The sequence below is a fragment of the Pongo pygmaeus genome, chromosome 16, assembly GCF_028885625.2.
Source record: "Pongo pygmaeus isolate AG05252 chromosome 16, NHGRI_mPonPyg2-v2.0_pri, whole genome shotgun sequence".
Taxonomy (NCBI): Eukaryota; Metazoa; Chordata; class Mammalia; order Primates; family Hominidae; genus Pongo; species Pongo pygmaeus.
This window is the reverse complement of record NC_072389.2, coordinates 79,965,532-80,193,725: the sequence shown is the minus strand read 5'-3', so window position 1 is coordinate 80,193,725 and position 228,194 is coordinate 79,965,532. Positions and strand designations below refer to the sequence as shown.

Here is a 228,194-nt window from a genome sequence, read left to right as displayed (position 1 = left end):
AGGGTACCCGCTTTGGAGTCCCGTCCCAGCCTTGCCATTCACTAGTATGTGACATCCAGCACATTTCTGTTCCTCAGTTTCATCTGAAAAGTGAACAAAATGACTAGCTTGGCCGGGCGCGGTGACTCATGCCTGTAATCCAAAATTTTGGGAAGCCGAGACGAGAGGATCGATTGAGCCCAGGAGTTCGAGACCAGCCTGGGCAACATAGTGAGACCTCGTCTCTATAATTTTATAACAAATAATTTTAAAGAAAAAAAAACTGCCTTATAGAGCCGTGGGTGGAGCATGAAATGAGATAACGTGTATAGAGGGCTTAGCACTTGTGTTCAGGGCACAGGCTCTAGGCCCTGCAGCCACTGAACTACAGCCCCAGCTCCTCCACTCCCTAGCTGTGGGACCTCACCATACCAGGTTCAATTGGTAGTTTCACAGCCAACTTAGTATGCAGCCATCAGTGCTGTGTGAACCTTCCTGCCCATCTCCTGGGGCACAAACGTAGGAGTGAAATTACAGGGCCCCAGAGCCAAGTGCATGATTAGCTTTACTAGGTAATGCCAAAGTGGTTTCCAAATTGGTTAGCCCAAGAGTGTGAGAGTTCCTGCTGCTCCTCATCCTTGCCAGGACCTGGTATGGAATAACTTTTGTGTTTATATCCAATAGTGTGAGGTGGTTTCTTGAGCATTTCCCTGATCACGAATGAGGTCAAGCCATTTGTATTTTCTCTTAGACAAAACATCTATTTGTGACTCTGCCACCTCTCCTTTTTATTTTTTTTGTCTTAAGAATAAGCATTAGAAAGAAATCATTATGGGCTGGGTGCACACCAGCATGCCTGGCTAATTTTTAAATTTTGTTTTGTAGAGACGAGGGTCTCGCTATGTTGCCAGGACTGGTTTCAGACTCATCAAGTGATCCTCCCGCGTTGGCCTCTCAAAGTGCTGGGATTACAGCCATGAGCCACTGCGCCCGGCCACTTAAACTTTTTTGAAGGGTCTAGCTTGAGAAATTGTTCTTAAGGTCAAGATATTCTCCAATATTTTCTTGTTAATATGAAAAGGAACGGAGATTCATCATTTCTATTGGAAGCCACTTCTGCCAGAACTCTCCCAGGATCCCCGCCTCACCAGCCACCACGTGCTGTTTCCATCTCAAATGCCTCTGGGTCTGGTTCTGCTCTTCATCACTTAGCTCCCTCCTAGATGGGTCCTTTTAATTTCCATGTGGCCAGAAGTTGTGAAGTGTGATACCAATGAGTGGTTAACAGTAAAGTACTAAAGTATCATTTTTTTTTTTCGCAAGATTAAAAAAAATCAGCAATGGACGCTCAAGATTGTCCCAATAACATCCTCTTTTTCTAGCATTTCAAAATGCCAGAGGCTGGGTGTGGTGGTTCACGCCTGTAATCCCAACACTTTGGGAGGCTGAAGCAGAAGGATCATTTCAGCCCAGGAGTTCAAGACCAGCTTGGGCAACGTGGCAAGACCTCATCTCTACAAAAACTTTTTTAGAAAAAATTAGCCAGGTGTGGTGGCATGCACCTGTAGTCCCAGCTATCTGGGAGGCTGAAGTGGGTGGATCGCCTGAGCCCAGTTTGAGGCTGCAGTGAGCTATAATTGTGCCACTGCACTCCAGCCTGCGTGACACAGCAAGACAATGTCTCAAAAACAAAACCAAGCCACATATATGTATGTATACACACACAAAATAAAAAATGCCAGATAGGAAACTCTGCTAGCGTGACCTCACATGGTTACATAAACAGGTGCAGTCAGTATGTTGTCATGGATGGCAGTCCACACAGGGCCTGCCTCTCTGCACATCTTCAGGATATGCCCAGAGTGGTGTGCATCATGGTAGAGAAAGGCTCTGGGGATAGGCCTGAGCTGTGCCCCAGGGTTCCACGCCCAGCAGGTTGCCTGGCATCACCTTTCTAGAAAAGCTTCTAAGCCTATGCCCTGGTGAAAATCATCCTGATTTGCAGAGGATGGCCCCCAAATCCATTAATCCTGGCCCCAGCTTTACTTTTTCCCAATTCCCCCCAGCTCCACCCACTGACTCAAGGCACCAGCCATAGTTCCCCAATGCCAGGTCCTTTGATGCCACAGCATTTCCATAAGTATTCATATGTATGTATGCATGTATTCCTCTGCAAGAATTGCTCTCTCCAGGTGCAAACTCTGACTCTTCCAGCTTTAACGCTACCACCTGTGGGAAGCCTTCCAGAAGTTCTGCGGCTGCTGCAGCTTCTATCTCCTACCAGTGGTAGCCTGCTGTTCGGCCCCAGTGATGCTGTAGTCTAAAGAATCCATCTCCGTCTAGATAACCTTGTGGGTCCTCCCTTATCGTCTGACCCAGCAGGAGCTCAACAGGGGCTTGCTGAATCAAGGTGACCCGCTGGCCCTGTGCCTGCCAGGACACTGATGTGACATCGCTGGAGTCAGTTCTGACGATGCGGTAATGCCAGAGAAACCTGCTAACACAGAAGGTAAGCTGAGAGTGAGCTCAGTGAGCTTTCCCTTTGAAGAAGGCGTGGGTGAAGGGGAGAAGGTTCAGGAGAAATCAAGGGGTCAGGAGTAGTTCACTCAGTCCCCTTTCACTCTGAAGGAGCTCACCTCTCCCCAGTACTGTCCAGTGGAAAGGCCACTCAAAGCAACTGAGAGAGACCTGCTTGTGTGAAGAGGTAGAGGTTTATTGAAATATAAACATTCGAGAACATGTAAGATAGAAAATAACCACAACATATACAGAGACTTGCTGCAGGAGGACATCTGAGGTATTTATTCACTGCCTAGGCTACCCATGTGCTATCACATTTTTCCTGGTTAGAATACACATAAGATGGGGAGCAGGAGGGGACAGAGCTGCCCTAGCTGATGGCACCTTCAGGGGAAGCTCTGCTTGGGCCAAGGCCCCACTCATGGGGGCACCTGCTGGCACCCCCCATCGGGCTCTGGGTGACACCCTGCTGTTGTCCTTGAGGGCAGTGAGGGTTCACTCCAACGGTGTGGTCAGGTGAGCTGCCTGGGGAAAGGGAGAGGATCCAATGACCAGAAAGACACAGTGTGCTTTCCCTGCATCCTCTGGGTGGGAAGAGTCCATCCTTTGTGACCAAACCCCTGAGAAAGACATACTGGCCAAATGTCTGAGACACCTTCAAATGGGCCCAGTGCCAGCCAACTGGGCTCCTCACTGGCACCAGGTCCCAGATGCCCTTCTCTGCCCACACCCTGCAGGCTGAGGCCAGACGAGGTCAGCCCCCGGGAGATGGGGGGTGTGTGTGTGTGTGTGTGTGTGTGTGTGAGAGTGGGGGTGAACGTGTGTGGAGGGCTGAGAGAAGACGCAGTTGAGCAGAGCTGCAGCTTACCAGGCTGAGGTATCTGTGCTCAAGCTTTTGATTCCCTTTCCTCTCCTACACAGGACTGAATGTGAGCCACGCCGCCACACACACCCACGCCATGCGCGGTGTCTCCCACTGCCACAGCCCCATGTCACAGTGGTGGTGTTCTGCTGAACATTCCAGGGCTTCCTCGACTGAGGTGAGCCGCACGCAAGAATCAACTTTTCTTTACAGCACAGGAGACGCCTGCTCCCACGCAGGGTCCAGGAGGAGCTGTGGAGTTATTCATCTCCTCATACCCTGGGGCGGCTCAACCTCTGGCAAGGCCAACAAGGACCCCAGCCTGCCTGTGCCCTGAGCTGGGAATGCTGCGTGATGGGGAGGTGTCCTGCTGCCTCCCTGGTCAGCTGGGGGTGTGGGTGTGGCAGAAAACAGTCTTCAGAACTGGTGCGGTTTCAGGGCCCGACCCGGTGTGAGAGCGGGCCTCTCCACTCCACCTCCCCGCCCCCACGATCCCTGAGTCGTCTCCCCGCATGCCTCCACCCGCCTCCTTACTGGGCTTGAGGGAAGGGCCAGAGGGGCTGGGGTACCCAATCACTTGCTTGGCTTTGGGGGTGATCTGTTTTCATTTCTTTGGTGCTACAACAATAAAAATTTTAAAATAAAAAAAAACAAAAGTCAGCAAAACACATATAAAAAAGATTTCAGAGATGCAAATACTTCCTGAAGACTCAAACATCAACAATTACAAATCTGAGGTATTTCAATGAACCTGACATCGGCACGTGTGGGGATGGTGAGGCCAAGATGGCCGCATAAGAAATAGAAGAGGGCTGAAGAGGGCTGGGGAGGACTGAGGAGGGCTGAAGAGGGCTGGGGAAAGGATGAGTGGGCTGTTTTTGGGAAAGCAGGCCAATAAGGGCAAGTGGGGAGCATGAGATTTGGGGGGGGCGGTCAGAGAAGGGTCCGTGTGAAGCAGGTGCCAGGGCTGGGCAGCCCCGAGGCTCTGCCTTCCCGTCAGCAGATGCCCTGTGGGCCCTGGCCCTGAACTGCCCTCACGGCCTCTTCCTTCAGGCCATTGGAAGAGGGATCTGGGGCCCTGAGGACTGATTCAAGACTTGTGTTTGAGGGACCCATACCCCAGGAACCTAACAGTAGGCAAGGTGGGCTGGAAGGGCCCCATCCCATGCTCAGCAGAGAAGGGCATGAAGGCATGCTCTTGGCTCCTAGCAGCCCCACATGGGACTTAAAAACGGGAAGAGACTAGTGGCCCTGGGGTCATGGCAGAAGGCAGGGGCAGGGAAATAAATTAAAGGGGGAGGGAAATGGAGGGCCTCCAGCCCTGTGTCGGCTGACAGATTGTCGATACACTGTGCCCCAAGCTGGGAGGTGGCTGGGGAACCCTGGAGGAAGGTGGACACCCACAGACCCCCACCCAGTTCTCCAGGACAATCCCTGATTGGACAACGCTGTCTGTCCTGCCCCTCTAGCCTCTCCCTGCCCCCAGAGTACAGCAGGACCTGAATGGAGCCTGGACAGACGGACACGTCCAAACTCTCAATGTCTGGCCAAATGGTGCTCGTCGACGTAGGCTCCGTGAGATGAGGTAAATTCTGTGCATCAACTTCCTTCACTCTTGACAGGAGAGTGGCAAGTGGGAAGCTGGGTCCTGCCCATCAGAGGGACCAGCTGGTGGAGGGCTCTGCGCTGGGGGTGCCCCGGGATGAGGTAGGACTTGGTGAACAGTGAGAGCTGCTGCTGCTGCTGGCGCTGCTGCCGAGGCTCTGGGGAGCAGACCCCGTGATGAGGTGGACCACAGGCTTCTGGGCAAACAGCACACCTTGGTGGGTGGAAGAGAAGCAAGTGTGGGCAGAGGAAGAGCGAAGGGGAGGGCCAGCTCTTTTCAGTACGTATTCACCGCTGGCCTAGCCTGTGCCTGACTCCGCTGTAGACACTGTGCTAGGGGGTGATGGGAGAAGATCCAAATGCTGTCCTGCCTTGAAGTGCTGATGGGCTGGGGAGTGGGACAGATAGGTCGACAGAGTAATTTTGCTAAAATGTCATAAATGCTGAGACAGGTGTACCCAGGGTACACAAAGAAGAACACCAAGGCCAGGTGTGGTGGCTCATAACTATAATCCCAGCATTTTGGGAGGCTGAGGCGGGAGAATAGCTCAAGGCCAGGAGTTTGAGGCCAGACTGGGCAATACAGCAAGACCCTTGTCTCTATAAAAAAATTTTTAAAAATTAGCTGGGCATGGGTAGTCCCAGCTACTCAGGGGGCTGAGGCAGGAGGATCGCTTGAGCCCAGGAGGTTGAGGCTGCAGTGAGCTATGACCGTACCAATGCACTCCAGCCTGGGTGACAGAGCCAGGTGGGGCGGGTGACTGGCTCCCTTGTCAGGGGTTTGAGGAGCCTTCAACTTCTGACCCTTCCTCCTTCTGAGAGGGAAGGAGTTACCGTCTCCTTTCTCCTTGACAGAGGACAAAAGGATATCAAGATCCAGGCCTTGAATTCCTACTTCCCTGCTCTCTCCATGGACCCAATTCCAACCCCCAACCCTCCCAAACCACAGCACAATGAAAAGGCAAAGGGCACCAGGCCCCACCTCCTCCAGGGGCCTGTGACAGGTAGAGGCCTCTGAGCAGAGTCTGCAGACATAGCATGACTGGTGAGCCCACTTGGCACCACTGCTTCTCTACACTCTGTCCTCTCTCTGAGGTGAGTGGCCCAGCAGAGATCCAGAGCATGCTCCTAGGAGGCCTGCAGGGCGGTGCTCTGAGGGGGTGTGGCCCTTAGAATGGGAGTAGGCCCTGAGGAAACACTCCCAATTGTGATAGAAGGTGCAGTTGTAGGGCTTTTGCCTGTCCCCATGGGACACCTTGCCAGGCTGGCTGACACTCCGCATGCCCTTGGGCCCTTGGTAAAACAGGTGGGTGATGCCCTGGCCCAGGCCTGGTGGCCCCCACTCATAATATTGTGCTTTTTTTTTTTTTTTTTTGAGACGGAGTCTCTGTCGCCCAGGCTGAAGTGCAGTGGCGTGATCTTGGCTCACTGCAAGCTCCGCCTCCCAGGTTCATGCCATTCTCCTGCCTCAGCCTCCCGAGTAGCTGGGACTACAGGCAACTGCCCCCACACCTGGCTAACTTTTTGTATTTTTAGTAGAGACAGGATTTCACTGTGTTAGCCAGGATGGTCTCGATAGCCTGACTTCGTGATCCACCTGCCTCGGCCTCCCAAAATGCTGGGATTACAGGCGTGAGCCACCGCGCCCAGCAATGCTGTGCTTAACAAGAGAAGGTGGGCTTGTTCCCAAGCTTGTCCGTAAACCAATGAAATGGGAATGGGAAAAGGACTGCTGTTTTTATGAATACTAAGTTGTTTCTTTTTCTTTTTTTTTTTTTTTTAATTGAGACAAGGTCTTGCTTTGTCACTCAGGCTGGAATGCAGTGGTACAATCACAGCTTACTGCAGCCTTGACCTCCTGGGCTCAAGTGATCCTCCTGCCTCAGCCTCTCAAGTAGCTGGGACCACAGGTGTGCACCCCATGCCTGGCTATTTTTTTTTGTATTTTGTAGATTTGGGATTTTGCTATGTTGAGACCAGCTCAGGCTGGTCTCAAACTCCTGGGCTCAAGTGATCCTCTTGCCTCAGCCTCCCAAAGTGCAAGGATTACAGGCATCAGCCACCGTGCCCAGTCATAAATACTAAGTTAAACCCTTAGAAAGACTCTGTAAAGGTGCAAAATCAACCAACCAACAAAACACTGTTGCCAAATTAGGTTTAGGAAGAGATAATTGTAAAAGACTGGGGGGGCGGGGAGCTTAACAATGTAAGCTGATTCTGCTATACCAGGGTTCCTTTGCCTGTGTCTCAGTCTGCAAAAGGAAGAGAAGAGCTGAACTACAGTCAGAGAAAGGCTGTGCATGAGAAGACCTGGGGATTGTGGGACACTGACTGACTTCTTCAATTAACGAGCCAACCACTGGTCTAAAAGGGTTAGGTGAAGGGTTTCTGCCAAAGTGGGAGTGACCTATCATCCTGTTAACAATCCACAGTCTCTACTAGTCCAGAGGACCACTTGACCTTTGCAACTCTGAGACCAGGAAAAAGGAAGCCACCGTGGGAGGTGTTCAGACAGAGGGCAAGAGGCAGGGCCAGCCGCAGAGCTGCCCTGTGGTTAGCTGCGGCCATGTGGGCCTCCCCCAGAGCTCCAGGGCCTCACCTGCGTAGGTGGTGCCATCGATGTCCACAGACATGTTAATGCTCCCAATGCTACTAGTGGTCAGGTTCAGTGCTGCAGACGAGGCCTCTGCTCTGTCTTCTGCTGGGGACAGGGAGACAGTGGGCCTGATCAAGCATTCCACAGCACTCCTGCTGTCTTCTCTGATGCTGCCTGGCCACCCCTGGTCAAAGCCTCACGCTGTTAGAAGGCATCTATGTAACCTTCTCCCGAGTGCAGGGTATGGCAGGAGATCCCAGGCTCGCCAACCTCCTGTTGCTGGCTTTTTCCACTGACCCAGTTCATCCCCCCAACTCCCTCTGCTCCCAAAGAAAAGGAATCACAGTAGGCAAGGAGGCCAGCTCCACTCTGCACTGGCACTTTCCAAGTGACAGGCAAACCCTGAACTACACTACACACCAGGCCCAGGCAATCAGAGATCAATGAGACCCAGCCCCAACTTTGAGGACCCACCTGCCCCTTCTTTCCTTTGACTCTGAGTCCCTCAAAGAGAGGAGTCTACGCCCTCAGCCCCTCCCCTCCATGACCACCCAGGCAGCTGGCGTTTGTGGAAGGCTGCAAGTGCTGGCACACACGGCCTCTGCGGGGCTCACCCCAGACTCCGAATTCTTCCCGGTGAGCTGTCTTTTCTAACAGCCCTTTGCTTTGTGCAGGAGCAGGGCACCTGGCCCTGGATGAGCTGTTACCTCCCAGTTTCCTTCTGCTCCCCAGGGGCAATGGGGTAGGGAGGGGCAGCCTGGGAATATGTACAGCTCCCTTCACACCTGGCTCTTCCCACACATCTCATTCATGTTTGCTTTGAGATAGCATCAGGACCAGAATGGGAAAGAATGTGTGTGAATGGGAAAAGGGGCGTGTGGCCTGAGGAAGAGAATGTGGGGCACCAGAACAATGTGAAGAGGAAGGGAAAGGATGTCAATTATGCTGCCAAACTTGTGTTTCCTCCTTCTGTCTATATTTCTGAGTCCCGCTGTCCAGCCCGGGGCAACCTGGCTCCTCGCTGAGCCTCAGGAACATGGGGTGTCTTCCTCCCAGACCTGCAGATGGTGCCCTGCTCTTGCCTACATCCAGTGAGGTGCTGGGGTAAAGGCTGGTGGGGAAACGCAGCAGCTCCCTGAAGGCCTCTGGCTCCTCCTCTGTGAATAACTGCTTTTCCCTCTTACTAGAGAACAGGGCACTGCCTGAGGCAACATGTGGTCCCCTCTACCAAACAACCTCAGCTTGGTGAACTAAGATCTCAATGCCTCTCTTCTAGGGGCCTGGAAGGCAGAACCTGGAGGGGCCTCTTCCAGGTCAGGAGTATGTGCCTCACCACCCCTGCCCCACCAGTCCCAGGAGGCGTGAATGGGCTTGGGGTTTCCAGGAAGGGAAGGCCCTGCCCTGAGCCTGGCTCACCCCTGCCGTTGATCCTGATCTTCATGGGGAGCTGCCGTGCCATGCTGAAAAAGTTGCGCTGGAAGGCCTGCTGCACCAGGCGCTGCTCCTCCTCAGACAGCCTCGACGCCTTCTTCTCAGCAGGCTCCCCTGACTCCAGCCGCTCCCGCAGCTGCTCCAGTGCGGCGGTCCGAGTACCAGCCTGCTGGCTTGCCAAGGTTACGGGCACAGCCAGACGATTTGGCACAGGCACTGTTGTCACTGGGGCTCCATCACCTGCAAAGGAACTGGAGCTGGACCAATCCACAATTGACCCTCTTGCCCCAAAACCCCAGTCTTGAACACAGGGAAACTGGCATCCCTTCCTCCCTTTCTTCCTTCTCCCCCAGGAGCCCTGCTGACCTTTCCTGAGAGTGGTTGCTGGGGATATCCGAGGGCTACTGGTATTGGTGCCACTGCTGGAGCCAAGCCCAAGGATGGGAAAGCGGATCTTGGGTGGGGAGAGGAGGGCAGGGGCCCCGGCAGCGGCAGCAGCAGTAGCCGCAGCAGGTGAGTAGCCAAAGAGGGAGGAGCTGTAGCTGGGCCGCCGGCCCTCCCTGCGGTTGCCATCAATGGCTGCCTGGAGCTCAGCTGGGGAACTCAAGGCTTTCTTCTCACACTCATAGGCATACAGATACTTCATGTACCTGGAGGAAAGGAAGCAAGCAGGGAGAATAATCCAAAACAGCACCAGAGACCACCCAGTTGAGGTTGGTGGGTCTCTGGAAGCAGTCCCTGTTGGGCAGGACTCTAGGGCAAAGGACTGCAACCTTGGTATACCTGGCAGAAAAGTCTGGGATGGCTGGACACTCTGCCCCAGCCTCCTCTGACTGCCACTCATCCTAAATAGGCTCTACTTTGAAGCACCATTCATTAGGGGAAATAAATAACATCTTAGTTGGCATTTTCACATTTGTTTTGAAGCCCTGGGAAAAATTAGGCCCATGTTTTACAAGGGCTTTCTGGCTTTTTGATCTTATAACCATTCAGAGCTGGGCTAGTCAGATAGGAGCAATTCTTCCCATTGTGCATGGGACCTAGACACTGTCATTCTTTGTGTCTTAGGTCCCAAGAAGCAGTTCTCTACCCAAGAACCTTGCCATTCTGGTTGTAGCTACAACATGCTACCTAACTGATGTCAGTTGTTCATTGCATACTCTTCACAGAACAACTTCCAGAGTGTTCCAGAAGAAAAGATTCCTCTCTGGCCCTCATTCTTCAGTGCTGCTATTGGTTTCACCGCTTCCATCACCCGTGTAATTAACTCAAATGCTGACAAAACCAGGTCACCAATCCAAGGGGGCCTTCCTGCCTGCCTTTCTCTGGGTCCTCTGCCGCTGGGTAAGCTGAATGTCAGGTAAAAGGGGCCACTTGGGGTGGAGATGATGTTTGGAAGACAATGTCCTGGAAGGGGCACAGGTCTTAGAGACAGAAGCCCAGGTCTGAATCTCAGCTCTACCACTTACTGGCTGGTATGGCCTTAGCCAAATTATTTAACCCTGGAGACTTCATTTTTGTAATGTGGGAAATGGGGGCCTACCTACTTTACAGGGTTGACTGTGAGGTTTAAATGAAATAGTAAAGTACCAGCACAGAGTAGACACTTGGTAAATGGCGGTTCTCATCATTACTTGGTTTAGTGAGGGATTCATCTCAGAAAGCTCCCCGCTGTTTCGGGAATCTACTCATCTTGCTAACCATACAAAGGAATTTCCTTCCTTCCTCTCCTCTAGGTTACAACATCCCCTTTCTCCAGCCTCGGCTTCCTTCCCCCAGGCCCTGGCCACTCACTGGGTCCTGAGGGTGAAGGCGGCACTGGTGATGGATGTGGGCAGGTTCAGGCCTTTGGTGATCTCCCTCCAGATCTTCTTGTTGATGATCTCCACCAGGCCCCCCTTCTCGGTCACCAGCTTATACAGCATGTACAGGTCCAGGATCTGCTTGGCCATGATGGGGATTCGGTTGATGGGGGTCCCTGTGGTTGTCCAACGAGAGAAAGAGACAGCGGGATCATCCTCAGGCTGAGGGGAAAGGTTCCGCGTATGCTCACCTTTAGCCGAGCTGGAAACAATGCTCATGAATCTGTTAGTGTAATTTAACTCAAACCCCCAAGCCTCAACACTCAGACTAGCTGTCAGGACAGGTCCAATGCACAGGCTGTGTGGGCCTTTGGCAAAGCACTTAGCCTCTCTGGTTCTGTTTTGCCGTCTGTAAATAAGAGGGCCAGACTAGATGATTTCAAAGGTGCTTGTTTTTTAGTTTGTGTGTGTGTGTTTTTGTTTTTGTTTTGCTAGCAGTATGATTCCAGACTATTCCTATGATCTGGCGACTTATCTCTGCAGCTTTCAGACTCCATTCAGCAGCAGCTTCCTCCGGGAAGCCTTTCTCTGACTTCCTAGAAGGGGAGCCCTGCCTAGTCACCCTCCTGGCAGCGCTCAGTGCTGCTTCTAAGAGTGTGCTCATTGGCCGGGCATGGTGGCTCACGCCTGTAATCCCAGCACTTTGGGAGGCCGAGGCGGGCAGATCACAAGGTCAGGAAATCGAGACCATCCTGGCTAACACGGCGAAACCCCGTCTCTACTAAAAATACAAAAAAAATTATCCGGGCGTGGTGGCAGGCGCCTGTAGTCCCAGCTACTCGGGAGGCTGAGACAGGAGAATGGCGTGAACCCGGGAGGCGGAGCTTGCAGTGAGCCGAGATCGCACCACTGCACTCCAGCCTGGGCGACAGAGTAATAAGACTGTCTTAAAAAAAAAAAAAAAGTGTGCTTGTTTGCACATGCCTGCTTTCTCCTCTCCTGCTTGATGGAGAAATGGTTTATTTCTCTCTCGTGTGCCCCGCCATGTCAAAGGAGCTGCTGGACACACCAGTCTCCAGGGGAATGAAAAGCCACTCAATTCTCTCCCCACACCAATCACTCCACCCACTCCCTGGCCTCTGAAAGGGGGAGGGTCAGAGCAGCTTCCGCCCCATGGCCCCAAGGGGAAGTGAGAGGAGCCAGGGACTTGATTAGGAAACCTGGCACCGAGGAGGAAGGGCTACTAATGAGCACCAGGGGACGTGGTGAGGGCGGGGCCAGTCCTTTCACAGCCGGCTGGGATGCTCGTCAGGAGGCGTGATGGATGACTGTCATTTGGCAGCCTCGGGATTAATGATCTGGAGGTCAGAGGGGAGAATTCCACAGGGAAGGGTCACCGTCCGGGGCAGGGTATGAGACTTGTTGCCTTTTGATGGCAAACTCCTTTTACTGTACACAGACTGCTGCTCGTCTGCCTTGCCCCCTCCCATTGCCCCAGTCTTGCTGAGGTCTCACTGGGCTGCCTGGTGGGCCTTAAGCCAACCCGAGCAGAGAAGAGCTGTTTGTTTCTGCTCCATCCGCCTTCTTTCCCTAAAAGGCACAGCAGTTTTCTCAGCTCTAAATGGCAGCCTCACCAACTCTTTTACAGGATGGTTCAAGCCAGAGAATGAAAAGGAAGCACTGTGGGCATGGATATGTGGGGCTGCTGCGGCAGGACCAGGCCTCTTCTTCTTCTTCTTCTTTTTTTTTTTTTTTCAAAGATAGGGTCTCACTCTGTTGCCCAGACTGGAGTGCAGTGGTGCAATCATGACTTATTGCAGCCTTAACCTCCAGCCATCCTCCCACTCAGCCTCCTAAGTAGCTGGGAATACAGGCACACACCACCACACTCAGGGAATTTAAAAACACTTTCTGTAGAGACAGGATCTTCCTATGTTGCCCAGGCTGGTCTCAAACTCCTAAGCTCAAGCAATCCTCCTGCCTCAGCCTCCCAAAGCACATGGACTGCAGCGTGAGCCACAGCATCTGGCTTAGGCCTCTTTCCTAAGTGTGGGGAGGGAGTTAGTGACCTTGAAGACCTTTATCTTGACCTGCTGGTCCTTGGAGGGTCAAGGACAAAGGGGTCATGGAATTAGACCCACAAATTCATAGGTAAAATAACAGAGGATTATGGGCATACTCCTAAGACACACAGCTCATGTGCTGGTTGACTTCTCCCAGTGCTGTTCTGGACAGTAAACCTTCCCCCTACCAGAAAGACAAAAGCCTGATGTGGGCCCCCAGCAGGACAGGGCTAACGTCGACCTCCTTTGGAGGCCTATCTGCCCAAACACACCCATGGCCTTGAGTCCACACCTTCCAAGGCATTACCTGGAGTGTCTGAGAGGACCACTCCCAAGGTCCCCTCACACAGGGCTCCTAAACTCACATTTCCAGAAGCTCCTAGGGCATCTTCACACATGTGACCCGTTTACTTCCAAGTCAGAATGTTTGTGCTGGGCTCATCTTCATTCCCCTAAACTAGCTCCCTTTCCCCACACCTCATTTTTTCCCAGCAACACTACCACCCTTGGAAGTTAGGCAGGGAGGCAGGAACCTCGTGTCAGCACTGGCTCCTCTCCTCTCCCTATCACCCACTTTCAGGGTGTTAGAAGGCTTCATGATTCGTCCTTGGAGGTGCCTCTCAAAGGCATCTTCCTTTTTGGCCTGCAGCCACCATCCTGGTCCAGACCCTCTCTGGCCCACAATTAGAGGCCTGCAGTAGCCTCTCAGCCATACAATCAACTTGCACACTGCAGCCAATCTTATTAAAATAGTACTTTTACCATATTACTCACCCCCTTGTTTAAAAACCTATGAAAACTCTTATTGCTTACCTAGCCCATCTCATCTCACATGTCTAATTGCATGACCCATGTTCCTCAACACTCCCTTAGAAGATCACATGTGAAGTATTCCTGGCATATCCGAGCAACTCACTTGTACTCCAACTCGCTGGGCCTTCTCCCTGTTGCCCCCAAAACACACTCTTTTCTGCCTCCACTCAAATCCTCCAGTGTTCTTCCATATCCACTCCTTCCAGGAAGCATGTTCTCACTACCCCAGTTCATGTGGGTTTCTTCCCTCTCAGAATTTCTATCACGCCCCTATAAGTTTAGCAAATTGTCCTTCTCTAATTGTTTCACATCTGTTCATCCGATATCCCAGGAGGACTGTCAGCTCTATGAAGGCAGGGGTTGTCTTTCCTTTATCATGCCTACCATGCCTTATAGCGTTTAATAAATTAACCTACCCAGAAATGTTTCTTGGGGTCTCACTATGTTGCCCAGGCTGGTCTCAAACTCCTGGACTCAAGCAATCCTCCCACTTCAGCCTCCCAAAGTGTTGGGATGACAGGCATGAGCCATTGCACCCGGCTGAGATTTTCTAGTGTGGTTCAAACTGCCTCTGAAGGCAACTCCCCAGAGAGGAATTACAAATTCATTTTGAGTAGTCATTGGACTAATTGCCTGGCTGTTTAAGATGGCATCTTTGAAGGACAACATTGTTATAGATGTAGAAATTTCATTAAAAATTGGCCTCTTTATAGTCACACACAACGTGACTGTATTATATTAGACTGAGAACTGCTTAGGGCAAGGGGAACAATGGCAGATACAGAACCTGAGGAGACAAGGAAGGGTCACAGTGGTGTCTGAAGTCAAGGTTGTAACCTAACTAATAAGTGATCTCTTCCCAGAGGGGAAAATGGACTCTTCTGGGAACTGTCATCACACCACAGAGAAAGCGCAGGTAAGAGGTGCACTGGAAACCGTGGTGGTGGCCCCTGCACCCTGCTGTGTGGCCCAGCTCCACCCAGGGCATACTTGGGAAGCTGTTTTCCTCACTCCACAGTGGACTCTCCTCACGCGAGCCCCCATGCCCTGATCAGGCACCCTGGTTCTGGAGATCAAGCTGATGAGATTGGGCGCATTATTCCCTGTGGCTGGCCCTCTGTGAAACTGTTAAAGTGGCTCCCAGTGCAGGCTGGCCCTTGGTGCCATCAGAAGCAGAGTGGAGGCTATGCCAACAGAGCGGAGGCTATACCGAGGGCTCTCTAGATGACAGTGGGGCTTTCATCAGATAATCCAGACACAAAAGCCTGCCGCATCTTTGATTCTTCTAATAACTGAGAGAGGCAGAATCTGCAGGTTGGTCTCAGCAGTTTGCTTTGTGCTTAATGGACCTGGTAGCCATTTCTCTTGTCCAAAGTAGATTCTACTATGAAGAAAGAGAGAAGGCCTTTAAGCTAAGTTTACCTGCTGAACAAGAACCAACAGGCAATCGACAGACTCAGGCCTCAGTTTCTGCAAATGTGAGGTGAGGAATTTGGACTAGATGATTTTCAGTTCTAAAGTCTATGAATAAAAAATTAAAACAAAAATTCTGCTGATGTACCTTCAAACCAGCAATATATAAATCGATAAACAAAAACTGACAGTTGTGATTATTACCAAAGGGAGAATCACATGGTTTTAGGAACTTGCCTGAATTATAGAGTAATGTTGTCAAGTGGCCTTGATACAGATGGTTTGAGATTTTCTCTGTGAAGGGCCCCGGGCTTAAGGCCAGATTTGTGAAGTTCACGTCCACAAGCAATGGCTCCTTTCCCAGCCTTTGTGGGAGGGAGTGAGGGGTCTCTGGCCTGCTCTCTGGGCTGTATTCTATCTTCCTCTAAGGAAGCTCTTCACCTGAGAGAGACAGGCCTCTGTCCACAAGAAATGCAAAAGCAACCCACAGAGCACCAGGAAGGAGGCAAACACCCACTGAAGACAGATCTTTGTGGGTCACTGGTGTTGGCCCTACAGGAGACCAAATCTCCACCCCCATCACGCCTCCCAGAAGGGGGTGAGCACCTGATGGGGAAACCTGTGGACTGTCAGTCACTGCTATCAAAGCAGGAGCTGGGATTTAGGGTAATTAATCATGCTCTCTCTGACAGGAATCCAGGGCCTTATCTGCACCCCAAGAAGTGCCGCTGGTCTCCAGTTCCCTCCTCAATAAAGGAGACTGACAGTTGCAACAAAGAGGCCCCTTATCAGATTTCAGCCAGGGAGCCTGCAGCCCGAGGGACGGATGTAAAAGGCTTTTATGAGGGCCATGGACCCAGTGAAGCTGGCGGGACTCCTGGGGCTTTAACCCTTGTTGGTGGGAATGCTGCTGGGCGCTGGCACTAGCAGGCCACAGTTGTGATCAGGAGCTTCCAGTGCAGATGTGGCCAAACAAAAGCTGCTCCCTGGTACTTTGTTTTCCTTTCTGCCACTCAGACAACCAAGATGTAGCTGGGGATAGGGGTGAGGGCAGAAGAGATGGCCTCTTCTGGCTTTGGAGACAAAGATGAGAGATGGTAAGAGTGTTGAAGGGAAAGCCACTTCCTCCCCGTTGCAGAGAATGGGCTGGTTCCAGGGAAGTCCAGAAGCAAACAGGGGCAGGGACCCCAGACAGACTCATATGGCTGCCTTCCTGCCAACTGGGCAGGGGTGAGGGCCCAGGATCCAGGGTGTGGCCCTGCCAGGGACCCTTGCTGCTTTTTCCAGGCTTTGAGAAAGATCATTAATCATTTCCATAGCCTGACTGTCAAGACAGCTGACCAGAGAGCCTGGAAGAGTTAAGACCTGTGTTAAGCAGGGAATGTGCGCAGGCAGGCAGGCTTCCTGAACATTCCTCTGCAAATTCATTCTTGCCCTGCTCTAGGCCTGCTCCCCAGAAGCCAGCAGAGAAATGACTGCTGATTTCCCATGACTTGTTCATATAGAGAATATCACAACAGATACTGGCAACTACTACAGGGGACAAGGGCTGAAAAACTACCTATTGGGTACTATGCACATTACCTGGGCGACGGGATCAATCGTACCCCAAACCTCAGTGCCATGCAGTAAATCCATGTAACAAACCTGCACATGTACCACCTGAACCTCTAACAAAAGTTTTAATAGGAAAGGGAAAGGAAAAAGAAAAGGGAAAGGAAAAGGAAAAAGGTCTCCCACTGGGAAACCAGGCAGCAGTGTCTGGTAGTCTGCCGTGCAGCTTGTAGTTGCACTGTTCCACAAGACAGGCCAGAGGCAAGGATGTGCCAATATGCTAGTATGGACTGACAAGAATCCTTAAGCCTTCTGCCTCCAACTGCCCACTGAGTGGGTCTAATTTACATACAGTATAGTGCATTAACCTTAACCATACAGCTCGCTAGATGTGTACTTCCAAATACACCTCCACAACCATCCCTCAGATCAAAATACAGAACTTTTTTTTTTTTGAGACAGAGTCTGGCTCTGTTGCCCAGGTTGGAGTGCAGTAGTGGGATCTCGGCTCGCTGCAAACTCCACCTCCCAGGTTCAAGTGATTGTCCTGCCTCAGCCTCCCAAGTGGCTGGGATTACAGGTGCTTGCCACCATGCCTGGCTAATTTTTGCATTTTTAGTGGAGACAGGGTTTCACAATGTTGGCCAGGCTGGTCTCGAACTCCTCACCACAGGTGATCCGCCTGCCTCAGCCTCCCAAAGTGCTGGGATGACAGCCGTGAGCCACCATGTCTGGCCAAAATACAGAACATCTCCTCTCATGCCTCTTTCCAATCAATATCCACCCTTCCACCCTACCCACTCTGGAAATAAACTGCTATTCTGACATATATTTTTTTGAACTTTATATAAATGGACTCACATAGTATATATTCTGTGCCTGGCTTCTTTTGCTCAATATCAGGTCTGAGAGTCATCCCAGCTGCGTATAGCAGTAGTTCATAACTTTTTTTTTCAGATGGAGTCTCACTCTGTAGCCCAGGCTAGAGTGCAGTGACATGATCTCGCCTCACTGCAGCCTCTGCCTCCCAGGCTCAAGCACTTCTCTCACCTCAGCCTCCCAAGTAGCTGGGACTACAGGCAGGTGCCACCACATCCAGCTAATTTTTTTTTTTTTTTTTTGGTAGAGATGGGGTTTCACCATGTTGCCCAGGCTGCTCTTGAACTTCTGAGCTCAAGTGATCCGCCCGCCTCACCCTCCCAAAGTGCTGGGATTACAGGTGTGAGCCACTGTACCTGGCTAGTTCATAACTTTCTACTGCTGTGTAGCATTCTGATATGTGACTATGCTACATTTACTTATCCATTCTACTACTGATGGACATTGGAATTCTTTCCAGTTTTTGGCTATAATGAATGGAGCTGCTATGAATATGCTTACCTGTATCTTTCAGTGAACACAAGCACTCATTTCTGTTGGGAATATACCCAGGAGTGCAACTGCTGGGTAACAAGGTCCAGGTATGTTTAGCTTTAGCGAACACTACCAAACAGACTTCCAAAGTAGTTGTATCCCTTTACACTCCCAGCTGTAATGCATGGGAGAGCTGGTGGTTCTACAACCTTGGAGGCTAATTTTAAACTCATTACCTTTTTTGCTACTCCAGCTTGGACTAATCTCTTTAGGTGAAGTTCAACAGTAAATGTAATATTGTATTCTGCTATGCCTAATAATAAGATTATGGTGGCTGGGCACGATGGCTCACGCCTGTAATTCCAACACTTTGGGAGGCCAAGGTGGGCAGATCACTTGAAGTCGGGAGTTTGAGACCAGCCTGTCCAGCATGGTGACACTCCATCCATCTCTATTAAAAATACAAAAATTAGCCAGACGTGGTGGCAGGCGCCTGTAATCCCAGCGACTCGGGAGGCTGAGGCAGGAGAATGGCGTGAACCCGGGCGGTGGAGGTTGCAGTGAGCCAAAATTGCGCCACTGCACTCCAGCCTGGGCGACACAGCGAGACTCCGTCTCAAAAAAAAAAAAAAAAAAAAAAAAAAGATTATGGCTATGACAGCTGCATTCAGAGAAACTGGCCAATGAATCAGAAGGAGGTGGACTGCAGGGTCTTCCCTGCTTTGCCTGCCACTGGGCAGATCTGGCTGGCATCTCCAGGAGAGGAGTGGAAGGCTGGCTGGGCTGGGCTGGGGCATGGGCCCATGGGGCATGGGCCTTCTGGCCTGAGCAGTGCATGGCTGTCTGAGCTTCCAGTGCTGTCGTGCCACTAGACTCTCAAAACCCAGCAGAACTTCCCCATGGTGTAAGCAAGCCAAACACTCACTGCAACCTTTCACTATACCAACTCTTAGATGATTTACTGAATATTGGTTCATTTTGGGACAAAAGAGGCAAAACTATCAAATAACTCAATTTTCCCATGTGTTAGAAATACCAATAAAAGATTTTGAAGGGAAAGAGGCTGAATTTAATGACAAAAGCAGGCTATTCAAATTAATTGTGACTTTCAAAAACCAGACTCCCTTCCTATGATCGTGGATAACTGGGTATTTATAGAGTATTATAATGACTATTAAAAATGGGAAAAAAACCAGTATATATTTTTTAACAGCAGCTGGGTCACCTAGAGAGAGAAAAAGATCTGGCCTCAGACAAAGGGCTAATCCAGACACTTAAAAGATTTGCATTTTAGACTTTCATTTGGGGTAAAGTTAGAAAATGAAGCCCCAAAGCCTATTTCATCTGAAAAAGACAACATATTTTCGTCTGCCAGGAAGGGTGTCCAGGGCACAGACCATTTACGGCAAGATACAAAGAATATACAAGAAATTGCCTCCACCAAAAGGCAAAGCAATATATGTCATGAACATTTCCTTGCCTGAGATGGATAGATAAGCACACAACAGAAGGAAAAACACTCAAATTGCACTTTGAAGCAGACCAAGCCCTTTTCCCACAGTAAATTCTTTGTATATACACATCAAAAAAGATCCAACAATCCATTTGGGAAAACCAAGGTCAGTTTGCAGCCTTGAAGAGAACTGATGGAGGCGGGGGGGGGGGGGGGGGCAGGTCTACAAGTGAGGGCTTGACAAAACTTGTCTTCCATGTGACCAGGCAGTTCCTTAGCCTGGTGTGCCCAGATGGGGCAGGGGCAGGGGCAGGGGCAGGAAAAGAGAGCCTTGCTTGTGGGCATTCTGGGTGCCTCCTGTGTCTCCCAAGCCTTACCCCATCCTGCCTTGACAGATGGCAGCCTCTGTGCCACTCTGAGTTATCACATCTGCCCTTCCCTATTTCTCTGAGAAACAGCCCTGACCCTGAGATGAAGACCCATCTTGCAAGTCAGGTTCTACCCTGTGTTCATCAGCTAGATGCTGAGAAGCGCTACTGGATGGTGGCCTGTGGAGGCAGGCCACCACCCTCTTGGAGGCGGTGAATGCTGCAGAAGACATAAGGTTTGCCGCTGCCCCAAAGGGGAGTGATGGGGTTGCTGGCTCTAGGGAACAAGTTTATCAAAGATAAGGCAGGAGAAGCAAAGCACACTGGCCTGGGAGTTAGGAGATCGCGTGCTAAGTCTGCTCTGTGGCCTTAGGTGAGTTACTTAACCTTGGGTCTGCTTCTTCAGGGTTACAGGTGATAACCTTTGTTCTCTCTACTCCCCAGAGCTGGAGCTGAGGGGAGCAGCAGATCAGATAATGGGTTGAAAGGGTTCTGTAATGTGTATGGTATAATAAAAATGCAAGTAACAGTAAAATCACCATTATCGTCATCATCATCCTGACTCTTTAATGAAACCACACTTGTTTCACCTCCTAGGGAACAAGAAAACAAGCTTTTCTTCCTCACTGATGAAGGAAAAATGAAATTGTTTATAATAGCCTTTGCTTATTAGACTTAGAAATTAGTCCCTCCCCTTGGGCACTGAAAGACTAAATGGAAAATCTATGAGGGAATGGTATTTCAGAAACCACCCACAGGGAGTTAAATTAGCCAGACAATTTTATTTAGAACTGTTTTGGCTTTGTTTGCCAAAGAAACACGTTTTTTGTTTTTTGTTTGTTTTTTTGACAGTCTCATTCTGTTGCCCAGGCTGTGGTGCGATCCTGGCTTACTGCAACCTCTGCCTCCCAGGTTCAGGCGATTCTCCTGCCTCAGCCTCCCGAGTAGCTGGGATTGCCAGCATGTGCCACCATGCCTGGTTAATTCTTGTATTTTTAGTAGAGATGGGGTTTCACCATGGTGGCCAGGCTGGTCTCAAACCCCTGGCCTCAAGTGATCCGCCTGCCTTGGCTTCCCAAAGTGCTGGGATTACAGGCATGAGCCAATGTGTCCAGCCAAAACATGTGTATTTTTTGCACACACACACACACACACGCACACGGCAAAAGGTGAGCCAAAAGGGGCATCAGAGTTCTAAAACCTAACCAGTCTTTTCTAGAGAAATATTCTGGCGGGAATGGGGTGGTGGGGGACAATCGAGGGCAACTTGCTTAGTTGAATTTGGCTTCAGTCAGCAAAAGAGGAAATACACAGCAAGGACAGGAGAGAAGCATTTGGTCTCGGAGATTCCTGGTGTCGTTTCATACAATTACTTTGATAGAAAACTGCTAAAGGGGCTTTTCTTCTTTTGATTTTTTGTACATCAAGGGTAGCTCAATAGATACAATCATGGACACACAATACAGACAATAGAAACTTCCAAGATGACGCTAATTGAACCCTCTCATTCTATGGATAAGGAAACTGTGGCCGCTAGAGTGGGGAGGATGTGCTCAAGATCAGGAGAACGAAGGGATGTTAGCCCTGGCTTTGCACTGTCAGTCCAGAGCTCTTTCCACTCCCACAGGGCACTGCGCCTCGTCCCACTCCAATCTTCTCAGGCTTCTTTATGCGCAGGTTGCTCTGCTGCTCAGGGAGGGGAGGGGGTTGCCAGGGTGCAAGTCACCCCGGTCTTGCCTAGAAACCAAGATGCTGAGGGCTGAAAGGCCCATCTGTTGCAGTCAATTCACCCAAACATGTCAACAAGCAAGAGATACAGCACAAAGCAGCAGTTACGGCCCATCCTTGTATCCCACTGGACAGCCATTTTATCACCTGCAGCTGCGGTCATTCGGGGCGGCCTGCTGTGTGCTGCATCCCTCAAAGCTGTCTGCTTCCTCTGTGGGCACAGCCTGCTGTGTCAAAGCTGCTGGCCCCTCTTACAGCCCAGTTGGGTGTCTCCAGGCCTTTCAAACTCAGGCTATTTTCTTTCTTTCTTTCTTTCTTTCTTTCTTTCTGCCTTCCATTTCCCTTTCCCTTTCCTTCTTTTTTTTTGTTTTTTGAGACAAGGTCTCACTCTGTTGCCCAGGCTGGAGTGCAATGGCATGAACTCAGCTCACTGTAGCCTTGACCTTCCAAGCTCAAGTGATCCTCCCACGTAGCTGAGACTACAGGTGCATGCCACCACACTCAGCTAATTAAAAAAAAATGTTTTTTTGTAGAGACAGGGTCTCACTATGTTGTCCAGGCTAACTCAGGCTATTTCCAGTGACTCCTGTGATATCTACTGCTTACCTTTCATATTAGCTATGGAGGCCAAGTCCTTGACCTGCTGCCGAGGTCTATGAGGCTTTTCCTTGGTCCCAACTAACAAGATCTGCCTTCTGTGTCCCCCAGACACTCCACAAGTGACAAGTCACAAATGTCTAAGGGCCCTTGGTCTCACCATTCTGTTAAGAACAAAGACAGCCAGGCTCGGTGGCTCATGCCTGTAATCCTAACACTTTAGGAGGCCGAGGCGGGTGGATTACCTGAGGTTGGGAGTTCAAGACCAGCCTGGCCAACATGGTGAAACCCCGTCTCTACTAAAAATACAAAAAATTAGCCAGGTGCAATGATACGTGCCTGTAATCCCAGGTACTTAGGAGGCTGAGGCAGGAGAATCGCTTGAACCCAGGAGGCGGAGGTTGCAGTGAGCCAAGATGGTGCCACTACACTCCAGCCTGGGCTACAGAGGGAAACTTTGTTTAAAAAAAAAAAAAAAAGACAGGCCAGGTGCGGTGGCTCATGTCTGTAATTCCAGCACTTTGGGAGTCCAAGGCAGGCGGATCACTCGAGGCCAGGAGTTTGAGACCAGCCTGGCCAACATGGTGAAACTGTCTTTACTAAAAAATATATAAATTAGCCAGGCGTGGTGGTGCATGCCTGTAATCTCAGCTACTTGGGAGGCCGAGGCACGAGAATCACTTGAACCCGGGATGGGAAGGTTGCGGTAAGCCGAGATCGACCACTGAACTCCAGACTGGGACTCTGTCTCAAAAAAAGGAACAAAGACAGCAAGCCTCACATGATTAAAAGTGTAATCTGAGGCCCAGCACAGTGTGGTGGTTCACGCCTGTAATCCCAGCACTTTGGGAGGCCAAGGCAGTTGGATCACTTGATCCCAGGGGTTCGATACCAGCCTGGGCAACATAAGGGCCTCGTCTCCACAAAAAAACAAACAAACAAACAAAAAAACAGAAAAATTAGCTGAGTGTGGTGGTGCACACCTGTAGGCCCAGATTCTCAGGAGGCTGAGGTGGGAGGATCACCTGAGCCTGGGGAGGTCAAGAGTGCGGTGAGCCATGATTGCGCCACTATGCTCCAGCTTGGGCAATAGAGTGAGACCCTGTCACAAAAATAAATAAAATAATTAATTAAAATACAAGTGCAATCTGCTCCCACACCTCTTTTAAAATTTTCTTCTTTTTTTTCTGAGATGGAGTTTCACTCTTGTCACCCAGGCTGGAGTGCAATGGTGCGATCTTGGCTCACTGCAACCTCCGCCTCCTGGGTTCAAGTGATTCTCCTGACTCAGCCTCCTGGGTAGCTGGGATTACATCTTCTCTTTTTTGTTTTTTTTAATTACAGGGATGGGGTCTTGCTATGTTGCCCAGGCTGATCTCAAACTCCTGGTCTCAAGTGATCCTCCTACCTAGGCCTCCCAAAGTGCTGGAATTATAGGCATGAGCCACCATGCCCCACTCCCAACCATCCTGAACCACCCACTCTAGTTCGGACTACCAGATAAGAGTTTTCCAGGAAGGAGATTGCTGGGAAATAACAACCTCTACACTATCTTCTTGCCTCAGTCTCTCCTCTCTAGCCCAACTACACACTGCCACAGCAAGTTTCCTGAAAGCCAATGTTTTGCCTTCAATAACTCAGCTATACCTATAGACTGAAGTGTTAACTTTTTGGGAAAACATGGCCCTTCAGAGTCTCCTGCCAGCTGATCCATCCAGGACGGCCCCTGGCTCTGGGCCACCAACAAGGGTTCTTCCAGCTACACCAGGGCCACATGTGTCACATTTTTTCCTCCACCTACATGGTTGGGTCTGATACACTAGAGCCACAGCTCTTCTCAGAGGCTTTCTCTGCACTGCAGCCCAGGGTGAGGCCCCAGCACTCACTCCTTTGGCACTTAGTTACAGGAAACAACGCTACCTGACACAGCTTGCTCTCATGTACCTGACTGGAGGTAAGATGATTTTCATAAAAAGTTTTTTTTTTTTTTTTTGAGACAGGGTCTCACGTTGTTGGCCAGGCTGGAGGGCAGTGGCGCAATGTTGGCTCATGACGGCCTCCAACTCCCCGGCTCGAGCAATTCGCCCACCTCAGCCTCCCAAGTAGCTTGGGACTACAGGAATGCATCACTACGCCTGGCTAATTTTGTTTTCATTTTTTGTAGAGACAAGGTCTCACTATGTTACCGAGGCTGGTCTTGAACTCCTGGACTCACCTGATCCTCCCACCTCAGCCTCCCACAGTGGTGGGATTACAGGCGTGAGCCACCACACTCAGCTAAGAGTTTTTCTTGCAGAGGATATTTTACATCTTTATTCTCTTTCCCATCTTTCCATGCCAGAGGATCTCAACAGGGGACAATTTTGCCCTACAGGGGACATTTATGACATCTAGAGACATTTTTGGTGGTTGTGACTGAGGGGCTGATATTGGTATCTAGTGGATAGAGGCCATGGATACTGCTAAACGTCCTACAGTAAGCGGGTGCGGTGGCTCACACCTGTAATCCCAGCACTCTGAAAAACCGAGGTGGGAGGATCACTTGAGGTCAGGAGTTCAATACCAGCCTGGGCAACATAGTGAGACCTCATTTCTACAGAACAAAAAAGTTAGCCAGGCATGGTGGTGCCTACCTATAGTCCCAGCTACTCAGGAGGCTGAAGCAGGAGAAAGGCTTCAGCTCAGCACTTTGAGGCTGCAGTGAGCTATGATCGCACCACTGCACTCCAGCTGAGGCAACAGAGTAAGACCCTGTCTCAAAAATAAAAACAAAATCCTACAGTGCACAGGACAGTCTCCACAACAAAGGACTACCCATCCCAAAGTCAACAGTGCTGAGGCTGAGAAACCTTTTATTAAAGTAACAAGTAGCAGACAGAACCGTTTCCCTTCTGTTGGTAATGCCAGCAAATAGTGAAATACCTGACATAAGTGCTGAAGACAGGACAAAGATTTACTCAGGACCTGAAGAACCATAAAGTGATATTATCAAAGGGAGTCACTCACTCCTGCTTTGGGTTCACTTAGAAATATACTAGATGGCAATCTGGCAGTCCCAGTTGCTGCAGAACAGCAGGGTATGCAGCAAAGACTGTTCTCTACTGCTGACTCTCAATTACGGGGCAGCTGGCTGAAGGACACAGATGCACCCAAACCTCAAGGCAGCTTGAATACACTGCATGTGGCAATCTGAGCCAGGAAAACCAACAAGACTGCTCACACAGCAAACATGTCCTGAGCACCTTCCTGCCTGGCCCTGTGCTAGCACTGGGGACATGAAAGAATGACAAAGTGGCCCTCCTTGAGGAGCTCCTAGTCTAGCGGGGACATATAGTAGTAAACAATTACTGATCTTCACAATCAGTCTGGCTGATCTCACTTCCATTTTCCTTTAAAAATCCTTCAGGGAAGGGAGAAAAACAATAAAGTGGAAAATAAAGCGGTGGAGCTCCACTGCTGATTAAAATCTATATTGCTATAGCAGCCCCTTTGAGACAGGATCAGCTCCTGGGTTTGCACCAGCTGGGCTTGTGGAGCTTGTAAATAATTAAAAGGTAATTGGAAGGGGAGACCAAAGTATTAAGTGGATTTCTCTCTCTCTCAGGGCAAACACGGAGGTTCATTGCTGCCAGTCACATTATCTTTCAGGATTTTTTTTTTTTTTTTTTTTTTTTTTGAGATGGAGTCTCGCTCTGTCGCCAGGATGGAGGGCAGTGGCGAAATCTTGGCTCACTGCAACCTTGGCTCACTGCAACCTCCATCTCCCGAGTTCAAGCAATTCTGCCTCAGCCTCCCGAGTAGCTGGAACTACAGGCACGCGCTATCATGCCCAGCTAATTTTTGTATTTTTAGTAGAGACGGGTTTCACCATGTTGGCCAGGATGGCCTCGATCTCTTGACCTCCTGATCCACCCACCTTGGCCTCCCAAAGTGCTGGGACTACAGGCAGGAGCCACCGTGCCCAGCCTCAGGATTATATTCTTGTTTTTTACTGACACACACAGTTCCAGATAACAGCTGGAGGAGCAAACTAATTAGGGCTGCTCAGATTGCTTTGATGGGCTTAGAGATTGGGGAAAACCAAGATTCAAAACTTTCGATTGCCTTTTTAAGCAAACGAGCGGTAACAGGCAGGCTACCAAGAAGGCAATAAGGCTGCCAAAGGTAAAGGAGTGGGAGGAAGGAGGGAAACAGAAAGAGAGAAGTTAACTTAGAATATTTAGCTGCTGGGGGCTGCCATTACAGCTTGGCCCAGGATAAAGAGGAAGATTTCATTCTTAGGTCTCAATAAAGTTGTTGACACTCGCACCAAGGGATGCATGATCAGCTATAACAGGATACTGGGAACAGGCTACTGGGAGTAGCTCTCTTCTATGGTTTTGTCCTGAGGGTGATGAAGGTGGAGCCACACAGGTTGCTGAAGGCCTTCTCCTAGAGAGGCTGGGGTGCTGGCCATGTGTTTTGAGGGCTGACCTGGCTGGTGAACCCATTGCTATGACTGAATACAAAGCCAGGAAGTTGAGTCACTCAGCTCTAAACTCAGTCACACCATAGTTTACGGTAGAGATGGCTCTTGGGGATGTGCGGGGAGTGAGGAGAGAAGGAAAGAGAATTGGGAGGGTGCATTATAAAGCAGATGCCGGCTGGGCGTAGTGGCTCATGCCTGTAATCCCAGTACTTTGGGAGGTCAAGGCAGGTGGATCACTTGAGGTCAGGATTTTGAGACCAGCCTGGCCAACATGGTGAAACCCCATCTCTACTGAAAAAAAAAAAAAAAAATTAGCCAGACATGGTGGTGTGCACCTGTAGTCCCAGCTACTCGGGAGGCTGAGGCATGAAAATTGCCTGAATACGGGAGGCAGAGGTTGCAGTGAGCTGAGATCACGCTACGGCACTCCAGCCTGGGCAACAGAGCGAGACTTCATCTCAAAAAAAAGGCAGATGCCTATGTACCTGACTGTTAAACTGCAGGAATGTTCTAACCAAGCCAGCAAATACAAACATCGAAAGCCAATGGGTAAGAAGAAAGTGTTGGCCTTTCCTTTCCATGGATCATTTCAGACCCTTCCAAAATATCCTGAGGGGCCTCTATTCTTTCACTTACCTTTCTCCATGAGACTAGATACGCCAACAAGAAGCCCCACATGCTAGATTAAGTGAAGTCCAGGGTAGCTTTAAGGCTTAAAAAAGGCATATTTGAATTTGAAGTGACTCCAGAGACCAGTTAATTGGAAGAAGAGACACAAAATCAGGCAGGGCCAAACGTGGACAATCATTCCATCTACTTTGTGCCAATGCCTTCTCTGTCCTCTTCAATCTGGCTATTGGTTAATTGGCTAAATCCAGAACCAGCTGGCAGTAAATGCCTCTTGTCTGCCTAGATGAGGATTAGTGGGCCAGGATGTCTAACAGTGACTAGCACACAGTAGACACTCTATCAGTATTCCCTGAATTGGAATGATGAGTAGATGCACACTCACCCCTCTTCTGCATAAAGACGAAGAGGTCATCCAGGAACTCTTTCCTTTCAGGATCACCGTCCAGTTCATACAGCTGCAATCCCAATCCCCCAAGAAAAACATAATGAAAAATTCCATCTTGCTGAAGTCTTATACCAGATATACTATGACCATCTGAATCACTACAAATGCAACTCACTGGCTACTTTGGTCCTTATTTCTCGGCAATCAGCTGTAACAAGCCACCGCAGAACTGCCCCTGTCTATATCACAAAGGAAGTATTACAGACCTTGGCAAAATCTCGAGAGATCTCTCTTCCCCGGCCTCCATCTGCATCATCACTCCAGGCCAAACCACCATTCTAAAAGGGAACAAAACACAAAGTTGAGAGGGGCAAAGGAAGAGAAAGAGTTAGGACAGAGGGCAAGGCAATCATTTAGGGCAAAGATGAAGATGCTTAGCAACTGTGCTATCCTCACTCATGCTATAAAAGACAACTCAGAAGACTAATTCTGCCACCCTTACAGAGACATCTTTTTTTTTTGCTTTCAATTTCGTTCCAAAATAAAGAGGGAATTGGGTGGAAGAATCATCTTCACTTGTTGGAGAAGGGTGGGTGTCGTGGGTGTCATTTATACTTGATAATCCTGGAAGAGGAGGACACAAAGGCCCATGTTGCTTAGAAGGGGCTCATTCCCGGCTAATCCCCAGAAGCCATCACTCTGAGATGCACCACTTTCCTGCAGACTGGGAAGACACCTCGCCTGGTTTCCTGTACAACACTCTAAGTGATAAGGGTCAAAGCGAGCAGGACATACATCCTGAAGTTGGTCTCTTAGCCAAGCCTCACCATTCAAAACCCTAAGCCGCATGGCAAGAACTCATGGTGATAGGAGGGCCACCATGGCTTGAGATTGTTCCCAAGGTACAGACTCTGTGCCACTAGGGCGAGAGTTCATTTTTATTAGAGAAACAATGAAAATCTAAACCCAACTTAATTGATTGGGTTGAAGCAACACCATTCAACTAAATAGGAAGGGATAGCAAATACTCTTTAAACTTGCTTCCTATCTTTATTCAGTCCAGTAACTCTTTTTTTTTTTTTTTTTTTTTTTTTTCCTTAGATGGAGTTTCACTCGTTGCCCAAGCTGGAATGCAATGGTACGATCTCGGCTCACTGCAACCTCTGCCTCCCGAGTTCAAGCACTTCTCCTGCCTCAACCTCCTGAGTAGCTGGGATTACAGGTGCGCGCGACCACGCCCGGCTAATTTTTGTTTTGTATTTTTAGTAGAGATGGGGTTTCACCATGCTGGCCAGGCTGGTCTCGAACTCCTGACCTCAGGTGATCCGCCCACCTCGGCCTCCCAAAGTGCTGGGATTACAGGCGTGAGCCACTGCGCCCAGCCAAGTCCAGTAACTCTTATTCCTCCAATCAGTTATCTCTTCAGTGGGAAGCCTTCCCTTCAACCACGGCTACACTAAGTACTCTAAAAGCAATCTCTGTTCACTTCTAGCTTAGATTTTAACATATTACTTGGGAAGTATCTGTCATCCTCACCATATGGTAAGCTCCTTGAGAGCAAAGGTGTCTTATTTATCTTTGTCATCCGGCACATAGCACATTGCCGGGCACACCAATTAAGCACCTCTTCAAAAAACATACACATACCTCACAGGGGGTCAAAAAGTCTTTGTGCTAGTGAGGGTATGAACTCTCACATTGTAACTCTGTTGTTGTCCCAGTGGCCTGGACACACTGAACCTGTCATATTCATTTCTCCCATAGGACCATAGGCGCATGCGCACCATGCCACCCAGCTGGCTGGGGTGTGTATGTGGTGAGGAAAGGACATGTGGGCCTGGGGAGCAGTGGTTTCTTGGGAGAACATTCTTTGGACTACTCAGGAATCTTCTTCTAAAACCATGTCAACGAAATAAAAGCTTGGTTGAATTCCATTCTCTTCCACCTCCCCCTTTAATAAAGCTTGTCTGAAAGCAGAAGGCATTATGCAGTTATATTTTGGGGCCAACTTTGCTTCCCCTATTCACAGTGGGCTCTGAGATGAAGACCCACTTTCTGATAGCAGCAATCTGGCACACAGTGACATAAGTATAACTAAGAAGTGACACTCTGTCAGTTAAAATGAAACAGACTACATCAAATTGTTTCCCTGCTTATCTAGTAAAAGATGTGTGTATGGAAGTGCTTGGTAAATGCTATCTGACCGTGCACTCATCATCTCCCAAGGCAGACATTGTTGGATCCCTTCCTACAGCACCTTCAGCTCAGGGGAGCCAATAGCCAAGTGGGAGGAACATTGTTTAAAAAGAAAAAAAAGCTAAAGCTCATCCCACATTGTAATTACAGTCACCAGAAATCTGGTGTCATCTGGTGGCAACTAGCACAATGAATAATCAAGATGAATTATGCCTGTCAGGTCAGCAAAACCAGACAGAGTTACATTCCCCCTTTCAAAGGATGCAGTAGGTTGCCCTAATGCCCAGTGATTTTGTTTGAGCCAGTAATTCCTGCTGGAAAGTCAATTATCCCAGGAACCCCTATCGGTTGAAAGACATTTAATGGGGGATCATTGCCGCTTCTGTTATGTCAGCTGTTTACTGCGGCAGCTCAATTCCCAACTCTCTGGCCAGAGCTCTGAAGCTGATCTCGTTTACAGAAGGGTTCTTTCTCTATCAGTCACCAAAAGAGACGAAAACACCATTTTTTTTTTTTTTTTGCTAATTATAGTAACTTCCAAGCACTCTGAATCCTCACTCAAAAACTATTTAACACTCAGTTGGGTGGAAAGGGTGGAATCCACAACCTAGAAAGTCAGACAGGGCTTTCCACAGAAGGACAGCAGTGTGAAAACAAGCACGCTAGTGTGACCACTATGTGACTATGTGTGAAAATAAACACCCAAGTGTGAGCGCTTGGCTCCACACATGGAGAATGCCTTGGCAGGATGGGGGCTGGGGCTGGTAGGGTCCTCTTGGCTTCTCCAGCTTTGTCCAACCTGCAAGAGAATCCGAGCAGTCGGATGGTAAGGCCTTGCACAGAGCCCACTAAGTGTGACCCACTTAGCTTAAAATGCCTCCAGCTTGGTCACCACAGAGGTCAGGAAGACTTGCCAGAGCAGGAAAGAAATGAGACACCGAACTCTTTGAGTAATCCCACTGTTGGACCCATTCCACAGATACGAACTGTCAGTTACTCTATTTAAAGAAAATGTGGGGAAAATAGTTGCCCAGAGAGGAGGTATTTTCTTTTGTCCAGCTCCAAGGCAAGGATGGTCAATTCAGCTGGGGCTGATGTAAAAATGTCCAACGTGCATTCCATTCTTTGTCTTAAGGCAGTTAAACTTTGGTCCCGCTTCACAGGATTTTCTGGCTGAGGTGAGAGTAATTCCTGAGCCCTGCCTGCCTTTCGCAGTCTAGCAGAGCCTCCTGCCTCTGCCCACCAGGCAGATTCAACACCTTTCTCCTCTGGGCTCTATCACCTGTGTTCAGCTACTCCTCTGGGTATCTCCAGCCCTGAGCACATAGAAAGCACTGACCAGCTGGGCATGGTGGCTCTTGCCTGTAATTCCAGCACTTTAAGACCAACCTGGGCAATATAGGAAGACTCCCTCTTTCTTTCTTTTTTTTTTTTTTTTTTTGAGACAGAGTCTTGCTCTATCGCGTAGGCTGGAGTGCAATGGCATGATCTCAGGTCACTGCGACCTCTGCCTCTTAGGTTCAGGCGATTCTCCTGCATCAGCCTCCTGAGTAGCTGGAACTATAGGTACATGCCAGTACGCCCAGCTAATTTTTGTATTTTTGGTAGAGATGGGGTTTTGCCATGTTGGCCAGGCTGGTCAGGGAGACTCCATCTCTACCAAAAAAAAAATATAATAATAATAATAAAGAAGAGGGAGCACCGATACATCTGCTAAAAGACAGAGATGGGCTCCCCTGTGGGACCTCCAACCCCACAGCTCCTCGGTCTTCCCCTCCCCCTTTCATTGGGTGGGTTACAGGCTTAACCAGTTATTTTCTTGGTTCTTAACTCTGATCAACTGCTGTAAAACATGGCTCACTTATGCAATTCAAGTTTGTGTGCAGTAGGTTTCTTGGCCTATCAATAGGGTATGGGTGTGACTACTAGAAAATTATCAGCCCAGAAATAATTTTTTCTCGGATGCTGACTGTGGCTGACTGAGACTGTAATGGTGGAAGAAAGCAGGGAATAGCAGAGGCAGATGGAGTGTGGGGAAAACAAACCCAAAAAGAGACAGCTCAACATTTTAGGGATCAAAAGAGGTTGATGAGGAAAGCATTTCAGTTGAAAGGTTGCTGCATGCAAGTTTAACCTGCCCAGGGAACAGGCTTTGTTACACCATCAGCAGCAGGCAGCAGTATTATATAGCCCAGAAATGTGTGTGGGAAGTCAACAGTAGCCAGAGTGGCCACTTATTGCCATTTACAGCCTTCTCAGCCTCTCCTACTTGAGAACTGTCTTTTAACATCTTTGATCTCTCCAGGAGCTCACAGGAAACTGATAGTTTGCTCCCAAATACACACCCAAGACTAGCTTTGGCTACTATACCTACATTCAGCTAATTTTCCCCAGGAAAAGAAGGTTGGGGGAAAGAGAAAAGGTAGCAGGAAGCTAGTGTTTGTGTGCCTTCTGCATACCAAGGATTGTACCAGGAGTCTTACAAGCATTTTCTCACTTAATTCTATAATGTAGAAGTGGTTATTTTAGAAATGGGAAAACAATGGCTCAAAGAGCTCAAATAACCTGCTCAGGGTCTCAGAGCTTCTTAGTGACAGTGCCAGGATGTAAACCTAGGTCTGTCTGGCTCTCACTGTTACACCATACTGACTTGTAGTTTGAAAGAATAACACTAAGTGTTCTGGGTAAGGAGATCAGGAAGGGAGAAAGGAAGAAAAAGAAGTGAGAATAAAATCCTCTGTCCAGAGATGCCTGAAATGCCCATGTCACGGCACCGGGCAGCTCCTATCAATGGGAGATTCTTTTATTCCTTGCTTTATCTCATGGCTTCACCTGGGCACTTTAGCCAAACGAAAAGCAGCCCTCACACAATGCTTGCCCAGGAGAGTTATCTGGCGGTACTGAAATAAGAATTGCTAACTTTTTACCCCTCCCTCCAAAATAGACCATTCCAGTAGAATGGGCCCATCTTCCCCCAGAAGACAGAGGATCAGGGGAGAGGGAGAAAAAGAGAAGAGGGCTACACCTCTGAATGGACCAGAGGAAGATGGCAGCTTACACTGTGACATGCACACACAGGCCTTCAAAAATGATGAATCAAGGTCTAACCTGACTGCTACTCAAAATTAGAATAGTGCTTCTCCAGCATCTCAACCCTGGAACCCATTTCAACTGCACACAGGGGAAATAAACAGACTCACTATCTTTGAAAATCTAAAGGTAGTGAGTGAAGAGAAACTAGGCTTTTTCTTCCTTTCTTTCTAAAGCCCCAGAGGGCACAACTAGTGTGACAGGCAGAAGTTACCCTGAGGAAGATTTCAGGTCTACAGAAGGACTTTTTAAAACAATTAGAACTGCCTGGTAATGGAGTGAGCTTCCCAGGAGGTGGGCAACTTCCTGTCTCTGGATGACTATCTGTATGGCATGTCATGGCATGGAATCCAACATGAGACAGGGTGGACGAGATGGTCTCTAGGGGTCCTTTTTGTCCTGAGAAACAAAGACCTGATGACAAGTTTATTCAACACAGATTTCCTGAGAATCTACCCCAGGTAGGGCATTGTGCAAGCTGCTGAGAATACTACTAAAAAAAAAAAATAGTTTCCACCACTGGGAATCTTACCATGAAGTTGGAAAAACAAACTGAACACATATAGCATATAATAGTGAGACAACAAATAGGAAAACCCAAGGTACTCAGGAGGTAGAAGAAAAGGCTGGGTGGCTTAGAGGTGGAGGTTAAGCTGGCCTTGAAGAATGGGTTGAACGGAGATTTGCAGTCTAAATGAGCATGGAGTGGGGGATAAACAAGGCATGTTTTGACAGGGAGGATATAAGGACAGAAAGTCTGAATAGTTAAAGTTGAAAGGGGCTGTGAGATGCCTTGAATACCAGAAGGAAATTTAAACTCTGAACTGTGAACAGTGGGGAGGCAGTGGATGTTTTCTGGACAGGAAAGCACATGATTAAATCAATGTTTCAGACTGCTTTAGTGGCCCATTTTTGTTAGAAAAAAAAAATAACAGAAACATACAAATGTACATAGACACCTAATCAGATTGGAATTGGGGGATTTTCACTTTTCCTTTTTTTTTTCCATTATATTCATTCATGTACAAACATTTGATCACCTAGAATTTACCAGTTATGGTAAAAGGTTCTGAAGGAAAAAGAACAAGACAGATGATCACCTCATGGAGCTTACTGTCTAATGGAGAGAGAGAGACAAACAATTACAAAATGCAATTTTGCTCATTTTTTTATTTTAAAAATTATATTATTTTCTAGATTAATCTGAACCATTTGTCACGACTTATCATTTGCTTTCCACCCTACAATGAAGATTTGGAACCAGGCTGCACTGAAATCATAGAGAATTTCTCATAGAACTGATACCTTCACAAAATTTTTTTAGTCTCTCTTTTTTTTTTTTTTTTTTTTTGAGAGACAGAGTCTCGCTCTGTCACCCGGGCTGGAGTGCAGAGGTGTAATCTGGGCTCACTACAACCTCCGCCTCCCTGGTTTAAGTGATTCTGGTGCCTCAGCTTCCTGAGTAGCTGGGATTACAGGCACGCGCCACCATGCCCAGCTAATTTTTGTATTTTTTTTAGTAGAGACGGGGTTTCACCATGTTGGCCAGGCTGCTCTCAAACTCCTGACCTCAGGTGATCTGCCCGTCTCAGCCTCCCCAAGCGCTGGGATTACAGGTGTAAGCCACTGCGCCTGGCCTATTTAGTCTTTCAATTACAAGTAAGAGAGTAGTATGATTTTTCATTTAATCAAAAACATTTTTAATGCCCCTCAGTAATGACTTGTAATGCTGACAGATTTTATAAATGGTATTGAAAATTTGAGAGGGAAAGCCTGCACTGAGGGTAGGTAGCTGTGCAGTAGCCCAAGCTGAGAATGTGGGACTGGGGGAGACGGAGAGTAGCAGAATCAGGGAGAAATCAGTGCCATAAATGGAGAATCAACTGGATCTGGATTGAGGGGATGAAAGAGAAAGAGAAGGATTAATCTGAATTCTTACAGTGAGAAAGGTATGTTCTGATGCAAACAGAGGCTGGACAGGGGATCAAGCAGGAAGCCTTTAAGCACTAATGAAAACAGACCACTGCCTAGGGAGGTGGGGTGACAATACCAATCTCACAGCCCTGGAAGAAGCCAGGTTATGGCACCTGGTAGCAGGAGAAGCCAAAGGCTTACTGCCAATCTTCCAGTGAGAAGAAAGAGGTAGATTTAACAAACGTCTCCTGATCCAAGAAGGCTACCTTGGGCCTTTTCTTTTTACTGGGATTTAAAAAAAACAAAAACAAAAAAACCAAAAAAAAAAAACAACAGACCATGCCTCTAAGATCTTAGGAGCCAGCCCTGCATTCCTTAGAGCTGCACTTCCCCAGAGACAGAAGCGCCTGACTTTAAAAGCAATTAAGTATCTAGGCTATTTTAGGATTACTCCTTGACCACCTGGAATATCTTATTAAAGCACAGCTCAGATGTCCAAAGCAATTTTAGTTCCCATACCTCATTCCTCCCCAAGGCAAGGGTTAATCCTTCCTTGGGGTTTAAAGCCCAGGGGCTGAGCTAACAAGTCTTCACTTGGGTTCCTGATATTTTGGAACCTCTCAGAAACTGCCCTGTCCTTAAATTGCCATTGTGCATACTGACAACTTTTATAGAGATTCTTGGGAGTTCTCTGAAGACACGGAACAGGGTGTGGTGGCTCACACCTGTAATCCCAGCACTTTAGGAGGCTGAGGCGGAAGGACTGCTTAAGCCCAGGAGTTTGAGACCAGCCTAGGAAACATATGGAGACTCCAGCTCTACAAAATTAAAAAAATAAAAAAATTAGCTGGGCATGGTGGCATATGCCTATAGTCCCAGCTACTTGGGAGGATGAGGTGGGAGGAGCACTTGAGCCTGGGAGGCTGAGGTTGCAGTGAGATACAATTGTACCACTACACTCCAGCCTGGGCAACAGGGCAAGACCCTATTTCAAAAAAATAAAAAATAATAATTAATTAAAAAAAAAGACAGAACAGTAATGTGTCTATTCTCTATAAATCAAATAGATTATGAATCCCAAGGTCAAGGATTTAAGCAAATTCCTAGGACCTGAACCTCAAAGTAATCATTAGAAAATCATTAGATTTCAGGCCGGGCATGGTGGCTCATGCCTGTAATCCTAGCACTTTGGGAGGCTGAGGCAGGTGGATCACTTGAGCCCAGGAGTTTGAGACCAGCCTGGCAACATGGTGAAACCCCATCTCTACCAAAAAATCAAAAAATTAGCTGGGCGTGGTGGCATGTGCCTGTAGTCCAAGCTACTTGGGAGGCTGAGATAGGAGGATTGCTTGAGCCTGAAAGATGGAGGCTGCAATGAGTCATGATTGAACCACTGCATTCCAGCCCAGGTGACAGAGTGAGACCCTGTCTCAAAAAGAAAAAGAAAAAGAAAATCATTAGACTTCAAAGGGGCTGATCCCAAGCTCATGGATGCCAACTAACTGCTCCAAAATACAAAATGTAACTAAAGCATTTGGGCTGACTGTGGCTGTTGTTGTTTTTAATAAGCAACAAATAAACTATCTTATCACTGGCCAGATCCATGGCTCTGCAGGCATTACGTATACCACATTTGTGACTACTGCTGGCCTGATTAATGATGTAATGTTAAAAATCCAATTCTCAGATCTTGGTATGAAGAAAAGAAAAAACACTCTTTGCCCTCATACCAGTTTTAACTGATTTCAGGAGGTAATGAGACATGCACAAGGCATAATGGGCAGGATTACAGGAGAATCCTAAGGCGGGGGGAGCCCCAGGAAGTAAAACAGATACTGTTATAAGCAACACTGTTGGACTACAAAACCCTCTTGATAAGATCAGGATTAGTGCTCTTAACTAAATCGCTCAGGCCTTGGAAACACTAGAGTTATAATTATCAGATGCACACCTTCCGCTGTCAGGTAACTTTAGCAGGAACCAGAAAGAGCCTTCCCACCTCTTGCTAGCAGCGGAGATCAATTCAAACTCAGTGGCTTGGAAAAGAGCTAAATGACACTTCTCTGATTAAGCTGTAGAAAGGGGGCAGAGTAGGGGAGGAAGAGAGGGCAGCGGTCCCACCTTTCCACTAGGTACAGAATCACTCCATGCAATGATCAAGAAGACTTCCCAGAAATAGGTGTTCCTACAAAAGGAGGCAGAAAAACTAAAATGCATTGTTGGTGATGAGGACACCCTGATACCATGGTATGAACTGGCCCAGCCAAGTCCAAGTCTGAGAGACACAGAGGTAAGTCCTAGCTCCTTTTCTCTGCAGAATCTGACTTGGCAGCACTACGGCTTACTCCAACCCTTGAGCTACCACCTGAACTTCCACAATGGTTGCTGACATCCATTCACACCACAGAGGCTCCACTCAGAGTTGCACAAAGTCAGAGCTGGAGAGCCCAGCACAAGAACACTTCATTGGACCCACAGGTGACAGAAAGGAAACAGACCTAAGAGGTCAGGAAACTTGCCCAAAAGTTTCATAAAACTTTTTTTTTTCCCCCAAACAACACATTTTAAATGTACAGGAAGAACAACATTTTTAAAAATTGCTATCATAAGTTACTTTATAAAGTTAAAAAATCCCTCCTTTATTTTCAAATTTGGGATTCCACAAGTTTGGGTGTTCTCAGGCAGAACACAGTCACAGTTTGTGTTTAAAAGTCAGCTCCATTCACAGATTTCTCAGAGCTTCTCCTAAGGCTTCCTCCAGGTCCACATCCCCATCCTGGGGTGCTACTATGGTATACACATTCCTTCTCTGATGACAACTGTCCCTATGCCACCTGCCACCTCTACCAGGCTGAGGCTCTCTCACACGGGGATAGTGACTGACTCCTCTGTGAGGCTGATGCATCAAGCACAGGGCCTGACAGGTGGTTGAGGCTCAAATGAAAGTTGATACCTGAAGAACAAGCCAACGGGAATAAACTTAGGAGACTCAGCACAAGCTAAGTGAAGAATCTGGGGGGAAAATCAGAACACACTTAAAAGAAGGCGGGCTGCTAGTTCTAAACGACAACTCTAGAAAAGGGGTCTAGAAGGCAATGTAAGTCATTTCCTAAAGATAGCAGGTAAATTTTAAGGCCCAAGAGCTAAACATAAGAATTTGTATTTTTAAAAAAGGGGCCCACGATTCATATGTAAAATTAGCAAAGCTTCAAAAAATAATTTTCAATGACAACAAGGGTTGGTACAATGGGATCTCCCATATTCCCATACAGGAAATATAAAATAGCATGACCTTTCTGGAAAGTCACTTGCCTTAAAATGCCTATCACAATAAAAACAGCAGCAGCAACAACTAATAATTGAGTACAGATGCTCCTCAACTTATGATGGGGACCAGGTGAGGTAGCTCGTGCCTGTAATCCCAGCACTTTGGGAGGCTGTGGTGACAGGAATGGTTGAGACTGGGAGTTCCAGGCTGCAGTGAGCAGCAATCACACCACTGCACTCCCCGCTGGGAGACAGTGAGACCCTGTCTCAAAAAAACAAAAAAATACTTATGATGGCGTTAACAACCCAATATACTCACTAGAAGTTGAAAATATTGGGCCGGGCATGGTGGCTCATGTCTGTAATCCCAGCACTTTGGGAGGCCGAGGTGGGCGGATCACCTGAGGACAGGAGTTCAAGACTAGCCTGGTCAACATGGTGAAACCCCATCTCTACTAAAAATACAAAATTAGCTGGGTGTGGTGGCGGATGCCTGTAATCCCAGCTACTTGGGAGGTGGAGGCAGGAGAATTGCTTGAACCTGGGAGGTGGAGGTTGCAGTGAGCCAAGATCGTGCTATTGCACTCCAGCCTGGGTGACAGAGCGAGACTTCATCTCAAAAAAAAAAAAAAAAAGAAAGCAAAGAAAAGAAAATACCGTTGTCGGAAACACATTTAATACTAGCCTACTAAACATCATAGCTTAACCTAGCCTGCTTTTTTTTTTTTTTTTTTAAAGACAGAGTCTTGCTCTGTCGCCAGGGCTGGAGTGCAACCTAGCCTACCTTAAACGTGCTCAGAACACATATATTAGCCTACAATTAGGCAAAATCATTTAATACAAAGCCTATTTTATAATAACGTGTTGAGTATCTTGTAATTTACTGAATACTACAACAAAAGAGGAAAAACAGAATAGTTATATGGGTACTTGAAGTAGTTTCTACTGGGTGTGTATGGCTTTTGTACCACCAAAAGGTTGAAAAATAGTGAGTTGAACCATCTTAAGTCAGGGACTATCTGTGCTAACTACCTGCCAGGCACTATTCCAGCATTTTATATGTATTGACATTTAATCCTCAGCACAGTGCTCTGAAGTGGGTACTATTACTATCCCTACTCTTCAGATGAGAAAACCAAGGCACAAGGAAGTCCAGTGACTTGGTTACAAAGTGACCAGATGGTAGAGTTGGGAATCAATTGCAGGCAGGGCAGCTTTAAGTCCCTGCTTATAACTGCCTCACTTTCTTAGTCTCCTCCTGATCTTGTAATTCTGGTCTATGACTCTATCCTAAGGAAATAACTAGAAATACAGTATAATTTTATTTGTAAGAGTAAAAAATTTAAAGCAGTCTAAATGTCTGACATTAAGGGAATGGGCAACACATGAAGGTGCTATCCATGTGATAAAACATTATGCAGCCATCAAAAATAGCAATACTCTTTAAACACACTTGATTCCTATTCATTCTATTCATCCTTCTCACTCATTCTAGATGTAGTAAAGAGCTATGATTAAAAATACAACCATAAAGTATTAAGAACAGAGAAGAATATTTTTTGTAATCTTAGGGAAAGGCCTTCTCAAGTACGACAGAAACCATAAAGAGAAAAATCAATAAATTTAGCTACATCAAAATTTTAAACCCTTACTTGATTAAAGAACCACACATCAAGTTGAAAGACAAACTACAGGCTGGGCACGGTGGGTCACACCTATAATCCCAGCACTTTGGGAGGCTGAAGCACAAGGATTGCTTGAGCCCAGGAGTTTCATAAACATATGAAAAGGCAGCAAAAATAAAAGGACTGATAATAACCAACGTTGACAAGGGTTTGGGAAAATATATTACTGGTAGCAAAGTGGAGTAATATCTTTGAGGGTGATTTAACAGTATATATTGAAAAGCTAATATATACATAGACACCTAATCAACATCTATAATAATCTATCTCACCACAGAAATACATATACCAGGGCATAGGGTTACACACACTACACACACATACACAAGTACATTCACACTCACATGTTCTGTGACTGCACACTTCAGTCAGTAAATACACAGAAACAGTCCTAGAAGCTGATTCATTCCTACTTGTGAGGTGTAAGGACACAGGACAGGCAACAGGACACCATGGTATTTTTTTAACTACGAATTTTTACTCTGTATTTTTCTATATTGTTTTAATTTCATAAGCACCTATTCATACCACTTATGTGATTTTAAATAAATAATTATAGAAACACGAAAAACAGGTCTTCATGAACACTCATGGAGGACTGCCAGAGCACTGAGTACAAAAGCAAGTGGTAGAACAATATGTAGAACAGACAAAATATACCTGTGAAAAGAAAAAGCTCCAAAAAGGTGTAGACCAAACTGTTAACAATTACACCTGAAGAGTCAGACTTTTATTTCATACATTTCCATATTTCTAAAATTATTTGAGTTATTATTACTTCTGTAATATACTTTGAAAACTAAAATATTTTAAAGTAATACTTTAAATTGCTCATGGCCTATTAGGTGATAAAAGTTAAGCACAAAATTGTATATAAATTTTTTTTTTTTTTTGAGACAGTCTTACTCTGTTACCCAGGCTGGAGTGCAGTGGCACAATCGTGGCTCACTGCAACCTCCATCTCCCAGATTCAAGCGATTCTCCTGCCTCAGCTTCCTGAGTAGCTGGGATTACAGGTGTGTGCCACCACTCCGGCTAATTTTTGTGTGTGTGTGTTTTTTTTTTTTTTTTTTTTTTTTTTAGTAGAGACAGGGTTTCACCATGTTGCCTAGGCTGGTCTCGAACTCCCGGGCTCAAGCGATCCACTTGCCTTGGCCTTCCAAAGTACTGGAGTTACAGGTGTGAGCCACTGCACCCAGCCTGTATATAAAATTTAAAACTGTATCTATAGTAGGCATTTTTCTTCAAAACACAAATACAACATATGTTTATAGTTATATAAAATCTAAGTTATGTGGCTGTAGTGATTGTATTTTCTTCTTTACAAATTTTTATATTTTCCATGTTTTCTAAAATGAGCCTGCATTACCTTGACAATCAGAAAAAATAAGTAAAAGTCATTTGTAGAGTAATAAAACCACTGAGAAAAGATTATTTTTCTCCTGTTCTATCTGGAAGGGAGCAACCACCTGGGTTCACTAGCCAGCTTCCTAACTGTGAGACCACAAGCTTCCCACTTGACCTTTTTCCTCATTTGTAAATAAAACAAACACATAAAGGGGATAATATTAGGACCTGCCTCACACAATGAAATGAAATAAGGTACTTGGCACATAAGAGGTCAAAAAGTCTTACCTATTAAAAAACAAAAACAAGAAAACAAGTAAACAAAACTGTGAGTGAGGATAGTCTGATGTGAAGGAACTCCACCATCTCCCTCCCTTCTTCCCCAAAGAAAACCTCACATAGAAAAGCTGGATAACATTTAACACTCTACCCCTTGCACACATAGCTGAGGTTGAAACCCAGAAAGAAAGCAGAGTCCAGAGCAGCAGAAACAAAATGGTAGCAATCAGTGAGCAAGTGGCAAAGCTGAAGGGCTCAAGGGAGAATGTGACCCGAATAGGGTTCTTGAGAGCTGAGTGCTGAACTGAGAGCTGGAGACTGAATCAACCTCAAGAGAGGGGAGTCCAGGCTGTAGGCCCCTGCATGCCAGGAACCAGAACTGAAATAACTGCATAAAGCCAGAGGCCATGAGAGACTACATTCACTACCCGCCATAAACGGGGCCTAAAAACACTGCCCATCAGCCTGGCGAAGCTGCAAGGAACCGTGCCAGCTGGCAGGGGACTCATATTGAGGGGCTCTCACTAAGCACAGATGTAGGCTTCAAATTCACACTACCCAAACCAACGCAACGAGCTAAACTTGTGCAGCCCCAGCAGAGGGAAGAACAAAATTCCCCTTAGGAATGCTTCCACCATCCAAGGCACATGGGATTCCTACAGAAAGAAATCCCCACTCAAAATGAATTTACACTGGAAAAAAAACAAAAACAAACCAAGAGGAAATAAAACATCTTAAGGGATAGTAACATGACACAGGAAGAACTTGCACCCCAAGAATTAGAGATAATAATAGACTCTAAAAGCAACTTTAAAATAAGCATGTTTAAAAAGAATGGCAGACTGTTGATACTTGTTTAAAACTGATTAAAGAACACAGATAGTTCATTACTATTCTTTTTTTTTTGTATGTATGAAATTTCCATAAATGAGTTTTAGCAATTCCAATATAAAGTTTTAAAAAGTCAAAGATGTTCAAAGAGCTGAAGGAATAGAAACCATAAAGTAAAAACAGGCAGATTTTTAAATGCCAAAAAATTTATAAACAAACACAATAATTACGACAAACCATTTTTTAAAGAGCTATAAAGTAGAACAGATAGAGCTGAAGACAGAATTAGAAATTAGAAAATTAAATGTGAAAATAATCCAGAATGCAGGAGAATGATATAAATAGATAAGATTTTAAAAGAAAAGATGCACAGAAGACTGAATGAGAAGGTTCAAATACTTCTATTAGAATACTGGTTAAGAAAAAATAGTAACCAAGAAAAAAAAAAAAAAAGACACAAACCAGATTGAAGGAGCAGACAGAAACCCAAGTGGAATAAAAGTAAGTTGAAAGGCCGGGCGCGGTGGCTCACGCCTGTAATCCCAGCACTTTGGGAGGCCGGGATGGGCGGATCATGAGGTCAGGAGATCGAGACCATCCTGGCTAACACGGTGAAACCCTGTCTCTACTAAAAATACAAAAAATTAGCCAGGCGTGGTGGCGGGCACCTGTAGTCCCAGCTACTCGGGAGGCTGAGGCGGGAGAATGGCATGAACCCTGAAGGCAGTGCTTGCAGTGAGCTGAGATCATGCCACTGCACTCCAGCCTGGGCGACAGAGTGAGACTCTGTCTCAAAAAAAAAAAAGTAAGTCGAAACCTAGAATACTGTAATTAAAGTACAGAATAGCAGAGTCAAAAAGAAAAAATCTTAAAAGCTACAAGAGAGAAAAAGATCCTCCCTACTTCCTTGGACACAACCATATTGAAATTAGGCCAATAATAACCTTGCAATGGCCTCTAAGTATTCAAGCAAAAGGAAGAGTTGTATGTCTCTCACTTTAAATCAAAAGCTAGAAAAAGATGAACAGACTGACACTACATTTCTCAACAGCAAAAATAGTTGCTAGGAGACAATAAAATCTTATCATTAAGGGTGAAGAAAAAAAATGGTCAACATAGAATCTAAAGCTATGAACAACTGTACAAAAGAGAGGGCAAAATAAAAAGATTTTTTGAAAGTTTCAAACATACCACAATTTTTTTTTTTTTGAGACAGGGTCTCACTCTCATCCAGGCTGGAGTGCATGGCACCATCATAGCTCACTGTAGCCTCCATCTCTTGGGCTCAAGTGATCCTCCCACCTCAGCCTCCCAAGTAGCGGGGACTACAGGCAGGTATCACCCTACCTGGCTAATTTTTTTTTTTTTTTTTTTTTTGGTGGAGACAGGGTTTCATCATGTTGCTCAGGCTGGTCTTGAGCTCCTGGGCTCAAGCAATCCACCTGCGTTGGCCTCCGAAAATGCTGGAATTATAGGTATGAGCCACCATGCCTGGCCCAAGACTTTTATTACATATAAGTCTCTGCTAAAAAAAGTTAGTAAATAAAGAAAAAGGAGGCTGTGCATGCTGGCTCACATCTGTAATCCTAGCACTTTGGGAGGCCGAGGCGGGCAGATCATGAGGTCAGGAGTTTGAGACCAGCCTGGCCAATATGGTGAAACCCTGTCTCTACTAAAAAAATACAAAAATTAGCCAGGCATGGTGGCACATGCCTGTAGTCCCAGCTACTCAGGAGGCTGAAGCAGGAGAATCGCTTGAACCTGGCAGGTGGAGGTTGCAGTGAGCCGAGATTGCACCTCTGCACTCCAGCCTGGGCAACAGAGTGAGACTCCATCTCAAAAAAAAGAAAAAAAACAAAAAAAGAAAAAAGGAAAAGGAAAGTGAGCCCAGAGGGAATGAGTAGGATACAAGTAATGGTGAGAAAAGAAATGGATAAACTTCGTAAGTCTAAATAAACAATAACTGCGAGGGGAAAAAAACTAATTTGGGGAGGGGTTAAAACAAATTTGAACTAAAATACTGGCCACTATAAACTGGAAAACAGGATCGGAGAGGTAGATGTTAAAACTAGAATTTCTAAGGTACCAATGTTTGAAAGCACAGCACACCTCATTTCTAACAGCACATGCTCACGTCGTGTCTCTGTCACATACTGGTAATTCTCGTAGTATTTCACACTTAAAAAAATTATTACATCTGTTATGGTGATCTGTGATCAGTCATCCTTGATGTTACCATTGTAATTGCTTTGGAGAGCCTAGAATCACACCCATATAAGATATCAAACTTCACTGATAAATGTTGTATGTGTTCTGACTGCTCCACCAACCACCTTAGCTGTTCCTCCATCTTTCTCCCTCTTCTTGGGCCTCCCTACTCTGTTGGACACAACCATACTGAAATTAGGCCAATTAGTAACCTTGCAATGACCTCTAAGTATTCAAATGAAAGGAAGAGTTGTATGTCTCTCACTTTAAATCAAAAGCTAGAAATGATTAAGCTTAGTGAGGAAGGCATGTTGAAAGCCCAGATAGCTGGGCGCGATGGCTCAAGCCTGTAATCCCAGCACTTTCGGAGGCCGAGGCGGGCAGATCACAAGGTCAGGAGATCGAGACCATCCCGCATCCCGGCTAACACAGTGAAACCCTGTCTCTACTAAAAATACCAAAAAATTAGCTGGGCGTGCTGGCGGGCGCCTGTAGTCCCAGCTACTCGGGAGGCTGAGGCAGGAGAATGGCATGAACCTGGGAGGCGGAGCTTGCAGTGAGTGGAGATCGTGCCACTGCACTCCAGCCTGGGCAAGGCGAGATTCCGTCTCCAAAAAAAAAAAAAAAAAGAAACACAGTTCCGTAAGGCTACAGCTGCCATAGACAGGGATTCCTCTGATGGATCCGGGCAAAGCAAATTGGAAACCTTCTGGAAAGGATTCACTGTTCTAGGTTTCATCAAGAATATTTCATGATTCATGGAAGGAGGTCAAAATAGCAACTGGGGCCAGGCATGGTGGCTCACGCCTGTAATCCCAGCACTTTGGGAAGCTGAGGCAAGAGGATTGCTTGAACTAGGAGTTTGAGACCAGCTTAAGCAACACAGTGAGACCCTGTTTCTACAAAAAATTTTTAAAAATTAGCTGGGCATGGTGACACATGCCTGTGGCCCCAGCTAGTCAAAAGGCTGAGGTGGGAGAATCACATGAGCCCAACAGGTCGAGGCTGCAGTGAGCTGTGATTGCGTCACTGCACTCCACCCTAAGTGACAGAGTGAGACCCTGCTTCGAAAAAGAAAAAAAAAAGAGTCAATCGATGTAGCAAACTTCACTGTTGTCTTATTCTATGAAATTGCCACAGCCACTCCAACCTTCAGTAACCAGCACCTAGATCAGTCAGAAGCCATCAACATCAAGGCAGGACCTTCTACCAACAAAAAGATTACAACTCACTGAAGGCTCAGATACTTGTTATTGTTTTTCTTGTAATAAAGTAGTACTTTAATTTTAATTGACAAATAATAATTATATATATTAATGAGGTACACAGAGTTGTTTTCATACATATTATGTATAGTGATCAGATCAGGGTAATTAGCATCTCCATCACCACAAACATCTACCATTTCTTTGTGCTGGGAACATTCAAGAGCAATAAAATATTTTAGTTAAGGTATGTACATTGGTTTTTTTTTTTAGGTATAATGAAAGCTACTGTATACTTAATAGACTATAGAATAAACAATTTTTATATAGGAAACAAAAAATGTATGACTTATTTTATTGCAATATTGCTTTATTGTGGTGGTCTGGAACTGAACTTGCAATATCTCTTAGATATGCCTGTAGTGTAAAAAGAAAATAAATTACAATCTAAAAGTAACCAATAGAAGAATAAAAACAGAAAAGTATAACTTCTAGACCAGTAAAGGAGATAAAGGCTAAATAAAGAAAACTCGATCAAATCAATACAAGACAGAAAAAGAGAAAACAAGAAAAGAAAAAGTATAGTTAAATTGAAAATCCAAAATAAGAGGGCACGGCCAGGCACCGTGGCTCACACCTATAATCCTAGCACTTTGGGAGGCTGAGGCGGGTAGATCACTTGAAGTCAGGAGTTCAAGACCAGCCTGGCCAACATGGTGAAATCCCGTCTCTACTAAAAATACAAAAATTAGCCGAGTATGGTAGTGCATGCTTGTAATCCCAGGTACTTGGGAGGCTGAGGCAGGAGGGTTGCTTGAGCCCAGGAGGCAGAGGTTACAGTGAGCAGAAATCATGCCACTGCACTCCAGCCTGGGTGACAGAGAGAGGCTCCATCTCAAAAACAAACAGGGCTGGGCATGGTAGCTCATGCCTGTAATCTCAGCACTTTCGGAGGCCGAGGTGGGTGGATCACCTGAGGTCAGGAGATCAAGACCAGCCTGACCAACATGGAGAAAACCCGTTCTCTACTAAAAATACAAAAAATTAGCCAGGCGTTGTGGCAAGCACCTGTAGTCCCAGCTACTTGGGAGGCTGAGGCAGGAGAATGGCATGAACCCAGGAGGCGGAGCTCGCAGTGAGCCAAGATCGCACCACTGCACTTTAGCCTGAGCGACACAGCGAGACTCTGTCTCAAAAAAAATAAACAAACAAAAAAAAAAATACAAAATTAGCTGGGTGTGGTGGCGCATGCCTGTAATCCCAGCTACTCAGGAGGCTGAGGCAGGAGAATCTCTTGAACCCAGGAGGTGGAGGTTGCAGTGAGCCGAGATCGCGCCATTGCACTCCAGCCTGGGCAACAAGAGCGAAACTCTGTCTCAAAAAATAATAAATAAATAAATAAATAAATAAAAATTAAAAAACAAAACAAAAAAAGGAGAGCAGAAATAGATCCAAATGTATCACTAATCCGTATAATGAAATGGATTAACATACATTCTCTCCATGCACACATGGAACATTTATAGAAACTAATCACACATAAGGCCAACACAAAGAATATCTTAAATTTCAGAGAATTGATACCATGCTCGTTTCCCAACTACAATGTAATTAAGCTATAAAATAATACTGGAAAAGAGATAAAACCCACATATTTGGAAACCAAAAAATACTTTTAACAATCCATGAGTTGAAGAAGCAATTAAAACTGAAATTATGAAATGTTTAGTACTAACCAACAATGAAAGCACCACACATCAGAACTTGTGGGGTACAGCAAAAGTGAGATCCAGGGAAAACTCTATAGCCTCGAATGCATTTATTAAGTAACAAGAATTTCTAAAAATGTGTTCAACGTACAACTAAAATGGCTTAAAAACAGAACACACACAAATGAGTACACGTAAAACTGAGGAAGAAATCTAAATAGGATCAGTGGATGACATCAACATCAATATCCAGGTGTGACAGCATACTATACCTGTGTATGCTGTCACCATAGGGAAACTGCACAAAGTGTACATGACATTGCTTTCTTTCAACTCCATGTGAATCTATAATTAGCTAAATAAAAATTTCAGTTAAAGGAACATGGCCAAAATCCAAAGCAGTAACAATACCAAATGCTGGTGAGGATGTGGAGCAACAGAAGCTCATTCGCTGCTGACAGGAATGCAAAATGGTACAGCCAATTTGAGACACAGTTGGGCAGTTTCTTAGAAAGCTAAAAATACTCTTACCACACAATACAGCAATCACGCTTCTTGGTATTTACCCAGATGAACTGAAACTTATATCTACATAAAAACTTGTATACAGATGTGTATGACAGCTTTATTCATAATTGCCAAAACTTTGAAGCAACCAAGACGTCCTTCAGTAAGGTGAATGGATAAACTGTGGTATGTCCAGAAAATGAAATATTATTCAGCACAAAAAGAAATAAGCTATCAAGCCATAAAAAGATATAGAGGAAGCTTAAATGCACATTACTAAGTGGAGAAAGCCAATCTAAAAAGGCTACATTAATGATCCCACCATATAACATTCTGGAAGAGACAAAACCATAGACGGGAAAAAAATCAGGGGCTGCCAGGGGTTAAGGGGGAGGGAAAGATGAATAGGTGAAGCACAGAGAATTTCTAGGACAGTGAAACTGCTCTGTGTGATACTACAATGGTGGATACATATCGTTACACATTTGTCAAAATCCATAGAATAGGCTAGGCGTGGTGGCTCATGCCTGTAATCCCAGCACTTCGGGAGGCCAAGGTGTGTGGATCACCTGAGGTCGGGAGTTCGAGACCAGCCTGACCAACATGGAGAAACCCCGTTTCTACTAAAAATACAAAATTAGCCGGGTGTGGTGGCGTATGCCTGTAATCCCAGCTACTTGGGAGGCTGAGGCAGGAGAACCGCTTGAACCTGGGAGGTGTAGGTTGCAGTGAGCCGAGATTGCACCATTGCGCTCTAGCCTGGACAACAAGAGCAAAACTCCATCTCAAAAAAAAAAAAATTTCTATAGAATACACAGTATCAAGAACACTAAAGTAAACTATGGACTCTGGGTGATAATAATGTGTCAATGTAGGTTCATCAGTTATAACAAACATACTACTCTGGTGCAGGATTTTGACAGGAGGTTGTGCAGGTGTGGGAGGAGGAGGCATATGGGAAATCTCTGCACATTCTGCTCAATTTTGCTGTGAACCTAAAAGTGATCTAAAAAAATAAAATCTATTTTAAACAAACAAAATGGAATGCCGGGCACAGTGGCTCATGCCTGTAATCCCAGCACTTTGGGAGACCAAGGAGGGTGAATTGCTTGAGCCTAGGAGTTCAAGACCAGCTTGGGCAACATGGTGAAACCCCACCTCTACAAAAAATAACAAAAGTTAGTTGGGTGTGGTGGTGCGTGCCTGTAGTCCCAAGGAGGGACTGTAATCCCTAGGAGGCCAAGGTGGGAGAATCAACCTGAGCCCAGGAGGTTGAGGCTGAGGTGAGCCATGATCATGCCACTGCACTCCAGCCTGGGCAACAGAGTGAGATCCTGTCTCAAAACAAAACAGAAAACAAAAGAAATGGAGCCTTTTGCATTTAGAAAGAACAAAATAAACCACAGAAAGTGGAAGAAACCAATATTTGAGTGCCTACCATGTGCCATCACTGTTGGGTGCTAGGGTACAACGATAAGCAAAACAAACATGGTCCCTGTCCTCTTGGAGCTTACCATCTAGAGTAGAAATCAGATACCAAAGAAATAAACAAAATAACTGCACAAATATAAAAGTATAATGTTCAATGACAGGGACATAACAGGAGGACCTGATCTACACTAAGAGTGAAGACAGTGCCTTTGAGGAAGTGATGGTTAAAGGAGCGACCCGAAGGCTGAGTAAGTTTGCCTAGACAAGAGTGTTCTAGACAGAAGGACCAGCATATGCAAAGGTCAGGGTAACTGCAGCACAGTGATAGACCAGGAGATTGTCAAAAGATAAGGCTGGATAAGCAGGCAAGGGTCAGATCATGCAGATTTTGGATTTTATAATTAGAGCAACTGACATCATACTTGGAGGGCATTAACGCAGTGACATAATCTGATTTGTTTTTTAGAAGATGGCTCTAGCTGCTGTGTAGAGCATGGATTAGAATGGGGGACGGGGTGGGAAGAGAAACCTGTTGAGAGCTATAGTGGTAGGTAGGTAGTCTGGACCAGGTAGGTGACGATGCAGAAGGCAGGAGTGGCAATACTCTAGAGTAGATACTTAGATGAGAGAGCTGCTAAGACTTGGTGATGGACTAGACATAGGGAGTAACAGAGCAGGAGGTATGAAAGACAGTCAACTCTGAGGTTTTGATATGAATAAGTGGACAGAAATGCCATTTACTGAGGACAGTAAAAGAGGAAATAATTGTAGGGGAGTAAGTTGGAAATCAAGAGTTCAGTCTCACAGGTATTTAACTTGAGATGCTAGTAAAATGTCTCAACAGAAATGCCAAGCAGGGAGTTGGGGATACCTTAGACTAGAAATGTGGGCTCAAACAATATATACTGGAGTCCCACTGGCTTACAGATAGTATTTAAAGCCATGAGAGTGAAACTGCTCAGGGAGAACATACAGAGAAGTAAGCTTAGGTGTAAACCCTGGGGAACTTGGCATTTCAGAGGCTGGACAGAAGAGAAACAGTTGAAGAGATAAAGGAAAATAAACAGGTCGGGTGCAGTGGCTCACGTATGTAATCCCCACACTCTGGGAGGCCGAAGTGGGAGGATTGCTTGCGTCCAGGAGTTCAAGACCAGCCTGGGCAACATGGTGAGACCCCATCTCACAAAAATAAAATTAGTCAGGAATAGTGATGCATGCCTGTAGTCCCAGTTACTCAGCAGGCTGAGGCAGGAGGATCACCTGAGCTCAAGAGGTCAAGGCTGCAGTGAGCTGTGTTTGTGCCACTACACTCTAACCTGTGCAACAGAGCGAGACCCTGTCTAAAAAAGCAAGGAAGGAAGGAAGGCCGGCTGGGTGCGGTGGCACACGCCTGCAATCCCAGCACTTTGGGAGGCCGAGGCGGGTGGATCACGAGGTCAGGAGATTGAGACCATCCTGGCTAACATAGTGAAACCCCATCTCTACTAAAAATACAAAAAAATTAGCCGGGCGTGGTGGCATGCACCTGTCGTCCCAGCTACTTGAGAGGCTGAGGCAGGAGAATCGCTTGAACCCGGGAGGCAGAGATTGCAGTGAGCCAAGATCACACCACTGCACTCTAGCCTGGGCGGCAGAGCGAGACTCCGTCTCAAAAAAAAAAAAAAAAAAAAAAGAAAGAAAGAAAAAGGAAAAGGAAAAGAAAGAAAATAAGCATAAGCAGAATGAAGGATTATAGAAAGCAAAAGAAGAGAATGTTCAAAGAGGGAGTACTCTTTATTCAATAATGCTGAGAAATCAATGAGGTCAGGGAAGGCTGGGCTTAGCAACATGGAACTTCAGGGACATGGAAGAAACAGAGATCAGACTAGAGTATGCTGAGGAGTGAGTAGGAGGTGACAAATGGAAATAAAGGGTAAAACCAATTCCTTTGAGAAGCTTTGTTGCAAGGAAGTGGGGGATAGTTAGGAATAGAAAAAAAGCTGGCAATAATGTGCCATCAAGAGGAAATTTTTTAAAAGTGGTCTCTCATTTCCTTGTTAACAACTGACTCAGGTAAAATTTAAGATTAAAGGTTTTTGTTGTTGTTTGCTTGTTTTTAAGTCTGAGAGAGAGAAGATGTGTAAATGTGGAAAAGGCCTAGAAGAGAATGAGCCCCAAGAGTCAGGAAATGGAGGGTTCACTGATGGAGCAACTCCCTGGAAACCTGGGAGGGGATGGGATCTGGGACACATGTAGAGAAATTAGCCTCTGGTGAGAGGGTAAGGACCCAAGTCAAGTCAGTGATTGTGTATTTATAAGGACTTAGTATCTATAAAGCTTACTTCTACCTAAAGAACAATACAAACATATCCCTATGCTAATATGGAAAGATACAGCTTCAGAAGCGCCATGGTTTAAGCTCACATAATCCTGAAAGGTTTCAGAGAACTTCAGAACACCAGAGTGTAGTCATGGCTCTAGAAAACCTGAAAAGGAGTTGTTTTAGAGTAGTGGGTAGGATTTATGGAGCATCTTACCTACAAAGGTCATAAAGACTGAAAAATTTGATTTGAACTGCTTGGATTTGAACTGCCTGGGTCCACCTATATGTAAACTATTTTCAACCCAACTCGGATCAAAGGCTAAATTTACGAGGTGTGAAACCCATGTATATGGAAGACTGATTTTTAATATATGTGGGTTCCACAGAGCTGACTGCAGGACTTGAGTTTGCTTAAATTTTGGTATATGTGGGGGTCTTGGAACCAATCCCCTGCATATGAGGGACAATGGTAGCTTCAAAAAGGACTTAGGTGTTCATGACAATTCGCCCTAACCTTGCAAAGCTCTTTCACATTCATATTTTTCTTCTACCTTTGTAATATCCTTAAAATCACTTCCTGAGGATAGTGGGAGAGGATTATCATCCTCTGGAATAGATTGATGCATGGGTTCAGAGAGGCAGATTAGAACGCTTGTCCAAAGTACTAAAGCAAGCAAGTGGTGGAAGTAGGGTCTTTTTTTTTTTTTTCCTTTTTTCTTTTTGAGATGGAGTCTCGCTCTGTCGCCCAGGCTGGAGTGCGGTGGTGTGATCTCAGCTTACTGCAAGTTCTGCCTCCCAGGTTCATGACATTCTCCTGCCTCAGCCTCCCGAGTAGCTTGGGACTGCAGGCACCTGCCACCACACCCAGCTAATGATAGTCATGCAGTATCTACCAAGAAAAGTAGGCCTATCCCGGCCGGGCACAGTGGCTCACGCCTGTAATCCCAGCACTTTGGGAGGCCGAGGCGGGCGGATCATGAGGTCAGGAGATCGAGACCATCCTGGCTAACACGGTGAAACCCCGTCTCTACTAAAAATACAAAAAATTAGCCGGGTGTGGTGGCGGGCGCGGTGGCGGGCGCCTGTAGTCCCAGCTCCTCGGGAGGCTGAGGCAGGAGAATGGCGTGAACCCCGGGGGGTGGAGCCTGCAGTGAACCGAGATCGCGCCACTGCACTCTAGCCTGGGTGACAGCGAGACACCATCTCAAAAAAAAAAAAAAAAGAAAGAAAGACAAGTAGACCTATCCCAAGGGACTACACCTTAATTAGAAGGATGGCTTCTGGACACCAGCCAGTCAGTCATGGCATTAGAAGAAACGGACAGTAGTCTCCACTAATTGCCCAGCAGGAAGTCACCTCTCATGGTAAGATGAGATTGATTTTGCTCATGGTTAAGAATAGGCAAAAAAAAACCCCCCAAAAAACAAAAACAAACATGAAACTCCCTCTTCTCAAATCACATTCCCTTTGTCTCTCCCAGTGCCCATCTAATATGGCAATTCTTCCCATTTGCCATGGAGCTTCCTTTGCTTCTGTATTGCAGAAGTGCTTCTCCAACAAATTCAGAGAGAACCCACGCAACTGTCATGAGCTGAGGGTGCCCCAAGCAGCTTGGAGGTGTTCGAAATTGGTAATACCCTGTCCTTGTTAATACATGTGATTAGCAAGCTTTAGGACGTTAGGAATTCTTTAATTGCAAATATTCTGAAATTAAACCCTTCCATCCTAGAAGGCAGTCACAAAACAAAATCTCGTAAAACATGCTAGAAGGGGAAGGGTAGAGGAGGGGGCCAACATTTATTGTGCAATGGCTCCCAGTGCTTTCAACTGAATTGGCTGTGAATTTATGTTAAGCCCATGGTTGGATCACAGCCACATGCAGTAACCAAATTGACTGCCAAAGTATGCAGAAAATCGGACACACGCACCCTGGCCCCACATGCCTGCCAAGCCATCTTTCTTCTTTCTATTCTATCAAAGGGGGTCTACACCCTTCTAGTAACCTAGCTCTACCAATGGGCTCAAGACAGACCCAGCCTGTACTGCTTGAACCACCTTCTACCAGAGGGAGAGAACACCACCCCCAAAAGGCCAGCAACATCCCTTAGTTGGCTGTATGATCTCCTTTGAGAAAAGGAACACTCAGTTCTTTGTCCGTTTTCTTGTTTTACAATTATTTACTCTGCCCATAGGAATCTGATGGGTTTTAGAACGCTTGGCTCAATGGCGTTATCCATCTTCCCATCACTGTGGTGTCAGAGAATAATACCACACCCTAACAATCCAGGCTTTGAGAAGCAAATATTTTCTAAGAGTTTCTTCAAAGAGAATCCACGAAATAATTTTGACTTTACATGTTCTAAGTAAGGGATTTCAGATGCAAAGAATAATCTCTGGAACCCTTAAGCTTTCCCAGTTTCACTTTTCAGTTAGCAGATGCCTGTCCTCCCTTACCCCAAAATCTTGCAAAATACTTCTGAGTATTCCTGTTGGTTTGCCAAGCTATGCTATGCTGTAGACAAAATTAACTTTTTAAACTTTGGCATGTGAATGTTTGAAACAAAACTCTGTTTTAAAATATCTCTGCCATAGCACAGACTGTGTGGCTGGGCTCCAGTTGACTCAGGACAGAATCAAATTATTGTAACCCAAGTTCGAATCCCCCTTGAGGTTCCCACACTGCCACCGCTAGACCTGAACTCCCTGAGGGAGAAACATGCCTTGTTTCATACAGCACAGGTCTGGCACAAAGAAGCCTCTGTAAAAGTTTGTTGTTCAAAAGAACTGTATCACATTAACAATAAGATCTGTGTCAGGGTGGGCGCGGTGGCTCACGCCTGTAATCCCAGCACTTTGGGAGACCAGGACAGGCAGATCACTTGAGGTCAGGAGTTTGAGACCAGCCTGGCCAACATGACGAAACCATCTCTACTAAAAATACAAAAAATAAATAAAAATTAAAAAATAAATTAGCCAGGTATGGTAGCATATGCCTGTAATCTCAGCTGCTAGGGAGGGTGAGGCACGAAAATCACTTGAACTCAGGAGGCGGAGGTTGCAGGGAGCCGAGATCGCGCCACTGCACTCCAGCCTGGGCAACAGAGTGCACTCTGTGTCAGGGGTGGGGAAGGGGAAAGATCTGTGTCAACTGTAAAGGTCTTTGTAATTGTTGCTGGAGCAAGGGATATTCTATTTTTGCACTCCATTAAGTTTCATAAAGAAAAGATTGTGAACAACAAAACAAGCTAGTCTAATGATCTGTAATGGTTTCTACAGGCTCTCCCCAAGAATATTATTATTTTTGGCCCTTCTAAAATATAACTAAAAAAAAGTTTTAAAATCCCCAAGCACATGATTTACTCCTTTAAAAGCAGGATTTATAGACAAGGAGAGCACAGACCAAATCAATGTTAAAAATTAAAGGGGAAAAGGACGTGCACATCTGAGGGTTTAAGTCATTGCTACCCAAAGCCCCCCAGTTCAGTTCTTGATCTCCAAATCCTGAGGGAAGGTAAATTTCGGGTGAGGGATTATACCTCAGCTACTGTGGTATTTATAAAACATTTTGGCAGGTGCTCTGCCAAGCAGTCTATAATTAGTGAATATGCCTCAGAAACATAAAGTGAACGCAAAGAGTTTCAAATGCCAACAGCCAGGCCCTGAATACTCAGCTACGTAGTCATAGGGCTGCCACCATCTAGATAACATGGTGCTGGGTGCCCTGCCACGGTGCACACGTGTGCACATGCACACGCCAGTTCTGAAGAGTCTTTTTTTAAACCTCTAATGGCTTGACCTCAACACCTGCTACACTTCCTGAAGACAGACAGGCTCTGGAGCTCCACTTGTTCCTCGCATGCGGCTGCACTTTCTAGGAACGACTGCACACACGCAGACGCTGGCCAGCTGCCAAGGCGGGGGCAGCCCAGCCGCCTCGGGCCTGAACTTTCCCAGCGCTGTCAGGGCAGGATCCCGCTATAAGCTGACTCAGCGGCCGGTATGGAACTCTGCCAACCACACAGCAGTGCGGGGGCAGCCGGCAACTCACAGATGTTTTGCTAAACCAAAGCAATCAGTGGGAGGCGGGTCTGGGCTGGCGGCCAGGGTGCTGCTGTCGTGGAAGTTGGGATTCTCTGATTCTAGTCCTAGCTCTGCCACTATCTCCCTGGGTGATGTGAGCGAAAACCTCTGTGTATCTCAGTACCTCTCCCACTTCAGAGGCATATCTGTGTGATGCAGGAGAGGGTGGCACTGTTTACATAAAAGAGCTCCCCCGGGCACTATTACCTACCATGTGCCTGGCACTGGACAGGCTTTCACATGTGCTAGCTCAGTTAATCCTTAAAACATCCATGGGAGGCAGTGGCATTCTTTTTATTTCACAGATGAGAAGACACAGGCTCAGAGCAATTCAGAGCCCTACTAAAAAATCACAAGGGCAATATTTGGAAGTGATGGGATTTGAATCCCACTGCTGGCTGCAAACACTATTGTTGTAAAACTCAGATCTACTGTACAGACCTCCTGATCCAAGAGGTTTGATTTTTCGGGTTCCAAAGGACCTTTCTTATATGACTTCTCAGTTGCCCTGTGAAAACCCACAGCTTTTCACAAATGATTTCTAAACAGTACCACTGGATCACAAGAAGTGTGTGTGCTTCTGCAGGGTACCCATGAACTCCCTTACTAAGCACCAACAAGTCACTTAAGCTGGAACAACTTATCATCACTCCCATCCTTTGGGCGAGGAAAAACTATATTATGGGTCAGAAAGAGAAGAGGCTTGGTTGAGAACAAAGATTCCCTAGGCTCCATCCTCCAAGATAATTCATTAGGACTCAGCAATCTGTATTTTTTAAAAAGCTCCCTAACTGACTCTGATGCTCAGCCATTTGGAAGTCACTTCAGCTTTCCTTGACTAAAAAGGAAATTTTGAGGTCTACCCTTCCCTGTTGTCAAGGGGATGATGTAAGAGTGAAATGAAATCATGTCTACAAGGCTCTTTGTTGGAAAATATATACAATGCAAGTGTTTCTTGTCAGCTGTGTTTAGCTCCAAACAACCAACTGTTCTTAAAGAGGGTTAGCCTGGAGCTAAGAAACTGTCTTAGGCAAGAACGTTCTTTTACATTACTGTTAGAAAACATTATTATTAGAAAAGCTGTAATTAGTCACACATCTCATTTTAGATATTCCTCACAACATTGTTGCAACTTCATCCTTCCTTTAAAAAAGAAGATTGTATTGACATTCTTTCACATCAAACTTGGAAAAACCTATATTAAGAGTAACATACAGGCCAGGGGCGGTGGCTCACACCTGTAATCCCAACACTTCGGGATGCCGAGGTGGGCAGATCATGAGGTCAGGAGATCGAGACCATCTTGGCTAACATGGTGAAACCTCGTCTCTGCTAAAAATGCAAAAAATTAGCCAGGCATAGTGGCACGCGCCTATAGTCCCAGATAGTCAGGAGACTGAGGCAGGAGAATTGCTTGAACCTGGGAGGTGGAGGTTGCAGTGAGCCGAGATCACACCACTGCACTCCAGCCTGGGCGACAGAGTAAAACTCCATGTCCAAAAAAAAAAAAAGAGTAACATACACTTCATTGCTTTAATGAAGAAAATAAATATTAAATAAGAAAAAAATCCAAAATCCAAAGTCTATTCATGTCTAGGCTGTTGGTCACTGAAGTGGGGTGAGAAGGCACAGACTGGCACAGCCCCTGACCCTGTCAGTCCGTTACCCCTCTCCGGCCTTTAGGAAGAACAAATGACCTCCAATACCAGAAAGACTGACCTGCTTGAGCTGCTCATCCAGATTCCAGTTCGGCTGCCCTGCTGTGGAGACAGAAGGTGAGGACTTGGAAGCATCTTTGGTATGGTCTTCTTTAGCTTGTTGTCCATGTGGTGGGAGCCCTGGTGCTGGAAGTAGATTGGACATAGGTGCCACTCTGGGATCTTGGCGAGCTACTTTCTGCACATGAAAATATTTTGAAGCAGCCTGGGTTTCTTTCTCAGCCACCTCTGCAACTTCATCATCCCCATCCTCATCTTCCAAACCTCCGTCCTCTTCCTCAGGCTCTGAGTTCATGTTGCCCCGTTCAAAGACTTGGGCCACTGCTGTGGTGGGTGGAACTCTGGCTAAGGGACCTAAGGGAGTGCTGCCAGAAGGCCTCCCAGGTGTGGCGGAAAGGAGAGTCGGCTGTGTGACCAGCTTTTGGGCATACAAGAACTGGGCTTCTCTCATCTGCTGGCCCTGCTTCTCTCTGGCATCCATCTGCAGAGGAGCCAGGTGTGGCTGCTTCTGTTGCTGCTGCTGCTGCTGCCGCTTCTGCTGCTGCTGCTGCTGCTGCTGAAGTGGCTCCATTATTGCCTCAAGCTTCACCCACAGAGTGGCATGACTCTGAACCTGGGCACAGCCCACCAGGCACACTGGGTCTAAACCTTAGTGATTAACAGAAACCACAAAGAAGGAGGGGGAGAAAACAACTATGTAAAACAGGTATAAAAAGGTTTCCTTTTCTCCAGTAGAGGGCCATGAGTTCCGAAAGCTAAACATATGCTCCTAAACCTGAGTTTTAAGATGAGTGAGTGGTGGGGGTTTCGTGGGTGGGTAGGAAAAGGTGTGAAGAAGAGAAACAGGATCTAAGAGGGGAAATAGGGAATGAATTTCAGTAGTAGCAGCAGACTGTTGAGGGCTTTAAAAGAAGTACATCCAGCCAATATCCAGTCTGCTAACGTGTTCTGATCTCTCTTCCTCTACATTATCAAACATTAATCTGTTGCTGAATTAATGTTACTGAACATTAATTACTGAAAAGGTAACTGGGTTTGCACTGTAGCAGAAGCATAATTATGCAAACAATAATAATAAAGGAAAAGAAGGACCTGCCTGCAAAAGAGAGAATATGTTCCCAAGCCCACAGGACAAAGATATCACCTCTAAGCTAGACACAGAACTATCAGGCAGACAGTTTTACTGTCATAGAAAAAGCAAGACCAAGCAAGCTGCTCTTGGTTTTAAACTTTTCAAATTTCCCTGATCAAATTGCCAGCCTGCTTGTTGAGTGGACTGAGCCATACTAACTGGACATTATAGCCTCAAAAAGAATCCAATTTCAACAACATGAAAGAAACACGCAAGGAGGCAAGAGTCTCAAATTGCAATCGTCACTCAAAAGCAAACGGGGGAATTCCTCTGGAGATTTTAAAGTTAATTAATTTGAAACAGATATCAACATTGTCTGAACAACAAGTTAATGCTCCTTCTTTTTTATAAACAGCCAAGTAAATCTCTTCACATCCCCTTTCTTTCTGATTCATTTCTACTATGATATTCTCTGACAAATACAAAAAGAAAAGGCTTTCGGGCCAAAAGCATTCTGGGGGCAGGTTTATCTGCATTCTTACCAATCAGTCTCCAAACACACATCACTTTCACACCCTCTTCTCCTTTAACTCCCCCACCTCTCCCCTGCAGGCCCTCACCCCCAACAAACTTCACTTGAGTTATGTTTCTTCAGCAAGTCTCCATAACTGAATGGATTACTATGCAAGGGCAATTTTAGGTGAACAGGACTTGCAACATGGCGTACAATTTTGTCATCACATGAAAGAAGCTGCACTGCACATGTTGGGACTTGATATCTGCATTGTTCCAGTGTTTTAGGATTGGGTCGAAAGACAAAAAACAAAGTGTCTTTCGCATCTTCAAAAATTCACGGAGAAGTAATCACATCTTTAGCAATAAAAACTGCTTGGATTTAAGATTTTTTCCAGGTTAGAGTAAAAAAGGGCACAATTTTTAAATCTAGGCCAATCAGTAGAGATTAAAAGTTCTCATTTTCTGTTTATCTTATAGCCCTGTTTGTGCCTTTTGTGTTCTGTGAAAGATTCGCATTCCAATTTGCCTCTTACTGCCTTTACTTCCTCTCTTGGCACTTTAGAAAGTGTGAGTTACGCTTGCAGCAATACTTTCATTCTGCTTTAGCTCTTCTTACAGTGTAAAAAAGCGTGACAAGATTTACATCCACATTAAATTCAGTTGGCAAAAGTGTTCATTTAAAATGAAAACAATTTGGGTCAAAGAAAATTACAGAATAAAGCAAATAATTCGGTGTTCATTTTAAATGTCCTCATAGTCATTACAGTCAATCAATCACGATCGGAATAACTTCTCAACCAAGTCCTGCCAGTCACTGAACAACTGCTTCTTGTCTTGTGGCACCATCTTCTCTGAATGCTGTCCCCAGCAGAGGGGGAGGTGTCCCTCCCACAGCCTCTTATAGTAAGACTGAGATGAGTCAGTTCTACAACTCAATACACACACCCTCCCACAAAGAGCCCATCTTCCCGCAGTCCCTAAGCAGCCAGCGATCCAAACAATGCCACCTGCCTACATTTGGAGAACTTATGTCTCAAATCTAAACCTCTTCATCCCTTCACACGGGCCCCTCCCCCATTTCCCCTAAAGTTCCCGGACCACCAAGCCGGGTACAACGGACTACCTGCAACTTTGAACCCGGCCTGCTGACCATTCCCCTGCCTTTGCTGCCGGATTCTTTTGGCCCCGGGCCCCTGTAAGCCCCACAGCCCACCTCCCGGTCACCCCTGCACGCCTCCCCCGATTCTTTATTCACCTCCCCCCATTCAGCCCTATCACTTTTACCTCTACCAACCCTTCCAGCCAATCCGCTGGCTCTTTCCCGATGGCCCCCGCCCCACCTATCTGCGCGCCCACTCAGCTCCAGGGCCCCTCACCCTTCTCATCGCTTTATCTCAAATGCCCTAATGGGCACAGGGCGCTCGGGGCTCCCGCGGCCTCTCACTTTCCTTCGCGGTCCCCGCGCCCCCGACCCGCGCCTTCCCCTCTCTCTCCACACCTGCCTCGGCTCCTGGCCTCGGCCCCTCCACCTGTCGCAGCCTCCTCTCCCGCCATGCCCGAGGGAGCCCGGACCCGCGCCGCTTACCTGTGTGGGGCGCTCCGGGTTTTCGGGTGGCGGCGGAGGCGGCCGCTCAGGCCCCCGAGCGGCAGCTGCGTCTCGGCCTCCTCCGCAGCCGGGGGCCACAGCCGGGGCGGGGCCCGCACCGGAAGCGGCGCCGCGGGGCCGGACCGCCGGCCAGGGGAGGGGGCGGGGGCGGGGCGGGGCCACAGGGGGCGGGGCTGGGCCGAAGCCGGAAGCAGCTAAAAACGGACCGGGGGGCGGGGGGGGCGGTGGGACGAGGCGGAAGTGACTCCTATGAACCGCGCAGCCCGACTGAGTTGTGGGAGGAAGCGAATGGAAGCGGGCGGAAGCCTTGGCCAATGGCAAAGTGCGGACACAGAGAGGTTCCGGTGTGAGCACTTCCGCGGGGAGTTGAAAAGAGCCGGGCGGGAGATCGTGTTCTCCGAGCGTTTTCTATTGCGGAGGTTGGTGTGGCTTGGGCGGTTGGCTGGGAGGAAAGTAACTAAAAAGCAGAGTGTAGGGTTTGCCGCCGCTTCGGTCCCCTCCTCAATCTCCTGCCTTCAAGCCGGTCTTCCTCAGGGGTTCCCGTGTTTAGATCAGCTTGTATCTAAACTTCTCCGCTCCTTCCTGGGACAGAGACCTGGCTGTCCCGAGAATGTTGCGTCCCTTGAAACTTTCTCATGTGAATTAGTATTCTCAGGTCTCAGTTTGCAGAGGTCAGGATTATGTGCCAGGTGCTGTCACCTCTTGTAAAAACACTTGCTTCTTCAACCCTTCCCCTTAGACTCTGTCACCTACTTCACCCCGTTTGGAGATAATCTGCCGATCTGTGTATCCAGCTCCTTGTCTGTCTCCCGTCTGACCATCTTTGATAATTTCAGAGCCTATGTGGCCAACCCATTCAACATCGGGCCTCGTCTTTAGCGACCCTTATATCAGCCTCCCAATCCCAGTTAAACCTGAACCTTGTCCCTCGAAACGCTATCGCGTTACGACTCAGTAATTTGAACAACGCTCTTTTCAACTACAGCCTGCTATTCTCTCAGCTTGACTACTTTTGAATTAGAGGCCTGATGCAATAGCTCACGCCTGTAATTTCAGCACTTTGGAAGGCTGAGGCAGGCGGATCTCTTGGGCCCAGTAGTTGGAGAGCAGCCTGGGCAACAAGGCGATACCCCATCTCTATAAAAAATACAAAACTTAATGAGGCGTTTTGGCGCATGCTTGTGGTCCCATTTACTCGGGAGGCTGAGGTGGGAGATCACCTGAGCCCAGGAGAGGTGGAGGTTGCAGTGAGCCATGATTGTGCCACTGCACTCCAGCCTGGGTGACAGAGACACTGTTCCCCCCCACCAAAAAAAAATAGAATTACAGCATAACTGTTGTTACTGTTATTTCACTTTTTTTTTTTTTTTAGAAGGAGTCTTGCTCTGTCGCCCAGGCTGGAGTGCAGTGGCGCAACCTCAGCTCACTGCAACCTCCGCCTCCGGGGTTCAAGCAATTCTACTGACTCAGCCTCTCGAGTAGCTAGGATTACAGGTGTGCGCCACCAAGCCAGCTAATTTTTGCACTTTTAGTAGAGACAGGTTTCGCCATATTGGCCAGGCTGGTCTCGAACTCCTGAACTCTGGTGATCCGCTCGCCTCGGCCTCCCATAGTGCTGGGATTATAGGCGTAAGCCACTGCACCCAGCCTGTTCTTTCACTTTATCAGAGCAGAGCATCTAATCGGTTGAAAGCCTCTCTTTATCTCTTATACATTAATCCCCTCTTCACTTCCCTCCTTATCCTTTTGAGATTCAGTGGTACATTAATACAGTCCTGCCCCTACTTAATCTTAATCCCACCACAACACTCCTTTTTCCCCAACGAAATCCCTCACCCTGGATGGACCTATGTGTTTCTCCTTGCTTGTACCTTGTCATAGAAAGTTGTCCTGTTGCTGGGCGCGGTGGCTTACGCCTGTAATCCCGAGGCCGAGGTGGGTGGATCACGAGGTCAGGAGTTAGAAACCAGCCTGGCCAATATGGTGAAACCCTGTCTCTACTAAAAATACAAAAATTAGCTGGGTGTGGTGGCGCATGCCTGTAGTCCCAGCTACTGGGGAGGCTGAGGCAGAAGAATCGCTTGAACCCGGAGGGTGGAGGTTGCAGTGAGCCGAGATCGCACCACTGCACTCCAGTCTGGGTGACAGAGTGAGATTTCATCTCAAAAAAAAAAAAAAAAAAAATTGTCCTGTTGAGGCCGGGCACGATGGCTCACGCCTGTAATCCCAGCACTTTGGGAGTCCGAGGCGGGTGGATCGCCTGAGGTCAGGAGTTTGAGACCAGCCTGACCAACATGGTGAAACCCTGTCTACTAAAAATACAAAAATTAGCCGGGCGTGGTGGCGAAGACCTGTAATCCCTGCTACTCCAGAGGCTGAGGCAGGAGAGCTTGAACCTGAGAGGCAGAGGTTACTGTGAGCTGAGATTGCATCATTGCACTCCAGCCTGGGCAACAAGAGCAAAACTCCACCTCAAAAAAAAAAAAAAAAAAAAAAGAAAATAGTGTCCTGCTGAACAGATTGGCATCACTACATTAATAAAGACCAACTTTAAATGGACTGTGGGTCAGGTGTGGTGGCTCACACCTGTAATCCCAGCACTTTGGGAGGCCGAGGTGGGTGGATCATGAGGTCAGGAGTTCGAGACCAGCCTGGCCAACATTGTGAAACCCTGTCTCTATTAAAAATACAAAAATTAGCTGAGCGCAGTAGCAAGCACTTGTAATCCCAGCTTCTTTGGAGGCTGAGGCAGAAGAATTGCTTGAACCCGGGAGGTGGAGGTTGCATTGAGCTGAGATTGTGCCACTGCACTCCAGCCCGGGTGACAGAGCAAGACTCCGTCTCAAAAAAAAAGACTGTGAACTGTGACTAGAAATTTCATTATATTTTTCTAGTCAACTTGCTCTCCACGATCTCTACAAATCTCTGACCTATACCCATACCACTTCCCCTGATTTCCTTATCATGTAAGTAACAGAAAATGTAGAATGTCCTGAAATCGAGAAACCTACTTACTTGCCTTCCCATCCTGTCCTTACCTCCTATTTATTCAATCAAAAATATTCATTGAACTCCCACTATATGCCAGACCAGGCACTCATGTAGGTGCTTACTGAGCAATGGACAAAACAAATTCCCTGCTCGCAAGGATCTTTACTAGTTCGGGGAGAGAAAACAAGTATGTAATGTCAGGGATATATGCTATGAAAAACAAAGCAGGGTAGGGATTAGACAGTGGTGTCAGGTAGCTGCTATTTTAGATGTTAGAGAAACATTTATAAGGAGCCCTTAAGCAGAAACTGCAATTGACTTAATGGGTGTGAGCCATGTAGATATCTAGGGGGAGAGTGTTCCAGGCAGAGGAGATAGCAAATTCAAATGCCCTGAGGCAGGAGCCTGCTTGAGGTGCTATGGGAATAGCAAGGAGATCACTATGTTGATTCAGAGTGAGTGATGGGGAGAGTGCTAAGAGACCAGATAAAAAAGGTAGCGGGGGCCTTATCATGCAGGGCCTTATCAGTTGTGGCAACAACTTTGCGGTCACCACTGAAAGCCCTGGAGAGTAGAGTTTTGAACACAAGAGTGACTTGATCAGATTTATATCTCTAAAGGGATCATTCTAGCTGTTGTGTTAAGGATAGACTATGAGGGTAGAGGGGTAAGAGTAGAAGCACTAATCTTGGCAGAAGATGATGGTGGCCTGAACTAAGTAACAGCAGTGGAGGTAGTGATAAGTGGTTGGATTCCAGGTGTATTTTGAAAGTGGAGCTGGCTGAGCGAGCCAGTGAGCACAGTGGTTCACGCCTGTAATCCCAACACTATGGGAGGCTGAGATGGGTGGATCGCTCGAGCCTAAGAGTTCAAGAACAGCCTGGGCAACATGGTGAAACTGTCTCTATCAGTAAATACAAAAATTAGCCAGGTGATGGCCGGGCGCGGTGGCTCACGCCTGTAATCCCAGCACTTTGGGAGGCAGAGGTGGGCGGATCACAAGGTCAGGAGATCGAGACCATCCTGGCTAACACGGTGAAACCCTGTCTCTACCAAAAATACAAAAAATTAGTCGGGCTTGGTGGCGGGTGCCTGTAGTCGCAGCTACTCGGGAGGCTGAGGCAGGAGAATGGCGTGAACCTGGGAGGCGGAGCTTGCAGTGAGCCGAGATCATGCCACTGCACTCCAGCCTGGGCGACAGAGCAAGACTCCATCTCAAAAAAAAAAAAAAAAAAAAATTAGCCAGGTGCGATGGTGTGTGCCTGTAGTCCCAGCTAGTCAGGGCTGAGATGGGAGGATGGCTTGAGCCCAGGAGATGGAGGCTGTAGAGAGCCATGATCATGCCACTGCACTGCAGCCTGGGCAACAGAGAGACACCCTGTCTCAAAAAAAATAACTAAATAAAAAGATAAAGTGGAACCACTAAGATTTGCTGATGGATTGGTCATATAGGCTAGAGAAGAGAGTGAAGGATGATGCCAAGGTTTTTGGCCCAACTAATTGTTAGAATAATGGTATCATTTGCTGACCTAAGGAATACCAGCAGAAGCCAACACCAATGGAATGTTAGCAATAAAAAGGAATAAAGTATTGATATACACAACAAGTAGGCATTATAACTACATAATAATGAAAGGATTATGCCAAGTAAGTCAGTCTCAAATGACACTCATACAAATATTGAAATTATAGTTTGGAGAGTACGTCAGTGATTGCCAGGAGCTAAGCGGGTGGAGAGAATGACTAAAGAGATAGCAAAAAGGAGGATTTTAGGGTGATGGAATTCTTTTGAATCCTGATTGTGGTAGTAGTTACTTGAATCTGTACATGTGTTAAAATCCATAGGACTGTATATAACAAAAATAAAGTCAATTTTATTGTATGAAGTTTTCTTCTTAAAAGCCAAACTCCAGGCCGGGTGCGGTGGCTCATGCCTGTAACCTCAGCACTTTGGGAGGTCAAGGCAGGCAGATCACTTGAGGTCAGGAGTTCCAGACGAGCCTGGCCAACATGGTGAAACCTCGTCTCTACTAAAAATACAAAAATTAGCTGGACATGGTGGCAGTTACCTGTAATCCCAGCTACTCGGAAGGCTGAGGCAGGAGTATCTCTTGAACCCGGGAGGCAGAGGTTGCAGTGAGCCGAGATGGTGCCACTGCACTCCAGCCTGAGCAACAAGAGCGAAAACTCCATCTAAAAAAAAAAACAACCAAACTCCATAGCTGTTCAAGTTTCCCTTCACAATTCTTAGGGATCTCCCTTTAACCTCTTACAATATTGGATCCTTTATTAGTATTCAAGCAAACTCTAGTTTCACTCATCTTTTGCTTTCAAAAGAAGAAGGAAAAAAAGCCTTTCCCTCAATCCCACATTCTGTTGACTAAAGCCTTATCTCACTAATTCTCCTTCCTGGCAAAACTTCTAGAGTTACTGTCTTCACTACAGCCCAAGTGATCGGATCTTTCTCCTTAAAATGCTCTATGGCTTCGCATTGCTCTTGGGATCAAGTCCTAAATTCCTTTATGTGGCCTATAGGGCCCTGAGAAGATCTAGCTTCTTGCCTACCTCTTCAGTTTTATCTCTGTCTCAAGGTATAGAAAAGAGCCTAGGAAAGTGGCTGTACTAGTTGACCTCAGTAGCTGCAACAGAAAAGCATGCTCCTCCCATCACAGAAATATGATATAAGTAACAGAAAATGTAGAATGCCCTGAAACCTAGATGATTAAATCCTGAGATACGTGCCCATTCATGTTACAAGGAATATCATTTAATCTCTACTTTGGGTTCTAAAGGGTAGTGGGTTGAACAGAATAGCCACAGTGTTTTTCAGCTTCTCCAATGCAGAAGTGGAGTCTGTTTCTCACCGAATCTAGGCTTGGCTGTGTGACTTGCTTTGTCCTGTAGGACACTGGCAAATGTAAAGCAAGAAGTGTCTTGAGAAGTGATTACAACAGGGGCTTGCTTTCTCTTGCTGCTGGGACCTCTTCCACTACCACGAGGATAACTCCTACTAACCTAATGGATGATGACAGACACATAGTCATCACTCCATCTGACATCTGACCAACTGCCAGACATGTATGAGTGTGGCCCCTTAGACCAGCTAGCCTGCCAGCAACCACCAGACATATGAACAAGAGCATTCTAGACCATCCAGGCCCAGCTAAGCTGGCCCAGACCAGAAGACTTCCCCAGCAAACCCACAGACTGATGAAAAAGAATAAATGCTTATTGTTTAAGAGTGAAACCAGTAAGTTTTGAGGTGGTTTGTTCTGCAATAAAAACTGAAACACAAAGCATGTCTTTGCATCGCTCAGGATGGATTTGTTTGGTGTACTTCTTGGAGTGCCTGAAGCCAACATGCATCAGCTTCACAGAGCTGGTCTATGTTACCTTAAGCTATCTCATCAGATTTCTCGTAGTTTTGCTGATTTATAGCAAAACATATTTAAGGCATAATAATATACATCAAGTCTCTTGTTATTTCACTTGTTCAGTGAAGGTAATTTTATTTTCAAGATTTTCATTCATTTTATTACTTTTTTTTTTTTTTAATTGAGCCGGGTCTCACTGTACTACCCAGACTGGTCTTGAACTCCTGGGCTCAGGCAATCCTCCTGTGTCAGCCTCGAGGTCTCAACTGTGTTACCCAGGCTGGTCCGGAACTCTTTCTTGGGCTCAAGCAATCCTCCTGCGTCAGCCTCCCAAAGTGCTGGGATTACAGGCACAAACAACTGTGCCAAGACTTGTTACTTTTTTTTTTTTTTTTTTTTTTTTTTGAGACAGGGTCTCTCTCTTTCACCCAGGCTGGAGTGCAGTGACATGATCTCAGCTCACTGCAGCCTCTGCCTCCCAGGCTCAAGCAATCCTCCTACCTTAGCCTCCCGAGCAGCTGGGACCACAGGTGTGCACCATCACGCCCAGCTAATTTTTGTATTTCTTGTAGAGATGTGGTTTCACCCTGTTGCCCAGGCTGGTCTTGAACTCCTGGACTCAAGTGATCCTCCTGCTTTGTCCTCCCAAAGTGTTGGGATTACAAGCATGAGCCATTGTGCCTGGCCTTTGTTACTCTTCTTTTTTTTTAATTTTTATTTATTTATTTATTTTTTTGAGACAGTCTCACTCTCGTGCGATCTCAGCTCCTCAGCTCACTGAAAGCTCCGCCTCCTGGGTTCATGCCATTCTCCTGCCTCAGCCTCCCCAGTAGCTGGGACTACAGGCACCCGCCACCAAGCCCGGCTAATTTTTTTTTTTGTATTTTTAGTAAAGACACGATTTCACTGTGTTAGCCAGGATGGTCTCGATCTCCTGACCTCGTGATTCGCCCGTCTCGGCCTCCCAAAGTGCTGGGATTACAGGCGTGAGCCACCGTGCTGGCCCTTGTTACTCTTTTTTTTAAAACAAAGGTTAAGGCCAGGCTTGGTGCCTCTCGCCTATAATTTTATCACTTTGAGAGGCCTAGATGGGAAGATCACTTGAGTCCAGGCATTCAAGTTCAGCCTGGGCAACATAGCAAGACCCTGTCTCTACAAAAAGGTTATTTTTTTTTTTTTTGAGACGAAGCCTCATTCTTGTCCCCCAGGCTGGTGTGCAATAACCCAATCTCAGCTCACTGCAACCTCTGCCCCCTGGGTTCAAGTGATTCTCCTGCCTCAGCCTCCCGAGTAACGGGGATTACAGGCGCCTACCACCACGCCTGGCTAATTTTTGTATTTTTATTAGATGGGGTTTCACCATGTTGGCCAGGCTGGTCTTGAACTCCTGGCCTTAGGTAATCCGCCCGCCTCGGCGTCCCAAAGTGCTGGGATTACAGGCGTGAGCCACTGCACGTGGCCCGAAAAAAATTTTTTTTTTTTTTTTTTTTTGAGATGGAGTCTCACTGTGTCACCCAGGCTGGAGTGCAGTGGTGGAATCTCTGCTCACTGCAACCTCCGCTTCCCGGGTTCAAGCAATTCTCCTGTCTCTGCTCCCCGAGTAGCTGGAATTACAGGCACCCACCCCCACACCCAGCTAATTTTTGTATTTTTAGTAGAGATGGGGTTTCACGATGTTGGCCAGGCTGGTCTCGAACTCCTGACCTCAAGTGATCCACCTGCCTCGGCCTCTCAAAGTGCTGGGATTATAGACATGAGCCACCGTGCCCAGCCTCAAAAAAGTTTTAAAAAAATTTGCCAGGAATGGTGGTGCATGTCTGTAGTCCTAGCTACTCTGATGGGAAGCTGAGGCAGGATCACTTGAGCAGTGAGCTATGATCATGCCACTGCACTCCAGCCTGGGCAACAGAATGAGACCTTGTCTCAAAAAAAAAAAAAAAGGTTAAGTTGTACAAACATTGGACGTCATTTTTTACATATGTTTTGTATGTTTAGTCTTTTTTTTTTTAGACGGAGTTTCGCTCTTGTTGCCCAGGCTGGAGTGCAATGGCGGGATCTCGGCTCACCACAACCTCTGCCCTCCCGGGTTTAAGCGATTCCCCTTGAGTAGCTGGGATTACAGGCATGTGCCACCAGGCCCGGCTAATTTTGTATTTTTAGTAGAATCAGGATTTCTCCATGTTGGTCAGGCTGGTCGCGAACTCCCAGCCGCCTGGCCGTATATATCTTTTTTTTTTTTTGAGACAGTGTCTTTCTCTGTCGATCTCAGCTCATTGCAACCTCCACCTTCCGGGTCCTGCCTCAGCCTCCCGAGTAGCTGGGATTACAGGAGTGCACCACCACGCCCAGCTAATTTTTTTTTTTTTTTTTTTGAGACAGAATTTCACTCTGTCGCCCAGGTTGGAGTGCAGTGGTGCGATCTTGGCTTACTGCAATCTCCGTCTCCTGGGTTCAAGCAATTCCCCTACCTCAGCCTCCCGAGTAGCTGGGATTACAGGTGCCCACCACCACACCCAGCTAATTTTTGCATTTTTAGTAGAGACAGGGTTTCACCACGTTGGCCAGGCTGGTCTCAAATTCCTGACCTCAGTGATCTGCCCACCTCGGCCTCCCAAAGTACTAGGATAGGCCCGACCTCTTTTTTTTTTTTTTTTTTTTTTTTTTGAGATGGAGTCACGCTCTGTCACCCAGGCTGCCAGGCTGGAGTGCAGTGGCACAATCTCGGCTCACTGCTACCTCCGCCTCCTGGGTTCAAGTGATTCTTCTGCCTCAGTCTTCCGAGTAGCTGGGACTACAGGTGGGCACCACCACGCCCAGCTAATTTTAAAAATTTTTTTTTTGTATCTTAGTAGAGACGGGGTTTCAGCATATTGGCCAGGCTGGTCTCGAACTTCTGATCTTGTGATCTGCCCGCCTTGGCCTCCCAAAATGCTGGGATTACAGGCATGAACTACTGTGCCTGACGAATTTTTTTTTTTTGTATTTTTAGTAGAGACAGGGTTTCGCCATGTTGGCCAGGGTGGTGGTGAACTCCTGACCTCAAATTATCCGCCTGCCTTGGCATCTCAAAGTGGTGGGATTACAAGTGTGAGCCACTGAGCCTGGCCTAAATTTAGTCTTAAATGTACAGTGCATAAAAGCTAAGAAACAACAGGTAAATGGCCATATTATGGGATAATAATCTCATAACTAATGAGATCATAACTAATGAAGGGAAAATGCCTTTAGTTTTGTTTATGATAGCCAGTGTAATTGTTGATGTAATTGTGTCTGTCTTAATGAGATTTGATGTTTTAGCATGAGTGGGTGTTAATTTTGGGACGCTGTGCACATGTAAAATGTTTTCCCATTGAAATTAAGTAGTGATTACATTTTCAACTTGAATTGCCCCACAAGAGGTTTTTTAGGATTAACTACCCCAGGAAGGCAGGAAAGGACTGTCCTGTAGTCACTGTACCTTTTACTGTCATGGAAAATTAAAATGAAACCGGATAATTAAGGTTTCCACTTGTCCTGAGATGAAGGTGTAGCCTGAGGAGCCTCTATTAGCATGTGTAAAGCCTCTGCTGAGTAAATGGTATTAACTTGTGTAAAGAAAGAATGTGACTAGGGGGCCCAGAAAGGAGGTATATCAAGTCAACACATTCCTGAGGGTATCTCTCTAGCTGTGGCGGTGGATGCGTCAGTAACGTATCTGCAGCCTGAGTGGGCTTTCGGTGTGTTTTCCTGTGGGTAGGGGATATGACCATCAGGCTGACTACTGGGTGTCCTGTTTCATAGAACTGTTTGTATTTTAAGTCAGACAATTGGTATTTGGTGTCTGGTGACCTGGGTTATGTGATGTGTCAGCCTCCACTAACCACTAAACCCTGGGGAAATGCCAATACCTAGTTACTGAGGCTCAAAGGTAAACTTTGAAAACTTTTTCAGAGTAACGAGCCCTCCTGGCAATGGGCAGACCAACATTCCCCTGAAGATAGCTGCTCTCTTGCCACATTCTCTTTCCACATGCCTTCACCGCAAAGGTCTTCTCCAAGCCTGGGACTCCGATTTGCCAACATGCTGCTGAACTGACTTGACTACATTGTTCTTTCTCTCACCTGTGAATGGAAGAGGTTAGACCTCTAAGGCAAGCAAAAAGGCCAATCCCAGAGTGACTCATCTTTGAAAATATTGGATTGTCTCACTCTCCCTGATACTTAATTAAAAGCCATCTTTGCAAAGCGCCATCCAATTTCTGTAGTGGCCCCAGCGCTCAGTAGTCCCAGAGACTGTCAGAGCAAAAGGGAGCAGGAGGCAATTCAAGCCATCTGTCCTAGAATAGGACACCTGGTCACAGGCCTGTGCCTCTGGTCAGGGCTCTTTGGGAGCCATCTGGCCCTCCATCCCACAGAGCTGTGCTGAGCCAGACTCTGTCAAGTATTGGTGAAACTAAGAGGAGAGGGTACACAAGCCAAAGTTAGCCTGGCAGTGAGCTTGACTGTCTGGGAGAGTTGCAGGGCCAACCGATTCTCATAAATGTGTCCACAGATACCTACACAGGTGTCTCAAAAAAATAAAATAAAATAAAATAAAATAAAATAAAGGAAGCTAATTATACTATAATGGGAGTTTTCAGAATTTTATTAAGGTGAAATCTATGAAATGCCAGAAAGGTTAAAAAGATTGTATACTTCAGGCCTTTGCTTTCTGCTTTATGGCAAGAGCACATGTTGAATATTTAGATTAATTCAAACCAATCTCAACACAAATTTTTAACCCTGATGCAATTTCGGGGAACAATAGTTAACATCATTTAGGAATATAATTTAGAACCCTCACCTTTAAAAATGGAGCCATATTTTCAATCTCTCTAATTAAAGTGAAAGTTTGATTTCATAATGCTTATAACTGTACTGAGATTGTGTTGGAAGAGAAGAGATTGATTATAAAGCTAACTGATCTAATGTCCTCCTGACCAATTCCCTTTCATCTCTCTCTCCCCACAAAAAGGGACAAAAAGCTTAACACTGTGGTCATCCAGCAGCCAGTCATTTCCTAATATGGACGGTACAGTCCTTCAGTTTCACTTCCAGAAGCCAAGTACTAGGAGAATAGTTTTTACATTTGTGTATGTTTCCTACACCTCTTTCCCTTCTCAGTCCCAAGAGAGAAGCCTCTGTGTTGCCTGTTTTAACATTAATGATGATGTCTGCAATGACTGTATTTCCTGAACCTACAGTATGGGATCAGCTCCAACACGTCACCCTAATGTTTGATTACAAAATTCAAATGAATAATCACAAAATTTGAGGCCGGGCGTGGTGGCCCGTGCCTGTAATCTCAGCACTTTGGGAGGCCAAAGCTGGCAGATCATTTGAGGTCAGGAATTCGAGACCAGCCTGGCCAACATGGTGAAACCCTGTCTCGACTAAAAATACAAAAATTAGCTGGGTGTAGTGGCAGATGCCTGTAGTCCCAGCTACTCGGGAGGCTGAAGCAGGAGAATCGTTTGAGCCCCAGAGGCAGAGGTTGCAGTGAGCCGAGATTGTGCCACTGCAGTCCAGCCTGGGCAACAGAGCAAGACTCCCTTAAAAAAAAAAAAAAAAGAAGAACCACAAAATTTGAAGAATCCCTCTTTATTAAAAATAAATGGTTACCAAAAAAATGACTAAAGGTATTAAAAATAATGAAGTTGATATACTTCTACTGACTGAGAAGATGTCAGCAGTAAAATTTAAAGAGAAATTAGCAGCCAGGTGCGGCGGCTCACGCCTGTAATCCCAGCACTTTGGGATCGGAGGCGGGCGAATCATGAGGTCAGAGGTTCAAGACCAGCCTGGCCAACATGGTGAAACCCCATCTCTAATAAAAATACAAAAATTAGCTGGGAGTGGTGGCAGGTGCCTATAATCCTAGCTACTTGGGAGGCTGAGGCAGTAGAATTGCTTGAAACCGAGAATTTGCAGTGAGCTGAGATCACACCACTGCACTCCAGCCTGGGCGACAGAGCCAGATTCTGTCTCAAAAAAAAAAAAAAAAAGGAAAAGAAAAGAAAAGAAATTGGCAGTCTGGGAGCAGTGGTTCACGCCTGTAATACCAACACTTTCAGAGGCTGAGGCGAAAGGATCACCTGAGCCCAGGAATTGGAGATTAGCCTAGGCAACATAGCGTGACCCCCATCTCTATAAAAAAAAAAAGTTTTTAATTAGCTGGACATGGTGGCTGTAGTCTCAACTACTCAGAAGGCTGAGGTAAAAGGGTTGCTTGAGCCCAGGAGGACGAGGCTGCAGTGAGCCATGACCATGCCACTGCACTCCAGCTTGAGTAACATAGTGAGACCATGTCTCAAAAAAAAAAAAAAAAAAAGAAAAAGAGAGAGAGAGACTGGCAAGTTGCAGAGAAGTACGTAAAATAAAATCATTTTGAAAAAACTGAACAGTGATTTAACCTTTTGAAAACCAAGGCGCCCACCACCATGCATGGCTAATTTTTGTATTTTTGGTAGAGACAGGGTTTTGCCATGTTGACTAGGCTGGTCTTGAACTCCTGATCTCAGGTGATCTGCCCACCTTGGCCTCCTAAAGTGCTGAGATTACAGACATGGGCCACCGCGCCTGGCCCCAATTTCCTATCTTAACAATAAAGAGAGTTATGATACATGTCCTATCTTCAGACTAAAGTTTAATTTTGGCTTTTTTTTTTTTTTTTTTTGAGACGGAGCCTCGCTCTGTTGCCCAGGCTGGAGTGCAGTGGCACAATCTCAGCTCACTGCAACCTCTACCTCCCAGGTTCAAGCAATTCTCCTGCCTCAGCCCCCCTAGTAGCTGGGATTTCAGGCATGCACCACCATGCCCGGCTAATTTTTGTATTTTTATTTTATTTATTTATTTTTTGAGATGGAGTCTCGCCCTGTTGCCCAGGCTGGAGTGCAATGATGCAATCTTGGCCCACTGCAACCTCCGCCTCCCGAGTTCAAGCGATTCTCCTGCCTCAGCCTCCTGAGTAGCTGGGATTACAAGCGCCCGCCACCACGCACGTCTAATTTTTTTTTTTTTTTTAGTAGAGACGGGGTTTCACCATGTTAGTCAGGCTGGTCTCGAACTCCTGACCTCGTGATCTGCCCTCCTCAGCCTCCCAAAGTGCTGGGATTACAGGAGTGAGCCACCACGCCCAGCCAATTTTTGTATTTTTAGTAGAGACGGGGTTTTGCTATATTGGCCGGGCTGGTCTCGAACTCCTGACCTCAGATGATCCACCTGCCTCGGCCTCTCGAAGTGCTGGGATTACAGTCGTGAGCCACCGTGCCTGGCCTTAATTTTGGCTTTCTTTGATAATTTTTAAAAATTACATAGTAAGAAAAATTCTACAGTACTTGTTAACTGAATATCATGTACTGAGCACTTCATTATCATTTAATCTTCACAATAGTCACCACTTAACAGGTAAGAAAATGGATGCTTACAGTTCAGTAAATTGTGTAAGGTTAAGTTACATGTTATAGGTAGTAGAGCTGGGATTTGAACCCAGGGCTGTCTCATTGTAATCATGCTGTTAGGTCACCATGTTATAGTCCTCCTACCTGTGTAAGTATTGGACTTGTAATCACTTGAGTTTATTTTTCAATATATATTTTACAATAGTAGACCACAGAGAATCAATAGAGCATATTATCTTTGTAACTCGGCTAAAAGAATCTAAGGGAAGTCCTAAATTAAAGAATAGAACTAGATAATGCTGGACAGATAGCTGACCTGTCCTTTGCATTTACAGAGTGCCAATTGAAAGAACTTGAATCGGCCAGGCGCAGTGGCTCATACCTGTAATCCCAGCACTTTGGGAGGCTGAGGTGGGAGGATCACAAGGTCAGGAGTTTGAGACCAGCCTGGCCAATATGGTGAAACCCCATCTCTACTAAAAATACAAAAATTAGCCGGGCATGGTGGCGGGCACCTGTAGTCCCAGTTACTTGGGAGGCTGAGGCGGGAGAATCGCTTGAACCTGAGAGGCAGAGGTTTCAGTGAGCCTAGATGGTGCCACTGTACTCCAGCCTGGGCGACAGAACGAGACTCCATTAAAAAGAAAGAAAGAAAGAGAGAGAGAGAGAAAGAAAGAAAGAGGGAGGGAGGGAAGGAAAGAAAGAAAGAACTTGAACCAAGGACAATAGCAAAAGACTGTTAACTAAATGTCCATCAGTAGGGAACGGGCAAAATAACATGTGGTACTTAAGCTATTCAAAAAGCAAACATAGTAGCTCACTCCTATAATCCCAGCGCTTTGGTAGGCCCAGGTGGGAGGATCACTTGAAGCCAAGAATGCAAGACCAGCTTGGGCAACAAAGCAAGACCCTGTCCCTACAAAAACTAAAAGATTAGCTGAGCATGGTGGTCCACACCTGTAGTCATAGCTACTGGGGAGGCTGAGGTAGGAGGATCACTTGAGCCCAGGAGTTTAGGCTGCAGTGAGCTATGATGGCACCATTGCATTCCAGCCTGGGCAACAGTGTAAGATCCTGTCTCCCCTGCCAACGCCCCCCCCCCCCCAAAAAAGCAAAAATAAAATAAAAACAAAGAAGTTATTTTATTTATTTATGTATTTTTGACGGAGCCTTGGACTGTCGCACAGGCTGGAGTGCAGTGGTGCGATCTCGGCTCACTGCAAGCTCCGCCTCCCGGGTTCGCGCCATTCTCCTGCCTCAGCCTCCTGAGCAGCTGAGACTACAGGCGCTAGCCACCACGCCCGGCTTTTTTTTTTTTTGTATTTTTAGTAGAGACGGGATTTCACTGTGTTAGCCAGGATGGTCTCGATCTCTTGACCTCATGATCCACCCGCCTTGGCCTCCCAAAGTGCTGGGATTACAGGCGTGAGCCACTGCACCCGGCAAAGAAGTTATTAATGTACTGATACAGAACACTTACCAGGAAATTTAATGAAAAAAAAAAACAAGGTTCACTACAGGGTGTTTAATATGTTACCATTAATAATCATTGTTTAAAAGGATATACATATATAGTCATGTTGAACAAGCATGACTCATGGGGTGTGTATCAGTTAATAATAGGTTAAACTACTGCGACAAATAGATCCAAAATATGACTCAGTAAAATACTTAATTTCTTGCTCACCTAACAGTCCCGGGCGGATATTCAGGTCAATGGGGCCACTCTCCTCCACTTTTTTCATTAAGGGGCCCAGAAGCTGTCCATCTATTATCCCCTGGATCAGGAAGTGACACACATTGGTTCCACTCACATTACATTGGAGAAAACCGTCACATGACCACACTCAAATTGAATGGGAGTATGGGAAACAGTCTAGTTGTGTGCCTAAAGAGAATAATGACTTTTAGTAGACAGCAAGGGGTCGCTGCTACAGTCAGCCTCTCTGACCAGCAAATCTCATACTCACCCTTCTCCCAAGGGCTATGACAAAAACTTCCATTCATTTACAGGATTCATATTAGAATCTGGATTGTGGTCTTCTCTAATTGGCCTGAGTGAATTTCCTCATGGTCCAGCAATCTATGAACTAAAAGCCAAGTGGTTGCCACTTTCTCACCACCCCAATAGACCCACCTACCCATCTACAATGATGAAGCAGAGAAAGGAAAATGGCAATAGCAAATCCTATTTGGAAAAGGGAGAATGGGAAAAACCCAACCTTCCTGTCCAAAGCAATTATGGAGTTCTGCTAGATATGCATTATGAAGACGTCCTTTCCTGGCAGTGGATGAATTTCCTAGATTAGACCAGATTTTGCTCTTTAGGAAAAATTATCCTGGCATTGTTCTCCTTCCACCCTTGTTCTGCCCTCTGGCAAGTTCTTCCTCAGCCATTATTCTTCCTGGCTTTGTGTGAAGCGGGGTGCCTGTCCTCCTTGGGAACTACACAACCTTGAAAGCCTCCTTCCTGATGGTGCAGCTTTGGATTTCCAAGTGTTACTTTATGGTTTTACTTATTTATTCGGACCAGGCTGGGGAATTTTTTGGCAATACAGTTCGCTCAGAAACTTTTTGAATCGATTTGCCTCAAAGCAAACAGTATCTTGTGCCAGAGAATATATATATATATATATATATATTTTTTTTTTTTTTTTTTTAAAGAGAGGGTCTCATGCCATCGCCCAGGCTGGAGTGCAGTGGCACCATGTCAGCTCACTGCAATCTCCACCTCCTGGGTTCATGTGATTCTCCTGCCTCAGCCGGGATTACAGATGCCTGCCACCATGCCTGGCTAATTTTTTTTTTTTTTTTTTTTTTTGAGTCAGAGTCTCATTCTGTCACCCAGGCTGGAGTGCAGTGGCATGATCTCGGCTCACTGCAAGCTCCGCCTCCTGGGTTCTCGCCATTCTTCTGCCTCAGCCTCCCGAGTAGCTGGGACTACAGGCGCCCGCCACCACGCCCGGCTAATTTTTTGTATTTTTAGTAGAGACGAGGTTTCACCGTGTTAGCCAGGATGGTCTCGATCTCCTAACCTCGTGATCCTCCTGTCTCAGCTCCCCAAAGTGCTGGGATTACAGGCGTGAGCCACCGCGCCCGGCCAACCTGGCTAATTTTTGTATTTTTAGTAGAGGCGGGGTTTTACCATGTTGGCCAGGCTGGATTTTTTTCAAGACATAAATATCAACTTTTGCTTATCTCTTTCTTTCTTCACTCCATGCCTCTCTCTCTCAGCTTAATGGCAGTTACAGTGAGGCCATAGGAAACAATAGGTTTAGGTAGGAGAAAACACCTTTAAACTGTTCTTTGCAGTAGTGCTGAATTCCTCTGTTTAATTGAAATACCTTAGTGGACCTGTGTTTCTCAAAGCCTTTTCAGTCTTTTTTCCTGTTGTTGGGGTTCAGCAGCTTCTCCAACCCTACAAGGCCCCATTGCTGGACTCCTTCTATTCCTTTTCATTTCACCTGCAAATCAATATGTTCTTACCTGAGCTTATCTCTTACTATATCTTGTTAAACACAGCAAGGAATGACTAACACACATGAACATTCTGACTCATGGGCCATGGCTTCAGAATACCATGGAAAGAAACAGAACATTTTCCTTCTCAATTGGTATCCCTGTTAAAAATAGACACCAAATAAGTGAGTTTCATGATGTCTTGGAAATTGCTGTCATTAAGCAGAGGCCCACACTTAAAAAAAATGAGAAGAAATGCTTTAGCAGATCTTTATACTTACAAGTTGCTCTGTCTGAAGTCTTTAAAAGTGAGTTCTTTTAGCAACAGAATGATGATGAGCCCATGGAGAGGTTCAAGAATTCCATCATCTATGCACACTATTGGGTTATAAGATCCATGAGGACAGCCTCCATGTAGCACCAGAAAAGTTCAAACGAACACTTGCAAAAGCTCTCCATAGAACAGTTTACCGCAGTGGGGGTGATATGGTTTGGGTCTGTGTCCCCATCCAAATCTCATGTTCAACTGTAATCCTTAATGTTGGAGGTGGGGCCTTATGGAAGGTGATTGGATCATGGGGGTGGTTTCTCATGGTTTAACATCATCACCCTTGGTGCTGTCATCATGATAGTGAGTTCTCATGAGATCTAGTTGTTTAAAAGTACGTGGCACTTCCCCACCACACTCGGTACTGCTTCTGTCATGTAAGCCTCCTGATCTCGCTTTGCCTTCTGTCATGATTGTAAGTTTTCTGAGGCCTCCCAGAAGCGGAGCAGATGCTGCCATGCTTCCTGTACAGCCTGCAGAACCATGAGCCGATTAAACCTCTTTTTTTTTTTGAGACACTCACAGTGGCTAAGAAACTGATGGACTTTGTATTCCCTACAGGAGCTATTCTAATTTAATTGTGTAATGATAGATAAACTTATTTTACTGGGGCAATTATTCTTGAGCTATGTAAAGCATTGCCTGTCATGTCAAAGCCTCATGCTCCTTACCACTCTCAATCATCTAGAAAAGTCAAAACCACAAAAGGAATACTAAGCTTAAATTAACTAAATTATCAGACACACTTGAGTTCACATGGCCTTAAGTACTGTCCTTGGCTCTATGACTTTGTGTTCTGCCCATTCAGGAACCCATAGACTGTCTCCCTCTGATTCGGCCACTGGCAGGCAGGCCCATATAACTAGGAGTCTCTCTACCCATACTTGATTCTAATCTCTTACAGGCAGATCTGGCTACCTTTTCAAGCTACCTTCTGTGTTATTTTGACATGTCACTATCATTCTTTTTTCTTTCTTTTTTTTTTTTGAGACGGAGTCTTGCTCTTGTTGCCCAGGCTGGAGTGCAATGGTGTGATCTCGGCTCACCGCAGCCTCTGCCTCCTGAGTTCAAGCAATTTTCCTGCCTCAGGCTCCCGAGTAGCTGGGATTAGAGGCATGTGCCACCACGCCCGGCTGATTTTGTATTTTTAGTAGAGATGGGGTTTCTCCATGTTGGTCGGGCTGGTCTTGAACTCCTGACCTCAAGTGATCTGCTACCTCAGCCTCCCAAAGTGCTGGGATTACAGGTGTGAGCCACCGTGCCCAGCCTCATTCTTTTTTTTTTTTTTCTTTTTTTTAAAAACAGAATTTCATTCTTGTTGCCCAGGCTGGAGTGCAGCGGTGCAATTTTGGCTCACTACAGCCTCTGCCTCCTGGGTTCCAGTGATTCTCCTGCCTCAGCCTCCTGAGTAGCTGGGACTACAGATGTGCACCACAAAGCCTGGCTAATTTTTGTATTTTTAGTACAGACGGGGTTTCGCCATGTTGGCCAGGCTGGTCTCGAACTCCTGACCTCAGGTGATCTGCCTGCCTCAGCCTCCCAAAGTGCTGGGATTACAGGCATGAGCCACCATGCCTGGCCCATTCTTTTTTTTCTTAGAGACAGGGTCTTCCTCTGTTCTTCAGGCTGGAGTGCAGTGGTGTGATCATGGCCCACTGCAGGCTCAACCTCCTACCTCAGTCTCCCGAGTAACTGAGACTATAGGTGTGCGCCACCACACCTGGCTCATTTTTTAAGTTTTTTTTGTAGAGATGGGGTCTTACTTTGTTGCCCAGGCTGGTCTACAACTCCTGGGCTCAAGTGATCCCCCTGTCTTGGCCTCCCAAAGTGGTTGGATTACAGCTGTGAGCCACTGAACCCAGTTTGTCATGTATTTCTTTTTGCACAAATGAATACATACATGTGTATTTCCTTATTTCCCCCCTTTTATTTCTTAGCCAGAAGGGAAGGTAGCATACTACAAGATCATATACTGTTTTTTTTTGTTTTTTTTTTTTTTCAAGAGATAGAGTCTAGCTCTGTCTCCCATCCTGGAGTGCAGTGGTGCAATCATAGCTCACTGTCGCCTTGAACTCCTGGGCTCCAGGGATTCTCCTGCATCAGCTCCCAAGTAGGTGGGACCACAGGCACACACCACCACAGCTGGCTAATTTTTTAAAAACTTTTTGTAGAGACTGTGGGTGGGACAGGTGGTCTCACCATGTTGTCCAGACTGGTCTTGAACTACTGGGCTCAATAAATCCTCCCACCTCAGCCTCCCAAAGTATTGGAATTACAGGTGTGAGCCACTGTGTCTACTGTATACGGGCTTTTTATTATTCCTGTTTCTGTTGTTGATACTCTTGCCTTTAGTAAACTCCTTGTATACAGCAATTACTTATTCACAGTTAGCCCACAGTCTAGCCAGATTCAGTTGCTGGGTTGCACTCACTTCCCTTTAGGTTGTATAATTCTTTTGGGTAGTAATCCCCTCAAATGATATCAATGACTTCATAACGAATGAAGTTATTATGAACTCTTAACATAATTACTGATAATCACCATCACAAACCTTATATTTCTAAGCCACCAATACCAATATTGCCATGCCTAAAGTAGGACATTTTTGCTTACACAGAAATCAAACTAAAGGGCCTAAGGTGGGGACCAGTTCATGTGTTCACATTTTTGCAGCACTGACAGCCCAGGGGAAGAATCACTGGTATGGTTTATCTTAAAAAATGCATAACCTGTACAACTCTTACCACAAAGGCATACCAAAGCATTATTTTCAGACATTTTAAGTTAGTTTTAAACTGAAGTAGACTCAGATTCACTATCTTTGCCAGGATCCATAATGAGAGTTCTGGATTATCCTGGCCTGAACCCAGTTCCTAGGTGACTCCTAATGAGTGGTACTTGCTTTGTGGAATAAAGAACTCCTCGTTACTCCCTGAAAATTGGTGATATGTTTCTATTTATGGCAACTGATTCCTGTATTAAGAATCATTCACGGCCGAGCATGGTGGCACACGCCTGCAATTCCAGCACTTTGGGAGACTAAGGCGGGCAGATTGCTTGAGGCCAGGAGTTTGAGACCAGCCTGGGCAACATGGCGAGACCCCATCTCTACTAAAAATATAAAAATTAGCTGGGCCTGGTGGTGCCTGTGGTCCCAGCTACTTGAGAAGCTGAGCCTGGAGAATCACTTGAACCCAGGAGGCTGGGGTTGCAGTGAGCCGAGATCATACCACTCACTCCAGCCTGGGCACAGCAAGACCCTGTCTCAAAATAATAATAATAATAATAATAATAATAATAATAATAACAATAATTCAGGACCTCACTCATAGACCCTTTTGGTCAAAAGTATCTAAAGAGAAATCCTTTTTTAAAAAAACAGGGTCTCAGCTGGGTGTGGTGGCTCAGCCTGTGATCCCAGCACTTTGGGAGGCCGAGGCGGGCGTATCACGAGGTCAGGAGTTTGAGACCAGACTGGCCAATATGGTGAAACCCCATCTCTAATAAAAATATAAAAATTAGCCGGGCATGGTGGCACGCGTACCTGCAGTCCCAGCTACTCGGGAGGCTGAGGCAGAAGAATTGCTTGAACCCCAGAGGCGGAGGTTGCAGTGAGCCGAGATCGTGCCCCTGGACTCCAGCCTGGGTGGCAGAGCAAGACTCTGTCTCAAAAAAAAAAAAAAAGAGTCTCTCTGTTGCCCAGGCTGGAGTACAGTGGCACAAACATGGCTCACTGCAGCCTTGACCTTCTGGGCTCAAGTGATCCTCCTGAGTAGCTGGTACTACAGGCGTAGGCCACTGTGCCAGACTAACTTTTAAATGTTTTTTGTAGAGATGAGGTCTTGCTATGTTGCCCAGGCTGGTCTCAAACTCCTGAGCTCAAGCAGTCCTCCCACCTCAGTCTCCCAAAGTGCTGGGATTACAGGTGTGAGCCACTGTACCTGGCCTAAAGGGAAACCCTTTCATTACTTCCTTTCTTTCTTTCTTTTTTTTTTTTTGAGATGGAGTTTCACTCTTGTTGCCAAGGCTGGAGTGCAATGGCATGATCTCAGCTCACTGCAGCCTCCGCCTTCCAGGTTCAAGTGATTCTCCTGCCTCAGCCTCCCAAGAAGCTGGGATTACAGGCGTGTGCCACCACACCTGATAATTTTTGTATTTTTAGTAGAGTAGGATTTCACCATGTTGGCCAGGATGGTCTCAAACTCCTGACCTCAGGTGATTCACCCGCATTGGCCTCCCAAAGTGCTGGAATTACAGGCATGAGTCACCGAATCCGGTCCTTTCATTTCTGTTATAAGCAATTAAACCTTGGCATAAGAGAATTTTGAAACTATTTTTCTGTCCCCAGACAGCTTCACACCATGCTTTACAGGGGACACATATATTTGAGAGAATTCTTCAAGTTTATGACCGTACAAATGACTGAAAGCTTAATAAAGACCTTCTAAGCTTTAGACTTATTGCAAGAAGGCGGTCAGCCAAAATAGAGCTCCCATAACATATTCTCCTTATCTCACAAAAGGGAACTTGTGCTGTACTAAAGGAAAATATTGCGCTTGTATTTCCCAAGATGTCTCAGAGATTTTCAATGTTATCAAAGAGATTAGAGAAACTTCAAAAAATTTCAAACGATAACAACCTGGTCAATATTCCTTTGTCTGGGCCAGGCACGGTGGCTCATACTTGTAATCCCAGCACTTTGGGAGGCCGAGACAGGTGGATCCCTTGAACCCAGGAGTTCGAGAGCAGCCTGGCCAATGTGGCGGAACCCCATCTCTACCAAAAGTACAAGAATTAGCTGGGCTTGGTGGTGCACACCTGTAGTTACAGCTACTCACTCAGGAGGCTGAGGTGGGAGAATCACCTAAGCCTGGGAGTTCGAGGCTGCAGTGAGCCGAGATCATGCCACTGCACTTCAGCCTGGGTGACAGAATGAGACTCTATCTCAAACCAAAAGCACTTCTTTGTCTTATCCCCATACTTCAGGTCAAAAAGAGGGTTTAATCTGTAAAAACTTGGATCATGATTTTGGTGCACTTTCCAGTCCTTCCTTATTCTACTAGTTGTAGGCCGGGTATGGTGGCTCACACCTGTAATCCCAGCACTTTGGGAGACCAAGGCAGGCGGATCACCTGAGGTCAGGAGTTTGAGATCACCATGGCCAACATGAAGAAACTTTGTCTCTACTAAAAATACAACAATTAGCGGGGTGTGGTGGCGCACCTGTAATTCCAGCTACTAGGGAGGCTAAGGCACGTGAATTGCGTGAACCCAGGAGGTGGAGGGTGCAGTGAGCCGAGATCGCACCACTGCACTCCAGTCTGGGTGATGGAGTGAGACTCTTGACTCTAAAAAAAAAAAAATCTAGTCGTGCGCGTGCGTGTGTGTGTGTGTGTGTGTGTGTGTGTGTATTTTTAAAGACAGAGTCTCCGGGGGGGGGGGTGTGTGTGTGTGTGTGTGTGTGTGTGTGTGTGTATTTTTAAAGACAGAGTCTCCGGCCGGGCACGCCTGTAATCCTAGCACTTTGGGAGGCCAAGGCGGGTGGATCACCTCAGGCCAGGAGTTCGAGGCCAACCCAGCCAACATAGTGAAACCCCATCTCTACTGAAAATACAAAAAATTAGCCAGGCATGGTGGCGGACACCTGTAATCCCAGCTACTTGGGAGCCTGAGTGAGGCAGGAGAATCACTTGAACCTGGGAGGCGGAGGTTGCAGTGAGCCAAGATCGTGACACTGCACTCTAGCCTGGGCAACAAGAGCGAAACTCTGTCTCAAAAAAAAAAAAAAAAAAAAAAAAGACAGAGTCTCACTCTGTTGCCCAGGCTAGAGTGCAGTGATGCGATTTCTGCTCACTGCAACCTCTGCCTCCCGGGTTCAAGAGATTCTTCTGCCTCAGCCTCCCTAGTAGCTGGGATTACAGACGCCCACCACCACGCCTGGCTAATTTTTGTATTTTCAGTAGAGACGGGGTTTCGCCATGTTGGCCAGGCTGGTCTCGAACTCCTGACCTCAAGTGATCTGCCCATCTTGTTCTCCCAAAGTGCTGGAATTATAGGAGTGAGCCACTGTGCTTGGCATATATTTTAATGTTGTATTTATATACTGTCTAGCTGGTGTCCAGAATTTTAAACTTTACTATGTGTTGGCTGTCTCATCAGATGGTGCAACAGATGATCCTGAATCAAAAACAAAATGAAATCATGATGATCACCACAGCCACCATTTCACCCCCTAAGGAAAACCATGTCAGTGGACTACATCTAGAGTTCTAGACCAGGGGCTAGCAAACTATGGCCAATGAGTCAAGTCTGGCCCACCACTTGTTTTTGTAAGTAAAGTTTTATTGAAACACAGCCACACCTATTCATTTATGAATCATTTGTGCTGTTTTTGTGCTACAGCAGCAGAATTAAGTTGTTATGATAGAGTCAGTGGGACTCACAGAACCTAAAATATTTATGTTTTGTCCCTTTACAGAAAAAAAGTTGCCCACCACTGTTCTAGACAGTATTTAATGGCCTCTTCCATGACCTGTCAAGCAGGGGCAAAATGGGAGATGAGAATAGAAAATTCCATTCTTGCCTGAAGAACCTAGCTAATGTCTGCAGGCATTTACACAGGAAACTATAAGATGAATCAATATCAGTCTTGGGCTGAATCACCTACAGTCATCAAACCTTACACCAATAGGTCACCTGTTTTTGAAACCTATCTAATCAGTGACTAACCCTACTCACTTTGAGCCAAAACCAATCACTTATATTTTCCTAAAATCCCATATAAACCTATTTTTTACTTTGTTCACAGGGATTACATGTATCTTTGCAGTTCTCCCTTGCCCAGCAAGAAATGAATTCTACTTTTGTTTTCCAGATTTGAAAGATTTGTGATTCTTTTAACATGAGCAAAACTAAAATATAATGCCTTAACAAAATAGAGGTTTATTTCCTGTTCACATAGTAGTCTTGGACAGTTGTTTGGCTTGGTGGGGCAGCTCTCCTCTTCGCCATCATCCACAGACCCAGGTTTCTATCTGTCATCACTTGAGCCCTTGCCATCCTCTACATTAAGTTGGCAAAAGGCGGGAAAAAAATAGAAGAGTGTTATGGGTGGGGGTGCGGTTATAGGCCAGTTCTGCAAGTCGTACCCGTCGTATTAACCCAAACCTGTTTTGCATTTCACTGGAGAAAATTTAATAAAAAGATTATACCCAACTGGGTGCAGTGGCTCAAGCCTGTAATCCCAACACTTTGGGAGGCTAAGGCGGGTGATCACTTAAGGTCAGGAATTCGAGACCAGTTGGGCCAACATGGTGAAACCCTGTCTCTACTAAAAATACAAAAATTATGTGGGTGTGGTGGTGCACGCCTGTAATCCCAGCTACTCAGGAGGCTGAGGCAGGAGAATCTCTTGAACCTGGGAAGTGGAGGTTGCAGTGAGCCAAGATCTAGCAACTGCACTCCAGCCTGGGCAACAGAACGAGACTCTGTCTCAAAACAAAACAAAACAAAACAAAACAAAACAAAACAAAGATTATACCAACCTGCAAAGTATGCTGGGAAACAGAGCCTAGCTTTGTGCCTAAAGGATAGAATGCCTATTAGTAGGGAGTCTCCACTACAGAGTATGAATCAGAAAAATCTTAACTTTTATCTTTCACTGGCCTTTTAATGTATTCTTTGGGGCTAGTTTTCCCGTGCCCCCTTAGATAAAACCGTGGTCAAATCCCTCAACTTTTATGGTTACTCATAAGTATTAAAAGTCTTCCTAGGTTGGGCGCAGTGGCTCATGTCTGTAATCCCAGCACTTTGGGAGGCCGAGGCAGGTGGATCACCTGAGGTCAGGAGTTCGAGACCGGCCAGGCCAACAAGGCAAAACCCCGTCTCTACTAAAAATACAAAAATTAGCTGGGCATGGTGGCACATGCTGTAATCCTAGTTACTTATAAGGCTGAGGCAGTAGAACTGCTTGAGCCCAGGAGGTGGAGGTTGCAGTGAGCCAAGATCACGCCACTGCACTCCAGCCTGGGCGACAGAGACTCCATCTCAAAAAAAAAAAAAGTCCTGGCCGGGCGAGGTGGCTTACGCCTGTAATCCCAGCACTTCGGGAGGCCAAGGCAGGTGGATCATGAGGTCAAGAGATCGAGACCATCCTGGTCAACATGGTGAAACGCTGTCTCTACTAAAAACACAAAAATTAGCTGGCCGTGGTGGCACGCATCTATAGTCCCAGCTACTTGGGAGGCTGAGGCAGGAGAATTGCTTGAACCCAGAAGGCGGAGGTTGCAGTAAGCCCAGATCACACTACCGCACTCCATCCTGGCGACAGAGTGAGACTCTGTCTCAAAAAAAAAAAAAAAAAAAGAAAAAGAAAAAAAAAAGTTCTCCTGTCATGCTAGTTTCCCAAATAATATCAGTTAAGTGATAAAAAAAAAACTTCCAGCCCCCTCTAACATCCATTACTGTAAAATTCATTTATACAGAGGCTCCACCCTCTTTCCCAGATTGGGCCTCTATGAGGTGGGTCACCTACTATGGAAAAGGAGTGTGTGGCCAGCTCAGCTCCTTCCTCATTCAGTGCTTCCCCTCCTCTCCTCCTCTTGCTAGTCACTGTCTCTGAGACCCTCCAAACTGGGTGGCTGCTAGTCCATCTGGTGCCTCTGTAGGAATATGTTCCCCTTCTGGGTGTATGCAGCCCCATGGTGAGAGAACTGTACCACTGTGTGAATTAGGAAAACACTGCTCTTAATTCCAAATAGATACAACCCCATGCCAGGGCATACAGTTTGGAGAATGGAACTCAGACTGGGTTGCAGCCACCATATGCGCCTTCATTTAGGCACCCTTTAGCAGTGAATGAATCACACAGCCATAAGGCCTGTTAAGGTTGGAACATATGGAGAAAGTAATAAAGGAGACGGTAAAGTTCACACTTGACTAGTACTGTCATGGATGGCATCTGTACTCTGGCAGGTGTTTAAGGCTTACTCTTTTTGTATGTGGGCTGTATTTCTGAGTTCCTTAAAGCTTCCTCTTCCCATCATTGGGGATCTCATCTCTGCAGTTTCTTTTTTTTTTAAGATGGGGTTTCACCATGTTGGCCAGGCTGATCTCAAACTCCTGACCCCAAGTGATCCACCCACCTTGGCCTCCCAAAGTGTGGGGATTACAGGGATGAGTCACCGTGCCCCGCCTGCAGTTTCTTCTGCATAAATGAATACATGGCTTTTACAGTTGTTTATTTACAATTCTTTCTTGAGACTCTAGGCATCTTGTGCTACGCCTCCACCTTCCTTCTGCTGAAGTCCACTTACTTTCCAGGCAGCTTTCTTTTTTTTTTGAGACGAGGTCTCCCTCTGTCACCCAGGCTGGAGTGCAATGGTGCGATCTTGGCTCACTGCAACCTCCGCCTCCTGGGTTCAAGTGGTTCTCCTGCCTTAGCCTCCCGAGTACCTGGAATTACAGACGCCCGCCACCACGCCCAGCTAATTTTTGTATTTTTAGTAGAGACGGGGTTTCACCATCTTGGCCAGGCTGGTCTTGAACTCCTGACCTCAGATGATCTGCCCGCCTTGGCCTCCCAAAGTGCTGGGATTACAGGCGTGAGCCACCAACTTGGCCTGCAGTTTCTCCTGCATAGATGAATACATGGCTTTTACAGTTGTTTATTTACAATTCTTTCTTGAGACTCTAGGCATCTGGTGCTATGCCTCCACCTTCCTTCTGCTGAAGTCCACTTACTTTCCAGGAAGCTTTCTTGAACAGGATCCAAGGCAATGCTTCTCCAGAGCTCTTGCATGTTTGTATCATTCTTAGATTAGAGAAGATATGTTCATTTGACCCATTGTTGCAAGTGCTGCTATATCCCAAATCATAGCCTCTTCTCTACCCCACAGGATGCCTGCATTAACCCTTAACCCTTTACACATCCCAGGCATAACTCAGACTTCAGCCCACCATGCCTCTCAAAGAGGAAGAAACACATATTCTACTATGTGATCCCAGTAAAATTCGTTTTATTGTGAGGTGAGGGGCATGTACCCCTTAGGATGAGGCTGGGGTGGAGGCAATGACTCAGTGACTCAGTTCAGCAATAGCTTTTTCTAAAACCTTGAATCTCTTTTTTTTTTTTTTTTCAATCTCTTCAACATCTTTTGCAGGCTGCTGATGGGTAGTGAATGAAGATTGAAAACTGGTTTTCTTTTTCTCTTTCCTTTTTTTTTTGAGATGGAGTCTTGCTCTGTTGCCAGGCTAGAGTGCAGTGACGCTATCTTGGCTCACTGCAATCTCTGCCTCCTGGGTTCAAGTGATTCTCCTACCTCAGCCTCCCAAGTAGCTGGATTTACAGGCGCGTACCACCACATCCAGCTCATTTTTGTATTTTTAGTAGAGATGGAGTTTTACCATATTGGCCAGCATGGTCTCGATCTCCTGACCTCGTGATCCGCCTGCCTCGGCCTCCCAAAGTGCTGGGATTACAGACGTGAGCCAGCACGCCTGGCATGAAAACTGGTTTTCTATAATCTCCTTTTGCAAATCCTGTGTTGGTGGACTTGCCCGTAACTTTGAAGCATGACCTTATTGTTTTGGTGTCTCAGCCAAACTTGAGACGAGTGAGGTTCCTTTAAATATCCTATGTACGACATATCTCTGGAAGTACACATAAGGAACAGGGAATATTGGTTACCTTTGGTGGGGAATTTGTTGGCTCAGGGCAGCAATGAGAGTGAGAATTTTTCACATATATACTTTTTTGAACCATTTTAATTTAAAACCATATGGTATGTAATATCAATTCAAAAATTTAAATTAAAGAAATGTACCTCCTAAATATATTATAGTCATACAATGGAACAATTGGCAAATCTTAAAAAGAATAAGCTATATATCCCAATGTACAAAAATCTCAAAGAAGCTGGTGTGGTGGTGTGTACCTATAGTCCCAGCTACTTGGGAGGCTGAGACTGGAGGATTGCTTGAACCCAGGAGTTTGAGTCCAGCCTGGGCAAGATAGCAAGACCCCCACCCCCACCCCACAACTACCTCTAAGGAAAAAAAATAATACAAAGAAAAATCTCAAATATCTTAAACTTAAATCTCATTTCTTCACCACAGAAAAGGCTTTTTTTTTTTTTTTTGAGACAGAGTTTTGCTCTTATCACCCAGGCTGGAGTGCAATGGTGTGATCTCGGCTCACTGCAACCACTGCCTCCCAGGTTCAAGCGATTCTCCTACCTCAGCCACCTGAGTAGCTGGGATTACAAGTGCCTGCCACCATGCCTGGCTAATTTTTATATTTTTAGTAGAGACGGGGTTTCACCATGTTGGCCAGGCTGATCTCGAACTCCTGACCTCAAATGATCTGCCCACCTCGGCCTCCCAAAGTGCTGGGATTACAGGCGTGAGCCACCGCGCCCGGCCAGAAAAGGCTTGTATTTCTTGTACATGGGCATGTATACTGCAAGATGGACAACTTTTCAGGGCAGCTGTTTCTGCATCTGGTGACTCAGGGATCCAGGCTGTTTCCATTTTGTGGCTTCACCATCTAAATGCATGGCTTTCACAATTGCTGCAGCAGGGGAAGAGAGAGCTGGAGAGTCATAAAATGGCACTACATGCTTTGGCCGAAGAGTGCCCAATATCATTTCTGTTCATAGCCCTTGAGCCAGAACTAGTCTTATGGTCTCAGCCTCACCGCAAAGCAGGACAGGAAATGTTGTCATCCTTTATGCCCAGAAAAAAGGAAATGAAATGAGGTTCAATATCATATGGCATTGTGTCTGCCACAAAGACACAAACAAGTAACAGGAGGAAGGATCTGAGGATCTAATATCAGGAGATTTACTTTTCACTATACTATTTACTCTATTTCTTTCTCTTTTTTTATACAACAAAAAGTGAGTATGTATACATACTCGTTCACTGTATTGTTTTGAATTTTTAAGCCATTGGCTTGTGTATACTTTTTCAATGAAAGACTTTGTAATTTTTGCAATGGATGCTAAGATTAGTGGGTAAAAGTTTTATGAGGAACAGGATATACTCTCAAAATATCTCCCCACAAGATACTTATTGGCCGGGCATGGTGGTTCATGCCTATAATCCCAGAGTTTTGGGAGGTTGAGGCCAAGTTGGGAGGATTACTTGAGGCCAGGAGTTGGAGATCAGCCAGGGTAACATAGCAAGACCTGTCTCTACAAAAATAAAATATTAGCCAGGCCTGGTGGTGTGCCGATAGTCCTTGTTACTCAGGAGGATGAGGTGGGAGGATCACTGGAGCCCGGAAATTTGAGGCTGCAGTGAGTTATGATTGCGCCATTGCACTTCAGCCCGGGCAACAGAGTGAGACCCTGTCTCTAAAAAAAGAAAAAAAAAGATACTTATTAACTAAAAATGGACAAAGAATAACTTTAAAGTGGAAAACTGGCAGACACCACCTTGACCTAAAAATAAAAATTAACATCACCAGTAGTCAGTAATGTGACAAATAGATATCATGTGCCTCCTGATTTAATAAACCAAGAACACAGCATCGGTTTTAGAATATTCCTGCCAAAAATGTATAGCCTGAATCTAATCATGTGGGGAAAAAACAGATAAACCTAAAACAAGAACCTCATACAAAGTATCTGGCCTGTATTCTTCAAATGACAAAGGATCGTGGGAGGCAAAGTCAGACTGAGGAATTATTCCAGATTAAAAGAAACTAAAGAGACTTTTCAGCTAAGTGCAGTGTGTGATCCTGGATTGGATCCTGAGCCAGAAAAATAATTTTTCTTTCTTGTTTTTGAGACAGAGTCTCGCTCTGTCGCCCAGGCTGGAGTTCAGTGATGCTATCTCAGCTCACTGCAACCTCCGCCTCCCAGATTCAAGTGATTCTCCTGCCTCAGCCTCCCGAGTAGCTGGGACTACAGGTGCGCACCACCATGCCTGGCTAAGTTTTGTATTTTTAGTAGAGACAGGGTTTCACCATGTTGGCCAGGCTGGTCTCAAACTCTTGACCTCAGATGATCTGTCCACCTCAGCCTCCCAAAGTGCTGAGATTACAGGTGTGAGTCACCATGCCTGACCTTAGAAAAATAACTTTTCTTTTTGCTGTGGAAAACATTATCAAGACAGTGGAGGATATCTGAATAAGGTCTGTGGGTTAGGTAATATTATTATATCAATGTTATTATTTTTAGTTTGTAATTGTGCTATTGTTATACAAGAGAATACAATATTCTTGTTTTAGGAAACACATACTTAAGTATTTAGAGATAGAATTTCATCCTGTTTGCAATTTATTCTCAAATGGTTCTGGAAAAATAATTTCATATATCATAATATATTTGTGTGTGTATATATGTCTGCATGCATATATATTACCTGTGTGTGTGTGTGTGTGTATATATATATATATATATATAGAGAGAGAGAGAGAGAGAGAGAGAGAGAGAGAAAGACAGAGAAATGATAAAGCAAATGTGGTAAAATGTTAACATTTTGAGAATCTGAATAAACGTTATATGGGGCCGGGCGCGGTGGCTCATGCCTGTAATCCCAGCACTTTGGGAGGCCGAGGCATGCAGATCGCAAGGTCAGAAGTTCAAGACCAGCCTGGCCAACATGGTGAAACCCTGTCTCTACTAAAAATACAAAAATTAGTCAGGTGTGGTGGCACACACCTGTAATCCCAGCTACTTGGGAGCCTGAGGCAGGAGAATTGCTTGAACCTGGGAGATAGTTTGCAGTGAGCCATGATTACGCCACTGCACTCCAGCCTGGGTGACAAAGCAAGACTCCGTCTTGGGGAAAAAAAAGAAAGAAAAAAAGAAAATGATAAAGCAAATGTGGTAAAATGTTAACATTTTGAGAATCTGAATAAAGGGTATATGGGGCCGGGTGCCATGGCTCACGCCTGTAATCCCAGCAGTTTGGGAGGCCAAGGCGGGCAGATCGCTTTAGGCCAGGAGTTCAAGACTAGCCTGGCCAACATGGTGAAAGCCCGTCTCTACAAAAAAAAAAAAAAAAAAAAAAAACGAGAAAACAGGCCGGGCACTGTGGCTCATGCCTGTAATCCCAGCACTTTGGGAGGCCGAGGCAGGCAGATCATGAGGTCAGGAGTTCGAGACCAGCCTGGCCAATATGGTGAAACCCCATCTTTACTAAAAATATAAAAATTAGCAGGGTGTGGTGGCACATGCCTGTAGTCCCAGCTACTCAGGAGGCTGAGGGAGAAGAATCACTTGAACCCAGGAGGTGGAGGTTGCAGTGAGCTGAGATTGCACCACTGCACTCCAGCCTGGGCAACAGAGTGAGACTCTGTCTCAAACAAAACAAAACAACAACAACAAAAACACACAAAAATTATCTGGGCATGGTCGCAGGTGCCTGTAATCCCAGCTACTCAGGTGGCTGAGGCAGGAGAATTGCTTGAACCTGGGAGACGGAGGATGCAATGAGGCGAGATCACATCGCCACACTGCAGCCTGGGTTACAGAGTGAGACTCTGTCTCAAAAAAAAAAAAAAAAAAAAGTACATGGGATGTCTTTGACCTTTCCTGAAATCATTTTGTAAGTCTGAAATTATTTCAAATAAAAAGTTGTAATAAGTCTAGGTGCAGTGGCTCCCACCTGTAATCCCAGCACTTTGGGAGGCCAAGGTGGGAGGATGGCTTGAGCCCAGGAGTTTGAGACCAGCCTGGGCAACATAGTAAGACTCTGTCTCTACAAAAATTTAAAAAATAGCCACCCATGGTGGCACATGTCTGTAGTCCCAGCTACTTGAGAGGCTGAGGCAGGAGGACCACTTGAGCCCAGGAGGATCACTCTTGCCACTATATTCCAGCCTGGGCAACAGAGCAAGATCCTGTCTCCAGAAAAAAAAAAAAGTTGTCATAAATGACTAGTAATTAACTACACTTACTAAATTTCTGAACTTTTGCATGAGATATAGTGCTTGTTAGTAAATTCTATTTGTAGTAGAATTAAGGTCCAGAGTAATTATTTTTCACATAATATCTCACAGAATTATTGTGAGGAACAAATGTAAATATGTATGAATACAGTCTATAAACCATTATTTGAATGCATTGTTTTCACTATTATTGTTATTATTATCATCATCATCATTTTAGTTAAAGTGGGTAATTCTCATTGGGGAGTAATGGGTGCTGGTGTCAGAAAGTAACAAGAACAATATATGGAACAAGATACTGAATGCCAGGCCAGGGCGCTTGAATTTTGCCTTCTGGAATACTGAAAAGTCATTGCTTACCAAAATGGCTGGGGAGAAAGTTGAATTCTTTTTCCTTTTTTTTTTTTCTTTTTTAACACAGACTGCTCATCTGCAAGAAAGTTTAAGTTTTTTTGTTTGTTTGTTTTTTGTTTTTTTAGACAGGCTCTTGCTCTGTCACCCAGGCTGGAATGCAGTGGCTCGATCTCGGCTCCTTGCAATCTCTGCCTCCCAGTCTCAAGCCATCCTCCCACTTCAGCCTCCCAGGTAGCTGGAACTATAGGCACACACCACCACACCTGGCTAAGTTTTGTATTTTTTGTAGAGATGGGGTCTCGCCATGTTGTCCAGGCTGGTCTCGAACTCCTGAGCTCAAGCAATCTGCCCACCTCAGCCTCCCAAAATGCTGGGATTACAGGTGTGAGCCACCGTGCCCAGTGGTGAATTCTTAACAGTTCTAAAAGGTATCCATGGAGATCAGATAATGGTTCAACCTCCTCATTTTGCAGTTAAGCTGGTGGATTTGGCAGATGAAGCATGTGAATTAGAGTCTTGTGGATGAAGCTGTGCAGATTCAAAGATTGAAAGGGCAGAAAAAGAAAAACAAGGAGATAAGAAATGTCACATCACCAGGACCAACTACATAATTAGGAGGGCCCAGTGCAAAATGAAAATGCAGGGCCCAGGCCAGACGCGGTGGCTGACGCCTATAATACCAGCACTTTGGGAGGCTGAGGCAGGCGGATAACCTGAGGTCAGGAGTTCGAGACCAGCCTGACCAACATGGAGAAACCCCATCTCTACTAAAAAATACCAAATTAGCTGGGTGTGGTGGCACATGCCTGTAATCCCAGCTACTCAGGAGTCTGAGGCAGGAGAATCGCTTGAACCCAGGAGGCAGAGGTTGCAGTGAGCCAAGATCGTGCCATTGCACTCCAGCCTGGGCAACAGAGTGAAACTCCATCTCAAAAAAAAAAAAAAAGAAAAAGAAAAAGAAAAAGAAAAAAGAAAATGCAGGGCTCCTTGTTCGTAAGTTATTAAGAATTTCAGAGATATACCTAATGTAAATGATGAGTTAATGAGTGCAGCACACCAACATGGCACATGTATACATATGTAACAAACCTGCACGTTGTGCACATGTACCCTAGAACTTAAAGTATAATAAAATATATATATATAATATATATATATATAAAGAATTTCAAAACCATGAAAGCAGAACATTAAACCAAGTGTGGGGCCCTACTAAATGTGGGCCTGGTGTGACAGCACAGGTTGCACACCCATGAAGCTGGTCCTAAACATCATAACACACCAAATACATCCACATTCAGTAATTCATCCAAGGTCAGTTAAGGTCCTAATAGTGAGGTGCTTTCAGTTAAAAGGGACAGAAACCATGATTCAAACTGACTTCAATCATAAGGAAATGTGGACCAGCAGAAAGTTGGTTTTTAAAAATTATTATTATTTCAGACAGCCACCTGCCTTGGCCTCCAAAAGTGCTGAGATCACAGGTGTGAACCACCATGCCATGCCAAGCCTCAGATTACACTTTTATTTATTTATTTATTTATTTATTTTTATTTATCTTTTTTTGAGATGGAGTCTCGCTCATGTTGTTGCCCAGGCTGGAGTACAGTGGTACGATCTCGGCTCACTGCAACCTCCGCCTCCTGGGTTCAAGCGATTCACATGCCTCAGCCTCCTGAGTAGCTGGGACTACAGGCGCGCACCACCACGCCCAGCTAATTTTTGTATTTTTAGTGGAGACAAGGTTTCACCATGTTGGCTAGGCTGGTCTCAAACTCCTGACCTTAAGTGATCCACCCACCTCAGCCTCCCAAAGTGCCGGGATTACAGGCATGAGCCACTGCTCCTGGCCTTTAAAGTATTATTATTATTTTTGAAATGGAGTCTTGCTCTGTCACCCAGGCTGAAGTGCAGTGGCCCAATCTCTGCTCACTGCAACCTCCATCTCCTGGGTTCAAGTGATTCTACTGCCTTAGCCTCCCAAGTAGTTGGGAAATATGCACCACCATACCTGACTAATTTTTGTATTTTTAAAAATTATTATTTTATTATTTCGAGACAGGGTCTTGCTCTGTTGCCCAGGCTGTAGTGCAGTGGCATGAACATGGCTCACTGCAGCCTTTACCTCCTGGGCTCAAGCGATCCTCCTGTCCTGGCCTCCCACAGTGCTAGGATTACAATGTGAGCCACCATGCCCAGCCAGAAGGTTGTTCTTTAGGCAGAATATGATCACTGGCACTCCATGTCACCAAAGGCCCAGCTTCTATCAGACAAGTCTCAGTGCTGTCCTCAGTGTATGGGATTTATCATCCAGCCTGACGACATCCAACATGAGTAGTGATCTAACTCTTCCTGTTCTCTTTGGCAGGAACAAGGATGACTTTCCCAGGAGCCTCTTACATCTTATTAGCTAGAATTGGGTCCCATGTCCATGGCAGGAGGAATGTGGAACCACGATTGGATTAGGCCATCAGGATGCCCTTCCTGTGGCTCAGGTGGGGGCATCTTGCCCTGAAGCACAGGGCTATGTGGGGGAGAGTACACACCTGTGCAAAGTCAGGGCTCTGGTGGGAAAGGGGAGAAGGAGGGTGGGCCACAGTGTCCGACACACTGTTATTTCCACACTGCTGGTGCAAAGGCAGGGTGGTTAGCAATGCCATGCTGCGTGACAGCTGCTTGGTTAGTGGAAGGATGAAGTGCAGGGCAGGGAGCAGTGGGACGGGGCTGGAGGGCTTGGCAGGAGCTTGATCAGGTGTTTCACGGTAGGCAGTTGGGCTTCATCCGAGAGGCCAGTAGTGTTACACAGTATAATCGCAGGTGGTTCACAGAAGAATATTTTTATGTCGATAGGTGTATGTTTATTCTTTTGTGTATTTTAAAAATAATTAGTGAGCAGAACACAAAAAGCACTAGTCATAAAGAAAAGGATTGGTAATTTGAATTTATTAAAATGAAGAACTAATCAAAAGACACCATTAAGAGGGAAAAAAGGCAAACTGTAGAGAGGGAGACTATATTTGCAATCCACATGTTCAACTTCGAGCCCTTGTCAAGAATACATGCAGGCTGGTGGTTCATGCCTATAATCCCAGCAGTTTGGGAGGCTAAGGCAGAAGGATCACTTGAGCCCAGGAGTTGAAGACCAGCCTGGGCAACATAGGGAGACCCTCATTTCTCCAAAAACAATTTTTTGTTGTTGTTTTGTTTTGTTTTGTTTTGTTTTGTTTTGAGACAGAGTCTTGCTCTGTCGCCCAGGCTGGAGTGCAGTGGTGCAATCTTGGCTCACTGCAACCTCCGCCTCCTGCCTCAGCCTCCCAAGTAGCTGGGACTACAAGCGCCCGCCACCACGCCCGGCTAATTTTTGTATTTTTAGTAGAGATGGGGTTTCACCAAGTTGGCCAGGCTGGTCTCGAACTCCTGACCTCAGATGATGTGTACACCTTGGCCTCCCAAAGTCCTGGTATTACAGGCATGAGCCACTGCGCCCTGTCCAAAAAATTTTAAAAAAGTACCTGGGTGTGGTGGCAGGCACCTGTAGTTCCAGCTACTCGTGAGGCTGATGTGGGAGGATCACTTGAGCCCAGGAGGTCAAGGTTGCTGTGAGCTATGATTGCACCACCACACTCTAGCCTAAGCAGCTGAATGAGATTCTATCTTAAAAACAACAACAACAACAACAAAACATACATACACATACACACCCACACATTTGTGTAGGAGATGGGAGAAGACACCGTGTGTAATTTGTGGCAAGTCCTAACAGGTTCACTGGGGTTCTGGAGCAAGCCCATGCCATCTGGAGAATCACCCTTGGAAAAATACATACATATACCACAATACTACAATCAATAAGGAAAAAAACAGACAACTAAATTAAGGGCAAGAAACATGAACAAGCGCTTCACATCCAATTGACTGATAAACATAAAAAGTCTTTCAACCTCATTAGTCATTAGGGAAATACAAATTAAAACCACAATGAGATACCACTTTACACTAATGAGAATGACTAAAATTAAAGTAACCGCTGATATCAAGTGTTATTGAGGATACCAAACAACTGGAATGCTCATTCAGTGTTCCGGAGGAGGTAAATTGGTATAGTCATCTTGGAAAACTATTTGGCAGTGTCTAGTAAAACTAAACAAACATAATCTATGACCCAGCAATTTAACTCCTAGGTGTTTACATCTAGAAATGCATACATGTGTATAATAAAAACACCAACAAGAATGTTTATAGCAGCACTATTCATAACAGATACAACCTGGAAACAACCTAAATGTCCATCACTGGTAGATGGAATAAACAGATTGAGATGTGATTATACAATGGACTACTGTATATCAATGAGAAAAGTAAACTATTGCTACATGTAATAAGACGGATGAATTTCACAAACATAATGTTGAGGGAAAGAAACCAAACATAAAGTAATACACATGGTAGAATTCATTTCATTTATATGAAAAGCTCAAAAGCAGGTAAACAATCTACTTGTGTTCATAGCAGTATTATTTATACTAACCAAAAGGTGGAAGCAACCCAAGTGTCCACTGATGAATGTATGGATAAACAAAATGTGTCATATAGATGCAGTGGAATTTTTTTATTATTATTTTTTTAGAGACGTAGTTTTACCCTTGTTTCCCAGGCTGGGGTGCAATGGCGCCATCTCAGCTCACTGCAACCTCCATCTCCTGGGTTTAAACCATTCTCCTGCCTCACCTTCCTAAATAGCTGGGATTACAGGCATGCGCCACCACACCTGGCTAATTTTGTATTTTTAGTAGAGATGGGGTTTCACCATGTTGGCCAGGCTGGTCTCAAACTCCTGACCTCAAGTGATTCACCCACCTCAAGTTCCCAAAGTGCTGGGATATCAGGCATGAGCCACTGTGCCCAGCAAGATGCAGTGGAATATTAGTCAGCCTTAAAAAGGAGGGAAATCCTGTCACATGTTACACCACGGCTGAAACTTAAGGATATTAGGCTATGTAAAATAAGCCAGGCACAGAAAGATGCATACTGTATGATTCCACTTGTATGAAGTACTTTGAGCAGTCAGATTTATAGACATAGAAAGTAGAATGGTAGGCCAGGCATGGTGGCTCACGCCTGTAATCCCAGCACTTTGGGAAGCCAAGGTGGGCGGATCACAAGGTCAGGAGTTCAAGACCAGCCTGGCCAACAAAGTGAAACCCTGTCTGTACTAAAAATACAAAGATTAGCTGGGCATGGTGGCGGGCACCTGTAGTCCCAGCTACTCAGGAGGCTGAGGCAGGAGAATCACTTGAACCCGGGAGGCAGAGGTCGCAGTGAGCCGAGATTACAACACTGCACTCCAGCCTGGGTGGCAGAACGAGACTCTCTCTCAAAAAAAAAAAAAAAAAAAAAAAGGAAAGAAAAGAAAAAAAAGAAAGTAGAAGGGTAGAATGGTAGGTAGTAAAGGCTTGGGAAAAGATAATGGGGATTTGTTTAATGGGTACAGAGTTTTAGTTTTGCAAGATGAAGAGTTTTGGAGATTAGTTGCACAACAATGTGAATGTATTTAACACTGCTGCACTGCACACTTAAAAATGGCTTACATGGTAAGTTTTATATTATGTGTATTTGACCACAGTTAAAAATTTAAAAAGCAGGTAAATGAGTCTATGGTGATAGAAGAAGGATAGTGGTTACCTTGGGAAGAGAGATTGACTGAGAAGAGGAATAAATGGGGTTTCTGTGATGCAGATAATTTCTACTTTTTGAGCTGGGTGAGTTCACCAAATTGTATACTTAGGATTTATGTCCCTTCATGTCTGTATGTCATTGTGAGACACATGGTGATGTGTTGCCCAGATCACCTTCAAGAAAGGACCTGCTGCCTAGCTGCAGAGAGAGGGCAGCAGACAATACCAGCTTTCAGTTCCTTCAGAGCCTGCTTCAGCTGCAGGGCTGCCTCACCTGAGGTCATGCCCTTCCTGGGGTAGCCCACATCTGGTGACCGAGCAAGGCAGAGGTATAAAGGTCCAGCCATTTAGACTTGATGCTAGAAAGCCCTGATGAGCACTTCTCATTCTAGAGTTACCTGCTGATTGGCTGAGCTTGGTCGAGCCTGCAGCACAGGTTGACTTTCCCTCTGCCCAGTCCTGCTTTCTCTTCCTTCCTTTCACAGGTATGGATCTTTAATAAACATTTTGCATCCCAAACTCTATCTCAGCAACTCCTTCTTGAGAATCTGGTCTTCCACAGTTGCTACCAAAGTAGACGAGAAAGGAGATGGTAAGATGGGGTTTGGAACTGGTTCACCACCCATCTGACGATGAGGATCCCATTAGTGGAGGTGGGCAGAGCACAGACAAATGGCAGCAAATTGGGAGAATGTACCAGTAGAACTGGATACTCTAAGGGCACAATGTGCCAGGTACTTGTAGCTATGAGGATGATGGAATTGGTGGCTATTGCCAAGCTCCATGGATGTGCTACAGGATAATAAACAACTTAGGGCCAGTAACATGCAATTAAAATCCAGGTTATGGGGCCAGGTGCAATGGCTCACGCCTGTAATCCCAGCACTTTGGGAGGCCAAGGTGGGTGGATCACCTAAGGTCAGGAGTTTGAGACCAGCCTGGCCAACATGGCAAAACCCCATCTCTGCTAAAAATACAAAAATTAGTCAGGCATGGTGGCACATACCTGTAGTCCCAGCTACTTGGGAGGCTGAGGCAGAAGAATTGCTTGAATCCGGGAGGCAAAGGTTACAGTGAGCCGAGATCATGCCACTGCACTTCAGCTGGGGCAACAGAGCAAGACTATCTCAAAAAAAAAAAAAAAAAAAAAAAAAAATTCCAGGTTATGAAAAGGAAAAGGCCTCTTTGGTTTATATAAATAAGCAAACATCTCTTGCAATGAATGGGTGGAGAAAAGCAAGGACAAAGCCTAGGACTTAATAATCTAAGCAACTGGCCAGGTGTGGTGGCCTGCACCTGTAATCTCAGCACTTTGGGAGGCTGAGGCGGGCGGATCACCAGGTCAGGAGCTCAAGACCAGCCTGGTTAACATAGTGAAACCCCGTCTGTACTAAAAATACAAAAAATTAGCTGGGCATGGTGGCGTGCGCCTGTAATCCCAGCTACTCGGGAGGCTGAGGCAGGAGAATCGCTTGAACCCGGGAGGCAGAGGTTGCAGTGAACGGAGATCATGCCACTGCACTCCGGCCTGGGGGACAGTGCAAGATTCCACCTAAAAAAAAAAAAATAATAATAATAATAATAATAATCTGAGCAACTGACTTCAAAGACAGTTAAATGTCCAAATGAGGCACATCTCTTATGCTGAAGTCAAAGTCCTGATTGGAAAAGCTTGGGACGCTGACACATGGAATGGTGACATCAGAGTGGATGCTCCTAAAGATTTTTTTTTTGAGACGGAGTCTCACTCTGTCTCCCAGGCTGGAGTGCAGTGGCGTGATGTTGACTCACTGCAGCCTCTGCCTCCAGGATTCAAGCGACTCTCCTGCCACAGCCTCCCCAGTAGCTAGGACTACAGTCATGTGCCACCATGCCCAGCTAGTTTTTTTTGTATTTTTAGTAGAGACGGGGTTTCGCCATGTTGGCCAGGTTGGTCTTGAACTCCTGACCATAAGTGATCCACTCGCCTCGGCCTCTCCTGAAGATTTTGACTCCACAAATTCCTCTGAATCTTCTGAGCCTACAGAATTGGCCCACTCCTCCCTATTAAGAGTTACCACTGTCTTTCCCTGCTGAGAGACAATGCAGTGCCTTTCTCCACAAAGCAACAGCTCCCTCTCAGAATCTGCCCCCACATCCCCTCCTAGCCTATACTAGGTTAGCTGCAGCATAACCCAGCTGGAGAGGTGCTGGGTATGATAGGGGTGAAAAGGGACTATATGTCACAGAAATAGCAAGACCTAGCCAGCCTGTATTGGCAGGAGCCAGGGAGATACATGTGGAACTGGATTCTGAGAGTGCCTGATGGAGGAGAAGGAATATAAAATTGGTTAGGGAAGAGTTTATTGACTTGGGAATCCCTCTTTGTTTCTTTTCATTTCTTTTTGAGATGGAGTGTCACCCTGTCAGGCTGGAGTGCAATGGCGCAATCTCAGTTCACTGCAACCTCTGCCTCCCGGGTTCAAACGATTTTCCTGCCTCAGCCTCTCGAGTAGCTGGGATTACAGGCACCTGCCACCATGCCCAGATAATTTTTGTATTTTTAGTAGAGACTGGATTTCACCATGTTGGCCAGGCTGGTCTCAAACTCCTGACCTTGTGATCCGCCCGCCTCGGCCTCCCAAAGTGCCGGGATTTCAGGTGTGAGCCACTGCGCCTGGCAGGAATCTCTCTTCCAAAATACAAGATTTAACATCCTGGCAAGGACAGTAGGAGATGGTACAATGTTACTACCAGGATGGATCCTAGAAGCATGGAAGTCGTGATGACCCATGCCAAAGAAAGCTTCAGTGCTGGAATTGCAATGGCAGATAGTGATGGCAGAATTAAGACTCAGGGAAATGGATGTGCCAGAATGGATAGACTATAGGTAACCAGAAGATCTGCTAGCTAATTATGCCCCATGAGAAAGCCCAGAGAACACGTTTTCATTTGTTTTCTGTTGCTCTCACTGCATACCACAGACTGGGTAGTTTATAAGAAGTTTACTGAGCTCATGGTTCTGGAGGCTGGGAAGCCCAAGAGCCTGATGTCAGGATCTGGTGAGATCCTTCTTGCTGTGTCATAACATGGCAGAGAACATCACATGGTGAGAGGGCAACCAGAAAGATTCTGGTTACTCTTGCTTGCTTTTATAACAAAGCCATTCCCATGATAGAGCTTGCTTTTATAACAAAAAAGCAAAAAAACAAAGCTTGTTTTTATTACAAAGCCATTCCCGTGATAACGAACTTACTCCTATGATAATGACATTACTCCATTCTAGAGGGCAGAACTCTCATTACTCCATATATTCATTCATGAGGGCAGAGCTGACATTAATCTATTTATGAGGGCAGAACAATTAAGTTTCTAACACACAGATTTTTAGGGGCCACATTCAAACCATAACAACACACTATTTATCAAGGCCGTAAAGAATTTGCTGCCCGGCATGGTAGCTCACACCTGTAATCCTAGCACTTTGGAAGGCCGAGGCGGGTGGATCACTTGAAGTCAGGAGTTTGAGACCGGCCTGGCCAACATGGTGAAACCCCGTCTCTCCAAAAAAATACAAAAATTAGCCGGGTGTGGTGGCGCGTGCCTGTATTCCCAGCACTTTGGGAGGCCAAGATGGGTGGATCACTTGAGGTCAGGAGTTCGAGACCAGCCTGGCCAACATGGTGAAAACCCGTCTCTACTAAAAAATATAAAAATTGGCCGGGCGCGGTGGCTCACGTCTGTAATCCCGGCACTTTGGGAGGCCGAGACAGGTGGATCACGAGGTCAGGAGATCGAGACCATCCTGGCTAACATGGTGAAACCCTGTCTCTACTAAAAAGTATACAAAAAATTAGCTGGGCATGGCGGCGGGTGCCTATAGTCCCAGCTACTTGGGAGGCTGAGGCAGGAGAATGGCGTGAACCCAGGAGGTGGAGCTTGCAGTGAGCCGAGATTGTGCCACTGCACTCCAGCCTGGGAGACAGAGCGAGACTCTTTCTCAGAAAAAAAAAAAGAAAGAAAAATACAAAAATTAGCTGGGCATGGTGGTGTGCACCTGTAATCCCAGCTACTTGGAAGACTGAGGCAGGAGAATCGCTTGAACCCAGGTGGTGGAGGTTGCAGTGAGCTGAGATTGTGCCACTGCACTCCAGCCTGGGCAACAGAGCGAGACTCTATCTCAAAAAAAAAAAAGGGCTGGGTTTGGGTTTGGTGGCTCATGCCTGTAATCCCAGCAGTTTGGGAGTCCAAGCGGGTGAATCACCTGAGGTCAGGAGTTCAAGATTAGCCTGACCAACATGGTGAAACCCCATCTCTACTAAAAATACAAAAATTAGCTGAGTATGGTGGTGCATGCCTGTAATCTCAGCTACTTGAGAGGTTGAGGCAGGAGAATCACTTGAACCCAGGAGGTGGAGGTTGCAGTGAGCCAAAATTTTGCCATTGCACTACAGCCTGGGCGACAGAGTAACACTCTGTCTCAAAAAAAAAAAAAAAAAAAATATATATATATATATGTGTGTGTGTATATATATATATATATATTCCAGGCCAGGTGCAGGAAACAAGTGGGCAATGGACAGCATTACTCTGAGATAGTCTTGAAAGACAATGATGAAGGGGAATTCTCCCAGGAGCAGAACTTTGGGAGGTGCACCTGGTGATCCACTTTGTGTTGAAAGAAAAGTGACCTTAAACTAGAATATACATATACAGACTAATGGGCAGTAGCAAATGTCCTGCTTAATTTTATTTTACTTTATTTATTCATTATTTTGAGACGGAGTCTCGTTCTTGTTGCCCAGGCTGGAGTGCAATGTTGTAATCTCGGCTCACTGCAACCTCTGCCTCCTGGGTTCAAGCAATTCTCCTGCCTCAGCCTCCAGAGTAGCTGGGATTACAGGCGCGCGCCACCATGCCCTGCTAATTTTTGTATTTTTAGTAGAGATAGGGTTTCACCATGTTGGCCAGGCTGCTCTCGAACTCCTGACCTCAGGCGATCCACCCACCTCAGCCTCCCAAAGTGTTGGGATTACAGGGATGAGCCACCACACTTAGCACCCAATGCTCCTTTCTTTCTAGAAATACATCAAATCATTCTTTCTGGGAGCTGACAATTATTTTGTATTGAAGTATGTATATAGGTACATGTAACTAGAAGTTGTTGCCCATGCTGGAGTGCAATGGCTCGATCTCGGCTCACTGCAACCTCTACCTCATGGGCTCAAGTGATCCTCTCACCTAAGCCTCCTGAGTAGCTGGGACTACAGGTATGTACCACCACACCCAGCTAATTTTTGTATTTTTTGTAGAGATGGGGTTTCGTATGCAGGCTGGTCTCAAACTCCTGGGCTCAGTGATCTGCCTGCTTTGGCCTCGCAAAATGCTGGGATTACAGGTGTGAACCACCCCGCCCAGCCTAGAAGTTCTAATCGTGCATGTGCAGCTTTGTTTTATGTTTATTTCCTCATAGCGTTAGTAGTTAAAACAATAATTTTTCCTTTTCTTTTTATTTTGAAATAATGTTAAACTTACAGAAAAATTGCAAGACAAGGGCAAAAAAAATTTTTTTTGCCTTGAGCCATTTAAGAGTATGTTGCCAACAACATGCCCTGTTGCCCACGAGAATACTTTACTGTGCGTATTTCTTACAAACAGCAACATTTCCTTACATAAGTATAATACAACCATCCAAACTAGGACACTGACAATGATGTTTTACTACAGTCACATCAATGTACTCCATTCAAGTTTCACCAATTGTCCCAATAATGTACTTGCAAAAGAATCCAACCCAGGATCAAAACACTGCTTTTGGTTTTCATCCCTCTTTAGTCTTCTTTAGTCTGGAACAGTTCCTCAGTCTTTCCTTTACTTTCACGACCACTTTTGAAGATAACAGGCCAGTTATTTTATAGAATGTCCCTTGATCTGCGTTTGTCTGATGTATCCTCTTGTCTAGATTCATCATGGTGAAGATATTTAGATCAAATGAAAACCATGGGCTGGGTGCGGTGGCTCACGCCTGTAATCCCAGCACTTTGGGAGGCCAAGGTGGGCAGATCACTTGAGGTCAGGAGTTCGAGACCAGCCTGGTCAACATGGTGAAATCCCGTCTCTACTAAAAATACAAAAATTAGCCGGGTGTGGTGGCGCGTGCCTGTATTCCCAGCTATTCAGGAGGCTGAGGTAGGAAAATTGCTTGATCCCAGGAGGTGGAGATTGCAGTGAGCCGAGATTGCACCGCTGTACTCTAGCCTGGGTGACAGCCAGACTCTGTCTCCAAAAAAGAAAAGAAAAAAAGAAAACCATGAATCCACCCCCAATACCTTCAATTCCAGTCTAATGCCACAGGGTTTATTCTAGTTTCCTCATTACTATATTTATTCTTTCATTTTAAATAGAAGCTTCACTCCCATTATTCTCAAAATATTTACTTATTTGATCAATCTCTTGTCCTGCCCCTCCATGAACCATTTCCTTACCTGGCTTGGACTCTGACATTCTCAGCTGGGCAGCTAGAGTCACTACCCCTACTTTCCTATGGAAACCCTCCTCATGCTTGGGCTCCAGCACCCCATTCTTACCACCACTAGTCCCCCTCTCCACACCATGGACTCCCTCTTCATTCCATTTGGGCTTTCATACTCTCAGCCCAGTTGTGAAATGGGACTTTTTACAACCAAAAGATTAAGAATGTACACTATAAATTGTGACTCTGATGAAATCAGTCACATTTCTTCATATAGGCATGAGGACCAAATTAACTATATTCTGAACTAGTTGGGGTTCTAAAAGGACCTGCTGGCCATGCATGGTGGGTCACATCTGTAGTCTCAGCACTTTGGAAGACTGAGGTGGGCGGATCACTTGAGCCCAGGAGTTCAAGACCAGCCTGGGACAACATAGCAAAACCCTGGCTCTATAGAAAATACAAAAAATTAGCCAGACGTGGTGGCATATACCTGTCCCAGCTACCTGGAAGGCTGAGGTAGGAAGATCGCTTGAGCCAGGGAGGTTAAGGCTGCAGTGAAGCGTGATTGTGCCACTGTACTCCAGGCCAGGTGACAGAGGAAGACCCTGCCTCAAAAATATAAATATAAATATAAATATAAATATATAAATATAAATAAATGAATAAATAAAAGTACCTGCTATGTTTTAGTATTTAATCTACTTGGAACTTATTTTTGTATGATATAAAATGGAGGTCCAATTATTTTCCTGATAGATATCATCATCATTTATTATATAATCCATCCATTTCCCACTGAATTAAAATTGCACTGTTCACATTTTATGTTCTTAAAAACAGATATCTATTCCTGGATTCTCTTTTCTATTCCATTGGTTTATTTGTCTATGCCCAGGCCAATATTATATTGATGCTATTGTGGTATCTTTATAGTGTCTTCTGAGATCTAGTAAGCCAAGTCACCCTTAGTGTACTTCTTTCTACATTTATTGGGTATTTACAAGTACTTTATTCTTTCCAAATAAATCGTCAGATAATTTAATCCAATTAAAAAGAAACCTGTTGTATACTGTGACAGTTGCATCGTTCAGCAGATCGAATCATGAAGAGATGTATACCATCTGTTTGCTGTATCTGGGGTGGTTGGGAAAAAAAAACTGTTGGGATTATATTGGAATTTTTTCTTTTTTTTTCTTTGCCTCAGCTGCTGGGATATAATAGGAATTTTATGAATTATATATATATTTGTAGAGTTGTCCTTTTTGTGATAGTGTCTTGATATTCAAGAAAGAAACAATGAAGGTCGTACAATGCCTGCTCATTATTCAGATCTTGATTCATTTATTTCCCCAACATATATATTTGAGCACCTACTATAGGCTAGACACTGTTCTAGATCCTGGAGATTCAACTGGGAACAAAACAAAGTTTCTGCTTTTTCAAAAAAACAGAAACTTTAGTAGTGGGAGACAGGTAATAAATATAAATACACACACACATATATATATGTAAATAAATATGTAATACGTCAGATGGTATTAAATACCATGGCAAAAAATGAATCCAGCTAAAGGGGATATAGTGTGCTGGGAGGAGGGCTGTTTTTTTATTTAGCGCAAAAGATGATGTGGTGATATTTGACACAGTTATGAAGGACATGAAGGAGTCATCTGTGCATTCTAGGTGGGGGAGACAGCAAAGGCAGAGGTGGGAGTGTGCTTGGTGGGTTATACTGGCAGAGGAAGAGCAGGCAGCCCCGCGTGGCTACAGCAGGGTGAGCAGCCGGGAGAGGGGCAGGAAGTGGAGACAGAAAGGTGGCTGGGAGGCGCCATACTGAGTACAGCCATGGAGACCACTGTGAGTACTGTGGCTAAATAACTCAGGGAGAAGGGAATTACCCTGAATTTCGAGCAGAGGAGTGACATGATCTGATGATCTTAACAAATCATTCTGGTGGACAGGAGTGGAAGCAGGGAGACCAGTTAGGACTCTGGCTTTGTCTTGCCTGAGATGGGGGTGGCTGGGAGGAGGGTGGGGGTGTGGGGGGTGAGAGATGGGGGATTCTGATCTGCCTGGCTCGTGTGCCATTGCAGGCCACCAGAGGGCACTACACATACGTCCTTGGTGAGGCTGAGCTGTGACAGCCAGTCCTTCCCTCACCCTCCCCAAATGACAGGTTGTGATACCTCCTTATGCAATAACCACCCTACCTGCTTTGCTACTAGAATTTAGATTCTGGTCCATAGTATGACATGCCCATACTCAAAAGATGAACTGTGGTAGTACAAGCACCATCTGAGTCTCCGTGATTGCAGTCATCTAATGTCACAGTCTTCCTTTGTTTCCAGGACCCTCCTATCTCTCCATCAACCTCTCCTGTACACAAATCAACCAGTGCATTAATGTAGCTGGGAAAACAGGTTTGCTGAATGTGACTGGGAGTTCCTTTCTTTGCCATTATTTCTTATGGGAACACTGCCTTTTAAAACCTATAGTGCTGAATGAAAAGAGTGTTTTTAGACCAGGCGCGGTGGCTCATGCTTGCAATCTCAGCACTTTGGGAGGCTGAGGCTGGTGGATCGCTTGAGCCCAGGAGTTCGAGACAAGTCTAAGAAACATAGCAAGAGACTGTCTCTACAAAAATTAGCCGGGCATGGTGGTGTGCATCTGTAGTCCTAGCTACTCAGGAAGCTGAAATGGGAGGATCACTTGAGCCCAGGAGGTTGGCGTTGCAGTGACCCAAGATTGCACCACTGCACTCCAGCCTGAGTAACAGAGCGAGACCCTATCTCTACAAACGTACAAAAATTATCCAGGCATGATGGTGGGTCCCTGTAATCCTAAATACTCTGGAGGCTGAGGTGGGAGAATCGCTTGAACCCGGGAGGTAGAGGTTGCAGTGAGCCAAGATCACACCATTGCACTCCAGCCTGGGCGACAGAGTGAGACTCCATCTCAAAAAAAAAGAAAAAAAAGATACCCACATGTGGTTAGTGTGTGCTGTATTGGACAGGGCAGGTTTACAGTGTGTGGAAGAATGTCTTATCATCTCCCTAGTATTCATGCTTTTCTTTCATCACAGAACTCCTCCTCCAAGTTTAACAATGCACATGAATATCCAGCTTGAGATACCATTTACCAACCTCTCTGTTAGGTGTGGCCATATGTGTTTGTTTTCTATTGCAGTGTGACAAATGACCACAGACTTAGCAGCTTAAAACAACACCCACTTATTATCTCAGAGTTCTGTAGGTCAGAATTCTGGGCTTGGCTGGGTTCTCTGCTCAGGGTCCCAAAAGGCTGATACCAAGGTGTCCAAGGGCTGGGCTCTGGGGAAGAACCTACTTCTAGACTAATTCAGGTTGGCAGAATCCAATTCCTTGTGGCTGTAGATCTGAGGTCCTGATTTCTACCTGGCTGTGAGCAGTGGGGGCTGCTCTCTGTTCCCAGAAGCTGCCGAGATACTTCCTGTGGTCCCTACATCTTTTCTTTTCTTTCTTTCTTTCTTTCTTTTTTTTTCTTTTTTTTGAGACAGAGTCTTGCTCTGCCACCCAGGCTGGAGTGCAGTGATGCTATCTTGGCTCACTGCAACCTCTGCCTCCTGGGTTCAAGCGATTCTCCTGTCTCAGCCTCCCAAGTAGCTGGGATTACAGGCATGCACCACCATGCCTGGCTAATTTTTGTATTTTTAGTAGAGATGGGGTTTCACCATGTCGGCCAGGATGGTCTCAAAGTCCTGACCTCAAGTGATCTGCCCTCCTTGACCTTCCAAAGTGTTGAGATTACAGGCGTGAGCCACTGCACCTGGCCAGTCCCCTACATCTTCAAGGCAGCCTTGGTGCAGTGCCTTTCTTATGCTTGGAATCTCTCTCTGATGGTTAATTTTAGGTGTCAACTTAACTGGATTAAGGAAAACCTAGAAACTACTAAAGCATTCTTTTGAGTGTCTCTGTGAAGGTGTTTCCAGAGGAGATTAGTGTGTGAGTCTCAGTGGACTAGGTGGGAAAGATCTGCCTGCAATGTGGGTGGGCACCATTCAATCTGCTGGGGGCCTGGAGAGAAGAAAAACCGGGGAAAAAATGAATGTGCTGATATACCTGCTGGAGCTGGGATACACTCTTCCTTTCCTGTCCTTGGACAATAACTCCAGACTTCTCGGCCTTTGGATTCCAGGACTTACATCAGTGGCTCCCCTCCCTGAGTTCTCAGGCCTCTGGGCTCGGCCTGAGAGTTACACCCTTGGCCTCCCTGGTTCTGAGGCCTTCAGACTTGGATTGAGCCATGTTACCAGCATCCCAGGGTCTCCACCTTGCATATGGCTCATTGTGGGACTTTTTGCCTACCATAATCACATGAGCCAATTCCTCTAATAAATCCCCTCTCAGCCAGGTGCACTGGCTGACATTTTTTTGTTTCCCAGTGCATGTAAAAGTTATGTTTACACTATACTGTAATCTATTACATGTGCAATAGCATTCATTATGTCTTAAAAAAACATAGTACACACCTTAACTAAAAAATACTTTCTGGCTGGGTGTGGTGGCTCATGCCTGTAATCTCAGCACTTTGGGAGGTGGACACAGGAGAATCAGTTGAGCCCAGGAGTTCAAGAACAGCCTGGGCAACATAGTGAGACTCCATCTCTTTTTTTAAAAAAATACCCTCTTTATCCATCTATCTAATCTATCTATCTATTTATCTATCTATCTATCTATCTATCTATCTATCTATCTATCTATCTATCTATCTATCTATCTATTCTATCTGTCTATTCATCCATCCTTTCTATTGGTTCTGCCTCTCTGGAGAACCCTGATTAATACACTCTCTGTCTTCCCCTTCTACCCAGCAGCCAGAAAAACTGATTTTCAAGGGCTTGTGATTAGATTACACCCACATGGATAATCCTTTTGCTTTGTAACAACATAATCTCAGGAGTGAGATCATGTTGATTTCTACCTATCCTCAAAGAGGAAGAAAGGGATTACACCAGGGCAAGGATCACAGGAAGAATTCTTAGAATTCTGCCTCCTATGCCATGTGATTAAATTCTAGTCAACAAGAAGTTAATGGCAACTCTGTTCTTCCAGTTGCTCAAAATACTGGGTGTCCTCCTTGGCTTCTCACTTCTCACACCTCACTGGTCAGTCAGAAAATTCTGTCAGCGCTGCCTGCAAAACACACTCAGCATTCAAGCACTTCCCATGCCCTCCTACTTCCCAGTGCTGGGCAGGTCACCATCATCTCTCACATGGATTAGTGTAACTTCCTAGCTGGCTTTCTATCCAGCATTCTGTTCTTTTTTTTTTTTTTTTTTTTTTTGTCTGAGATGGAGTCTCACTCTTATTGCCCAGGCTGGAGTGCAATGGCACGATCTCGGCTCACCACAACCTCCGCCTCCCAGGTTCAAGTGATCCTCCTGCCTCAGCCTCCCAAGTAGCTGGGATTACAGGCATGAACCACCCATGCCCGGCTAGTTTTTGTATTTTTACTAGAGACAGGGTTTCTCCATGTTGGTCAGGCTGGTCTCGAACTCCCGACCTCAGGTGATCTGCCCACCTCGGCCTCCCAAAGTGCTGGGATTACAGGCGTGAGCCACAGTGCCCAGTCATTCTGTTCTTAATACAGCAACCAGAGTGATCCTGAAACAGCATATGCCAAACCATGTCCCTTAGCACTCTTCAGTGAGTCTCTATCTCATAATAAAGACCAAAATCCTTAATAGGGACCACACGATTCTACTTTGGTCTCCATATTAGGTTTGTGACCTCAAAATCCTATCACTCTTCTGGCTGGGTGTGGTGGTTCACGCCTGTAATCCCAGCACTTTGGGAGGCCAAGGTGGGCAGATCACTTGAGGTCAGGAGTTCGAGACCAGCCTGTCCAACATGGCAAAAACCTGCCTCTACTAAAAATACAAAAATTAGCTGGCATGGTGGCACACACCTGTAATTCCAGGAATTTGGGAGGCCGAGGCGGGCAGATCACTTGAGGTCAGGAATTGGAGACCAGCCTGGCCAACATGGCGAAATCCCGTCTCTACCAAAAATACAAAAACTAGCTGGGTGTGGTGGTATGTGCCTGTAGTCCCAACTACTCAAGAGGCTGAGGCACAAGAACCACTTGAACCCGGGAGGCGGAGGTTGCAGTGAGCTGAGATCTCGCTACTGCACTCCAGCCTGGCGACAGAGTGAGACTCTGTCTCAAAAAAAAAAAAAAATCTTATCACTCTTCTCCTCCTTCCCTTCACTGTAGCCTCATAGGGCTCCTTGCTGTTCCTTAAACATGTCAAAAAGTGTTTTAGGTCTTTGGTACTTGTTATTCTCTTTGCCTAGAATGTTCTTCCCCAAGATATCTACATGGCTAGCTCTCATTTCCTTCATGTCTTAATTCAAAAGTTGCCTTTCAGCCAGGCAAGGTGGAGCATGCCTGTAATCCCAGTGCTTGGGAGGCTGAGGTGGGAGGATTGCTTGAGGCCACGAGTTCGAGACCAGCCTAGGCAACATAGTGAGACCTTTTTTGGCTCTACAGAAAATAAAATAAATAGCCGGCTTGGTGGCACATTCCTGTAGTCTCAGCTACTTGGGAGGCTGAGACAGAGGATACCTTGAGCTCAGGAGTTTGAGGTTGCAGTGAGCTATGATCACGCCACTGCACTCCAGCCTAGGTGACAGAGTTAAGACCCTGTTTCTAAAAAAAATAAAAATAAAAAATAAGCCCAGTGCGGTGGCTCACACCTATAATCCCAGCACTTTGGGAGGCCAAGGTAGGCGGATCACTTGAGGGCAGGAGTTTGAGACCAGCCTGGCCAACAGGGTGAAACCCTGTCTCTACCAAAAAAAACTAGCTGGGCATGGTGGCGTGTGCCTGTAGATCCAGCTACTCAGGAGGCTGAGGCACAAGAATCCCTTGAACCTGGGAAGCAGAGGTTGGAGTGAGCTGAGATCGTGCCACTACACTCCATCCTGGCAACAGAGCAAGACTCCATCTCAAAATAAATAAATAAATAAACAAACAAACAAAATTCAGCTGGGCGCAGTGGCTCATGCCTGTAATCCCAGCACTTTGAGAGGCCGAGGCGGGTGGATCACCTGAGGTCAGGAGTTTGAGGCCAGCCTGGCCAACATGGTAAAACCTGTCTCTACTAAAAATACAAAATTAGCCGGGTGTGGTGGCAGGCACCTGTAATCCCAGCTTCTCCAGGGGGCTGAGGCAGGAAAGTCAACTGAACCCGGGAGGTGGAGGTTACAGTGAGCTGAGACTGCACCACTGCACTCTAATCTGGGCAACAGCAAGACTCGGTCTTGAAGAAAAGAAAAAATTCAGGCCAGGCGCAGTGGTTCATGCCAGTAATCCCAGTGAGGCTGAGGTGGGCAAATCATTTGAGCCCAAGGAGTTTGAGGCCAGCCTGGGCAATTGGGCAACATGGGGAAATCTTCATCTCTAAAAAATAGAAAAATTAGCCCAGTGTGGGGCATGTGCCTGTAATTCCAGCTACTTGGGAGACTGAGGTGGGGAAGTTGAGGCTGTGTGAACTGTGATAGCACCACTACATTCCAGCCTGGGTGACAGAGTGAGACCCCGTCTCCAAAACACAACAAAAATTTAGTTTTCTGGTGAGGCTTCTCGTGGCCACATCACTTCATATTCTCCTTCCCTGCTTTAGTGTTTTGCACCTTAGTACTTTTCACTGTGCAACATACTAAAGATTTTTTGTTTGTTTGTTTTTTGAGACAGAGCCTTGCTCTGTCGCCCAGGCTGGAGTACAATGGTGCGATCTTGGCTCACTGCAACCTCCGCCTCCCAGGTTCAAGTGATTCTCCTGCCACAGCCTCCTGGGTAGGTGGGATTACAGGCACGTACCAACACGCCCAGCTAATTTTTGTATTTTTAGTAGACACAGGGTTTCACCACGTTGACCAGGCTGGTCTTGAACTCCTCGCCTCAAATGATCCACCTGCCTCGCCCTCCCAAAGTGCTAGGATTACAAACGTGAGCCACCACTTCTGGCCCACACTACAGATTTTAATTTTGCAACTTGTTTATCTCTTCCACCAAAATGTAATCCATTAGCACAGAGATTCTCTCCCATTCCCTCCCTCTCCTCTTCTTTTGTTCATTAATGTATCAACTTGGCATGTAGGCACTCACAAATGTTTGTTGAATTAATAATACGGTGAGAGGGAGATGATGAGAGTCAAAGCATTCTTTTTGGCCGGGTGCAGTGGCTCACGCCTATAATTCCAGCACTTTTAGAGGCTGAGGCGGGTGGATCACCTGAGGTCAGGAGTTGGAGACCAGCCTGGCCAACATGGTGAAACCCTGTCTCTACCAAAAAAAAAAAAAAAAAAATTAGCCGGGCGAGTGGCACATGCCTGTAGTCCCAGCTACTTGGGAGGCTGAAGCGGGAGAATTGCTTGAACCCAGGAGGCAGAGGTTGCAGTGAGCCGAGATCATGCCACTGCACTCCAGCCTGGGCGACAGAGCAAGACTCCATCTCAAAAGAAAAGCACTTTTTTTTTTTTTTTTTTTTTTAATAAGAGACAGGATTCCAGGCTGAGGTGTAGTGACATTATCATAGCTCACTGCAGCCTTGAATTCCTGGGCTCAAGCCATCCTCTCGCCTCAGCCTCCCGAGTAGCTGAGATTACAGAAGTGTACCACCACACCCAGCTAATATTTTTATTTTTTGTAGAGACAAGGTCTTGCTATGTTGCCCAGGCTAGTCTCAAGGGGTCCTCCTGGCCTCAAGAGGTCCTCCTGTCTCAGCCTCTCAATGAGCTGGGATTACAGGCATGGGCCACCATGCCTGGCTGGGAGTTGGAGCATTCTAAGATCTTTATACTGTTTGGGAGGGAGGTGGTGATACTGATTAACTTTAGAGTTTGCTAAGCTCAATGTGCATGCTGTGCTTTTAAGGGATACCACTGAGAGAACCGAAATGGAACTATGACTTCAATGTGGATGGGAAGGGAAGGGCAAAAAAGAAAATTTGATTAAGCCAATGGGAGGCAGGAATGAAGAAAAAGCAGCAAAGATACAATAAAAAGAAAGCACAAAGCTTCCTGATTCTTGTGGAATAATGGCAGATGCCTAAAATCCCTTCACAGTCTTTCACAAACCATACAGATTGACAATGAAAGCAACTTAAATAAATCACCCCATCCCTCACAGCATCACTAGGAGACAGGGCATACCTCAAACTTCAATTTACATGTAAATGAGGAGATAAATATCTGAAACCAGCAGAGCTAGGTCTAGAGCTCACTTCTGAATGGGAAGTCAGGAGGGTTGTGTGGAAGACAGCAGAGTGCAGCCAGGTTCTGGAGGTGACGGCACACAGATAGCATTGGCTAGAATTAGCCGCAGAAGGAGAGGACTCTATCCTGAGAATTGGTGGATCAGAGAACTGTCTACTGAGTAATTGAAAGAAACATTCGTGAACTAGCAATAGCAGAAACAACATTCTCTGATCACAAAATGCAATACAATGACAAATTAACAAAATTAAAAGCAAAAAGACTTTCAAACTAGATTTTTTTTTTTTTTTCCCCAGATGGAGTATCATTCTGTCATCCAGGCCGGATGGAGTGCAGTGGTGCGATCTCGGCTCACTGCAACCTCTGCCTCCCGGGTTGAAGCAATTTTCATGCTTCAGCCTCCCAAGTAGCTGGGATTACAGGTGCCTGCCACCACGTCCAGCTAATTTTTGTATTTTTAGTAGAGACGAAGTTTCACCATGTTGGCCACGCTGGTCTCGAATTCCTGACCTCAAGTGATCTGCCCCTCTTGGCCTCCCAAAGTGCTGGGATTACAGGTGTGAGCCACCATGCCCAGCCTAGAAATTTTAAAGAACTCGATTGAGCAACTCTTGAGTCAACAGGGTAATACAAACCAAAATTGCAGAATTTCATAAAATAACAATGAAAACACAGCTTATCTGAATCTATGAGGTGCTGCAAAAGCAGTTGTCAGGAAATGTATTACATCAAATACACATATCAGTAAAAGTAAACATCAACTAAAAAGGAAAAAAGCAAAGTAAACTAAGAGAAAGTAGAAGGTAGGAATGAATATAGACATAAATAGAAATTAATAAGTGAGGGCTGGGGGCAGTGGCTCATGCCTGTAATCCCAGCACTTTGAGAGGCTGAGGCAGGTAATCACTTTGAGCTCAGGAGTTCGAGACCAGCCTGGGCAACATGGCGAAACCCTGTCTCTACTAAAAATACAAAAATTAGCCAGGCACATGGTGGCACGTACCTGTAATCCCAGCTACTAAGGAGGCTGAGGCAGGAGACTCACTTGAACCTGGGAGGCAGAGGTTGCAGTGAGCTGAGATTGCGCCACTGTACTACAGGCTGGGCAACAGAGTGAGACTCCATCTCCAAAAAAAAGAAAGAAATTAATGAGTTAGGAAACAGAAAAAATGATGTTTGGAGCTGGAGATGGCATGGGCACTGGTAGAGCTATTCTGGCTGTGGTGAGGAGGTGACCCCTGCCTGGTCCAGGAACTCCCAACTCTCCCTGCACCCTCCTTGGCTCCAGCCTTTGAAGCATGTCTGCCTGCCCCACTCCTAGTTTCCTGCGTTTCCTTGTCCTCTGCCCCTCTCTGCACCATTGAAGGTAGAAGCATGGGGTGGTCCCCTGTGCCAGCCGTCCACAGGCAGCACCAATGGGCAGAAGGCAGTGAGGTCTCTGATTCACCTCTCTTGTTTCTCCATTCCACCTCCCTGTCCCCCTCCATAGGAAGACTGGATGCCTGTGCTAATGCAGAGATTGAGAGAACCCAACATAAACCCTTGCTTGAAGGAATCTGATGCTTCTACCAGAGGAATGGATGAAAATGACCATGACGGAAACATGTTCCATTTATTTATTTATTTATTGGTGGTCTTGCTGTGGTGTCCAGGCTGGCCTCAAACTGCTGGACTTCAAAGGATCCTCCTGCCTCAGCCTCCTGAGTAACTGTAATTATAGGCCACCACTCTAGGCTCTACTTCTTGGAATGCAAAAACTACTGAGAGTCTGGAATTCTATCATGGTCCAGAGAATACAGGATGGAGTGAAGCCATCTGTGTCCATAGCAGAGAGAGAGATGAAATCTTGGGAAAATGGGAAAGAAGCCCTATTGAATATTTGCATTAAAATTGTTTTTATAAATTGATGCCCACATCAACATGGACAAATATCATAATCATTATGCTGAGTGAGAGAAAACAGACTCAAAGGGCTACACACTGTATGATTCCATTTATGTGACATTCTGGAAAAGGCAAAACCTTAAAGTTATCAGCTGCTGAAATTGGGGATGAAGAGTGCTGAAAAAGAGGCATGAGTTATAATTGAATCTTGATTGTGGTAGTACTTATACTATTGTGTATATATGTCAAAAGTCATCATATTGTACAGTTAAAATACTTTTATTGTATAGAAATTAGGCCTAAATAAAGTTTTTTTTTTTTTTTTTTTTTTTTTTTTTTTTGAGAAAGGGTCTCACTCTGTCACCCAGGCTGGAGTGCAGTATCATGATCTCAGCTCACTGCAACCTCCTCTGCCTGGGCTTAAGTGATTCTTGTGCCTCAGCCTCCTCAGGAGCTGGGACTACAGGTGTGCGCCACTACGCCTAGCTAATTTTTGTATTTTTAGTAGAGACAAGGTTTCACCATGTTGCCAGCCTGGTCTCGAATTCCTGACCTCAGGTGATCCACCCGCCTCGACCTCCCAAAGTGCCTGGATTACAGGTGTGAGCCACTGTGTCTGGCCATACATTTGATTTTAAAACTAAAAAAAACCTGTTTGTATAACTTTGATGCAAATAATTTTTTTTCTTTTCTTTTTTTCTTTTTCGAGACGGAGTTTTGCTCTTGTTGTGCAGGCTGGAGTGCAATGGTGTGATCTCAGCTCACTGCAAACTCTGCCTCCTGGGTTCAAGCGAGTCTCTTGCCTCAGCCTCCTAAGTAGCTGGGATTACAGATGCCCGCCACCATGCCCAGCTAATTTTTGCATTTTTAGTAGAGACGGGGTTTCACTATGATGGTCAGGCTGGTCTCGAACTCCTGACATCAGGTGATTGACCTGCCTCAGCCTCCCAAAGTGCTGGAATTACAGGCATGAGCCACTGTGCCTGGCCAAGAACATTGTTTTAATGTCAACTGACAATAAACTATCTATCTGAATCCTAAACCCAGCTCAGAAGATTTTAAGTCATATGACCTTGATTGTTAAATATTATTCTATTTGAATAAAAAATGGATTGTTTCAAAAAAAGAAAAAAAATCTAAAAAAAATAAATTAACTGAACTGCTATTTCTTAGAGAAAACAAATCAGTCAAGTAGACGAACTGCTAGCTAACCTAATCAAGAACAAAAGGATATGTTCCCAACAAAAAGAGATGGTATTTGAGGTGAAGGATATCCCAGTTACCCAGATTTGAACATTACATATTGTATGCTTTTATGAAAATATCACATGCGCTCCATAAATATGTATGACTATTATGTATTCATAATTTTTTTTAAAAAAAGAACAAAAGGAAAAAGGCATCAGTGTGCAAGATAAGAAATGACAAAGAGGACAACCACTGAAACAGAAGACAATTTACAAATCCTAAGATACTACTTTTCTCAAGTCTAGACAAATGCCTTGGAAAACCTAGGTTAAATAAATAATTTTCCACAAAAATATTACTTACCCAAATTGACCCTGGTAAACACAGAACATTTAAACAAATTAACGAGTTGCTCTTTAACAAGTCACAAGGCCCAGATGGAGTCACAGGAGAATTTACCAAACCTTCACAGCTACTTAAAATGTTCCAGAGCATAAAAAAAGAAAGCTTCTACTTATTTTTAAATGGCTGCATGCATTTTAAAGAAACGAAGAGGAAAAAGTAGTCTTTTCACATATTTATAAATTTGTCCTTACTTCACTCACTTTGTTTAAACAAGGTTAGGCACATATTAACCATTTCTGATGCTCATCAGTCTTTTCTGAAAATTCCAGTTTCCATCTGGTTCTGGCAAAGGGGTGCAAAGGAGAGATAGAGTAGCACCTACAACTGGAAGATGAAGCTTTTCCAGATAACCTTGGCAGCGTTTTGCTGGCCAGAGAGGTCGAGGTCATCCCCAGTTGCAAGGGAGGTAGGGAATTGTAATGTTTTAGCCGGACACATTGTGATATGGTGTGGCTGTGTCCCCACCCAAATCTCATCTTGAATTGTACTCCCAAATTTCCCACATGTTGTGGGAGGGACCCAGTGGGGGATAATTGAATCATGGGGGTGATTCCCCCATACTGTTCTTGTGGTAGTGAATAAGTCTCACGAGATCTGATGGTTTGATAACGGGAAACCTGTTTTGCTTGGCTCTCATTCCCTTCTCTTGTTTGCTGCCATATGAGACGTGCCTTTCACCTTCTGCCATGTTGGTGAGGTGTCCCCAGCCACGTAGAATTGTAAGTCCAATAAACCTCTTTCATTTGTAAATTGCCCAGTCTCGGGTATGTCTTTATCAGCAGCATGAAAAATGGACAATACACATTACTTCCTCCATCAAATTCAGGGTTGTACCAGTCAAGAAGAAAAGGAGACCGGTCATTGGGTAGAAGGAAAGTAGTGACTGCCGTAGCCCACCCTTGGCTATCCATCCTCACATGCACAGAATATACTCCCTTTCTAAGGGAGACAGTGCCAAAGTCTCACCCAGAGCCTACATCCATCTCAAAACCCAGAATCTGCAGCTGATATACAGCTTTCTCCATTTAGTCTTGATGTGAATCTTCAGAGTCCAGTAATCTGTAAGCTAAAAGGCAAGTTATCTTCCCCCAGCATGTCTCATATACAATAATGGAGAAGGAACAGAATAAAACTTCAATGTAGGATAAAGAAGAATCTGAATAAAGGAGAGAATCTCTGTTTTAAGCATGTTAAAGCTATTGCAAATATTGGATCTATAACAAATGTCAGATACTGCTAGACAGGAGTGGCCAGGACTCCCTTCCAGGCAGGGAGTAATTTCTTTATTCAGCCAACCTACTCTCTAGGAGAAATTCCCTTCTCTATTGTACTCTGTGGTCCAAGTTCCATCTTCTTTTGAGATGGCTTCTTGTTCATTATCCTCTTTAACCATATCTGAAGTGAACTTTGGGGAGAATATGCTTTCTGTCGTGTGAGTTCAGGAGCCTGGGATTGAAAAATTATACGCTTTTGCTGGCCAGGTTTTTAAATTTTCATTTTTGGTGATATGATTCCTTAAAAATTGTTGTAGGCTCTCAGTGTATTTGCCTCTGGTTGATCCTACGTTTGAGTCGCCATAGCCAAATCTCCTATATAGCCATAGCCTTTTAGGCCTGAAAACCTTCCTTTGTTAGCTACTGGCCTTTGTGTCCTGCCTGTCCCTCTAGCCTTTAACTTAATGATTATTGACTTGAGACAATTTGAAACAAAAGATTCTAGTGGGAAGAAACCACTTTGTGGACTCCACTTCTTCTGTTGAATGATGAGTTCTTAGAGGAAGGTGCTTAGGAAAGGCCCAAGATACCAACCAGTCTTACCTTCTTCTACCATATTGCTTGGCAGCCACCACTCCTATATGGAGAACAGAGCAATTATCTTTTTTTTTTTTTTTTTTGGAAACAGGGTCTTGTTTGGCTCTGTTGCCCCGGCTAGAGTGCAGTGGTGTGATCACGGCTCGCTGCAGCCTCAACCTTCCTAGGCTCAGGTGATCTTCTTGCCTCAGCCTCCCAAGTAGTTAAGACTACAGGCACATGCCACCACACCAGGCTAAGTTTTTGTATGTTTTGTAGAGACAGGGTCTTGCTATGTTGCCCAGGTTGGTCTCAAACTCCTGGGCTCAAGCGATCTGCCCACCTCAGCCTCCCAAAGTGTTAGGAATACAGGCATGAGCCACTATGCCTGGCCCAGAGCAATTGTCTTTTTCAGCCCTGCAATTCTCCAAATTATGAAATGCTCCTTCAAAGTAGATTTGCAGGCCATAGGCAGAAGTACTACTTAGTGAAGTAGCACTGCCTTCCTTTTTTCCTTCAGCCTGGATAACTCAAGTTCACTGGTCTCCTTCAAGAATTCATCGAAAGTGGAATGAAGTCACCAGCATGTGCCAACATTCTGAATTATTCTAGCCATTTACCCTATCACTACAGACTTGGTTGGTATGTGGGGTGTCTCCCATAAAATAGCAGATTGACTAAATGTTTTCCCACAGCATAGCAGGGTTGTCAGCATTCCTGTCTGCTGTATCTGTGCCCCCATTGCCCAAAGCTCCGTCTCTATCACTCAACGAAGTCCACGTTTCAGATGATATTATGTGCAGCACCCCACTTCAGTGGACCTAATTCTCTATTTGATAGGAATGCACTTGGCTGCACTTAACAAACCCAGCAAAGCAAAGGCTTAACAAGAAAGGGGTTTACTTTTTTTACGTTATGAGGAGACTGGGATAGGCAGTCCAGGACTCTCGCAGCAGCTCAAGGAATCTGGCTCTTTTTATCTTCTTCAGCCATCCTTAGTGTGTGTCTTTTGGCTTCATGATCACTGTAACTCTTCTGGTTTGCAGGTAGGAAGAAGTGGGTAGGGGAAGGCAGAATGCATGTGCCAGTTGAGACTGGCTTCTTCTTCTTTTTGAATCAGGTAATCAATTGCTTTTCCAAAAGTACCACCCAGTGACTTTCACTTGCACCTTATTGGCCACACTGACATCCTTAGCTCTGGAGGAATGTGGGGAGATAAATATCTAAAAACTCTAAATAAAATGGGGGTTCTGTGAGAAGGGGAGAATAGGCCAGGTAGTGTGGTGACTCACATCTGTCATTCCAGCACTTTGGGAGGCCGATGTAGGAGGATCTCTTGAGCCCAGGAGGTTGAGACCAGCCTGGGCAACATAGTGAGATGCCATCACTACAAAACATATATTTATTAATTGATTACAGAGATGGGGTCTTGATATGTTGCCCAGGCTGGGCTCAAACTCCTGGGGGTCAAGTGATCCTCCTGCCTCAGCCTCCCAAAGTGCTGGGATTATAGGCATGAGCCACTGTGCCTCGCCTACTACAGAAAATTAAAAAAAAAAAAAAATTAGTTGGGCATGGTGGTGTGCACCTGTGGTTCCAGCTACTTGAGGGGCTGAGGTGGGAGGATGACTTGAGCCCAGGAGGTCAAGGCTGCAGTGAGCTGTGATTACACCACTGCACTCCAGCCTGGGTGACAGAGCAAAATCCTGTCTCAAAAATAAATAAATAAATAAATAAATAAATAAATAAATAAATAAATAAATAAAGGAGAATAGATATTGCATAGTCAACTAGGTCTGCCAGACCAGTACAAACTGGTTTATACACAAGAAGTAATTTCTTGGCTTAAGAAACTGAAAAGTTCAGAGGGGTTGTTGTTACTTGATCCAGCAGTTTACCAAAATCATCAAGAAGTTAGGTTCTTTCCAGCCCTCCTTTCTGCCTTAGTCCATGTGAGAATACTCTGAGGCTGGCTCCCCTTACAGTCCTCAGAAAGCCCCCATGGCTATGTGCTTTCTCATTCACGCCCAGTGAAAAATATACTTTCAGTATCCTAGCATTTGTGGCTAACATGCTGAATCCATCACTGGGCTCAGAGGATGGACTGTGCTGAATGGCTTGGCTTATGTGAAGCCACATCCCAGGAACTACATGGATTGATCCCCAAAGGGAAAGTATGGTCTGTTGAAAAGAGGCCAGGAATCTCTGGGAGTGATGTGGGAAAATGGATAAGACAACCAACAAATGTCCTCCAGCATAGCTGAAGAAAGAGACAACAAGAAAGGGGATGAGTTACCACTGGAGAGGCTGAACACAGGACAGTCCCTGAGGTGACATTGGTGATGCTCATCTGAACACTGCTAGGGGAGAGGGAGCCCTGGGCCAAAGTCACATCCTGTGCAGTTCTAGTGGCAGATACATCTTCACTGTGAGGGTCTTGAAAGCACACTCCTATTCTCCCTTGACCCCATCTCCCATTGTGGTGCTCTGATTCCGGCTCTCCAAGCAGGCTTGTGATTATATTTGGCTTTCCATGTATTTTGTTGTTTTGTTTGGTTTGTTTGTTTTTTGAGACAGAGTCTCACTCTGTTGCCCGGGCTGGAGTGCAGTGGCGTGATCTCGGCTCAGTGCAACCTCTGCCTCCTGGGTTCCAGTGATTCTCCTGCCTCAGCCATCAGATTAGTTGGGATTATAGGCACCCGCCACCAGGCCTGGCTAATTTTTTTGTATTTTTAATAGAGATGGGGTTTCACCATGTTGGCCAGGCTGGTCTCCAACTCCTGACCTCAGGCGATCCACCCACCTCAGCCTCCCAAAGTGGTAGGATTACAGGTGTGAGCTATGGTGCCTGACCCCATCTATAGCCTTTTGTGTCTAGCTTCTTTCATTCAACATTATATTAATGGGATTCTTCCAGGTTATTGTGAATAGGGGTGGCTCCGTAACTCTCATTACTTTATAGTGCACCATAGTTTGAATATAACACAATGTATTCATTCATTCTACTATTGGTGAATATTTGTGTTATTTCCCATTTAGCGCTATCAGGAATGGTGCTGCAATGAATATTCTTGCACATGTCTTTTGTGAGCACATGTGTGCATTTCTGTTATCTACATACTTAGGAATAGAATTGCTGGGATATAAGATAAGTGTAAATTCAGCTTCAGTGCATATTGCCAAACAAACGTCTCAAGTAGCTGTACTAATTTACACTCCTACCAGAACCACGAGAGTCCTAGTTTCTTCACATCCTTGCCAACACTTGGTATTATCGATCTTTTTAATTGTAGTCATTCTGATGGGTGTGTAGTAGTATTTCATTTTTGTTTTAATTTACATATTTCTTATGACCAATGAGCATGAGTAAATGTCCATATGAACATTTAGATATCCTTTTTTGTGAAGTATCTGTTCATGTAAGATTCAAGTCTGCTTCATAGACTCTTCTACAAGATCAGAAGGGCAGCTAGGCAGGTCATGAGGCTCACAGCAAGAGATGCTAAAGATGAAAAAGAACTTTGAGGCCTGGCACAGTGGCTCACACCTGTAATCCTAGCATTTTTGGGAAGCCGAGGCAGGTGGATCACTTGAGCTCAGAAGTTCAAGACCAACCTGGGCAACATGGTGACACCCCGTCTCCACAAAAAATGCAAATACTAGCCAAGCATGGTGGTGTGCGCCTATAGTCCCAACCATTTGGGGGGCTGAGGGAGGAGGATAGCTTGAACATAGGAGGTCGAGGTTGCAGTAAGCCGAAATCATGTCACTCCACTCCAGCCTGGGTGACAAAGTGAGACCCTGTCTCAAACCACAAAAACAACACCACCACCAACAACAACAAACAACTTTGCATCAGGCCAGGCACAGTGGCTCACGCCTGTAATCCTAGCACTTTGGGAGGCCGAGGTGGGCAGATTGCCTGAGCTCAGGAGTTCAAAACCACCCTGGGCAACATTGTGAAACCCCATCTCTACTAAAAATACAAAAATTAGCCGGGCGTGATGACATGTGCCTGTAGTCCCAGCTACTCAGGAGACCAAGGTGGAGGGATCATTTGAGCCCAGGAGGTTGAGGCTGCAGTGAGCTGTGATCACAGAGCACCTTAGGGGCACAGAACAGGGCATACTTCATATTTTCTCTTGTATTAAAATTATTCCTAGAAAAACTTATGCATGTACGTATCCCCTTCAGGATTCTGAGCTTCTTGTATATGCTTCATTTTCACATTTTCCTCAGCTCCTGACATAATATCTTGCATATAATAGGCACTTGAATATTTGTGAAATAAAACTTCGGCCGTAAAGGTAGTCATTTCTTCTTTGTCCTTTTTTTTTTTTTTGAGATGGAGTCTCGCTCTGTCACCCAGGCTGGAGTGCAGTGGCATGATCTCAGCTCACTGCAACCTCCGCCTTCCAGGTTCAAGCAATTCTCCTGCCTCAGCCTCCTGAGTAGCTGGGATTACAGGTGTGTGCCACTGCACCTGGCTAATTTTTGTATTTTTAGTAGAAAACACAAAATCAAGAAGTTAGGTTCTTTCCTAACCTAATGGTTTCACCGTGTTGGTCAGGCTGGTCTCCAACTCCTGACCTCGTGATCTGCCCGCCTTGGCCTCCCAAAATGCTAGGATTACAGGCATGAGTCACCGCACCCAGTTTCTTTGTCTATTTTTATTTCAGGCTACAGGAGAAGAAAGAGACTTACAGATGCGGTAAGACCTATCTTTATATTTCACAATCATTTCAGTGGACTCATAGTCTTTATTCTTTGAATAGTCTCCAGTCAAGTGAAGGGTTGGTGGAATCCCAGCACAGTGATTGATGGGTGGAATCATTCAAATTTTGATGGGGTCCTTTTTTGGGGTCTTCTATGTCAGGGGTCCCCAACCCCAGGGGGTTGGGGTTGAAGCCTTTTAGGAACCAGGCTGCACAGCAGGAGGTGAGCGGCGTGAGCGAGGCGTCATCTGTATTTACAGCTGCTTCCCATTGCTCGTATTACTGCCTGAGCTCTGCTTCCTGTCAGATCAGTGGCAGCATTAGGTTCTTACAGGAGCATGAACCCTACTGTGAACTGCACATGCAAGGGATCTAGGTTGCTCCTTATGAGAATCTAATGTCTGATGATCTGTCATTGTCTCTCATCACACCCAGACGGGACCATCTATTTGCAGGAAAACAAGCTCAGGGCTCCCACTGACTCTACATTATGGTGAGTTGTATAATTACTTTATTATATATTACAATGTAATAATAATAGAAATCAAGTGCACAATAAATGTGAGGCACTTGAATCATCCTGAAACCATCCCCCTACCCTGGTCTGTGGAAAAATTATCTTCCATAAAACTAGTCCCTGGTGCTAAAAAGGTTGGGGACTGCTGTTTTATGTGTTTCTACTTTTCCTTTTTTATTATAGTAAAATATACATAACCAAAAATGACCATTTTAACCATTTTAAGTGTACAATTCAGTGATATTTAGCACATTCACGTTGTTGCGCAACCATCGCCACATCTATCTCCAGAACTTTTTCCATCTTCCCAAACTGAAACTCTGTTCCATTGAACAAAAAATAATTCCTCATTCCCTCTTAACCCCAGTCCTGGACGACAATCATTTTACCTTCTGTTTCTATGATTTTAACTACTCTAGGTACCTCACATTAGTGGAATCATACAGTATTTGTCCTTTGTGACTGGCTTATTTCACTTAGCATATTAAGTGACACAGTTTTTTCTCTTGAGAACAGGGTCTTGCTCTGTTGCCCAGGCTGCAGTGCAGTGGCACAATCATGGCCCACTGCAGCCTTGACCTCTCAGGTTTAACCAATCCTCTCACCTCAGCCTCCCAAGCAGCTGGGACTACAGGCACATGCCACCATGCTTGGCTAATTTTTAAATTTTTTGTAGAGATGGAATCTCACTGCATTGCCTGGGTTGTTCTCAAACTTCTGGGCTCAAGTGATCCTCCTGCCTCAGCCTCCTAAAGTACTGGGATTACAGGCATGAGCCACTCCGCCCGGCCAAGCTTTTTAATCTTTCTGGATCCACAATTAAAAGCATAGCAACTGGGTGACAAAACAAAAAATCCATGGACAGTGTTTACAAAATAACTAGGTGCTATGGCCTGAAATCCCAGCACTTTGGGGACCCGAGGCAGGTGGATCACCTGAGGTCAGGAGTTTGAGATCAGCCTTGCCAACATGGTGAAACCTTGATTCTACAAAAAACACAAAAATTAGTCAAGTGTGGTGGCACATGCCTGTAGTCCTAGCTACTCGGGAGGCTGAGGCAGGAGAATCACTTGAACCTGGGAGGTGGAGGTTGCAGTGAGCCGAGATTGCATCACTACACTCCAGCCTGGGTGACAGAGCAAGCCTCTGTCTCAAAAAAAGAGAAAAAAAACACCTAGGTGCTATGGACTGAATTGCCCCCTACCCACCACAAATTTATATATTGAAGGCTTAACCCCCAGTGTAACTTCAAATGTGATTTGGAGATTGGGCTTGTAGGAGGTTATTAAGATTAAATGAGGTTGGCCAGGCGCAGTGGCTCATGCCTGTAATCCCAGCACTTTGGGAGGCCGAGGCGGGCAGATCATGAGGTCAGGAGATTGAGACCATCCTAGCTAACAGGGTGAAACCCCGTCTCTAGTGAAAAATACAAAAAAAATTTAGCCGAGCGTGATGGCGGGTGCCTGTAGTCCCAGCTACCCGGGAGGCTGAGGCAGGAGAATGGTGTGAACCCGGGAGGTGGAGCTTGCAGTGAGCCGAGTTTGCGCCACTGCACTCCAGCCTGGGCAACAAAGCGAGACTCCGTCCCCAAAAAAAAAAAATGAGGTCATGATGGTGGGGCCATAATCCAATAGGATTGGTGGCCTTATAAGAGAGGGAAGATCTCTCTTTCTTCCATTACAGGCATCAAGGAAAGATTGTATGAGGACAGAGCAAGAAGGTGGCCATGTGCAAGCCAGGAAAAGAGCCCTCACCAGAAATTGAACGCTGCTGAACTTTGATCTTAGACTCTCCAGCCTCCAGAATTGGGAGAAAATAAATTTCTGTTGTTTAAGCCACACAGTCTGTATTTCGTTATATTAGCCTAAATAGACTAATATCAGGTGATGATATATCCCCATTAACTCCAAAATCCAAATTGGTGAGGACAAACTATCGGCAGCTGCAAGACTTGCGTGGCATCATCACCTGTGCAGAAAGAAGCAGAAGGAAGCAATGCTACAGCTAACAGATCTGAGAATAGGAATTCCTCTAACTAGCCAGCAGGCATTCATTAGAAAGCTTGACTAACTTGCGAACAACAGCTGAAACTGGGAGGTTTTTTGCCCATTCCAACAGTGACTAAATGCAAGGGATCTGCTTTAAGGTCTTAAAGGACTAGAGCAGCTCGGCCTATGTGAATCCTAAAGCTGGCCTGCCAGGGTTTCCCTCCAGAACAGGGTCTCATACTGAGGAAAAACTGCTAGAAATGGAACCAAAATTGATCAGGACAGACATAAATAGAGATGAAGGAAAGAGAAGATCCAGATAAAAATTAGGAAGGCTAATGGCCAGGCGCGGTGGCTCACGCTTGTAATCCCAGCACTTTGGGGGGCCAAGGCAGAGGGATCACGAGGTCAAGAGATGGAGACCATCTGGCTAACATGGTGAAACCCCGTTTCTACTAAAAATACAAAAATTATCTGGGTGTGGTGGTGCATGCCTGTAGCCCCAGCTACTTGGGAGGCTGAGGCAGGAGAATCACTTGAACCCGGGAGGGTGGAGGTTGCAATGAGCCGAGATCCTGCTACTGCACTCCAGCCTAGAGACAGAGTGAGACTCTGTCTCAAAAAAAAAAAAAATTAGGAAGGCTAATAGAGCTAAAGAATCTCAGAAAGCAAGCTGCCATATTTTTTAACACTACATGAAGACAATAGAGGAGGAAGCTCTCTCAAGTTCAAAATGCTACCCTGAACCACATCTCTTTTTAAAAGCATAGGAAAAGTAATTTCACACAAAAATGAATAACAGAAAATAAATAAGCCAAATGTCATACAAAATTATGATAAGAGAATAAGCAGCAGAATTATATTTCTATAAATAATAAAAGCATACCACTAAGATGTGAACAGAGAACAGATAAAAACTATAATCATCTATTTTCAAAATAAACTGAAATGTATTAAGAAAATGATATGGCCAGGTGCAGTGGTTCACGTTTATAATCCCAGCACTTTGGGAGGCTGAGGTGGGTGGATCACTTGAGGCCAGGAGTTTGATACCAGCCTGGTCAACATGGTGAAACCCCATCTCTAGTAAAAATTCAAAAATTAGCTGAGTGTGGTGATGCCCGCCTGTAATCCCAGCTACTTGGGAGGCTGAGACAGGAGAATTGCTTGAACTCAGGAGGCAGAGGTTGCAGTAAGCTGAGATCGTGCCACTGCACTCCAGCCTGGGCAACAGAATGAGACTCCATCTCAGAAAAAAAAAAAAGAAAGAAAATGATATATGAAAATACAACATCAAAAAGAACTTGGAGAACTCAGAAATGAGGTGACAGAACTCAGGAAAGAAACTCATAAATAAAAGAAAAAAAATTAGGCCAAGCACAGTGGCTCATGCCTGTAATCCCAGCACTTTGGGAGGCCGAGAGAGGTGGATCACCTGAGGTCAGGAGTTTGAGACCAGCCTGGCCAACATGGTGAAACCTCATCTCTACTAACAAATTTAAAAATTAGCCAGGCACGGTGACGGGCACCTGTAATCCCACCTACTTGGGAGGCTAAGGCAGGAGAATCACTTGAACCTGGGAGATGGAGGTTGTGGTGAGCAGAGATCACACCACTGCACTTCAGCCTGGGCGACAGAGTGAAATTCTGTCTCAAAAAATAAAAAATAAAAAATAAATACAAAATGAAAACTAAAGTAAAAGGAACACAGAAGAAATAAATACAACAGATGATGCCTTAAGTAGAATGTAGAAAGGAGGAACATTTAAAAAATATTTTTAAAAATGAAGAAAGAGAAAAGATTTGAGAAAAGTGGCAGATATTGAAGAGAAACAACAAAGATACAACATATGGCTAACATGAGTCCTCTTAAGAACCAAACCAAAGCAAGAGAATGGAACTATTCTAAAACCTGTAATTCAAAAATCAATCTTTACTGAAATAAAAAAAATGTAAATTACATTTTGGAAGAAAATACCACATAACTGAGACTACTGACCTAAAACAAACAGCACCAAGATGCAGTCAGGTATAATGACTGGAAATTAAACAAAAAATTTTAAAAACTACTTGGGCAACCTGGTGAAAAGAGCAAGTAACTTGTAAGGGAAAGAAAATTAGATTTTTGTCATCAGATGAAAATGAAATATCTTAAGAAAGAAAATGTGAACCAACAATTTTATATTTAGCAAACTGATTTTCAGGCATAAAGGCCACAAATAAACTGCTATTAATATGCAAAAGCTTAGGGAATATCATTCACAGAGAATATTGTAGTCCTTCCAGGAAATCCACTAGAGAATGACTTCAATAATAAAAACCAGTGGGCCGGGCATAGTGGCTCATGCTTGTAATCCCAACATTTTGGGAGGCCAAGGCGGGTGAATCACTTGAGGCCAGGAGTTTGAGACCAGCCTAGCCAACACGGTGAAACTCTGTCTCTACTAAAAATACAAAAATTAGCCGAGCATTGTGGTAGGTACCTGTAATCCCAGCTGCTTGGGAGGCTGAGGCAGGAGAATTGCTTGAACTTGGGGTAGAGATGTAGTGAGCCAAGATTGCACCAATGTACTTCAGCCTGGGTGATACAGTGAGACTCTGTGTCAGAAAACAAAACAAAACAACAACAACAACAAAAACCAGTGGAGCGCATTAAACATGGAATTCTGATTTTATTTATTTATTTATTTTTGAGATGGAGTTTCACTCTTGTCGCCCAGGCTGGAGTGCAATGGCATGATCTCGGCTCACTGCAACCTCCACTTCCTGGATTCAAGCAATTCTCCTGCCTCAAGCTCCCAAGTAGCTGAGATTACAGTGCCCGCCAGCACACCCCCAATAATTTTTGTATTTTTAGTAGAAAAGGGTTTCACTATGTTGGCCAGGCTGGTCTCAAACTCCTGACCTCAGGTGATCTGCCTGTCTTGGCCTCCCAAAGTGCTGGGATTACAGGCATGAGCTGCCGCACCTGGCCTAAACATGGAATTCTTTGTAGTATTAAGAGAGTTAAAAAGAGGAAGGTAGAGTAATGAGTATAGGCTCAGATAATATACAGCACATCTGTTAAAATGGAGAGAAGGAATGGAGGGGATAGAATGAGAAGGGCATATGCAAACATTTTTTTAAACATCTCAATAATTATATTGGTGGTGATAGTATCATTTGTATTGTTATTTTGAGACAGTTGGGTATGTGATATGGGATAAAGGAAATGAATATAGATATTTAAATACTGTTGTCCCTTATGTTCTTGAGAACTAGTATTCTCAGTGTGGAAGAAAGGAAATAAAGATGTAATATAGAAAATATTAAATTAAAATTCTGTAGTCTTACTTTGGGAGGCTGAGGTGGGCAGATTGCTTGAGTCCAGGAATCCAAGACCGGCCTGGGCAACATGGTGAAACCCTGCCTTCACAGAAAATACACAAATTAGCTGGGCATGGTGGTGCACAACCGTAGTCCCAGCTACTTGGCAGGCTGAGGTGGGAGAATCGCTTGAGCCTGGGAGTTTGAGACAGCAGTGAGTCATGATTGCACCTCTGCACTCCAGCCTGGGCAACAGAGCGAGACCCTGTCTCAAAAAACAAAACAAAAAACAACCCATAAAACCAAAAACCAAAACCAAACCCAACCTCTGTAGTCTTGAATTTGAAGTAGCAGTAGAAATGTTCTCTATTTATATCTCTATGGATATAGATCTCCCCGTAGCTCCATCCACTAATGTGGCTTACAAGTAACAATTCAGTAGCAATAAGCATCCCTAGTGCCCAGATTGTGGTCTTAATATACAATTTCCCACAGAAAACCATATGAATTTATTGAAGAAATGGCTAATTTTTATGCCTAGGGCAGGAAGTACAAGATTAGCCAGGAAATCTTGTCATGCTAGAGAGCAGGGAGCTATCAAAAACCTCCAGGGTTATGTCAAAAGGACTCAAGAATCAAGTTGAAGAGGAGGCTCCATTGTTATGGTACTGTATTAGTCTGTTCTTGCACTGCTATAAAGAACTACCTGAAACCAGGTAATTTATAAAGAAAAGTGCTTTAATTGACTCACAGTTCTGCAGGCTATGCAGGAAGCATGGCTGGGGAAGCCACAGGAAACATACAATCATGGCAAAATGTGAAGGGGAAGCAAGCACATCTTCACATGGCAGAGCAGGAGAGAGAGGGCAAAGGGAGAAGTGCTACACACTTTTAAACAACCAGATCTCATGAGAACTCACTGTCATGAGAACAGCAAGGGGGAAGTAAGTCTGCCCCATGATCCAATCATCATGACCTCCCACCAGGCCCCTCCTCCAACATTGAGGATTACAATTCAACATGAGATTTGGGTGGGGACACAGAGCCAAACCATATCAGGTACCATGAATTTCAACATGAGAAAATACAAGTATATTGTGGAAAATGGAATCAAGTTTCCTACTATTACAGAAGAGAGGTAAGATTATAGAGAAGAGGAAGACTAGAGGAAAATATGTGGTATTGGATTGGAATTTGAGGTATTGGTGTGAACTCATATTTTATATATACATATATATGCTCACATATACATAGATCTATACATACATACATATAACATACACATCTATATGCACACATATTTAAATATATTTCATAGAAATACAGATGAATGGGTGTGTATATCAATATTCATTTATTTGCTAGGTCTAGTCACTGAGATAGACTGGAAATAATGATGTCTCAGTAGCAATAAACACACCTAGCATCCAGACTTGGCTTCTAAATACCATCCCTTACTAAAAGGAACTAAGGCTCTTTGGAGAAATGAATGATGTGACAGATGTGAAAATCTATGACATAACATGAAAATGGCAGAGAGATGATCAGCCTCCACCCAACTGGAATGGTTGATGAAAGCTGAATGAGATTGTAAGTTACATGGTATTATTGTATTTATTAATTTCTTGATTTTGCTGGGTTGTACTGTGGCTGTGACATAGAATATATCCTTGTTTTCAGGAAATACAGAAATACTTTGGGTAATGTCTGTAATTGGCTCTTAAACGGATTCGGTGGAAAAACAAAAGAACAATATGCATAGTGAGAGAATGAGAGAGAAAGAATGATGAGGTAAATGTAAACTATTAACAACTGGGGACTTTGGGTTAAGGATATGAGGGCATTATTTTGTAATATTTTGCAACTGTACTATAAACTTGAAATTATTTCAAAGTAAAAAGTCTCAAGAATATTTGAGCACAGGGGAAATATTCAAGCTAGGTAAAATATGTAGATTACTAAACAAATGTGCAGTGTAATCTAAATTTTGCTGAATATACATATTTAAGATTCAGTAAAATTATACTTTTAGAAGCATAAAACAAAGTTAACAATTGTCATCTATTGGTGATAGAATAGCAATGCCCCTCTTAAAGCCAAAAGGCTAGCAGATAGCAAGATCTACTCTAAAGTTATAGAAGAAATCAAGACGTGTGACATTGGCACAATGACAGAAAAATACACCCATGGCACAGAATAGAGTCAAAAATTGACCCAGACATACATAGTCACCAGATTTATGACAAAGCTGCCACTGAAATTCAGTGGGAACAAAATTTTTAAATAGTGCTGGATCAATGGTACACCCCTATGGAAGAGATGAATCTTGATGTCTAACTCCTATCATATACAAAGATTAATGTGAAATTAATCATAGACCTAAATGTGAAAGATAAAATAACACAGAAGAAAACCTAGGATAGTATATTCATAACGAGGGAGGCAAAGATTTCTTATATAGGACACAAAAGGCACTAACCATCAAAACAAAATTTCAGGCTGGGCGTGGTGGCTCCCGCCTGTAATCCCAGCACTTTGGGAGGCCAAGGCGGGTGAATCACCTGAGGTCAGGAGTTCGAGCAGCCTGGCCAACGTGGTGAAACCCCGTCTCTACTAAAAATACAAAAATTAGCCGGGCGTGGTGGCAGGCACCTGTAGTCCCTGCTCCTCAGGAGGCTGAGGCATGAGAATCTCTTGAACCCGGGAGGCGGAGGGTGCAGTGAGCTGAGATCGGCCACTACTGCACTCCAATCTGGGCGACAGAGCAAGACTCCGTCTCAAAAAAAAAAAAGTTTTTTAATGAAATCAAATTATCTAATACCATTAAGAGTAAAAATATATATATTGTGAATATATATATTCACAATATATAATTTTGATAAATTATGGAGCTCAGGTGCAAGTAACTTAGTAGGCAGGAGAGGAAGGAGTCTAAAGAAGTCTGGTTAGGAAGGATTACTGAAAGAGGGGGTATATCTAAAAATGGGTAGGATGGGAAAGGGAGACTTTGGGAACAGCCATGGGTTCCTAATGCGCCCACAACATACATGGGAGTTATCCTGAAGATAAACTCCCTGAAGACAGTGAAAGCCATTTCAAAACTCCCCATATAACTTATGAGAACAGAGGGGTGATCTGCCTTTAATGTTAGGCCTTCTGAGATCCTGCGATCTGTTCGCTCTCCTCAGTAACATTACCCTGCTCAATTGCTGCCTTAATCCCAGGTCGCACATTGGAACGTGGGAATTCAGCGTTTACATTTACCCACACAGGATCAGCCTTCAGTTGCTACGATCAACTTCAGTATTTTCATATAATCACTTTTTTCTTTCCTTAGTTCTTGAATTATTAATTCCTTGAGAAGAGTCCAATCAGAGGTAGTCTTTCTTCAGTATTTTCGGTAATCCTAATTTCTATGCAAAAAAATTTCTGTTCAATTTTAACCGTGCAGAACTTTGTTATCTAAAACAGTTTCTCTATGAGAGTTCAGCGAAAATTCCCCTTCCCAAACTGATTCTATGAATGACTGTTAGATAAGCTTCACCACTGCATGTAGAGGGTGTACCAGGAACCCAAGTTAGTAGCTCTCCTCAAAGACCCAACTTTTGGAGGGGGTCATCGTCTGGTTCCTGGTATGCCTCCACAGGTAGGTCCGCCTCAGAAAGTCAGCGGCGAGGAGCACAGAAGAGGCTGCCTTCACCAACGGACAGCAGTTTTCATCGTGAGGGCCGTCGGAAACCGCTGGGATGTGTCTAAAGGGGCCGTTTGGGAACCGGCCCTTCGGGAGGGAAGGGTCGGAGTGGGACGGGATCCGGGATCCGCCTTACGGCCGAGTGTCCAGCAGCGCGTTCCAACCTGGCAGAACCGACGTACTTCATATGCTCCTCAGGGGAGCGCGGGAATCACCAGGCTGAAGAATGACTGGAAATGGGACCCTCTCCAACGAAAGCACCCAGACGCTCAGGCGCCGGACATTCCAAAGAGCGCGGAAGCCACGCCTTCCCCCAGAACCGGAAGCTTTGCAACTAGCGCCCCTTGTAGACTGGCTGTTTATAAGGGGGAGGGGCGGGGGCGGGGGCCACGGCGGGAACTGCAACTCCCAGAATGCAGCGCGGAATTTCCGGTTTCCGGCGAGAGGGCCAGAGTGAGTGTTTACACCGGCGGCAGTGCGGCCGGGTTCCTTCCGCGGGACGGGTGAGGGCGCTGGGCCCCTGGGCAGCGCGGGCTCGATGTGTGTCAGCTAATTAGCTGGTCCCACTGGAGCGGTGAGGTCGCCACCGGATAGTGTCCCTGCCCCATTACCAGCGATCTGTGACCTTGGGCCAGTGACTTTACTGAGTCTTGGTTCCTTCATCCGTAAAATGTGGCTAATGCCTGCCTTAGGGAACCGTTGTGAGGATTAAGTGAGACATGGTATATAAAACGACCTCCTTCTGGCATAAACTTGAGGTGGAAGGTATCTTGAGGATGCTTTAAGGTCTGCTAGGCAGCTTCACAGCCTTTTCTTTCCTCTTCCCTACCAGAGGTCTCTTTGGAAGCAATAATGATGACTATAACAAGAACTTATCTTGCTTTGGAAGATTCTTCCGCCGTCAGAGTTTCTGATTTATTTTCTGGGGTTCCATGTATGTCAGCTATGGGGACAAGGATGACGAAAACTTTAGTCTTTTGTTTTCAAGGGCCTTCAAGAATTGGGGTGGAGGAGGGGGCAAGCAGATATTTGTAGCCCTTTTGTTCTGAGGGGATGTGGGAACAACAGAGGAAAGAGAGGGGACTGAGGTTGTTGAATCTGTGTTGGTTTCGGTAGGAGTTTGCTAAGAGGCCGAAAAGGGAAGAGAAATTACATGCAGAGTTAGATGAGCAGAGATGTAAAATAGGGGAGAGCTTTATTATGAGTGTGTACTTACATGTTGTGGAGGCCCTTTGTAGGATAGAGCTCTGTTGGGGAAGGAGGCTGGCAGGGAGTTTTGTAAGCCAGGCGATGAAGTTTAGACTTAATTTATATAGATGGTTTGGAGGCATTGGAATATGTCTTTTTTTGGGGGGCCGGGGTGGGGCAGGGAGGGACGGGGTCTCTGTCGCCCAAGCTGGAGTGCAGTGGCGCTATCTCGGCTCACTGCAACCTCCACCTCCCGGGTTCAAGCAATTCTCCTGCCTCAGCCTCTCAAGTAGCTGGGATTACAAGCGCCTGCCACCACGCCCGGCTAATTTTTTTCTATTATAGTAGAGATGTAGTTTCACCATGTTGGCCAGGCTGGTTTCGAACACCTGATCTTAAGTGATCCGTCCGTCTCGGCCTCCCAAAGTGATAGGATTACAGGTGTGAGCCACCGTGTTTGGCTTTTTTTTTTTTTTTTTTTTTGCGACAGAGTCTCTCTGTCACCCAGGCTGGAGTGCAGTGACGTGATCTTGGCTCACTGCAACCTCAGCCTTCTGAGTAGGTGGGACTACAGGTGCGCACTACCATGCCCAGCTAATTTTTGTATTTTTAGTAGAGACGGTTTCACCATGTTGGCCAGGCTGGTCTCGAACTCTTGAGCTTAGGCAATCCGCCCGCCTAGGCCTCTCAAAGTGCTGGGATTACAGGCATGAGCCACTGTGCCCAGCCAGACATTGGAAGAGCTCTAATCAGAGAAGTGACTTGGTCAGATCTGTGTTTTAGAATGATGGGTTGTGGCCAGGCGCGGTAGCTCATGCCTGTAATCCCAGCACTTTGGGAGGCCAAGGCGGGTGGATCATGAGGTCAGGAGATCGATACCATCCTGGCTAACACAGTGAAACCCCGTCTCTACTAAAAGTACAAAAAAAAATTAGCCTGGCGTCGTGGCGGGTGCCTGTAGTCCCTGCTACCTGGGAGGCTGAGGCAGGAGAATGGCGTGAACCCGGGAGGCGGAGCTTGCAGTGAGCTGAGATCGCGCCACTGCACTCCAGCCTGGGTGACAGAGCGAGACTCCATCTCAAAAAAAAAAAAAGAATGATGGGTTTGATGCGTTGTTAGGTGGCAGCATAGATATTTGAAAGGGAGAGGCAAGAGGCAGGGAACTTGTTACAAAGCTGTTCTACTGGTTCAAGCAAGAGTTGAAGAAAATTGGAAAAAGGAGCATACAGAAGGGAGAGGGTTAGATGATTTCTCTCACAACATTCCTATTAGGTTGGATGGCGTTTTTATGTCCACCTTAGGGATGAAGAAACTCAGGCCTAGAGAGCTGTCCATCACAGTATCAGTAGAGAGTGAACCCCAGATTCTAGTTCTGGCCTCCTGATGGTGCACCCTATGCTTCTTCAACAGTGTCACATTGAATTGTCTTTCATTCAACCCTTTGGTGGGTGGGGGTGGAGTAGAGTGGTGGTGTGTCTTTTAACCACCGAGGTTTTGTTCTTTTACAGGGAGAAAGAGAGAGCGCGAAAGAGAGAGGATGTCTCTCTCAGACTGGCACCTGGCAGTAAAGCTGGCTGACCAGCCACTTGCTCCAAAGTCTATTCTTCGGTTGCCAGAGACAGAACTGGGAGAATACTCGCTAGGGGGCTATAGTATTTCATTTCTGAAGCAGCTTATTGCTGGCAAACTCCAGGAGTCTGTTCCAGACCCTGAGCTGATTGGTGAGTCTCTCTGGACTGGGTTTGGGTTGCTGCTCTGATCTCTTTTGGGGGAGGGTACTTCTGGAATTACAAGAGTAAAGTAAGGGCTTGGGATTTGTTGCCTCATAATGTTAACACTCCAGGGAAGTGAGTGTTGGGTAAATAGAAACACAAATCATATAATGAAACTATTGGTTGCCATTTCAGCCATGTATTATACTGAACTACTTTATCACCAGGTTCTTTATGACATTGTCTTGTTTTTTGTTTTTGTTTTTGTTTTTTAGATGGAGTCTTGCTCTGTAGCCCAGGCTGGAGTGCAGTGGTGCGATCTCGGCTCACTGCAACCTCTGTCTCCTGGGTCCCAGTTCAAGCCCTTCTGCCTCTGCCTCCCGAGTAGCTGGGATTACAGGCACACACCACCATGCCCAGCTAATTTTTGTATTTTTAGTAGAAACATGGGATTTCACCATGTTGGCCAGGCTGGTCTTGAACTCCTGACCTTGTGATTCTGCCTGCCTCGGCCTCCCAAAATGCTGGGATTACAGGCATGACCCACTGCTCCCGGCCAACATTGTGAATTCTTTTTCTGAAAGAACAGAAGTTTGGGGTGAGTTAGGGAAGGAGAAGTTGGTCGGGGAGGCTCCTCAGTATATTTGAGGTAGGTCTTAAGGGATGATTAGAAGGATTTTTGCTTGGTTGATTGAGTAGAGGAAAGGCAGTAAAAAAGAAAATGAAAGTGGCATGGGGAGTCCAGGTGGAGATGGGAGGAATTTAAATATAATTAAATTACACTGGAAAGGTAATTTATAATAGCTAAAGGATCCAACTGGCAAAAAAGATGTTTTCAGTCATACCTGGATTGAGTTCATCCTATTTTGTTGTTTTTCCATTGATTTAAATTGGGCAGCCTCCACAATGTTAAACTCCAGAGCTTTTCTGTGGATAGATTCTATGTGAATCCTTTTTTTTTGTTTTGTTTTTTTTTTGAGACGGAGTCTTGCTCTGTTGCCCAGGCTGGAGTGCAGTGGCGAGATCTCAGCTCATTGTAACCTCTGTCTCCCAGGTTCAGGCAATTTTCCTGCCTCAGCCTCCTGAGTAGCTGGGATTATAGGCCTGCGCAACCACACGTGGCTAATTTTTGTGTGTGTATGATATATATATTTTTTTGAGACACACATATATATATATATATTTTTGAGACAGAGTCTTGCTCTGTTGCCCAGGCTGGAGTGCAGTGGTGCGATCTTGGCTCACTGCAACCTCCGCCTCCTGAGTTCAAGCGATTCTCCTGCCTCAGCCTCCTAAGTAGCAGGGATTACAGGTGTCTGCCACCATGTCTGGCTAATTTTTGTATTTTTGGTAGAGACGAGGTTTCACCATCTTGGCCAGGCTGGCCTTGAACTCCTGACCTCAGGTGATCCACCCACCTTGGCCTCCCAAACTGTTGGGATTACAGGTGTGAGCCACCGTGCCCGGCCCTGATTTTTGTATTTTTAGTAGAGACAGGGTTTCGCCATGTTGGCCAGGCTCCAAAAGTGCTGGGTTTATAGGTGTGAGCCACCACATCTGGCCAGATTCGATGTAAGTCCATTTTATGAGTTTATATTTGCAAATAGTTGTTAAAATGTATTTAATTGGCTAGGCATGGTGGCTCACGCCTGTCATTCCAGCACTTTGTGAGGCTAAGGCAAGAGGATCTCTTGAGCCCAGGAGTTAAGAGACGAGTCTAGGCAACATGGCAAAACCCCGTCTCTACAAAAAACTACAAAAATTAGCTGGATGTGGTGGCATGTGCCTGTAGGCCCAGCTACTCAGGAGGCTGAGGTGGGAGAATTGCTTGAGCCCAGGAGGTTGAGGCTGCAGTGAACTGTGATGGTGCCATTGCACTCAAGCCTGGGCAACAGAGTAAGACCCTGTTTCAAAAAAAAAAAAAGTTATTAAGTTATTGAATAAGAGTATCTTTTAAAACATGTATCATTCTCCAGCTATCTATCCAATCAAAATAAGGTTCTCAGGGGACAAAAACCATCTAAATTTGTTTTGAGGAGCAAAATATAAGTGGACAGTTCTTTTTTTAGATCTGATCTACTGTGGTCGGAAGCTAAAAGATGACCAGACACTTGACTTCTATGGCATTCAACCTGGGTCCACCGTCCATGTTCTGCGAAAGTCCTGGCCCGAACCTGATCAGAAACCGGGTGAGTGAGGGGCAGCCCTTAGGCAGGCAGAGTTTCTGTAATATCCGCAAGGGAAGGGTCTGTGTGTTCTTGAGGCACAAGACTGGGTGGAACAAAGGGATGATTTACTGAGCTGATGATAAATGATATCTTTATTACTTATTGGATTAGACTATGCTGATAAACAGAGTCCAATTTTGACCTTCTTACTGTCAGCATCACTAATGGAAGATTTGTTTCTCCATTTTGTTTTTTGTTTTTTGGTTTTTTTGAGACAGTCTCACTCTGTTGCCCAGGCTGGAGTGCAGTGGCACAATCTTGATCTTGGATCACTGCAACCTGCGCCTCCCGGGTTCAAGTGATTCTCATGCCTCAGCCTCCCGAGTAGCTGGGATTACAGGCATGAGCCACCATGCCCAGCTAATTTTTTTTTTTTTTTTTTTTTTTTTTTTTCTGAGACGGAGTCTCGCTCTGTCTCACAGGCTGGAGTGCAGTGGCGTGATCTTGGCTCACTGCAAGCTCCGCCTCCCGGGTTCACACCATTCTCCTGCCTCAGCCTCCCAGGTAGCTGGGACTACAGGCGCCCACCACCAAGCCTGGCTAATTTTTTTTGTATTTTTTAGTAGAGACGGAGTTTCACTGTGTTAGCCAGGGTGGTCTCAATTTCCTGACCTTGTGATCTGCCTGCCTCGGCCTCCCAAAGTGCTGGGATTACAGGCGTGAGCCACCGTACCCGGCCTTCAATTTTTGTATTTTTAGTAGAGACGGGGTGTCTCCATGTTGGTCAGCCTGGTCTTGAACTCCTGACCTCAAGCCATCCGCCCCACCTCAGCCTCCCAAAGTACAGGCACCATTCCTGGCTTGTTTCTCCACTTTCTAAGTTTGTCATCTACTGTTTCCTAATGGGATAGGGAGTTTGTGTCTACTTAAACTCCTTTAAGTTAACAGTTTATTTTTCAGTGATACAAAGTAAACTTTGTATCCTTTTGTTATTATTGTTGTTCTCATTAGAAAAAAGCTGGAAACTTTTGGCACTTTCCTAATGCTGCAGTTTGTTCCCTTGTTAACAAATCTTCCTACAAACTTCCTCAGGTGGTGATTTGTTCAGTCAGCTAACTGCTCTTGCTATACTGGTAATTTATTTTCCTGAAGATATTCAAAGAGTATTTAAATAGCTCTTGGAGAAAATATACAAAGCCTCAGATGCCTTTTTGGTTTATAAATAGAAGGTGCTTGGAATTCATGATTTAAATTTTGCATGTGTGTTTTAAAAGCCTCCCCAAGAATAAAGCTAAGCTGTGTAAAAGAGATTAGCTTTGTTAAACTGGCAGGTTGACATCTTTTTATAATGTTCATGATTGCTATGACTAGTTATCAGTTTGAAATTTACCCCCCTTTCAGTTCTAACTGTAAAAGACAAAAATGTCTTTCATACCCTGATGGGAAGTGAGAAAGAGGAACAGAGTTCCTGACATCCAGAGGTTGGCCTGGCACTCACAGCCAGGCCTTGGAGTCCTTTTGGGGAACATGAACAATTGTACAGATCCCCAATAGCAGTCAAGGCCACTCTGAGACCACTATGGATTAAGACAAAAACAAGATTCCTATTACTGCTGAACAGAAACAAAAACATGAGCATTATCCAAACCACAAAAGTGACCAAGTATCTTTCTATCTTGGCTGATGAGAGTAACAGCTGCTGCTTTGCCAATTACAGCTTCCACCTTGCTCTAGTTTTCCTTCCTTCTAGGTAAGAGTTATTAAGATACTCATTTATAAAATCACTCCCACTGCCCGAAAGCATCCTATCCAGAGTAAAACCTCACTTCTTTAAATTTTTCCCCAAATCAGCCAGACAAAACCAAAATCCTGTAAGAAGTCCTTTCTGGCCGGGTGCAGCAGCTCACGCCTGTAATCCCAGAACTTTGGGAGGCTGAGGTGGGTGGATCACCTGAGGTCGGGAGTTCGAGACAAGTCTGACCAACATGGAGAAACCCCGTCTATACTAAAAATACAAAATTAGCCGGGCATGGTGGTGCATGCCTGTAATCCCAGCTACTTGAGAGGCTGACGCAGGAGAATCTGTTGAACCCAAGAGACAGAGGTTGCAATGAACCAAGATCACGCCATTGTATTCCAGCCTGGGCAACAAGAGTGAAACTCTGTCTCAAAAAAAAAAGTCCTTTCTAATATCCTCTTACTGAGACAGCCCACGGTTTCCTGTGGTGTGCATTCTTCTCTCTGTACTGAGCAGTAAACCCAACTTGTTTAAATACAGATATGCCCCCCAGCTCTTTGGCTAGAGGGCATTAACAGAAGGAGAATAACATTTGTGGCTTCTGTGAGCCAGGTTTTTTCACTTTTATACCTCATTTAACCATTACAGTGGCCCTGCAGGGTAGGTAACAGCATTAGCATCTTATGGAGGAAGAAAAGGGTTAGGGCATTTATTCAAGGTCAGCTACTTAGAAAGTGAATGCAAGAGCTGGGATATGGACCAGGGGTTTTCCTGGCTCAAGAGGAAAACCATTTCCACTGGGCCGGCTGCCTTCCACTTCTAAAGGATGAATTTAGCTCAGAGATGTTACACTGAGAGCCATGGCTCTTAGCTGAATACTGGCTTAAGATACTAAGAGTCCTTTTACTCCCACCTTCTACCTGGAGGATTATTTTTGAAACAAATGACCTTTTTATTGGAAGGTTACAATAAACTTTGAGATCTGTGAAGAAACTGTTTTGTGACAGTGTTTTAGATATTTTCTCCTTGAGTGCTTTTCTTCACAAAGGAATCACATTTTGTGTTCTCCCACAGACTAGGGCCTGTAGGAGGAGAACCCATTGTTGTCTGTCTTCCCACCTGGATCTCTTTGGTGGTTCTCCATGGCAGGTTACAAATCCCTTCAGGACATCACGTTAGCCTGCTGTTTGAGCTGGGATGTGTACCCCAAGCTCCAGCCACAAAGAATGACTTGCTGTTTGTTCAAAGCACCACATTCTTTTATTTTCCCATGCCTTTGCACATGTTCTCATTTAGGCTTGGAATATCTTCACCCCCCCAGTAAATATCAGCTCTCTCTTTGATACCCATTTCAAATGGTCTCCTCTGGGAGGCAGCTGTCTGTCTTCACCCTCCCTCTCAGTGGTGGCTGTCTGCCTTTGTGTTCCTGGCACCCTAGCTGGGATCCACGTCTCTGTTGAGGTCTTCAGCGTGGCATTTTGTAATTGTGTGTTTGATGTAGTCTCATTTCTCCTCCTGTCCTAAGAGTTCCTTGATGGCAGGGGTTCTTTTTTCATATTCTAGTTCCTTGCCCAAAGCCAGGCATGGAGTAAATGCTTAGTACATGTTTGTTGAATGAATAAATTAGGTAATTTACTTAAGATGACTATTTTTCAAAAGACAGCCTCATGATCAGGACTGTCGATAAGGATGTGGCTGCTACCCTGAACCCCAGGGGTGCTATTCACCTTGCTTTGGGAGTGGTGCCCTGGAGTTGGGCAGTACACAGTCAGTACAGTCACAAGTTAGTGGTCCTTCGTGAGGATAATCATACTTTAAAAAGTGTGACCCAGGGCCGGGCACGGTGGCTCACGCCTGTAATCCTAGCACTTTGGGAGGCCGAGGTGTGTGGATCACTTGAGGTCAGGAGTTTGAGACCAGCCTGACCAATATGGTGAAACCCCATCTCAACTAAAAATACAAAAATTATCCAGGAGTGGTGTTGCACACCTGTAATCCCAGCTACTCGGGAGGCTGAGGCACGAGAGTTGCTTCAACCAGGGAGGTGGAGGTTGCAGCGAGCCGAGATTGCGCCACCGCACTCTGGCCTGGGCAAGAGGTGAGACTCTGTCTGAAAAACAAAGGCAAAAACACCAAAAACCAAATGTTATTAGTCTAGAATTCCTGCAGTGGGATGTTGATCAGAGCACTATTTTTCATGTGGTAAGAGTCTCCTCTGCTGCAACTTGAATTTGTTTGTTTGTTTTATCTGTGGAATATGCTTAAAAGCGAATGTAAAGATGCTTACTAGCAGTTTTCACATCCGTGGCACAAATGGGTTTTTCTGAGCGGGCACTCACATTCTTAAGTGGTGATGAGGGAAGGGAACGCACAGACCAGGCTGCTCCTTGGCACATGCTGAAATGATGTTGCCATGTCTGTGGCAGAGACAGGACCTGTGCTATAGGGTAACTCCGAGTATCTTGTCCCCTAGAACCTGTGGACAAAGTGGCTGCCATGAGAGAGTTCCGGGTGTTGCACACTGCCCTGCACAGCAGCTCCTCTTACAGGGAGGCGGTGAGTGTGTGCTGCGGCCCCCAGCCAGGACTGTAGGAGAGGGTGTGAACGCTGGCTGGCGAGTGGTGTGGAGTGGGAGCTGGAAGCCGGTTGCCATGGCAACCAAGAGTTCCTTGGGGAGTTTTTGCCATGTCTGTGGGCCTCAGTAGAGCCCTGTCTTTCCCCAAAGAGCCTGTCTCAGTCAGGCATTGTTGATTCCCTCTAATGATAATGATACAACCTGCCGGTATGGTGACAGCCAAAAGATCCTCATACTGTTTCTGCTGGGCCTCATTCTTTGACTTTGGCTGAACTGCCTGCTTACTGCCCCTTGACCTAGATGTCTTCACTGGGGAAGTGGGCTGATGTCTTTCTGTAGGAGAGTTGAGAGGCAAAATTAGTACAGCTGTGAACTTAGCGATATATACAAATATGAAATGGTAATTGTACAGAGATTGAAAAGGACTTTTGGAACCTAGAGGAACTAGCTTGTAATGAGAGCTTTTATTTTGGAAGCATTAAACTGTAGGTGGGGAAAAGGAGCACAGAGATTTGAAGGTTTACTGTGGTCTTGCCTTTTTTTTTTTTAAATTGTTTGTTTCCCCTCCAGTAAGCTACGATCTTAGAGCAAAAAGAGGTTCATCTGTTTCCGGGGCTGTTGTTCCATTGTGGTGATGTACATGCAAGCACTTAGAGGGAGGAAGTCCTTTGGCAGAGTGTGGGCATTTGATGAGTGCATTGAGCTGGCTGGAGTGCTCAGCCCTCCCCATTTCTCCTGCAGGTCTTTAAGATGCTCAGCAATAAGGAATCTCTGGATCAGATCATTGTGGCCACCCCAGGCCTCAGCAGTGACCCTATTGCTCTTGGTAAGTGCAGGACTGAATTTGAGGAAATAGGAGTTGTCGGAAAAGGAGAAAACAGGAGAAGACAATTCCTCTAAAGAGACTTGGACTATCTTTTGAAGAATGACTGGTCTTGTGGGAAGAGGGAGAGTAATCAAGGTGTGTTTGATATACCCAGCCCTTTAAGAGCTCTCAGTCCCACAGAGAGATAATGGCCTAACTAACATTGTAAATAAGGGTATGAGGATGCCAAATGAGGATAGCAGTTAGCCCACATCACAGCAATCAGGGAAGGCGTCCTGCACACCCTGAGTAAGGGAAGAACCCAGAGATACGGGAGAAAGAGACAGGTGTGTTGGTACCCAGTCTGTGATGTGACTGAAGTTCAGGGAAGGTGGAGAGCAGGGGGCCACCCTCACTAGAGCAAGATGAGGAGTACCTGAATTGTACTGCTTGGTGCTTTGCTTCCTCTACTTCTCATGAAGATTGGCTTGTTGTCCTGTGTCCCTGTTGAGCTGGTTGCTCTGAGACGCAAAGCCTCTTCTCCCTCCTGGATCTGGCTGATTTCCTTTCTTTGAGGTGAGCTCTGCTCTTTTTCAGGGGTTCTCCAGGACAAGGACCTCTTCTCTGTCTTCGCTGATCCCAATATGCTTGATACGTAAGTGTACCTGTCCTATTAGAGGGTACCTTCTCTCTCCTCATGTGCTCAGGCCAGAAGCCTAATTGTCAGCCTGCAGTCTGCTCTGAGAGCCTATCCATAGTCTGTCACCAAGTCTACCCTCTAGATACGTCAGGGGGTGAGAAAGAGCAAAGCCCAAGAGCAGGACTTTTGTCAAGAGTGTTGGGAGGAAGCAGGATTCTGAGGGAAAGGGTCTTGCCTGCCAGGCTCAGTTTAGGTTTCGTGTGGTAGAAATTAGGGAGCTTTTCAAGGATTTTAAGCTAGCGAAAGGCGAAGCAGGTGTACAGATCCATAAAGTGTCAAAGCTAAAAGGGACATGTCCTCATTTTGCAAGTGAAGAGAACAGCCCCACCCTAGGAAGAGAAGAGACCTGTCCAGGGTTGCCTGATGTAGTAGTGGTGCCTAGACCAGATGCTCCTCATGTGCTCAGGCCAGAATCCTGAGCCTCCCAGGCTGCACCTTTCCCATCATGCCTTGCCTGCGGAGAGGGTGAAGAATCTGCAGTGGACCCCAGGAATTGAAGGCCTTGCCCCTGTTGCTGGGGGCAGATCAGCAGGAGGATAAAGCTTCCTTGTGGAAGATGCTAAAGACCGAGGAATTTGAGGGCAGGCACAGGTGGCTGCATTGCTGTGAGAGGGCACCCAGAACTCCTGTCATGGCCTAGGGTGCTCTTTTGGAGTCACCCTTGGGTTTCTTCCTGCTTCTGTCCTAGGTTGGTGCCTGCTCACCCAGCCCTCGTCAATGCCATTGTCCTGGTTCTGCACTCTGTAGCAGGCAGTGCCCCGATGCCTGGGACTGACTCCTCTTCCCGGAGCATGCCCTCCAGCTCATACCGGGATATGCCAGGTGAGCGCCTGAAAAGCGTAATGTGGGCCCCTCAGGAGCCGGCAGTGGCCCAGGAATTTGCTTTACTCAGCAGCTATGTATAGCGTTGGCAGAGGGCGTTCCTTGGGAACTCTCGGTTTGAGTCAGGAAGTGCATCTGTCCTGTAATTTTCCAAGGGGAGAGATGAAAATATGAATTTGGAGAGTAACTTGAGCTGAGATTCTGGAGCTGCGCCTGTGCCTTTCTGTTCTTCCTCCTGAAATCTGTTCGTCCTCCTCCAGGTGGCTTCCTGTTTGAAGGGCTCTCAGATGATGAGGACGACTTTCACCCAGTAAGTGGCCTGCCTGCCTGCCTGACATTTGGGGGAGATGATGCTGGGAATGAGCTGCATCCTGGGACCTGGCACTCCCAAGGCTGGGAGGTGGACATAGGCCATTGGGGGGCCAAGACCATGTCATACTATTTCTGCTTTTGGATTCCTTTCTGAACCTGGGAACTTAAGAGTTTCCCCAAGAACTATTCCTGGAGGTGGGTGGAGTTCATCTGGGAGTTTCATAGTACTGCTTCCCTGATTCTGAGTGTCTTCTTTCTCCAGAACACCAGGTCCACACCCTCTAGCAGTACTCCCAGCTCCCGCCCAGCCTCCCTGGGGTACAGTGGAGCTGCTGGGCCCCGGCCCATCACCCAGAGTGAGCTGGCCACCGCCTTGGCCCTGGCCAGCACTCCGGAGAGCAGCTCTCACACACCGACTCCTGGCACCCAGGTATGAAGACAGGGCCGGGAAGATCAAGGCTGGGCCCCCAAGGAACAAGCTCCCCAGCAGTAGAGTAGATTTGCCTTTGCTGACCCTGGTGCTAGATCTAGTTTAAGCTGAACCCTGGAGTCCTGGCGCAGATTTCTTACTGCAGCTTGAGTGACCTCCCCTTCACTTGCCTTGAGGACTCAGAAGTCTAGATTTTAACATGGTCCCGAGTAGTCCTTCCTATTAGTTCAGAAGACTCTCCCCTCACACAATATGCCCTTCCTCATCCCTGACAGGGAGCAGACATCACCAGCTTAAGCATTTCTGGGTGACAAGTCACTTCAGCTTTCAAGGCCATCTCTCCCAGTGCTGCAGTGCTGGGGTCCTAGGCTGGGACAAGGGGCTCAGTGCAGAAGAGAATGGAACCTTTCCTGCCCACATAGAGAGCTTCTAGGTACCTTTGTTTGGTTGTCTCATGGCAGGTCTTTGTTGGGAGGCAGAAGTTGGGTACCTCAGGAGCGCTGTGAGGTGATATGACAACAGCGAGTATCTGCTATAAGATTGAGATGACTCTGAGGGTGGCACTGACCACTGATTTGTCTCTAGGGTCATTCCTCAGGGACCTCACCAATGTCCTCTGGTGTCCAGTCAGGGACGCCCATCACCAATGATCTCTTCAGCCAAGCCCTACAGCATGCCCTTCAGGCCTCTGGGCAGCCCAGCCTTCAGGTCAGTCTTCCCCACTTCCTAGTTTCCATGTGGCTTTCTTGTTATTTTGGATGCCCAGCCTTTTTTTTGCTCTCTGGGGGTCCTTCACACCTGGCATGCTTCATTCTGGGAACAGCTGGAGCATGGCAGTGGGACAGGTGCAGAGTGTTCCCAGCAAGGGCACACTCTCAGACCATACACAGTGGTCACTAGGCTTCTCCTGCCCCTAGTGACCATGGCCTGACACCCTAGACCACCTGGCTTAGATAATCATGGCCATTTCATTCATTCATTCAGTGATCATTGACTGAGCGTGTGTATACTAGGCCTGAGTCCAGATGCTGGGCTAGTGGCAAGCTGGTTCTCATCCCTGCCATGGAGGGGCACCAGGCAGGTACTGAGCTGGGGAGCAACAGGGCAAGAAACCCAGCTGCTTGAAGTAAGGGCCTAGGTCAGACAAAACTTTTCTGAGAGAGGGGTATTTAAGCTGATTGTGAGAAGAATTAGTTAGAAGTTAGCTAGCCAGGGAAGGGGGTTTGAGGTAGGAAGGGGCTGATTTCCAGGTGAAGACAGCTACCTGTTTGTGCACATGTGTGGAGGTATATGTGACATGCTCAAAACTACAAGGCTAGGATGCAGTGTCCAGTGTAGAAGATCCGCAGATGGGGCCAGAGAAAGAGCAGGAGCCTACACGCAAGGGGCTCGAATGCCAACCTGAGGAGATTAGACTTGATGACTTGATGACTTGATGTAGCAGTCACCAGGGATCCCTGGGAGGCATTGATTGATTGATTGATTGAGACAGGGTGTCAGTCTGTCACCCAGGCTGGAGTACAGTGGTGTGATCACAGCTTACTGTAGCCTCAACTTCCTGGGCTCAGGTGATCCTCCCACCTCAGCCTCCCGGGTTGCTGGGACTACAGGTATGCACCACCATGCCTGGCTAATTTTTTGTATTTTTTGTAGAGATGGAGGAGTCTCCCTGTGTTGCCCAGCCTGGTCTTGAATTCTTGGGCTCAAGCGATTCATCCACCTTAGCCTCCCAGAGTGCTGGGATTACAGGTGTGAGCCACCACACCCAGCCCATGGAAGGCTTTAAGGAGGGGAAAGGTCACCCTAGCAGCTAAGTGGAATACCTGAGGGGCCAGCATTGTAGTTCACAGCTCCATGCATGAGCAGTTTGGTTCATGTCTGTTTTCCTCTATTCCACATAGTAAGCCTATGGGTAGAGCATCATTCCTGGAACTTATCTGGGGTCATAAGGCCATGAAGTTGTAACGATAGGGTTCGAGCCTGTGTGGTTTTCACTGTTTCATGTGGTCCTTGTGGACAGTGAGGGAGCAGGAGCAGGATTCGTGAACAACTTGTCTTCTCCATTCTTGCATCTCCCCTGTTGCTAGATGCCTGTTTACTTTATTCCCTAGCTCAGAAGCTTTCACTGGTTCCACCTGGCCTGTAAAATGAATTCAAATTGATTTGTGTGAATTTTTTTTTAAGCCCTCCACGTTCTCAACCTTGCCTGCCTCTTTGACTTTGCTTTTCTTCCCCTTTGCATTGCCTTCTTCCCACATGTGAACACGTTGTTTTCCCTAAATTGTGCTCATCCCTGCTGTCATGAAATAGAGATATTAATGAAGCTATGAAAGTACTAGAAGAAAATATGGGTGAATTTCTTCAAATCCTTATAGTAGGGAAGGGCTTTCTTGGCCGAAACTCAGTATCCAGGAGCCATTAAATAAAAGTTATGCATTTTGGGTTTGTAAAAGCAAAAAATTTAAAACATCTCTTACACTCCACAAATAGATATACCTACTATATACCACAAAAAGTTAAGACATTTAAAAAAAGGTGAAAATTTCTTTGTGGCAAACCAAACCAAACAAAAAACCGAAGCAAAGTCCAAAGGCTAGCAAACTGGGAAAAAAATCTGTAACACTCATCACATAAAGAGCAAAATCTTGCTGTTGTGTGTGTACACATAGCAAGAGAAAGAAAGTAATTTAGCCTCTTGGAATTCAGACAGTGAATAATTTGTACATTCTCTTTTGATCCTTATGCCAAGAATTTCCTTTTTTTATTGTAAAACTTTGGATTTGTTCGCTTAACCCTCAAGCCTATCTTTTAGTCTTCCTAGAAGCACCGTGTTCTGTGGAACTCAGCATCAGCAGCTTTGCTGAGGACTCCCCCATCTTCCTTTCCTTCCCTGGAAAGCACAGACCTAAGTGAGTCTTCACTGGATCCCAGCTAACAGCTTCTGCCCATTCCTCTCTTTCCACAGAGCCAGTGGCAGCCCCAGCTGCAGCAGCTACGTGACATGGGCATCCAGGACGATGAACTGAGCCTGCGGGCCCTGCAGGCCACTGGTGGGGACATCCAAGCAGCCCTGGAGCTCATCTTTGCTGGAGGAGCCCCATGAACTCCCTGCTTCCCCTGAACCCCCAGCAAGTTGCAGAGGCTACTGCCCTTGGGAGGCACTCATGAAGGTGCCTCCATCTCTCCCTTCCCCAATATAACTGATGGTCAACTCTTCTACTTTGTCCAGTTCTTGACCTTTCTGGCTGATCTGAGTTGGTGGAGGCAGTGGGGCAAACAAGGTGTGCTGGTCTTGATGTTGTGGCATCAAACAGGGCTGGCCCCTAGTTCTGGGCCCTGGATGGAGGATTTTAGACCCCACATCATGGGATGCTGTGAGATACCCATGTTCACTTCTGGGAGAAGTTTCCAGCCGTAGCCCCCAGACTCTCTGGGGCTTTGCAGTTTGGCAGCCTCAGGATGTGCCAAAGTCTAGGCAGATCTGCCACCCAATCTTCAGGGTGGCTGCTGGATTACAGCTGTGCCCAGAAGAGGCTTATGCTTCCAAGATGTCCAGTCTAGGGAGTGGCTGGGTGGACTTTCAGGGGAAGCACATGGAGGCAGCTTGCCTTCCACATTTCTCTCTCTCTCAATGGCTTCCAAAGATTTCTTTGTCCACCCCACCAGTCTATTCTTACCAAGCAGTTTTTGACGCTTGTTCTGTAATGATGCCAGAATCCAGGCCTCAGAGCTTCGCCAGGAGGTAGGGCCCTCCTTGTCCTGAAGGCATAAATACAAGAGCAGTTAAATAGCAATACTAAACAACAACACCAACATGAACAGGGCTCAGCTTTAATATTGAAGAGAGGGCACCAACCCCCAAGCTGCTGCTCCATCTGCCTGTGCTCACTCATGTTCCCCTTGGCATGGCGTTCCCTGTGACGTTCCCTGCGGCATCGCAGACATGTCCAAGTTGAGAAAGTGGGTTTTAAGTGCTTTGAATACTTCGTTGGGAGAAAACTTCCATCCCTCAGATGGTGTTTTGGTTCATTTGGGAATAATATGGGTAGAAAGGGGCTCAGAGATCTGTTCCTGCCCTCTGCCTTGGCAGGCGTTTCATCTCCACCATTCCCAGTCATGGTCATTTGGTTTCTGCTTGTCTCCTCCAGGAACAAAAGATTTACCACTTACAGCCTATTCTGTCCTTTAACTATTCGCCAGGGCATTACCCCTTGGTCCCCTCTCTGCCCTAAGCAACCACTCGGAACAAGCCTGCTTTCTCTTCTACCTTAGCAGGGCTTTAGTTACTTACGGAATGCCATGGTGGGTCATTGACTTGCCCCTTTGACCTGTCCTTCTGGTTTTGGTTCGCAGCACATCCTGTTCATTTCTCTGGATGACCTCCAGTGTATCAGTGATACTCTTTTTTTTTTTTTTTTGAGACTGAGTCTCGCTGTTGCCCAGGCTGGAGTGCGGTGGCGCGATCTCAGCTCACTGCAGGCTCCGCCCCCCGGGGTTCACGCCATTCTCCTGCCTCAGCCTCCCGAGTAGCTGGGACTACAGGCGCCCGCCACCTCGCCCGGCTAATTTTTGTATTTTTAGTAGAGACGGGGTTTCACCGTGTTAGCCAGGATGGTCTCGATCTCCTGACCTCGTGATCCGCCCGCCTCGGCCTCCCAAAGTGCTGGGATTACAGGTGTGAGCCACCGCGCCCGGCCTATCAGTGATACTCTTAACGTCCAGATATGGCCTGAACAGGATGCTATTCTTTCCCTCTTCCAGAAAATTTGAGAAGTCTCTCTATGTGCATTGACAGAAAAGACTCAGAACTGGGCTTCTCAGTGCCAGGCCTCTGTGTGCCTCAGTGGTCTGCCTGGAGCCCAGCTGCCTACTTGTGGTTGAGAGCAAAGACCAGGGAGCTCTGTCTTCGTACACAGTGTTTCTTGCTTGTCTGTGGTGGAAACAAAGGCCAGTCCCATCCTCATGGGTCTGTCTTGGTCAAATGGGGCTGACACAGCCCTTCCTGTGCCCATGATACAGCCTGCCCAGAGCTGGTTTCCATTGTGGCAGCTCTCACCCTGCCTCTGAGGACTGCCTTCAAAGGTGCTGGGGTTCCTTAACTCCCCGATCCCATTATGCTGCAGAACATTTGGGTCACCCTGCCCTATCCCTTGGACCAACCCCTAATACCAGTTCCCAGAACAGAGCCGTCCCCACGGTTTCCCTTTCCCTTCTTTGTTGGCTCTTTCCTCCAGGGGCTTGGCAAGTTGGCTTTGCTTCCTGTGGCCATGTTTTGAGTAGTCTGTGTTGAGTCTGATAAGTGCCCCCACTGAGCCTGGGGCTTTCCATGAGCCAAGGACTCTTTCCTCACCATTGTCCCTTTCATCCTTTCTTCTTATTTTTATTATTATTTTTTTTTAATTTTATTTTTTTTTGAGACAGAGTCTCGCTCTGTCGCCCAGGCTGGAGTGCAGTGGCACGATTTCGGCTCACTGCAACCTCCGCCTCCCGGGCTTCTGCCTCAGCTTCCCGAGTAGCTGCAACTATAGGCGTGTGCCACCATAGCCAGCTAATTTATGTATTTTTAGTAGAGATGAGGTTTCACCGTGTTGGCCAGGCTGGTTTCAAACTCCTGACCTCAAATGATCCACCTGTCTTGGCCTCCTAAAGTGTTGAGATTACAGGCATGAGCCACCGCGCCGGGCCTCCTTTCATCCTTTCAACAAACATTGACTGAGCCTCCACTCTCTGCCAGATAAACGTGACGGTATCTTTGCTCTGACAATGCTGTGTTGTTGGTAAGATGGACAAACAGATGATTACGTTAAAGCCTAATGAGAACTGGGCAAGGCAAGTCTAGGGGCTGTGGCGCTCACAGGAAGGGGGGCTAACGTGGGCTAGGGGTGGGGGTGTGAGGGTGAGGGAAAGCTTCATGGAGAAAGTGGCACTATGCTGAGACCTGAAGGGTAAGGGAGAATTGGGCAGGAAGGTATATGTACTGAGGGGGCTGGGAGTGGGGAGCAAACCTGGCTTTTGTAGCCCTGTCTGTCAGGGTGGCTTGCAAGGCAAGTGGGCGGGCAGGGGCTAGATCATTTGAAGCCATGTAAGGAGTTTCGACTTACCCTGGACAATGGGAGTCACAGAATGGCAATCAGGGGAGAGAGTCCAATGTGTGTTTTAGAAAGGTCATTCTGGCTGCTGTGTGGTGAGTATAGTGGGAGTAGAAGGCTGAGGGAGGGCAGGCATGAGGAAGCCGGAGAGGAGGCTGTGGCAGTGATCCACTTAGAACTGCTGGTAGGCTGACCTGGCAGCGTGGCAGTGGGGAAGGACAGGAGGAGGTAGAGAGGCTTTAGGAGTTAGAATTGATACCAGATCTTTGGGAAAGGCGAGTATACTGTTGTCTCCACTGAACAAATGGGGACACCAAGGTTCCAAGGGTTGAAATCATCTGCCCACAGTCTCATGGGCAGGAAGTGGACAAGTGGTTCCAGAAACTCAGGGCTGTCTTACTCCAGAGCTGGCGCCCTTCCTCCCACTGCCCTTGGCCTCTGAAATGTGGAGGAATGGGAGATGATGAGGGCTTAGATCCGGCTGAGGAGCTAGGGCTTTATTCTGAGGGCAAAGAGCACCCCTGAGGCAGCTTCAGGCAGGGCAGTGGGGGACCAGATCTGTGTGTGAGATAATCTGACAGCTGTGTGGAGGCTGGATTTGTGGGAAGTGAGATGGGGTAGGCGACCAGCTAGGAGGCTGGCTGGATCCTCCAGATGGGACACGGAGGGGGCCTCAACTGGAGCTGCTGCAGGGGAGCTGGGTGGAGGGGAGCTGCTAGGTGTGAAGGACAGACTAGCTCTGGGGGCTGAAAGTTGGGAGACAGGCAGGATGTGAGCAGGCGGATGGTGGTGCAGCAGTAAGAGTAAGAGACTGGGGTGACAATTTGGAATGAGGTGTCATGGGACAGCCAGGTGGGGATGTGTATAATTAAAGACAGTTGGATGTCTTTGGGCCGAGGTAGTGATCAGGAAGTTCTAAGTTGAACACTGGGCCTGTGTCATGTGAGAAGGCAATTAAGCTTTTCAGAGAAAGGTAGAGGAAAAGGGATACCCACTAAGGAGTTCAGCTTTATAGGAAATGGTGACTGATAGATGTGAGGCATGGAACGGGGGCAGGATCCGCTGCTTCTGGGAAGGTGAGAGCAGGAGTCAGCAAAGCTGAGGGAGTGAAAGGATCTGGACAAAGAGGGCATGCTCAGTGGGGTCAGATGCCACAGACAAACCTCGTAACAGAAAGGCTGACCTTGGACTTGTTGACTTGTGCCTTGGTGACCTTGGGGAGACATTCCAGTGGAACCGGAGCCAGATAGCAGGGGTTGAGGACTGAATAGGTGAGGGGCAGTGGATGCAGAGAGGGCAGGGGACCTTGCTTGTGAGGGAGAGGATAGTAGTTAGAGGAGAGATGGGATTGAGTGTGAGTTTTTGCAGTTCAGCAGAGGTGAAGTTGGAAGTGATCACAAGAACTTTTCTAGGAAGCTGAGGGAAAAAAAGGAAAAGACCCCAAAATAGAATATGCAAATATGTAGAGATGGGTGAGTTTTCTAACAGATCCGTTCTCCTGATATAACTCAAATTTGGCTGGGCTGGTATGGGCTGGGCTGGCACAGCTTGCTGGGCACATGGGCCCCAGATCTGCTCCTCGCCTCAGCCCCATCTGGCCTGGGCCCCAGACCAAGCTCTCAGAGCCCTACCCTGAGGTGGCTTCTTGTTGCTGTTGCCACAGACTTTGGCACTGGGTGTTTGTTGAGGATATTGGGGAGTTTATTCAGGCCTCCCTCTTTCTGCTTACCCAGCCTCTCCAGCAGGTGGGATCCCCTCTGGGCCTGGGGTGAGCTCAGGTCAGTTCAGCTGTGCCCCTAGTTCCCCTGGGCCTGGGCTTGTCTCACTCTCGTAGGCTCTGAGATCGCTGGGAATAGAATTCAACTTCTATGCTAGAAATGCTTTCGTGGCAACCCAGGCACTGGCCTACTCTATCTTGGCAAAACTAGCTAATATTAATAGCATACTATACAGCACAGTAGTGCTTATTTATCAAGCATCCTCTCTGTGCCAGGCATTGAGCTAGGCACTCACATGTGCCATCTTAGTTAATCCTCATAGCGACTCTGAAAAGTAGATATTATTAGCCCCATGTACAAAGGAGTGCTTCCTGTATGCTGGGGAAGTGGCCTTTCTAGGGCTTGGGTGGGATTGTGTCAGCATGATTCCATCAGTGCACCCACCTGGGGCCTTGTGCCTGGCTGGCTGAAGGGTCTCCTAACCACTTATCTTGGGAGTGGCAGTTCAGGTCTTGGAGGGGACTTAGGCTTCTAAGTCAGACTGAGGTTTAGATTGCTTTTTCACATATGACTTAACTTCTTGGAGCATCAGTTGTGCCTTGTTTGACATTTTCCCTCAATTTCTATAAGTGGATATTGAGTATGTGTATCAGAGATGCCAGGCACTCAGAGCTGGGCCGGTGAATGTTCTAGATGGCATCAGGGCCCAGACAATGAAGTAACCCTAACAAGGACAGAAGCAAAGAAAGTCTAAGGTCCTACAGTGGGGACCAGAAATTTTTTTTTTTTTTTTTTTTTTGAGACGGAGTCTCACTCTGTCGCCCAGGCTGGAGTGCAGTGGTGCAATCTCGGCTCACAGCAACCTCTGCCTACCGGGTTCACACCATTCTCCTGCCTCAGCCTCCTGAGTAGCTGGGACTACAGGCGCCCGCCACCACGCCCGGCTAATTTTTTGTATTTTTAGTAGAGATGGGGTTTCACCGTGTTAGCCAGGATGGTCTTGATCTCCTGACCTCGTGATCCGCCCACCTCGGCCTCCCAAAGTGCTGGGATTACAGGCGTGAGCCACCGCGCCTGACCAAGGGGGACCAGAAAATTAATTGCTCTTACGCAGAATCGAGTCTAATTTCTTCTCCTGGGCCCAGATTCAATAATCTTTCTCAAATGAGCATCCCAGAAAGCCACTACTGGTGGTTGAGAATTGGCCCAGGGATAACCCTGGGCTGAGATCAAGAGGATTTAACAACGTGTTGTCTCAACCCATTAAGAGTGCCTTTAGACATGCTAGAATAAGGAGGAAGGAAGCCAGTCTTTCAGCCCTTCACTGCTCAGCCTCCACACTAGGTGTTGTGTTCTGATCTGAGGCCTGATCTTTGGAAGAGAGAGACACAATCTGGACTGTTTAGCACCTAGGAGGGGTCAGTAAATGTTTGTTAAATGACTGACTGATCGTGTCTTAGAAATTAACCAGGATTAGAGAGCCTCTCAAGGAAAGCCCCATGAGGGATCTATTTGAAACTGGAGTTATTTACCCTGAATAAACAGCTGATTTAGAAGGATGTAATCTCCGTGAAATCACTGAAGGGCTGTATTCCAGGAAGAGAGATTAGACATGTCCTTGTTGCCTCAGAGGGCAGATTTAGGACCACTGTTTGGGAGTCTTCCACTGGGGAAGAAAGCTCTGTGTCACAGCTAAACAAGATGGGCAAGGCTGGCTTGTGAGGGAGCTCATCATCACTGGAGGTATGTAAGCAGAACCCGCATGGCCGCCATAAGGAGTCTTGTGAGTGGCTCTCAGGTAGGACTGAATCCCCTTTGAGAGCTACTCCTAATTCCAGGAATTGAGATTCTTGGATCATTATATTCGTGAAAGAAAGTGAACTGTTTGTGGGTAACCACACTTCTGCATGTGTATCTCCTCACTGAAGTGGCCTCAGCAGGCCCAAGGATCACATCAGAGCTGGGAGGGTCCTGGGACATCTTCTCTCCTATAGACATCACTTTATTTTTATTTTATTTTAGTTTAGTTTAGTTTAGAGATGGAGTTTTGCTCTTGTTGCCCAGGCTGGAGTACAATGGCGCGCTCTTGGCTCACTGTAACCTCCACCTCCTGGGTCAGGTGATTCTCCTGCCTCAGCCTCCTGAGTAACTGGGATTACAGGCACGCACCACCATCCTCAGCTAATTTTTATATTTTTAGTAGGCACGGGGTTTCACCCTGTTGACCAGGCTGGTCTTGAATTTCTGACCTCAGGTGATCTACCCGCCTCGGCCTCCCAAAGTGCTGGGATTATAGGCATGAGCCACCATGCCTGGCCGACATCATTTAAAAGCATATTTAATTCATCCTACAGAAGGAATGCATGAAGATGGAATGAGAAAGCTTTGTCTCTCTCTGATATAGACCAGGAGAAGAGATGGAGTTTTAGCTCCTCTTTCTCATTTTGTACACAAAGAAACAGAGGCCTGGACTGTGTCACGGCCTTGCTTGAGTCAGTATCCAGGCTGAGACTTCATCTTTGGCCTCCCAGCCATATCTAGTCAGGAGATTTTGTTAGTCTAGATGGATTCTATGTGACATCCATGAGATTCTGCCCTGCCTCAGGCCTTGGACAGTGAGAATAGAGGCTCAGAGATGGATTAGGGGCATAGGAATGGGAGGGAGAAGTTTGTCTCCAGAAAGTCTGGGGAGTGTCTATCACATAAAAGTGCATGTAGAATGCATGACTAGAACAGAGAGCAGAGATGCACTTGGTCTTTGCTAAGACTCGGCTCTGTTCCAGAGTGGCCACCAGGTGGCACTCCCACCACAAGCCCAGTGCCACGTTGGCCAAGTTTGGGGCTTGGGGCTAAGGATGTTGCTGATTTGTCTGTGGAAGGCATAGGACCTGTAGTGTTTTCAGGTGAGCTGAGTGCCCTGCTAGAAGGAAAAAAAATCTCTCTCTTCTCTGCTGACTGAATATTCCTCTTTGGATTTTTCCTTTTTTTGTCTTACTTAACTTGGTTGGCCCTACTTAGATCTTAGCAATTTAGGTAGGGTTGATCACATAAAAATGCACGTAGAATGATTAGGACAGAAAGCAGAGATGTAGGCATGGGATGCTGCTGGGAGCACAACCCTCAGGGCTAAGAAGGTGGTGGCAGTTCTGAGAAGTTCTCCATTCACAGTGGGCTGAACTGATGTATGGAAGGTGGTGATCTCTGAACTGGTCTAGGAGGAAGAGGCAGGCACTTGAGGGGAATGTCCTGGCTGAGGTTTGGAGGCAGGCAGAGCACTGAGGGGAGGGTGAGGCATGGCCTGGGCAGCCTGAGAGGTGTCTTCTCGGCACTCCTTGCCTGACATGGTCTGCCAAGAGTTGGGCCAGGTACAGTGACTGTTGTGCCTGTGCCTGTGAGATAGTCACAGTGGGCACATGGTATGTTGGTGGTCCCAGATATGGGCCCCAGACCTGTTTTTATTTGCCCGTATCCATCCTCCTTAACTTTTGAATTATTTGCCGATATTTTAAAAGAGAGAGTCAACAAAGAGTCAATTTTCTTTTCTTTTCTTTTTTTTGATGGAGTCTCGCCCTGTCACCCAGGCTGGAGTGCAATGGCGCGATCTCAGCTCACTGCAACCTCCACCTCCCAGGTTCAAGTGATTCTCCTGCCTCAGCCTCCCAAGTAGCTGGGATTACAGGTGTGTGCCACCATGCCCGGCTAATTTTTGTATTTTTAGTAGAGATGGGGTTTCACCATCTTGGCCAGGCTGGTCTCGAACTCCTGACCTTGTCAGATAAAAATGCACGTAGAATGATTAGGACAGAAATCATTGACCTTGTGATCCACCCACCTTGGTCTCCCAAAGTTCTGGGATTACAGGCGTGAGCCACACGCCTGGCCTCTTTTTTCTTTTCTTTCTTTTCTTTTTCTTTCTTTTTTTTTTTTTTTTTGAGACAGAGTTTCGCTCTTGTGGCCCATGCTGGAGTGCAGTGGTGCGACCTTGGCTCACTGCAACCTCCGCCTCCTGGGTTTAAGTGATTTTCCTGCCTCAGCCTCCCAAGTAGCTGGAATTACAGGCGCTCGCTACCATGCCTGGCTAATTTTTGTATTTTTTAGTAGAGACGGGATTTCACTATATTGTACAGGCTGGTCTTGAACTCCTGACCTCAGGTGATCCACCTGCCTTGGCCTCCCAAAGTGCTGGGATTACAGGCATGAGCCACCGCGCCCAGCCCTCAATTTTCATCTTTTCTTGAAAATCATACTACCTTTCACTACTGGGTTTACTTCTTCATGGTTCCATGGGCTGGAGCTGAGTCGAAATTGCCTTATAGACAGCACAGGGTTCTGCAGACCCCAGCCCACCCACTCCCCTCGTTCTCATCAGTGCCTAGTCTCTGCCTCCTGCAATAGGTAGTAATGGTGGTAGGCAATAGGAATTGTTGCTGCTGTTAGTAGCCAGGAGGTCCGAGTGGCCACCAAGCTCTGAGGCCTCAGAGCAGGGGTGGGATCTAGCGTGGAGGGGGCTGTTGGGGATTGAATGCCCTCTGAGAGCTACTTCTAATGCTAAGAATTGGGATTCTTGGATCATCGTATCTGTGAAAGGAAGTGAACTGTGTGTGGGTGACCTCATGTCTGCATATGTTATCTCCTCACGGAATCCTCCTACCTCCCACAGGCGTCTTGTTTGGGGTGGGTCACTCCTGTGAAGGCCATGTGTAGCCATGGAATCAGGGCTGAGGAGGAGGTCAGACAACTCTGGAGAATGGAAGGATGAGTTAAGTTGGACCCTGAAAGGTGAGAGGCTTTAGTTGGAATGTTGGGGGGATTGCCCGGGGCTTCTGCTACTGCTTCAGGACCATGAATCTCAGGTCTGTGTGTATCCATTTCTTTCATTCCAAAAGGAGCCTTCTTGGATTGGGCGGTGCCTCAGCTGTCCATGGGGCTCAGGAAGTGGTCCTTCTCAAGGTACTTTTCTTATCGATAGAAGCCATGCGTCATTTCTTCCTCCCTCCCCTGAATGTGGAATCATGGAGAAGGGAGGGACAAGAATGTGCCTCCCCATCAGACATGTCAGCATCCACATGTGTTGCTTCCTCTGCTGGTCCACTTCTCATCACTGGCTGCGAGTGGGAATTGTGCCCCTGTTCTTGGTCCAGGCTCAAGAGCCAGCCTTGGCCTCCAATGAGGCAGGCAGGCCCCTGACACCACCTATACCATTCTGACTTGATTTTCCTATGCTGCCTGAGGCAGGAAAGTCCATGCCTAAACTCTGGTCATAGTGCCTGCCCCACAGTCTAGCTGCCTTTCCCTTTATAAAGTTATTGCCTCAAGTCATGGGCTTAGTTCTCCTCCCCTGGCTGCCTGCAGCCAACCGAGAGAGTGGGCTGCCATCTCACCTGGCCCTTTGTCCCCAGGTTGGCTGGCTTGTGGGGAGGATGGTCTTAAGTACTACTTCCTTCCCCTCTACCCACCAGTCAGGAAAAAAATTATCTGGCACCTACCCCAGTTTCCATCTGCTACTCTGTTGATTGGGAGATTGAGCCCATTCCCTGGTCTGCCCTCCTACCCAGCACCTGGTGACCTGGGCCCTGTCTAGGTCCTTCTGGGGATGGTTTGGACCCAGACTTCAGCCACAGACAGGAGGCAGCAGTGCCAGGGTACATCACACAGAAGTCAAGGGTGTGGGTCCTTGAGAAACCACCTGAGTTTCAATCCATCCTGCCTCTAGTTGTGCGATCCTGGCACTTCACATCCCTTGTCTGTGCCTTGATTTCTTCATTTGTAAAGGGAGGTGACTAATAGCTTGTATCTCATAGGAGTGTGAAGATTGAATGAGTTCAAATGAGGCTATGAGATGGCACAGCACATAGGAACCACAGTGTTAGCAACTGTTATTGCAGTCAGAAAACCCATCTTCGTTCTACCATTTACCAGTTGACCTTGGGCAGGTCTGTCCTTGTCCCCCCCTGTACCTCAGTTTTCTTCTCTGCAGTGCAGTTATGCTCCCTCCTTCAGTGAGAGGAAGAGAGTGGAGGACTGACAGAGATGATGTAGGTGAATGTGGGTTATGTGTTGTAGTTCCAAAAGGCAGAGACAGGTAATTTCTTAGTTTGCCCTAGCTTTGCATAGAGAGGACAGACACTGAGGGCAATACCTGTCTAGCAGATGAAACCAAATGTCTATCTTAGAGGCTGGCCTGGGCCAGGCTCCACTGCTGGCTTCAGGGCCACAGGCTTAGGTGCAGGCCTGGGGAGGAGCTCTTAGACTGTCCACAGCCTCCCGCTCTGGGGCAGTGTGCCCCTGCGTATCATGAGGCTGTTGGCTCCACCCAGTGGGCCAGGAACCTCACTCTGTACTGTCTCTGGAGGTACCTTGAGTTTACCTTCCTGGGCTGCTGGGGTGCCTCAGGACTCTCAGGGAAGAAGGAGGGGACAACTGGAAGCAAAATGTAGAATGGTAAAGCCAAACTTCTTGGTAGCAAAACTTTCCTGGTTCCAGGAGGTAAAAACAACAACCAAATGTTCCTGGCCCCCATGGAGCAGGGCAGAGGGCAGAGGGCGGCCAGCCCACCACCTTTGCTGGTGTCTGCAGTGCGTGAATCATATCTAGGTCTGTGAGTTCTGAAGGTTGGATATTCACCTCTACTCCTTCCTCGGCCTGTCTCCTCTCAGTGCAGCTAGACATCCAGTAAACACTAGATAAGTACTTACTGAGCTGGGTGGATTTTCCATTCATGGTTCCCTGGGGCACAAGTGGAGGTGGTAGGTCTGGACCCTGTCTGGTCTAGAGAGAGGAGACCCTTTTACAAAGGGCAGACACGTAGTTCTGAGAGGAGGAGCTGATGGCAGAGCTGGCTGGGCTGCTCGGGTAACTGCAGAGGGTCTGGGCCTGGACCCCCCAAGGGAGTCCCCACTCAATGGTCAGGTTGCCTGAGATAGCTGAGCCCTAGGCACTTTGTGGGCAGAGATCCCCTTAAGCTGCTCTGACCCTCCCTCCCCCACAGTGAGTCTTGGGCATGGGGGATGCTCCCCTCTCTACTTGGGGAAGGGGCCTTCCTAATTATATCCCCCTCCACTCACATGGAAATGAGTTTGGATTTTCTGAGCGTACACCAGCTGGCTTGGGGGGAGGCAGCCCAGAAGGCTGCTGGCTGGGAAAGGGAGGAGAAAGGAGAGGGAGGGGAAGGAGCCAGGCCAAGATGAAAAATTTCCAGTGTTCTCCCAGGCAGAGCAACAGCGGGTCCCTGAGTGCTCCCCACATATCATCGTTGTGCCTGCTGGTAGGCTCAGCAGGGAGCCGTGTCCACTTAGGCGAACCCATCCTCCGAGGACCATAGTCCTCAGGGTGCGAACCACTTAGCTGGCCATAGCAAGGTTGTTGGGTGTTGGACTCCTCTGCGCCCTTGGAGAGAGGTCCTCCACGACTTCTACGCCAATCTTTTTACGGGGTGCGGGGAGTGGAACTGAGGCCCAGAGAGGGGATAGGGCCTGCCGCCCCTGGCAGAAGACCACAAGTCTGGCTTGTCCGCAGCTGGGCTTTCCCCCTAGAGTTGCCCGGGAGAGGGTGGCGAAGGTTCCCCCAGCAGTTCCGCTCTCGCTCAGGAAAGCCAGTGAGGCGAGAAAAGGCTGCGAGGGGCGGGGGGAGGGGCGGGGTGGGGTCAGCACTGGCTCCGCCTCCTGGCGCTAGGGTCTGCCTGCGGCCGGGCGCTGGCTCAGTCTCGGCTGATTGCCGCTGTCGCTCCCGGGGCCACGGGATGACGCCTCCTCCGCCCGGACGTGCCGCCCCCAGCGCACCGCGCTCCCGCGTCCCTGGCCCGCCGGCTCGGTTGGGGCTCCCGCTGCGGCTGCTGCTGCTGCTCTGGGCGGCCGCCGCCTCCGCCCAAGGCCACCTAAGGAGCGGACCCCGCATCTTCGCCGTCTGGAAAGGTAGGCGGCGCCGCGCGGCCGGTCGGGCGCGGGATCAGACGCTGCGCGGGGCGGGTGCGGAGTGTGCTGCACCCGGAGGGAGTGCGTGCGCGCGGCTCTGCGGGTCCCGGGCTGTCCCCGCGCTGTCCCTGCGTGGAGCGTGTGGGTTTGGGTGAGTGTGTGTGAGTGTGCGCGCTGGCACACCAGAGCCGGCTGTAACGCTGCGGCGAGCGAGCGGCGGGGGCCGGAGCCCCGGCTAAGTCGCACCAAGTCCCTGGCAGCCGGGAGCCGCAATGCCCGGGCGCCAGGGGAGGGGGCGGGCCCCTCTCTCGGCCCCGAGCCACTCTGGGTCCTCTGGCTCGGGGGCTTCGGCGCAGGACCTTTCCCCGCCCGGGACCCCAACCCGGCTACCCTCCTCTTGAGCTGCGGGCTCTGCTGGCGCGCGGGGCGCAGGCTGGGCCGGCGAGGGGGGCGCGGACCCCTTGCCGCCGCCGCCGCGCTTCGGCAGCGGGAACAAAGACCCCGCCGCCTGCCCCCGCCCCCGCCCCGGCCCGGAGCTCGGGCCAGGCAAGGGGGTGGGCACCCTGCGGCGAGGCGGCGGGACATGGTGCGGTGCCGGGGCTTGGGGTACCAGGGCGCTGCCTCTGCAATACCGGGACCGGCCGCTCCCCCCTTGCCCGCACGTGGCAGTTGTCACCAGAAATCGGCTCCAGCGTTGGGGGGCAGTGCCCGTTGGGTGGGGCACAGCCGTTGGGACCCCCAGGCGGTGGATCTAGGGCGGGGGTGCAGCCTTTAGGCCAGGGTAGATATGAGAACCTGGGGGACTGGAGTCTCCCCCAGGGCACCTCAGTTTAGACCCTGTACTATGGAACAGAAAGCCGGCTAGGAGGGGGTTTGAGGCTTTCTGCCGCGAGGAACTGATCTCCCCTCCCCTGCATTGCACACAAATGCCTCCCCGCCCCCAGGCCAACTTGGCTCTGTCCCCAAATTTGGCGTGTCTGCGGCCCCCCTGTCGTGATGGTGGGGGACTCGCAGTGGGGGCTGGGGGAACTGGTCGGGTCTGGCCCCACCGGGAGCCTTTTGATGCCTTTGGCAGTTTGCAGGGATTGCGGGAGTCTGAGCATTATCTGGGGCAGGTATTATTAGCAGAGGGGAAAAAAAACCATACACAAAACGAGTGGCCCGAACTGCCGCAGTAGCTGAGGGAATGTGACTTGCCCAAGGTCACTGAGCAGTGTGGGAGCTCAGGTGCAGGCAGGGGCTCTGATCTGGCACAGGACCAGTCCAGGTTCTGGGTTAGGGAGGGGAGAAGGATTTAGGTGGTTCAGCGACCATGAATGAGGTGCTCTGGGGACCAGCTCGGCCACCCAGCCTGAGGCGCTCCTGGAGGAAGCCGAGCAGTGCTGCTAGAGCTCTGGCCGCCTGTGCATGGAGGAGGCCTGCACACCCCTCTGCCATCCCAGCTCCAGCCCAAGTTTCCTTTGCCCTCCCAGCAGCTTTGCCTTCCCTCAGTCCCCTTGGCTGTCTTGGACATCATAGCGTGTGGGCACTCTGGAGGGGACAAATGGCCATGTCTGAGTGTTCTGGAATCTTTCCCTCCATCAAACCCCTTGCATTTTGACTCTGTTTGCCTGTCCCACAGTCTTCCCATGACCCCCCACCCCCACCCCACTTAATGCACACCCACTTCTTAGCACTTAATGCATACATCCCATCCTGGGCACTTAGTTCCCACCCTGAGGCTATTTAAAGCTGCTTTCAGTCCTCTTACCCACTTTTCGAAGCTCCCAGCCTAGCTCCATGGCCTACCCCCACTGCCCGCAGTTCACTGCTGTAGCCACACTGGCTGTGTCCTCTGCTTAGTAATGCACTGTTGAGCCCCGCTGGCTGGGGTCTGCCAACCGTTCACCAGTCTTGTCCAACGACAGTCTGTGGTCTCCTTCACCAGTGCCAGGTGCCCCACTGGCCAGACAGGCCCTGCCATTCACCTGCCCCCACCCCCAGGGCCACCAGCTGGTGATGGTGTGCCCGACTGACAGCTGCCTCCTGTCTCCTGTGGGGTGACACATGGCAATCGGACAGGAATGGGCTTGGGTAGGACAAACCCAGGAATAGGGTAAGAGGGGGTCTTGCTGGAAGCCTAGAGCTCTGTCTACCAGTGGTGGGTGGGAGTATGGTGGTATCCAGGAATGACAAAATCAGGGATGGTGGTGGTTCTGGAGCCATTTCTCTATGAGGCATAGATGGGGGTTTTAGTTTTGAGTCAGGACAGCTGTGGGGACTGGAATAGGTATGGAAAGTTCTTTATTTTCTGCTGCTTGGATCCCCAAGTTCTAGAGAAATATTAAAGCAGGGAACTCTGAGAGGGGCCCAGCCTGCACTGATCAGGGAGGTTGCTGCCTCTGCAGCTTGATGAAAGTCCGGCACAGTGTAGCTCAGGCCAGGGAGAGAGATGGGCCATCATGTACCTGCTGGGTGTCCTTGAGCTCCACACTTGTCTTTGACCCTTAGAGCTTGCCAGAGCAAGAAAGGCTGTAGGGGTTGTCCCCCAAGAGCTGTCACTGACACATGGGCCAGTCAAGGATGTGCATGTGTGGTCCTGATCTTCCTGCAAGCAGTAACTGGAAGGGAGTAGATTGCAGGTGAAGGCTGGGGCTTAGCAGGAGGTTGGCATGCCTTTGTAAGCTGTGCACCCCTCTTCCATTTTATCAGTGGTTGGAGGAGCTAAAGAAGGCTTGGAACCCCAAGGTCAGAGGTGAACCAGCCTGTCCATGGGGAAACAGAGCCCACATCCCCAGTCTCAACCTGCCCAGCTGGTTCTGCCCTCCCTCGCTTTTGTCCAATGAAACAACGGGTTGTTATTGTTGACTTGGTGGCTGCTGGGGAGCCATTCTGGGGCTGCTCCTCAGGGCAGGAGGTTGTTACCTCCTCCAGGGGATGAGGTCACATCTGGGGCTCCCCAAGCATCAGCATTTCCAGTGGAAATCCTTGCCCCCTTGGGGACTTAGATGTGTTCATCACCTTCAAGGTGAACTCCCTCTGCAGAGTCTCATGGTGGGGGGGGCAATTCCCCGGAGGAGAGGGGGAGTTTCCTAAGCTGAGAGAGATGCTTGGTGAGGTCACCAGGAGCTTCCTACCAAGCTCTGTGACCCCTCTGTCCTGGACAGTGAAGATTCTGAGAGCAGGTCCGGTTGAATGGACGCTGGCACAGGTCCAAGGATGACCACGGTATAGGGGAGAGAGCTGGGAGGTCGGGAGCCTGGTTCAGGCTGTGACCTAATTTGCTCTGTGACTCTGGCCAAGTCTTTGCCTTTTACTGAACCCCAGTTTCCCCAAATGCCCAAAGAGGGTAGGGGAGGGGGCTCATCCTTTTCTGAGATTTAATGTCTTAGGATTTCTGTCTCTCTGGGATGGGAGGGGCTGGGCAGAGTCTGTGGTGGCCTGTTTAAATCTTAGATTTCGAGAAATCTGGAGGAGAAATTGAAACCTGGGAAGTCAGGGGAAACCCTTAAGTTCGCGTTCTTTCCTATCTTTTTCTCTCGTGGGCCAAAGGCTGAGGATCATTTGGAGGAAATGGATCATTAGCTTGTGCCCTCAAGGGTGGACATATTCATTCAGCAAACATTTGCCAGGGCCAACCTTGTGCTGGTCTTGGAGCTGAGCTTGGGGATCTGGTGATGAGGAACAACATGATTCCGTGCCCTTGTAGACCTCTCAGTGTAGATGTACATCGGCAGATAAACCTGCAGGTACAACAGAATGTGTAACAGAGAGCAGCTATGGGCACTGAGGAGATGCCTAACCCAATTTTCCAAATCAGGGAGGGCTTCCTGGAAGAGGTAGCAAGCTGAAATGGCAGGAGGAGGAGCCAGCTGGGGGAGGGAAGGAACAAGAGGAAGCACCCCACTTAGTAGGATTTTAAACCCAAGAACTTACAGTTAGGACCACAGAGAGGAGAGAAGCCATGTGAGGGGCCCCCATGTGAAGAGGCGTTGAGTCAGCCTGGGCCTGGGGGCTCCCGAAAAGTTTGAAACTTGTCCAGCTGGGCATAGGTGAGGGGATACCTGTCATCCTATGGCTGGCGCAGCAGTGGGGAGGAAGGCTGCACCCACTGGAGAAGGGCCGTGGCAGTCAGGGAAGGCCTCTTGAGTGCTGGCAAGGCCATAGCCCCATCACAGCTCCCTGGTGGGAGGCTGGGTCTGGGTCCAGGGAGACCACGGCTTTCCCCATTGACTCCTGACCGCAGGACAGTCTCCAGGTGAGAAGGTCTGTCCCTCAGCTCTGTCTTCTCTTGCTCTTCCTCTGCAGAGATGGAAGGAACATGGAGGTGGCGGGGTGGGGGTGGCATGGATAGGTCACTGTCTGGGCTGAGGGTGGGGCCCTGGGGAAAGCAGGGAAAGCTGGGCTCTGTTTTTTGAGGAGGGCCAAGCAAGGTGGGATGTGAAGCTCAGTCCGGGGGCAGGTCTGGCAGCCCTCAAGGGGCAGTAGCTGGAGTAGATGGGCCACTAGCTGACGGTCTGTCCACCCCCAGCTTCACACGGCTCTGTCACAAGAGACTGACTGCACTTCCCCTGCTTTGGTCGGCAGCTCTGGACTGAAAAGTTTCCACTTCTCTTGATTTCCTTTTTTGGCCCAGCGTGGCTGCCCCAGGAGCCTTCCTTCGTCCATGGTTGGGGGAGGAAGGGGCCCTTAACCTGTCCTGCCTTCAGAAGAGCCAGGGTTCCATACCCTTGCAGGGAGGGCCAGCCACCAGGTGTATGGCCAGCTGTCCTGTCCTCAGGGAACCAGGCAGGCCAGAAAGAAAGCAGGGGGATGGAGGGCCACGGCGCCTTGTTGGGCCCTGCCTCCTCAGAGGACAGAGTTCCCCCTTCCCTTGCCAGCCAGGCCTCGAGGGACTGTCCCCTCTCTGCCCCGAATGGTATGGGGTGGCTCTCCAAGCCCTTTACTCTCCCTGGCCCTGGCCTTGCCATCTCTCCAGAACTGTGCCCAGCCTCCCGGAAGACCTCTGTCCCTATGCTGCACCCCATCCGGAACACACGGCACACAGCTGCCGCCTTCCCCAGGCCCTGCATGGTGGCCTGGCCCCACTGCCTCCTAGACTCCCACAGTTCTTCCCTCACTGCTCCCTGGCTCCCCCACTCCTCTCTGCACCCCACTCACCCTCCTCCTCCTTTCTGCCCAGAAAGGAGGCTGCTGGTTCTTTCTCAGTTTCTCTGAGGAACCTTCTTGGATGACCCCAACCCACACAGCCTGACAGCGCGAGCTTAGGATGTCAGGAAAGAAATGTCAGAGATTAGCTGGGCCAGCCAAACATTCCACAGATGGGGAAACTGAGGCTCAGAGATGACAGGGACTGGCCCAAGGTCACCCAACGAGACAGGCAGAGCTGGGACCGGGGCTGAGTCTTCTGAGCCTGCTTCTGCCCCAGCTCTCAGCCTGTTTCCAGCTTTCTGTCTGCCATCATACTCTGTCCCAGGCTGGGGGCCCCTTGAGTGCCTTTCCTCTTCTGCTAGCTCAGCTGGGCCCAGACTCTTCCTGCCCCAGTGCTGTCTGTTCCCAGGAGCCGCACCAGCCATGAGTGTCCTCTCTTCAGGACCTTGGATTCGGACCAGCTCCATATACCTCTTCTAGTCTTTCCTCAGGTGGGCTGGGCCTTGGGTCCCAAGGACAGGTTGATCTGTGTCCCAGCTCGGGCTAATCAGGTTTTAACTGTCATGACAGCCTGGGATTAGGCTGATCCTGCCATACCTTCTGCACCCCATGCTTCTAGCCAGAGGCTTGGGCTCTGTGCCAGCACCCCCGGGTGACCCCTCATCATGGAGGGCAGCCAGCCTAGGTCTGTGTTCAGCTCCTCTGGGAGAGAGGCAGGAAGAGAAGCCCTGGGTTTGCCCTTGGGGAGCCCCCACATTCCTGGAGAGGTGGGTCTTCTGCCTGTGAAGTAGGGTGGACCCCTGGGGAGGTCAGGAATGACCTGCAGATGTAGCCTAGGACTGTGACAAGGAGGTGAGAGCAGGAAAGGTCAGTGTGGGATGGTGCAATCAAGGAAGACTTCCTGGGAGAGGAGGAGGAGCCAGGCTAGAGCTAGGAGCAGGGGCATAGGGTGGGGGCAGAGTGCAGAGTAGACAGCTATTCATATTGTTGTTTGTACAGAGTCTCACGCCTGTAATCCCAGCACTTTGGGAGGCCAAGGCAGGCGGATCATTTGAGGTCAGGAGTTTGAGACCAGCCTGGCCAACATGGTGAAACCCCGTCTCTACTAAAAATACAAAAAAATTAGCTGGGTGTGGTGGCACACGCCTGTAATCCCAGCTACTTGGGAGGCTGAGGCAGGAGCTCTGGCCCAGCCTGTCGAGGAAGGAAGGTCACTGTGATGACTTCCTTGGACATCCTGGACACACGTGATCCTTCTGCCTTGGTCTCCCGAAGTGCTGGGATAACAGGCATGAGCCATGGCACCCGGCCCCACAGAGTACTTTATGTTCTGAGCAGAGATCTCAGGAGACTTGTCTTCCTAATCAGTCACTCAGGACCAGGGCCCCACGCCGCACCTCGAGAAGATTCCTGCCCCACTGTGGTAACTTAGGATCTTTAAGATGGAGAGCACCTCTTCCATGATTGAGAGAGAGACAGGTGGAAATAAAGATTTTGTTACTAACAGGTCTTGAGGGATACCTGGTGTACCTGAAGCCACACACAGGTGGAGGTCAGGGAGCACGTGCAGGGTGGGGGGATCCATGGGCCAGCATCTTTATGGGGTCCAAGGTGTTATTCCAACAAGTTTTCCACAGGGAGTTTGTTTTGTTGTTGTTTTGAGATGGAGTCTCGCTCTATCACCCAGGCTGGAGTGCAGTGGCGCAGTCTCAGCTCACTACCACCTCTGCCTCCCAGGTTCAAGCGATTCTTCTGCCTCAGCCTCCCAAGTAGCTGGGAGTACAGGCGCTCACCACCATGTCTGGCTAATTTTTTTGTATTTTTGGTAGAGACAGGGTTTCACCATGTTGGCCAGGCTGGTCTCGAACTCCTCACCTCAAATGATCTGCCCACCTCAGCCTCCCAAAGCGCCAGGATTACAGGCGTGACCCACCGTGCCTGGCCTCCACAGGGAGTTTTAATTGGTGGGTTTACAGCAAGCAGTCACGAGTTCCAGGAGGTCATGTTGTGACTGAGACAAGGTCACTGGCCTATCTGCACAGTCCATGCAGGCTGTGGGACAAGGTCAGCGGGACCAGTCAAGTGGGCTGTATGTAGCCATCCCACAGGGAAGCAGTCACCAGGAGATGACTGTCTACGGTAGATATCTGGATTGAGCACATGGAGGAACTGGGAGGAGGTGGGGAGCTGGAAACGGTGTCAAGGTTGACTGAGCCCTGCTTCTGGTGTGAGAAAACCCAGCTTATATTCAAAACGGATGCCAGGGCAACATCAAAGCATAGGAATTCACTACATTCACCTGGGCCTGCACACCTGTGCTCACTGGCACACACTCTTCAGGGTGTTACGGGCAGAGGTCAGGACTTCATTGGCCAAGTAGCCTCTAATTAGGCCCCACCCTCTGTAGGCTTTGGTCTCCTCATCTGTCGGGGAAGGGCTGGCCTTGGAAGCCTCCAAGGGCCCATCTCTGGAATACAATGTTATAAGCACAGATTCTGGAGTCAGCTTGCCTGAGTATGAACCTCTGCTCCATCTCTTACTAGCTGTGTAATGCTGGGTAAGTTACTCAGCTTCTCTGTGTCTCATGGTCCTCATCTGCAGAATGGAGATAATAGAAGAACCTACTTCATGAGAGTCCAGTGATGATTAAATGAGTTAATATATCTAAAAATCATTTGGAATAGTGCTTGGCACATAGTAAATGCGATGGAAGGGTTGGGTGGTAGGGGCATCATCATCATCGTCATCATCTTCCTCCTCCTCCTCTGGCATCTCTGGTTTCTGATGGAATGCAGCCCTGGCAGCCCAGCCCCTGCCAGTTCTCCCTAATGGGCTTTGCTGGCTGGCTGCCCTTGCTCAGTCTCCCCTGCTGGTTCAGGCTAAGGCTAAGACTGGGGAACCTTCTGTTTCTCAACAGTCTTCCACCTGCCTCCCTCCCTCCACTTGGGGTGGTGTAGCCATTCTCCGCCCTCTCCCCGACCCCTGTCCTGGCTCTGGGCCCAAGGGCAGGCCCTGCACCGCTACCCATTGTCTGCTTTGAAGGAGCCACCAGCTGACTTTGGCCCCACTCTGGGGCTTTTGGAACCTGCTGGGCTGGAGAACAGCCAGAAGGTAGACAGGACATGATGTTTGTCCTGGGCTTCCGGCCTTCCCTGGGCGTGGGCTCAGGGCCTCTTACCCACTCCAGCTGGGCCTCAGTGCCAGCCTTCCTACCCTGAGTCCCTGAATCCTGCTCAGCACAGCCCCTCACCAAGGGACTTGCTTTCCACACTGTCCCTTCTCCCCAGGACTTTGCCCCAGACAGTCTCCCCAATAGCCAAACCTTTTTCTGGTCCTTTGAGCACAGTGGTCCCGTGGGGAGAGCATCCAGACCTTGGTGGCTTGGAAGGGCATTCGTTTTCCTGTTTGTAAAACGGCAATACAGATTGTCCTGCCTTCTTTGCAGGGTGGCTGGAGGTTTGGTGGGCCGGTCAGTGGAAGCAGATGAGAATGTCAGTTTCTTCTGCTGCCTCCACTTCCAGAAAACTGACTTCTCTGGCACTCAGAGAGTCACACTTTCCCAAAAAGACCCATGGACTTAATCCTGATTGTTTTGTGATTTGTTTCAAGAATCCTGGTGGATCATAAAACCCAGGCCCAAACAAGTACCAGCACCCACCCCGACTCGCACCCAGCTAATCCACAGGGAGCAAAATGAACCCAGGAAGTCCCAGCCCCAGTCACCATCACAGCCAGCCAGCTGTCCAGCCACCAAAGAGATAATGCGGCTTCTTGGAGCCAGGGCTGAGCCACACATGAGATATACTCGCCTCCCACCCACAGCTGACCTTGGTGGGTGGGAGGATGCTCCCCTTTGGCCCAGCACACAGCTCGCTCTTCTCATAGCTCATAAAGAAGTTAGACTTCTCACTCCTCCATGAGCTGAGTGCTGTCTTGAGGCCCCACCACCTGCCCCAGCACACAGGCTCTGCCCCTGCCAGGCAACTAGCTAATCTAGAACCTAACCCTGCCTGAGAGTTGCCAGGACCCACCTGCAACCATGACCTATCCTTAGCACCAAGCCGGTGCCACCCTGGAAACCAGGCTTCTCACACCCTCTTCCTGGCCATATCAGGAGAGACAGAAACATTTGTTCATGTACTCCCACCCCTAGTGGAAGGGTTTCCTCTACCACTCTGACATGCACGGCACCTACACTTCCACCATTAGTCACTCCTTTGGATTTAAGGCTTTGATCACTAAAGGCCCCTGGGAGATCAGGGCCTCACCTGGAAGGTGGGTGGGCGGGTGATTCCCTTTAGTTATCAGGTTAGTGACTCGGCACCTAGTGAGCAAGAGAGGGAAGGATAGAGTAGGGATGATTCAGGGAAGTAGGGAGAGGCTGAATATACAGCTTTTTGCAAATCAGAGGCTCTCTAGGAAGCCCAGGATGTGATCCTGGAGAGAAGCAGCTGGGTAATGGGTACTGGAAACTTGGAGCTTCCCTCGCTCTGTGTCCTTGAGCCGGTGGTACAGCCTCTCTGGCCTCTGTGTCCTTCAGTTCAATGACTGTTTAGATCCTCTCCCTTCCACCTTGACATGTGGATGTGGGATTCCAAAGGGTGGAGAGGCTGCAGGCTAATTCCGGGGCATCACGTGGGCCTTCCGTCTACTCTCTTTTCCAGGCACATAGTTGAGTGAGGGTGTGAGGTAGGCCTGGCAGTGCAGGGGTGGGGGCACAACTGTGGGAGGAGGATCCTGCCGGATGTGCTGGCTCTCCAACCTGAGGTCGGCCTGCTTTCTGCTCTTTGGCCTGGGGCCTCTCTGACTGCCTGACTTAGGCATTCTCTGTGGGGGTCCCCACATTCCTGCCATTTTCAGAGCCTGACTCTCTGCCCACTTTCAAAAGGCTCCTTGAGGTTACATTCAAGGCCCACTGGGTCAGTGGGTCAGGTTGCAAGGCTGGCTTTGCCAGACCAGAGCATGGGACCCAGCCCCTTCACGGACAACAACACCTCCCACTCTGCCCTCCCCTGGAGCTGCACTCCTCTTTCACAAACAACAAGAGTATGAGGACAGCGGGCCAGACGGTGACAGCACCAGAGTGAATGAGAAGAGGAAGCGTGCTCCACCAGGCAGGCCTGAGTTAGGAAATGCATGCCAGAGGCCCAGACTTGCCACAGTCGGTCAGCTGCTGGGGTGGTGATCGAGGGTAGGGTCCCTAAGGAGTCAGGCCCCATTCTTTCCAATGGGATCAGAGCCCTGTGAGCACCCGGCCCTGGGGCTGTGTCTGGTGGAGGTTATCTCCTACAACCCAGCCATCCTTGCAGCCCTTCTGTCTGGCTGGAGCTGGGCCTTGCTGGCCCTGCCACCATGAGAAATGGGACTCAGGGGAACTATGGAGTCCGGCTGGGTACGGGGCAGCCTGAATGTGCTTTCTTGGTCCAGCACAAGTGAGGACTGGCTCAGAATCACATGGGGCGGGAGGTGGGTTGTCTTGTTCTGGACTGCCTCTGGGCTATGCCCTCCCCATGTGTCCCTAGCCCCCTCCCCTACCTGAACCCCTGGTTATTCTGGGAGCTTTTAGCTACCACTTAGTCAGCCACTAATGCGTCAGGCTGGGGAGTGAGGGGGGAGACACGGTGCCAGACGGTGCTCCTTTTAGACAAGCAGGATGGGAAGCAGGGGGAGCCGGGAGGTGGGGGACGCCAGAGGATGGGGAGGCATTTTCCACTCCTGGCCCTGCTTGTAGAGTTCAGGCAGCAGGGGAGAGTGGTGGGCAGTGGGTCAGTGTGTCCTTGGACAGGCTGCGTCTTCCCTCCCCCATCACACGTGGGCCTCAGCTCACCTTCCCGATTATTCTCTCATTAGGACTCTGCCAGGCTGCAGCGCATGGCCTCTGTCCTCCGTACAGCCACCTTCCCCACCTTTGCTCAGGTTGTGTCCTCTGCCTGGCTTTCCCTCCCGGCCTGTTCTGGGCCCATCCAGCTTTTATCTACCTCACCTCTCCCTTTGGGTTCATAAAGCATCACAAAGAAAATGTTCAGGGATATGACACATACTCCCTTGGCCTGGCCTTTTTAGGGGCAGCCCCTGGCCTCGCTCAGCCCCTGCCTGGGCAGAGACTCGAGGCCGGCCCTGACGGCTTGGTGCTGCCTTCACTTCCAGGCAGCCCTCCTGCCCCTGAGCCCCCAGCCCCCGCTCCTGCCAACCTGAACAAAGCTTCCTTTCATGTATTCATCGAGCTGCTGCTGCTCGACACTTCCCGGGCACAATCAGGCCTTTTGAGGGCCTCGGGCGGTGCGGGAGCCCAGGCTGGGGCTGGGGTGGAGAATGGGCCAAGGCCTTGTCCTGGGGCTGAGCTGGTGTCATTCCCTCTAGCCCATACGCATCACCAAGAACAGAGCTGGGAGGGGCAGGAACCTGGGGGTCATGGGAGGCCGTGGTCCTGGGCTCCTGTTCGTTTTCCTGCAAAATGGGACGAACAGTCCCTGCTTCCTCCACCCTAGCCGTTGTGGCTAGGGTTTGAAGGGAACTGGGCTCAGGCTTGCAGATCCGCATGGGATTGTCCGGGCCCTAGTGCCGCAGCTCCTACCTAGGGACCAGCAGCCCTCACCCTTCCTTCATGTCTTCAGCAGATACTTTGTGGGCAGCCCTGGGGTCCATGCTAAGACAGTTTTGCCGCTGTGGAAGCTTTCTGTGGTGTGGCTGTCTGACCCCTCAGATGTATTCCCAGGGTATGGCCAGGCCTCCCCCTCAGACCTTGCTCTCCAGGACCCAGTCATGCCTCTGCCATCAGGCTCGACTCCCTAGGGCAGGACTGTTTTCCTCTTCTCTTCAACAGCCCTGCAATTCCTAGACCAGGGCGCCCCCCCCAGAGTCCTGTCTGGTGCCTCTTTTCCCTTGAGTAGTTGTACATTGGCCTTGCTGGCCCCCTCGGAGACCTGGGCCTGTGGCCTTGGTGCAGGAGTGGGGCTAAGGGGACTGATGGAGGTGGCTAGCACAGTCTGACGGCTGGGACTTTTCTGCTTTGACTCCCAGGGGCTATGGATCTCAGGTCCTAGCCCAGCATCTCTAGATGCAAACACGCACCTTTTCCTGGCTGCCAGGCTGGCTATCGGTGGATGGGAGGGGAGCAGGAGGGGAGATGGGGCTGCAGACTGTCTGGATCCCTGGCTGGGCCATAGGGGATGGTGGCTGCAGCTTGCGCTGCGGGTGGAAGGGGAGTTATGGGAGCGGAGTCAGGAAGACCGTGTCTGTGACCCCAGCACTCTAATTTTATCCCAGAAAGGGAGAGGGAGCAGGGCAGCACCCAAGACCTGCCAGCTCTCCCTCCCTCCCTCCCACCGAAGTGCCAGTACCTCTCAGCCCTTGCTCTGCACATCTGGGGCCTACAGGGAGGGAGGCTTGGGGGCTAGGGAGGGCTGATATCCCCGGAGCTGTTCAGTTGGGCTGTTTGTGATATGCAGCAGGAGAGCCATGCCACCCAAGGACAGTGAGCTCAGCACTTCTCTCTGTAGCCTGCCATGCTCCTGAGAACTGATACTCCAGCCTGGGACAAGCTAATCTGTCCTGCCTGCTGGTGTGACCTTGGCATGTCTCACAGGGCACCTCAGCATTCTCCTCTGCACCGTGTGCCAGACCACAGAAGAGGTGAAGAAGGCTCACTTCCGGGGGTGACCTGGCCATGAGGGGATGTTTCTTAAAGATGTGGTGGCACAGTGTGTGGTCCAGCTGCTCCTTGCCCCTGTTAAATGCAGAATCAATAGGGATGGCTCCAATGGGAATAAGAGGGATCGGGGGCAGAGTTGAGGAAATGGTAGTTCTTTTTGGTCAGAGCTGGAGCTTGAGTGTCACTGCCAAGCTGGCTGCCCCAGAGTTTCCTGCAGCTGAAAAAACAGTGGTCAGACCCAGTTCCTGGGTGAGGCCCCAGGCTGGTCAGAGGTGGGAAGATGCTGGGTGTGGCTGATTGCTGGGGGCACAACCACAGGCCATCCAATCCCTATAATTTACTCCTGCAACCAGGACAACCTCAGCAGTGTCACTGGAGATGAGACACCTCCCCAGAGGCAGTGGCTGCAGTCAGTTTCTGTTTTGGGGAAAATTTTCCCAGTCAGCCCTTCTGCTGAAAGGCCCAGGCTGTGCTCTGTGAAGGTCCTCCTGTCCCAGAGTTGCTGGGGAGGAAGAGCTGATCTTCACCCCCCCGGAGAGCTAGCATCCTCATGGGTGAAACCAGGCCAGAGTGGGCCATGGAGCAGAGTCCAGCTTGGTAGGCAGGAGTGTAGGCTCTGGTTCAGGATCTGCTACTGCCCTGCTTCCGTGTGCCCTTGGGCTGCCCCTCCCTTGGCCTCTGTTTTCCCATCTGTGAAATGGGAGGGAGTAGATGTGGAGATTCCTTTCCTCATCTAGTCTAGTGCTCACTAAGGGGCTGGGGATGGGCCAGGAGGGGTTGGAGAGGGATTCCTGAAGGAGGAGAAGGGGTTCTGAGCATTGTGATTCCTGGGAACCTGGACTCCAAGTGGGGGTGCTTGAAGGCCCTGCTGCCTGCTGAAAGGCCCGGGGTTGGGGGACGCTGCTTGCTTTGGCTTAGGGCAGCAGAGAGCCTCCCAGAGCATGGCCAAGGAGCCCTGGTCCTCCTGCCGGAGCCCAGCCCTCAAAAGTGCGTGCCAGAGGAAGGGATCTGTTCCCCCAAGAGGTCCCTAAATCCTTCCCCACTCTGAGGTCACACATACTGTGAAGGAAGGAGAGGCTGCCACACTAGGGGAGGGGCTGTGTTGTGGGTGAGGACAGCTGGTTGCTGGAGCCCGTCGGAGGATCTCTTACTTCTCCTGTCCTTGGCTCTCTGAGTCTGGGTGCCACCCCAGCCCAGAGCTTGTCTGAGGCCCTGCCAGGACCCTGAGCACCAAGCACTGGTTGTCAAGCAGGTTCCGGTGTGCCATGTGGAGGGGACCCAGAGTCTTCTCTCTTAGGACCTGGCTTCAATGTTTCTACTAATTGTCTCCTCCTCAGGCCATGTAGGGCAGGACCGGGTGGACTTTGGCCAGACTGAGCCGCACACGGTGCTTTTCCATGAGCCAGGCAGCTCCTCCGTGTGGGTGGGAGGACGCGGCAAGGTCTACCTCTTTGACTTCCCCGAGGGCAAGAACGCATCTGTGCGCACGGTGAGCCTCTCTCTTCCCCCAACACCCCCCTACCCTCTTATCTCCCCTCTGGCCATGCCAAGGGTCCTCAGGGAATCCGAGGGAGCTGGCATCTCTTCCTAAACTGCCCCCACCTCCGTATCCTATAAATGGCTCCTGGGGGAGGCTCCCTAAAGGTAGTCCAGATTGGAGTGGGGAGCTGGGGCGGTGTGGAGAAAAGCAGGAGCTAATGGGCCTGGCCAGCTGGGCAGTGCTGCTGCGGAAAGCCCAGGCTGGAAGCTGGGCCCCAGAGCCCATGGCTGGTCTTCTGAACCCTCTGGGCCTCAGCTCTGGATATGAGACCCTGTTTGACCTCAGGTAGATCACTCACCCTCTCAGAGCCCCAGTTGCTCATCTGTCAGATGAGAATAATGGTTGCTTCCTTTGGGGCTTATTCTGAGGCTGTGTGGAAAGCATTTCAGGGGTATCTCACCCCTGGCAGAGTGAACTAATGCTTCTCCCCTTCCCCCAGGTGAACATCGGCTCCACAAAGGGGTCCTGTCTGGATAAGCGGGTGAGTGGGGGAGGGAGTATGGAGGGGTCTGAGCCACTCGGTAAAGGGAGAGGAGACCCTGAGGGTCTAAGGAAGGAAGCATGGCCCTGCCCCGCGAGTCCCAGACTGATGGGGAGACGTGGTCCTCTGTGCTTAGGGGATGGCGTCAGCTGCACCCACTCTGGGCTGTCCTGGGAGGCTGTCACCTATGCTCAGCCCTTTTGACACCTTCTTCCCTGATCCTGGGGGTCCTACCGCTAGGCCTGCCAGGGCCTTCCAGCAACCAATTTCTCTCCTCCCTTCTCTCTTCCCTGGGCAGGACTGTGAGAACTACATCACTCTCCTGGAGAGGCGGAGTGAGGGGCTGCTGGCCTGTGGCACCAACGCCCGGCACCCCAGCTGCTGGAACCTGGTGAGAAGGCTGCTCCCCATGTGCCTGATCAGCTCACCTTCTACTGGGTGGGCTTCTGCCCTTCATGGTGGGAAGATGGCGAGACTCCAATGCTGGCCTTGCCCTGGGAGGATGGGGCCCCTGGCCGAGAAACTGGCCGTCATGGGAGGCAGTGGCTGTGGGATTATGTGGCCATCTGACCCTCTGGATCTCCCACAGGTGAATGGCACTGTGGTGCCGCTTGGTGAGATGAGAGGCTATGCCCCCTTCAGCCCGGACGAGAACTCCCTGGTTCTGTTTGAAGGTAGGGCAGTGCTGGAGCAGGCGCCCCAGGGGGATGCTTCTGAACTGGGCTGGGAGAGGAGTGGTCAGCTCTTTGTCCAGTGCCTGGAGGAGGGACTTCCAGGAACTGCCTGCCCTTACTCATTTCTCCCTCCCACTGACCCCAGGGGACGAGGTATATTCCACCATCCGGAAGCAGGAATACAATGGGAAGATCCCTCGGTTCCGCCGCATCCGGGGCGAGAGTGAGCTGTACACCAGTGATACTGTCATGCAGAGTGAGTCAGGCTCCGGCTGGGCCGAGGGTGGACAAGGGGGTGTGAGCACCTAAGGTGGCAGATGGGATCCTGATGTTTCTGGGAGGGCTCCCTGAGGGCTGTTGGGGCCATGCAGGAAAGCAGGACCTTGGTATAGGCCTGAGAAGTTAGGATTGGCTGGGAGCAGAGGAACAGACAAGGTGTAGCAGTGGGATGGGCCCAGCGCTCTTCAGGAACACAAACAGAGGGAGCCCCAGACCCAGCGCAGGGTCCCCAGGAGCCAAAGTTTATCCTCTGCTGAGTTCACGTGGAGGCAGCCCCCAACTCCCTCCTCATTAGGGCTCTGCCAATTGGGCAGAAGTGACATAGGGGCCCCTAGGGACCTTCCCCCAGTCCCCAAGCATGAAGTCATCGCTCCTGGGCCGATGACATCTTTGTAGGAAGAGGGCAAAACAGGTGTGGGGTGGAGGTGCAGGGCCTAGGGCCCCTTGGGGTGTTGGACCTGATGTTCTGAGTCCTATTCCAGATCTGATTTGCCATGGTTTGTGCAGACCCGAAGGAGGGAGGAGAGTGTGCATGGTTGGGATGGTCTCCCGAGCAAGCTTCCCAGCCTTACGCCCACTCGCCTCTGTCCCTGGCAGACCCACAGTTCATCAAAGCCACCATCGTGCACCAAGACCAGGCTTACGATGACAAGATCTACTACTTCTTCCGAGAGGACAATCCTGACAAGAATCCCGAGGCTCCTCTCAATGTGTCCCGTGTGGCCCAGCTGTGCAGGGTGAGCAGGGGCGTGAGGGCTGCTGGCTACATGTCTGTGCATGAATAGGCCTGAGTGAGGGTGAGTTCTGTGTGTCCGTGTGCATGTAGAAGTTGTGTGGATGTATGAGTGGGTCTGTGTCAGGGACTATGGGAGCAGCTGTGTGTGCATGGAGCGTCATGTGTCTGTGTGTAGGTAAAGGTAGCTGAGCTCCTGTGTACGTATGATGGCATGTGAGCGTGTGTGAGTATGATGGTGTGTGTGTGTGTATGTGTGTGTGTGTTTTGCCTGTGTGAATGTGCTGTGCCACGTGTGTGGGTGTGTGAGTCAGTAAATGTGTGTCTGAGTCCGTCTGCCCTGTGGGGACCTGGCATTCTCACCTGCCCTGACCCTGGGCACCGCTGGCCCTGGGCTCTGGATCAGCCAGGCCTGCTTGCTGGAGTCTCATCTGGAGACCTGCCCGCTGGAGTCTCATCTGGAGACCTGCCCTGAGTCCTGGGGCACCCCCGGCAGGTCCTGGCCCCTCACAGCCTGCCTTCCTCCTCTGGGCCCAGGTGCTGATATTGCTGGCAGTGGTTTCCTGGGGTGTGTGGGGAAGCCTGGGCAGGTGCTGAGGGACCTCTTCTCCCCTCTACCCTTCCAGGGGGACCAGGGTGGGGAAAGTTCACTGTCAGTCTCCAAGTGGAACACTTTTCTGAAAGCCATGCTGGTATGCAGTGACGCTGCCACCAACAAGAACTTCAACAGGCTGCAAGACGTCTTCCTGCTCCCTGACCCCAGCGGCCAGTGGAGGGACACCAGGGTCTATGGTGTTTTCTCCAACCCCTGGTGAGTGGCCCTTGTCCTGGGGCCAGGGCTGGCATTGGTTCAGTGTCCAGTAGGGACAGGAGGCCTTGGGCCCTGCTGAGTGCCTGCCTGGTGTGGCACGAGCAGGGGCTGCAGGCTCAAGAGGCTGGGCTGTTGCTGGGTGTGGGGTGGGGGGACAGCCAGTGCGATGTGTGTACTGTTGTGTGAGTGAGTCTGCACTCATGGGTGTGTGTGCATGCCCTATATGCACACTCATGACTGCACTTGTGCCTGTGTGTCCCACCACCTGCGTGTGCCCAGAGTGGACACTGGGCCCAGGAGGAAGCTGCTGAAGCATCTCTCGGGGAGCTGGGTGCTATTACACCTGCTCAGGCACTGCCTGAGCCCGATAATTCACACTTCTTAATCACTCTCATTGATTGAAAACACGGCAGGCAAAAGTGTTGGGTGTGTGTGGGGAGAGTTAGGGATAGAGTGGAGGAAGCCAAGACCCTGCTCTGTGGCCCAGGCTGGGAAGGGGTTGGGGGTCTGGCCTCCTGGGGCATCAGCATCCCACAGCCTGTGCCCAGGGAGGGCTAGAGAACTGCTCAGCCTATGTTGGGGTTCCTCCTGCCTTGGGGTTGGGTAGAGCAGATGGCCTCTAGACTCAGTGATTCTGTAACAGGACACAAGGTTGTGGTTTTAGATTGCAGCACAAAGAAATTAGGCTGAACTCCTCTCCTTCCTCCTCTCCATCCCTCTCCATTTTCAGTGGTGTTTGGCAACTCAGTGCCAGGCACAGGGCTGGCCTGGGTGAGTGGAGGTGGATGGGTGGGTTGTGGGCCCCCCATTGAGCTGGTCTCCATGTCACTGCAGGAACTACTCAGCCGTCTGCGTGTATTCCCTCGGTGACATTGACAAGGTCTTCTGCACCTCCTCACTCAAGGGCTACCACTCAAGCCTTCCCAACCCACGGCCTGGCAAGGTGAGCGTGACACCAGCCGTGGCCCAGGCCCAGCCCTCCTTCTGCCTCACCTCCCACCACCCCACTGACCTGGGCCTGCTCTCCTTGCCCAGTGCCTCCCAGACCAGCAGCCGATACCCACAGAGACCTTCCAGGTGGCTGACCGTCACCCAGAGGTGGCGCAGAGGGTGGAGCCCATGGGGCCTCTGAAGACGCCATTGTTCCACTCTAAATACCACTACCAGAAAGTGGCCGTCCACCGCATGCAAGCCAGCCACGGGGAGACCTTTCATGTGCTTTACCTAACTACAGGTGAGAAGCTACCCTGGGACCCTCAGTTTGCTTTGTAAAAATGGGCATGAAAGGTGTAAGGAATAATGTAGTTAACATCTGGTTGGATCTTTACATGTGGAAGGAATAATTCAGTGACTAGAGTTGTCAGGGGTTAATGTGTGTGGGTGTGGAAGAGTCAGGCAGGGAGAGCTTCCTGGAGGAGGTAGGGGCAAGAGGGAAAGGGGGATGGGAGAAAAGCAAGCATTGGGTTTGGAGGCGGAAATCTGGAGAGTCTGAGCAAAGCCAGGTGCATCTTTGGTCCAGATGTCTGACTCAGGGAAGAAGATGGTAGGAAGAGACGTGGCAAATGAGGAGGAGGGGCCTGAACCACAGGGATCCTGGCCTCAGCCAGGCAGAATGAGGGAGTCAGGTCCTGCGCCTGTCTTTGGGATTGTGCAGGTGAGAGGAAACATTTGAGGAGTTGGTGGGGCACAAATTAGGCAAGAGGAAGGAGTTCCAGGGGGCAGAGGCTTTGCCATCTCACAGAGGACAGGGGCAGCTTCTCCTCTTCCCTGGAGTAGGCCCTGCTGGGCGAAGCTGGGTGGAATGCCCTGGGAGATGCTCCTGCATTCTGGAAAGCCACAGGACACGGAGGAGCCAGTCCTGAGTTGGGTTTGTGGCAGCTTCCCATGCCAGCTGCCTTCCTTGAGACTGGAAAGGGCCTCTAGCACCCCTGGGGCCATTCAGTTCAGGCCCAGGCGCCCAACCTCAGTTGTTCACATTCCCCATGTGATCTCCTGTTGCTGCTTCACCTTGGAACTATCTCGGCTTTGGTGACCTTGTAGGAAACTAGAACCCCAGCACCATGGTTTGGCTCCTGGAAGCCTTGGGGAGAGGAATTTCCCACAGGGCAGAGCCTGGGTCCTGATTCCCTGCCTCTTTACTCCCTATTCATCCCGGCTACACCCTTGGGCCCCCGTCCTTGCTCGGCAACAGTAGTGGCTGGCACAGCTGTTGTGGTCAGCCAGGGATGGCAGGGCACTGGGGAGCAGGAGAGGAGAGGTCACACAGTGCAGGACTGGGAGCAGGAGCTAGGACAAGGAAGGCTGGACTTGGACCATTGATTCCCTTCCTGCAGACTTGGGAGGTGAGCACACTTGAGTGATTAGAGAAGGTGTCTTGGTTCTCTCCAAGGGCCGTGCAGGAGGCACCGTTTTGGAGCCTGCATCATTCATATTGGGGCTAGATTAAAAAATAGAACTTTCTGAGTCCTCTGCAGAGAATGGGAGGCTCTCACAACTGGGAGAAGTATTGGCTCTTTTCCTGAGAATTTTGCCAAGGGGATGCTGTTACTGGGGCTGGTTTGGAAGGAGGTATAGGGCAGTATGTCTGTGAAGGCGGTGGCTGGGGTGGGGGCTTATCAGGCCCAAGGAGCATCTGGCCACATCTCAGAGTCCACAGATGAGGATCACGGATGTGTAGAGGAAACATCCTAGGCAGGCGATCATCTGACTGTTTTTTTGGGGCAGGTGATGCCCTGGGAAATTGGGAGGGAGGGAGAGAGGGAGGTAGGCTATTCTAGAAACTGGGACAGCAGGTGAGGTAGGATTGGGAGGACCAGGGGTCAGGGTGCCCATTGGTCCCTCATTGTGAACGGAGAGAGCATTGGTCTAGGAGGCAGGCAGCTCGCTTATAAGACCTTGAGAACTCTTGATTTAGAATCCAAGATCCTTTTTAGATCTAAGATTTTATAAAATTAAGATATTCCCTAAGATCAAATGCAACGTGGAGTCCTGAATTGGATCCTAGAACAGAAGAAGGACATTTGTGGAAAAACTAGTGAAATCCAAATAAAGTCTGTAGTTTTGTTAGTAGTAATGCACCAATGTCAGTTGCCTAGTTGTGACAAATATACCGTGGTTATGTAAGATGGTAACATTAGGGGGAACTGGAGAAGGGTAGATTGGAGCTCTCTGTACTATCTTTGCAACTTTTCTGGGCATCTAAAATTACTCCAAAATAAAAAAATGTATTTAAAGTAAATATATTCCCTAAGAGTCCAGGAGGCAGGGGAGTTGTAGAAGCAGCTAAATGGTTGGGCTCTGACAGATTTGAGTTCCAACTTGGTCTCTGCTGCTTGCCAGCTGTGTGACCTTGAGCAAGTGGCTTAGCCTTTCTGAGCCTGATTTCCTTATCTGTGGAGTGAGGAAGATGACAGCCACCTCGCAGGGCTGTGGAGGGTTAAACGAGGTGATGCATGGACAGCAGCCGTACTGTCCTTGCTGGTGTGGGGCTCCTGCTTCTGTTCTTCCCGTGCAGCCTTGGGAATGTTGGAGGCCGTATCCAGGGACCCGTGGACCTCCCGGGATGGCCTCTCTGGACCAGCCTTGGAAGGTTCCAGGCTGCCCTTAGGCTCCCACATTCCTCCCCAGTCACGCTCTCCTCGCCCTGCCCACACCAGTCCTGTGACCCTCGCCTGAGCTGTGACTTCCCACCCCTCCCCGGCCTAGAGGGAGGCTGCCCGGCCCCGCAGTGGGACTCCCGCCCACTGACCCTCTGCCCACCACACACAGACAGGGGCACTATCCACAAGGTGGTGGAGCCTGGGGAGCAGGAGCACAGCTTTGTCTTCAACATCATGGAGATCCAGCCCTTCCGCCGTGCGGCTGCCATCCAAACCATGTCGCTGGATGCTGAGCGGGTGAGCCTTCCCCCACTGCATCCCATGGGCTATGCAGTGACCGCAGCTGAGGACAGGGCTCCTTTGCATGTGATTTGTGTGTTCTTTTAAGAGCTTCTAGGCCTTAGGGCCTGGACGTTTAGGACTGAGTGTGGGGTGGGGCCCGGGCCTGACCCAGTCCTGCTGTCCTTCCAGAGGAAGCTGTATGTGAGCTCCCAGTGGGAGGTGAGCCAGGTGCCCCTGGACCTGTGTGAGGTCTATGGCGGGGGCTGCCACGGTTGCCTCATGTCCCGAGACCCCTACTGCGGCTGGGACCATGGCCGCTGCGTCTCCATCTACAGCTCCGAACGGTACGTTGGCCGGGATCCCTCGTCCCTGGGAGAAGGTGGGTGTGGGAGAGGGGGAGGTGTTGTCGGGCTGGAGGGGGTGGCGGTACTGGGCCTTTCTGGTGGGACCCTCCTCTCTGCTGGAACTGCACTGGGGTAACGACAGGAAAGCCAGGTCTGCAGCCTTGTATCTGCTGATCCTCTTTCGTCCTTCCCACTCCAGGTCAGTGCTGCAATCCATTAATCCAGCCGAGCCACACAAGGAGTGTCCCAACCCCAAACCAGGTACCTGATCTGGCCCTGCTGGCGGCTGTGGCCCAGTGAGTGGGGTACTGCCCTGCCCTGATTGTCCTGGTCTGAGGGAGACATGGCCTTGTCCTGTGGGCCCCAGGCACGTGGGGCAGGATACAGTCCTGCAGAGGGAGCCCTCTTGGTGGGGTGAGCGAGACGGGAGAACAAAGGAGGAAGCTGAGGGCTGGGTTCCCCACGTTCATTCAGAAGCCTTGTCCTGGGATCCCAGTCCGTGGGGAGGACACATCCTCCCCTGGGAGCTCTTGGTCCCTCCTCACGGCTGCTTCCCCCCTGCCTCCCCAGACAAGGCCCCACTGCAGAAGGTTTCCCTGGCCCCAAACTCTCGCTACTACCTGAGCTGCCCCATGGAATCCCGCCACGCCACCTACTCATGGCGCCACAAGGAGAACGTGGAGCAGAGCTGCGAACCTGGTCACCAGAGCCCCAACTGCATCCTGTTCATCGAGAACCTCACGGCGCAGCAGTACGGCCACTACTTCTGCGAGGCCCAGGAGGGCTCCTACTTCCGTGAGGCTCAGCACTGGCAGCTGCTGCCCGAGGACGGCATCATGGCTGAGCACCTGCTGGGCCATGCCTGTGCCCTGGCCGCCTCCCTCTGGCTGGGGGTGCTGCCTACACTCACTCTTGTTTTGCTGGTCCACTAGGGCCTCCCGAGGCTGGGCATGCCTCAGGCTTCTGCAGCCCAGGGCACTAGAACGTCTCACACTCAGAGCCGGCTGGCCCGGGAGCTCCTTGCCTGCCACTTCTTCCAGGGGACAGGATAACCCAGTGGAGGATGCCAGGCCTGGAGACGTCCAGCCGCGGGCGGCTGCTGGGCCCCAGGTGGTGCATGGACGGTGAGGGGCTGAGAATGAGGGCACCGACTGTGAAGCTGGGGCATCGATGACCCAAGACTTTATCTTCTGGAAAATATTTTTCAGACTCCTCAAACTTGACTAAATGCAGTGATGCTCCCGGCCCACGAGCCCATGGGTCGGGGAGTGGGTTTGGATAGGAGAGCTGGGACCCCATCTCTGGACCCTGGGGCTGAGGCCTGAGTCCTTGTGGACTCTTGGTACCCACATTGCCTCCTTCCCCTCCCTGTCTCATGGCTGGATGGCTGGTGTTCCTGAAGACCCAGGGCTACCCTCTGTCCAGCCCTGTCCTCTGCAGCTCCCTCTCTGGTCCTGGGTCCCACAGGACAGCCGCCTTGCATGTTTATTGAAGGATGTTTGCTTTCCGGACGGAAGGACGGAAAAAGCTCTATTTTTATGTTAGGCTTATTTCATGTATAGCTACTTCCGACTGCATCTGTATGAAAATACCAAAACTACATGCGGGGGGTGGGAAAGGGAGGGGCTGGGAAGGGATGGGTTGGGGAGGGGGGTGATCCCAGTCTGAGGCTCCCGGGGATGAGATAAGAGTCTGGAGACGGGCATGGGTTCTTGGAGAGTGGCATGAGCTGGCTCTGCCCTGGGAGCCCGGTCTGAGGGGGACGTTGTTGGAGCCCCCGGTGTTGGGGGTGGTTATGGGAGGGGGTGGGGTGAGGGAAACAAGGGAGAATGAAGGAGAAAACTGAGCCCTAGTTTCACCGTGTTCATTTAGAAGGACGAGCCGGGTCCTCAGGGGGAGGTTCCAGGACTCTGCCCTTGGCGTTGAGGGTTGGGGGGCGGGGGGCCTCCTCCCTTCCTCTCAGCCCCCTTCCCCAGGGGCTGTGCTTCCATGCTCCTAGCCTCCCACCTTCGCTCAGGACATGTTATAACTTAGGCTAAACTGTGAAAATTCCAGTGGGGATGGCCTGGGCCGAGCTCTCCAGGCAGGCGGCCCTGCCCCCAGCCCTGTCCATCCATTTCAGGGGGGAGCTGGGTCCTTCTCCAGCTGTGTCTGGCCACCCAGGGCAGGGGCTGGGGCCAGCGGCCTTCCAGCTTTGGCCCCTGCACCTCTTCTCAATGCACTTTAATAATGTAACATATTACTAATAAACAAGCTATTTATTTACCTGCGCCTGTTCCTTGCCTGCAAAGCTGTCCTGGTCAGGGGGTGTTGGTGGGGGCTCCTGTTTATTACTCGCCACCCCCTGGCTGCATGAGCATCACATGCATTCTTTCATGTCCTGGTTAGGGCCCAGGAGCCGGCTCAGCAGGGCTGTAGCTAGTGAGAGGCAGGAATGGGGACCTGAACCCACGACTCCTCAGCAGTGTGCTGTTTGCCCGAGCCTTGATCCCAGAGCCCCGATAGCACATGCACCCCTTTTCCCCATTCCCAGCCTCCACTTCCCACCACTTCCCCTGGAAGGCCTGGCCTGGGCCATGCTAGAAACAGCCTCGGGACTCCCTGCCTTCAAGGGGCAGTTCTGGAGGGCAAGCTGATCAAATGCGGCCCTGTGGGATGCTGTGTCCTTGAGTGTGTGTGCAGGAGGCTGGTGCCGGCTGAAGAGATGAGGGAATGGGATTTGCTCCAGGCAGGATAGGGGTCTGGGTGAGGGTCGGAGAGTAGGGAGGGACCTGTGGGGAGGGTTTATGAGTGATGAGGTGGGATTTGAGTTGTAGAAACTCAGGAATCCCTCCAAGATCAAGTAAATAGGTTTTAGAACACATAAGTTTGTGCAGGAAGGAGCCTCTGAGGCTGGGGTGGAAGGCTGCAGGGGAGTTAGGAGGCTGTCCAGTGGCGGGTGGAGGTCAGGATGAGGGCAGTGGCCCTGGGATGAAGGGCAGGGACAGTCGGGGGCACTGCAGATAGAAGTCCAGATGTCCCCCAGTGGCCTCCCCTCCCCTTTGTTCCCTTCTCTCTGTCCCCTGTCCCTGGAGGCAAGGACCTAGGCCTTTGGGGTCTGCTAGGTGTTTTTCCTGAGCAGTGACTGCTGGAGGGGTCCATGGCAGACTTGGGGCAGTTCATTTCTCTGTCTGAGCCCAGCTTCTGGTTGGCTCTGGCAGACCCCACAGGACTGGAATTGCCCCCACCCACAGTGCTCCCTCCCACTTCAGTTTGCTCTGCACTCTCATAGCCAGCCCATTCTTGAGGATTCTCCCCATCCTTTTCTCCCCCAACACTCGGCGTGCCCTGGGGGACCAGCAGGTACATGGGACCAGGGGTCTTTGGGAGTTTGGGGGACCCAGAAGAGCCCTGGGCAGCTGGGGCAGAGACCTGGGGCTGCTGCCACCATTTGTGGTCCTGGGCAGACCCTCGCCTTTCCCGAGCCTCATTTCTCTCCTGTGTAAAAGGCAGGGCTGGACCTGGGCTTCTGTGGACCCTTTCCTGCACATCTTGTCTGTCCCAGTCTGTCTGTATTCCAGTGCACAGCCAAGCATCGGCAGCAGGACGGGGGTTTCACAGGCTCCTGCTCAGCAAGCTGGAGGCTGGTGGCAAAGCAAAGGATGGGAGTGAATTCCAGCCCCAAATGGTCTGAGCGGCGAGTGGACAAAGTGTGGGTTTAAGCCTTGGTCCCTCCTGGAGTGCTGGTGGTCTCCACTGAGTTCCCTGTCCTCTCTGGGCCTCAGCAGCCTCCCTCTTTCCAGAGATGCTCTTGGTGCTCTGATGGGTCCATGGCAGGGGATTTGAGTGATGGAACCCACTCCTTTGTCTCTGTGGAGGCACCAGGAGAGGCTGGGCTGGGAGGGAAGCCGTGTGCATTAAGGCATGAAATGAGCCCGTGTAAATTCCATGTAAATGAGCTGGCAGGGAGGCCAGCCAGGCACAAGCCTCCTGCCCTGTTTTCCCCAATGGACAAGCAGCACAGCAGGCCTCTGGCTGGCGGTGTGTGGGCAGGACGGTTAGGCTGGGCCCGGGTGGTGGGACGATCTGCTCTAGCCATAACCACACGATATCCACAGTCCCAGCACTGGCTTCTTGAGGGCCAGGCCAGGGACCGGAGCCAGGCCAGGGGCAGGAGCCAGGCCCATCCTTCTCCCCTCTCTTGTGCATTCTTGTTGGGGAGGAGGAAGAGGGATGAGACTGAAAGCTCAGCTCTCCTGGGGATGGCAGCAGGGAACTGCAGATTTCGTTCTGCCTCCCTCCCACTTTAGGAATGTGAAGAGTCATTACGGTTTATCCCCCATCCACATGTCCTGTCATCCTCTCTCCCCGAGGGAAGGCTGCTGTCCTCTTGTCTCTCTGCTACATCAAATCATACCCTTCCAGTCTCTCCTCAGACTTCTACCTTCCTTTGCTGGAACCACTCTATGTATTTGCTCCTGTGATTCCCTCCCCTGGAATGCCAGGAGGAGGATGCTCCCAGGCCAAGATTTCAGAACGACCTGGAATTCTCCAGAGGAATCCTGGATCCCCCCTACACTAATGCCTCAGCCTGTTCACTCCTGATCTTTGGGAGGGTGCACCTGAAAGCAAGCTCTGGGGTCCCTGGGGGAGAAGGCACAGCCCCTGCCCTGGAGACACTTAAAGCCTGGTGGGGAAGGGCGGTGGGCTGGACGGTGACCATACGTGTGATGGTCCTAGGTGGGAGGGAGCTCAGAGGAGGCACCTAACCCATTGAGCGGAGTGCTCAGGGAAGGCTTTGAGTAGGGCATTAGAGGATGTGTAGAAGTTCCCCAGGAGGAGAGCGACTGAATGGAGAGGGAACAGCATTTACAAAGGCCTGGGAGTGTGAGAGGGCCTGGGGTGTTATGGGCTGGCTGGAGTAAAGTTAGCTCCATGAAGCCAGAGGTCCTTAGCAGTTTTGTTCACAGCTGTATCTCTAGTACCTAGAACAGTGCCTGGCACATATTAGGTGCTCAAGACATTCTTATTGAATGAATGAATAAGATGAGAGAAGGGAGAGTATCTAGAGGTAAGACTGGATGACTCCATCAGTTCCTGATCCTGGGAACTAAAGCAAGATCTTTATCCTGCAGACACTAGGGAGCAATTGAAGGATTTTGAGCAGGGGTGGGGTAGATGATAATGATAATAATGGTGAGGATAATGGGAGCCTGAGATCCATGTTTTCTTACACCCCATTTCTTACACCAAAGACCCACTCCTCACCATTTCCAGGTATTTCTAGCTCCTTATATGGTCCAATTTTAGCCTTTTGCTTACTGGAAAAGAAAGTGCAGCCATCCCGGCTACAGTGCCAGACAGGAGGTCTGTAGGCGTGGGCCAGTGGAATGGGGCTGAAATGGCTGAATCTGGCTCAGGAAACACTTATGTCAATATTGGTTAACTCTGGGAGGAAGAGACCTTGGGAGAAAAACAAAAACAAAATCCACATTCTCAGGGTCACCAATGGCCATGAGTCAACCCCCACCAAGGGAAGGAGCACAGAACCACACTCAGGAGGCGCTGGCCCTGTTAGTATGCTGGGGCCTTTCTGTAGGGTGGTGTTCACACCAGAACGGCTGCGCTCAAACCAAGTCAAGGTCCCAGAACTCTGGCAGTTCTTTCAAGTTGGGCAAAATAAATGAGCTCAGAAGGGCTTAGGTAAAGGTGAACATGTCCTTGGGACTGAGCCTATATCATGGTGGGGAAACACATGGCTTGCAGCTTGATTCAGCTGCAGCCTATGCCTGGAGCAGACATTGCTGATCAATTGTGGCATTCCTTTCCTGAGCTCAGATGAGTGATTTTCTTCAGAACTTGCATTCTCTGGGAGCTACTGGGCACTTGAAATAGGGCTCATCTGATTGAGATGTGCTGTAAGTATAAAAGACACACTGGATTTTGAAAATATAATATGAAAAAAATGACCTCAAATTTTTACATCGATTACACTTTGAAATGATAATATTAGAGGTTGGGCATGGTGGCTCACACCTGTAATCCCAGCGAGGCTGAGGCGAGTAGATCACCTGAGGTCAGGAGTTTGAGACCAGCCTGGCTAACATGGTGAAACCCTGTCTCTACTAAAAATTAGGAGTTTGAGACCAGCCTGGCTAACATGGTGAAACCCTGTCTCCACCTAAAAATTAGGTGGGCGTGGTGGCATGTACCTGTAATCCCAGTTATTTGGGAGGCTGAGGCAGGAGAATCGCTTGAACCCAGGAGGCAGAGGTTGCAGTGAGCTGAGATTGCTCCGTTGTACTCCAGCCTGGGCAACAAGAATGAAACTCTGTCTCAAAAAAAAAAAAAAGGAAATGATAATATTTCAGATATAAGATATATTTGGCTAGATAACATATAAAAATCAATTCCACCTATTTCTTTAACTTTTTTTTTTTTTTTTTTTTTTTAGATGGAGTCTTGCTCTGTAGCACAGAATGAAGTGCAGTGGCAGGACCTTGGCTCACCACAACCTTCGCCTCCCAAGTTAAGCGATTCTCCTGCCTCAGCCTCCCGAGTACCTGAGATTACAGGTGCCCGCCACCACGCCCAGCTAATGTTTGTATTTTCAGTAGAGACGGGGTTTCACCATGTTGGCCAGGCTGGGCTCGAACTCCTGGCCTCAAATGATCTGCCCCCCTCGGCCTCCCAAAGTGCTAGGATTACAGGCGTAAGCCACCGCTCCTGGCCTTCTTTAACTTTTATCTAGTGTGGCTACTGGAACATTTTAAATTATGTGTGTGGCTCATATTGTATTTCTGTTGGACAACACTGTTACAGAATATCTGCTCTGCGGGGGCAGGGAATTTTGTCTTTTTTGTTCACAGCTAAATTTCATAGCACCTAGAGTAGCACCTAGCACACAGTAGGTGGTCAGTAAATTATTTGTGGAATGAATGAATGGATCCCCACCAGCATTTCTCCTTAGGAGTCACCAGCAATTGATCAGATGGAACGTATTTGCTACCCCGAGCCTAGCGGATGCTACACCACAGTGCTAACAACCCCCGTTTGTGCTTTCTGACTTTAGAGCTGTGTCGCTCTCCTGGGACTCTCCTGATACCCAGTGGGGCAGGTGAAAGTGGACTCTGGTGAATGCACTGCTCCGCTGAGGGTCTTCTGAAAGGGAACGTTTCCGTTCCTTCTGATCAGGAAGCAGGGCAGTGTGCAAATGGTATGGAAATCACTTCTTGTGAGTGTTTGCCTATCTAGGGTGCTGGGGATACTTCCAGTCCACCTCCGGATCCCAGCCCTTGGTCCCTAGGGACAAAAGAGGAAGCTCTGGAGACTTTGAGCTCTGGGGGCAGATTGGGGGAACTGGGGCCCCCTTAGTCTTTCCCCAGCAAATGAGGGCTTGTAGCCCGGAGCATCCTCATCTCTCAATTCAGCAGGAGCCTAAAAATAGTCTGCAGTTTCAGCCTCCCCCACAGCCGCCCGCGCCAAGTGGGGCCCTGCGCCCGGCAGCTCCTTCACAATCCAGACTGTCTGCACAATCTGCCCCAGCCACCGTCCCCCATCTCCTCGGCCTCTGTCCCATCCTGGCCCCTGAGAACCCTGAGCTCAGCACTCCCTGCTGTCAGGCCTGCTGAGGGTCTGCCTCACACTCTGCCTTTCCTAACAGCCTGGGCCCTGACCCCTGGATTTCCAGACCCTGTGCTTTGTCCACTCTCCATTCTGGAGGGGACACTAGCCAGACACAAGTGGGGTGAAGGTGTTCCAGGTAATGGAACCAGCACATGCAAAGCATGGGGTGTTAGAGAGCACAGCATGCCATGGAAAGGGTGAGCCGGAAGGGCTGGGTGCACAGGACGGAGTGCGGGGGCCAGTCCCAAGCTGGAAGGCAGCACTGCAGGTCTGTTGGCTCCCACCCCACGCATGGATGCCCTGGAGTAGATGACGTCCTCGTCCAGCCCATGGTGGAGCAGGACTGCCCCTTGGATCTGGCAGCCTGCAGTAGCTCTGGTGCCACCCACACCTTGTGTAGAGCCCAGAAGGAACGCTTAGGTGCCAAGGCCCATCTCCCTGTTTTGGGTCCTCCACATCTTTCATTTGTGGGAAGCCCTGGTGCCTTCCGGCTCTGAGCTTCTGGGGTTCCTGCCTGCTCAGCAATACAGAAAGTCTCCTTAATGAAGTCCAGCAAGGGGAATTCCTCGAGGCAACCAGTACCTCGGTGGCAGAGCTGAACAAAACCCTCCACATCCTGATGCCCAGCTGGGACCCGTCCCTCCCCTCAATGTCGGGCGACCGCTGCTGAGGACACATCCTGGTCAGAGTCTGAGACATGGGGCTTGGGGACCTGCCCTGCGGAAGGGTTTCCTGGTGGCAGGAGTGAGTGTGCAGGTGACACTGCTGGCCCATGACGGTTCCACACTCTGAGTGAGCAGGGTCCCAGCTGCAGGAAGTGGTGGCGGCAGAAGTCACAGTCACCTTCCTCTCCTGGGGGCCGGCTTTCGGGGAAACCAGGGGAAATGCTGAGCTCATGGGCTGTTCTTCCCACAGCTGGTTCCCAAGGCCTCTTCTTGTCCCTGACATCTCTCCACGGCCTCACCACAGCCCTCAGAGGCAGAGTGCCAGCGTGGGCATTACTGTCCCATTAGGCAGAGCAGGTGCGAGGCCAGCCTCTTGCTCTGAGCTACCTGCCCCTTCAGAGCCTGGCCTAGAACCTGGACTCCTGCCTCTTCCCACCTCCACACAACACCCTCCCTCAAGGAAACAGGGGTGGGTGGAATCTAGAAGCTTCTCAGGCGAGGCGAAGGTGTTGGGAAGGCATTAGAACTTGAGGTTTTCTCACCTCCACCAGCCCCTCATTTCCCAGCAGATGTGAGACCTCCTTGGTGTGCATGTCAGCCCGTGACAAATCAGTCTCAGGACGTTTCCCCCAGCATGGGGCCTGTCAGAGGTGCTCCCCCTCCCCAGCCACCACAAGAGCCCAGAGTCACTGGGAGCGCCCCTGCACCCTGGAAGGCATCTGAGGGATCCAAGCCCATTCCTCAGCTTGAGGAGACAGCAGCCCCTGCAGAGGGCCCTGACTGGCCCTGTGAGTGTGGAGGTGGGGGGCGTCCTAGCCCTGACACGTCCTTTCGTGAACTCCACCCCGACCATGGGTATAAACACAGGCAGAACATCAATGAAGTGAGAGGAGAGTTGTCTGCCTTGGCAGCCAGCACCAGGGAAGATGGAATTGTGGCTTGTCTACCTGTCTGGCCTTCTGTTGTTCTCTGTCTCAGTCTCATTCTGTTTCCCTGTTGGTCTCTGTTTCTATTTTCTCTCTCTCTGTCTCTCCTTGTTCCTCCTGTTTCTCTCTCTGGCTTGACCTCTTATGCTCACTTACACAAAACAAACATGCATATATACAACAGGTGGGCACATGGGACCACACGTATGACCTGCTCACCCGTACACACGTACAAACATGCACATCTGTGCACACATGCATCCACACAGAATCCTTCCTCCTCAGATCCTGTATGTGTATTCAGAGAAGGGGGCAGTGGTGAAGCTCTTTCCATGTGTGCACAGGCTCAGGGAGAACCCACAGCTAATTTCCAGGCTGTTTCTGCCTCCCTGTCACAGGCAACTGGGAGCTTGGAGGAATAGGCTGGGATCCCCACTGATATCTGGGACTCTGGTGGGGATCTCTGGGCCATCATAACCTGCCAGTGAAGAGTGTGAGAGGGGAGGGGGAGTCTCTGGAGGTGAGCAGAGGGGATGAGACAGGAAGATGAGATGTGGAGTTAGCAATGCACTGGCCTGGAGGGCTCTCTGGCTCCTTCCCCTCCTGATGCTTTTCCTGGTGGTCCTGCTGAGATGCCCTATGACCCACCTGAGAGCTGGGGACCAGGGACGACTGGACCACAGGAGTCCCCAGAGGGAGGCGCCTGCAGGGAAGGAAGCCTGGTCAGTCATTTTGCCCCACCCACAGAAAGCTGGAGGCTGGACGTCCCTAGGGTGGGTGGCCATGATGAGAGAGCCTTTGTTCCTGTCCTTTCAGGACAATGGGCCGGATGAGGCCCCACTAGGTACTTGGGTTTCCTGGGTGGGTCGGGGCTTTCCTGGAATGCTCAACCTTCCTGGTGTCCCAGGGTTGAGGCAATTGCATGGGAAGAGGGCAGGCAGGAAGCCCTTACGGTCAGTAAGGACCTGTCGTGCCCTGGAGTCTGGGTTCAGGTGGTCATCAGAGCCTGCACCCCTCCACCACTCTCGGCATGTGGGCCTGCTCCCTGTTCAGAGCAACCCCCTTACTGAGCACCTGTGTGGTGCAGGCTGTGCTGGGAGGAGGCTTGTGAAGAGCAGGTGAGCTAGGGCTGGGCACCAGGGAAGGAGGCGCCCCTTTCGCTCCTGGGGCAGGAGCTAGAGCCCCCACGGGCATGTTTTGGTGTGGGGACAGACTCAACAGGCGCCTAGGGATCTTTCTGAAATGTGACACTTGCCTCTACCCTCCTTGCCAGAAAGGGACATTACTCAGCCACCTGGCTCGGCTTCATTAAGCAAGTAGTAATAGTGGCAAACAAAAGCCAAATGCATAAGTCATGCACCTGCCCGGGACTGTTCTGAAACTTTATATGAATTATCTTGGTTAGTTTTCTCACCAGCCCTTTGAGGTTGATACTATTATTATTGTCTCCATTTCATAGTTCAAAGAACTGAGGCTGAGAAAGGGTAAGTAGTTTACCAAAATTTTAAAACAAAAAGATGCATCTAATCTTTGTCCTCAAGAAACAGGGGTTCTACTTTTACTTTTTTTTTTTTTTTTTTTTTTTTTTTGAGACAGGATCTTGTTCTGTTGCCCAGGCTGGAGTGCAGTGGCACAATCTTGGCTCACTGCAACCTCTGCCTCCCGAGTTCGAGTGATTCTTTTGCCTCAGCCTCTTGAGTAGCTGGGATTACACCACGCCTGGTTAATTTTTTTTTTTTTAATTTTTAGTAGATACGGGGTTTCACCATGTTGACCAGGCTTGTCTCAAACTCCTGACCTCAAGTCATCCACCTGCTTCAGCCTCTCAGAATGCCGGGATTACAGGTGTGAGCCACTGTGCCCGGCCCAAGCTCCTGCTCTCTTTGCTGGGTTCACGGTTAATACAAGTGATACACACAGCAAAGGGAAGCAGTCAGGTGGGCCACTCTGGCAAAATGGCAAAGATCAGGTCTGGGACAGAGTGTGCCCCAGTGACTGGGGTTCCCTACACAGAGTCCATTAGCACCCGAGGCTTGGACCTCAGAGGAAGATGATGGGATCTCCTGTTCCAAGACACCCTGAGGCTCTGAGATGGGGAGGTCACCTGTCAATCTGTCCTACTTGGGACCGAGGTGGGCTGAGAGGCCCTCTGCTTGGGCTGCAGGGCCCCTGCAGGGGTTGGGGATCAGCCTTCTCTCATTGGTTCCTGCCAGAACCATCTTAGGGAGCAGCTGCTGTGGGGGCTGCTCTCCCACAGCAGGGAACCCACATCCTGCCCCATTACAGCAAAGTGAGCATCCGGTGGGGGAAGGACCCCCACGGGGGCCTGAAGCTGATGAAAGTTGAGTCAGGGTGACTCAGTGGAAGGCCTCTGCCCACTGCTGTCTCCAAGTGGAATACTGTGGTCAGACCAAAGGAAGAACTTCCCAACCTCTGGTCCCACATCTGGAATGCATGCCAAAAAGGGGTCTCTGAGAGGGCACGGCAGTTTGGCAGTTCTCAGGCTCTGTCATGCTACATCCTGACCTCAGAAATACCCCGGGAGGCAGACTGCAGAGGGGGAAACTGAGGAAAGGGACAGGACCTGTACCAGAGCTGGGACTGTAGCTGGACCTTGAGTCTGTTCATCATGGGAGCACCTGCCCAAGGAGAGGGCAGCACCCCACTGCAATGCCCCCTAGGTTTCCCCAGAGCCCCTCTCCTCCCACCTGCTCCTCAGAGGACTTGTCTGGAGATAGGAGTGGAGTGAGGGGGTGGGGGTTTCCCTGAGCAAAGAATAGCTCTCCTGTAGGATGCTGTTCTAAGAAACAAATAGACAAGCCACCCAGCCAGTCAGACAAGTTTGGTTTTCCAAACCTGTCCCTGGGGTGGCTGTTGTTGCCTTTTTATTTATTTATTTATTTATTGAGAAAAGGTTCATATAACACAAACTTGGCCATTTCAAAATGCACAATGCAGTGGTTTTGAGTATATTCATAATGCTGTATGACACCTACCACTAGCTAACTCCGGAACATTCCATCACCCCCAAGAAACCTCGTGCCTGTTAGCAGTCACTTCCCCTTTCCTTGTCCCCCAACTAATGTACTTTCTGTCTGTATGCATTTGTCTCTTCTGGACATTTTTTAAAAAATTAAATTAAATAATTTATTCAGAGATGAGGTCGCGCTATGTTTTCCAGGCTGGATTCAAACTCCTAGGCTCAAGTAATCCTCCTGCCTGGGCCTCCCAAATAGTTGGGACTACAGGCATGAGCCACTGCATCCGGCTTCTAGGCATTTCATATAAATGGAATTGTACATGTCACCTTTTGTGTCTGACTTCTTTCACTTAGCATACTGTTCTCAGGGGTTATCATGTGGTAGCCTGAACCAGGACGCCCCATCTTCTCAGTGCTGAATGAGAGCTCATTGTGTGGCTAGGCCATGTTGCTTATCTGTGCCTCAGTTGATGGACATGGACATTGTTCCCACTTTTCGGCTGTTATAATAATACCCAGAATAACGCTGTATGAATATTTGCGTACAAGTTTTTGTGTGATCAGATGTTTTCAACTCTTTGGAACATCTATTTACCTGGGAGTGGGACTGCAGAATCCCACGGTAACTCTGTGTTTAACGTTTTGGGCAACTGCCAAACTGCTTTCCACAGAGGTGATACCATTTTACATCTCCGCAATCAGAGTGTGAGGGCTCTAATCTTGCCACAGTCTCACCAACACTTGTTATTCTCTCTGCCTTTATTCTTTCAACACAAACACAGAGAGAGAGAGAGAGAGACATTGAGACAAGGTCTTGCTCTGTCACCCAGGCTGGAATACGGTGGTGTAATTTTGGCTCACTGCAATCTCCGTCTCCTGGTCTCAGGCAATCCTCCCACATCAGCCTCCTGCGCAGCTGGGACCACAGGTGCATGCCACCACACCCAGATAATTTTGTGTATCTTTTGTAGAGATGGGGTTTCGCCACATTACCCAGGCTGGTCTCGAACTCCTGAACTCAAGAGATCTGTCGGCCTTGGCCTCCCAAAGTGCTGAGATTTCAGACATGAGCCACTGTGCCTGGCCTTCGACACATATTTTGTTGAGCCCCTACTTGGTGTCAGGCCTGTGCTGGGGTAGGGGATGCAGGGGTCCAGGCTGCTCTTGCAGAGCCAAAGGGACGTAGATGTGACCCAGTGGTGGCTGGTGCTGAGTGGAGGGAAGGAGGAGGTGAAGTGAAGGGAGTGACCTGCATGGACAGGCAGGGCAGGCTTCAGGGAGGCAGTGTTTGTGCCCTGGGAAGGTCTTGGCTGTTACTGTCCAATCCCAGCCTCTGCCCCTTCCCAAGTCCCCAGGATGAGTGGTGGTCAAGGTGCCTCAGTGTTATGATGTGAAAAGTCTCAGCCTGGCCTGAAACTTACCCATTAGAGCCCTCACCTGCAGATTCTATGCCCACAGCCCAAGCCAGATGAGGAAACTGTGGCTCAGAGAAGGGAATGACTTCCCAAAGGTCATCCCAAAAGGTAGTGGCAGAGGGAGACCAGATCCCTGATCTCCAGATGCCCAGCCTGGGGTCCTTTTAGCTCTGATGGGGTGAGGCCTGGGGCAGCATGAGGCTGGGAGCAGGGAAGGTGGGGGAGGGCAGGAGGCTGAGAGAGCCCAGGTGAGAGAGGGCCAAGCTTGAAAGGTTTTCCCAGGCTTGGGGAGAGGCCCTGGTCAGGATGTGTATGGGTAAGGGGTAAAATACAGAAGTCCCTGGGGCGGGCCCAGACCTGTTTCTCCTCTGCCCAGTTTCAGTTCTGTTTCGCTTGTCCCCTGAGACCCCAGCGTTCAGAGTGGGTTGGGGTGGTGGTGGGGTGACTTTTAGCCCCCATCTTGATCCCCATGGTGGGGGATGAGGAGATGGGCTTAACTCCAGACACCACTTTCAGTCCCCCTTCCTGCCCCCACCCAGGGTCCCCCAGTCTAAGGGCGGAGGCGGGAGGCCTGGCTGGGTCCATCCTCACAAGAAGGGGTGAGCTGGGCAGAGCCTGGCTGACCTCCCCTGCTGCCATACCTTGGAGCCCACAGCCTCCAGTGGGTAGTGACTGGCCCCAAATCTAGGCATAGGTAATGTTTGCTTAGTGAGTTCATGTGCTATGGGACTAAGTTGAAATGCTCTGCCCCTTACTCATATACTCTTATTGACTCACAGGGCACCAGGGTGAGTCAGGCCCACGTCAGGTAATTGTGGGTGTATGAGACAAGATGGGATGCAGTTTCCAGTCCCCCTGCCAGCATGCTCAGGGCACCAGGAAGGGCAGTGGGTGCTGATGGGCCCCAGATTTACCAAAGATGGCTCCAGTTGGAGGCCTTGGACTGCCGTGGGCTTGTTAGGGGCCTTTGCGGGCCTGGGAGGAGGTGTCTGGGGCTGCTCCAATGTCTTTGGGGTCTCTCAGGTTGGGGTGGATCCTTTGGGAGTGCTGGGCACTGGCAGAGACTCAGGTCGCAGGGAGGGGACTCGCTTTCCCTCTGGCTCCCTCCAGAAGCCTCGGCTGCAGTGCTGGGTGCTGGCTGTCCTCAAACCCGTGTCCTCCAGCCCCCTGACGTCTTCTCATTTCCTCATCTCAGGTTTCAGCCCACTTAGGCTGACGTTGTCTTCTGATCTCGTTTTTCAGCAGCCCCTAGGCCCGTCTCCGTGGCTGCTGTGCAGAAACGCGAGTGGTTGGGGGAAGTACACATGATGCTGGCCTTGAAGAGCCTCCTGCCAGCCAGGCCTCAGGAGGGCTCACTTCCCCATTGCGGAGCTCCTGCGGGGACCCAGGGGCAATTTCTGGGTCTTTAGCACAGGGCCTCTGAGGGGCTGGCTTTTCCTAGGGGCTGCCCTGGTGCTGTGGCACCATGGGGTGGGGGATTTCGGCAACGCCAGGGGCTCGACATGGCTGAAACTTCCTTGGACAGCTCGGCTACCCCAGGTAGAAGCCTCTGTCCCTCCCGGAGCCAGGCGTGTCCCAGCTGAGAAGACAGATGTTGGGACGTGCTGCGTGCCTTTGGGACGAGTAGCCCAGTGGGCTCAGAGCTCTGACAGTGAACCCAGATGGGGGTGCTGTGAGGGACCGGGCGGGTCTAAAACCAACAAGGTGCTGTGTGAGTGCATAGGTGCAAACAGGCTGCTCCAAGGGACTCTTGAATTGTCTTTGCGGAAAAGTGGGAGTTAGCTGGAAAAGAAGGAGCTGCGTGGTCAGAGGCGTGGAGGCAGGCAGTGGAATAACCCATGTGGAGAACCGCAAGCATTTCCACATGACTGACTGGAGTGTGAGGGGGTGTAGGAGACCGGAGGGCAGGCGGTGGACAGGGGGCTGGTGAAGGACCCTGAGGGCTCAGCCAAGGAGCAGGACTTTTCCTGAAGCAGCAGAGAGGCAGAGAGCCAGGCCCCTCCTGAGCCCTCTCACTTCTGTGCAGGGACGCCTCCCAGTGAAGTAGGCCTGGGCCTCAGAGGCACCCCGACCCTGGCTGCTGACCTAGCTCTGCCTCTGTGAGGGCCGGCGGGAGGCTGCCCACATGAGCCACGGAGCCATGGCACGGCCTGGGGCTGGCTCTTCTGGGCTGCCCTCCACCCAAGGTCTTGAGGTTCTGCCATTCCCTCTTCAAGGGGTCTGACCATCCAGCCCTAGCTGGGGACGGGCCCTATAGCCTGTTCACTGGTGCCTGGGGTGCCACTGCCAGTCCCGCTCTGGTGCTGATGGGGAGGCAGAGGCAGCTGCCAGAGAGAAGAGCTCAGGTGGGGCGAATGTGGGCAAGGGGCCATGCTCCCTCCCGCAGCCTTCATGAAGGCTCAAAGTGTTCTGGAAGTGTTTGGGAGCTGGCTTCGCCTTCTTGGCTAACTCCAAGGCCTCCTAGCTCGGCCCCCACATATCACGCTCAAGTGGACCGATCCGGACTGAGGCAGAAAGTAGAGCTGGCCCCTCGCCATAGGCTCCAGCCCTACTGCTGAAGGAGGCAAGATGGCACAGAGGTGAGGGCGTGAATTCTGCCTCACTCAGACTTGGGGCTAGATCCTGGGTCTGGTGGGGAGCACACTGGGCTGGCAAGGCATGTTGTGCCTTACTAGCTACCTTTGACCCAGTAATCCCACTTCCGGGAATCTGTCTTACAGAGACACCTGCACGAATATGACAGATGCACACACACTAAGCTGCATACTTGTGATGGCAGAAGATCAAAAACATTCTTAATAGCCATCAACTTGGGACTGATATATCCCAATGGTATGTCCCCATGATGGAATTCAAGACAGCTCTAAAAAGAATGTGAGACTGGGTGTGGTGGCTCATGCCTGTAATCCCAGTGCTTTGGGAGGCCGAGGTGGGCAGATTACTTGAGGTCAGGAGTTGAAGACCAGCCTGGCTAACATGGCAAAACCCTGTCTCTACTAAAAATACAAAAATTATCCAGGCGTGGTGGTGTGCACTAGGTACTCGGGAGGCTGAGGCATGAGAATTGCTTGAACCTGGGAGGCGGAGGTTGCAGTGAGCTGAGATCACACCACTGCACTCCAGCCTGGGCAAGAAAGCGAGACCCTATCTCGAAAAAAGAATCTGAAAGTTTTCTATGTATGAAAGTGCAAAAAAGCTCTGGGATTTCTGTTAAGTAAGAAAGCAAGTAAAAGTCAGTGAAGAGTAGAGAAACGTCCAATGCCCAGGCCGGGGCAGGAGGCAGCATGACGGGCTCGGGAGGCCCTGGGGAGTTTGGTGGGACTGGGAGCAAGAAGGGACAGACCAGGCAAGTGAGAAGGAGACTAGCTTGGGAGGGCCCCTGGGTGCAGAGAAGAAACTGAAAACTACCAGGAGCCAAGGGACAGTTTTCAGCAGATTTGGATCTCCTTTGTCTGGTAACAAGATCTGGCAATTGTAAAGCAATAATCCACATTTATAATGTGCTTTGCATGCACCATCTCATTTAAACGTCTCAGCACTCCAACCCCTATGAGAGAAGTGCTATTATCACAACATGTGGAACTGGAGCACAGGAAGGTTAAGGAACCAGTCCAAAGTCACACTGCTGGTAAACAGCAGAGCCAGAGAAAGGACCCTGAGCCCACGCCAGAATCACCTTGCTATCCTGCCTTTCACAGTGGTGTTGGACTGGAAGGGGATTGCTGGAGGCCCACGGACAGTCAGGGGCTGTTATGAGATGGGGACCCAGACGAGAAACAGTGAGGGCCTGGGGAAGGCAGCGAGTTTGGGATGGGGACTCAAGTGTAGACTGAAAAGCTCTGAAGGATGTGGGAACAAGACCTGGTGGTGAGTGGGGCCCCAAATCCATTCACTCATTCATGCAGCAAAAGTATAGAGTGCCTACTGGGTGCCAGGTACTGTCCTGGGAGCTGGGCTTACATCAGTCACCAAAACCAACAAATGCCCCTGCCCTCAAGGGGCTTTCCTTCTAGCTGATGGAAACAGACAATAGTAATAGACATAAGAAATATGTAATTAGGTAATCTGTTAGAACCGTGGAAAGCTAAAGTAAAGGTAAGGGGGATTGGCAGCCTGTGTCCAGGAGACATCTGAAGTTTTAAGTGAGGTGGTCAGGGGAAGCGTCATCAAGAAGGTGACATTTGAACAAAGGCTGAAAGAAGGTGAGGGGCGAGTTGTGCAGGTGTTTGGGGAAGGGCACTCCAGGCAGAGGGAACAGCTAGGGCAAAGGCCCGGGGCGGGGGCATGTCTGGCGCGTTCGAGGAACAGCAGCGGGGAGGCCGTCACCCCTGTCCATCGGTGCCTGTCTCTTCTTCTGGGCACAGGGAAGGGCTACATTTCTTTCATTTGGGGTTAGGCCCAGCTGTGTAATCTGCTCTGGCCAGTGAGATATGAGTAGAAGAGACGCGTGCCACTTCCGAGCTGAAGCATGCAGTAGTCAGCGAGTGATTCCATGTTCCCTTCACCTTGCCTGGAAGCAGGTGATGCTCCAGATGTCCCCAACATAGTCATGAGAGAGGTCGATGCAGTGTAGCCCTCCCTGCCGACCCTCATGACATGAAGCTGGAATGAGAAATGCCCCTCTCTGTTTTAAGGCCCGGTGACTAGGGATGGTCATCGCGGCACACCCCAGCCTGCCTCAACTGATACCCCAGGGGAGGCCTCTGCAGTGCAGCCAGAGAGAGGAGGGTGCAGGGAGGAGAGCAGGGGATGCGAGCAAGGAGGCCAGGGCACGCAATCATTCCCCGGCTTTTCCTGAGAGCAACACAGGAGCCATTGGGAAGCGTCAACCGGAGAGGTGCAATCCAGTGACATATCTGAACAGGACGGCTCTGGCCACTGTGCTGGGAACACCTGGGGGCAGGAGTGAAAAGGTGGGAGCAGGGAGACCAATTAGGAAGCTCCTGCAATGATCCAGATGAGAAATGATGGGGGCCTGGCCCAGGGTGGGGGCGGCAGTCAGACTCTAGGTCTCCTTTGAGATTAGAGCAGCAGGGTTTGCCAGTAGATGGGAGAGGGAGAGGGGTCTGGGATGCCTCGAAGGCTTTTGGTCTGAGCATCAGGAAGGAGAAAGCTGCCAGCCGGGGGTGGGGAGAGTGCGGTAGTGGGGGAAGTGGGTTGGGGTGCTGTGGGGAGCGGGAGCTGGAACGGCTGAGATGCTTGTTAGACATCCAAGCGGAGTGTCGTGTGGGCGGCTGAGGAGAGGCCTGGACGGGGGAGGGAGGACAGCCAGGCGTCTGTTTGGGTGTGCACAGTATAGACAGCACCTAACGCCTTGAGACTGGATGAAATCAGGAGAGGTGAAAGCTGGTTCCCCTTTCAGCATCTGGGCTGAGGACAAGGGAGAAAGAAGGGAGGGCCTCTCGAGGGAATCCTGGAGGTGGTCTGGACCTCAGGAGAGGAGCCAGAGGGTGGGGGACTTGAGGATGCAGGAGGAGGGGCAGGCCAGGGGTGGCAGAGGTCTGTCTGCCTGGGCAGAGGCGAGGGAGGGGAGAAAGGCCAAGGACAGACCCCTGGATGGGGCTTCTTTGAGGGTGGCCCTAGGAGGAGGAAGTGGAACCTTGAAGGGGCCAGTGATGGAGTGGGCAGTGAGGTGAAAGGAAATCTGGGTGGGTGTCTCAGGAGCCAGGAGCGTGGGCACGTGTTTTAAGAAGAGAAAGAAAGAAGGATCTGTGCTTTGGAATGGTGTTGAGGAGTGGAGGCAGGGGTGGCAGTGAAGTGCCCCAGACATAACAGCAGAGAGGTGATCAGTGGCCTCGGTGGGGTGTTGGGGCAGGGATTGGATCCCAGGAATTAAGGGGATGGGGAGGAGGGGGTTAATGGAGGCAGTGGGTGGAGACCGTGATTTCCAGAGCCAAGGGCAGAGGCTGGAGGTGTGGGGTGCGGGGCTATTGAGAGAGGGGTCCTGTGGGATGGGAAAGACTCAAGCAGCTGGTTTGATGCCCAGAGGCAGCAGTAGGCAGTGGGAGGAGGCTGAGAAGCCAGGGAGACCAGGCAGAATGTCGGCAGGTGCCCCACAGCCTCGCTGGCTCCTGAGTCCTGAGGAAGGAGGGGAGACAGGCTCAGGTGGTGATGGGAGGGGGAACACAGGCAGAGGCAAGGAGGGGCAGAGGCAGGAGTGGAGGGAGTGTCAGCCACTTTGATAGATAACTGATGTGACCATGTGGTGAGAAACCCATAGAACACAGGGGAAGGCCTCCAGGTAGGGCAGGCCTGCAGGCACAGAGGTGGAAGCAGGAGTGTACCGGGGCAGGTGGGTGGCCTTGGCAAAGCCATGGAGGCGGGGAAGCCTGTGGGACTTTGAGGAGCAGGATGAGAGGGGCCCAGGGGAGAGAGGCTGGGGTCTGACCATGGAGACCAGCCTGCCAGGCATGGGCATCTGCGAGTCGCTCAGCAGCCCTTGGATGCTGCTGGAATCTTGGCCAAGCTCCGCCTGATGGAAGATGCCCACTGTCCCTGCGTCTACCTCCTGCTTGGGCTTGGGAGGGCCTCCAGGCGTTCACATCCTCTCCAGGCCTGGCCTCAAGGTCCCAAGAGGGGACAGGTGTCCAGAGGCAGGGTTGGGCTGGATGAAAATTCAGGTGAGAGGACATGACTTTGGTAGCTTGCGCCTCCTGGGCACACCTGGAAGTCTCCTACTGAATCATCAGAGCCACTTGCCTGTGGGTGGAACTAAGGTTTCCTAAGAATCCACCCACTTCCTCTTTTCTAAAAGTCCCTTTCATCACTTCAGGGAAAAGGAACTCGTCTTTGTTGACATCCCTGCACACACAAGAGCAGGTCATGATTTACCTGGTGTGGTGCTCACGATGTCTTCATGGGGAGGGCGCTGTTGTTCTCCCCATCTGACAGGTGGGAAAGCTGAGGCCGTGCAGGTACTGTGACCTACCCAAAGTCACATTGCGGAGTGAGTCTGTGGAGGTCACACACACGGTATGGAGCATGGGGGGCCTGGCCATGGTGTTATCCGTCTTTGCAGGTGGCTGCCAAGAAGCCTCTGTGGCCTGGTAAATTCCTGATCTCTTCATCTATCTTGGGTGCCAGTTTGGTTTCTTGAATTCTTGAGGTTCCTTTCACTCTTACGGACATATGACAGAGTTCTTCCATCTCCCGTCACAGGCACTTCATGCAGGGCCCCACGCTACCACCGTGGGCTTCCTCATTCTTGCTTCGAAGATCATGACCTCCTGGAGGCCCAGGAAGGGACATGAACCCTCATCCCCCTGGCTGGACCATTGGCTCCCTGAAAGCAGGAATCAAGTCCCAAAGCTTCATTCCCCATTTCTTTTCAGAGCCGACTCAGTCCTGGTGCCTAGGGGTGGATGGTGGGGGTCATCCCAGGAGGCACGGGTCCTGTAAGAAAGGAAGTAGCACCTACTGAGCTTTTTGTTTGTTTGTTTTTGTTTTTGTTTTTTTGAGGTGGAGTCTCACTCTGTCGCCCAGACTGGAGTGCAGCGGCGCGATCTTGGCTCACTGCAAACTCCGCCTCCCGGGTTCAAGCGGTTCTCCTGCCTCAGCCTCTGAGTAGCTGGGATTACAGGCGCACACCACCACATCCAGCTAAATTTTTGTGTTTTTAGTAGAGGCGGGGGTTTCACCATGTTGGCCAGGCTGGTCTCGAATTCCTGACCTCAAGCAATCTGCTTGCCTTGGCCTCCTAAAGTGCTGGGATTACAGGCGTGAGCCACCTTGCCTGGCCTTTGGATGAGCCAGGCTCTAGCACCATCTCCCCCACTCCTTTACAGGAACCCTCTGAGGATGATGTTACTGTCAGCACCCCCATTTTACAGGTGAGGGAACGAAGGTGACATAGCTGGCTTCCAGCCCTCATCTCCGAGCCCAGAGCCTGTACGCTGTGCACTCGAGCAGGCAGAGAGTGCACAAGCAGAGAGCAGGCCTCTGCAGGTCACGACAGGGGAGCCAGGTCAGCCCCGTCATGCATGGGCCACCAGCACTGGCCGGCAGCCCCCCTCAGGGGCCAATCCCGAGTCCCCACTGGGACGCCCAGCAGCGAGTGCTCCATGGTGCCCTGTGAGGCAGGCCGTGAGCCAAGTGTCCCCACACAGCCTATCTCAGGCCACTCAAAGAAAAGGAAAGAAAATATCTTGAGATCTTTTCTGGCCTTATCAGCCCCACACAGAGGCCCCACTGTGGTGTGGTAACAGGGTCCGCGAGTGTGTGCTCAGATAAGCGCCAGGCGTTTCTGAGAACCTGCAAGGCACCGTCCTAAGTTCCCCCTCTCTAGAACATTCTTCTTCCACATGCTGCACAACTGGTTCCCTTAGGTCCTCAGGGCATATTCTCAGAGAGGCCCTCCTTGACCAGCAACCCCTCGCCCTCCCCTCCTGCCTCCAGCTTCATCTCCCTCCTGGACACTCCCCTTCTCTGGGAGCCTCTCGCGGGTTCCCGGCTGGTGTCTGTTTTCCCAGCATGAGGGAAGCTCCCAGAGGGCAAGAGACACATCTGTCTGGGCCTTGGGTTCCTGGTGCTGCTCAGTAATGTCCATTGCCAGAGTGAGGCGGGGAAGGAGGTCTCAGCTCTAAGGTGTTCTTGGCATAGGGCCTGGCCTATGCGTGTATTTTATCTAATCCCTCTAACAACTTTACAAGGCAAAATTTATTAACTTCATTTCATAAATGAAGGAACTCAGAATATAGAGCAGCTTGTGGGAGATCACAGAGAGCGAGCGTTAGTGGGGAATTGAACCAGGGGGGTCTGTGAGGCTCTAAAGAGATGGGCGACGCCCCCTGAGCTGAAGAGGTGGGGTAGGAGACCCATCCTAGCCTGGGCTCAGCTGCAGCCTCACTCTGGGACTGTGGGCCTCAGGCTTCTCTTTGTATACCGGGGCTGGGGTTGCTCCCTGAGCTAAGATCCTGGCTCCAACGGAAGAAAGGTGATTTGCAGTGAGGGGGGCGAGGGGACTTGGAGCCTTGGAGGAAGGGGCTGAAGCTGGGTAGGGAACGAGGGGCAGGATCCTCCTGAGGTGCCAGCATGGGAAACTGTGGGGGAAGGGCTTGGCCACAGGAATGAACTTAATAAAAGGATCGAGGCACCCCGAGCAGGATGCACAGGCGGGTGAGCCTCGGAGGCAGGAGGGACACCCAGGGGAGGGCACAGCAGCCCCATCCAGGCTGTGTGTCCCTGGGCCACATGCTTAGCCTCTCTTTGGCTTTCCCAGCTTCAAGCAGAAGCCCAACCCTGGGAGAAGCTGCTCTCTGGGGTTCCCCTGCTCCTAGCCCCAGGAACCCAGCCTGCTGGTTCCCACCAGCCCTGGAGCTAGGTCCACAGGTGCATCTGGGCTCCCTCGGCTGCTGGCGTCCTGCCCAGCCCTGCTTTGGCAGTGCTCACTGGCTAGAGAGCAGGGGTCTCCTGGGTGTGGGGCAGGGGCCAGGGCTTGCCTTCTGATCCCACCCCTAACATTGCCTGGGCCCAGGGCAGGAGTAAAAATGGAGGCCCACATACTATATGTCTGGATATTTCAAAGTTATAAATCAAGCCAACAACCTCTAAATAGGATATGCTCTATCCTCCTACATTAACAAATACACCTTCATAACACCCTGAGGACCAGGTTTGCACTTAGAATTCTCGGGCTCCTGGAATGCAGGACTGCAATGTGGCAGGCAGAGGCTGAGCCAACCCCAGCTCCCATCCCGGGCTCCCCCTTGGGCAGTGTGTGACCTTCCCAGGCCCATCCACATACATAGCAGTGGCTGCCCCTTGGCCACTCCTGAGGCCTTGGGGTGTGCACACCCTATGCAGGTCGGTTCTCAGGAAGGCAGGCCCAGCGGAAAGGCCCATGCGGGCTATGGAGTTAGATTTGGGGCCCTGTGGGCAGGGAATTCTGGGGTTCTGCATTTGGAGGGGGATGTAGGGCTTGGGTGGACACATTTCCTTGGCTCACGGACTTTTTTCCCTGTTGGAGGGGCAAGGCCAGTGGAAGGCTGGAGTGGAATCCTCTAGAATGCAGGTGCCAGGGCAGGGCTCCTTCTTGCTGGCATCTAAGGGTAATGCTGTCCCTGGGCACTCCCAGAACCTGGCTATGGATAAGATGTCCCTACCCTGCTTACATCTCAGCTTCTGAGGTACCCTGGAGCCACACTGGACTTGCCTACCTTGCCCCACCCACAGGCTATGGTGCTGGCCTTCCCTCACCCTGGACACTGGCACTCCTCTCTGGCACCAGCCCCTCCCTTCCTGCCCAGCATGCCCACTTTCCTCATGTGGCAGGGGAGGGGGCGCCTCCTGTCCCCCACCTCTCTGGGACCTTGGTCTCCGCCGGTCCACGTGCTGGCCCTGCCTGGTCTGGCTTGGTGGACCTCTCGGTGCCGAGCCCTCCCGCCCTGACCGGGGGCCCTGCGGGCAGTGGGCAGCCCTCCCTCGCTTGTGTCTGGAAAGTGGGGCACCAACTCCACTTTAGCCGGTGTTTCTCGCTCACTCAGCTGAAAAGCCACCACTTCGCCGAGGCTCCCAGCCCTCACCCCACTGGTACCAGCAGCTCCTTCCCTGATGCTGTCTGACAGGCCCAACGTCAGGGCTCCCACACCTGGCCAGCCGCCCTGCTACTGGGTGCCTTCCCCACAACACCTGCCACAAGCCAATCAGGGCACTGCAGCCCCTGCTGTATGGGTGCTGTCTGCCTATGGGCCCAGCATGGGCCCTTCTGGGCTCCCCTGTTCCTGTCCAGTCTCCCCTCCCACCCTGAGGGGGATCGTGGCAAAAAAAGTGGAGGTGGTGAGTGGACCCTGCTGTCAGGGTTGAGAGGTGATTCAGAGGCCTTTTCTGTCACGAGTGATGGGGGTTGGGCCCTGGGGAGAAGTGATGGGGATTTTTGGACTGAGCTGTGCCCAGAGGGCCTTGATCAGCTTTGCCCCCCGAGTATCTGATCAGGAACATGCTGGCTGGAACACTCAGGGAGAGGCCGTCCTGTGCCTCCTCAGCCTACAGTCCAGGGTGCTGGCCGCCACCTTAGGAACGACTCCTGCAGACGCGGCCCCTTCCCATGTTTCTTTGTTCATGGCTGGCCTGGTTCTTGCTGTGTCAGCATCGGCACCGTCCCCTGCCAGGCATGGCCGCAGTCCCACAACCAGCATGGCTCCCCAGGGAGGACAATGCCGGGTGGGAGGCTCCCGGCTGTGGGGACCAGGTCTGGGCCTGGGCAAGGAGAGTGCCCATCTCATCCTGCCAGATAATGGATAAAGGGAGAGGCACCCACTGCCCCCATGCAGCTGTGGGTTTCCCTGGACAGGCTTGTGCCTGCCACCCTGGGGAGGCCCCTCCTTCTGCTCTCTCCTCATTGGGATGGCCTGGCCTGTCTCCCTCCTGCTACAACGCCCCTCCCTGCTGGCCCACCAGGGTCCAGGAGCCTGAGCTATTGGGACATACCCAGCTTACAATGGACAATGAGCCCAGATCTTCCTCTGCAAGCCAGTCGGTGCCGGGAGGGGAGACAGGCCAGGGCGGTCACCTGAGGGGGATCCCTGAGCGCCTCCTCTGCTCCGCCCTTTGCACCTGCTGAGCCCATCTCAATGCCTTCCTCCCTCCTTGTTGCCCTTGAGCCCCCCACAGCACCCCTCTCTGAGAAGCCTTCCTGACTGCAGAATTCCCCAGCGTGAGTCTGAGTGAAGGACCCATCCCTACAGGTCCCTGTCCTGGGAGTCAAGGCTCCTGGGAGCCGGCCCAGATATCCTTTTAGCCTTAGCCCAACCCCCTCCTTGGCTCATGCTAGGCCCTTGGGCTCAGTAGAGACTTTCACAAGAGGTGGGGGCTTGTGGTGGCCCCCACATAGGTGGCATATAGGTAGCATGCCAGCCTATGGCTTGTGGCTCAGTTGCCCATCTGAGAAATAGGGGTGCTGTCGCTTCCTCTGCCAGCAATGGTCTCCATCCTTCCCTGCCTCTCCGGTTTCCTTTATGGAGCAGCTCAGCTGCTTCCCAGTTGGGAAGCACCCTGCTCCTCTGGGAAGGGCTCAGGAAGCAATTGAGGATCTGACCTCATGTTTGCGTCCATCCAGCCCTGTCTGGTGCTGCCAGATGTCTGAGGAGCTTCTGTGGGGGAGGGGGAGGGGGTAGGAGATGGGGCTGCAGGACTAGGGGCTGGATCTAACCCCAGCCCCTCTTGGGATGAGGCTGTTGTCCCTTTTGATGGGGAACTGAGGTCCCAAGTTGAGGAGAGCTCAGGCTGCAAAGCTGGCCGCCCGTGCCTTCCTGCTCAGAGCTACCCCTGGCATGTGCTAAGGAATTTGCAGGGGAAAAAATACAACTGGATGTCAGGCCTTGAGGCCACCTGAGGTCCACGGGCTGTGAGAATGCAGGTTTAGGCTGGAGCTAGCGCAGAAGCAAGGTCTGCCAGGGGCCGGGAAAGGCAGGAGGCTGACCTCAGCTTAGGGGATGGGGTGGGAGGGCCAAGAGGACAACAGGCGAGGGAGGCAGCGGCTGGTCTGAGTGCCCCGAGGCGCCTGCCCAGGTGGGAGGCTGCCAGCCAGGCCCTGGGAAGGGGACCTCTGGGGCACTGCACCCTCTCTGGGAGTACCACTGAGCAGGGCGGGCAGGAAGGCTGGGCTTATTGCGTTTCAGGACCAGTCATTTCCTCTCTCTGGACCACACCTTTCAGATGAGCTCACCACCTACTTCAGTGCCCAGCCCACCCTGAGGTTGCAGGAGCAAATAAGGTGATGAAGACTCTGAAAAGCAGAAATGTGGTATTATTAGCAGACATCATATTTGACTTGCTAATTCACTTCCTAAAAATAGCTACATTTATTATAGCATGGGGAGAACCCTATGCTAGAGGCGCCCTGGATTCTTGGTGCGGCTCTGTGACAGCTATGCTGTGTGACCTTGGGCTGGGTCCTAACCATCTCTGGGCATCTGATTTCTAGGTGGAGGCTGGATAGTCCCTGAGGGCCATAGGCCCTGAGATTGGAACAGCAGCTGGTTGCAAAATCATCAAGGAGGATGTGGACCGGATGTGCGCTCTGGAGGACTGGCTTCCTCTGAGTCATGGGTCAGAGCAATTGGTGTCACTGAGGCTACCCCTGTAACCTGTTGGAGGGGTATTGAGTCTTGTGTCTTGCCTTGATCTTGAGGCCCCAGGGGCAGGTTGCCTGGTCCCCACCACAGAGCCCAACCATTAGGAGGCTCCAAGGACTGCAGATGAAAAGGGTCACAGAGAGGAGCTAGAGCCAGATGGGGTGGCGTGGGGGAAATCGTGGGACATCCAGCTGGCTGGGGAACCCACTCATTCAGAGCACGTTTACTGAGGGCCTACTCTGTGCCTAGCACTGACTCTGCCACATGCTGCAGAGATAATGGAGGGTGAACTAGACCAGGCCCTGGTCCCTGCCTTCCTGGAGCTTCAGCTCTAGTGCAGGAGGCAGGCATTCATCACTAACCACACAACTAAACTCTACAAAGGGCTCAGAGAGGGGTGCATGGTGTCAGGAGCACATGTAATGGGGGATTTGACTTAGCTGAGAGGTCAGAGAAAGCTCATTGGAGGAGGTGACATGGGTTGAAACCTGAAGGATGAGTAGGTACCTGCTAGGCAAAGCAGGGGTGGTAGGGGAATGCTAGGCAAAAGGAGAGCAGAAGCACTGGCCAGGTGGTGAGCAGGGGGTGCAGAGGGGCTAAGGGGAAGCCAGAGTGGCTGCAGTGGACACTGGGACCCAGGAATCCTGCCTTTACCATCAGCTTGGTGAAAAGCCCCTGAAGAGGAGATTTTTGATCTGAAGCAGCTGCTATGTGGGCCTGATGGTGGTTGAACCAGAGTGCGGGGGTTTAGATGGCCATGGGCCAGACTCAGACGTCAGCATGAGGCAACGGAAGGGATCAAGGTGGTTGTGTCTAGAGACGCTGATTCATAGAAACTCTGGCCTGGAAGTGCACATGTCTGAGGACACAGGTTACCTGGTGGGTGTTCCTTCCTCCTTCCTTCACTCTCCTGTCTGGTTTCAGCTCTTCTGTCAGCCCTGTGAGTCACCGGCTTCTCCAGGCGGTGCAGGCCCGGGACCTGCCAGGATGCTGTCCCCGCCCCCTGAATGTGCCCCCATCTCCATTTTCCTTGCCCCTCTGTCCCTGGGTGCCTGCTGTGACTCCCCAAACCCCTGCCCACCCTGTCTGCTCTCTGTGTGGTGGAACCATCAGCTTGGGAGAACTGAAGAGTTAATTGTAGGACAACTGGCCCTGACAGGGGCTTTCCAGTGGACAGTGCATGAACTTTGGTGTATGGTGTCATTGATGGGAAACCAAGGGGAGTGGTGCTGAAAGGGGCCCCTTGGAGACCATCTGTCCATGCTGCACAGGGCACAGTGGGCTTGGGGTTGAGGACCACCACGAAGTCTAGTAGCACGGGATGGGAACCCCTAGGCCCCTGGCATTTTAAATCTTGGGAGAGGCAGGTGTGTGGGGCCTTTCTGACCTGGGGCCTCAAGATCCCCTGCCTCCTAGATCTTGTATTGCCAGCTGCTGTGGGACTTTTGCCCTGAGAAGCTGGACTCCTGGGATTTTGAAGGGAGGCCTTGGGGGCACTCATTATAGCAGGGGTTCCCGCTGGGACCAGATCCAGAAGTTTGGTTAGGAATACAAGCCCTCGCCATTGGGAAGGGTCCCAGGGCTGATGGGGGTGACACGGAGCCCCCTGCACCCTGGCCATCTCTCCTGGGGGCCAGAGTGGCTCATCTTCTTGACCCCTGCAGCCCTGCTCACTCCCCCATGCCCCTGCCCTTCTTTAGCCGTCCTGGGGAAAATTCTCTCTTGTTCCACCTAAGGGGGGCCTGAAACAGCAATAAGGACATCTAGCCCCTGTCTCCACACAGCACTGCAGTTGGCCACCCTTTTCCCACCTTCTCCTAGAGCATTATTTTGGGAAAGGGACACTCCCGGAATCGAGGGTGGATACTCAGTGTAGAGGCCTCTAGAAGTTTCTCCTTAGGTCTAGCCTCCTTTGCAGGACAACTTTCTGTGGAAGCCTGTGGCCTGGGAGACAGTCTCTTCTCCAGCCCCTTCCCCTCTCGAGAGAGCAGACTTTGGATGGAGAGAACATTTGGAGAATGTTCTCTCAACTGGTGGAGGTGCAAGGAGAAAGGAAGGGCTTATTTCCTCCCTCGCTCAGGTTAGAAGGACCTGGCATCAGAATGGGCCCGGGGAGTCCCATGCTCAGCTCTGTGTGCTGCTCTTCCCACCCCAGAAACCCTGCCTCCCACCTATGCCTTCTGTGTCCCCAGCCGTGGTTCTGCCCTGGGACCTTGGGATGGGCCTGAGGGCGGTGGCTGGGAGTCTGGAAGCTGTCACTCCTGGGGCAGTACCGCCCCCTGCTGGCCACCCAGAGAGGCCCGGAGGCTAGAAGTTTCATTCAGTGCCTGCTGGTCAGCCCAGTGCCAGCTGATTGGCCCCATGGGGCTGGTTCCTGGGTTCTCCAGGAACAGCCTGGGTGCACTCTGGCACAGATTCTGGCTTGGTCTCTGGCAGGCTGAGTGTTTTTAGATGAATTTCTCTTCCTGACTGGGTGGGCCTCAATTTCCTGATCTGTACAAAGAGTAGGGTGACTCAAGGAGGTTCCTCCCAGGTCTCAGATTCGGAGCCTGCTCCTAGCCTGCCTCTTCATTCCCGTTCCTGCTCTCCCTGCCCTCAAGGCCTCCCAGCCCCTCCTGGCCTCTCTCTCTATTTGGCAGGTCCCAGTGCCAGCAGCCCCCACCTGCCCTCCACTTCCCTGGGCCCCCCTCCCGCTGCCACAGGCCCCTCACTCAGTGCTGGGCCTGGCTGGCTGAGGTGGGCGGAGGAGCACCCCCAATCCTCCTCGCACTCAGGCGTGAACCGTTGTGAGTGGGCTCCTGGCGAGTAGGTAAGAGATCATACATTATCCAGTTTGCCAACTGTAAAATGGGATAATAACACCCGACTCCCAGAGTTGTTATGAGGATTAAACAAAATAATGACACATTTGCGAAAGAGCTTTGTAGGTAGGTGGAGAGTCTGTGTCAGAGAGGGGCCAAGAGTAACTTGGGCAGGCTGCCTGGATGGTCCCTGAGGCCAACAGCGGAAGGCTGGACGACCTAGACAAGCCCTCGCTGGACATCACCCACCCTCCTGGGGTTGGAAGTCAGGTCAGACCCCTGGGAGTCCAGTCCTGATCTCCTGTGGTGACAGAGGCCTGGATTCTGGCAAGAGAACTCTGCCGGGCATAGCTCCATGATTTACCAGTCCCAGCAGAGACATGGGGGCGGTGGGGGAGCCAGAGACAGACCTCTCAGCACCCCTGGGACAGGAGGGGCTCTCAGTCTCTGCAGGAAAGAAAGCAAGACATTCCATAGGCACCATAGGCACCAAGACATTCCAAAGGCACAACATTGATCAGAGACTTAAGACTATCCTGAAGGCTCTCCACTCATCTCAGGAGAAAGTTCCCAGGCCTTAGTTGAGCATTGAAGGTCTTAAGGACTTAAGGACCTGGCTCCTGTGCCCCTTTCTGCTTTGTTTTATCCCCTGCCTTCCGTCCCGTATCGGCCATTCTGAATTCCTTGGCAACCAGACTATTCACAGGCAACTCTAGGAGAGAGGTACTATTAAGACAACGATGCACAGAGAGGTTGAGCAGCTTGCTTAAGGCCACATAGCCAGTGAGTGGAGGAGCAGGGGATGGAATGAACTGGTGCCCTGCCCCTAACCTCCATGCTATGCTGCTCTCAGGACACATGGGAGGGGGCAGGTTCAGGTGGGGAGAGCAGGGAGGAGCCTTTTCAGAATTTAGGGGACAGAGGATGGTGGCCTGATGGGCAGGGCTCGGGGTCTGGGAAGAGAGGGGTGGGGTTTGGAGACACTTGGAAGAAGGAGCAGGGGGAGCAGCAGTTTGACGTTTTGAAGACTGGATGAAAGGGGCCTGGGGTGAGGGGCAGGGGCAGAGGAAGCTGGTGGGGTTGGATTTGGGTGTGGCATAGGTGTTGGCCTGGGGGCCACCCAGATGGCCGAGTTGTGAGAGGTGGGATGCTGGGGCTCAGGAGTGGAGCCACTTGGGATTGCCAGCTCTGTGCCTAGGACTGAGTGTGGGCACCTGGCAGGGGGTGGTATGTACAGTGAGAAGTCCCAGGGAGCCTCCACATCAGGGCTGTCTCAGAAACTTGATGGGGCTAAGGAACCAGGCGAGGTTTAGGGGAGCCAGACGCCTGCCCAGGAGAGGACCAGTATGGGGGGCAGTATCCATTGGTACACCCAGGGCAGAGGGAGTAGTAGCCCCAAAGACTTGAGATGGGACCTGTGGGTAGAAAAAAAAAAGAGGAGGTGGGGCATGATGACTCACGCCTGTAATCTCAGCACTTTGGGAGGCCGAGGTGGGTGGATCATGAAGTCAGGAGTTCAAGACCAGCCTGGGCAACATGGTGAAACCCTGTCTCTACTAAAAATATAGGCTGGGCGTGGTGGCTCGCACCTGTAATCCCAGCACTTTGGGAGGCTGAAGTGGGTGGATCACTTGAAGTCAGGAGTTCGACACCAGCCTGGGCAACAGGGTGAAACCCCATCTCTACTAAAAAATACAAAAATTAGTTGGTCGCGGTGGTGGGCACCTGTAATCCCAGCTACTGGGGAGGTGAGGCAGGAGAATTACTTGAACCTGGGAGGCGGAGGTTGCAGTGAGCCAAGATTGTGCCATTGCACTCCAACCTGGGCAAAGAAGCGAGACTCCGTCTTAAAAAAAAAAAAAAAAATTAGCCGAGTGTGGTGGCGGGCACCTGTAATCCCAGCTACTTGGCAGGCTGAGGCAGAGAATCGCTTGAACCTGGGAGGCGGAGGTTACAGTGAGCCGAGATCGCACCACTGCACTCCAGCCTGGGCGACAGAGCAAGACTCCATCTCAAAAAAAAAGAAAAAGAAAAAGAAAACAGAAAAGAAATTGCACAGAGGAGGCTGGATGTGGTAGCTCATGCCTGTAATCCCAGCACTTTGGGAAGCTGAGGCGGGTGGATCAACCGAGGTCAGGAGTTTGAGACCAGCCTGGCCAACATGGCGAAACCCTTTCTCTACTACTAAAAACACAAAAATTAGCCAGGTGTGGTAGTGTGCGCCTGTAGTCCCAGCTACTCAGGAGGCTGAGGTGGGAGAATCTCTTGAACCCGGGAGCCAGAGGCTGCAGTGAGCCGAGATCGTGCCACTGCACTCCAGCCTGGGCAACAGAGTAAGACTCTGTTTCAAAAAAACAAAACAAAACAACAACAACAACAAAATCCCCAAACAACAACAAAAAAGAAATTGCACAGAGGGAAGCTTATCTTGATGGAAGAAGAGCTTTCTCATTAATGGAGTACCCAAATGTCACAGAGGCTTGGGGTACTAACTCCTGGTCACAGGAGGCAACAGAGGCAGGGCTGGATGGCTGCTCTGCAGGGTGGGGGCTGTTGCTAAGGGATCTTCAGTGGTGGTGATGGACATGAGGCCAGGGAACCTGTATCTAGTGGAAGGACCATTGCTTTCTAAACTTAAACAGCCCCTTTCCTGGGGAACAAGCTCTAACTCATGCTGTGAAACCACGATCCGCCCCGGCATTCTAAGACTCACCTGCTGTGTAGATGGAGGCCTTCTGCATGACCAGAAGGAGTCCCTCTCCCCCTCTCCGTGTCTCAAGCTCATCATCTTGAGGGGCTTTCCCCGCCTCTCTTCATCCCACACCCACCCCAGGGCAGGCCTTTGAACCAAGGTTTCCTTCCTGGTCTGGCATGAAAGGAAGCCAGGAGGCAGATGTCAGCAGCGGCCACGGGCACTCCCACTCCATTCGGCTGGCCTGGGGGCTGCGGTTGATAGGCTGGTCCCAGGGAGGGGTTCCTGAGATGTTTCCTTAGACGCATAACTGGAATTGCACAGCTTGGTAATTAGGAGAGGCAGCAAAGTGTTCTATAAATGACTGTAATTATGGCCAACATGGCGAAACCCGTCTCTACTAAAAAATACAAAAAAATTAGCCAGGCATGGCGGCAGGTCTCCCTGTAATCCCAGCTACTCAGGAGGCTGAGGCAGGAGAAACACTTGAACCCAGGAGGTGGAGGTTGCAGTGAGCTGAGATCAAGTCACTGCACTCCAGCCTGGGCGATAAGAGCGAAACTCTGTCTCAAAAAAAAAAAAAAAAAAAAAAAAAGAGGCTGTAATTATAGTTACTTTCTGCAGCCAAACCAGGAATTTCCGGGATCACCTAGGGAAACTGGGTGAAGGGGAGAGGAGGAGGGAGGGGAAGATCTGGTTGTGAAGTGTGAGTTGTGGGCCAGACCTCCTCCATGAGCTATATACATGTTCGCAAGGCCCCTCTGCAGACTTCTTGGGGGTCTAGACCACCAGCGGGCCTGGAACCCATGCGGTTCAGGACCCCAATTTGACAGAGGCGAGAAGCCTAGAGAATGGAGTGGACTTGGTCCAAGTGACAGAGGCATCAACAGCAGAACCTGGGCTGGAACCCAGCCATCCCATCAGCCAGACTGAGACACACATTTTTAGTTTTTGGACCATGCCAAACACTTTGTTTTCTCCTGGTCTTTCCCCAGTGTCCTCTCTAGCCTGGCACTCTCCCCTTACCCCTTTCTGGGATACATTTACCCTCCCCTCTGTTCTCTATAATGCTGCCTCCTCCAAGAAGCCTTCCCTGAACCCCTGCACAGAGTGTCTCCTCTGGTTCTCCATGGCCCCCATGCATCCCTCTGTCCCCCAACAGACCACCCCACCCTGGGTAGACCTGTCTCCTTCAGAGAGCAGGGACCACACTCAATTCCCAGTGATGGGCCTGCAGCCAGCTGGTACCGGCTCATAGGTGCTGGTGGCCACATTTTCAGAATTTTGCGAATGAGTTGTTAAGCACAGTCATTGTTAGTACTTAAATTATATAACCTTACAATCAAATGCATTTTGTTAAAAAAGGAAATACCCACTAGAAACTCATCATTTCCTAATTATTTTACTATATGTTACCATTATTCATGCTCGTAAGGTAATTTGTGTCTATTGCACCTGGTGGTGTACACACTTTGTGATGGTGTGAACCAGCTCCATGCTCAGTGACAAAATACTGGTGGCTTTATATCTGCCAGGGTAGGAATATTTGCACCACAGAAATGGGCAAAGACTACAAATCAGGGCCCCTCACCCCAGTCCAGAGAGCTGGTTGTTAAACACTGTTCAGCTCACCCCTGAATTTGCCTCTGACTTTCTGGCCCTGACAGCAGGCTTGGCACCTGGCAGATTTGGCAGGTGCTCAGTGAGGAAGAGCCACCGCGCAGGAGGAGAGAGGATGCAGGCTTAGCCATGGGAGGAGGGACTGCCTGCTTCTGCCCCCAGTGCTGGCTCTGGCCTCTGTCCCATTTTCTGACCCCCACCCAGGGCTCTCACAGGGGTGTAGGTAAGCCCTGTGGCAGGGGCCTGCATCTTGGATTCGGGTGAAGCCACTTTCCCAGGCCAGGGCTGAGGGGCCCCAGAGAGTCAGGCAGGTGTAGGTGGCCTTGGCAGGGCTCACAGAGAGCTGGGCCTGGAGGGGTTCCTGGCTCTTCCTCTTCCAAATTGTACATGGCAGTGTGCCACCTTCCTGTACCTCTCCCAGCCTGGCCACAGCAGGTGGAGTGGGTGGAAAGGCCGTGGGGCTGGGAGGCTTCAGAGAGGCATTTAGTGGGTTTCAGCATTCTGCAATGCACAGGTCAGGTTTTGGGCTAAGGGTGTTTGCAGAGATGTGTTGGGGTTAAAGGTCACAACACACCTATAAAAACTGGAAATGGTCAATTATTGTCAGTGTCAAGAAGAAAAATTGCCCCTTTGTTGCCCTTTCACTATAGCAGAGTGCTACCTCAAACAAACCAATACGCAAATGCCAGCCCACAGGTGTGTTCTGGGAGGGATCTATCTAAGAATGATCTGGCCCTAAGTATCAATAGTGCTGAGGCTGAGAAACCCTGCCCTGGAAAGATGTTCTCACACACCGAATTTTAGGGGACCCTTCAGTCCTGAGTAAAGAACCCCTGGTCTCTGCAACCTTAGTTTACAGAAGAGAAACTAACCAAGAGCTGAGGTGGGGGTGGTAAAGAGCATGCTCAAGATCACCCAGCAAGTCCCCCTTGTGCACTCAGCAAGGTGCCTGCCCACAGTAGTGGCTCAGTAAATGTTAAATTGGGAAGAAAATCAGGAAAGGATTAGGCTCTGGCCTGAAACTCTTCTCAATGTTGCCCTGGAAAGGATCCCACCAGCATCCCCTTGATCCTTGTTGGACTCCAGCTTCTTGGCAGCAGTTGCTGCTGCTGATTGGCATCTTCTTGACTGACATGAGGAGGCCCCATCCTGGCTGATGGTGGAGGCAGGCGAGGCTGCTTATAAGATAAGGAAGAGAGTGGGTCAACGTCAATTTCACACATCTAAGCCAGAGAAGACACAGTGGTTACAAGGGTTCACCATGGTGGCAGGCACCCAGGGTATTGGGAGCTGGGCCACCCATGGTGATGGGTGGGCTAGGACAGGTTCCTGCAAGGTGTGTGGGGTGTATGTGCAGGTTGAGCTCAGATTTTCTGACCCTACCTGCCTGATGACCCAAAGTCCTTAATTAGCTAGATGCTCCTGTCTGGTGCCTCCTTCTGGAACCGGCCTTAAAGAGCCCACAAGGGTAATATCTGTGGGGGCCTCAGCTGCCACCTCTGCTCTCCATCCTTCCCTCCCTCTTCAATGGAAGCAAAATTGCATAGGTTTACGAATATCAGATTATAGCTCTACTTCAGGGTTCATATCCCAGATTTGCTTCTTATTGGCTGTGTGACCTTAGGCAAGTTATTCAACCTGTTTTTGTTCTCAGCTGTAGAATGGGGTTAACACAATTGTATCCACCTTGATAGGGTTAGTGGGAGGATCAAATTAATTTTTTTTTTTGAGACTGAGTTTCGCTCTTGTTGCCCAAGCTGGAGTGTAGTGGTGCGATCTCGGCTCACTGCCACCTCCACCTCCTGGGTTCAAGCGATTCTCCTGCCTCAGACTCCTAAGTAGCTGGGGTTACAGGCATGCACCACTATGGCCAGCTAATTTTGTATTTTTAATAGAGTCAGGGTTTCACCATGTTGGCCAGGCTAGTCTTGAACTGCTGACCTCAGGTGATCCACCCACCTTGGCCTCCCAAAGTGTTGGGATTACAGGCATGAGCCATCACGTCCGGCCCAAATTACTTAATTTTTTTTTAACAGATCAGTCAGAGGGATGGCTGGCCTAGAGTAACCAGTCAACAAATGTGAACTAATACCAGTATGGTTTTTATTGGGTTCCTCACACCCTCCACGGATGGTGAGAACTAACTTAAGGCTCCTTTTCTCTCGAGCATCTCCATCTTTCTGCTGCCCTCTAGTGGAGCTCGGCTGTATGTCCTGAGAGGACACGAGATGAACTTGGTTGTGTCCGGAGAGGTAATTTCTTGCTTCAGATTTCAAAGAAAGTGTGCCTTTTAAGGAAACCTGGTGATTGGTTCTTGTACAGAGTCAAACAACTAGTTTCTCCCCCATCCTCCCAAGCGGAATGCACCTGTGGTTAGCATTTGTGTACTGGTTTGTTTGAAGCAGCACTCTACTATAGTGAAAGAGCAACAAGAGCAATTTTTCTTCTTGACATTGATGATAATTGGCCATTTTCACTTTTTACAGGTGCAGTAACCCCAACATATTTCTGTAAACTTCCTTACCTGAGCTTTTATAGCAACCAGGTGGGGCCACATGTTGTCCCAGCCTGGTCCCCTGCTCCCATGGACCTTGTGAGAGACGAAAGGACAACCACAGAGGGTGGGGGCTCTGTGCTGGGCACTGGGTGTGCAGAGCTGTATGTGATGTTACCGTGGACCCCGGAGAGAAGTTTCTTTAAGGGAAAGATGAGGATGGAGCGGGGCAGGGGGCAGGACAGGAAGGAGTCTGGATACCTACCTGGTTTGGCTGCTGGGAGGTCAGTGAGAGCGAGGGGAGGGGCAGTCCAGAGTACTGGATTGGGATAGTCCCCGGACCCCCGGCTGGGGAAACTGAGTTCCTGGAGGGACAAAGCTGTGCCGCACACCTGGCTACCTGAGGGACCCTGGAGCTTGGTCTCTCGCAGCACGCCTGTGTCTGCGGGCAACACGGCCGATGGCCACTCCAGATGCTCGATCAATTCTGCAGCTCAGGCCCCGTCTCAGAAGGCTCCGCAACACCTGCACCAGGTCTCTGCGCCTTCCCCACGCGTTCACGCTCCAGGTCCTCACGCCTCTCAGCCCTGGCCTTGGTCCCGCCCCCTCATGGCCAGCCAATCCGAGAACCCCAGCAACCCCCTCCTCCAATGCGGCGCCTCCGGCTCCGCGCCCGCCCCGCCCACTCCAACGCAGCCTCTGCAGGCGGATGCTTTCCGTTGCTCTGGTCGCCCACGCCCGAAGCTAGCATCCCAGCTGCGGCCCCCCCAGGAGGTGCTGGTGGGGACTGCGGTCCGGGCCCCGGAGCCAGTCGTAGGCTCCGGAGCCAAGCGTGTCCCCGGGCCTCGCTCCCAGGATCTCCCTTCTGGAAGCCGCACCTTCCTCTCGTGCGCCCTCCCCACGGGCAGGGGATACATCCCGGAAGCGGTGCAGGGGAAGGAGCTGTGGACAGGGGCGCGGACTCTGGCTTCAGCCCTGTTCTGGCTCTCCTGGATCCGGAGCTCAGGCCTTCAGCCTCCTCATCTGACAAACGGGGATTTGCGGCTGCCGGGATTGGCTCTGGGACCCTTTAGCCTTTAGGGAACGGATCATGTAAACCAAATAAGTCCACTGTGGGCTGTGGCTGGCTCTCCCACTCCTTTCCTGGCCCCCCGGTAGGGCCCAGACTCAGCCCGGGGCCCCCAGCCCCCTGCTTCGCGAGCCCACCTCCCTCCTGCACGCGGGCGGCTGGGTGTCCGAGCCCGGCGCTGTTGCTGTGGGCTTTGGCTCCACCTAGTGGCACGAGGTTTGATCTGAGAGGCGCCGGCTGAGGCTCTGGAGTGAGGGAAGCGGTATCTGAATGCCTGAGAGAGAGACTGGAGCAAGGACAAAGTGGCATTTCTCTGCCTCAGCTTCTGCCGCAGACCTGGCTGAGGGTGGCCTCAGTCCACTCCGCCCTCTAGTTCCGAGGGGAGGCTGGGGTACTGTGCACTTGCCTGTGCTACTGTGTTAGCTTTGTCACGTTCTCCTTGTGGGGTGCTGTCCTTGTGCTATGTGGAAGCCTCTCATAGCCCGCTGGCCCCATGCCCACCTGCCTGGAACACCGAGGCTATATAGTCGTCGAATAAGTGTGGGCCACCGCTCTGTGGCCGACTATATAAACCAGGCAGGTGGCCCTTCCCCTCCTGCCCCCACTACCTACTGTCCCCAGGAGGGAAGAGGTGCCCATGCCAACCTCCGTGGCTCACTGGTCTTGAATCTTAGTGCCCTTAGCAGCCCCAGCTACTGGTTGCAGTAAGAAGCTTCTTGCTTACATGACAAGGCATGGCATGGCTTCTGTGCCCTTGTCTGACTGGCCCCATTCTCTTCCTCCTCTGGAACTGGACTGTGTCTCCATGGTCCAGCCACGATGGGTGTTTTTCCTTATGTGCCTGTGTAAAGGGGTGCGAGGTGTGTCAGGGGGAGGACAGGGAAGAGCTGTTGGCCTGGTTACTTATGTACTGCCCGCTAGAGAAGTCCGAAGCAGGGGCCTCCCAAGGGCCCATGTGAGTATTTGACAGCTGAAGAAAAAATGATTGGCTCTGAAATAAGAACACTGCAAAATTGAAATCAATAAATTCTTAATCAAGTGTCCAACTGTAACATTATATCAACCTCATTAATTGTTAAATTTAGTATTCATAAAAATTTCATTACATCTGAAAGAATGTGTGGGCTAGGTTTTTCTCATTTCACAAGAATTCCCAATTGTAATTTAAATCAGTTACTCCTAGCCAAATGGTTTCAAGAGCAAAATTATAAATATCCTCTCAAAAACTTTACAGCAAATTTTTAATATTTTAACATGTTTGCACTGAGGAAGTGAAGTGAAGCTGTAAAAATAAAAATGAAGCTGAACGCGGTGGCACGCGCATGTATTCCCAGCTACTCAGGAGGCTGAGCCAGGAGAATTGCTTGAGCCCAGGAGTTCAAAGCCAGCCTGGGCAATGTATAGAGGGGGACAGGGAGCCCCAGTGTGCACCCAGGCAGGGAGTGCCTGGGTACTCATTCACCCTTCAAGTTGGGGTGTGGGGGATCCTCTGGACTTACAGGAGTGATGAGGACTTAGGGGAGCAGGGAGAGGCTGCCCTGGGTAGCTAAGATCAGGGCTCAGGTTCCAGTTCACCATGTGGAGTAAGTTCTTATAGGAGGGCTGCAATGGGTGGGCCCTTAGGAACAGCCCTCAGAGATGCCCTTTGCAGAGGCCCCCAACCTGGCAACACTCCTCTTCTGGGGGCTCTGGGCCTTTGACTTCTGTGTCCAGTCTTCTCCCCTCCTTCACCCCAATTACTCCCGCCCCCAAAGCTAGGTTAACTCTGTCCCGTATTTCCCTTCATTTCACTCTTGTTGGACAGAAGGAATAGCCCAGGATCTGTAAAAAGAAACAGTCCCCAAAGCAGGGACCGCTTTCCTCCAGGACACAGAACATTCAGTCTTCATAATCCCTGACTACATAAGCCCTGGCCCGGGCAGGAACAATGTGTTTCCTTCCTTCCTTGGGAATGTCTCTTTACCATAGGGCCACATGACCCCTCCCAAGGCCAAACAAACAAACAAACAAACAGGAAAAACCCCAAACAGCAAAAGGAATCTATTTAATAATAAAACAGTTTTAACAGTCACATCTGATACTTAAGATGAGAAATGCCATAACCTTGAGTCCCATCTCTAGGGCTTGTTTCTCTCCAAACATCTTAGGTCCTTGCCTCTCCCTCCTCCCTTTAAACTGTTAGAGTGGGGTGGCACCGAAACAGATGAAACGCCCTCAGAGGAAGAAATAGGGTGGAGTCGGGGGGAGCAATCTGACTTAGTGAAATACCCTGAGCTGTGCATGTGAAAACAGACAGGGAAAGAATCACCTAATTTTCATGTATGGCGTCCATACCCTAAGCTGAGCAAGAGGGTGGTGTTTAAGGCAATGATATTAGGTGGGCTACTTTGAGAACCTATGAATCTTTTAAGTGCTTTTTTATCTTGCAACAGCTCTGAGAGGCAGGTCTGATTATCTCCATTTTAAATATGAAAAAATTAAGTCTCAAGTAGCTCAAGTGTCTTCTTGTCCTATGCCACGCGACCACTCAGTGGTTGAACTAGGATTTGAACCCGAGTCCATGTGGCTCCAAAACCGTTGCTTGTTTCATGATACGAAACTGTATTATTATGTCTATGTTCTGGCCAGCACCTCTGCTAGCGGATGTATTGCCATCCAGAGCAAAACAACATTGCCCAGCCTCCCTGTACCTAGGTACAGTCATGTGGTTACTGAATGGAAGGTCTTGACTGAGTTGTCCAGGTTCTTGGCATGTTAAAGAATTGAACAAAACGCACAAACAAAGCAACAAAAGACAAAGCAATGAAAGAATGGAGTAATGAAGGCACAGATTTATTGAAGATGTGCAAGCACAATTCACAGAGCAAGAGTGGGCTCGAGCAAGTGGCTCAGGAGCCCCTTCAATTAGAGATTTTATTAAGCTAAAGAATATGAACACCCCCGGTGCCCTCCAGAGGCTTCCAATCAGTTACATCCGATGAAGGATTGACCCGCGACCAATTAAAGGCTGAAGTGGAGACTTGGCTTGTGGTTATCACGGAAGTGAAGATGTGGCCTGTATGTTGCCTAATCCTGCCTAGGCCTGTGGTTATCACGGAAGTGAAGATGTGGCCTGTATGTTGCCTAATCCTGCCTAGAACTGGCTGTACCTGCTGTTCCTTTTGCTTATGTGAACTGGCTGCACCTGCTCTTCTTTTGTTCACGCCTTAATCCTTGGTTGCCCTAATTCCCTATTCTCCTGCCTCAATGTGGTTAAGTTCCTGCCAATGAGATGTGGTTGGACTCATGTGGGACTTTGAGGAAGGGGCTTAAATGAAGCTGGCTCTTCAAGGAGGGCCCCTTTTGGTCTTCTTGAGTTCTTCCGCCTTCTGGCCAGCAGCACGGTTAACACTCCAGCAGCAGATTGGACCATCAGGTGGCCTTAGAAATGCCAACCAAATGTCTTCGTGGTGAAGCAGGAAGATGGAGCCTGGCATTTTGCTGGGACTGACACACTCACCCTGGACTGCCCAGCCTTGGACATCCTTTATGGGAGAGAGAATACACTTCTATCTTCTTTAAGTCTGTGATTTGGATTTTCTGTTTATCCATCCAAGCTGTCTGCCAGGAACAAAATCACGTTCCCCATCCTAGGCAACGTTTAGATGGGTCTAAATGTGTACACCCTCTACTCTGAGAATGACAGGATAGTTACAGAACGTGGGAGGCAGGAGTGGGAGGAGAAAGCACTATAAGTATGGGCCTGTCTTGAGAGAGCCAAGAAGGACTTAGGCATAGTCGAGCACTAGGCTAACCTCACCTAGCAGAGGATTCACTTGCCCATCGTAAGGGGCTTGGTGAGGGTTGGACCCTAACTTCCCATCACTTTTGAGAGGGTGAAAATTTCAGTTTGGGCACTGGCAAGAACAGAGAGAGGGAGGGAAAAATTATGTAATATACACATGTATATGTGTAATATATATATTTTGAAATGTATATATCATTCATTAATCTTCTCAATAGTCCTGAAACAGCCACTGAAAAGTTTTGAAGCAGGGCCAGTTTAATCCACTGAGCTTGGAAGCTGATCCTACACCCTGGTCAAGCTTCAGGGATGGCAGCCGCTTATGAGAAACCCTGAGCTTGAGCCACTCAGCCACCCAGCCACCCAGTCACCCAGCCACCCAGCCACCCAGCCACCCAGTCACCCAGCAAAGCTGATCCTGGGTGCTGCACCCTCAGAAGCTGTGAGATAATAAGCCTTTATTGTTTTAAGCCACTAAATTTTGGGATAATTTGTTAAGCATCAGTAAACAGCTAATACATTCAGCCTTGTCTGGGGCGAGTGATGTGTTTCTGGAAGCTCTTTCAGAGAAGTGAGGGAGCTATTCTCCCAGAAGCCACAGCAAACCTTTCCTTGTGTTTCATTGGCCCAAACTGAATCACTGGTCTATGCTGTGATGTGACCGTGGCCATTGGAGAGGATGAGGCAATAACCTCCAGCCTGGGCCACTTCTGGGGAGGCGGTCAGTGCCCCACAACACTGGGGGAGGTGCGGAGGCCTGAACGGAAGTTGGGATGGCTGCCAAGAGGACCACAAGTTCTTCCATGCCACATAGATTAGGGCTCCTTCTGAGGGAGGAATGTGGGGCTGCGTAGAACAATGGGATTGACTTTAAGTCAGAAAGTTATAAATGTCACCTCAGTGCTGAGACCTTTGGAGGAAAAACCAGTCCTTGGAGGACTGCTTTTCTTTGTGGAAGCTCATCACCCTGCCGCTGCTTGTGAGACACTGCCTTCCTCAGCTGATGTCATTCCAGGCTCAAGGTCATCAGTGAGGCAAAACAGGCTTTCTCCAAACTCTCTTTATCAGAAGGTTCGTGACTGATGAGGTAGTGGTCACTCCAGCAGGGAGAGCAACAACCACTCTTGATAAGTACTTTTTTTTTTTTTTCTGCTAAAAACTGTTGCTCTAAATTTGTTGAAAGTGATTCAACAGTATTGGAGTCTGGGGTCAAGTGGCTGTGTAAGGACAACTTTTGCCGTCGTGGGTGATCTATGGGCTGACACATACAACAGAAGAGGCCAGGAGGATGTCACTCATGTGTATGTGTGTGTGTGTGTGTGTGTGTGTTTGGTAACAGCTCTATTGAGATATAATTCACACACCATACAATTCACCCACTTAAAGTACGCAATTCAATGGCTTTTAGTGTATTCAGAGAGTTGTTCAATAATTACCACAATATACTTTACAATATTTTCATTTTCATCATCCTAAGAATCCCTAAACACTTTATGTCCCATCCTCTAATCCCTCTGTCCCCCTAGCTCTAAGCAACCACCAGTCTATTTTCTGTCTCTTAGATGTGTGTTTTAAATGCCTTATTTGCCAGAAAATAAGATTTTGGGGAAAAAAAGCAAGAAGTTGTACCCTCCAATGATAAGTATAAGGTATAGTGTAGATTGCTGTCATGAAATGCTCTACATGGCACATGTGTGTTTTCTGACCTACACATTTTTACCAAGTGGGCTGTAATTTTGTTGAAATGACTTGAAAACTCTACAGGTGACTGACCCTTGTTGTTTGGGAAAGTGGTAGATGCAGGGTGATGGGGGATGGGTGTGGGGGCTGACCTGGGCTGGAAGGATGGGTCTGGGGATATGATATGATGGGAGGAGGTATGGAAGCAGCTCTGAGGGGAAAGCAGCACAGATTAAGTGTGTGGACAGGGAAAGTTGACACCCTGAGTTCCACGGCAACCAGATTTGCCAAGGTCTTAGAGTGTGTCCAGAGTGGAGCCTGACCACAGACCTCAGCTCAAGGGACCCAGAGCCCCTCTGAGTCAGTTGTACTGAATTATAGCCCCAGATCTGGGTCAACTGGGGAGAGATGACGAGGATTAGGGTTCCAAGGTGAAATTCCTTTGTTTCTTCATGTTTCTCCAAGGCCTGGGGAAGACCCATTCTTGACTCGGGCCCTTGGGGCTGCCTCTGAGGCCTGACTCTGCCCTTTCCTCACTCTTCCCCACAGCCTGCCTTGTGTGAGGCCAACCCAAAAATCACTGCAGACTTCCACAGAGGAAGTTCCTGGCTGATGGTGGAGGGCAAGGCCAGAGGAGAAAGAGGAGGTGATGAGGTCTTTGTCCCCCAGGGTGTTGGGTCACATTGCTCACTGCCCTGCACCTGTGTCCAGGTCTGCTTCTCAGCAGCATGGCCAGGGCCTGAAAGCCCAGGCCTGGGTGAGGTATAACTCATGTTTGAATTCCAGCCACAGTAAGGCAAGTGAAGATCTAGAAGATTCTTCCATAGAGGAAATGATCAGCCCAACTGATAAGTTGTATAGGCACTGAGATTGGTGTCTGAGTCCTCCCTATCACCTTGCCCTGAAGCCACAGCTGTTCCAAACTCCAGTCAGTCACTTGGGTCCTGACTCTTAAATTTAGAATCCAGGTAGGACTTTGGGTGGACTGCCAAAAATCATCAGACAATTAAGGAATCTTTTTTTTTTTTTTTTTGAGACGGAGTCTTGCTCTGTCGCCCAGGCTGGAGTGCAGTGGCACGATCTCGGCTCACTCCAAGTTCCACCTCCCAGGTTCACGCCATTCTCCTGCCTCAGCTTCCCGAGTAGTTGGGACTACAGGCGCCCACCACCACGCCTGGCTAATTTTTTGTATTTTTAGTAGAGACGGGGTTTCGCCGTCTTAACCAGGATGGTCTTGATCTCCTGACCTCGTGATCCGCCCACCTCAGCCTCCCAAAGTGCTGAGATTACAGGCGTGAGCCACCACGCCCGATCTTTTTTTTTTTTTTTGAGACGGAGTTTCACTCTTGTTGCCCATGTTGGAGTGCAATGGCATGATCTCAGCTCACCACAACCTCCGCCTCCTGAGTTTAAGTGATTCTCCT

At 48.9% G+C, this 228,194-nt stretch overlaps 3 protein-coding genes, 3 long non-coding RNA genes and 1 other non-coding gene across 13 annotated transcripts; 4 read left to right on the top strand and 3 right to left on the bottom strand.

Annotated features, from left to right (window-relative positions):
• Positions 1-2,671: 2,671 nt before the first annotated feature.
• Positions 2,672-60,700, bottom strand: ARID3B (AT-rich interaction domain 3B). Of its 2 annotated transcripts, none has more exons than XM_054452046.2 (9): positions 60,563-60,700; positions 57,391-58,037; positions 27,887-27,958; positions 27,618-27,690; positions 10,788-10,971; positions 9,360-9,643; positions 8,979-9,233; positions 7,566-7,667; positions 2,672-5,180 (listed from the first exon to the last, which is right to left on the bottom strand). In XM_054452046.2, exons 2-9 carry the CDS (start codon positions 57,958-57,960, stop codon positions 5,017-5,019), a joined length of 1,704 nt encoding a protein of 567 aa, XP_054308021.1. In that variant the 5' UTR covers positions 57,961-58,037; positions 60,563-60,700; the 3' UTR covers positions 2,672-5,016. The 2 variants fall into 2 exon arrangements, with proteins under 2 accessions (XP_054308021.1, XP_054308022.1); XM_054452047.2 differs by having other exon boundaries at positions 7,566-7,664.
• Positions 60,701-60,853: 153 nt separating this feature from the next.
• On the top strand, positions 60,854-127,087 carry LOC129014555 (uncharacterized). The gene is made up of 4 exons (XR_008494246.2): positions 60,854-61,002; positions 84,312-84,481; positions 124,741-125,269; positions 126,977-127,087. It is a non-coding gene; the product is annotated as an uncharacterized LOC129014555 (long non-coding RNA).
• LOC129014910 (small nucleolar RNA SNORD77) lies at positions 106,601-106,670 on the top strand. Its single transcript, XR_008494430.1, has one exon. It is a non-coding gene; the product is annotated as a small nucleolar RNA SNORD77 (small nucleolar RNA).
• LOC129014554 (uncharacterized) lies at positions 124,678-134,614 on the bottom strand. Of its 3 annotated transcripts, none has more exons than XR_008494244.2 (4): positions 133,785-133,904; positions 130,615-130,690; positions 129,765-129,859; positions 124,678-127,261 (listed from the first exon to the last, which is right to left on the bottom strand). It is a non-coding gene; the product is annotated as an uncharacterized LOC129014554 (long non-coding RNA). The 3 variants fall into 3 exon arrangements; XR_010123982.1 differs by having other exon boundaries at positions 127,119-127,261; positions 129,765-129,879; positions 133,785-134,614; XR_008494245.2 differs by lacking the exon at positions 130,615-130,690.
• Positions 134,413-149,944, top strand: UBL7 (ubiquitin like 7). 4 transcript variants are annotated; one of them, XM_054452042.2, is made up of 11 exons: positions 134,413-134,731; positions 136,975-137,187; positions 139,248-139,367; positions 143,558-143,640; positions 144,401-144,485; positions 145,062-145,119; positions 145,853-145,986; positions 146,247-146,296; positions 146,561-146,728; positions 147,314-147,436; positions 149,694-149,944. In XM_054452042.2, the coding sequence occupies exons 1-11, from the start codon at positions 134,692-134,694 to the stop codon at positions 149,829-149,831; spliced, it is 1,212 nt and encodes a 403-aa protein (XP_054308017.1). In that variant the 5' UTR covers positions 134,413-134,691; the 3' UTR covers positions 149,832-149,944. The 4 variants fall into 4 exon arrangements, with proteins under 4 accessions (XP_054308017.1, XP_054308018.1, XP_054308019.1 ...); XM_054452043.2 differs by having other exon boundaries at positions 134,705-134,781; XM_054452044.2 differs by lacking the exon at positions 134,413-134,731 and adding an exon at positions 134,743-134,852.
• A 12,245-nt stretch (positions 149,945-162,189) lies between these two features.
• SEMA7A (semaphorin 7A (JohnMiltonHagen blood group)) lies at positions 162,190-186,234 on the top strand. Its single transcript, XM_054452041.2, has 14 exons — positions 162,190-162,445; positions 176,564-176,715; positions 177,206-177,247; positions 177,546-177,638; positions 177,837-177,921; positions 178,067-178,177; positions 178,798-178,937; positions 179,560-179,744; positions 180,579-180,687; positions 180,780-180,978; positions 183,513-183,640; positions 183,815-183,969; positions 184,169-184,230; positions 184,540-186,234. The coding sequence occupies exons 1-14, from the start codon at positions 162,274-162,276 to the stop codon at positions 184,899-184,901; spliced, it is 1,995 nt and encodes a 664-aa protein (XP_054308016.1). The 5' UTR covers positions 162,190-162,273; the 3' UTR covers positions 184,902-186,234.
• A 14,478-nt stretch (positions 186,235-200,712) lies between these two features.
• On the bottom strand, positions 200,713-216,244 carry LOC129014551 (uncharacterized). The gene is made up of 4 exons (XR_008494243.1): positions 216,145-216,244; positions 213,796-213,878; positions 204,392-204,952; positions 200,713-202,162 (listed from the first exon to the last, which is right to left on the bottom strand). It is a non-coding gene; the product is annotated as an uncharacterized LOC129014551 (long non-coding RNA).
• Positions 216,245-228,194: the final 11,950 nt, after the last annotated feature.

Excerpts from the sequence above, each read along its gene's own strand:
- UBL7 (XM_054452042.2), top strand. The coding sequence starts at position 134,692 with ATGCAGCGCGGAATTTCCGGTTTCCGGCGAGAGGGCCAGA. Across the intron at positions 145,987-146,246 it reads CTCATACCGGGATATGCCAG|GTGGCTTCCTGTTTGAAGGG; the intron begins GTGAGCGCCTGA and ends GTCCTCCTCCAG. Across the intron at positions 146,297-146,560 it reads ATGAGGACGACTTTCACCCA|AACACCAGGTCCACACCCTC; the intron begins GTAAGTGGCCTG and ends TTCTTTCTCCAG.
- ARID3B (XM_054452046.2), bottom strand. The coding sequence starts at position 57,960 with ATGGAGCCACTTCAGCAGCAGCAGCAGCAGCAGCAGAAGCGGCAGCAG. Across the intron at positions 10,972-27,617 it reads CGTCTTTATGCAGAAGAGGG|GGACCCCCATCAACCGAATC; the intron begins GTGAGTGTGCAT and ends GGACAACCACAG. Across the intron at positions 9,644-10,787 it reads GCCTTCACCCTCAGGACCCA|GTACATGAAGTATCTGTATG; the intron begins GTGAGTGGCCAG and ends CCTTTCCTCCAG.
- SEMA7A (XM_054452041.2), top strand. The coding sequence starts at position 162,274 with ATGACGCCTCCTCCGCCCGGACGTGCCGCCCCCAGCGCACCGCGCTCC. Across the intron at positions 177,639-177,836 it reads ACCCCAGCTGCTGGAACCTG|GTGAATGGCACTGTGGTGCC; the intron begins GTGAGAAGGCTG and ends GATCTCCCACAG. Across the intron at positions 178,178-178,797 it reads CAGTGATACTGTCATGCAGA|ACCCACAGTTCATCAAAGCC; the intron begins GTGAGTCAGGCT and ends TGTCCCTGGCAG.